The sequence below is a fragment of the Schistocerca piceifrons genome, chromosome 5 (assembly GCF_021461385.2).
Source record: "Schistocerca piceifrons isolate TAMUIC-IGC-003096 chromosome 5, iqSchPice1.1, whole genome shotgun sequence".
Classification (NCBI taxonomy): domain Eukaryota; kingdom Metazoa; phylum Arthropoda; class Insecta; order Orthoptera; family Acrididae; genus Schistocerca; species Schistocerca piceifrons.
In genome coordinates this window covers 506,062,948-506,351,305 of record NC_060142.1, presented here as the reverse complement: position 1 = coordinate 506,351,305, position 288,358 = coordinate 506,062,948, and positions in this window count along the sequence as shown.

Below are 288,358 nucleotides of genomic sequence, written 5' to 3'. Positions count from 1 at the left end.
AGAATTACTTAAACCTAACTAACCTAAGGACATCATACACATACATGCCCGAGGCAGTATTCGAACCTGCGACCGTAGTGGTCGCGCGGTTCCAGACTGTAGCGCCTAGAACCGCTCGGCCACTCCGGCAGGCCATGACAATTCTTCTGCAGTCAACAAGATTCCAGGGCCCTATGATCACCAAAGAGGTGTTTGCAGACGCCCAAACTGTCACAGGCCTTACGGCCCGACATCCAAAAGTGATAGTCTGGGCTGCTATTTGATTTCATAGCAGGTTCCCTATGGTTGTCATCTGCCGCCCCCTTATAGCACAGTGGTATGTCGACGAGATTCTAGGTCCCGTTTTCTTGCCCTTCATGGCAAGCTATCCTGGGCTTACATTTCAGCAAGATTGTACTCGCCCGCAGACGAGGAGAGCTTCTACGTTTATCTTCGTGCTTGCCAAACCCTACCTTGACCAGCACGTTTGTGTGCTCTCTCTCCAATTGAGAATGTTTGGAGTATTACGAGCTTGGGTAGGGCCCTCCAACCAGTTGTTTTGACGATCCAATGCGCCAGTTGGACAGAATTTGGTGCGATATCCCTCAGGAACTTTATCAGCCAATGCCAAGCAGAAAAACTGCTTGCGTAAGGGCGGTATATGGATCAGTGCGTTACTGACTTGCTCAATTTGTGACTAAATCATATAACTTTCTAACATTGTAATAATTTATTTGTCTGTACAAGTACATCACATATACCGACTTCCGTTCTACAACATGATTCCTTCGTGACACGTCTTTTTTTTTTTTTTGTTTTTGTTTGGTGTAATGTGTAGAAAACCCAACCCTATATGTCGTGCAGCTCACAATGCTTTTTTCTGTTGTGTAAAGCTAAGGCTACTCTCTTTTCCTACTTGTTACACTTTAATCGAAGGAAGTTATATGCCATATCGAGATTCACTGAAAATACTATGAGTCCACCCTAATGCAGGTAACTCACAAAACTGTCGTTCGACTGATACTTGAGTACTGCTCCTTCGTCTGCAATTCTTACCGAACAGCACTGATTTTGGAGATGTATTTTAAAGCAACAAATATTCGACTATCCTTTCGAATTAATAACAACCTTTCAATAAAATTACCTTCCGCCACCAGTAGAACATCGAAATATGATAACCCAGGCATATATAAAATCACACGTGGCAGGTGTAATAGGTTTTACATTAGCCAAACAGGAAGAATTTTATCGTAAGATATAAAGAACACACTAGAGAGAGCGAATATAACCAGTCGAGCTTCTTTCTACACTTTAAAAATGAAAATCACACTGACAAGATCAAAATACACTACATATTCTGCACAGAATACCAAAAGGTTTAGCAATGGACGTTCTTGAGGAATTAGAAATTTATATGTTCACGAAAAAACACCCACAGGAAATATTAAACGAACATACAGAATTTAGACACAAATACAACCTTAAAAACTTTATTGAACTTTTAGAACACGAAAATGGATAAATCGGAAGTAACAGATAAAACACCCAAAGATAACCGTAACAAATTTTAGTTAGTAAAATAATATCGCTGTTCATTTTCACAATCTTTGTAAACACATAGTCTCGTAATAGTGAACCTGTAAAACTGCTGTCACGTCGTAATTAACATTTAATTTTAACATCTTGACAACAACATTTACGATCTTATTAAAGCAGTGACAGTTACAAAACAGTCCACTAACGACGCAATATGGACGTCACATCAATATAGATTTGAGGTCAAACCATGAAAATATGAATGACATTGACATTCATACCTATTCTCACCAAAATTGTAATTGCAGGTACTTGAAAATGGCGATAGAGCCGAAACAGTTTCGTAATTGTAAATAAAGATTGCTCATTGTAAGCAGCTATTTGGTGTATCTACTGTAACAATCATGTCATTATCAGACATAAATTACGCTGCTGGCCCTGAAGAAGAAAAATCCAAAGAACAGCTAAACGTCACGGGATCGTTTAGTAAGTTCAAAATCGTCTATTACAAGGTAATCTAGCCATACAGGCAAACAATACGAAGGAGACATTATACATCACCATACAGTTCACCGTTAAAATTTAGAACACGTAAGTTCCTAGAAGACCAATATATTTTTAGTAGGCTCGCCAGCGGACATCGCGATAGAGGCAGATGAGCTGGTATGCATAGAGCAATAGAGTAGCTCGGAATCCTGCCATGGACGGCACACGTGTCGCATAGAATGAACAGACCTGACGACGGAAGTGTTTATTAGTCGACTACAATGTAATGGTACCTAGAAATAAAGGAAATTTGGTGCCTTGTTGTGGTCTTCAGTTCGAAGACTGATTTGATGCAGTTCTGCACGCTACTCCATCCTGCGCAGGCCTCTTCATCTCCGAATGAATACCGCAACTTACATCCTCTTCAATCTGCTTACCGTGTTCATATCTTGGTCTCCTTCTACAATTTCTTACTACCCTCATTTCCCCCCAGTACTAAATTGGTGATGCCTTGATGTGACAGAATGCGTCATATGAGTCGATCTCCTTGTAGACAGGTTGTGCCACAAATTTCTTTTCTTCTGTTCTATTCAGTACCTCCTCATCAGTTACATAATCTAGTCATCTAATTTTCAGCGTTCTTCTAAGGCACCACAGTTCAAAAGCTTCTGTTCTCTTCTTGTCTAGACTGTTTATCATCTCTGTTCCACTGCCATACATGGCTACGCTCCACACAAATACTTTCAGAAAATACTTCCTAGCACTCAAATCTATACTCGATGTTAACAAATTTCGCTTCTTCAGGAACTCTTTTCTTGTCATTGGCACTCTACATTTTATATCTACTTCACCCATCATCAGTTATTTTGCTGCCCAAACAGCAAAACTCGTCTACTGCATTGTCTCGCTTCCCAATCTAATTCCCTCAGGCTCACCTGATTTAGTTCGACTACCTTCCATTACACTTGTTTTGCTTTTGTTGATAGTCATGTTACTCCTTTCTTTGAGGACATTGTCCATTCTGTTGAAATGATCTTCCAAGTCCTTTGCTTTCTCTGAGAGAATTACAGTGTTATGGGCAAACCTCAAAGTTTTCATTTATTCTCCTTAAACTTTGACTCTTATTCGAAATTGTTCTTTGGTTTTCTTTATTGCTTGCTCAGTGTACATACTGAATAACATTGGCGATAGGTTACAAACCCATGACATTCCCTTCTCAACAACAGCTTCCCTTTCATGCCTCTGACTCTTATAACAGCCATCTGGTTACTGTACAAATTGTAAATAACCTTTCGGTCCCTGTATTTTATCCCTGCTGCCTTCAGGAATTCAAAGATAGTATTCCAGTCAACACTGACAGAGCTTTCTCTGAGTCTACCCTTACTATAAACGTATGTTTACGTTTTCTTAAGCTAAGGTAAGTCGTAAGGTCAGTATTGCCTCGTGAGTTCCTACATTTCTCCGGACTCAAAACTAATCTACCCCGAGGTCAGCTTCTATCAGTTTCTTCATTCTTCTGTGAAGAATTCCTTTTAGTACTATTTAGCCATGACTTATTAAGCTGATAGTTCGGTAATATTTGGTCAGCACGTGCTTTCTTCGGAATTCGAATTATTAGATAATCTTGAAATCCGAGGATATTTCGCCTGTCACGTAAATCTAGCACACCAGATGGAGGAGTTTTGCCATGGCTGGCTCTCCCAAAACTGTCAGCAGTTCTGACGGAATGTCGTCTACGCCCTGAGTCTTGTTTCGACAGGGCTTTCAGAGCTCTGTCAAATTCCTCTTGTCTGGCTGATCGCGAGTTCTTATCATTATAATTCACAAGGACACGCTGAAACACTTGAGAGTGTATACAAAATTGCCTTGAAATCATTCACATTGCACCGGGTTTCCTTAGTCGGCAGTGTACTTGTTTACCGCAAAGCCACCGGGCGTTCCTGATAATGGCAACAGGAGGCCAAATGCAATATCTTGGTCTGATAGTACTTGGGGGAGACAATAAGCCGTGTGGGCCTGTGTTCATGGTGAGCTCACCCACTTCGGTCCTCGCCTCGCTCTTCGTTCTGAATGTTGTTGTTGTCCGCTTAGTCGTTAGCCATCCGAGCCAGCTACGCGTTAACTTTATTGCTGTGCACATCTCTGCGCACATTTGGACGCTCTGCTTCCTGTAGATTGACTTGCACGGCGCGTTTCTTTCCTCGCACGGGATTATGTTCCCCAGTTGTTATCAGCGTGTGATGCACAAGTGCCGACAGTGCAGAGTAGCTGTGTTGTCAGGCCCGACTAAAATATGCTGCGTCCTAAATGCAATAATGTGACAAAAGTCATGGGACAGCGATACACACTTAAACAGACCGTGGTAGTATCACATACGCTGGGCATAAAAGGGCAGTGCGTTGGCGGAGCCATCAGTTGCACTCAGGTACTTCATGTGAAAATGTCTGCGACGTGATTATGGTCTCTCGATGGGAATTAAGTGACTGCAAAGACGGAATGGTAATTAGAGCTAGAAGCATGGGACATTTCAGAAATCGTTAGAGAACTGAATATTTCCAAATCCACAGTGTGAAGAGTGGACCCAGAATAAAAAATTTTGAAGCATTACATCTCACCACGGCAGCACACTTAACGACCGTGAGCAGCGGCGTTTGCGAGGAGCTGTTAGTGCTAACAGACAAACAGCACTTCGTGAAATAACTGCAGACATCCGTTAGGAGTTCGAGTCTTAGTAGGCTGTGGCAGCAGACGACCGACGGGGATGCCTTTGTTAACAGCACGACATCGCCTGCAGCGCCTCTCCTGTGCTCCTGATCATATCGGTTGGACCCTAAACGACTGGGAAACGGTCGGCTGTACAGATGAGTCCCGATTTCGGTTGGTAATGGCTGGTGGTAGGATTCGAGCATGGCGCAGACCCGACGACGCCATGGACCCAAGTTATCAACAGGTCTCTGTGCAAGCTGGTGGTGGCTCCATAATGGTGTGGGCTGTCTACAGGTGAAATGGACTGTGTCCTCTGATGAAATTGAACCGATCATTGACTGCAAATAGTTATATTCGGCTACTTGGAGATCATTTTCAGCCATTCATGCACTTCAGGTTCCCAAACAACGATGGAAATTTTAAAGGTGACAGTGTTCCATGTCACAACATTCTGGACAGTACGAGCAAATGATTTGCTCACACATATCGCCCGATACGAATCCCGTTAGAAATAGTGTATTTTGTAGTTAAATTGAAGTAGATAGTTCTTGTGAATTAGTGCAGGTAGAGGTCATTCTTCGCAACGGGAATACAGTAATAATTGCATCGTTTTACCTATACCTCAACTAAGATCATACAGTCACTGAACATTTCAAAGAAAACTTCAATATATTTTGATACACGTACCAGATATATACAATTATAGTTAGTGGTGACTTCGATTTACCCTCGATATGTTGGCGAAAACATATGTTTAAATCCAGAGATATGCATAAAACATCATCTGAAATTGTGCTACACGCATTCTCTGAAAATTATTTCGAGCAATTAGTTCATGAGCCCAAGCGAGTAGTAAACGGTTGTGAAAACACACTTGACTTCTTGGCAACAAATAATCCTGCGCTAGTAGGGAACATCAAAACGGATACAGGAATTAGTGACAACAGGGTTGTCGTAGACAGACTGAATACCGTAACTCCGAAATCCTCTATTCAAAAGAGTAGTTAAAAATTCGCTTGAAGCCTTCCTGAAAGACAATCTCCATTCCTTTCAAATTAACAGTGTAAGTTTAGACCTGATGTGTCTTGTATTCAAAGAAATAGAATCGACAGCAATTGAGAGATTTACACAAAATAAATTAAGAAACGGTGGAGCTGATCCCACATGGTACTTAAAACGGGACATAACACTCCTGTAGAAACAAAGAAAAAAGCAAGCCAAATTTAAACGAAAACAAAATCTCCAAGATAGGCATCTTTTGCAGAAGCTCGAAATTTTCAGGGGATTTCAATGCGAGATGCTTACAAAAGTTTTCACAACGAAATTTTGTCTCGAAACATAGCAGAAAATCCAAATAGATTCTGGTCGTATATGAAGTATGTTAATGGCAAGATACAGTCAATGCTTGCTCTGGGCGATAGCAACGGAAATACTATCGATGACAGTGATGCTAAAATAGAGTTAGTAAACATAGCCTTCCAAAATTCCTTCACCAAAGAAGACGAACTATATAGCCTATTCCAGAATTCGAATCAAGAACAGCTGCCAACATGAGTAACTTTCAAGAAGATATCCTCGGAGTAGTGAAGAAACTTAAATCACTTAATAAAAGTAAGTCTTCCGGTCCAGACTGTATACCAGTTAGGTTCCTTTCAGAGTATGCTAATGCTATAGCTTCATACTTAACAATCATATACACCTACTCTCTTGAAGAAAGATCTGTACCCAGAGACTGGAAAGTTGCACAGGTCACACCAGTATTCAAGAAAGGCAGTAGGAGTAACCCTCAAATTACAGGCCCATATGAATAACGTCGACATGCAGCACGTTAAGAATTACCTCGAAGAGGACGGTCTATTGATACACAGTCAACATGGATTGAGAAAATATCGTACCTCTGACACACAACTAGCTCTTTACTCACTCGAAGTCCTGAGTGCTGTCGACAACGAATTTTACATTGATTCTGTATTTCTAGATTTCCAGAAGGCTTCTTCCACAGTACGTCACAAGCGGCTTGTAATAAAATTGCGTGCCTGTGGAAACTCGCCTCAACTATACGACTTGACACGTAATTTCCTGTCAGAAAGGACACAGTTCGTAGTAGTTGACGCAAAGCCATCGAGCAAAACAGAAGTGGTTTCTGGCGTTCACCTAGGTAGTGTTACAGGCTCTCTGCTGTTTGTTATTCATATAAATGATTTAGGAGACAACCTGAGCAGTTGTTTGCAGATGATGCCGTCGTTTACCGTCTAGTAAAGTCATCAGAAGATCAAAACAAGTTGTAGAAAAATTTAGAAAATTTGTCTGTACGGTAAGAAAATTGATAGTTGACCCTAAATAATGAAAACAGTCAGCTCATCGACATGAGAGCTAAAAGGAATTCGTTAAACTTTGGGTTACACGATAAATCAATCAAATCTAAAGGCCTTGAGTTCAACTAAGCGACTTAAATAGGAAAGAACACATAGAAAACGTTGTGTGGAAGGCGAATCAGTGACTCCGTTTTATTGGAAGAACACTTAGATTATGCTACAGAGCTACTAAACAGACGGACTACACTATGCTTGTCCGTCCTCTTTTGGAGAACTGCGCGTTTTGGGACCTTTACTGGGTAGGTTTAACTGAGTACATCGAGAAATTACAGAGAAGGGCAGCATGTTTCGTATTATGGAGAAATATGTGAGAGAGTGTCACGGTCATGGCAAAGTATTTGGGTGGACATCATTAAAACAAAGGCGCTTCTCGTTGCGTCGGTATCTTCTCATGAAATTTGCACAACTTTCGAATGTGTAAATATTTTGTTGACGGCGACCTACATAGGGAGAAACGATCATCACAATAAAATAAGGGAAATTGTTCTAGCACGAAAAAATATGGGTATTTGTTTTTTACCGCGCGTTGTGCAAGAGTGGAATAATAGAAAATAAGAACAGACACCATGTCCATATAAGTATATAGTTCTGGCAATACCGACCATGACCTTCTTCTTCTGTGCGGATGCCTGCATATTATCGGAACTCTTACGGAACTTGGTAAGAATGTCTTCCACAAGTAATGAGTGTGTTGGGTAGGGACACTACGAATGTAGTGTGTGGACATATGGGAGAATGTGGGTCTCGCGGGAGCCGTGCGAGAGATAGTCCCTGCAGTCGCACTATCTTCTGCGCCCTCGGTGGCTCAGATGGATAGAGCGTCTGCCATGTAAGCAGGAGATCCCTGGTTCGAGTCCCGGGCGAGACACACATTTTCACCTGTCCCCATTGATATATATCAACGCCCGTCAGCAGCTGAAGGTATTAAAATATAATTCTAATTCCATAATAGAAAATTATTGTGAAATTGGTTCGATTAACCCTCTGTCAGGTGCTTAAGTGTTATTTGCTGAATATCTATGTAGATTTAGATGGAACACTTATGTACATAATCGGAAGGTCAGTTCGTGAACAAACTCTTTCACCGACAATAGTTTCGCAATTGCGGACGACTGCAGAAAAGCAGCATGGCGCAGTATTTCTTTAGGGTACTTCCAACGATTTGTTGAGTCCATGCCAACTCTAATTGCAGCCTACGCTGGGCAAAAGGTGATCCGACATGATATTAGGAGGCATCTAAATTCAAATGGCTCTGACCACTATGGGACTTAACATGTGAGGCCATCAGTCCCTTAGACTCAGAATTAATTAAACCTACCTAACCTAAGGACATCACACACATCCATGCCAGAGGCAGGATTCGAACCTGCGACCGTAGAAGCGTGGTTCCGGACTGAAGCACCTAGGAAGCATCTCATGGCTTTTGTCACCTTAGTGTATTTCGAGCGGTAATGAAACGTCCCCTTTTGAACAATTACAAACGACTGTGCTTAAACTGACACACAATATTTTGTTAGCGCAACGCAATCTGACTGTCAATAATCCCTACAAAAGAATGGGCCCTGACTAACATTAACCTATGCGTTTCACAAATCGCTTACCTCACAAAAATCTTGGTTACTCGAACTACTGCAATACAGCGAGCGCCACTACTGCCAGCTAAATAAAAGGTTCAAACTATGGAAGGCACTAACTACTGATAGGCATAGTTAGCAAATGAAAGATTTTAATAGAGAACAAACAATGTATTTACCTTAATAGTCATAATATATATAGCAGTTCATGACAAATTTCGAAACTCCGCCATCTCTCTCCCCACATCCACCACTGCTGGCGGCTTACCTCCAACAGCGCAACGCTACGCGCTGTTCACATCCAGCTGCCGCTGCCCAACACTACAATGGCGAGTATTACAACAATGCAAAGCAGCCACAGACTGCACACAGCACAGCCAGTGATTTTCATACAGAGTTGGCGTTACCAATAAAAAAACCTAACCAGCCTACTTACATAGCCCCCATGCTCCCCACAAAAAATTTTACAAATTTTTTTTGGGCAGTGGCCAATACTGATTTGAAAAAATTTTTCATAATTACAATAAGAAAGAAATCAAATGCACACACTTATTGATACAATGTTGGTCAAAAGCTCAAATTTTCTCACAGTCCATAAAGACAGTCTTGATCGTTCATTACGGTAAAATAGTAGTGTTTTTCTCAAAGTCTGAGCAGTAGAAGAAAATGCACACGGAAGTAGTGGATTTCCATGCAGTCTTGAAGAAGTAGTGGTGTCCTTCCAATGGAAAGACAGTGCTGCCTCTTGACATGCAGGCAGGTATTGGTCTACAACAGAGCAAACCCACAGCAGAGTCATTCGACGTTTTGAAGAAGATTGGTAGGTAGGTCATCACAGAGTAGACCCGATTGTGGTATTGGTGGGTCATCAGAGATGCAGACCCACTGTACTCCTGGTAGAGATTGTGGTATTGGTGGGCCACCAGAGGTGCAGACCCACTGCAGTCCTTGTAGAAATAATGGTATTGGTGGGTCATCAAAGATGCAGACCCACTGTAGTCCTTGAAGAAATAATGGCGTTGGTGGGTCATCATAGATGCAGACCCACTGTAGTCCTTGTAGAGGTAATGGTATTGGTGGGCCACCAGAGGTGCAGACCCACTGTAGTCCTTGTAGAGATGACCAGCAGCCATCTGTTGCGATTGTGCAGGTGCACATTCACCATCGAAGAGTCTTGCTAACATTAACCTATGCGTTTCACAAATCGCTTACCTCACAAAAATCTTGGTTACTCGAACTACTGCAATACAGCGAGCGCCACTACTGCCAGCTAAATAAAAGATTCAAACTATGGAAGGCACTAACTACTGATATGCATAGTTAGCAAATGAAAGATTTTAATAGAGAACAAACAATGTATTTACCTTAATAGTCATAATATATATAGCAGTTCATGACAAATTTCGAAACTCCGCCATCTCTCTCCCCACATCCACCACTGCTGGCGGCTCACCTCCAACTGCGCAACGCTACGCGCTGTTCACATCCAGCTGCCGCTGCCCAACACTACAATGGCGAGTATTACAACAATGCAAAGCAGCCACAGACTGCACACAGCACAGCCAGTGATTTTCATACAGAGTTGGCGTTACCAATAAAAAAAACCTAACCAGCCTACTTACAGTAAGGCCATGAAGTTGACAGAGATTTGAGCGCATACACCATTTGCGACACACCATTTGCGACTGTTCCAGGAAAGGGAGGAAGTGACAATCAGACATGAAGTATCCTCAGTCACTCTCTTAAAGTTGGCTTTCGGAGTATAGATTTCAATGTAGATGCAGATTTGCAACTCCAGAGCGCACTAGAACTCAGCCCCACTGGTTCCAGAATTACAGTTTCCCGAGGTCACGACCGTCTTCACTGCTTCCCTGAGCTAGAATGAATTTTCGGGAATCTTGCTCTCCATTGTTTCTTTCTCTATACAGGCTGGCCTCAGAAAAGGTCTTCCTTCAAGGCCTGCGCATTAACGAGTTTCGCCTCTTTTGCCCGAATTATCAGTTTAAATTGCTAAGCGATTTTTAATTTGTCAGACAGTGGCTCGGGAACGGGACAAAGAAGCAGCGCCGACGGTGCTCAATTTAATCTTAATTAATGATACAGTCATCAGCGCGGCAGAACGAAAGAACTTTGGAACATGGCGTTCGTTGCCTAAAGTGCTTTGTGCTGTCGGAGATTCGCCGGGACGCTGTCTGCCAAAGGGGCTTCCGTCTGACGCCGTGGTCCGCCGTTAATTAATTTTATGGCAGCAAATTTTCTTACCCGCACCCCGCCGGCTTCTAAGATACAAGCGCACGGCCATTCCTCCGAGTCTGCCTCCCTCTGTAAGAGCATGTTTTCATCCGAGTGCCAACAGCGCTTTAAATCCGTGACAAGATAAGTTTTCTTCGGAATATAAATGAAATTAAATAATTGGGTTTGGTCCTGTCCAGCGATTTGTTCTCCACTGTAGGGCTGCTTTCCTTTTCGTGCAGCGACGATCAATTCGAGAAAAAATACCGTTTCAAAAATATATATCTGGTGTTCAGACCCACCCAACTGAATAATCATCGTCGTTCTCTAATGGTAATGCTTTGGTGATCCAAACTTCCCTGTCATTCGTCGTCTCTATCCCTCGGTTATAACTGCTACAGTTCATTTCAATGATCACCGTTCTGGATTATCTTCTCGATTTTCTGCCTCTCTGGGCACCAAGTTTGGTATATATCATTCATGTGTCTGTCACTGAGATGGCAAGGAAGACAATCAGACATACATAAACAAGCAACACATTAACACACTACTGGCCATTAAAATTGCTACACAAAGAAGAAATGCAGATGATAAACAGGTATTCATTGGACAAATATATTATACTAGAACTGACATGTGATTACATTTTCACGCAATTTTGGTGCATACATCCTGATAAATCCAGAACAACCATCTCTGGCCGTAATAACGGCCTTGATACTCCTGGCCATTGAGTCAAACAGAGCTTGGATGGCGTGTACAGGTACAGCTGCCCATGTAGCTTCAACACGATACCACAGTTCATCGAGAGTAGTGACTGGCGTATTGTGACGAGCCAGTTGCTCGACCACCATTGACGAGACGTTTTCAGTTGGTGAGAGATCTCGAGAATGTTCTGGCCAGGGCAGCAGTCGAACATTTTCTGTATCCAGAAAGGCCCGCACAGGACCTGCAACATGCGGTCGTGCATTATCCTTCAGAAATGTAGGGTTTCGCAAGGATCGAATGAAGGATAGAGCCACGGGTCGTAACACATCTGCAATGTAACGTCCACTGTTCAAAGTGCCGTCAATGCGAACAAGAGGGGACCGAAACGTGTAACCAATGCCACCCCATACCATCACGCCGTGTGATACGCCAGTATGGCCATGACGAATACACGCTTCCAATGTGCGTTCACCGCGATGTCGCCAAACTCGGATGCGCCCATCATGGTGCTGTAAACAGAACCTCGATTTATCCGAAAAAGGACGTTTTGCCATTCGTGCACCCAGGTTCGTCGTTGAGTTCACCATCGCAGGCGCTCCTGTCTGTGCTGCAGCGTCAAGGGTAACTGCAGCCACGGTCTCCGAGCTGATAGTGCATGCTACTGCACACGTCGTCGAACTGTTCGTGCAAATTGTTGTTGTCTTGCAAACGTCCCCATCTGTTGACTCAGGAATCGAGACGTGGCTGCACGATCCGTTACAGCCATGCGTATAAGATGCCTGTTATCTCGACTGCTATTGATACGAGGGCGTTGGGATCCAGCACGGCGTTCCGTATTGCCCTCCTGAACCCACCGATTCCATGTTCTGATAACAGTCATTGGATCTCGACCAATGTGAGCACCAATGTCGCGATACGATAAACCGCAATCGCGATAGGCTACAATCCGACCTTATCAAAGTCGGAAACGTGATGGTACGCGTTTTTCCTCCTTCCACGAGGCATCACAACAACGTTTCACCAGGCAACACCAGTCAACTGCTGTTTGTGTATGAGAAATGGGTTGGAAACTTTCCTCATGTCAGCTCGTTGTAGGTGTCACCACAGGCGCCAACCTTGCGTGAATGCTCTGAAAAGTTAATCATTTGCATATCACAGCATCTTCTTCCTGTCGCTTAAATTTCGCGTCTATAGAACGTCATCTTCGTGGTGTAGCAATTCTAATGGCCAGTAGTGTAAGTTTACCAACAATTTGTACACTTAGGGCGTTCAGTAACTAATGCAACATTTTTTTCTTATCCAATTTCGTTGAAAAAATGCGGAATATGTTGCGTGACATGGTGGAATATACGCGCTTCACCCCCTATAGTTTCATGGAAATTCAATTGGGGTGGCGCTATATGTAGCCTTCAATATGGCATCTGGCGTTCCAAGCAGAGGGCTGTCGTTGAGTTTCTTTTGGCTGGAAACCGGAGCATTGCAGATACTCGTAGGCGCTTGCAGAATTTCTGTGGAGACATAGCAGTGTACAAAGCACGGTGAGTCGTTGGGCGAGGCGTCTGTCATCATAGCAACAAGGTCTCGCGAACCCGCCCTACCTCCCACGTGCCAACCGGCCGCACAAAACTGAGACTCCTGCAATGTTGAAAAGTGCCGACACACTCATTCGAGATGACTGACTGATCAGAATCAAAGACTTCGCTAGGCAAATGGACGCCTCTGTTAGCAGTGCTGACACGCTCGTACAGCAGTTGGGGTACTAAAAGGTGTGTGGCCAATGGGTTCCTCACCATGTAATAGAAGACCATAAAGAGCAACAAAGGATCTCGACTGCGGAATTGCACTGATGTTGACCAGTAAATTGGTACCATGCAAGCATATAGGCTGTTCTAAAAAGGTGGCTTAAAGCTGTTGCATTGAACTGAGATTATGTTGAAAAAATGGAGTTTTGTATCCAGAATAGTGGGGAATGACATGATGGAATCCTGAATAAAACCAACTTGCTTTCAGAAAAAAATATGTTGTAACTGAAATACACATTACTTTGCATAGACGTGAACTCGTCTCTAGGGCTGAGTTATATACAGTTGAGAGTAATGATCTTGATAGGAACAGGTATTCTTGAATGCTGACACAATTCGATAGGTCTCTGACTAGTTCTGATACTTCCTACGTGGATCTAATTTCTCACTGCAGTCTTCCATACTAAAGTTGATTCATGTCTGAAGATACACAGAATTTATTTTTTATTTATATATTTATTTATTGTTCCGTGGGACCAAATTAAGGAGAAGTCTCCATGGTCATGGAACGAGTCAATACATGGAATTATAACACGATAGTAGAAACAGTTAAAATGAAATATAAAAAACATATTCAGGCGATAAGTCTTAAGTTTAAATAAAGAAAATCTACAATACAACACTGGAATTTGCTTAATTTTTTAGCTCTTCCAGGAGCTCCTCAACAGAATAGAAGGAGTGAGCCTTGAGGAAACTCTTCAGTTTAGACTTAAAAGAGTTTGGGCTACTGCTAAGATTTTTGAGTTCTTGTGGTAGCTTATTGAAAATGGTTGCAGTAGAATACTGCACTCCTTTCTACACAAGAGTCAAGGAAGTGCATTCCACATGCAGATTTGATTTCTGCCTAGTATTAACTGACTGAAAGCTGCTAACTCTTGGGAATAGGCTAATATTGCTAACAACAAACGACATTAAAGAAAATATATACTATGAGGGCAATGTCAGAATTCCCAGACTATTGAATAGAGGTCGACAAGATGTTCTCGAACTTACACCACATATAGCTCGTACAGCCCGTTTTTGAGCCAAAAATACCCTTTTTGAATCAGAAGAATTACCCCAAAAAATAATACCATACGACATAAGTGTATGAAAATATGCGAAGTAGACTACTTTTCGTATTGAACTGTCACTTATTTCAGATACTGTTCTAATGATAAATAAAGCAGCATTTAGTTTCTGAACAAGATCCTGGACGTGGGTTTTCCACAAGAGCTTACTATCTATCCGAACGCCTAGGAACTTGAACTGTTCCGTCTCGCTTCTAATATGCCCATTCTGTCTGATCAAAATATCGGTTCTTGTTGAATTGTGAGTTAGAAACTGTAAAAACTGAGTCTTACTGTGATTTAGCATCAAATTATTTTCCACAAGCCACGAACTTATTTCATGAACTACATTATTTGATACTGTTTCAGTATTACACACAAGATCCTTCACTACCAAGCTGGTGTCATCAGCAAACAGAAATATTTTTGAATCGCCTGTAATACTAGAAGGCATATCATTTATACAAATAAGAAACAGCAGTGGCCTCAGCAGCGACCCTTGGGGAACGCCCCATTTAACAGTGCCCCATTGGGACTGAACATCACTACCACTCTCAATATTGTGGAGAATTACCTCCTGCTTTCTGTTCTTAAAGTAAGAGGCGAACCAGTTGTAAGCTACTCCTCTTACTCCATAATGGTCCAACTTCTGCAGTAATATTTTGTGGTCAACACAGTCAAAAGCCTTCGCTAAATCAAAGAAAACATCTAGTGTTCGCAACCTTTTATTTAATCCGTCCAAAACCTCACAGAGAAAAGAGCATACAGTATTTTCAGCTGTTAAACCATTTCTAAAACCAAACTGTACATTTGACAGCAAATTATGTGAATTTAAATGCTCCAGTAACCTTGTATATACAACCTTCTCGATAACTCTAGCAAACACCGATGGCATAAAAATAGGTCTATAATTGTCAACATTATCCCTGTCTCCCTTTTTATAAAGTGGCTTCACTACCGAGTACTTTAATCGATCAGGAAACCGACCACTCCTAAAGGAAAAGTTACAGATATGGCTAAGTACTGAGCTAACATACGTGGAACAATACTTCAGTATTCTGCTAGATACCCCGTCATATCCATGAGAGTCCTTGGTCTTTAGTGATTTAATTGTTAACTCAATCTCCCTCTTGTCAGCATCATGAAGGAGCATTTCAGGTAACAGTCTCGGAACACTTTTTTCTAAGAGCGCTATGTGATTCCGTGTTGGGACTAGGTTTCTATTTAGTTCACCTGCTATTCAGAAAATGATTATTAAATACTGTACATATACGCGACTTATCAGTAACATGGACATTCCCACTACGCACTGATTCTTTACCCTCGACCTGTTTCTGCAGACCAGCTACTTCCTTTACGACTGACCATATGGTTTTAATTTTATCCTGAGACTTAGCTATTCTATCTGTATACCACATACTTTTTGCCTTCCTAATAACAGTTTTAAGCACCTTACAATACTGTTTGTAATGGGCTGCTGCATTTAGGTTTTGCCTGTTTCTAACGTTTTGATATAATTGCCTCGTTGTTCTACAAGATATTCTTATCCCTCTAGTTAGCGCCCAGGCTGCCTGTTTGTGCTAGTACCCTGTTTTGAAAGTTCTAACGGAAAACAACTTTCAAAGAGCACGAGAAAAGCATTATATTTATCATCTACTGTATCAGCTCTATAAACATCTTGTCACTCTTGTTCCTTGATAAGGTTTACAAAGGTCTCTACAGCAACAGGATCAGCTTTCCTAAACCGTTGATAACATATTTAACATGTGTTGCAGCACAAAAATCTTTTAGAGTTAAAATTTGTGCATCATGATCTGAAAGGCCATTCACCTTTTTGTAACAGAATGCCCTTCTAGTAATGAGGAATGAACAAAAATGTTGTCTATGGTTGTTCTACTGTTTCCTTGCACTCTCGTTGGAAAGAATACGGTTTGCATAAGCTTATATGAATTAAGGAGGTCTACCAGCAACCTTTTCCTTGCACAATCACTTATACAATTAATGTTGAACTCACCACATATAACTAACTTTTTGTATTTCCTATAAAGTGAACCAAGAACCTCCTCTAGATTTAGCAAAAATGTTGTGAAGTTGGAGTCTGGTGATCTATAAATAACAACAGTTAGAAGTTTAGCTCAATTAAAGTTAACCACACCTGCACAACATTCAAACACCTTTTCAGTGCAGTACTTTGAAACATCAATTGACTCAAATGGGATGCCGATTTTCACATACATGGCTACTCCCCCACACCGTAAAGAGCTCCTAGAAAACCTGCCAGCCAACCTGCATCCTGGTAAAGGAAACCTCTGAATTATCTCCTTATTTGAGAAGTGTTCAGATATACCAATAATTTCAGAGTCAACATCTATAAGCAAGTCCACTAACTTTATCTCTAATACCTTGTATATTTTGATGAAATATACTAATTCCATCATTACTCGGATACCTGAGCTTTGTTAAAAGTGGAATCTGAGAAGAACTCTGACTGCGACTGCTTACAAAGACGTGGCGACCAATCAGAGTCACAGGCAGTGAGATCATGTGTGAATTCGCCGCCCTCTGGTGGTGACTACGCATGGTGCCCCCCCCCTCACCCCTCCCCACCTCGCCTCTCCCCCCCTCCCCTCAGACGGAGACAGTGAGCGGTGGAAGAACAAGGTTACCAGCGATGTGCTGGCGTAACTGTCAGTGGGGTGCGGCGCCGTGGATGAGTGGATGAGGTAGATGTAGTTGCCGCTGATATTTATTTTATTGTACACTAGTGTTTGCTAAAATTGCAAAACCCGGGAGGAATGGACGGAATCACTCCAAAATCGAAGAATGTTTGGATTTCAGAGAGTTGAAGTGAACGATGGCCCAGCAGCACAGTCCTTTGTGAGCATACAGGTCAGTATTACGTCACACACAGTCATTGCTTTGCTGTGAAGCTAAGTGAAAACGTACAAGCGGGTGCCATTCTGCCTCGTCGACGTCAAAGGGTATAAGATCAGCATGTGAGTGAGTTCTAACAGGGCAGAATGATTGGTCTGTAGCAAAAGGGATGGTCATACTATGACACTGCACCTCATACACCGCAGGCTGCTACGACAGTGATGTGTCTGCAGAACCGGTTGATAGAAGGTATTCGTACACAATGACGAGTGGGTACTGGACTGCACAATGTAATCACAGTGCAGGATGAGAGGCATCTCATACGTGCTGCAGTAACTGACAGAAAGGACAATTTCGTTCAAAGTGTTGGCTGCATGTTGGGTATGGATACGTTTACATCGACAGTTCAACGCTGAAGGGCTGAGTTGGTTGCACGCACTCCATGAAACAGCATCTTTTGACCAGGAACCATCATTACATGAGACTGCAAGGGGCACACTAATGCTGTCACCACCGTGTCGAGTGGGAACACGTAGCGTTCTCGACGAGATGCGCTACACCACCTCCTACAGCGATGGCCATATACGTGAATGCAAGTACACACAGGGCATTGCTGAAAAGAATACTGAACGAAGACTGTGCTAGTTTGGGGCACCACCTCACCTCCTATGTAGTGAGAGTAGTATGAACAACAACTGATTATAGGGTATGTTTTAGAGCCCGAGGCACTGACCCTCTTGCAGGCCGATGTACATGCCATATTTCAGCAGGACAAGGACCGACTAAATCTGGTAAGTAATGTGGATGCAGTGTATTACTGCCTGCTCAGCCAACCCCGACTACATGTCCTGAGGAATGTGCAGCTGTGTACCACTGCCTCCTCACCTAGCTCAACCACATGTGGCGAGGAATGTGCAAGCATTGTACCACTGCCCCCTTGGCCAGTGGCCAGCTTGACTACATTTGGTAAGGAATGTGGAAGCAATGTACCACTGCCTCCTCGACCAGCCTGACTACATGTAGTGACAAATGTGCAAGCAATGTACCACTGATTCTTTGGCCAGTGGCCAGCTCGACTACATGTAGGGAGGAATGTGCAAGCAGCGTACCACTTCCTCGCTGCCCAGCCCAACATATGGTGAGGAATGTGCAAGCAGTGTACCACTGCCTCCTCAGCAAGCCTCAACTACAGGTGGTGAATACATGTAGTGAATCTATGTGGTGAGGAATGAGCAAGTACTGTGGCACTGCCTCAACAGCGAACCCTAACTACATGTCGTGAGGAATGTGCAGCAGTGTACCGCTGCCACCTCAGTTAGACCAACTACATGTAGTGAGGAATGCAAAGCGTTCTACATTGACTCCTCAGCCAGTGACGAACTCGACTACCCATGGTGAGGAATGTGGAAGCAATGAACCACTGCCTCCTGAGCCAGACCAACTACATGTGGTGAGGAATGTGGAAGCTGTGTACCACTGCCCCCTCAGCAAGCCTCGACTACAAGTGGTGAGGAATGTGCAGCAGTGTTCCACTGCCTCCTCGGCAAGCCTGACCACATTTGGTGAGGAATGTGGAAGCAAAGTACCACTGCATCCTAGGGCAACCTGACCACATGTGGCGAGGAATGTGCAAGCATTTATCACTGCCTCCTCAGCCAGCAACCAGCTAGACTACATGTGGTGTGGAATGTGCAACCAATGTACCACAGCCTCCTTGCCCAGCCCGATTACATGTGGTGTGGAATGTGCAACCAGTGTACCACAGCCTCCTTGCCTAGCCCGACTACATGTGATGAGGAATGTGGAAGCAACTACCACTGCCTCCTCAAGCAACCTCGAATACATGTGTTGAATGCATGTGGTGAATACATGTCATGAGGAATGTGCAAGCACTGTAGCACTGCCTCAACAGCCAGCTCTAACTTCACATCATGTGGAATGTGCAGTAGTGAACCACTGCCTCCTCAGCTAGACCAACTACATGTAGTGAGGAACATGCAAGCATTCTACACTGCCTCCTCATCCAGCAACCAGCTCAACTAAATATGGTGAGGAATGTGGAAGCAATGTACCACTGCCCCCTGAGCCAGACCAACTACATGTGATGAGTAATGTGCAAGCAGTGTACCACTGCCTCCTCGACCAGCCTGACTATATGTGGCGAGGAATGTGGAAGGAACTACCAGCAACCTCGAATACATGTGTTGAATACATGTGGTGGATACGTGTGGCGAGGAATGTGCAAGCACTGTGGCACTGCCTCAGCAGCCAGCCCTAACTACATGTCGTGAGATTATGTGCAGCAGTGTACCACTGCCTCCTCGGGTAAACCAATTACATGTAGCGAGGAATGTGGAAGCAATGTACAACTGCCTCCTCAGCCATCCTGACCACATGTGGTGACGAATGTGCAAGCAATTATGACTGCCTCCTCAGCCAGCAGTCAGCTAGATTACATGTGGTGTGGAAAGTGCTATCAGTGTACCACTGCCTCCTTGCCCAGCCTGAATACATGTGGCATGGAATGAGCAAGCAGTGAAAAACTGCCTCCTCTGCCAGCCTGACTACACGTGGTGAGGAATGTGGAAGCAACTACCACTGTCTCCTCAAGCAACCTCGAATACATGTGTTGAATTCATGTGGTGAATACATGTCGTGAGGAATGTGCAAGCACTGTAGCACTGCCTCAACAGCCAGCTCTAACTTCACATCATGTGGAATGTGCAGTAGTGAACCACTGCCTCCTCAGCTAGACCAACTACATGTAGTGAGGAACATGCAAGCATTCTACACTGCCTCCTCATCCAGCAACCAGCTCAACTAAATATGGTGAGGAATGTGGTAGCAATGTACCACTGCCTCCTTAGCCAGCCCGACTGCATGTGGTGAGGAATGTGTAAGCAGTGTGCCACTGGCTCCACAGTATGCCCTGACTACATGTCATCAGGAATGAGCTAGCAGTGTACCACAACCCCCTCAGCTTGTCCAACTACGGGTGGTGAGAAATGTGCAAGCAGTGCACCACTACATCCTCGGCCAGCACACAGCTCAACTATATGTTTTGAGGAATGTGCGAGCAGAGTAACACTGCCTCCTTGCCCAGCCCAACTACATGTGGTGAGGAATGTGAAAGCAAAGTATCACTGCCCAACCAGCCAGCCCGAATACATGTGGTGAAGAATGTGTAAGCAGAGTACAGCTGCAGCCTTCACCATCCCAACTACTTGTGAAGGGGAATGTGCAACCAGTGTACCGCTGCCTCCCCAACCAGTACTGACTACATGTCATCAGCAATGTGTGAGCAGTGTACCACTGGCACCTTGGCCAGCCTGAATACATGAGGTAAGGAATGTGCAAGCTGTGTACCACTGCCTCTATGGAAAGCCCACCTACATGTGGTGAGGAATATGCAAGCAAGTGTACCATTGACTACTCCAACAGCCCAACTAGATGTGGTGAGGAATGTGCAAGCAATGTACTTCTGCCTCCTCAGCCAACCACAATACATGTGTTGAATACAAGGGGTGAGGATTGTGGAAGCTGTGTACCACTGCTTACTTGGCTAGTCCCACTACATTTGGAGGGGTGTATCCAAGAAGTGAACCACAGCCTCCTTGATTAGTACGACTACATGTGGTGACGAATGTGCAGGCAATGTACCACTGTCTCCTCGGCCGGCCAGACTACATGTGGTGAAGAAAGTGCAATCAGTGTAGCACTGCTTCCTCTGTCTGTCCAGCTACATGCGATGTGGAATGTCCAGGCAGTGTACCACTGCCTCCTTGGTCAGAACATTCACCTGAAGTGTCACCCATCGAACATGTCTGGGAAACAATGAGTTGGTAATATGTGCCCCAGTAGCATACCGATGCCATCCTCGATTCTTTGTCAGGACGTCTAGAGGCTTTACAACTATTTTCTGCAGATACTCACAGATGGAAATCTTTGTTCTCACAGTTGTTTATCATGTGTGGTTTCTCTTATATCTAATTTTACTACAGTTTGACGAAATATTTGTCATCCAAGCTATTTCTTGTTATGCAGTACATCGATATCTGCATTTATTACTAGCTTTTGTATACCTGTTCTGTGTATATCTCATCATAATAACAGTTTTACTGCTTGCATACTTGATTGGCTGCTAGACGTATACGGCTTCCAGTGGGTGGAGCAGCATGTATTTAAAAAATCACTGCTACTCTATCCAGCAGTTGACGTTTGTGAGTGCATGATACCTGCTCCTTTCACTGGCACCGACTAACATCGTGGGTACAACTTATTACTTTTAACTTTAGTTATGTTTCATGTATTTTATATTTTACTGTTACTATAATAGGTGCCTCTAAATCCATTCTAAATTTATGTTTCAGTGTCATATGGTCTGAAGACGGTCAGATTTTGACGAAACATGTTATCAGTCGCAATAAACATTTTACTGACATCAAGGCTCTTCTTAATTCTGTTTTAAAACAGTGTAAATGTCTGCCCAGTCTCGATTGGCATTCACTTGTTCTCAAGTGCATTTGGTGCCGAATATGAATTGTGTGTTTGCATATGTGTGAGCGACTGTGTGTGTGTGTGTGTGTGTGTGTGTGTGTGTGTGTGTGTTTAGGATAACAGGCGAACTTTCTATACAGTAATTTTGTTCTGAAAACAGGGCCAATGCATGAGCAGCAAAACCTAATGTTGAATATACTTTTACAGTTGTATTCTTCCTCCTATTTTCTTAGACACTCCCCTTTTCCCTACCTCATTTGCTGCCATTTTTACATTTTTTCTTTTGTCCATTAATATGAATACCTTGTGCGTTATCCAATGATTTATTCTGGCCGTCTTCTTAATTTTCTGCTACCTTCACTCTTTAGCCATTTCCCTATATTACTCAGTCGTGACCTCCTGCCCCCTCTAAAGTTTGCTGCAACCAATAGTTGATTACTTTATCCTTCGCTATCTATCTGCAATTACTTATGTTTTAAGCTGCAACTTGTAAAGAACAAATTATGTTCAGGGCCCGCATCTGGTCCTGCAAAAGTTTGAAACTTAAAATCTGGCCTATAAATCCCTGTTTTACCATTATATAATGAGTTTGATAATTTATGCTGTCTCCCTCTCTCACCCACGTATTCAGCCTTCTTTCATGTCTTAAACCAACTACTGAAAAGGGATGCTGCCGTTCATCAGTATAACCAGTTTGGTCTGAACTCTCCATCGACACCTGCTCATGACGAACCTCTGGTTCTCTACAGAACTTTCATTTGTGCACCTTCTATTTTACTCGAGTTCTTTTTTGTATACCTCACCGTTTGGCTAATTATCCTCTAGTAGATACGCAGTTTTGCTTCACATTGCCACAGCATAGCATCAAATTTAAGCGTGTTACGATAGCTGCTACAGTAATATCCAATGTATCATCCGGCCAGTCCCGATGATCCGGTGTCCACTGCAATCGTAACTGCTGCTTGACGGCGCCGTGTCAGTGTGGGAACACGCAGGGGTCTGCGGCTGCTGACTCCCATGTTCAGCAACGTGTGCTGGACTGTGTCCTCCAAAATACTTGTGCTTGCACCAGTACTGTAATCTGTCGTCAGATCTGCCACAGATAGCTGTCTATCCTAGTTTACTGAGCTGGAGAGCCTCCGACCTCCATGTTCTGCGATGAGACTTGGACGAAAAATACCTTGTCGCCTACTCGTGATTACAGCGTCCTATCATTTTCCATAGATGCTCGCAACAGTAGCACTCGAACAGCTTCGCCGTTTATGAGACGTTCGTTCACAGGTGCCGGGCCACAACAGTATATCCTTTAACAGAGACGTTTTTGTTGGGTTTCCCCCTTTTGCAGCCCTTACTGTCTTTAGAATGATCATGACTCGTCCCTGCCCTGCTGATATACTGCCCTTACTGCGCCACGTGCCCGAAACGCCATTGGATGGCACTAAATTTCGCTGTGGGCTGAAGTCATGATGTTGTGGCTCTTTAGCGTACATACCTGTACATCATTTCTTAGAACTGGCGCTTTATACAAGATGTTAGAAAAAATTGTTGAAATCTGCAAGATGTAGTAGTACTCATCTAATCCAATAACCACTGGACTGGAAACGCATATTTTCTGAAATCTGAGTACATTTTCAAAATATGACGTTAAAGACACTGATTATCTACAGGGTGTCACAGACACGTTGCAAAAAACTTCAAAGGATTGTAGAGCGTGCCTTGAAGAACAAATCTGGATAGGAACCCGTGTCCGGAAACGTCATATAACGACGCTACAGACCGTCAAATTTAACATGCGCCAGCGCCTGTCCCAAGGCCGCCCCTTCAGCAGCAGACGTGATTTTGTACGTGACCATTCTTAGTGTGCGTTATTATACAGTGAGTTACTCGCAAATCTCGGCACGCATAGAGATGTATAGCTTATTCACACAAATGTTTTCGCGTTTTTGATCTACATTTTCTTTTATCTTTCCCACCATTTGTTAGCCGTTGAAGCGTACTGCTACACAAGTGATTCGAAGGATTTGATTTTTTTCTCTGGTTCAGCAAATGTAACGTGCCTGAGAGCCCATACTCTGTACATTGGAAAGTATCCATGTGGCAGAGTACCATCTGTTAAGCTGTTCGGCCGGCTTTTCCGGCCTGCTACGGCCACAGATCCTCTAGCAAACCAAAAATTATACAGGAATACTTGGCTCAGGGAGCACGCCTGAGATGGAGAACAGTATGCCGCATTTAGTGGTAAGGGAACCAGTGTGTGATTACTGGCAGCAGGAATCTCCCTCTCGTCTGTGCATTGCTAAGTGAATCGGGGCAGATCACAGTTCTGTCAGTGGATCTTGTAAAAGTTCGACACAAATTTCTGTTTGCACCTAAAATTTTATTTACTATTGACTAGAAACAGCATAGACTTTCATAGTCAGTATGAACAGGCTGACCAAAATTCCGTTGGTATATCTCAAAGAGGGCATAGCACGTTTTCACAATTTACCTATAGATAGTCGTTGTTGGCGATAGATTAATAGGACTATTCGTGCTATCACTGAGATTAAATGAGCTCATTATTACTACTTTCTCATTAATGTGTTACCGACCTTGATGGAGTATGACGCATGACAGCGAAGATTACGGATATCGTCCAAGCAAGATAAGGCACCAGAACATTATCGAAGCCATTTGCAGGAACGTCTAATTTTGTCATTCCAGCACGTTGAGTTTGGCCTCTTCTTTTTTTTTCAGACGTCCGTTCCCAAGACTTCAGTTACGCAGGATACTTAAAGGAAGTGGTCTACCATACTACAGTGAAAGAAGTACAGACACTGAAGATCGCGTCTTCATTGTATCCCTGGATGCACTTCAGATGGATCAGTTGTTAAGAGTAATTCGTTATACTGAGAGGTAGAGGGATGCACTGTTGTTGCTGTATGTCACTTTGTTCCCCTCCCTTCTCTGACCTGAAAACAAGTGTTTCCGGACGCACGTATATTGAACTTTTTTCTTTGCTTCGATGGTTACCATCCCTCACAATATTCGGCACATATTATACAGAGTCATTCAGCTCCCTCTACAGATTCGATTCATGCAACCCTGACTACGTTTGTATCACGAACGGTATCCATCTATATAATCGATATAAGTTCCTTCTCAGAGATTTTGGGTCTGTTTGCAAACGGAATCATTCTGTGTAAAATACAAGTGAGGACTGGCTATGTATTGCACGGCATTTTTGGGCCAAGGTATACTTCAGTTCCGCCACATTTACCCAAGTGTCTCCATTATTTCTTTGTGTGAATAGCGGTGTAGTCATACACGAATTTGAAGTCTCTGTGAGTTTATTCCGTATATAGTATTTAACCTTTCGTAAGCGGTTTAGAATCGTTGCCTTTTAAAGTGTGTTTCACCATCGGAAACAAGAATTTAACAGGAGATATCAAAATAGGAAGTGTGGAAGTAACAACTTTTCGTTATATAAGCACTGAACCATTTACGAAAGATTAAGTACTATAAATGGAACAAATGTACAGAGACATCCAAAACCTGAATGATTACACCACTAACTACACAAAGAAAGAGCGGAGACAAATAAATATGGCAGAAGTATGAGGTATCGTGGTCTGAAAGTATCGTGTAACTCATGACCAATTCTGACTTGTGTTTTCTGCGGTATGATTTCGTTTGCTAACAATCGCCCAAAGCTCTGAGAGGGAACTTATATCGATTACGTGGCTTTCACCTCTCCGGATATCGTTCCTGATACAGATGTACTGCAGACCGCATAAAACGAATTGGTAGGAAAACACCGTGTATGTACGGTGCTCGCCATTAAAATTACAGTACATAATATTCAACACTCTCCGTGCAGTGTGATTCAGCTGTCCCTACTGCTGTCGTCTTATGCAACCCCAAATCTTACAGCTATCCTTCACGAACAAAGGGCGAGATTTTCATATTATCTCGCTCGCTACGTGCAAACTGTTAGTCCTACAGAAGAAAATGGACAAGATCCCTATATAGGAAATCTAATGTGGTTAAACTCTATACTGGGATGCTTTTTCGTTAGAGACAGTAGTTTTCGAATTATTCAAGAAAAATTTACGAAAATTATCTTCAAACCCACCTGAACTCCCCCACTGAGCCACCTCCGATCAAGATTTCCAGTATGTCGTTCATGACACTCCCTCAGGTCACTGCACAAATATTTGCAACTGCACGAATTATTTGCCTAGTTCGACCTTTTTCGGTCTTCATTGACTTGCCTTATTGCGCCACCGGCTTAATCGAAGATTTGCATATGGTAAAACTGACGTTTTTGAAAATTTTACCTAACAGTTTTGTGAATTTTAACAGCTTAAAATAAACAATTACATCTTTGTAGTCGTCAGACATATTGACAACGAAGCTCTTGTGTTTGAAAGGGTCAAGGTAAGATCGAATTGTCATTAGTTTAAGCGTAACGTTTACAAGAGTGGATTCTCGTTGATTAACCTTACGGGCTGGTTTAAATTTGTAATGTTAACGAAGTAGCCGATTATGGTGGCGTAACAGCTCAATCATCAGAGATAAAAATGTCGAATATCGGGAATAGACCGGGTGGCAGGAAAGTTTGTACAGGAACAGGAGGGAGCGCCACGAACAGCATGCTAGAAATCCTGACTGTTGAAGGATGAGTGTGGGTTGGGTGTGAGTTTGAAGGTCCCTTTTGTAAGTTTTTCTCTAATTAATCGAAAACCATGGCCTTCAGCGAGATATACCCCAGTACAGAATTTAACTACATTAAATTTCCTACAAAAAGGCCCTGCTCATTTTTTCTGTAGGACTAGTAGTTTGCGCGTAGCGAGCGAGAGAATATGGATATCTCGTGCGTGGTTTGAAGTCCAGATATAACATTGCAGGTTGCGTAAATCGACAGTGGTAGGGGCAGCTGAATCAAACGGTTCAAATGGCTCTGAGCACTATGGGACTTAACATCTATGGTCATCAGTACCCTAGAACTTAGAACTACTTAAACCTAACTAACCTGAGGACATCACACAGCACCCAGTCATCACGAGGCAGAGAAAATCCCTGACCCCGCCGGGAATCGAACCCGGGAACCCGGGAACCCGGGCGTGGAAAGCGAGAACGCTACCGCACGACCACGAGCTGTGGACGCAGCTGAATCACGCTGTATATACTGTAGTTTCGCCATTAAAATTTCAGAACCTAAAGGCGGCACTGAACAGAAGTCAAACAGGAATGATGTCTACTAACTGAAGAGCCAATGAAACTGGCACACCTGCGTAATGTCGTGTACCGTCCCCGCGAGCACGCAGAAGTGTCGCAGCACGGCGTGGCACCTATGTCTGAAGTAGTGCGAAGGGTGGGGGGTGGAGGGGGTATTGACACCATGAATACTACAGGGCTGTCCATAAATCCCTAACAGTAAGAGGGATGGATATCTCTTCTAAATAGCACGTTGCAAGACATCCAAGATATGGTCAATAATGTTCATGTCTGAGGAGTTCGGTGGCCAGCAGAAGAGTTTAAACTTAGAAGAGTGTTTCTGGAGCCACTCTACAGCAATTCTGGATATTTGGGGTGTCGCATTGACCTTCTGGAGTTGCCCAAGTCAGTAGAAATGCACAATGGACATGAATGAATGCAGGTGAACAGACAGTATGCTTACGTAGTGTCACCTGTCAGAGTCGTATCTAGACGTATCAGGTGTCCCATATGACCCCAACTGCACACGCTCCATACTATTACAGCGGCTCCACCAGCTTGAACAGTCCGCTGTTGACATGCAGGGTCCATAGATTCACATCCATCCGCTCGATAAAATTTGAAACGAGACTCTTCCGACCAGGCAGCATGTTTCCACTCATCAACAATCCAATGTCTGCGTTGACGGACCCAGGCAAGGCGTGAAGCTTTGCGTCGTGCAATCATCAAGGGTATACCAATGGACCTTCGATGATGTTCGGTTGAATGATTCGCAGATATTTGTTGATGGCCCAGCATTGAAATCGGCAGCAATTAGCGGAAGGGTTGCACTTTTGTCACGTTGAACGATTCTCTTCAGTTGTCGTTGGTTCCGTTCTTGCCGGCCGGGGTGGCCGAGCGGTTCTAGGCGCTACAGTCAGGAACCGCGCGACCGCTACGGTCGCAGGTTCGAATCCTGCCTCGGGCGTGGATGTGTGTGATGTCCTTAGGTTAGTTAGGTTTAAGTAGTTCTAAGTTCTAGGAGACTGATGACCTTAGAAGTTAAGTCCCATAGTGCTCAGAGCGACTTGAACCATTTCTTTTATTTTTTTTATTTTTTGGTCCCGTTCTTGCAGGATATTTCTCCGGCCGCAGCGATTGCGGAGAATCGATGTTTTAACGGATTCCTGATATTCACGGCATACTCGTGAAATGTCTGAAAATCCCCACTTCATCGCTGTCTCGGCGATGCTGTGTTCCATTGGTCGTGCGCTGACTGTACCACCATGTTCAAACTCACTTAAATCTTTAAAACCTGCCATTGCAGCAGCAGTAACCGATCTAACAACACCGACAGACACTTGTTGTCTTATATAGATGTTAATGACCGCAACGCCGTATTGTGGCTGTTTACATAGCTCTATGTTTGAACACGCATGCCTATGCCAGTTTCTTTGGGGCTTCAGTATAATAGGGTAAGGAAATGATTACCACTTAGGGAAAGCTGCCTATCAATGGTATGAGTATCTGTATGTATATATTAAGATTATATAGCAGGTTTCTCATTCAGGTATCACGTCTGAATGTTGTTTCATTGTGTCTTCATAAATCTTGCTTAGGGATGCGTAGGGAAGCAAATCGTTATACCGAGAATCTGCAGATAATTTTAATATTCTTGTAATTTACCTTGTACCTCTATTAGGATATTTAATAGTAAGTCACAGAAATATAGTGGTACAGGTCACTTTAACATAGATCCTTCCAGTAAGAATTAGGCGCAATGACTAATATTCTTACTCAATTTAGTTATTACTGTAAAATTCCCAACTGTGATAGCTAACTGCTTGGAAACAGCCACTGATAATATCTTTATAGAAACGTCTAATGAACAAAATTATATTGTTGTTGTTGTTGTCTTCAGTCCTGAGACTGGTTTCATGCAGCTCTCCATGCTACTCTATCCTGTGCAAGCTTCTTCATCTCCCAGTACCTACTGCAACCTACATCGTTCTGAATCTGCTTAGTGTATTCATCTTTTGATGTCCCTTAAATTCCCACCTTTTTGCAGTTTCTTCAGTTTTATTCTACAGTTCATAACAAATAGATTGTGGTCAGAGTCCACATCTGCCCCTGGAAATGTCTTACAATTTAAAATCTGGTTCCTAAATCTCTGTCTTACCATTATATAATCTATCTGATACCTTCTAGTATGTCCAGGATTCTTCCATGTATACAACCTTCTTTTATGATTAATGAACCAAGTGTTAGCTATGATTAAGTTATGCTCTGTGCAAAATTCTACCAGACGGCTTCCTCTTTGATTTCTCTCCCCCAATCCATATTCACCCACTATGTTTCCTTCTCTCCCTTTTCCTACTCTCGAATTTCAGTCACCCATGAGTATTAAATTTTCGTCTCCCTTCACTACCTGAATAATTTATTTTATCTCATCATACATTTCATCAATTTCTTCATCATCTGCAGAGCTAGTTGGCATATAAACCTGTACTGCTGTAGTAGGCATGGGCTTCGTGTCTATCTTGGCCACAATAATGCGTTCGCTATGCTGTTTGTAGTAGCTTACCCGCACTCCTATTTTATTATTATTATTATTATTCACGTTTGGGCCCTACTGGACCACTCGAAGTACAATCACGGGGCATTCAGTTATTTTCTTTTAGACTTTCTCTCTGCCCAAATTGTTTTCATTCTCTCGGAATGAGCTCTTTTCCTTTCATCAGACCATGTGGTTCCAGTTTTCTTTGGTTTTTCAGCTTGACCAACTACCCAGTCATGAATTTTTTGCCTAAATAATTTTCTGTCTTGAATTTCATCTTGTTTTATATCTGCCTCTTTCATGTCCTCTTTTATAGCAGCAATCCATTTTATTGTCTCAAATTTAGCTTTACTTCGATTTTCGTAGAATTCCACTACTTGTTTAGTTAGTCTGGTAGCATCCATTCTTTTAATATGCCCATAAAATTTTAATCTGCGTTTTTTCATATCCGAATATATGCTGGTGTATTGTTGAATTTCACTATTTGCTCTTAGCCTGTATGTTCCTTCTTCAGTATATTTTGGACCTAGAATTTTTCTGATTACTTTTCTTTCTCTTTTTTGGATTTCTTGAATGTCTTTTTTTCTGTTTAAAATTAGCGTTTCAGCCCCATAAAGGCACTCTGGTTTTATGACCGTGTTGTAATGTCTCAATTTAGAGTACCTCGAGAGACATTTTTTGTTGTAGATGTCTTTTGTAAGTCTAAAAGCTGTCTCCATCTTTTGACAACGAATTTCATTTCCAATTTTTTCTAGACCAGTCTCTGAGATTGTTTCACCTAGATATTTGAATTGCGAAACTCTTTTGATTTTTCCATACTTAGTTTCCAAAAGTTTGGGTGCCAGTTTGTTGCTAGTCATATACTGTGTTTTTTCAAATGAGATTTGGAGACCTACTCTTTCTGCTGTTTCTTTAAGAATTTCTATTTGTTTCTGAGCAATTTGGATGGCCTGCGTTAGAATAACCAAGTCGTCTGCAAAGGCCAAACAGTCTATTCGAATATTTGTTCGTCCTAATTTCACTGGTTGGTCAATTTTGAACTCCAATTTTCGTTCGCGCCACTCTTGTATTACTTTTTCTAGAACGCAGTTAAATAGCAACGGAGAGAGTCCATCACCTTGCCTCACGCCTGTTTTTATTTCAAAGGATTCTGAAATTTCTCCTCTGAACTTTACTTTTGATTTTGTACCAGTTAGCGTGTCTCTGATAATTGCCGTGGTTTTAGGATCCAGGCCTTGTTCTTTCACAATTTGGAAAAGAGATTCACGATCCACTGAGTCATAAGCCTTTCTAAAATCTACAAAGGTACAAACTAGTTTTTTATTGTAAATTTTTTGATGTCTGAGAATTAGTTTGAGGACTAAAATCTGTTCTGGGCAAGATCTATTTGGCCTGAAACCTGCTTGATATTCGCCAATTTTCCATTCAAGTTGTTGTTGTGCTCGGTTCAGAAGACATTGAGAGAGGATTTTGTATGTGACTGGAAGAAGAGAAATTCCTCTGTAATTATTAACATCAGTTTTGTCTCCCTTCTTATGAAGTGGGTGAATCAAGGCGGTTTTCCATTCATCAGGAATTTTTTCAGTTTGCCAAATGTTTTGCATGATTGAAGTAATTTCTTTAACGGTTTTTGGACCAGCTGCCTTTAAAAGTTCTGCAACAATTCCATCTTCACCAGATGCTTTGTTGTTTTTCAACCTATGAATTTCTTTAATGATTTCCTCTTCATTTGGTGCAAGTGAAACTGGATTGCATTGTTGGGGAATTTTTGGTGGAAATCTTTCTGTGGGCTCGGGGCAATTTAGAAGATTCTTAACATATTTAGAAAGTTCTTTGCAATTTTCTTGGTTGTTAAGAGCCAACTGTCCATTTTCCTTCTTGAAGCAAAGATTCTGGGGTTGGTACCCCTTTATTTTGGTTTTAAAAGTTTTATAAAAATTTCTAGTATTGTATTTCTGAAAATCTTCTTCAATTTCTAAGAGTTGACTATTCTCATATTGTCTTTTTGTTTGTCTAATTAGTTTTGAAGTGTCTTTTCTAGTTGTCAGGAATGTATCATATGTGTCTTCTGTCTTGTTGCTATTCCATGCTTTAAATGTCTCTTGTCTGGCTTTGATTGCATGATCACAGTTTTCATTCCACCAAGCATGTTTCTTGTGTTTTCGTAAAGGAATTTGATCTTGAGCTGTTTTGATAATCTTGTGTTTGAGTTGTTCCCAATTTTGTGCACTTGTTTTGTCAAATTCGTTTGCTAATAATGATGGTTGGATTTTACTGGTGTCAAATTTGGGGATTAATGGTGTCCTTTTGTTGAAATTTTGGGGTTTTAGCTTTAGTTTCACACGGGTTAAGTAATGGTCTGAGTCAATATTGGCGCCTTTACGAACTTGAACATTTAAAATTTCTTTGTGACATGGATACGAGATTGCAATATGGTCAATTTGGAATTCACCTATGTCCTTGTTAGGTGATCGCCATGTCTTTTGTTTTGAAGGTTTTTTCTTAAAATGACTTGACATAATTTTGAGATTGAAATTTCTGCAAAATTCTACCAGCCTCTTTCCATTTTGATTGGTCCATTTATGTGCAGGGAATTCACCGACCGTTTTTCTAAATTTTCTCTCTTTCCCTAACTGTGCATTAAAATCACCCATTAAAATCTTTACATAATTTTGAGGAATTTTGGAGACTGTATTCTCTAACACTTCCCATGACTTATTTACTTTTTCTGGATTTGTTTTATTCTCCTGGTTGATAGGCATGTGTGCGTTAATTAAACAGTACATTTTATTTGCACATTTCATGGAAATTGTCATTAGTCTGTTGTTTACTGGATTTACTTCGATTACGGAGCCAAGAATGTCTTGCGAAATTGCGAATGCAATACCCAGATGCGGAGTGTTTTTAAGAATTCTTTTGTCTATTTTACTTTTTTATTCATTATTAAACCTACTCCTGCATTACCCCTATTTGATTTTGTATTTATAACCCTGTAATTACCTGACCAGGAGTCTTGTTCCTCCTGCCACCGAACTTCACTAATTCCCACTATATCTAACTTTAACCTATCCATTAAAATTTTCTAACCTACCTGTCCGATTAAGGGATCTGACATTCCACGCTCCGATCCGTAGAACGCCAGTTTTCTTTCTCCTGATAACGACGTCCTCTTGAGTAGTCCCCGCCCGGAGATCCGAATGGGGGACAATTATATCTCCGGAATATTTTACCCAAGAGGACGCCATCATCACTTAACCATACAGTAAAGCTACATGCCCTCGGGAAAAATTACGGCAGTAGTTTCCCCTTGCTTTCAGCCGTTCGCAGTACCAGCACAGCAAGGCCGTTTTAGTTAGTGTTACAAGGCCAGATCAGTCAATCATCCAGACTGTTGCCCCTGCAACTACTGAAAAGGCTGTTGCCCCTCTTCAGGAGCCACACCAACAGATACCCCTCCGTTGTGGTTGCACCTACGATACGGCCATCTGTATCGCTGAGGCACGCAAGCCTCCCACACCAACGGCAAGGTCCATGGTTCAATTATATCACAAAACCAATAGTCAACGATCTCTCATACGCATGTGGCTCAGTTTCTGAGTGGAGTGGAATTCATCTGAGGGTTGTGCAACTGTGAGAGTACAGTAAATATCTTCTTTATTGAACAATAGATTGCAACATGGCTCTCAATAGCACAATAATGACGTCAGAAAACTGCTGATACCAAGAGTAAAATAATATTACTCTCAGACAGAAGTACAATAAACCTAAACTAAAATTGGGAAACAATAATACGTAACAGAACTTTGTGGTGTCACCGCCAGACACCACACTTGCTAGGTGGTAGCCTTTAAATCGGCCGCGGTCCATTAGTATACGCCGGACCCACGTGTCGCCACTGTCAGTGATCGCAGACCGAGCGCCACCACACGGCAGGTCTAGAGAGACGTACTAGCACTCGCCCCAGTTGTACAGCCGACGTTCATAGCAATGGTTCACTGACAACTACGCTCTCATTTGCCGAGACGATAGTTAGCATAGCCTTCAGCTACATTTGCTACGACCTAGCAAGGCGCCGTATTCAATTGATAATTAATATTGTGAAGCATGTATCATCAAGAGCGATGTTCTACAAATATGGATTAAAGTTAAGTATTCCAGAAGCTACGTACTTTTCTTTATAGCATTCATTACGTATCCTGTTTCAGACCTCACGCCAGCCTGCGTGAGTTTAAGCGCGTGCCTTTCGGCTTCCTCTCATTGTGTCTAGGCTGTCTTGTCTAGACACAACAAACTTCTTCTAAAACTTATTCATTTATTATTACGAAAAAATTATCTTACTTGCCCTAGATAAACTACACAAGTATGCTCCAAACCATAATTTAGAACTTGTTTACTCCCATGATTAACTTTGCAAGCAGGCACTCTGAGTCACTAAGACAGCAACTAGTTCATTATAATATCTACAATCACCCTTCACCATCTATCAACCAACCCCAGAGGCGACATCGACACGGAACGAACTACTACAATGGCCATACGAAAAGCAATAACTTATCACTAAAATACAACGTGGAACCACGGCCTCGTCATATATATGACATCACAATCCAACTATTACATTACTATCACACCATGCAATTCATTTGGCAATATTCCCCATGGCCTCGCTAAGTTGAATTCACCACCGCGGTATAAACTAATCCACCAGATACTCTCAATGCTTGCCAGTAAGAGGTATGACGTATATCAGCACTCATCACTTTGTGTTCTGCACTCTCTTGCCTCAACCAGCTACTCTTCCTGACTGGCTTGAGCTGCCATACTCTCCTGGACATCGGCAAGAAGTCACTGGTCACTACCCAGTTCGACAATGTGTGCCTGCAACTGGCCACACTCTTCAGTGACTGATGCAAACTGGTGCTGTACCACACTGCTCGGTTCCTTGGCCAGCCACACCAGATATGAATACAAACACAGGCAACACGCAAACCAAGCCTTGCAGCGAACTCATTGCTTGTCTGGCACTGCACTCAGCGGCCCTCGGCACTGGCATACGTTGTAGTGGGCGCTTCCAAAGCGTCATGCTCACCAGCATCTCCACCAGACTCCCGCGACGGAAACTCCATAGGGCAGTCACGCCTAAGCAAACAAATGCAGCTGGCACTCCATACCAGCGACTGGACTCAAGATATCCACCAATGCCTCCAGCGGCCTCCACCTCTGCACCACGTCGATTTTACCGCTGGTGCTCCAGGCTGTCGACTACTTTCCGTTGTCTTATGAGGTTGTAAAAAAGCTTGTAGTGGCAATCGTCATGTACGCACGGTGCAAAACACGGCCTCTGGTGCTAATTCAGAGCCAAACCCATGCTGACACAATCGGCTAGACAGGCGGGAAGAGAGACGTGCCTCGAAATTTCATTTACACAGCACACTGACCATAATATGTGGTTCCTTTTGTCAAAAGTTAGTCCTGATCAGGTTAAAAAATCTCTAAATCTAAGTTAAAAGGTGTAGGCAGTAAGCCAAATATTGATTATTTTAGAAAGCTTCTCGAAGACATGAAATTGGGAGATGTATACCGTGCTCGTAGCATGAATAGAAAACAACACTTTCATTAATAAGGTCCTTACCTTAATTGAAATTTGTTTTTCCCCATTAGTAACGCAGTCAGACCAAAGTATAAAAATAAGCGACGGATTTGTAAAGGAATAAATGTATCTTGTAAAACAAAAAGAAACTCTATTTATCAGTCAGAAATAGTTGTGTTTTTAATGCTAGAATTCACCCAACACATACTGAAAGATATTGGAGGTAGTAATACAGACATCAAACAAATGCACTGCGGGAAAAAAGAGAACCTCATAACACCGAAAAAATGAAGACAACACGGGACATAGAAGAGGAAGGAGAGAATTAGAGAAGAAAAGGAGCAGAAAGTATCGGGGCGGAATTCCACAGAGGCAATACTAGGTGACACGTTACCTTATGTCGCATGCCACGTGTCATCTAGTCTTGCCAACTGTTAATGTGCGTCATATGAAACCGTGCCACAAAGCTGCTATTGCTCTGAAGATGTGTTGCCTGGCGTTGCTTGCTGCATGGTGGCTACGTCTATAGCATGCACCTCTGTCAGTTCCACTGAAGAAATGTCAGAACTGTACATCGTGTCATTGCAAACGGTAGCAGCCGCTGCATTCTTGACCGTAACACTGAGCGACATAAAAGTGAAGAAAACAGAGATGATGGAGAAGAGAACTATTTGATGATGCTCAACAATCTCGCTACAACTTTTCTGGAAACTGTTGGGCAACCATAAATCTTTGTTTGAAAATGATAATGAGTGATTGTGCATTATGCTGCATTATATCATGCCAGTAATAAGATCAGACACCAGCCACCATGAGGTAAAACCAGATGATGCTACATTTTTCACGACTTTCAGATATTTACCTGTAGGTTATCGATAGCCTTCATTGATGTACAGGTTCCGTATTTCAGAACTATCTAAAAGAATTATCCTACAAGTATCAAGTATGCGGAGATATCATATGTTCTGCATGAATTTGTACAGATAAGTAGGAAAACAGTGTCATTCCAAATTGTTGCTTGTGTTTAGTATACTTTCAACATCGGAACATCACAAACAGAGCAAGTATTAATTACAAATGCAATACTTTAATGCTTCCTATTTTTTAATATTATCCAAATTACATCAGATTACGTTCATGTTGCTGCTAACTGAGATGAAAAAACAGTGAACACTCTAAAGGAAGAGTCCTCTTGATGCTCTCCCGACGTGTGGCAGAGATATCAGAGTGAATCAATGAAGCAGGGAGTAGTTGGCTTCTGTAGTCAGAAGCGGATATTTCTGCAGGACTATTGGGCGGTTATTCTGCATGATATCTACCCATACCCACATGGAATAGCAGCTTATTTATGTGATGTTTCACAATAGTTTGGCCCTGCGCTCGTTCGCAATATCCTCAGTTACGGGGAATATTCATCCCTTGCGGATGTTGCTCTTAAGATAGCATATGTTTCTTCCTCTAGTTCTGATGGATATGGAGAACGCATAGTCCTCCTTATTTCCTCTTTGGAGGAGAGAAGCTTTTGACCTCCATAGCCCGACACTATTTTCCAGTATTTCATCATTGCTTAATGTGCTCTGAGTACCCGCAGCAGTTGAAATCGCATCTTCACTCTGTAATGTTAATTTATTTGTTTATTGCTGTCACAGTCTCTGATGAATAATCCTGGACTACTGGTTTTGGATATAACACATCTGCAGACCATAAATATCTTTACAGTATTCATATTGTTGTTGCTGTGGTCTTCAGTCTGAAATTTTACATCTATTAACTGCAGATCAAAAAGCACGTGTCACTTGCTATGTGCTTGGAACTATGTAGTTTTGACATACTATAACACTTTAATGGCATTTTTAGTTTGCAGAAGGATTATCCCAGAAAACTGTCACCCAGAATAGTACACATACGACCATTACTGTGATATGAATCGCGATTATGTTCATCACAGCACAATATGATGCCATGAGTCTATACAAATTTTTTTTTCTGATTTCAGGTTCTAAACAAACAAGATGATTGGGAAAACACTGCAATATATTTTGAAGTTTCCTGGAATTACCTCCACTGTATCGGTGTTTGTTACGGAAAAAAAACGTGCCACGCATAGTGGCCACGCGGTTTGAGGCGCCATGTCACGGACTGCGCGGCCCCTTCCGCCGGAGGTTCCAGTCCTCGCTGGGCATGTGCGTGTGTGTTGTTCTTAGTGTACGTTAGTTTAAGTAGTGTGTAAGTCTAGGGACCGATGACCTCAGCAATTGGGTCCCTTAGGAATTCACACACATATGAACATTTGGAAAACACATTGTGATTCAAAACCCAAAGAACAGTGGCAGCATGTTTGTCAGTTATAAAGGCACCTTCAACATTGTTCTGATGGCTATTGGTGATGCTATATATTGTGTCTTGTACGCTAATACGAGTTGTCAGGGCCACATTTCAGGCGGTGGAGTTTGCCAAGAAACTTCGTTCTGCAAAATGATAAGAATGAGTTGGCATTACCTCTTCCTGAACCTCTTCCTGCAAGCAATACAGTGTCTCAGTGTGTATCATTAGCTGATGATGCATTTCCATTACGGGGATCATGAATTCCTGTCCAGTACACCACTAAAAGGATTCCTGTAGAAAACAGTGCAACTACAGACACTAACATGCGGGTAGGGTACTGAAGAACAGTTTTGGGTTATTTCTATCGGTGTTCCGTGCATTCGAAAGCCATTTTTGTGCTGTCAATGGATAATTCAGAAACTGACCCACTTCAGAAGTCGCCTCAAGCAATATTTGACACTGCAGCAAGCCTAAAAATGATGTTCGTGGATCGTCGAGATTTTTCATCCAGAATGATAGCAACATGTACAAGATGTCCACGATGGGGGCGCGAATTGTCGTCCATGAAGACGAATCCCTCGCCAATATGCTTCCGATATGGTTGCACTATCGGTCGGGGGATAGCAGTCACCTATCGTACAGCCTTTACGGCGCCTTCCATGACTAACAGCGGTGTACGTCGGCCCCAAATGATGCCACCGCTAAACAGCAGGGAACCTCCACCTTGCTGCACTCGCTGGGCAGTGTGTCTAAGGCGTTCAGCCTGACCGGATTGCCTCCAAACACGTCTCCGACGATTGTCTCGTTGAAGGCATATGCGACACTCATCGGTGAAGAGAACGTGATGCCAATCCTGAACGTTCCATACGGCACGTTGTTGGGCCCATCTGTACCGCGCTGCATGGTGTCGTGGTTGCAAAGATGGACGTCGGGAGTGAAGTTGCGCATCATGCAGCCTATTTCGCACAGTTTGAGTCGTAACACGACGACCAGTGGCTGCACGAAAAGCATTATTCAACATGGTGACGTTTCTGTTAGGGTTCCTCCGAGCCACAATCCGTAGGTAGTCATCCACTGCAGTAGTAGCCCTTGCGCGGCCTGAGCGAGGCATGTCATCGATAGTTCCTGGCTCGCTGTATCTCCTCCATGTCCGAACAACATAGCTTTGGTTCATTCGGAGACGCCTGGTCACTTCCCCTGTTGAGAGCCCTTCCTGGCACAAAGTAACAATGCGGACGCGATCGAACCGCGGTATTGATCGTCTAGACATGGTTGAAGTACAGGCAACAGGAGCCGTGAACCTCCTTCCTGGTGGAATGACTAGAACTCATCGGCTGTCGGACCCCCTCCGCCTAATAGGAGCTGCTCGTGTATGGTTGTTTACATATTTGGGCGGGCTTAGTGACATCTCTGAACAGTCAAAGGGACTGCGTCTTTGATAGAATATCCGCAGTCAACGTCTATCTACAGGAGTAAAACTTTTTCTGATGTGTGTACAGGGACAGTGCTTGTGCTCTTTCTTCTAAGTTTCCGTGACATTATGTTTCATCACCATGAAGCAGGAGCATATGGCAACTTTTCTGTCCTGACCTACATCTATACAGAGGATGTTGACTCTTGCAGTGGCCAGTACGTTTACCAGATCTCCCACCCAAAGATATTATCTGCTCAGGTTACGGAGAGAATAGTCAAACTGATTTAGACTCTAGACCAGACGGGTTAAATCAACATACATACTTCGCAGGCACCGTATGGTGCGTATCGGAGGTTGCCCTGTATCATTACTAGCAGATATTTTTCGTGTTCCACTCGCCGACAAAGGAAATCAACTGTTTATATGCCTCTGTATGAGCCCTAATTTCTCGTATTTTATCTACGTGGTCCTTACGCGAAATGTAAGTTGGCTGTAGTAGAATCGTTCTGCAATCAGCTTCAAATGCCGGTTCTCTTAATTTTCTCAATAGTGTTCCTCGAAAAGAACGTCGCCTTCCCTCCAAGGAGTCCCATCTCAGTACTCAGAGGGTCTTCGTAACACGTGCATGCTTTTGAACCGACCAGTATTAAATCTAAAAGTCCGTCTCTGAATTGCTTCGATGTCTTCCTTTAATCCAACCTGCTGCAGCTCCCAAACACTCGAGCAGTATTCAAGAATAGGCCTCTAGCGTCCTTTATGCGGTCTCCTTTACAGATGAACCACACTTCCCTAAAATTCTCACAATAAACCGAATTCGACCATTCTCCTTCCCTACTACGATCCTCATATGCTCTTTCCATCCATATCGCTTCGCATTGTTACTCCTAGACATTTAAACGACATGGCTGTGTCAGGCAGGATTCTACTACTGCTGTATCCTAACATTAAGCGTTTGTTTTTCCTACACATCCGTATTACTTTACATTTGTCTACGTTTACAGCCAGCTGCCATTCATCACAACAACTAGAAATTTTGTCTGAGTCTTCTTGTATCCTCCTACAGTCATACAGATTGTTGGTAGCAGCTCTACGTGCTAAATTTAGATGTCTGAACGATCCTAAATCACCTACAGATTTACTACACTGTGTACGTGCAGTAAATAAAATTTCATTGTTTCTATCCTTACCGGTTTGCAATTTTAATAGTCTTTGTTGTTGTTATGGTCGTCAGTCCAGAGACTGGTTAGATGCAGCTCTCCATTCTACTCTATCCTGTGCAGGCTTCTTCATCTCCCAGTACCTACTGCAACCTACATCCTTCTGAATCTGTTTAGTGTATTCATCTCTTGGTCTCCCTCTACGATTTTTACCCTCCACGCTGCCCTCCAATACTAAATTGGTGATCCCTTGGTGCTTCAGAATATGCCCTACCAACCGATCCATTCTTCTAGTAAAGTTGTTGCACAAATTTCTCTTCTCTCCAATTCTATTCAATACCTCCTCATTAGATATGTGATCTACTCATCTAATTTTCAGCATTCTTCTGTAGCACTACATTTCTAAAGCTTCTGTTCTCTTCTTGTCCAAACTATTTATCGTCCACGTTTCACTTCCATACATGGCTACACTCCACACAAATACTTTCAGAAACGACTTCCTGACACTTAAATCTATACTCGATCTTAAAAAATTTCTCTTCTTCAGAAACGCTTTCTTTGCCATTGACAGTCTACATTTTATATCCTCTCTACTTCGACCATCATCAGTTATTTTGCTCACAAAATAGCAAAACTCATTTACTACCTAAAGCCTCTAATTTCCCAATCTAATTCCCGCAGCATCACCCGATTTAATTCGACTACATTCCATTATCCTCGTTTCGCTTCTGTTGATGTTCATCTCATATCCTCCTTTCAAGACAATGCCCATTCAGTTCAGCTGCTCTTCCAGGTCCTTTGCTGTCTCTGACAGAATTACAATGTCATCGGCGAACCTCTAAGTTTTTATTTCTTCTCCATGGATTTTAATTCCTACTCCGAAATTTTCTTTTGTTTCCTTTATTGCTTGATCAGTATACAGATTGAATAACATCGGGGATAGGCTACAACCCTGTCTTACTCCATTCCCAACGACTGTCTCCCTTTCATGCCCCTCGACTCTTATAACTGCCGTCTGGTTTCTGTACAAATTGTAAATAGCCTTTCGTTCCCTGTATTTTACCCCGGCCACATTCAGACTTTGAAAGAGAGTATTCCAGTCAACGTTGTCAAAAGCTTTCTCTAAGTCTACAAATGCTAGAAACGTAGGTTTGCCTTTCCTTAATCTATTTTCTAAGATAAGTTGTAGGGTCAGTATTGCCTCACGTGTTCCAACATTTCTACGGAATCCAAACTGATCTTCGCCGGGATCGGCTTCTGCCAGTTTTTCTATTCGTCTATAAAGAATTCGTGTTAGTATTTTGCAGCCGTGGCTTATTAAACTGATAGTTCGGTAATTTTCACATTTGTCAACACCTGCTTCTTTGGGATTGGAATTATTATATTCTTCTTGAAGTCTGAGGGTATTTCACTTGTCTCATACATCTTGCTCACCAGATGGTAGAGTTTTGTCAGGACTGGCTCTCCCAAGGCTGTCAATAGTCCCAATGGAATGTTGTCTACTCCCGGGTCCTTGTTTCGACTCAGGTCTTTCAGTGCTCTGTCAAACTCTTCTCGCAGTATCATATCTTCCATTTCATCTTCATCTACATCCTCTTCCATTTCTATAATATTGTCCTCAACAACATCGACCTTGTATAGACCCTCTATATACTCCTTCCACCTTTCTGCTTTCCCTTCTTTGCTTAGAACTGGGTTTCCAACTGAGTTCTTGATATTCATGCAAGTGGTTCTCTTTTCTCCAAAGGTCTCTTTAATTTTCCTGTAGGCAATATCTATCTTACATCTAGTGATATGCGCCTCTATATCCTTACATTTGTCCACTAGCCATCCCTGCTTATCTGTTTTGCACTTCCTGTCGATCTCATTTTTGAGACGTTTGTATTCCTTTTTGCCTGCTTCATTTACTGCATTTTTGTATTTTCCCCTTTCATAATTGTATCATTACCAGTTTGATATTTTAATAGTCAGCAGTCTACAATACAAATCAATTGCAAGTTGACGGTCATGTGAGGAAGATACGGACAACAAGTAGGTTTCGCACAATGAACCGACTGTGTAAAATTGTGTGCAGTGTGATAGGAACGAAGTGGTGTAGTGCAAGCTGGAGCACGGCGGACTGACGGCGGTGATCCTCCCCAGGATGGCAGGCTGCCAAAGCGGCGCCCGCCTCGCTCATTACTGGTTCTGGGTGTGCTCGGTATTTTAATTAAGACGCCGCTGACAGGCCGGCATGCGCGGGGCGCCGTAATTGGCTGTGGCCTACTGCCGCCGCCGCTGGTTGGCGCGCCCGCCGACCTCGCCGTCACGGAAGAGGGCGCGCTCTTACCCCTCCCGATAAAGCCGGCCGTCTGTCCGCGTCACTCGTCCCAAGTTCGTAATACAGCATAGTGGCTGTTCCATGTTACAGAGGCACTTCTCTATCACAGGCTACGCACCGTCCAACGCACGCATTTGAAATGTGAAATATACGAGGGCACTTCGGAAAGTAAAGTTGCATATTGTTATAGCATGCCACGTAATTGATGTTGAATATTGCACTATACTTCAAAGTGACACAGATACACGACGTTATTCTTCAACGTACTGATCAAATATCTGTAAACAACGGTCATAATGTTCTGCCAGTCTTTCATTTCCTCGGCGGTTGGTATTCGCTCTTTGAACATGAAACCATTCAAGTACCACTGCATCAATGGCCTCATCGTCGGAAAATCTCCGTCTGCTGCAAAGCAATACTTCGACGGCCTGCGCATTGCCGTCTGTGGTCGACATCGATGGCTTTCCTTCCGTATCAGCAACACTACTGGCCATTAAAATTGCTACACCAAGATAAACGGGTATTCATTGGACAAATATATTATACTAGAACTGACATGTGATTACATTTTCACGCAATTTGGGTGCATAGATCCTGAGAAATCAATACCCAGAACAACCACCTCTAGCCGTAATAACGGCCTTGATACGCCTGGGCATTGAGTCAAACAGAGCTTGGATGGCGTGTACAGGTACAGCTGCCCGTCCAGCTTCAACACGATACCACAGTTCATCAGGAGTAGTGACTGGCGTATTCTGACGAGCCAGTTTCTCGGCCACCATTGACCAGACGTTTTCAATTGGTGAGAGACCTGGAGAATGTGCTGGCCAGGGCAGCAGTCGAACATTTTCTGTATCCAGAAAGGCCCGTACAGGACCTGCAACATGCGGTCGTGCATTATCCTTCTGAAACGTAGGGTTTCGTAGGGATCGACTGAAGGATAGAGTCACGGGTCGTAACACATCTGAAATGTAACATCCACTCTTCAAAGTGCCATCAATGCGAACAAGCGGTGACCGAGACGTGTAACCAATGGCACCCCATACCATAACGCCTTGTGATACGCCAGTATGTGGTGACGAATACACGCTTCCAATGTGCGTTCACCGCGATGTCGCCAAACACGGATGCGACCATCATGATGCTGTAAACAGAATCTGGATTCATCCGAAAAAATGACGTTTTGCCATTCGTGCACCCAGGTTCGTCGTTGAGTGCACCATCGCAGGCGCTCCTGTCCTTGATGCAGCGTCAAGGGTAATCGCAGCCATGGTATCCGAGGTGATAGTCCATGCTGCTGCAAACGTCGTCAAACTGTTCGTGCAGATGGTTGTTGTCGTGAAAAAGGTCCGCATCTGTTGACTCAGGGATCGAGACGTGGCTGCACGATCCGTTACAGCCATGCGGATAAGTTGCCTGTCACCTCGACTGCTAGTGATACGAGGCCGTTGGGATCCAGCACGGCGTTCCGTATTACCCTCCTGAACCCACCGATTAAATATTCTGCTAACAGTCATTGGATCTCGACCAACACTAGCAGCAATGTCGCGATACGATAAACCGCAATCGCAATAGGCTACAATCCGACCTTATCAATGTCGGAAACGTGATGGTAGGCATTTCTCCTCCCTACACGAGGCATCACAACAACGTATCACGAGGCAACGTCGGTCAACTGCTGTTTGTGTATGAGAAATCGGTTGGAAACTTTCCTCATGTCAGCACGTTGTAGGTGTCGTCACCGGCGCCAACCTTGTGCGAATGCTCTGAAAAGCTAATCATTTGCATATCACAGCATGTTCTTCCTGTCGGTTAAATATCGCATCTGTAGCACGTCATCTTCGTGGTGTAGCAATTTTAATGGCCAGCAGTGTACATATAAGCCTGTGAGATCAGATTAATGGAACCATTTCACAGCGGCTGGACTCGACACTGTATTTAGTCTACATACCACCTAACTTTCCCGGTTGAAATGCTCAATTCAAAAGCTTTGCTCTCAAGAATTGTACTGTCTCGCCGCAGTTTCCAGTAGCCACGCCATTTCAGGTGCACTCTAGGTACTGTTACCTACACTGCAGCAGAACTGCGTCTGCAGGAGACCCAGAGCAGGTACTGTCCCCTGAGAATGGACCACTCTTACTGCTAGAGGAGACATGTGTCACTTGCTTTTTGAAGTCCCATCGTAACTCTTTTAGCGGAACCAAATGCTACCATCAAGGTGGCGTACCAAAGGATCGGCAATTTCATTGTCTTATCGAGCAGATAAACTATAATTAATTGATTTCTAGAAACCAGACCAGAGTTATAAACAAAAAGTGCTCTTTACATCATAGTACTTATGAAATGAAAATGATTATAATATGATAAATAGTAACACAAAATGGTTGTAAAATGACTTCGAACAAGATTTGAACTTTTCTAATGACAAAAGAAATAACATGACTCAGATGGTTCAAATGGCTCTGAGCACTATGGGACTTAACATCTGAGGTCATCAGTACCCTAGAACTTAAAACTACTTAAACCTAACTAACCTAAGGACATCACACACATCCATGCCCGAGGCAGGATTCGAACCTGCGACCGTAGCGGTCACGCGGTTCCAGACTGAAGCGCCTAACATGACTCATTAAGGAGCAATAATGTTAATACTGCTGCTAATAATAATAATGTCAATACTAATAACAATATTGGTAGTGATAATAGCAGATACAAAATATAATTACGGATGTAGAAAAAGTGATATTTTGTGACATAGCTACTTTTGAGGGAAAGAATTTTAGGGAGGCTGCACCAGCTAAGAACTTTACGAAAGGAGGATGTCTGGTTTCTCAGAAAGACAGATACTTATTTGAAGTAAGTTAAGGGGTGCGTACGGGACAAAGGTATACCTTATTCTTCTATTACTTATGTGGTTAACAGTCTCTCGAAGATGGAGACATTGTTCAGTTATGTGATATCGTTAGGGAGATAATACCAGAGTCGAGTTCATGTTTATGGAAAGGACTTAGAGTAAGCTGCTCAGCATTATAGTAGCCCTACCAAGTGCCATACCAGCCACTAAATTAACATACAATGGACAAAAAGTTCTAGGTTAATCTAGGTTAAGACAATTTATTGTTCATTTTTCTGTACATATGTATGTGTAAACGCCTGAAGATGAACAGAACATGTTCGAAACGCATTGTATTATGTTAGACTAAACATAAAACAAAAAATAAAAAAGTGTCTGGTACACAAATTACAAATAAATAATGTTGTATTTGTTGCTGGCAACAATTCCAAAAGTGCATCTGGCCAATACAACTGTGGTTGTTAGATGTTTACCAACGTGATTCCCTTAAACATGGCTGGTAGATGGATAGTTATTCCTGTTATGTCGCATGTAGTCCCACTCATTAATACCCAAATTCCCTTACGTACAGTCCCTCTAGCCTCTGAGAAGTTACCCATCCGTAACAACTCGCCACTTCTACCATGTCACCACAAGATATGTAAATCCAAGGAAAATCTGCTGGTTGGAAGTTCAGTCGGGGTTACACGAAGTCCCTCAGACAATCTAGGGCCTTCTGTCTGGCTAAGAATAGTTGTATCACATTTGTGCTCTGGCTGGGTTTTATTACCTTGGTCGGACACATCGTGACCTTCCACCTTCGACAGTGTTGCAACTCCTCCTCTGTCTGTTACGATCGTCTGAAATTAGTAGTATCCCGCGACTCCTTATCTGCACAAACTTTTCAAGAACTTCTCTCTCCACTGTGTATATGTGAATTCTATAACCCTCAGACTGTGCATGTCTTTCTGTTACTTGGAACAGAATTAGAGTATAAAATCGTACTTCGTCAGTTTTTGCTTACACTGACACTATGTTGTGCAGGGTAAGTTATGTCTACTTGATCCCATTATCAGGCTTATCTCAGGCGCTAGTTCGCTCTGTGCTTTCTGTAACTCCAACAAGTTAGCATTCAATGGAACACGTGACGTGTGACTCCTTGAAAGTTTGACACAACACCTCGCTAATGCTTGTAACAGCGTTGTCACTGTAATTCCCTTCTTCGGTACTTCTACTCGTGCTCGCAGCTCTCCTAAATTCCGATTCATCGCGTCCTCCAATGTCCTGGAGTAATCATTGCTCTGCCCATCTGTTCCTGTAACGTGTGTTGTGAAGCACTTCACTCTCAAAATTCGCTATTTGTACAGCGCGTCATTTGTCTGCTGACTTACTTTCCTCTGCTAACTTTTTTAATGCTTCCGCTGATTTCTTTAATTCACTAATATCACCATTTGCCGTTATAAACACGTTTCGAAATTTTACCACCAGTATCGAACCCTCCTTTCTTCCACGTACTGGTTCTGCATACCCTCCACCCCAATCCAGGCCATGAAATGCAACACTGGTATGACTCGCGCATTGCTTCCATTCTTGCCCTCGACACATTGCAACCCGAGGACAGGGACTAACATCACCCTTCCTTCCTCTTCAGAAGGCTGCTGCCACTAGGAAGCCGATTGACACACAACTAAATAACAAGAAAAACGCCCCTCACCATCTAAATTTTAACGAATACTGTACTTTGTTCGCGAGTCCAACCAAATCTTGTCTCTTCCTGTGATTCCTTCTCCTCATGTTCTTTTCTGGTCCCGCCGTATTGTCGGTCTAATTGGCAACTGAAACTTCATGTTGACTGGCCAAATAGTCTCCACCACCTAACAGGGATCATGATAGCTTGTGAAGAACTTCTTTGTCTTTTGTAAGGAGTGAATGACGTTACCCATTGTCCTACTTTGTACTGTGGTAAACTTACCATACGTTTCATTAATTTCTCCTGCTTCCCCAACGCCTTCCATACTTCTCATACTGTTATCACAAACTCACGTACTCATTCTCCATCCTTACCCTCCTCTACCTCCCGACAATACACCACCTCATTCAGAGACAACCCAGTATTTGTGTGTACTTGTGAATAATACGCTGACCTGACATATCGTAGACATGTATCCCTGTCACAATGATGTACGTTCACATAGTAACTCAATATTTACTCATTGTTTTATGTATCTATTTCATTTTACGATTGATCTGTGGAAAATGAGGACTACTTCTTAACTTCTTCACATGCAATAACCGACACAGCTCCTTTAATATGCTGAAATGAAATTCGTACCCTGGTCTCTAATTATCATATATGAAACTTCAAATTTCAATGCCCAGTTGTCAACCATTGCCTGTGTGGCTGTTACTGCCTGCTGGTTGTGCATAACAATCATATTCACATATGGCGAAAAATTACCTATTATTGCTAATATGAACTAGTTTCCTGCTGGCTTACAACTGAAGAGTCCTAATACTGCAACCCCAGGAATTTTAAGTGGCTTTGATGCTTCCGGTATCCACATAAATGGTAGTTACTTACGATGCAAATCACCTCATTGCAAACACTGTATGCTATTCCTTGTGTATTGATCTACATCTACTTTCCTTCCTCTACACCAATATATTTCAGCCACTGTCCAGTTGGTTGCTCTGCACCCTGCATGACAAGATAACATGTGATCATGCAGTTACTATAAAACCTCCTCCTTAAACTTCACTGGTACTGTTATCTGTGGCTCTAGTGTCGTTTCCTTGCACAACAGTGCATCATATGCACTGAACTACAGTTGCATCCCATACTGTTTACAGTCAGTGTCAGCTCTTTACACTGCCTGCCCCTCTGAAAGACCATTATCCATTACTTTTAACACTATTACCTGCCTGCTTATTGCATCTGCGTTCCTGTGCTTCTACCATGGCTTCTATATTGCTACTACTTCATAGACGAGTGTGCTAAGTCCCAGGGCCCATCTTGTCAGCTCGCAAGATTGATCCTTTGGTTCCAAAACCACTTCAAATTTATGTGGTTGGTCCCTATTTTCTGTAAAGATAACATCTGTAGCAATATGACGGTGCAGTGCACGTAGGTCAAGACGCATGTGTACGTTTCAAGGACGCTCGATGTAGTTTACAAATATGCATGATACGAACCTATTATGTTATGCACATCAAGTTGCGCACGACATAGACTACAGTGCTTTCAAGGGAAGCAGTGGATTGTCGCATAACATCAAACAGTGCTACAATATTGGAAGAAGTAAGATAACGAAATTTCAAACACAGTGTCAACATGACGATGCACAGCTAACTGCGCAAGCGGGCAGAAAAATTCCACATGAGATAAACAAACTTATTTCATCGTTCAGTAAGGAATTTGCTTTCAGCTCCGACCATTCGGGATTTGAAGAGGAAATGAAAGGAACCCCGGAAGTTAGAGGTACCAAGAGTTGCGTAAAGATCAACTAACAACTCTGCCTCAAGTCATTCGTATACAGCTATTCCGACTGTTAGTTTGGATAGTAAATTGGCTAGAAAGTTATTTATTGTGCTGTGAGAAGTTTGCGGTGCCCTGCCCCTGTGATTCTTTCTCGTGTGCGTAATCTTATAAGGGCGGCAGGGAATATTCATGTCACACAAAGCAAGAATGGGAAAAAGGGCGTAAGAGAACTACAACTATGATGTGAGCACTACTTGTGGGCAACAGTTGGTGATAATAACTTGCATTTGCCTGATTCCTGGTCTGCGTATAAAAATCATACTCCTTTAGACCAAGCTGTCCCTCCTGAAACTCGGGTTACATTGCAGTTCATACCACCTGAAACCACTGGACAAATTCGGCCTCAGGATGTTTGTTTTTTCCGTGCCTATAAAAATATTATCGCATTATCTGCAGCAATGCCTTAAAGTATAGCCAGTTTAAGTAAGTTCCACGAGAGGCTGTTTCGTATTCGGTTTCAAGCAGTCACATTCCATCAGTTCTCATCACCCCGTTACGCCAAAATGATTGTGTATGCGTTCTTTAAAGGTGGTTATCTAGCTGAACGTCCTGCACGATTTGTAGCTCCCAAGGAGATCGCCTTTTTGCGATCAGCGTGGCGCGCAGTTTTTCATTCGGTGTTTGTGGTGCAACTTAATGGTTAGTTTTGAACATTTCTTCAACGTCGACGATATCCATTTTTGGAAGTGTAATACATACGCCCCAGTAGATCTCTGCACATCCCGGGCTCTCGTTTTCCATCGCTCTCTTGGTGCACACGTTAAGTCATTAGCAGCTAATATTTTTCCTGTCGTAAATGTTAGCACAACACTTTCAAATGAGACTTCCTAAAGACTGAACTTGTATCTCCGCACTCAAGGAGTTCTCTCTTGCGTAAAATCTGAAGCTGCAATCATCCTGACGCGATAGTTCCATATAAGAAGGCACACTTCCGCAAAAGGCAGTTCTCAGCTTCATATTAGATAAATTCCAAAGTTATAAACATTGTAATTTGTTTCCAAAACGCTAGTCGGATTCTGAAGAGTGCAAAGCTGCTTCATTCATCTCTTCCAGAACTACGAAGACAGCAGCAGAAATTACTGTCGTGCTACTCGAAAAAATAACTTTGATACAGATGTCCCTGTAATTGATAGAGCTATGAAAGTAGACTGTACGTCATTTAGTGAGACCTCTTTCACAATTCACTAGGATGAAAACACTAAACGATTCAGAAAATATCTGCAGGGAAACATCACCAACTTGACCTCATATTTTAAGCCGTACAGACCATGACTGCAGCGCCCTAGACCGCTCGGCTAATCCCGCGCGGCGAGGAAAAATCAAACGTACAAGATATCAGCCTCAGCAATCGATCCCGCTCGAAAATTCAGGTAGAAATTCTTATAGTACGCAGTTATGACTCTCTGACTTGAAACTACGCTCGCCGGTTATCTGTCACGCCACCCCAGTGTTGCCGCCTAATGCCCTAGCGCCAAGTACTATGCAGGGGAGTGACAAACACAACCCTCCTATTCGTGGATGTTGAAGGCGAAGAAGGGTTATGGGAGAGGGAACATGTCTGTCATATTTTTAAACCTTGTTCTAGAGCACGTTGTTTCGTTGCTTTACGCGAAAGAGTACGTAAGATGTCGACTTCATGCACATATGCACTGAGGTGACAAACGCCATGGAATAGTGGTGCAGCAGAGTCGCGTACTCAAGGTCCAAAAGAGCAGTGCATTGGTGGAGCTGTGATTTGTACTCTGGTGACTCATGTGAAAAGGTTTCCGACATAACTGCGGCCGCACGACAAAAATAAACACAGACTGAAAGCGTAATGGCAGTTGTAGCTAAAGGCATGGGACGTTCCATTTCGGAAATCATTAAGAAATTCAATATTCCGAGATCCACAGTTTCATGTGCCGACAATACCAAATTTCAGACATTGCATCTCACCATGCACAATGCAGTGGACAACGGCCTTCATTTAATGACCGAGAGCAGCGGCGTTTTGTAGAGTTTTCAGTGCTAACGGGCAAGCAACAGTATGTGAAGTAATCGCAGATATCACTGTGGGACGTACGACAATCGTATCGGTTCCGACAGTGCGCCGAAATTTGGCGTTAATGGGCCATGCCTGGGCTCATGACCGTATAGGTTGGACACTAGATAACTGAGAAAACGTGGTCTTGTCAGATGAGTCCCGATTTCAGATGGTAAGTGCTGATGGTAGGGTTCGAGTGTGGAGCATATCTCACGAGGCCATGGGCCCAAATGCCAACAAGGCATTGGGCAAGCTGTTGGTGGCCCCATGATTGTGTTGGCTGTGCTTACATGGAATGGACTGGGTCTTCTGGTCCAACTGAAGAGATCATTGACTGGAAATAGCTGTGTCCGGGTAGTTGGATACCATTTGCAGACATTCATATTTCAAAACAACAATGGAATTAATATGGATGAGAATGCGTCATGTCATCAGGAGGAGGAGATTCGTGTTTAACGTCCCATCGACAACGAGGTCATTAGAGAAGGAGCGCAAGCTCGGGTGAGGGAAGGATGGGGAAGGAAATCGGCCGTGCCCTTTCAAAGGAACCATCCCGGCATTTGCCTGAAGCGATTTAGGGAAATCACGGAAAACCTAAATCAGGATGGCCGGAGACGGGATTGAACCGTTGTCCTCCCGAATGCGAGTCCAGTGTGCTACGTCATGTCATCAGGTAATAGATGTTCGCGACTGGTTTGAAAAATTTCGAACGAATCATTTGGGCACACAGACCGCCCAAGAAGAATCCCATCAAACATTTATGGGATGTAATCGAGAAGTCAGTTCGTGCAGATCATGCACCGGCAACACTTGCGCAATTATGGACGGATATAGGGACAGCATGGCTAAATATTTCCACAGGGTACTTCCAACAACTTGTTGAATCCATGCCAGGTCGAGATGCTGCACTACACTGGACAAAAGGAGGTCCAACACGATGTTAGTAGGTATCCCATGACTTTTGTCACCTACGTGAGTATTCAGTAGCCCGCATCTCGTGGTCGTGCGGTAGCGTTCTCGCTTCCCACGCCCGGGTTCCCGGGTTCGATTCCCGGTGGGGTCAGGGATTTTCTCTGCCTCGTGATGGCTGGGTGTTGTGTGCTGTCCTTAGGTTAGTTAGGTTTAAGTAGTTCTAAGTTCTAGGGGACTGATGACCATAGCTGTTAAGTCCCATAGTGCTCAGAGCAATTTGAACCATTTGAAGTATTCAGTACTGTACCTCAAAATGAAAGCAAACAAACCGAAGTATCTGAAGAATTATTAAGATATTGCGTTAGTGGTTTTAGATTTACTCTATGAACATGCGAACGAGTTTGAAAAATAACCCAACTCCTTCATTTTAACAGAGCCAGGTTTTCTAACCAAAAACATTAAGAATGACTGCGATGTTAATAATTAAATAACATTACGCCACTTTTCAATGACACACACATTCATTTCATTCCTTTACACCGCATTTGTGAAAGTATAGAGATATCTGGCACCAGCTACAGTCCAGAAACCGCGCACTCTGGCACAATGAACAAAGCACTATCGCTTGATGATTTACCGACGTTATAAACACACAGCTGTAGTGAAGCGGAGCGAGTAACAAGCAACCGGGGAATGCCAAGTTTAAAAACTCTAGACTCAGAAGGTCATAGCTCCGTACTATCAGAATTACGGCCGAAATTTCTGGTTGGAATCAATTGGTATGGTTCATATCTTATTAGTGTTTGCCTTAAAATATGAGGTCAAATTTGTAGCGTATCCTTGTGAAATGAACGATTTAGCGGGAACAACCTCCATCAAAGCAGTTTATGATATATGGTTATCAGCATTATCAGATTCTTCTCTGACGATAAATATTTCCACAATGAGGCAGTCTCTCTAATTGGTGTTCTGAACATTATGGCTCATGAAAATGATATTACAGCTCCTACTGCGGCACACAGAAGGTCAGGTTATTGATGGAATAGGACAAACATCGCTAATATTCTCCACCAAGCATTTTATAGTAAAGGAAACAATGTGAAAATTGATAATTTGTAATAATATCACAGAAAATATTGTTTTGCCGCTTGTTATCCATCTGTCTCTCTGTCCGTCTGTCAAGTGTAAATTTATTTCACATTCTAAGGACTACAGTCCGTTGGCGGTGTAAAAAATTTTAGCTCCTAAATGAATGTAATAAAAATGTACGGCCATTTATGCCTATATTTTGATACTGGCATACTCACTCTTCAAAACTTATACGGTACTTCTCGTTGACTTACAATCATGAAATTGGACAGGAAGCCATATTTTACAGTAAAAGTAAAGCAAAGACACCAGAATTGTTAATTTGTAATTATATCACAGAAAAAAACATATTTTTGTCATTTGTTTTCCGTTTGTCTGTCTGTCCGTCTGTTAAGACGGGTGGAGGCATCAAGTCATATACAGTAGCGGAAATCAGTATAAAGGCAGGGTTCCTACGAAAGTAATACCAATTTCTGAGGCACACATGTGTCGAATTTATTATGAAAGTAATAGGCATATATAAGACATAAACAATCGTGATAGAATTACATAGTTTCTTTGATAACGCGAGGGAAAATAATGAGGCGGTTACATTTCCTGAATGGAAATTGGTGTAAAGGTACTCATTGTCCTGTTGTGTTAATGCATTTTTAGTATTTTTTCGAACCTCTTTTCTCTCCAGCTGCAACAAAAATTCTCTTCGGCATTGATACTGGTATGGTTTGCAGTTCTTGTAGTGAAATTGTCTGCCACTCTTATTGTATAGCTCTTTTCAGCTCACATACGGCCTCAACTTGCCTTCCATCGTGACAAACACGCCTTGCAAGTATTCGTCAAAGTTTTTCCACGGTGTTCAAGTACAGGCTACGTGCAGGCCAGTGCAAGACATCCATATCTTCATCTTCAAACCCCTTGTTTGTTGTGCAGAAACCGGCACAGATGTATTATCTTGCTGTGTGTGTGTGTGTGTGCTGGGGGCTTATGGGCGCTCAACGTCGAGGTCATCAGCGCCGTGACACACATTAAAAGAAACGAATGTGGACAGACCTAACAAAACCGAAGCACACACGCAAAGAAGGCAGGAAAGGAAGGAAAATGCTACATAAGAAAGTAAAACGTAAGGAAAGGGAAAACGTGGCAACAAGAATACCACAGGAAATTGTCATTGGCTGGCCACTTACATAAAAGATGGGCGAGCTCGTCACACAGTGAGCAAATTAAGATCCCCTCCCTAAAATCTTTGTAAAAACATTTGACATGGCACAGAACTTTAAAACTTTAACCACATTCGTCCGAGTGTTGCCTAAAAGAGATGGCAGGTCCCCTGGCAAGTCAGCCGCGGCCCGCTGGTCAGAAAATAAGACGCAATCCAATAAAACGTGGCGCACAGTGACCTGGACGCCACAAGCACCACACATTGGAGGGTCCTCTCGCCGGAGCAGAAAGCCATGCGTCATAGGGCTGTGGCCTATTCGAAGCCGAGTGAGGAGAACCTCGTCCCGTCGATGGGGCTGAAAGGAAGTACACCACACACGCGTTGTGGGCTTGACTATATGGAGCTTATTGTCAGTCACTTCCAGCCACTCATCCTCCCACCGACGCATGACTCGTGAGCTCAACAGCGAGGTGAGTGCCTGTAGAGTGATGGCACACTGAGATACTTGTGGATCGAGCAATGCCGACATGCCCCGGAACCCAGCAGAAAGCCACAACCTTCCCCAGTCGCTGTAGTTGGAGGAGGGCATCCTGGATGGTCTGGACTATTTCATCTGCTGGATAAAAAAGTTGCAATGAGAAAAGGGCACTGAGTAAATCGGAACAGACAAGAAATTTAGGAGAGGAAGAATGTCTCATCTGCTCAAGTGCCCGCAAGATCGCAGACAATTCTGCATAAGAGACAGTAAAAGGCTGAGGCAGTCGGACCTTGAGGACACGATCCGGAAAAACAACAGAGTAACCAACGGAATCACCCTGTTTCGACCCATCCGTAAAAACAGCTACATAGTCGTGGTGCTCAGATAAAATGGCAGAAATGCTGCATTAAAAACGGTGGCAGGGGTGCAATCTCTCTTGTACTGCAATAAATCTAAAATCACTCCAGGCCTCTTCAGTAACCAGGGTGGCAGGCGGTTAAAACCCAGGATTTGGTTCAAATGGTTCAAATGGCTCTGATCACTGTGGGACTTAACTGCTGTGGTCATCAGTCCCCTAGAACTTAGAACTACTTAAACCTAACTAACCTAAGGACGTCACATACATCCATGCCCGAGGCAGGATTCGAACCTGCGACCGTAGAAGCGGTTCCAGACTGTAGCGCCTAGAACCGCACGGCCACTCCGGCCGGCTCCCAGGATTTGGGGTTGGACAGACTCCACACCGAGGGACTCTAGCACACGTTGCACACGGATCCCAAACGGCAACGTAGACCGGGGACGGTGGGAAAAAAGGCGGTCCAGAGGTGGATGAGCAACAATATGGTGAGCAGGCGAGGTCGGAGCTGCAAGAAACTTACAAGCCTGGCGCATCAGCAGGAGCTGCCGCCGGATGGAAAGTGGCGGTTCGCCAGCCTCAGCACAGAGGCTGGGTATGGGACTGGTCCGATAAGCTCCCTTGGCCAGTCGAATCCAAGCATGGTGGACAGCGTCAAGGATCTACAAATAAGACGGCCTCGCTGACCCATACACTGTGCACCCGTAGTCCAGCCGTGAACGCACAAAAGCTCGATAAAACTGAAGGAGACGCGCCCTGTCCGCTCCCAAAGACCTGTGGCTGAGGCACTTGAGGATGTTCAGTGCCTACAGGGTTCTGGCTTTCAAGTCTCGTAGGTGTGGCAGCCAGACAACCTAGAGTCAAAAATTAGGCCCAGAAACCGCACTGTGTCTCGAAAATTTAGGACAGTATCCCCCACATGCAAAGCAGGCAAAGTAAAAAGACGACGAGAACGATTAAAACGAACACAAACACACTTATCGGCAGCAAACCGAAAACCCGTCTTTGCAGCCCACTCCTCTAACCGCCGCACTTGTTGAAACGTTAGACTTTCATCCCCTAGCTCCTCATACATTCTGATATATTCTGTCTATAGCATCTCAGTGTACATATTACAGTTCACTCTGGTGTTCAGCCAAGCAATGCTTGATTAACCTTTAGTGTAGAATGCTACCCAAGTGGTAAACTTCCACCATTAAAATTTATGCACATTCTTACTTGCTGCTCTGCCCTCAGATCATGCCGGTCACACTGAAATCCGTCCGAAGCAACCAACCTTCTTATCATCACTAAAGGTCACTTTATCCCTTTTTGAAGTTCAAGACATACACTATGTGACTAAAGTATCCGGACACCTGGCTGAAAATAACGTACAAGTATGTGGCCCCCTCTATCGGTAATGCTGGAATGCAATATGGTGTTGACCCACCCTTAGCCTTGATGACAGCTTCCACTCTCTCAGGCATACGTTCAGTCAGGTGCTGGAAGGATTCTTGCGGAATACCTGCCCATTCTTCACGGAGTGTTGCACTGAGGGGAGTTATCGATGTCGGTCGCTGAGGCCTGGCACGAAGCCAGCGTTCCAAAATGCCCCAAAGGCGTTCTGTAGGATTCAGATCAGGACTCTGTGCAGACCAGTCCATTACAGGAATGTTATTGTCGTGTAACCACTCCGCCAGTGGCTGTCCAGTACGAACAGGTGCTCGATCTTGTTTAAAGATGCAATCGCCATCCCCGAATTGCTCTTCAACAGTGGGAAGCAAGAAAGTGTTTAAATCATTAATGTAGGCCTGTTCTGTGATAGTACGACGCAAAACAACAAGGGGTGCAAGCCTCCCACTCATGAAAAACACGACCACACCATAGCACCACCGCCTCCGAATTTTACTGTTGGCGCTATACATGTTGGCAGATGACGTTCACCGGGCATTCGCCATATCCACACCCTGCCATCGGATCGCTACATTGTGTACCGTGATTCGTCACTCCACACAACGTTTTTCCACTGTTCAATCGTCCAATGCTTAAGCTTCTTACATCTAGCGAGGCGTCGTTTGGCATTTACCGGCGTGATGTGTGGCTTATGAGCAGTCTCTCGACCATGAAATCCAGGTTTTCTCACCTCCCCCCTATATGTCATAGTACTTGCAGTGGATCCTGATGCAGCTTGGAATTCCTGTGTGATGGTCTGCCTATAACACATTACGACCCTCTTCAACTGTCGGCGGTCTCTGTCAGTAAACAGACGAGGTCAGCCTGTACGCTTTTGTGCTAAACGTGTCCCTTCACGTTTCCACTTTACTATCACATCGGGAACAGTGGTCCTAGGGATGTTTAGGAGCGTCGAAATCTCGCGTACAGACGTATGACACAAGTGACAGGCAATCACCCGACCACGGTCGAAGTCCGCGAGTTCCGCCGAGCGCCCCAGTCTACCCTCTCACGATGTCTAGTGACTACTGAGGTCGCTGATATGGAGTACCCGGCAGTAGGTGGCAGCACAATGCACCTAATATGAAAAACGTATGTTTTTGAGGGTGTCCGGATACTTTTGATCACATAATGTGTTTCCCAGCAAACTCCTATGTAGCCTATTTATGTTTGGGTGTTAGAGCACGTTTCTCCAGTCGTTTTTTGAATACAAGATGCTTTCATTTGACAGAATTTGTCCTAAAAGTCTGGCAGTTACTGGCAATTGTAAATCAGCAACAAGTTGAGAATAAAAACTACTTCCGGCCGTTGCTTTGAGCAAAAGTAACCCTTTCGGTGCCTCTGATAACTTTTTACTTTGCCCATATTTTCCCTTCTGTCAATGACGTGAGCCGAATCTAACGAAATTGTAAATCACTACACTTGTACGGTTGAACTTCTCGGCGATCTGACGATTAGAGAGCCCCATTTCCTACTACGCAACGGTTTTTGTTTTTTCGTCGAACGATGCTTTCCGCGTGGCTATGTCACACTGTCACTAATGGTGTCTGCCGCCTATCTGCAGGGAAGGCACGTACGCCCAAACTAACACCGCAAAGAGCCGAATTACTTTACAACGAGTTCCACCCTCTCCCACCTGAACCATTGTTGTCTTGTTACATACTGTACAAACGCGATACCATTTCACTACAATCGTCGGTATACTGGATCTCATATTACTGCATGTTCTAACAATCCTACCACAACAAAGGCCAAAAATTAATTATGATTGTAGTGTTGCTCACGCTGCTAAATATTGCGTTTTCGGGCAGCAACAAAGTTATATTATGTGGCAGGTGTCATTAGAGCACAGTTAATAAAGTCATTTCTTGAAATAATGGATAAACTAAGCACTCATCTTTTCGTGTTTCCCACACTGGTCACGTTGTGAACTCATGGCTCAATCGTCGAAGATCTAGGTAGTTATGATTCCAAGCTCGGATTCAAAGAGGCCTATGTGTTATTCTGCGATATTGAAAAGTTTTATAGATGTGTTTCATAAACCATTCTTGAACATTAAACTTTTGCAAGTTAGGACAATGGTGATGTAAAAAAGTAATCAACACTCCGAATTGAAGTTATACTTCTTTTTTATTACTTTTGTTACAATATCACGTAACTCGCTCCGAAATATCACTTCAAAATATAAAACATACTTGAAAATATCTTCCTCACTGTTAAAGTTCACATTTCATAAACTGGCTACAAGTTGCGTCTTTTTAACATGACGACCAAAGCTTGACTCTCTAATAGCCGCTTACGCGCCCAAAAATCAGAGTTACAAGTACGTCAAAGATCATAGTGACAAAAGAAAGAATACATATAAGAATAACATCATTGCAATACATACATATCGATGTATCGAAGTACTTCTACATTAATGAAATCGAATCTGAATGTTGTCACGGAAATATGTTAACTATTTTACAGAAACACAGTAGAATATTGCTGGCATCGAGAGGATGAGGTGAGGTGCCGTAATGGTTACGTAATTCAAGTACCATTACAATGTGCAATTTTCGGTACATTGGCAATCCCGAACGAGTGCTGTAGTCATTCTAGCAGCTCGCGTGACAGCTAGTCAGAGAAACGCTAAGTCCGTTATCAAATGAAGCCATCTGTTGCATCCTTGAACCCCCGGTTTGCAATGTACGTTTACAGGCCACTGTAGTTTATTGTTCAGAATTGTATGCTGAATCGATTGATGCAATGAGATATATGGGTAAATCATATTACCTGTCTTCGATGATTTTAGTACTCAGGACCAGGAATCATCGTAAAATAAATGAATCTGAATCTGTGTCAGTGTGGTTTAAAGGTGCTGAGAATTATAAAAAAATTAAATTCGTGGGTGATCTCAGCCATTATTATAGAAATTAAATTAATTCTTTCCTTTACTTAATCCTTAACAAAAAATATATTAACCAAAAAAAACCAATAAGCCTATTTCATCAGCCACATATGAGATACTCTGTGTGAGCATTGACCTAGGTCGTTACGCAACCGCCTCTCTCTCTGTGTTTACAAACACCCACATGACAAGCCAAATGACAAATAGTCATACCTTTATACCGATTTTCACTTCTCTGGTAAGGTCCATGGTCCCTTATCGGTGTAAAACATTTCGGCTTCTAAATGAATGAAATCAAGAGATACGGCCATTTTGGTAAGATATTTTGATATAAACACATTGATCAAAACCCACATGTTAGTGCCCGCTGGTCTAGAATAATGTAATTCGGTAAGAAACAAGCTTTCGGAGTGCAACCAAAGGAATAAATTTTAAAAATTGTTAATGTGTACTTATGTTACGTTGGCCTAGAATAATGTAATTTGGTAAGAAGCAAGCTTCCAGAGAACAAGTAAAGGAAGAAATTTTGAACATTGTTAATGTGTACTTATGTCACATGAAAATTAATTTTTTTGTCTCATTTCATCCGACTTTCTGTCCTTCTGTTAGGACCCATTTTTCTCAGTAACGGGTAAAAGTATCAATTTGAAATTTATATCACATACTAAGATCTGCGAAACTTGGCGACGTAAAACCTGTAAACTTTTCAGTGATTACAATCAAAGGACACGGTCATTGCTATCACAAATTTTGATACTTGCGAATTCACTCATCAAAAACTGAGAATCATGAAATGTGGTGAGACACAAGTTTCTCAGCAGAAGTAAGGGAAAAACTCCGAAAATTATCTTGGAATTGGTCTCGAATGTCTTGGGATTCCCAGGACCGATTTATTCCCAGCATCGATATCGAAAACAGGCAAAAATTGTGGGGATTGTCGATTCCCAGGATGGTTGAACTACCTGTATACATAATTAAGTTTGTATGAAGCCCTCGGTGCGTGAATTGAACTCCCAAGTACCTGGATTTTTATTATTTATGTTTCCAGAATTTCCTTCTGTAACAAGAGTACAGCTGAATAATTTCACCATCTTTTTTCAGATGAACGAATTATCCGACGAACTCTCTATTTCAATGGGATTTCTGGCAATACCCCTACAAGTATAATAAAGCATGTTATGCCCTTTTATAATTGGCTAGCGAGCCGTTCCCTTATGCGGGACGAGACAAAGCGTGGTTCGTCGAGAGCACTTGCGGAATCGTAGTCTGAAGGCCAGCTTGCAGTAGCTCCCTCAGTCACTCACAATCAATACCCTCTTATCTCACGATATGGCAGCTTCAGCAACTTTGGAGCGTTGCTCCACTGCAAAACAATTCAGAGTTCCGCAGCCCTCCAAGCACACACTTGAGTCCCTCGCCCGCCGGCAGACCGAATGAACTCATCCGTTGCCATTGACGATGTGGTGCCATCTCGCTGCTCACCGGAGCAAGCGAAGCAACGACAATGAGCGGTCCTTTGCGCCGGTATGTGGTGGCTTGGGGGGATAGAGGGAAGGGGGGAGGGGGGAGGGGGGAGGGGGGAGGGGAAGGAAATACGTACCGAATATTACAGAACGTGGTGCAGTGTAATGCACTTTAAAAATAATTACATCTACGCCGTATCGAAAGTATCCGGACACCTCTACGTATTTTGGAATTGACCTACAGATGTCACAAGTGGCGGACCCACCACAATAAAACGGGGCGGGGAGTATTACGTTGCCAGAAGAGGGGCAACAACAGCAGAAGTGGTCGGTCAGCAGAGCTCGGTGGCTCCGAAAATGGCCTAGTCTTTGCATGTCACGTGATTAACAAATCCATCACGGGACATTTCAAGCCTTCTAAAGCTGCCCAAGTCGGTTGCCGGAGATGTGACTGTGAATTGGTGAGCCGTGGTGCGCCTTTTCTGGTACACCAGCTCTTTGGGAGTTCTATCGATTATCCGTCTGTACTCTGATCTTTACCCCAAGTTGTGATCTGGCAGCGGGTATTTGCGGTAGGGGAGTTGGTCGTGGGACTCGCTACGAGGCGCTAGGACGTGCGTTAGGGGACGAAGGAGCAAAACACGCGGGCTCGGCCAGCAGCGACGCGGCCGGTCTACCTTGCAGGACGGTCGCGAGTTTGTGGTGCATATGCCTGATCTCAACTTCGATCGCTACTCGTCGCCTTGCCGTGGTACCGGTTTTCTCGAACACACCATTTCCCCGATACCATCTCGAACAACGGTTTCCATCTGAGGCGTAAGTGGTTTTGGTGCCTTCGTTTCGTGGAACCATTTGCGTTGTAGTGACTGTCACTTGTGGCTTGGTTGGTTGGTCTAGTGTATGTCTTGATGAAGTAAGAGCAGCCGACACGGTGTGTGACAGGAAGGAGACCAGCAGTCAATACTTCCTTTAAGGAAATCAGCGTCCCCGAAAGATGTAGTGACTGTAAGCTACTGAAGATATTACGTCATAGTCTAGTTGTAATTTTCTGCATAGCAAGCTTACACTATTGGCAGTAAATTGCAGACCTATGCAAGGAAATCAAAGTGCACAAAAACTAGTTTATGCTGAAGTTGTGCATTTGAATAACGTAATATTATCCTGAAATTATTTCCATTTCATCTTTGTACACATTGTCGGCCTTAATGATATGTGCAAGTATTCTTTGCCTATGAGAGTGTAAAAATCTGATATTTTAGACGTTTTATTGAAAGCACTTATTGGTTTTCTTAAAATTATTGTTTATTGGTTCTTAACTTATATTAATTGATGTTTGCTCGGTGTTTGCCGTTTTTTCTGCGGTCTGTTTGTGTTCCAGTTCTTCTGCGAGTTGGGGTGCGTGAGTGCGGCGCCACGTCCCGCTTCGGTGCACAGAAGCTGTGCTAATGGGAAGTGACTCCCGGTTGGGCCCCGGCGTTTAGGTGTTGTTTGGACGGCTGGCCTGTTGCTTCCAGAATAATATTACGTTACTCAAATGCATAACTTCAGCACAAACTAGGTTTTGTGGACTTTGATTTCCTTGCTTGGATCTGCAATTTACTGCCAATAGTGTAAGCTTGGTATGCAGAAAATTACAACTAGACTATGACGTAATCTCTTCAGTAGCTTACAGTCACTACATCTTTCGGGGACGCTGATTTCCTTAAAGGAAGTATTGACTGCTGGTCTCCTTTCGGTCACACACCTTGTCGGCTCCTCTACTTCATCAACACGTACAATAGACCAACCAACTAAGCGACAAGTGACAGTCCCTACAACGCAAATGGTTTCACGAAAAGAAGGCACCAAAACCGCTTACACCTCCGATGGAAACCATTGTTCGAGATGGTCTAGAGGAAATGGTGTGTTCGAGGAAACCGGTACCAGGGCAAGGCGACGAGTAGCGCTCGAAGTTGAGATCAGGCAGGTGCACCACAAACTCGCGACCGTCCTGCAAGGTAGACCGGCCGCGTCGCTGCTGGCCGAGCCCGCGTGTTTTGCTCCTTCGTCCCCTAACGCACGTCCTAGCGCCTCGTAGCGAGTCCCACGACCAACTCCCTTACGCCGGGTGATACGCCAGTATGGCCATGACGAATACACGCTTCCAATGTGCGTTCACCGCGATGTCGCCAAACACGGATTCGACCATCATGATGCTGTAAACGGAACCTGGATTCGTCCGAAAAAATGACGTTTTGCCTTTCGTGCACCCAGGTTCGTCGTTGAGTACGCCATCGCAGGCGCTCCTGTCTGTGATGCAGCGTCAAGGGTAACTGCAGCCATGGTCTCCGAGCTGCTAGGCCATGCTGCTGCAAACGTCGTCGAACTGCTCGTGCAGATGGTTGTTGTCTTGCAAACGTCCCCATCTGTTGAGTCAGGGATCGAGACGTGGCTGCACGATCCGTTACAGCCATGTGGATAAGATGCCTGTCATCTCGACTGCTAGTGATACCAGGCCGTTGGGACCCAGCACGGCGTTCCGTATTACCCTCCTGAACCCACCGATTCCATATTCTGCTAACAGTCATTGAATCTCGACCAACGCGAGCAGAAATGTCGCGATACGATAAACCGCAATCGCGATAGGCTACAATCCGACTTTTGTCACAGTCGGAAACGTGATGGTACGCATTTCTCCTCTTTACACGAGGCATCACAACAACGTTTCACCAGGCAACGCCGGTCAACTGCTGTTTGTGTATGAGAAATCGGTTGGAAACTTTTCTCATGTCAGCACGTTGTGGGTATCGCCACCGGCGCCAACCTTGTGTGAATGCTCTGAAAAGCTAATCATTTGCATATCAAAGCATCTTCTTCCTGTTGGTTATATTTCGCGTCTGTAGCAGGTCATCTTCGTGGTGTAGCAATTTTAATGGCCAGCAGTGCAAATACAAGGGATATAATGTAGGTTCATTCTTACAAAGAAGAAGACAGCAACCATCCACTATTAATACTGATGTTTATTTAAGTAAATAGCGCCGTAACCGGTTTCGAACTGACAAGTACATCATTAGGCGGCTGTTCACAAAAATCTAAAACTGACGATTATGTAAAGTGCATCTTTTAAATCTTGTGAACAGCCATCTGATGACGAACTTGTCAGTTCGAAACCGGTTACGGTGTTATTTACTTAAATAAACGGCAGTATTAATAGTGGCTGGTTGCTGTCTTCTTCTTTATAAGAATCAACCTACATTAATTGTACACAGCCACGGTCTCACCATGTCAGTTTTAGACAAAATAACAACAAGCGATATAGCTTCAGTCACATAATTTTTAAAAACAGAACACAAAGAAGGCAAGCCACTATGGGCTGCTCACACGCGTCGAGCTACGGTAGCCAATTTGACAGTTTTACTTCCGATGAAGGCACTTACAGCAGTGTCGAAAGTTAGGTCAAAAGACCCCTATTTTGCGACCGAGGGCTGCTATTGCTTTGATTTTATTTCTGTAGTCAGTGCTAAGTGGTGCTCAAAATAGAGCGACGCCATTGGACAGTATGAATGGAGTGATGAATCGCGCTACACCCTCTGGTAACCCGATGGAAGGGGTTGGGTTTGGTGAATGCCTGGAAATCCTTACCAGCCACCGTGTGTAGCGCCAACATTAAAGTACGGAGGAGGTGGTGTTATGGTATGTGGGATGTTTTGCGTAGGTAGAGTGTTGTTCCCCACGCTTAAGAAACCGCTACATCCGGAGGGATATGAACTAGTACAGTAGCGGTACAGTTGAGAAGATGCTTATTTTTGTCAGCATGACGATGCGCTCTTTCACAAGGCAGCATCCGTGAGGCCGTGGTTTGCTGACAATAACATTCCTGAAATGGACTGGCCTGCCCAGAGACCATACCTGAACGCAAGGGGACTCATTTGGGGTGAGTTAATCGTCGACTTCGCTCTTGACCCTTCGTCCAATATCGTTACTCCCTTTGATTTCGCCTCTTGAAAAAAAATGACCTGCCACTCCTCGACAGACCATCAGACACCTCATTGAAACTATCCCAAGCTGTAATAAAGGCTAAGAGTGGACACCTCCCACATTAATGATCGGTAATAGGTGTCCGGACACTTTCGGTCAGGTAATGTATATTCCCACAGCCACCGTATGGTGTGTTGCGCAGAGAAATATTTCCAACACTCCTACTGCATTCGTCGATGATAAGAAAGAAAGAAGGTTTGGCTGTTTCCCCTGATGACAATAACTTAATTTTAACTTTGCTTTCAATATGTGTGCTGTCTTTGAGAAGAAAAAATAAGCGTCCTAACTCATTTTGAGATGTGGGCTCTTAGAATTCCGCGAACCTGGTTCTCCCGGTTCAGTTTGTTGAGGGCCTCCATGACATTCTCTCGATTGCTGAACATGTGACATATCGTGCAACTCTTTTTTGAATCTTTTTATATCCATCGAAAAGAGCGTAGCGTTCCAAAGGATTGGAAAAGGGCACAGGTCATCCCCGTTTTCAAGAAGGGACGTCGAGCAGATGTGCAGAACTATAGACCTATATCTCTAACGTCGATCAGTCGTAGAATTTTGGAACACGTATTGTGTTCGAGTATAATGACTTTTCTGGAGACAAGAAATCTACTCTGTAGGAATCAGCATGGGTTTCGAAAAAGACGGTCATGTGAAACCCAGCTCGCGCTATTCGTCCACGAGACTCAGAGGGCCATAGACACGGGTTCACAGGTAGATGCCGTGATTCTTGACTTTCGCAAGGCGTTCGATACAGTTCCCCACGGTCCTTTAATGAACAAAGTAGGAGCATATGGACTATCAGACCAATTGTGTGATTGGATTGAGGAGTTCCTAGATAACAGGACGCAGCATGTCATTCTCAATGGAGAGAAGTCTTCCGAGGTAAGAGTGATTTCAGGTGTGCCGCAGGGGAGTTTCATAGGACCGTTGCTATTCACAATATACATAAATGACCTTGTGGATGACATCGGAAGTTCACTGATGCTTTTTGCGGATGATGCTGTTGTGTATCGAGAGGTTGTAACAATGGAAAATTGTGCTGAAATGCAGGAGGATCTGCAGCGAATTGACGCATGGTGCAGGGAATGGCAATTGAATCTCAATGTAGACAAGTGTAATGTGCTGCGAATACACAGAAAGATAGATCCTTTATCATTTAGCTACAAAACAGCAGGTCAGCAACTGGAAGCAGTTAATACCATAAATTATCTGGGAGTACGCATTAAGAGTGATTTAAAATGGAATGATCATATAATGTAGATCGTCGTAAAGCAGATGCCAGACTGAGATTCATTGGAAGAATCCTAAGGAAATGCAATCCGAAAACAAAGGAAGTAGGTTACAGTACGCTTGTTCGCCCACTGCTTGAATACTGCTCAGCAGTGTGGGATCCGTACCAGATAGGGTTGATAGAAGATATAGAGAAGATCCAACGGAGAGCAGCGCGCTTCGTTACAGGATCATTTAGTAATCGCGAAAGCGTTACGGAGATGATAGATAAACTCCAGTGGAAGACTCTGCAGAAGAGATGCTCAGTAGCTCGGTACAGGCTTTTGTCAAAGTTTCGAGAACATACCTTCACCGAAGAGTCAAGCAGTATATTGCTCCCTCCTACGTATATCTCGCGAAGAGACCATGAGGATAAAATCAGAGAGATTAGAGACCACACAGAGGCATACCGACAATCCTTCTTTCCACGAACAATACGAGACTGGAATAGAAGGGAGAACTGATAGAGGTACTCAAGGTACCCTCCGCCACACACAGTCAGGTGGCTTGCGGAGTATGGATGTAGATGTAGATGTAAAACTAACTGTTGCCTTTTATTCGAATTACTAAGATAGAAAATATTGCCGTTTTGCTGGCAAGACCTTGTGACAAATCATATACGAGTAACTACTCTGAAGAGCTAAAGAAACTGGTACACCTGCATAACGTCGTGTAGGACCCCCGCTAGCGCGCAGAAGTGATGCAACACAACGTGGCATGGACTCGACTAATGTCTGAAGTAGTGCTGGAGGGAACTGACACCATTAAACTTACAGGATTGTCCATAAATCCGTAAGAGTACTAGGGGATGGAAGTCTCTTCTGAACAGCACGTTGCAAGGCGTTCCCAGATATGTTCAATAATATTCATATCTGGGGAGACTGGTGACCAGAGGAAGTCTTTAAACTCAGAAGAGCGTTTCTGGAGCCACTCTGTAGCAAGTCCGGACGTGTGAGCTGTCGCATTGTCCTGCTGGAATTGTTCAAGTCTGTCGGAAAGCACAATGGACATGAATAGATGGAGGTGATCAGACAGGATGTTTACGAACAGGATGTTTAGAGTCGTATCTAGACGTATCAGCGTCCCATATCGCTCCAAACGCACACGCCCTACATCATTACAGAGCTTTTACCAACTTGAAAAGTCCCCTGCTGACATGCAAGGTCCTTGGATTCATGAGTTGTCTTCATACCGTACACGTCCATACACTCGATACAATTTGAAACGAGACTCGTCCGACCAGGCAACATGTTTCCAGTCATCAACAGTCTATTGTCGGTGTTGACGGGCCCAGGCGAGACGTAAAGCTTGGTGTCGTGCAGTCATCAAGGATACACGAGTGGGCCTTCGGCTCCGAAAGTCCATATCGATGATGATTCGTTGAATGGTTCGCACACTGACTTTTGATGGCCCAGCACTGAAATCTGCAGCAATTTGCGGAAGGGTTGCACTTCTGTCACGTTAAACGATTCTATTCAGTCGTCGTTGATATCGTTCCTGCAGGATCTTTTCCCAGCCGCAGCGATGTCGGAGATTTGATGTTTTATCGGATTCCTGATATTTACGATGCACTCGTGAATTGGTTGCACGGAAATATCCCCACCTCACCGCCACCTCGGAGATGCTGTGTCCCATGGCTCGTGCGCTGACTATAACACCAAATTCACTTAAATCTTGATAGCCTGCCATTGTAGCAGCAGTAACCGATCTGACAACTGCGCCAGATGCTTTTTGTCTTGTATAGACATTGCCGATCGCAGCCCCGTGTTCTGTCTGTTTACATGTCTCTGCATTTGAACACTCATGCCTATACCAGTTTCTTTGGCGCTTCAGTGTATAATGTTCGCGGCGACAACACTTAACCTTAGCATGCGCGACGGAAAACAGGCTCATGAGTCTCAAAAAGAAATGATTTGTTAGTTCTGCAGGAGGAATAACTGGATGAAATATCTTGTAAGGATTATAAAACTTTCAGTGTAATAGAGGGTATCATATACTGCGTTGCACATGTTTATAAAACTCTTAGTGTAATGAAGGCTGTCTGATATTGCATTGCACATGTTTATGCAGTTTACATAATTGGAAACAATTTTTAATCTTAGTTAAAGGCAAAAATCTGACCACTGAACACAAAAACAGGAAGTTTTCACTTAGCAGTTGATGAAAGTTGACCTGCAGCGTGTGCTGGCCGCGCTGCTGCATTTACCATCACTCATTTGTGCGAATACTTGCTAAAGCACACGGCAAAATCACGTGTGTTGTGATAAAACGTCAACTGAAACTATAAAATACTTGGAAAATGGAATAATATTTAGACTGACCCATCTTATAAACTATGGATAAAGCAAGGGAATATGGCATCATGATTTACTCAAAACTATTTTAGTTTCTTCACCTAAAAGACATAACTACAACGAATATAAAGATGTTATGGCAATTAGTTGCACCTGCCGCTTTACGACGCTAATGTGTAGTGTTGTACTCAAAATATTTGAGAGGAAAAACGAGGAAAACTTCGGGGGTATTCCTTAGGCTTCACTAAAGGAAATGGAACACTTGACGCTGTTCCATTTTTGAGGATGATTGGACAATGATTCATTGTGGCTGATTGGGAAAAGGCGTTTCACAGAGTTGACTGGCGTATTCTTTAACATCTCTAAAGATGTTAGTGTAGCTCGGAAGACTGATAGGAGAACTTTACTCAAAAAAAGTGGCAAGGAGGAAGTAAATTAGATGGGTACTAGAAGAGACGTTGGATGAGAGTGTTGTGAGAGTCAGGTGAGACTTTTTCAATATTTAGTCTGCGAAACTTTGAACAAGCAAGAGGTGTTGTAGTAGGACAAAGGACAAACATACTAAAGGATGGAGGTGATTTTGATTTTATCCATGATAGATACTAGGTTGTGGCTGTTAAAATCAGTGTTCAAATTTAGGCTAAACCACCTACTACAAGGCAAAAACACGAAAACTGACATGTTTCGAAGAAGCAAGCATTTATCATCAGAGTTTTTCCACAATAATCTTATAAAAACTATAAAGATATAAACACAAATTAAATAATTAATGTTTTCGCATTGTAATAGGGTGTTAAGCCAACATTGAGCAAGTAAGGTTGATTGAATCAAGGAAATAATTACAATTTATGAGAAAATGTGTCGTAAAAACAGAAAAAACAGTATGGGATAAAAATATGAGAACCAACAAGATTCTGTCAAAATATCATTCGAAAATAAGATCTTGGAAAAAATAAAATCTTTTAGGTAGCTAGGAAGTTTCGTGACGAAAATGCACGCTATGTGGAGGAAATAGGACACAGAATATTTGTGAAAAAGAAAGGGATTTGGAAAAAGGTGAAGGGTTTTTGATAGAAAACAAGTTTTGATACAAGTCATAAAGGAATTCGCTAAGTCTTTTGTCTGGAATTAATAATGGACAGTCAAAAAGAAAGAGGCAAAATACTTGGATAATTCTGAAATCTTGTGAAGAAAATGAATGAATATACAAAGCAGGTGACTTCAGCACGATCAAACAAATAGCTGCAAAAACGGCTATGATCACACACTTTTCGGCAACTTCATACAGAAACAACTGCTACGCAGAAAATGGAAAATAAGCCCACTGATAGCATATCATTCTCAAGTAAACTCTCCTACAGGATAGCAAATACTTTCAGACCGCGCTACATTAACAGTGCTCTCAGAAGACATAGACAGACAGCTAAACACAAAAATTAGACATTTACAAAACAATGTGTAGTACATGCGAAGTTTTCTATGTAGCCAAAACTGGGAGAGATTTCTAAACAAAGATACAACGAACACATGAATGTCAATGACACAATTATACTAAATCAACCACAGCCACCCAATTAAAGAGCACTGGGCACCCATTCTATAACATTGCTAATTAGCTTCCTACTGGATGTCACTGGAGGAATGGTCAGTATTCAGGGATGTGACAGGAACGATCAATCAAAGTAGAAAAGTTCACTAGACATGGGCTCTGAAATGCGTGCCCTAAGAGCTGCGAGCATTTCATTTTCGATACTTTAAACACATTTCTTCTACTGCAAGCTTTTTGCTTTCTATATTTTTCTAGTAGGTAGTATGAACCAAAACAAGACAGAATTATCTAGCGTATCTTTATAGCTCTGAACTACTTGTTCAGTAGAAGAGATGTGCTTTACAGTAGCGAAGATGATCGAATGCGCTTAGCTCTTATGGTACACTCTCCAGAGCCCATGTTTGCCGAATATTTTTTCTTGTTTTGGTCCATTCGACCAGCTATCAAAACGTAGAAAGCAAAGAACTTGCAGTAGAAGAGATTTGCTTTACAGTATCGAAGATGAAGTGCTCCTAGCTCTAAGGTATGCATTTCAGAGGCCAAGCATACTAGGCTTTTTTGGTTCAATTGAACGTTCCTGTTACATTACTGAATATTAACGTTTCCTTCTGTGACACCTTGTATATTGCAAACACTGAACAACAGACACCAAATGGACTTGTATGAAGAATTAAACATTTTAGTTCATGGCACATAACATGGTAACAGGCTGCAAAATGATATTGTAGGAAGTAACACTATACGCTTCTTCAAAATTTTCTCCAGTGTAGAATGTTTGTTTTTCATCAGCATATAAAAAATTTCTGAACATTCCTGTGTAAACCAGAAGTACCAAATAATCATACTATTTAATACGTGACATGACCAATATTCTTATGTAAAAAATATTGTATCATCTTTGCTTGTACTAGCGTAACAATCGATACAAGTTCGTGTTAGCTGTTAAGGGTCTCGAGAATAAGCTAGACAACTGAATATAAGTTTTAATTGCTGGTGATGTTTTTATGTGCCAGATAAATAAATTTCCAGCAAGAATGTAAGTAAAAATTCCAACGAAATGATTTAAGAGTACAACTCAAAGAACACAATAAAATAAACGAACCTTTCGGTACATAATCTCACTGGCACAGCCGGAAACTAATCCTCTTCATACTTACACTAATGTAATGTACACGTAACTGTAATGTACCTGAAGACTGCAGCATGCTGACGAAATGCTTCGCGCTATATAAGTATCAGTAAAATGTAATTGAATCACTGAACAATTATTTTATAAATTTATAATACAGTCGCATACCTCAAACATTTCCGTCTAATACAGATAAATTTAAGAAAGAAAGTGCTGAAATTGATAGAATAATGAATGAAAAAGTACTTCTAACAATAGGAGAAAAACTATATTTAGTGGAAATGGTATAAATGAGGAAAGCGTCTTGGATAGACGACGTATTGTGGGGAAATAGCCTGCAACGAAGAGTCATCGAAGATTGGAATGGTGGTTGACATTAAAAGTGGACTAAATTACCAGCATATTAAGGAAGAACAGAGATGAAAGTGGAGAACGTCCAGTCCATATCTGCCGTACCATAGAATGCCAGACGAAGAAAAAAGATGTTGTCTAGGCTTGATCGAACAGTCCCAGATGCCTACTTATGCCAAACAATAACAAATACCTTATGTGGGACTCGACGAAAGTAAAAAAAAGAAATATGTTAGTGAGTCTGCTGAGCACGAGGTTAGATATATCGTTCACTGTTACATTTCCTCGCCAATATCATGACACTCATGGTTTCTAGTACATCCGAATGTTCTGGCAGTCGATAAATATGTACAGTGGCATCACTCTCTGAGAAGTATTTCGTTAAGACTGAGCTCTTAATGCTTTTGTGTAGCGTATTATATGTACAGCAGTACAGTAATAAGTTAAAAAATCGAATTGGACCTCCTGCCTAAATGAATTAACAACTCAAATAGTTCTAGCACAGAACCTGGGGAAATGTACTGAATTTATTTACGAGTAAAAAGCAATCAGAGCAATCTCTTTTTATAATTATTTCGAGTAAGGAAAATTTTTGGTTCAAACAGAATAGGGCATCACTCCGGGATGAAATATTAATCTGTCATAAATATTTCAAATGTGGTGTGGGTTTCATGAACAGCTTTTTTTACTTCTGTTGTGAAATATGCATGAATGCACTGCTGCGCACTGAAAAATTGCAGTCCTGAAGCGCACAAAAATTTTAAATCAAACGAATTACCAATGATTTTAGCCGAACCGTATATTAAAATTTCGATCAAACAGTTTGCAGATAAAATGTACCTAATGGGCATACTCCAGGCAAATAACGTATTCATAGAAGAATCGGAATGTAAAAGCTTCTCAGAATAAGAGCGTAGTTCCATTAAAACGCTTGCATCAGTCTCAGTAAACTGTTTCGCTTGCACTGATTTACGGAGCTCATGAAATAATGGAATAAGGTGAAAAGAGAATTTTTCTGGAAGCTCATATTTCGTCTTCAATATTCTGCAACGCGTTCTCAAGTACGCAGTCACTCCGATACTTCGCATTATCGCTTCAGAAACAGATTTTAGGGATAAATATTCCCTTCATCTGATGCTTGAATTATCGGCACTCTTCTTGGGCCTTCCTGATTCTAACATAACGTTTGAAAAGTAATTTGGACACTGAAAAGGTGATGCGAGACGTTCTGAAAGTGAGACAGCGTGAGCGACTGAAAGCTCTGGGAGTGAGCTGCAGAGAAGCGCTTTCAGGAAAACAGTAGCTGCCTTTAAAGATAACGACATTTAATTTATATTCTTAGTCACTCTGTTCTTCTATAGCACCACATTTCAGTCGCTTCAATATCCCTCTATTCCTGTTTTCCTACAGTCCAAAATTAACTTCCATACGATGCTGACTTGCAAATGTACGTTCTCAAACACTTCTTCCTCAAACTAAGTCCTATATTTTATACTGATAGATTTCTCTTGGCCAGGAATACCCACTTTGCCTGTACTTGTTTGCTTTCTATGTACGCCTTGCTTCTTCCAAAGAAGCATAATTTTCATGTTAACTTTAATCTCATTTCTGTTACTCAGAATTACTTTTTTCTTTCTTCTGTATATCTTAAACCATAGGGCAAAGGTAGTAGATTGTTCAATGCATTCAACAATGTCATTAGCGAATCTAATCATTGATATCCTTTCACCTATAATTTTAATTTCACTCCTGAATCTTTCTTTTATTAATGAGTATTGCTTCCGTGATGTTTTGATTGAACAGCAACAATGTCATCCGCGAATCTCGTCACTGATATCCTTTCACGCAAAGTTTTAATTCCACTCCTGAATCTTTCTTTAATTTATGGGTGCTGCTTCTTCGATATTTCGATATTTAAATCGAACAGCTAGAACGAAAGACTAGGTACCTGCTCGCCAGCCTTTTAAATTCGAGCAGTTATTCTTGGTCTTCCTCTATTATTTTACTGTCTTCGTTCTTGTACATATTGTACGAGGGCATGTTGAAAAGTAATGCGTATGAATTCTTTCTGTAAAAATCTTAAACCTTTTTTAATAAAACCAACGTTATTGCCATCTACACCTTTATTCTTCATGTACACTTATTTATTTTTCAGTATAGTCGATCTGGCAAGGACACATTTCTCCCAACGAGATACCAGTTTGTTGACACTATCACTGTAGAATGTTTGAATTTGTTGACGGAGCCGCAACCTCATCTCTGCTTGCAACGCTTCATTGCTATTAAAGCGAAGTCGTTGGAGGGGTTCTTTTTGTTTTAGAAACAAATGAAAATCGTATGAGACTAAATCGGGGCTATACGGTTGTTGATCGACAGTAGTGATTCCAAGGCGTCGAGTTGTAGCAGATGCAGCGCTTGTATGAGGTCTGGCATTATCATGCCGAAGGAGACTGTGCTCTACGTGCAGACAAACTCTGCGAATTCGAAACTATTACAGCACGATGTTATATTAACTATTACAGGACGCTGATATATTACAGCACGCTGTCACTCCCACACCAATATACACGGTCCAGTCACAGTAACGTGTAATTAACGTCAAACAACGACTCACAGACAGCATGTGACAGCACTGACAGTGGAGGCCTATCGGGGGACGCGGAAAACAGTGCAGGCGTTGTCGTAATGCGGAAACGGAGCAATTTATCTGACGTCCAAAAGGGAATCATCACCGGCTTTCGGGCCAAGGGTAAAAGCATATCCGAAACGGCTAAATTTGTAACCCGTTCACGTGTCATTGTGGTTAAGGTGACAAAATGACGCTGCGCTGCGGTGAAGCAACTGTGATTCACAACAGGTGACAGAAAACAGGGGTGAACGATGGCTGCGGAGATGTGTATGAGTGAAAATATGTGCAACAGTTGAGCAGATGACTGCGCAGATCCCAGATGAACCAAGGTGCTATCAAGAACGCCTCCTCAACGACCGTTCGGCGTACGTTGCTGTGTATGGGTCTTTGCAGCAGGTGTCTGGTTCATGCACCCATGCTGACTGCTGTTTATCGGCGACAAAGGCTGGAATTGGCACTCCAATACCACAACTAGAAGCCCACTAAGTGGCGAAAGGTGACCTATTCAGATGAGTCATATTTTATGTACCGTCGGTCCAAAAGCAAACACTCTGCAGCAACCGTCGGAAGTGTCGAAGACGGAGGAGAGACCGTTTTGGTTTGGGAAATGTTTCTGTAGCATTCCATGTTCTAGAAGTCGCAATAAATCAACACAAGTATGAATTTATCCATGGGGACCATGTCCATACCTATATGTAATTTGTTTTACCTGAACACGATGGTATATACCGGCAGGACAATCCAACGTGTCACATTTCCCAGTGTACGCGTGGGGTTCGAAGAGCACCAGGGTGATTTTATCCTACTCTCCTGGTTACCAGCCTTTCCAGATTTAAACCGAATAGAGAATCTATGAGAACACCTGGGCCAGGCTGCTCTAGATTCGCAGCAGTCCGCGCTGCCAATGGTGGTTATTCAGGGTTGTGACAGGTGGTCACAATAATTTGACTGGACAGTGTAGTTACTTTATGCACGGCCATGTTGTACGCCACAGTTCGGAGATCTTTAGTGACAAAGGGCTGAAAATACGAACACGAAGACCGATCGAGTTGGTGCAGTGGCTAGCACACTGGACTCTCAATCGGGAGGACGACGGTTCAATCCTGCGTACGGCGATCCTGATTCAGGTTTTCCGTGATTTCCCTAAATCGCTCCAGGTAAATGCCGGGATGGTTCCCTTGAAAGGGCACGGCCGACTTCCTTCCCCGTCCTTCTCTAATCTGATGAGACCGATGACCTCACTGTCTGGTCTCCTTTCCCCCAACAACCCAACCCAACCCAACGAACACGAAGAATAAAGATGTAGAATTTTAATGATGTTTGTTTTATTTAAATGCGTTAAGAGTGATCACAAAAAAATTCAAGAGACACTACTTTTGAGCACTTACTCGTATATTACTCATCTTCCCCTATAGCTTACTCCTACTTTTCTGCGAATTTCGAACATCGTCGAACATTTTTTACCGTAGAGCGCTTTGCCTATGAACTCTGATGCTACGTCTCCACACTCATAGACTCAACAAACCAAGAACTCTAGTCAAAAGGACGGACATACAAAATCTCAACAAAGCAAGTTTAATAGTTTGGTTGTGGCTCTCCCTCCGAAGGAATGTTATCATACGTCTTATTAGATCGCAAGACTTTCAAGTCTCTGTTAAACTAGGACTGTAATACTGGATCCCTGTGTCTTCCATGTCGACTCCCATTTCTTCAACTATCACGTCGTCATGCAGTTCCTCCCCTCGATGCAGACCTTAAATGTACACTTTCCTCATATCTTCTTTCTTTTCTCCGAAATATAACAGACAAACACACCCAACTTCCACATTACAGCACACTGTTATGATGGCTGTAATATGCAGCAGAACACCTAGGTAAGCGATATATTGATGCAAGATTTGACCCAACGACGAGTTTAGAATCTTCCCCTAGTGGGGTGACGCAGTGACAAGACCCAGGGGTCACATTTGGGACGACGATGGTTTCATTCAGTCCGGCCACCCGTACTTAAACTTATATTTTTTCCTTACATCGTTGAAGGAAAATGACAGTTTTGCTTGAGGTAGGCCTAGTTGTTGCCGTCTTTGGACATAGATACTACTTCGGATCTAGAGGCACGTTATATTTGTTACTGCATTACTGTTGTAAATAATTATTAGTCTCCAAATAATTTGCAACAAGAAACACGTTAGTTTTTCGAGAGTGAATTTTCACTATGCTGAATTAAAACTCTCTACACTTACGGAAGAAAAGGCGCAACACCAAGGAGGAGTTTTCTGATATAAACGAAAAGTGGTAGGCATGTTTCTACTCTAAAAGATGATGATTATTCAAATTTCGCGCCAGTCGCATAAGAGGGCGCTAGCAGTGCCACTATGAGTATACAAACCAGATTTTCTTTACATATACGCTGTAAAGATTCTGGGCGTTAATTACCTTTGGCATTGGACATGGTGGGTTGATGTTAGCCAATAATGCCTTTAAGGCGACAAAGACGCCATTATCAACATCTCACTAAGTTTGAACGATGTCATGCAACGGGGCTACGAGAAGCTGGACGTTCGTTCTGCGATACTGCAGAAAGACTTGGGAGGAAAGTGGCCACTGTACAGGACTCCTGGCAGCTGTGGTCATGGGGGTGTACGGTCGCAAGAAGAACGGGAATCGGAAGGCCACGTAACACTACCGAGAGGAAAGGCCATCGTATTCAACGTATGGCTCTGGCACATCTTACCTCATCTGCAGCAGCAATTTGAGCAGCAGTTGGCACCACAATGACACAAAGATCTGTTACAAATCGGTTACTTCCAAGGACAACTCCGAGCGAGACGCTCTGTTGCGTACATTCCACTGACCCCAAACCACCCCAATTTACGACTTACGTGATGTCAAGCAAGAGCTCATTGGAAAGCAGGGTGGGAATCTGTTGTGTTTTCTGATGAAAGCTGGTTCTGCTCGGTGATGATGATGAAAATGATGTTTAGGCGCTCAACTGCTCAGTCATCAGCGCCCGTACAAAGTCCCAAATTTTACACAGTCCAATTTTCCACGCAATCCAATCGAGCCACTGTCACGGATGATGATGATAATGAAATGATGAGGACAACACAAATACCCAGTCCCCAGACAGAGAAAATCCCCAACCCGGTCGGGAATCGAACTCTGTTCGGTGCCAGGGATGGCCATAAGTTGATTAAAAGTAGTCCTGTTGAGAGCCTGCAACCAGCCCGTGTGGATGCTAAGCACACTGGACCTACACCTGGAGGTATGGTCTGGGGTGCGATTTCGTATGACAGCAGGAGCACTCGCCCACTGGCTGCAATACTGTACATCAATCTGGTATTCGACCTGCTGTGCTGCCATTTATGAACAGCATTCCAAGGGGTGCTTTCCAACAGGATAATTATCTCCCACATACCGCAGTTATAAACCAACATGCTCTACAGGTAGTCAACACGTTGCCGTCGCCTACAATAGAGCGCATATGGGACATCGTCGGACAACTCCAGTGTCATCCACAAACAGCATCAAAGGTCTCTGCATTGACCGACCAAGTGCAACTGGCTTGGAACTCCATTCCAAAAACTGACATACGGCACGTGTACAAGACAATGTATGCATGTTTGCATTCATCATTCTGGCCATTACAACAGTTATCAACGTATCAGCCTTTGACGTTTGCAATGGCTTATTTCGCACTTGGCAAATCTACGTTTCTAGTGTTTGTAGACTTAGAGAAAGCCTTTGACAATGTTGACTGGAATACTCTCTTTCAAATTCTGAAGATGGCAGGGGTCAAATAAAGGGATCGAAAGGCTATTCACAATTTGTACAGAAACTAGATGGCAGTTGCAAGAGTAGAGGGGCATGAAAGGGAAGCAGTGGCTGGGAAGGGAGTGAGATCGGGGTTGTAGCCTATCCCCGATGTTATTCAATCGGTATATTGAGCAAGCGGTAAAGGTAACAAAAGAAAAATTCGGAGTAGGAGTTAAAATTCATGGAGAAGAAATAAAAACTTCGAGGTTCGCCGATGACAGCAGGAGGAGCAGTTGAACGGAATGGACAGTGCCTTGAAAGGAGGATACAAGATGAACATCAACTAAAGCAAAGCGTGGATAATAGAATGCAGTCGAATTAAATCGGGTGATGCTGAGGGAATTAGATTATGAAATGAGACACTTAAAGTAGTAGACGAGTTTTGCTACTTGGAGATAAAATAACTGATGATGGTCAAAGTAGAGATGATATAAAACGTAGAATGGTAATGGCAAGGAAAGCATTTCTGAAGAAGAGAAATTTGTTAACATCGAGTATAGATTTAAGTGTTAGGAAGTCGTTTCTGAAAGTATTTCTATGGAGTGTAGCCATGTATGGAAGTGAAACATGGACGATAAATAGTTTAGACAAGAAGAGAATAGAAGCATTCGAAATGTGGTGCTACAGAAGGATGCTGAAGATTAGATGGGTAGATCACATAACTAATGAGGAGGTACTGAATAGAACTGGGGAGACATAACCTGACTAGAAGAAGGGATCGCTTGGTAGGACATGTTCTGAGGCATCAGGGGATCAACAATTTAGTATTGGAGGGCAGCGTGGAGGGTAAAAATCGTAGATGGAGACCAAGAGATAAATACACTAAGCAGATTCAGAAGGTTGCAGTGGGTACTGGGAGATGAAAAAGGTTGCACAGGATAGAGTAGCATGGAGAGCTGCATCAAACCAGTCTCTGGACTGAAGACCACAACAACAACAACAACATCTTGCACTTACATTAACCTGCAATGACTTAAATATGTTGCCGGCCACTGTGGCCGAGTGGTTCTAGGCGCTTCAGTCTGGAACCACGCGACTGATACGGTCGCAGGTTCGAATCCTACCTCGGGCACGGATGCGTGTGATGTCCTCAGGTTAGTTAGATTAAGTAGTTCTAAGTCTAGTCTGATGACCTCAGATGTTATGTCCCATAGTGCTTAGAGCCATTTTTAAATATGTTACTTAGATAAATGTATTCTGGAAATTTCATTACTCGAGATACAAATTTTTGGTGTTGTGATTTTTTTCCTTCAGCATATATTGCGGATTGAATGATTCAAAACGTTTCAGGAGACTCGAGAACACAACTGTGACTCGTTTTAGGATGCCGTGAAACACGGTCCTCGGAGCACAATGGCCGTGAGGTGAACGGCCAGTGAAAGTCTTATTGGCGCAGGGCATTATAAAGGGAGGAAGGCTCCAAAAGAAGATCTGCCTATGCGACAATAGACACCGCCGTTAGGCGAAGAAAGGGGGGTGGGATATCGCTCAATAAGGTCGCAGGCACGAATGGTTTCGGAGACTGAAAAAAAATAAAACGCGGTACAACACAAAACGCTTCGGGTCTTTCGACTCGAAGCATAAGAGATTGGCTGCGACGAAATATTACAGTGAAGTATCGTCGAAGGAGATGCCAAAAGAAAAAGAGTCATTTGATGTATTCCAGGGTTGTCATCCATATGTGTATTAATGGAATACTTAAGCAAACCCAGTCCGTATTCCAGAAGGACCAGTCTACTGAGGCAGCTGTTTGTACATCCACTGAGCACAAAATGGAATGTTAAACCAAAATTTTGGGGTAACCACTCAATCAGATAAAAGTGCTATAGGCACAAAGTGAACTAATTAGAATTGTGTGAGAGGTTATCAAACTACATTTTGCATCCATCGCTTTGAGCAATTGGGAATATTAATCACAGAGTCACAGTGCAATTATTCATTTATGAAGTTTATAAGCAATCCGCCTGACTTTGAGAATTCACAGACACAACACTAGAAGGAAAATTAAATACATTACCCTTTAATGAATCTGCAGGGTGGTCCATTGATCGTGACCGGGCCAAATATCTCACGAAATAAGCGTCAAACGAAAAAACTACAAAGACGAAACTTGTCTAGCTTGAAGGGGGAAACCACATGGCGCTATGGTTGGCCCGCTAGATGGCGTTGCCATAGAGCAAACGGACATCAACTCCGTTTTTTTAAAATAGGAACCCCCATTTTTATTACATATTCGTGTAGTACGTAAAGAAATATGAATGTTTTAGTTGGATCACTTTTTTCACTTTGTGATAGATGACGCTGTAATAGTCACAAACATATGGCTCACAATTTTAGACGAAAAGTTGATAACAGGTAGGTTTTTTAAATTAAAATACAGAACGTAGGTACGTCTGAACATTTTATTTCGGTTGTTCCAATGTGATACATGTACCTTTGTGAACTTATCATTTCTGAGAACGCATGCTGTTACAGCGTGATTACCTGTAAATACCACATTAATGCAATAAATGCTCTAAATGATGTCCGTGAACCTCAATGTATTTGACAATACGTGTAACGACATTCTTCTCAACAGCGAGTAGTTCGCCTTCCGTAATGTTCGCACGTGCATTGACAATGCGCTGACGCATGTTGTCAGGCGTTGTCGGTGGATCACGATTGCAAATATCCTTCAACTTTCCCCACAGAAAGATATCCGGAGACGTCAGAGCCGGTGAGCATGCGGGCCATGGTATGGTGCCTCGACGACCAATCCACCTGTCATGAAATATGCTATTCAGTACCGCTTCAACCGCACGCGAGTTATGTGCCGGACATCCATCATGTTGGGGGTACATCGCCTTTCTGTCATGCAGTGAAACATCTCGTAGTAACATCGGTAGAACATTACGTAGGAAATCAGCATACATTGTACCATTTCGATTGCCATCGATAAAATGGGGGCCAATTATCCTTCCTCTCACAATGCCGTACCATACATTAACCCGCCAAGGCCGCTGATGTTCCACTTGTCACAGCCATCGTGAATTTTCCGTTGCCCAATAGTGCATTGGATTTCGACATGACAGAAGACGTCACAGGTTCCTACCGGAATCCACGTTAAATACGGGTTCCGTAACGAACTTTTGACATGACACTTGTCGCCTTGTCCGACATCCATCGAGAACGCTCGGCTACGTCCGGGACCATGCGGGAGATCAGCATGTCAAAGAAAAGGTACCCAATAAAGTCCTCACTTTTCCTCTTGTTTTCGAGAACGTGAGTCTATTTAAACGCACAGCTACGAAGTATTAAAGTTTTCTGAAACACTAACACGCTCCTCGTCGGAGACGGTCGCTGCAACTACATCTACATCTACATCTACATTTGTACTCCGCAAGCCACCCAACGGTGTGTGGCGGAGGGCACTTTACGTGCCACTGTCATTACCTCCCTTTCTTGTTCCAGTCGCGTATGGTTCGCGGGAAGAACGACTGTCTGAAAGCCTCCGTGCGCGCTCTAATCCCTCTAATTTTACATTCGTGATCTCCTCGGGAGGTATAAGTAGGGGGAAGCAATATATTCGATACCTCATCCAGAAACGCACCCTCTCGAAACCTGGCGAGCAAGCTACACCGCGATGAAGAGCGCCTCTCTTGCAGAGTCTGCCACTTGAGTTTATTAAACATCTCCGTAACACTATCACGATTACCAAATAACCCTGTGACGAAACGCCCCGCTCTTCTTTGGATCTTCTCTATCTCCTCCGTCAGACCGATCTGGTACGGATCCCACACTGATGAGCAATACTCAAGTATAGGTCGAACGAGTGTTTTGTAAGCCACCTCCTTTGTTGATGGACTACATTTTCTAAGCACTCTCCCAATGAATCTCAACCTGGTACCCGCCTTACCAACAATTAATTTTATATGATCATTCCACTTCAAATCGTTCCGCACGCATACTCCCAGATATTTTACAGAAGTAACTGCTACCAGTGTTTGTTCCGCTATCATATAATCATACAATAAAGGATCCTTCTTTCTATGTATTCGCAATACATTACATTTGTCTATGTTAAGGGTCAGTTGCCACTCCCTGCACCAAGTGCCTATCCGCTGCAGATCTTCCTGCATTTCGCTACAATTTTCTAATGCTGCAACTTCTCTGTATACTACAGCATCATCCGCGAAAAGCCGCATGGAACTTCCGACACTATCTACTAGGTCACTTATATATATTGTGAAAAGCAATGGTCCGATAACACTCCCCTGTGGCACGCCAGAGGTTACTTTAACGTCTGTAGACGTCTCTCCATTGATAGCAACATGCTGTGTTCTGTTTGCTAAAAACTCTTCAATCCAGCCACACAGCTGGTCTGATATTCCGTAGGCTCTTACTTTGTTTATCAGGCGACAGTGCGGAACTGTATCGAACGCCTTCCGGAAGTCAAGAAAAATAGCATCTACCTGGGAGCCTGTATCTAATATTTTCTGGGTCTCATGAACAAATAAAGCGAGTTGGGTCTCACACGATCGCTGTTTCCGGAATCCATGTTGATTCCTACATAGTAGATTCTGGGTTTCCAAAAAAGACCTGTAGTGTCACGTGCTGAAACGTACGCCATGGGGCCCGTGCTTGGCCCCGTGGGTCACTGCTATTCACATCGATCCCCAGTTTTTATTTAGTTTTAGTTTTAAATACTTCTTTAATGGTAATGTGTGGTAATATTGGCTCTAAAATTTATTATTTGATTTAAATTCTACTTTGACTTTTTTGTGCCGTTGTTGGTTCGAGCAGTCCTCTAAGTGAGTGTGTTTACCGTTAAGTCGTGCGTCGAGGTTTCTCAGCTGTGTTTACATTTCATGGCGAGCAGTTAGAGGCTGGAGATGATCTTAAACTAATTACCGATAAATTTGTTTGTGCGCTGCAGTAATCCACTAATTTTAGTAGTTTTCACCGGATAATTATTGTGTTTATTGTGAAACAACCGCAGAAGTAACTTTCGGAAAGTTCGCACACTATGTAGGGCTAAATTTTCGCTGAGTGTACCAGTGAAAGGGTAAAAGTTCTGTTCTGAATAAAAAAATATATGAAGTATTTTTGATGGTAATATTAGTGGTGAAGTAGTAGTGTTAACAGTAGTGGTTACCCCAATTCCTTCCCACAACCCCACTTCTCTTCAATCCTCACCCTCCACCCCCTTACTTCCCTTCACTTCCAGCCGGTCGGAGTGGCCGAGCGGTTCTAGGCGCTACAGTCTGGAACCGCGCGATCGCTACGGTCGCAGGTTCGAATCCTGCCCCGGATATGGATGTATGTGATGTCCTTAGGTTAGTTAGGTTTAAGTAGTTCTAAGTTCTAGGGGACTGATGACCTCAGCAGTTAGGTCCCAGAGTGCTCAGAGCCAGTTGAACCATTTGAACCTTCACCTCCAACTCGTTAGTTGTAGTTTGCTGTTGAGCGTAAAAATGAGTTGTTTTTCCCGACATGCGAATAAACAACGTCAAAGATACTGTCCTGTATTGGTATTTCATGCCTCTGAAACTGATTTAATACCCTCATGCATGATAATACACTCCTGGAAATTGAAAAAAGAACACATTGACACCGGTGTGTCAGACCCACCATACTTGCTCCGGACACTGCGAGAGGGCTGTACAAGCAATGATCACACGCACGGCACAGCGGAAACACCAGGAACCGCGACGTTGGCCGTCGAATGGCGCTAGCTGCGCAGCATTTGTGCACCGCCGCCGTCAGTGTCAGCCAGTTTGCCGTGGCATACGGAGCTCCATCGCAGTCTTTAACACTGGTAGCATGCCGTGACAGCGTGGACGTGAACCGTATGTGCAGTTGACGGACTTTGAGCGAGGGCGTATAGTGGGCCGGGTGGACGTACCGCCGAATTGCTCAACACGTGGGGCGTGAGGTCTCCACAGTACATCGATGTTGTCGCCAGTGGTCGGCGGAAGGTGCACGTGCCCGTCGACCTGGGACCGGACCGCAGCGACGCACGGATGCACGCCAAGACCGTAGGATCCTATGCAGTGCCGTAGGGGACCGCACCGCCACTTCCCAGCAAATTAGGGACACTGTTGCTCCTGGGGTATCGGCGAGGACCATTCGCAACCGTCTCCATGAAGCTGGGCTACGGTCCCGCACACCGTTAGGCCGTCGTCCGCTCACGCCCCAACATCGTGCAGCCCGCCTCCAGTGGTGTCGCGACAGGCGTGAATGGAGGGACGAATGGAGACGTGTCGTCTTCAGCGATGAGAGTCGCTTCTGCCTTGGTGCCAATGATGGTCGTATGCGTGTTTGGCGCCGTGCAGGTGAGCGCCACAATCAGGACTGCATACGACCGAGGCACACAGGGCCAACACCTGGCATCATGGTGTGGGGAGCGATCTCCTACACTGGCCGTACACCACTGGTGATCGTCGAGGGGACACTGAATAGTGCACGGTACATCCAAACCGTCATCGAACCCATCGTTCTACCAATCCTAGACCGGCAAGGGAACTTGCTGTTCCAACAGGACAATGCACGTCCGCATGTATCCCGTGCCACCCAACGTGCTCTAGAAGGTGTAAGTCAAATACCCTGGCCAGCAAGATCTCCGGATCTGTCCCCCATTGAGCATGTTTGGGACTGGATGAAGCGTCGTCTCACGCGGTCTGCACGTCCAGCACGAACGCTAGTCCAACTGAGGCGCCAGGTGGAAATGGCATGGTAAGCCGTTCCACAGGACTACATCCAGCATCTCTACGATCGTCTCCATGGGAGAATAGCAGCCTGCATTGCTGCGAAAGGTGGATATACACTGTACTAGTGCCGACATCGTGCATGCTCTGTTGCCTGTGTCTATGTGCCTGTGGTTCTGTCAGTGTGATCATGTGATGTATCTGACCCCAGGAATGTGTCAATAAAGTTTCCCCTTCCTGAGACAATGAATTCTCGGTGTTCTTATTTCAATTCCCAGGAGTGTATATTTACAAGACTTCCGTACACATCAAATTTGAACGCGAGGAACGCTCTCAACTATGCCAATCTGTGCATCAAACTGAAAGAAATTTGTTATATCTGTTCTCGTGGAACCAAGATTGCTTCATTATCATCGCAAATGTGCTTTTTTCTTTTTTTTCTTTTTTAATATCTGTTTTCCTTATAAGAGATAAGATACAACTGTTTCACTGAAAATTTCCCTCACACAACAGCTTATAACATAGATGTTTCGGTTTTCAGAGACTAAAATTTTCACTTTTACTCAGACGGATGTTCGAAATAACTAGGACATTCTGCGGTGATCGGTAGTTACCACATCAAAATAGTGAAATTTTTCCTTTCATTTCGGATGTCTTATCAATTTTATACACGGCAGACATGTACAAGAGATGTGTCACGGGTTAATAAATGTATCAGATGTATTGTCATAGAGCTCCAACTTCGGCAGTTTTCTCATCTATTATCGCAAACAGCATCATATACCGAGGTCGCAGCTTTACTGGGTTGGATGTTACAAAACATCGAGGAAGGGCTGCTGAAAGTGGTTGGCAGCAGTGGAGGTGGTCTGTGGCGGCGTATTGAATAGCGACCACCTACAGCGACCTCAATGGCCACTGGTCACAGCACCCACGCCTCTGGAGCAGCCTCTTCCCACCAGAGACACAGCCGAGGGCCATAACATGCTGTTGGCCGATCTTCTTCCAGAGAGTTGTCTTTTCCTCATCCATGTTGAATAGTCAAGTATTTCGCTATTATTTCAGGAGTCACTATATCCTAGAAATACATCTGATTTCTGCAGACCTGAAGCAGTATATCAATATCAACTCAAATCCGTCCAATGCAAAGCATTGCCAGCAGCTGGACATCTCTGTAAGTCATCAATGAGAGGTTAGAAAAGGCCTGGGAAAGCAGAACCACTACCTTTCGGAGGGTCCAATTGCAGACTAGAAACAGTATACCATTGTCAACCAGACACCGACCAAAGCAGAGAACCTGCAGTGGATGGACCTCTTTGTGTACTGTCAGCGACAGGTTAGAACAGATCTGGAAACCAGTACCCGTACCCACGTTGCGTGGGTGGAGGGGGAGGGGGGAGGAACAGGCTGGAGGAGGAGATGTAGGATGGGAGGAAAGGCTGGTTCTAAGCTGCTTATGTCTGCTTCCACACATTGAGGTGAAGGCACATGCACTCTTCTGGTGGAAGTTTTCTCTTTTTGATAGGTGTGTGGTTTTATTACAGTGTTTCGTCTTCCTGTAGAACCAAGGTCGGGATGCACTCGTAGCATAAAATACTCGTTGCTGTTATGTTTTTTTAATAGTTGTTCGACTGTAAGAGGATTACGTCTCTCTCTCTCTGTCTCTCTCTCTCTCTCTCTCTCTCTCTCTCTCTCTCTCTCTACTCCTAAGACACTGGTAGCTCTCACAAGAAAAACATTTTTATCCAACCTGGAATGTTCCCTCAATATTAATTACCATCTTGTTGTCTGGTCCGACCAGCATTACATTACTGGCGAAGTCTCTACTCGCCACAGTGTGTGGCATTTCCTACCTGAATGGATATTTAAGGACTATTGGATGTCATCAAGCACTTATTTTGTGTATTCAGTGAAATATTCAATGTTCTCGGTTCAATATTCATTGTAGGAAGCATCAATTCATACCACAATAGTGTGTTTACCCTTATTAGCTGATGATTTTATTGATTTTAGTACTACATCCACTATTTGCATTGTTGCTATCACAATACTCGTGTTGAAAGAGTAAGACTACAACCTTCAAACGATGTGAGAAGACGTCTGTCAGTATAATATACGTTGTAGCAAGAAAAAGAATCACACTTGGAGAGTGACTTTACATTCATTTATCTAGATGTATCATTGATTTTAGTGCCAGACCACCTACTTTCCCTTTCACAATATTCGTTTTAAGAGTGTAAGATGACACCCTTTACACGGTGTGAGGTGACATCTGTTGGTATAACATTCCTTGCAGCAAGCATAAGAATCACACCTGGAGAATACACAACAATAATACTTCATGCAGCAAATGAGTGTCACATTTTTTTAAATAAATGAGCTGACATTATAGTAGTTTCTCTGTTGAGAACAGCAACCTTTAAGTAGAAAAACAGTGTGTTAATCTATGAGGATCGGGTGACGTATGCAAAATTCCTCCACTGTCTGGTTCTCTGCCGTCTGTGCGGCAGGCATCCCATCCTTCTTTCACAGTATATGAGAGGACACACACACACACACACACACACACACACACACACAAAGCTCTCATTCGGTACAGTGAAACACCTGAAACCTCTATCAGACAACTTTCTGGCAGTAGAATAAATATGACTGCTCACGTGTTATAACTGCATGGGTGGCAAGGGATAGCAAGTTCAGACACTGCTCTCCATCCGTTGGCGGCAGAGTGAGTGGATCAGCGCACGGAGAGATGTCTAGTATTTGCATGAAGATCCACGTGTATCTTATTTATGCGGGATGTATTATTTCAGTGTTTTTCCTTCATGAGACTGATTTCACTTAGCCGAGGACCACTGTCAGACAGTGCCAGCACATCCAGAACATTTGAAAGCATCCCACTGTTGACCATTCAGTTCTTCATCTGTGATGAATAGTCAGGTATTTCGCTGTTGTACCAATCTTTCTGAGAAACGCATTTAACAGTTTGCTGGATGTGACCTTTCTCAAGTCTTTTTTGCATCTGTGAGTGATTTCTGCAGACTGGAAACAGCACGTCACAGCCAGCAGATGGACCTCTCTCTCTGTACTATCAGCAGTAGGTTAGAATAGGCCCGGCAAACAGTTACCTCTACCAAACAGAAGAGGAGGAGAGGGAGGGAGGGTGGGTGGTAGGAAGGGAGGGAAGACTGGTTCCGAGCTGCTAAGTCTGTATCCACACATCAAGGTGAACACATGTACAGTATCTCTCTCTCCTGGAGAGACCTTTTGGGATCAGTTTTTGCGGTAGCTGTGTTATTACAATGATTTTTCTCAATTGTCATTGAATATGTTGCTTTACGATCTATTGTTTATGGGTGTTGGTTTTTCCACAATATCTGCAATGTGTAATTACAGCACTGAAGCATTTTACATCAGCTGTGGTAGAATATATTGGCCTTCCTACTGTTTAGTCATAGTTTGCTGTCCTGTCCGCTCTTACCATGTATGTATGTGTGTGTACAAGTTGCGCAGCATCTATTTCACTTGTAGATCGGTAGGAGACAACCTACAATTCAGCGATAGTTTGCTGCCTTATCCCTTTTTAAAATGTATCTTTGTACAAGTTCTACCAGCAGCTATTTCACTTGTAAATCGGTAGGAGGCTACTCTTCCTACACTACAGTGTCCTGTCCCTTGCATGTATGTGGGTGTGTACTAGCTGCTCAGCAGCCATTTCTCTTGTAAATCGGTAGGAGGAAACTCTTCCTACACTTCAGGGCTAGTTTGCTGTCCTATCCCTTCTTACCAAGTACCTATGTACAAATTTCTCAGCAACTATGCACTTGTAGATCGGTAGGAGGCAATTCTTCCAGCAGCAACTGTAGCACAGTGCCTCACCAGTTTCGAGTGGTAGTGCTTTAGTGGACCAGGGTATGCAGCAATGTGAACATACACAGACAAACGGTCAGAAAGGGGAAGAAACCCGTTTCAAGCGTCCTCAGTTGTGCTATATACACCAGCGTGAACATCTCTCGTTCATTCAGTCTACGGTCATGGCACAGGACAAAAATGTCTCCTGCACTGTGGGTTGACTGGTCATTTGAAAAAACACAAACAGCTCCAGCATACACAGTAGTCTCTGTGAGTTGTGAAATGCATCCTCAGTCCATCTTACTGAGTCACCATTATTTGCTGAAATTATTCCCCCTGCACTCACTCAATATCACCTCCATCCCTTCCTTATGTAGGAGGCTGTGTAAGCAGTCCTCACCTGTGTGCTCGTAGGTAATACACTTATTAAAATCCTCTCTGTCCATTACCAACATCTCCTCAACTGAACACATTTCCCACCGAAAATAAATAAATACCTTATGTTCTTCCTCTTTAGCAGACCAGCACACTGTCTTTTTTCCCCTCCGTTTTTAAGCAGTTGTGTTTATTTGAATTTGAAGAAGCAAGGCTATAGGGTAATTGTGAGTTTGGTTTCCCCACAAAATGTTAGCAAGATAGTACACATATAAAGAAATAAACATAGTTCCCAAGACAGTATGTTATGTCCTTCCTGTCCAGCAGCTCATCGCAGACAGTCTTTTTCCGCCAATTCACAATTGGGGGGGGGGGAGTGTTGCAGCAGAGGTGGGAAGTGGGAAGAAAGTAGGGGTGGGAGACGGAGAGAGGGTGGTGATGTCAACAATGCGACATTGCCACATGTACCTCACATGGATGGAAAGTTGGGAGGACCACCTAGGGGGAGCTGCCACCTTGAATAAATTTGGCAACAATGTAGACTGGCGTCAGGTGAACATTATTCCCCTAGCGAAGGGAGCTAGGGAATGGGATCGAGAAGTTGGTAAGAAGGCTGCTGGGAGAAGGATATATTCAGACAGTTTTGCTTGGTATATCAGCAATAGATTTGACCATTTGTTAGAGTTTAGAGGAGAGGAGTCTCTTGCAGCTGTAGTCATAGGACACATGCAGAATTTAAGAAGCCCAAGTTTGAGAGAAGGGGATGGTCAGAGAGAGACAGGCAAGGAGGAGATGGTCAGAGAGAGGGGCAAGGAGGAGATGGAAAGAGGGAGGAGAGGGCAAGATGGACAGAGAGAGGGGGAAGAAGGGGCTAGACTATTAGAAGATGGAATAAATTGATACCCAGGAAAAGCTGGGTACTCACCTAGTATACATAGAAAAATATAGTCACATTTGTCTGATTATGAAGAACTTTCCCTGCATGGTGCCTCAATATCGCAATGCCACGATATGTAGTAAAGACATAGCAATGAGAACACTTGAAATATCCAAGTTGGCCGGCAATGGTCAAATGAGTTGGCTACCCATTCAGAACATAGGGATGAACTCGTCCAGTGCACACAACGAGAATGTAATCCCATGCCAGAGCCATGTTATTTTGCGTAGGCTGTATGAGGCCTACATTTTTGTTTTGTGTAATTATTAGGTATCTTCAACTAGTGGTGGCTGCCTTGGACATTCAACCCATTTGGAACCACACATCTGCATTCATTCATTTCTTCCACTGCTGAATACATTTCTTTGTCCATGAGACTCTGTAGATTGAAAGATAAATTATGTAGTAAATCATTCGTTTCCTGAGTTGATCGAGAAACCTGAGACTTCCCACACTATACAGAAGCAGTTCAACGTCGAAAGCTAGTAATGTACAAGTCTACATTTACAGCTACATCTATACTCTGCTATCTACAATGTGTAACTTTTGTGAACCACATTCGCCTTGCTATAAACTTGTGTACTTAAGTGATCATGACTGATGCTGTTACAGTATCAATAAGCATATTCTTTGAAGAATTGTAATTAGATTGTGTGGACAATATAGACCCAAACTTGAATCGTTCTTTGCCTTCATGTAGTATAGGAAAAGTGAATGGAAGTCTTAGATTTGTTGGAAATATTCTTGTAGTATAACGAATATGTTCTATCGTCCAGCAATATAAGTGTTGATCAAGAGATGAATGATGTCACGTTGGTTTGACGGTGTATATAAACATTTCACTGCAAGGGTAGCATAACATATTCAGTCATAATAACCCTGCTGCCATTACATTAATTGAAGGCCATTGGATGTAGGGTACTGTAGTTATGCATAGATGAACTGCAGGAAACGCACGACTGAAAAACTGTATCAAAATACTACACACACCAACTCCATATCTGGTATACTTCACAACCTTGGCCAGCAGAAAGACTTCTGATGCAATTATGATGTTGAAGGAATCACGTCTGCATTCGTCAGAAGCGCTTTAGAAATCCTGAAGAAACATGCGATGTATATGTCCTACAGCTAGCTCACAGTACATCTTCTGCGATACTTTCAAACTGATGTACTGCACTCCCCTCTATCTTCGACTGCAAACCTGTTACACTTCTGATCTATCTAGTACGTATTGCAACCTGTCGATACTTTCACCAATCGAAAATGAATAATCTTCCAAGCCTAGAGTTCACTAGCAGTGCTTGTGAATGCATAGCCTTCATGCTACATTTGTTAACCTACAAACTGTGATATTGGAAGTAAAACTGAGTGAGTGAAATAACAAATAGCACATCACCATCTCAGTGCTTCCAGTCATAAGCAAGAGAATACAGGGTTCAATGGCTCACACGTCCGTCTGATGTTAAACCTTGGAAGACAGTACCATTTAGAAATCTACTGGAAATATCAGATGCCCAATATGCAACAAGATACTGACTTTATTTCAGAAGTCGTTAAAAAATGACGATGTTGGTCTGAATATTAAATGTAGTATACAGGGTGTTACAAAAAGGTACGGCCAAACTTTCAGGAAACATTCCTCACACACAAATACAGAAAAGATGTTATGTGGACATGTGTCCGGAAACGCTTAATTTCCATGTTAGAGCTCATTTTAGTTTCGTCAGTATGTACTGTACTTGTTCGATTCACCGCCAGCTGGCCCAATTGAAGGAAGGTAATGTTGACTTAGGTGCTTGTGTTGACATGCGACTCATTGCTCTACAGTACTAGCATCAAGCACATCAGTACGTAGCATCAACAGGTTAGTGTTCATCACGAACGTGGTTTTGCAGTCTGTGCAATGTTTACAAATGCGGAGTTGGCAGATGCCCATTTGATGTACGGATTTGCACGGGGCAATAGCCGTGGTGCGGTACGTTTGTATCGAGACAGATTTCCAGAACGAAGGTGTCCCGACAGGAAGACGTTCGAAGCAATTGATCGGCGTCTTAGGGAGCACGGAACATTCCAGCCTATGACTCGCGGCTGGGGAAGACCTAGAACGACGAGGACACCTGCAATGGACGAGGCGATTCTTCGTGCAGTTGACGATAATCCTAATGTCAGCGTCAGAGAAGTTGCTGCTGTACAAGGTAACGTTGACCAAGTCACTGTATGGAGTGCTACGGGAAAACCAGTTGTTTCCGTACCATGTACAGCGTGTGCAGGCACTATCAGCAGCTGATTGGCCTCCACGGGTACACTTCTGCGAATGGTTCATCCAACAATGTGTCAGTCCTCATTTCAGTGCAAATGTTCTCTTGCTGTGTGTTTCCATTCCATGATTAATGTGATTTGAAAAGAAGTAATAAAATGAGCTCTAACATGGAAAGTAAGCGTTTCCGGACACATGTCCACGTAACATATTTTCTTTCTTTGTGTGTGAGGAATGTTTCCTGAAAGTTTGGCCGTACCTTTTTGTAACACACTGTATATATAAACGAAATGTATTAAAAAATTAATTGTTAACTAAAGAAAAAAATACATATACTAATCCAAAAAAAAACTTTCATTTAAACACATGCGTAAATTTTTTCTTAAGAGGAATGACTGGGGCGTAATGTTCCACTAAACATGTGAAATTATTGTGTTACTCCAAGCTAAAGACTTTCAGACTATTTCTGTTAACTGATCTCATACTAATGTACCAATACTTTTAATCATACGAAGTGTGCGGTTTGCATATTGTTAAAATGGAAGCAGATTGTCTAATACTTAACCGTGCAGCGTGAATACGACGATCGCTGTAGCCGCCAAGAGACTTGCTAATACTTGCGTAATCTTATCTTGGCACGTAGACGCACTGTCGGTACGTGTATGTATGTCAGAAATTAGCCATGGACAGGCCATATTTTGTGTGTGCAGCAACCTAATCACTATGTTTTTGCAGAATATGCCATGACGTCATTACTCTACATTGCCAAAGTGTCTTATGTCATAAATCGTGGTATGATAAGTCTGTTGTCGATGGTCTTCTCAGTGCAGTGAATCACAACTTGTGTGATTGTAACAGTAATAAATTAATTTATTTTACATAGGACGATTGGCTTACGCTGATACTACAATGTGAGGTGGAGTGCTTACAGAAAAAATGCCGAATACTTTGCTGATAATTGTATTAATTAAGATACAAAACATGAAGGCATCCAATAATTATGCATTAACGATGTATTTTCAATGCGTTAGCCGTTTTAGGTGGAATAGCCCCCTGTCGAACACATTTCAGGTGGAGTACCAACACTTTTATGGAATTTACTGTAACGTCATTAAATCATACACATGATGCAATGTTAAAGCATTATTAGCGTCAACATTTAACTTTATTTTGCAGAATATGCCAGAACGTCATAACTTTATAATGTCGAAGTGCTTACCTTGTAAATTATCGTAAGATAACACTACTGTTGATGATCTTTCCATTACAATGTATGATGAAACTCACATAATTGGAAGAATAGTAAAATTGATTTGTTATTGTTAGCTATAAAAAAAATGATCTGACTATAGAGCACAGACTTCGAATGACTTCTATTCTGTGGGGGCCCCAATGATTCGCTGACCTCCTTTCCCCCTTTCATCCCCTGCCGCCCTCCTCTCCTCCACCAACCATCCCCTCTCTTCCCCCTCCCACTTATATCCTCTCCTACCATACTGCCCCTCCTCTCTCCTCCCCTCCCCCCACCCCAACCTTTCCCTCTAAAGTCTGGATCTTGAATGTAACTTGTGTATTTGCATCACTTTTTATTTGACACTGCTTACGTCAGCAGTTTTCTAGTGAGGACTAGTACTGCTACACTACTGGATAATAGACTTGACATAAATAAAGCTCACACAACCATATATGGAAATGAACTAGCAGGCGACCTGGCCATATTCCAACCACATGACAAAAGGAATTCACCTATATCAGAAGTCCCGAAACTTTCTTGAAACAAATACTAGCAAACGTAGCTCATGAAGAATGGGAGAGAGAGACTGGGAACAGACTTCAGAAATAATTATTACAAAAGAATATTCTCCAAGGGTGCACTAAAAACAGCACAGATTAATGATTTCTCGTAATTTCACGGCCGCTATTAACGGGACACGGACAACTGTCGACTTATTATTATCGGCTCATAAACAATTTGTCAATGCACCGGAGATATCCAAAATGTGGACTACTTTTTACTGAAATGTAGCAACTTGACAGGCAGAGAAACACACTACTCGAATCTGTAATAATGAAAGGCAGAAACTGGTCAACTAGCAAGCTTAATCTGTTGCAACTCTTTTTAAAACAGTTCTATAAATTATGCAATTCAATAGAATTTCCAAATGTACGAATGTCAGTCACCAATTGCAAAACAAACTCTGTAACAATTTATAATAGAAATTATACAGTATTTGAAGTACCTTCTTTTTGTCTAGAACAAAAATCGTAATTAAGTAAACCAACGACGATAATAATAATAATTACAATAATCATAATGATAATTTTAAAGGGGATAAATAGGATGTTACTAACTAAATATGTGGGTCCCTTCCTCCAGTCGCCTAAAAAATCCTTTGAAGAGTGCTTTGTAGTGGATTAGATGTAACCCTGGATAAACAACTCAGCGCGTATCAAACAGGATTCTGGATAGGCAGCTTCTCTATGGAGCAAATAAGTGAAGTCAGTCATCCGTCACAGAATACTGAGCTCCAGGAAAATTGTAGTGCCTTTCATAGTCTTCAGAAAGGCTTTTGACTTGGTGGACGAAAACGAGATCATCAGGGAGTTTGGGGGCAAATTGGTGAACGTAATCAAAGAGACCTTAAAACATCCACCTCGAGTGTGAAGTTCATGGGAAAGCGGCCTCGGTCCCTTTAAATCAAGACAAGCGCGAGACACGGTGACAGCCCATCACCCATGTTATTCAACTGTGCTCTTGGAAATTTGGGCATTGGAACTTTAGATGGAGGAGTATGTTCGATCTGCTTAGGGGAAAAATGGGAAGGAATTAAAATTGAACTGCCTGGCTTTTGTTTATGACTCCGATACTCCCGGAAAGCACAGAGGAAGCGACCATCCTAATGAACCAACTAGCAAACTTTTCCAGCAGAACAGGGCTGAGGATCTCGATAGAGAAAACTAATGATTAATGACATATGGACTGCGATAGACGATTCGACCTCAAAAACGGAGAGAGCGCATGGGATGACTAAATACTTTTGAAACAAAAAGTGCACCTCCTGGAATGTCAAATTAAGATTCTATAACACGGTGGTCAAAACAGAATGCCTGTATGCCAGTGAATACCTCTCAGTGAACTAAAGCTAGAGAAATTGGAGATACTCGAAAGGAGAATACAACGAAAAATCATTGGTGCAATACATAGGAAAGCTGGTATTTGGGAGCAATAAACAAGTCTAACACAATGTGGAGAAGATGTCGGAGACCATGAGGAAAAGGAGACAGATGTTTTCTGACACCTGCGTACAGTGGAGTAAAATAAATTATCGAAACAAATATTTGATTAACCGGTACATCTGGAACAGGAAGACAACTACGACGTGATTAAGAATGCTCGGAAATATCCTTATTGGCCCAATACCCTGGAAGCGTTCCTGTCACAACAGGACACGTTTCGAAATATTAGGTTGGCGCATAAGTTTGTGGAGTTTATCCGTAAGTTAAATAAACACAACAGATACACATCACACAGAATTTAGTCTTCATTGATATATTCCCCTTCACCGTTTACAATAGTCTGTCAATGCAAAGGTAAATTTTCGATTCCTCGACTGCAGAAATTGCGCGGTTTTTGATGTGAAGAGCTCGTCGAGCCGTTTTCGGAGAGCATTTTCATTCGAAAAAAGAAGTTCCTTGAATGTTGTTCGATAGAGAGAGGAAAAGGTGAAAATCTGAGGGCGTAAATCAGGTGAACAAGGTGCTTGCGGAATGACTTCCAAACCCAACTCCCACATAGTGTTTTGTCCATCTAGCTGATTGCGGATGGGCTTTATCGTGGAGCAGCATCACTTCACGCAATCTTCCTGATCGTTGTTCTTAGACTGCGAGGATGACGGTTCAAACCGACGTCCGGCCATCGTGATTTAGGTTTTCTGTGATTTCCTTAAATCCCTTCAGTTAAATGCCGATACGATTCCTGTGGACGGGCAAGGCTGACTTCCTTTCTCATTATTCCCTAATCGGATGGGACCCATGACCTCGCTGTTTGAAACACTCCCCCCTCCACCCACCCCTTTACCGAATCAACCAACCATCCTTGGATTGCAGCCGGCCGCTGTGGCCGAGCTGTTCTAGGCGCTTCAGTCTGGAACCGCACGACCACTACGGTCGCAGGTTCGAATCCTGCCTCGGGCATGGATGTGTGTGATGCCCTTAAGTTACTTAGGTTTAAGTAGTTCTAAGTTCTAGGGGACTGATGACCTCAGATGTTAACTCCCATAGTGCTCAGAGCCATTTGAACCATTTTGAACCTTGGATTGCGACTGCAAGACATCTCAGTTGTTGTTCCATCATCTTTCGGGCGTGCACTCGCGACAGCGACAATTCTTCTTGAGATATGTCGGCTAGAAACCTCCCAGCCATCTGCAAGGCGAGTCAGAGACTGAGTTCATAGCGTTTGCGCGTGCCTATTTATACGGAGTCACGTGATACAAAGCTGCAGAGGATTGAAAGCGCATGCGTCAAAGATATCAAAGTAGCCACTACTGCGCTAATCATAAGATGTGTATAGCAAAGACAAACATATAAGCGCAGAGTGCAAACAAAATATTGCTGCTGCGAATCCACCGTGCTTGTAAATAAATAATTAATCTTTAAAAGTGGTAACATCTGTCGGAAGTGAAGATGCAGAAATTCTTTCCGAACGAAGGTGTGAAATAAGCGGTTTCCAAGCATTGTCAAGATGAAATCCTTCGTCACGGTTTAGCAGCTTGTCGGCTAGTTGTATTTCTACAGCTTCCTTAACAACTGAGTCCCAGAAAGATGAAGCAGTAGTTAAAATCTTAACATCTTTATAATCCATGGCATGGCCAGTAGAAATGCAATGTTCGGCAACTGCTGATTTTTTGGACTGAAGAAGACGTGTGTACCGCTGGTGTTCGACGCATCGTTCCTGTACAGTGCGCGTGGTTTGCCGTATGTAACGCTTGCCACACTCACAAGGGATTTCATAAACTCCCGCCTTTTGCAAGAGCAGATCATCCTTAACGGATCCCAACAAGGCTGCAGTCTTAGCTGGTGGGCGGAATATCACATCCACTTTATGTTTCTTCAAGATTCTAGCGATTTTAGAAGAAACATTACCCACGTATGGGAGAAAGGCTGTAGATTTCACTTCCCTTTCCACTTCCTCATCCTTTTCCTGTGATTTTTCTGCAGTTTTTATTTGCAGGGCATTTTTAATCTGCTGTTGCGAATAGCCATTTCTCCTAAAAACTGCCTCCAGGTGTACAAGCTCGTCCTGTAGGCTGTCAAAATCAGACACTACATGAGCCCTGTGGACCAAGGTTTTCAGAACACTCATAATTTGCGACGGATGGTGGCAGCTAGACGCCTGCAAATACAGGTCTGTGTGTGTGGGCTTACGGTATACGCAATGACCTAGGGATCCATCTTCTTTCCGGTGAACCAGCACATCCAGAAACGGTAAACAGACAGTCTTCTCTCGCTCCGTAGTGAACTTGATGTTTCCGTGAATGGAATTGAGATGTTCCAAAAACTCTATCAGTTTGTCCTCTCCGTGGGGCCACACTATAAAGGTGTCATCCACGTATCTCCAGAAGACCGTCGGTTTTAATACTGCTGAGTTGAGGGCTTTCTCTTCAATATCCTCCATAAACAAATTAGCAACCAGGGGAGAGAGAGAGAGGGCTCCCCATAGCGACACCGTCAATTTGTTCGTAATATTGTTCATCAAGTAAAAAATAAGTGGAGGTTAATGCATGCTTAAACAAAGCTGTTATATCATCCTCGAACTTGCTGCTAATGAGATACAGGGAGTCAGCCAGAGGTACTTTGATGAACAACGAGACAACGTCAAAACTAACTAATAAATCTGTTCTATTGAGCTTCAGACCTTTCAACCTACTGATAAAATCCGACGAGTTGCGGATATGATGTTCACATTTCCCCACAAACGGTCTCAACAGAGAGGCTAAATATTTTGCCAATTAGTACGTTGGTGCACCTATATTGCTAACTATTGGTCGAAAAGTCAGCACTTTTAAAATCTGCTCCAAACATGGATTAAGATTTTCAGTTTCTTCTGAACTGGACGTTCGTAGAACGTTGTGTACCTTGGGAAGGCCATATAATCTGGGGGGCACAGAGCTGAGTCCCTTCAGTTTGTTGGCGACTTCTTTAGGCAGAGAACTGGAGTTCAGAAGCGATGCAGTTTTCCTCTCAACCCGAGACTTACGGTATGCAGACTCATCCGGTAAGGTGTGCATCTTCTCAATATAGAAGTCTCTCGGAAGCAAAACTGTGGCATTACCCTTGTCTGCAGGAAGGACCAGAGGCTGGGAATCACTCCGGAGATTACGGAGTGCAGCTCTCTTAGCTGAGGATAAGTTGCTTTTCTGTGGACGAGATCTTGTAACAGTTCGGCACACTTCACGTATTATTTCTTCGGCGGAATCACCAGGTAACTTTCGGACAGCTTCTTCAATACCTGAGATAAAAGATGTTAAGGGCAGGGGATTTGGCGTGGGAGCGAAGTTCAGACCCTTCTCTAAAACTGTCATAGTCGCATTGTCCAAGTCCTTATTAGTAAAATTAAAAACAGAAGATTTAAAGCACGTATCTTGTTGCGACTGTGTAGTCAGACGGTCGACTTTCGCCACTTGTCTTGCAGTGGAATCTTGATGAGTCAAGTCCGATTTTGCCCATGTTATGCCATCAGTCCATTCCCAAGAAATAGGTGGGAGTTTAGCTGCTATCTTCAGATGTAAATGACACAACTCTGCCGAGATGAAATCCAACTTCCTGCGAGTATATCTAATTCTCTCCTTAACCAATGCCAAACTCGCTTTACGAGTAATCTTATTAGATGCAACAGTCTTGATAAAATATACTACTTTCGCAAATTTAGGTATAATATCATAGCTCCGGCATCTTTGTAAAAAGCTCAAGGAACTCAATAGTCTTGCTCTTAAAGTTCGTACATTGTCCAACCTCCGGACATTTAAAGTCATCTCCTCCCCGAAGAGGACTGCGGTTTGATTCTTGAAGTTTTCCCGGCGGACATAATGTTCCATCATCTTTCGGGCGTGCACTCGGGACAGCGAGGTTGGACAAGGTATTGAAGAAGCTGTCCGAAAGTTACCTGGTGTTTCCGCCGAAGAAATAATACGTGAAGCGTGCCGTACTGTTACAAGATCTCGTCCACAGAAAAGCAACTTATCCTCAGCTAAGAGAGCTGCACTCCGTAATCTCCGGAGTGATTCCCAGCCTTTGGTCCTTCCTGCAGACAGCAGACAAGGGTAATGCCACAGTTTTGCTCTCTCTGACTGACTCCCTGTATCTCATTAGCAGCAAGTTCGAGGATGATATAACAGCTTTGTTTAAGCATGCATTAACCTCCACTTATTTTTTACTTGATGAACAATATTACGAACAAATTGACGGTGTCGCTATGGGGAGCCCTCTCTCTCTCTCCCCTGGTTGCTAATTTGTTTATGGAGGATATTGAAGAGAAAGCCCTCAACTCAGCAGTATTAAAACCGACGGTCTTCTGGAAATACGCGGATGACACCTTTATAGTGTGGCCCCATGGAGAGGATAAACTGATAGAGTTTTTGGAACATCTCAGTTCCATTCACGGAAACATCAAGTTACTATGGAGCGAGAGAAGAATGGTTGTTTACCGTTTCTGGATGTGCTGGTTCGCCGGAAAGAAGATGGATCCCTAGGCCATTGCGTATACCGTAAGCCCACACACACAGACCTGTATTTGCAGGCGTCTAGCTGCCACCATCCGTCGCAAATTATGAGTGTTCTGAAAACTTTGGTCCACAGGGCTCATGTAGTGTCTGATTTTGACAGCCTACAGGATGAGCTTGTACACCTGGAGGCAGTTTTTAGGAGAAATGGCTATTCGCAACGGCAGATTAAAAAAGCCCTGCAAATAAAAACTGCAGAAAAATCACAGGAAAAGTATGAGGAAGTGGAAAGGGAAGTGAAATCTACAGCCTTTCTCCCATACGTGGGTAATGTTTCTTCTAAAATCGCTAGAATCTTGAAGAAACATAATGTGGATGTGATGTTCCGCCCACCAGCTAAGACTGCAGCCTTGTTGGGATCCGCTAAGGATGATCTGCTCTTGCAAAAGGCGGGAGTTTATGAAATCCCTTGTGAGTGTGGCAAACGTTACATAGGGCAAACCACGCGCACTGTACAGGAACGATGCGTCGAACACCAGCGGTACCCACGTATTTTTCAGTCCAACAAATCAGCAGTTGCCGAACATTGCATTTCTACTGGCCATGCCATGGATTATAAAGATGTTAAGATTTTAACTACTGCTTCATCTTTCTGGGACTCAGTTGTTAAGGAAGCTGTAGAAATACAACTAGCCGACAACCTGCTAAACCGTGACGAAGAATTTCATCTTGACAATTCTTGGAAACCGCTTATTTCACGCCTTCGTTCGGAAAGAATTTCTGCATCTTCACTTTCGACAGATGTTACCACTTTTAAAGATTAATTATTTATTTACAAGCACGGTGGATTCGCAGCAGCAATATTTTGTTTGCACTCTGCGCTTATATGTTTATCTTTGCTATACACATCTTATCTATGACTTGCGCAGTAGTGGCGACTTTGATATCTTTGACGCATGCGCTTTCAATCCTCAGCAGCTTTGTTTCACGTGACTCTCTGTATAAATAGGCACGCGCAAACGCTATGAACTCAGTCTCTGACTCGCCTTGAAGATGGCTGGGAGGTTTCTAGCCGAAATATCTCAAGAAGAATTGTCGCTGTCCCGAGTGCACGCCCGAAAGATGATGGAACATTAATTCCGCCGGGAAAAATTCAAGAATCACATCTCAGTTGTTGACAATAAATGTCAACAATGATGGTTACACCTCGGGATACCAATTCGTAGAACACCACACCGTCGCTGTTCCATCAGATGCATAACATTATCGTTTGTGGATGCGCGCAGTTCTCTGTACGGGGAATTACTGCTTTGTTTGGCGTCAGCCACTCCTTTCTTATCCTTACGTTAACATAAAGACACCATTTCTCGTCACCAGAAACGATATATGATAGGAGCGGCCGGCGCTGTTCACGAGCCAATTCTACATCTACATCTACATGATTATTCGGCTATTCACAATAAAGTGCCTGGCAGAGGGTTCAATGAACCACCTTCATGCTGTCTCTCTACCGTTCCACTCTTGAACGGCACGCGGGGAAAACGAGCACTTAAATTTTTCTGTACGAGCCCTGATTTCTCTTATTTTATCGTGGTGATCATTTCTCCCTATGTAGGTGGGTGCCAACGGAATGTTTCCGCAATCGGAGGAGAAAACTGGTAATTGAAATTTCAAGAGAATATCCCGTTGCAACGGAAAACGCCTATGTTTTAATGATTGCCACTGCAATTCACGTATCATGTCTGTGACACTATCTCCTCTATTCCGCGATAACACAAAACGAGCTGCCCTTCTTTGAACTTTTTCGATGTCATCCGTCAGTCCCACCTGATGCGGATCCCACACTGCACAGCAATACTCCAGAATAGGGCGGCCAAGTGTAGTGTAAGCAGTCTCTTTGGTAGACCTGTTGCACCTTCTAAGTGTTCTGCCAATGAATCGCAGTCTTTGGTTTGCTCTACCCACAATATTGTCAATGTTCAACGATTGTTCCAAATTAGGTTATTTGTAATTGTAATCCCTAAGTATTTAGTTGAATTTACAGCCCTCAGATATGTGTGACTTATCGCGTAATCGAAATTTAGCTGATTTCTTTTAGTAGTCATGTGAATAACTTCAGACTTTTCTTCATTCAGGGTCAATTGTCACTTTTCGCACCATACAGATATCTTATCTAAATCATTTTGAAAGTCGTTTTGATCACCTGATGACGTTACAAGACGGTAAATGACAGCATCATCTGCAAACAATCAAAGACGACTACTCAGATTGTTTCCTATGTCGTTAATATAGATCAGGAACAATAGAGGGCCTATAACACTTCTTTGGGGAACGCCGGATATTACTTCTGTTTTACACGATGACTTTCCGTATATTACTACGAACTGTGACCTTTCTGACAGGAAATCACGAATCTAGTCACACAACTGAGGCGATACTCCGTAGGCACGAAGTTTGATTAGAAGACACTTGTGAGGAACGGTGTCGACAGCCTTCTGGAAATCTAAAAATATGGAATCAATTTGACATCCCCTGTCGATAGCACTTATTACTTCTTGAGTATAAAGAGCTAGTTGTGTTTCACAAGAACGATGTTTTCTGACCCGTCCTGACTATATGTCAATAAATCGTTTTTTTTTTCTTTTTTTTTGAGGTACTTTATAATGTTCGAATACAGTATATGTTCTAAAACCCTAATGCAAATCGATGCTAGTGATATAGGCCTGCCGACCGGAGTGGCCGAGCGGTTCTAGGCGCTACAGTCTAGAGCTGCGCGAGCGCTACGGTACAGGTTCGAATCCTGCCGCGGGCATGGATGTGTGTGATGTCCTTAGGTTAGTTAGGTTTAATTAGTTCTACGTTCTAGGGGACTGATGACCTCAGCAGTTAAGTCTCATAGTGCTCAGAGCCATTTGAACCACTTGGAATAGGCCTGCAATTCAGCGGATTACTCCAATTGATCACCTGCTGGTTTTTGTGATTTTATTTTAGAACATGTGGTAACCATTCAACCGATTTCTGGACCTTCCTCATCGCACGCAAGTATCCCACGTCGGTGGAATGATCACAGCTCACCACTTTTTCCAGATATCAAGTATAAAGAAGTAGATCGTTGCGGACGAATGCGATTAAAAGATGTTCGTCAAACCCCAAAGGTCTTCCTGAACGTGGGAAGTCACTGATGTGAAAACGATTCTTCTTAAAACGAGAAAACTATTTTCTTGTCGTGGTCTGTCCAATGGCGCTATCCCCACACACGGTGCAAACGTTCCTGGCTCCCTTCGCTGCTGTCACTCCTCTACTGAACTCAAAGAATAATATGACGGAAATGTTCCGATTTCTCCATTTGGCCCTTAATTTTCTAGCGTCCCCAGCTCCACTCATTATCTCCAAATCACGAAATGATAATATGTAAACTCAAACAGCGACAATGAACTACAACTAAAATATGAAAATCGATAAATAATCCCATAGCAAAGGGAATACCATCATGTAAAACAAGAACAAAATTTTCTGGTAAACCTTCCGGGATGTAAGGTCGTGGTCCATGAAATTGTTCAGCTCCTAACGTTTCGTCCAGAGCTGCGCTGGATATCTTCAGAGGGGTGTTTCTACTCCGATGAGTCTTACCGACTGACGGGTCGGACATTTTTTTTTGTTTTTTTTTTTCTTTATTGAATTTCAATTCCCCCCAAAGGGGGCGGGCTGGCAGCAGCTTAGTATGCCGCTCTTCAGCCGACAGATTTTGTGACAAAGATCAAGAGAACGGATAATAAAAAACAGGCGAGAAAATCGGAGACTTAGAGAGTAACAAGGCGAAAAGAAATCGTGGAACTTAAAACAACAACACAGGGATGATGACGCTAATAAAAATGTATACGAAGCAGACAGGGAAAACAAGAGACAATTAACAAACACGGCGACAGTCTGGATTCTGTTCGCAAAGGACATAAAATTCACACTTAGCGACAGCATGGTTTCTGTTCGCAACGCGAGAAAGACAAACAACACTGAATAGTCACTGGGACACTGCACTAAAAAGTTGGCAAATGTGACACCACAGTCGAGAGCAGGTGGGGGGAAACTGGACAGAAGATGGGAAAACAAAAAAGGGGGGAAAGGAGAGTAACAGCGAAGGGGGGAACCGGGAAAGGAGCTGAAGGAGGATGAGGACCCATAAGAGGGGTGGGGGGCAGACACGACAGGGAGTGGGGTAGGCAGAGGAGGGAAATACAAAAGGACTGGGGGGGAGAAGGGAGGTAGGGAGAGGTTTAGTGGGGAGAAAACAGGACGGAAGGGGGGGGGGAAGAGGGAGCCCAGGGAAAGGACAGAGGAAAGGAGGGGGATTGAGGATCAGAGTTGGTAGGAAGGATAAATGGAGGGAGAGAGGGCATCATCCGGGAGGGGGAGTTGACGGAAGCCACCTTGGGGAAGGAGATGGAGGGTGTAGAGATGGAGGGTAGGGGGGACACAACGGTGAAGACGTGGCAGGGGGCGGGGATGGGAGAGGAGAGGAGCAACCAGGGGGTGAGGGGGTTCAAGACGGCGGGAGGTGTAGAGGATGCGCATATGTTCGAGGAATAGGAGCAGATGGGGGAAAGGAATGAGATCATAGAGGATCCGCATGGGGGACAGGAGGCGGATACGGAAGGCGAGGCGGAGTGCATGACGCTCAAGGATCTGGAGGGACTGATAGAATTTCGGGGGGGACGGGTCGGACGTCTGAGAGCGACTTATATATCGTAGAAAGTGGGCGTGACCAGAGTTACACGTGATATGCAGAGATAATCTTTGTCAGAGATAAAACTTAACTATCGATCGTAATCTCGTCACGGATAAAAACTGTCTAGCAATTCTGTAGTGCTACTGTCCAAATATCACTAAGTTTCACGGTCTCTTCTTTCCGATTAAAATTATCCCTATGTTTATATATTTCAATTGCTTCTCTACAAAGCCGTGGGTAATAGTTCGTCGTCGTAGATAAAATTTTTGTTTCGGAAAACTTCACTTGATGATTTCCTGGCTGAAAAGCGTGTTCTGCTACAGCCGATTTATCTGTTTCTCCTAATCGGCAAAGACTTCTGTGTTCTTTTAACCGTGTATTTACGCCTATTTTTGTTGTTCCAACACAAACTTTACCACATGTACACGGAATTTTATATACGCCACTGGCTGATAGAGGAGCGCGTTTATCTTTTACAGACCGAAGAACATGACAAATTTTCTTCGTTGGTCTAAAAACGGGTCTAATATCATGTTTACTTAAAATCTTTCCAATCTGATCCGTTACTTTCTTTATAAAAGGGAGAGAGACTGTATTCTTGCATCGTTTTTCTGACTTGTCCTTAAGCTTTTTGTTGTTTGGGTGCAGAATTCTGCTTACTTCTTTCTTTGAGTAGCCATTTTTCTCAAAAGCGTGCTTCAGATGTTTTAATTCGTCGTCTAGATAGATTTGGAACAACAAAAAGAAGCGTAAATACACGGTTAAAAGAACACAGAAGTCTTTGCCGATTAGGAAAAACAGATAATTCGGCTGTAGCAGAACACGCTTTTCAGCCAGGAAATCATCAAGTGAAGTTTTCCGAAACAAAAATTTTATCTACGACGACGAACTATTACCCACGGCTTTGTAGAGAAGCAATTGAAATATATAAACATAGGGATAATTTTAATCGGAAAGAAGAGACCATGAAACTTAGTGATATTTGGACAGTAGCACTACAGAATTGCTAGACAGTTTTTATCCGTGACGAGATTACGATCGATAGTTAAGTTTAATCTCTGACAAAGATTATCTCTGCATATCACGTGTAACTCTGGTCACGCCCACTTTCTACGATATATAAGTCGCTCTCAGACGTCCGACCCGTATGTCCGCCCCAACGCTCCTATTCCTTTCGACTTCCTCTCCCACATCGACCGTACCTTCTCCTCCTACGTGATCGCCGCCGACCTCAACATCCATAGTCGTTCCGCTGCCCAGTTACGGCGGTGGCATCGGTTCCTCTCCTCCCTTCAAGGCGACCTCATCCCCATCCCCCAGCACACCCGTCCTGAATCCAACTCCACTCCTGATGTTATCCTCTCCTCCCCCAACCTCCTTGGCTGCATAACGGTGGATGTCCTGGAGCCGATTGGTAGCGACCATCTCCCTGTCCTCCTCACCGTTTCAGACGGTCGTCACCCCTGCCCCGACCCTCGTCATGACCCTCGCCCCAAGTACGTCCATGACTATTCCCGTGCCAACTGGAATGCCTACCGGGATACCCTTTCCACCCAGGTCGATAGCCACCCCTTCACCTACCACCACCCTGACGATGGCACCCAAGCCGCCTCCTTTCTCCAGCTGACCTTGTCTGAGGCCGTGGAGGCCCACATCCCTACTGTCGCCGTCCACCCCCACCGTCCTACCTTACCCCCACAGGCCGTCCTCCTCTTCCGTGAATCCCGTCGTCTCTACCGTGCCTTCCTCCGCACGCGTGACCTGGACACACTACGACGCCACCGGCAACTCCAGCGACAAATTCGTAATTTGCTCGCGGCTAAGAACCGCTGGGACTGGCGACAGACATGCACCCGTTTAAATGCTACCCTACCAATCAACTCGTCCAAGTTCTGGTTGGCCTTCCGTCGCCTTACTGGAACTAAACCCTCCCCCTTTATCCTCTTCTCCATGATGATCACCCTTTCCCTGACACCCTTAGTAAGGCCAATCACTTTGCCTCCTACCTCTCCGATGTATTTTCCATCCCCGATGAACCCCAGTTCAATTACTCCCTCTTCCCGGATATCCGCGATCCCACTGACACCTCTGTCCCTCCCCTCGCTCCTGGTTTCCAGTACTTGGACAACATTGCACACACGGAACTCAATGCACATATCACTACACAGGATCACATTGTTACACTCCGCACTAAACGCAACACCACTCCTGGTCACGATCGTGTCACCTACCGTCACCTTCGTGAAGCTCCTGTCTCTTTCCTCTCCACCCTGGCCAGGCTCTACAGTGTAGTCCTGTCCACCGGTTACTACCCCGACCTGTGGAAAACCTGCCGTATCCTCATGTTCCTTAAACCTCGCAAACCGCCGTCCGCCGTCTGCTCCTACCATCCCATCAGCCTTACCTTGGTCTTCAGCAAGGTCCTGGAATCTATCCTCACCCGACGCATCCACCAGCATCCCCGCCAGCACCGCCTCCTTCCCGTTACCCAGTGTGGCTTTCGGCCGTCCTTCTCTTCCGACGACCTTCTCCTTCACCTCACTCATCTCCTTTCCGAACAGCTTAATTCCTGTCACTCCGCAATCTTCCTCTCCCTGCCCTGGACCTCGAAAGTGCTTATGACCGCGTATGGCATTCCGGTCTCCTCTTCAAGCTCCAAACCTTCGCCCTTCCCATTAACTACGTCCGTCTGATCGGCTCCTTCCTATGTCACCATCCATAACACAGATTCCTACACCTTTTTCCCCTCTGCTGGTGTGCCCCAAGGCTCCGTCCTCTCCCCCCTTCTGTACCTTTTGTACACGGCAGACATGCCACCGCCGTCAGCCCCTGTCCACCTTCTCCAGTTTGCCGATGACACCACCTTCCTTGCCCTTGCCCCCACCCTACAGCGCTCCCAACACCTTCTCCAATCCCATCTTGACCGGTTCACTGCTTGGTGCAACCAGTGGTTGCTCAAGGTCAATCCCTCCAAAACCCAGGCGATCGTTGTAGGCAAAACCACCCCTTCCTTCCGCCTCCTTGATTTCTATCTCACCATCTATGGCCGTCCTATCACCCTCACTCCCACCCTTAAGTACCTTGGCGTCACCCTTGACTGCCGCCTCTCCTGGACTCCCCACCTCCGGACAACCCAAGCCAAGGCACGTTCCCTACTCAGTCTCCTCAAGCTCCTCTCCGGCCGTACGTGGGGTCTGGACCCCTCCACCATCCTCCACACCTATAAATCCCTCATCCGCTCTATCCTTTGTTATGCCCATCCGGCTTGGATCTCTGCCCCCCCTCCCTTTTATAAATCCCTCCAAATCCTTGAACGTCATGCTCTCCGCCCCGCCTATCGCATCTGTCTCCCCTCCCCCACGCGGATCCTGTACGATCTCATACCCTTCCCCCACCTCCTCCTTTTCCTTGAAAGGATACAGATCCTGTACACCTCCCGCAAACTCGATCCTCCTCACCCGCTCGTCTCCCCGCTCCTCTCCCACCCCCGCTCGCTGCAGTGCCTGTATTCGCACGTTCCACCCAGTCTCCATCTCTCCACCCTCCTTACCCTCTCCCAAGGTGGGTTCCGCCAGCTCCCCCTCCCTGATGATGCCCTCCTCCCCTCCATCTACCCCTCCTACCAAGTTTTATCCTCCTGCCCTCCTCCTGTGCTTGCTCCTCTGGGCACCCTCCCTCCCTTCTCTCCCTTTTCCCTCCCTCCTCCATTTCTCCCCCCTCCTCCCCCGGGCTTCCCCTCCCCTGTCCCTCTCCTCCTGCCACCATCTCCTCAGCCATTGGCATCCTTTTTCTCCCCTCTCCTCCACCTCACCCCCGTTCCCCTCTTGGCAGGTCCCCGGACTCGCACACGCTCAGTGGACATTCGCGCGCGGGAGATCACCGCCGTCAGTGTTTCGTGTGTGCCGTCATGTTCAGTGCTCAGTGTTCACCGTCACACTCCATCGTTCACCAGTGCCATCGTCTTCTTCAGTGTTTGTGCGTCATGTCAACAGTTCGTAGTGTGGATTGTCATCGAGTGTGAACGGCTTCATGTTTTTTTATGTTCATGTGTCTACTGTTTTTTCCCGCCGTTTTTCCATGTGATGTATCTTCTCTGTTTATATCATTGTACTCTCTTCGGCTGAAGAGCGGCATATTGTGCTGCTGCCAGCCTACCTGTTCCACAGGTTTTAAAATCACAATAAAGAAAAAAAAAAGTCCGACCCGTCAGTCGGTAAGACTCACCGGAGGAGAAACACACCTCTGAAGATGTCCAGCGCAGCTCTGGGCGAAACGTTAGGAGCTGAAGAGTTTCATGGACCAAGACCTTACATCGCGGAAGGTTTACCAGAAGATATGTCATCTGGTCGTGAAAGCTTTCGTACTAAGAACAAAATTCTTATGCACCAACTTCTGCATACAAACTTTGGAAAGATCTCAAGTGGGCAGAACAATTACTAAGACTGGAGGAACATGGACAGAAGAACAAAAGCACCAACATCGCAATCATATGAAGGAGTATTGCATGGGGGCTTAATTATTTTTAAATGAAAATATATTTTAGTCGCTGTGTGTCCGGTTACGAAGTCTCGTAACCGGTTGGCCCTCAGTAGTATTAGTACGCAATCTGACTGCACAGAATAACAATAAAGAATGAAAGCAAATTTCTGTTAACACAATTGATTAATTAAGTCCCCAGCAACTATAAAAGCTACGAAACAACAACAAGTGTAACTGTTCTGTGTGTGAAAGTGTGATTCAACGTACACATCTGGCACGGTTCTTCCTCAATACGACAATATATTTTAAACACCATTTACAATGAAGTAATTAAAAAACCAGGAATACTATAATTGCACATAGAAACCAGAATTACAGTCTAATACATGAACACAAGCCAGATGCTTTGTTGACTGAACCTGTGACCAAGAGTCATTGTTATTTAGGAAATTTGAAGTAAAAAAATTTTTTGTTACCTTCATATATATATTGACGAAAAATACACTGAGATCATTACAACATCCCCAATCGAACAGCATCTGCTGTCTTGCCCAACAGAACAACTGCACACGACATGCCCTCAACTAGTACTGCTATCAACATCCTCTCAACAAACACTGCTCACGGCAACCTCAGAACTGCAACTGCCCTTGACATTCTCTGAACAACTACTGCCAGTGGAGGCGGCTGAATAATACTCTTTGGCGCAATCTCTGGCGCTGTGACTCAGTGTAGCCACCTTTCAGTATTGGACACGATATATTGGAAACAATGGGTATAGGGACAAAGAGGACAAAATGAAGTTGCAGTGCGATCCTAAATGATCATTGCACTAATATTAAAAATGGTGTTCATAGCAATACGATGCTCATGACTTTCAGTAAGACTCACGTACAACTACACTATTGGCCATTAAAATTGCTACACCACGAAGATGACGCGCAACAGACGCGTAAATTTAACCGACAGGAAGAAGATGCTGTGATATGCAAATGATTAGCTTTTCAGAGCATTCACACAAGGTTGGCCCGGGGGCGACACCTACAACGTGCTGACATGAGGAAAGTTTCCAACCGATTTCTCATACACAAACAGCACTTGACCGTCGTTGTCTGGTGAAACGTTGTTGTGATGCCTCGTATAAGGAGGAGGAATGCGTACCATCACGTTTACGACGTTGATAAAGGTCGGATTCTAGCCTATCGCGATTGCGGTTTATCGTATCGCGACATTGCTGCTCGCGTTGGTCTAGATCCAATGACTGTTAGCAGAATATGGAATCGGTGGGTTCAGGAGGGTTATACGGAACGCCGTGCTGGACCCCAATGGCCTCGTATCACTAGCAGTCGAGATGACAGGCATCTTATCCGCATGGCTGTAACGGATCGTGCAGCCACGTCTCGATCCCTGAGTCAACAGATGGGGACGTTTGCAAGACAACAACCATCTGCACGAACAGTTCGACGACGTTTGCAGCAGCATGGACTATCAGCTCGGAGACCATGGCTGTGGTTACCCTTGACGCTGCATCACAGACAGGAGCGCTCGCGATGGTGTACTCAACGACGAACCTGTGTACACAAATGGCAAAACTCATTTTTCGGGTGAATCCTGGTTCTGTTTACAGCATCATGATAGTTGCATCCGTGTTTGGCGACATCACGGTGAACGCACGTTGGAAGCGTGTATTCGTCATCGCCATACTGGCGTATCTCCCGGTGTGATGGTATGGGGTGCCATTGGTTACACGTCTCGGTCACCTCTTGATCGCATTGACGGCACTTTCAACAGTGGAAGTTACATTTCAGATGTGTTACGACCCGTGGCCCTACCCTTCATTCGATCCCTGCGAAACCCTACATTTCAGCAGGACAATGCACGACTGCATGTTGCAGGTCGTGTGTGGGCCTTTCTGGATACAGAAAATGTTCGACTGGCCAGCAGATTCTCCAGATCTCTCTCCAACTGAAAACGCCTGGCCAACGATGGCAGAGCAACTGGCGTGTCACAATACGCCATTCAGTACTCTTGATGAACTGTGGTATCGTGTTGAATCTGCATAGGCAGCTGTATCTGTACACGAGATCCAAGCTCTATTTGACTCAATGCCCAGGCGTATCAAGGCCGTTATTACGGCCAGAGGTGGTTGTTCTGGGTACTGATTTCTCAGTATCTAAGCACTCAAATTGCGTTAAAATGTAATCACATGTCAGTTATAGTATAATACACTTTTTCAATGAATACCCGTTTATCAACTGTATTTCTTCTAGGTGTAGCAATTTTAATGGCCAGTAATGTAGATAACCTGTAGAGCAAAGTTTTCTTTCGCCAATAGTTTACTGAATAAAAAACAATTTTCCGTCGTCCGTGTAACCGTTAGAAATAAAACGTTTCTTCGAGTAGTGCCCACTAGACCCCTTCTCTTGAACACTCAGTTGTGAAGCATTTACACGGTATGATGTTCTTTCAACGTCGGTGCGGCGGCGACGATCCAGGTGAAGCGAGGCAGCGAGGTCCATCTGCATGAAATAGCAGCTCTGCAGCCAGCGCCCGCACTCCGGCGCGCCGCCCGTCTCTTCCCGGAACGCTCCATCGATTCTCGTCTAGCTGCCAGAGTACGCATCTCGCATTTCTATGGCGCGGAAGCGTGCATTATGCGCGCGATACCTCAGCCGGCTGCCTTTTCGCATTCACGGATCGGTGGCTGACGTCTGCGGGGGTTCCCCCTGCCGCCGCCGCCGGCGCCGCCACTCCATCCGCGGCGCTCCGCGGTACCTCTTTCAGGCGCGGCCGCCAGACGCATTTCTGCGCGCGGATATTTCTCGGCAGAAATCTGACCACGCTCGTGCTGCAGCTTCCGAGGAACGGAGCGGAAATGGACGGCTCGCAGTGCACTCGCATAACAATCGCACAGCGCACTTCACCCGGCACTTACTGCAAGAAATGAGCACACAGGCGGGTTTACTGATACAGCTACAGCATACAATCCGTTCCCAGGAATGAAACGAACACAATGTTTCCATTACTGCACTTAGGACAAGTGTGTATTTTGTTATTTATTCGTTTATTTAGTCTTCATGATTACAGCCCATCATCTGATAAACTAAAATAGGCCATACAAATCACATTTTATTGGATAGCAATAATTTATATATTAACTATTTATTTCTGATACTTCATTTTTTAAAATACTGTAACTACTTCTATTAGTAAAAAACTAAAACATCACATTTAACCAGTTACCCAATTACTAACACGACGTCAAGCACCTACAGAATCTGTTCTCTCCTTGTTCACATACCGGGTGATCAAAAATTCAGTATAAATTTGAAAACTAAATAAATCACGGAATAATGTAGATACAGAGGTACAAATTGACACACATGCTTGGAATGACATGGGGTTTTATTAAAACAAAAAAAGTTCAAAAAATGTCCGACAGATGGCGCTTCGTCTGATCAGAATAGCAATAATTATCATAACAAAGTAAGACAAAGCAAAGATGATGTTCTTTACAGGAAATGCTCAATATGTCCACCATCAATCCTCAACAATAGCTGTAGTCGAGGAATAATGTTGTGAACAGCACTGTAAAGCATGTCCGGAGTTATCGTGAGGCATTGGCGTCGGATGTTGTCTTTCAGCATCCCTAGAGATGACGGTCGATCGCGATACACTTGCGACTTCAGGTAACCCCAAAGCTAATAATCGCACGGACTGAGGTCTGGGGACCTGGGAGGCCAAGCATGACGAAAGTGGCGACTGAGCACACGAAAATCACCAAACGACGCGCACAAGAGATCTTTCACGCGTTTAGCAATATGGGATGGAGGGCCATCCTGCATTTTGGTTCTAATAAAACCCCATGTCATTCCAAGCATGCATGTCAATTTTTACCTCAATCTACATTATTCTGTGGTTTATTAAGTTTTCAAATTTATACTGACTTTTTGATCACCCGGTATTTTGGTTCATTTAGCTTGTAAATGGTTGTTACCGCTACTGGATCCGCCCTCATACTACCCTGGTCAACAGCCACTGTCTGATTCTTTGCGCGTCGGGTAGCACATCTGCAGCGTTTCAACTGTAGGAAACAATTCCACTCGTCACTCTTACTGAGCCTTAGTTGTGTCCGGCTCTTCGAAAAGCGCGCCAGGCGGAGCGCTTTCGCTTCGCGTCTAGTGTTTGCGGTGGCGCTTTCGGTTTGGCGCGCTGTTTGGATTGCCACCGCACTCTGGCGGGAGGCGGAGCAAGTGTACGGTCGCGTGACGATCAAGGAGTACGTACTGGGCGGTGGCCGAGAGAGGTGGTGGCGCGAGCGGGGCCCTGCTGTTGGGGATCGTCAACTGCTCGTCGCGTGCTTTGCCCGACCTCTTGGCTGTTAGGGGCTAAGTCTGCCTTACATCTACATCTACATCTACATCCATACTCCGCAAGCCACCTGACGGTGTGTGGCGGAGTCTCGTATTGTTCGTAGAAAGATGGATTGTGTGGGCTCTAATCTCTCTGATTTTATCCTCATGGTCTCTTCGCGAGATATACGTAGGAGGGAGCGATATACTGCTTGACTCCTCGCTGAAGGTATGTTCTCGAAACTTCAACAAAAGCCCGTACCGAGCTACTGAGCGTCTCTCCTGCAGAGTCTTCCACTGGAGTTTATCTATCATCTCCGTAACGCTTTCGCGATTACTAAATGATCCTGTAACGAAGCGCGCTGCTCTCCGTTGGATCTTCTCTATCTCTTCTATCAACCCTATCTGGTACGGATCCCATACTGCTGAGCAGTATTCAAGCAGTGGGCGAACAAGTGTACTGTAACCTACTTCCATTGTTTTCGTATTGCATTTCCTTAGGATTCTTCCAATGAATCTCAGTCTGGCATCTGCTTTACCGACGATCAACTTTATATGATCATTCCATTTTAAATCACTCTTAATGCGTACTCCCAGATAATTTATGGAATTAACTGCTTGCAGTTGCTGACCTGCTATATTGTAGCTAAATGATATGGGATCTTTCTTTCTGTGTATACGCAGCACATTACACGTGTCTACATTGAGATTCAATTGCCATTCCCTGCACCATGCCTCAATTCGCTGCAGATCCTCCGGCATTTCAGTACAATTTTCCATTGTTACAACCTCTCGATATACCACAGCTTCATCCGCAAAAAGCCTCAGTGAACTTCCGATGTCATCCACAAGGTCGTTTATGTATATTGTGAATAGCAACGGTCCTACGACACTCCCCTGCGGCACACCTGAAATCACTCTTACTTCGAAAGACTTCTCTCCATTGAGAATGACATGCTGCGTTCTATCTAGGAACTCTTCAATCCTATCACACAATTGGTCTGATAGTCCATATGCTCTAACTTTGTTCATTAAACGACTGTGGGGAACTGTATCGAACGCCTTGCGGAAGTCAAGAAACATGGCATCTACCTGGGAACCCGTGTCTATGGCCCTCTGAGTCTCGTGGACGAATAGCGCGAGTTGGGTTTCACACGATCGTCTTTTTCGAAACCCATGCTGATTCCTACAGAGCAGATTTCTAGTTTCCAGAAAAGTCATTATACTCGAACATAATACGTGTTCCAAAATTCTACAACTAATCGACGTTAGAGATATAGGTCTATAGTTCTTACCCGCATGTACGTGGCTTATGAAGCTTAGAAGCCATGGTGCAGGAGATCAGCCCGTGGGACCGTGTGTCTTCTTATCGGCCGTTGAAACCACTGGCAGCGGTTGGCTCTGACGAGCAATTGGAAGTGCGACGTGTGGAGTGTGAGAAGTTGAGTACTGTTTTTATGTAACAGAGTTAGTTATGTTTTTCAAGTTCTATTGAAGTGTATGAGTTTGTTCACCTGCGGTTTTGTTGAGGTCGTCCCACCACAGTTTTCGTTTGCCTGTCCGCGGGAATGTGGTAATTGCTTCTTGGTCGGGCCGTTTTCAGTCACACCTTGCTTGGGTGATTTAGGGTCGGTGTCGTGGCTCTCTGTGGTTCGGAGTCTGTGCAGGCACCGCCTTCGCTACGTCTTCTGATTTTGAGTAACTTTGGGAGGTGGCGGCTTGTAAAGGAAGTTTTGGGGCTGATCTGCTACGGCCCTGTAGACCACCATTAGCTATTCCGCCTACTGTGATTTGGGCCCCTTTACACGTGTCACTCCCTCACCGAGCAAAGGAATTTTTTTTTTTTGGGAACTATCTTCAATGTGAAGGTTTGCGTGCTGGCTTATTCACATTTATCTTGTAACAAATATAAGTTATGTAACTGGCGAGAGACAACTATTTTTGCTTAGTACAAGCTAGCTACTTAAAGTGTTTTTCGGACTTGTTCCCTTATTGATATAACGAGTTTAAAATCTTCTTATTGTTAACCTCAAACCTTGCAATATCCTTTACATAGAGCTATTTTTAAAAGAGCTTTTTAACTGTTGTGTTAAAATCTCATTATTTGCAAATTGTTAATCTCAAACATGGTTATTTCCTTTTCATAATAAAAATTGTGAAGCTATTTGAAATTGTTTTGAAATTATTATTTTTTTAAAGAAATGCCAGACTTAAAAATTTATTACGGAGAAAACCTATTAGAATAAAAGATAACCTTACTAATGTGTGTTTTTTCACCAGCACCTCCTGGCCCCTACTTCCACGAAAACGTTTTTGGAATAACATGTGTACTTAAGATGTTGTTTGTGAATCGCTCTAATTGACGGATCAGTTACGTCTTAATATCCACACTTCCATTATCACTTGCACCAACGCAATGTAGATTCATGGGAAACTATTTCATTCGGTGGCCGCCGGCCTCAGTTGTCTTCTCTCCATCTGTAGAGTAGGTTGTCTAGCGCGGTTGACTGCCTCGTGAAGTCTTCTTTGGCCTTCCTGGATCCTGTGGCTGCAGTATCGTCATGGATGCGCCATGTCGACACGCTCCTTAGTGCTGCATTAGAATTCAACATCCTTTATACCTGACGTCCACTAGCCTCCGCATCTTCGTAGAGCGTGCAGTCATAACAATGTGTGTTGTGATGTGACCAACACTGCCGCAGGCGCAGCTATCATTCATCTGTTGTTTGATTTTGTGTTGATACGTAGGATACGGCGATGGGCAGTCAGATAATGGGTTAATCCACTCGACGAGTTAAGAAGTCTCATTTTTAATCTGCCCCTAATGTTAGGGATAAATTCGTATGTCCTCCTGCCTGTGCCTGTCCCATTCATTTTGCCACATTTGTAACATAAAATACTTTATTACCTTTGTAACATCCCCTTAGAAAAATTAATGAATTACTGTGCTAACAAACCTCTTACGTTATTTGATTTTCAAACAGCTGAGCGGAACTGAACGTACTCAGACATTTCTCTCTTTACTTATTCTGATCAACACTAAACTGACACACAATATTTTTAGCGCAACGCAATCGGACTTTCAATAATCCCTACAAAAGAATGGCCCTGACTAACAATAACCTATACCTTTCATGAATCACTTACCTCATAAAAATCTTCGTTACTCGAACTACTGCAATACAGCGAGCGCCACTACTGCCAGCTAAATAAAAGATTGTAACTACTGAAGGTACTAACTACTGATACGCATAGTTAGCAAGTGAAAGATTTTGATAGAGAACAAACAATGTATTTACCTTAATAATATTCAAAAGTCATCATATATACCTCCAACTGCGCAACGCTACGCGCTGTTCACATCCAACTGCCCACCACTACAATAGCAAAAATTCCAACAATGCAGACCAGCCACAGACTGCACACAGCACAGCCAGTGATTTTCATACGGAGCGCTAAGTGGCGTTACCAACATAAAAACCTAAACAGCCTACTTACACCTTTTCCAATTGTCCTCAGATTTAAGCATCCTTCGTACTTCCATTTCATTGCCTTTCGTCAACCAGCAAAAGGCTCCCTTTTCCTAAATTCCAACTCCAATAGGTATATTCCTAAAATTACCAATTAAGCATCAATCGAGGTAGTGCAGTAGGCGGCCGTTAATCTTAGTGGCACTCCTAGTTGAGCTCCCCTCACTAATGAAGCTGGTTTCACTAGCTGCAATCTACAGTAAGAGCCCAAGCGCTCGAAAATATCCTACGACTTACGGTAATGTAGACTGGTATTACATCCTGATTGTTTTCAAGAGAAGCAGAAATTTTATATATACTATAGGTATAATTTTAGCTATCAATTATGTATCTTTTCTGCCAGCTTTCTCTATAAGATGTGCAGAGTACAAATATTCGTGCAGAAATACCCCCCAGATACCCCTTTACTGCACTTCTCCTAATCGTTAAACCATTTTATTTTATTTTAGGGTTTCTTATTAGATTCCCTTTCAGCAGGAGGTACGTTGTTTGCGAGGTGCTAGTGTCAATTTCACACTTCTACACCAACCCTCAAATTCGTGAAGCGCCACATTACATTTTTCTGTAATTCGTCTGGAGTCACTACTTACAACGAACAGCATCCACATCTACATCACACTACACAAGCCACCTAAAGGTGTGTGGCGAAGGGTACTTTCGGTACCACTATGTGATCCCTCCAACCCTGTTCCACTCGGGTATAGTGCGTGAGAAGAATGATTGCCGGTAAGCCCCTGTACTGGCTCTGATTTCTCGAATTTTCTCCTCGTAGTCATTACGCGAGATGTATTTGCATGTCATCTGGAAATGCCACCAGTCCACTTATGTTACCGCTGTCATGTAACTTCTATATTATGGGCTCCAGTGCTACAGTCGGAAACTTTAGACCATACACTGATCCCGGTCGACAGCCTTTTGTTACTGTCTTCGTTATTTTTCTCCGTGGGCATGTTAAAAATGCATGTTGTGCGTGGCAATAATCTCTGAAGCAGCTGTACAGCGCTTCTGGACACTTCAAATCTTTAAGGTGACCAAAGGAAGAGGCAACCGTAGGTTATGGAAAGAGGCAACAATATCGATCATCATCGCTAGAGCGTACGCAGAATGAGTATCAGTCGCTAGCGAATCGCATTGTTAACTGCGTCTTGAGCTGACTGGCCTGTTCTAAAACTGTACTGGTAAGACCTCATCCCGTGTAGCAGTCTATGATCTTGTAGTCTTTTGCATAATAGTTTTTCAGATATCTTCCCGAGAACTTTCAAAAGACAAACGGGTCAGTAGGGTTTGGGTTTCATTGGATCCTTATCTAGCTCTTTACTATTTATTACAACTTCAAAATTCTTCCATAGTGCACGGACCCTTCCTTGCAAGAGACATACGTTGCAGAGTTCGCGCAAGTAGTATCTAACGGTCACATATGGCTTGTATTACTTCGGCAGGAATCCCGTACGGTCCTGGAGACGTTTTTATTTTTCAGTCTTAAACTTATTTGCCAAATGTTACTGTGTCTATAGTCTTCCCTCAACATTTTTCATAACCTACATTGTCTCGCATTCTTCTCAATTGTCAAGAAATAGTATTTCCTTTAGCACGGCAGCTGATTGTTCCCAACTTTCTGTTACAGACCTACCATTCCTTCTCAGAGTGGGTAAGACTGTTGGTAATCGTATTTTCTACCAGACTTGTAATGTGATACACCCCAGGGATCGGTTTACAGGTTAGCCTCCACGAATTGCTTACATTATTCCATTTTTGTTTTCCACAATTCTTCCTTAAAGCGTTATTTAACACACCCGTATATATGCAACTTTCGGACACTTTCTTCTTTGGTCATGCTGTTCTGGTGTAACTTTCTGGCTCTTCTTGTTTCACATCTCAGTTTCTGCAGCGCCTCAGTCCAGATGCACGGTACTTCTTTAGAATGACCTCTGCTGACAGGTATCGATGCCTTCATTGCTCTCTACACCCACACACGCTCTGTAACCTACCTCAACGCAACATCAATCAACCCTCGGTCCCAGACAGTGAAATCTGTCTGGACACTGAAACACCCTTCTTAGTCCCTTCCAGTAAGCGTACTTGATGTTGAATTTGGGTCTTATAAGCACGAATTACTGTGGCATTTTGGATTTTCCTGCCAGTGATGGTATAGTGTATTAAATTGTGATCACTCGGCGTGGCAGGTACCACAGTTGTACAAAGTTTCTGAATTGACAGCATTTCTGCCCTCGCATATAATGATTCTTTATTTCTCACTAATGGCAGATTTCGGACAAGGTATCAGCCATCAGTATATGGCACGCAAACATAAAACGTACAATTCGAAACAGTTTAATAGTACTATCAGAAACGAGATCACTGCCCAGTGCAAGTCAACGGTAATTTAAAAATGGTCATAGCACCGGAAATCGCCCAGCAAGTAATAATTTCAGCTCCGGCGTCTTCGGGTTGACATGAAAAATGCCTCAGATTTCACAGTTTCTCATGTTATTGCCTGTTTGATGAAAATTTATTTTACTGCCGTTGACTGCCATTAATCACAGTACTTGTTTCTGCTACTACATTTTTTTAATACTAGTTGTATGCATGATCTTGGAAAGGCTACTATCAAGTTATCATTTCTGGTCTCCTCTTTAAAATCCAAACATCCCTACTTCCAGTTAAATATGTCCTAGTTATTGGATCCGTTTTGTCTGATCCTAACTGTTCATGCATTGTCATCATTGAGAGTAATAGTCCCCATATCTTTTATCCTGTTGCAAGTGTGCCTCTGGGGTCTTTCCTCTCTCCTTTCTATTATATCCTCTACACAGCTGATATACCTAAACTACCCTTTCATCCCATCTTCTTCAGTATGTTATTAACACAGCTTTCCTAACGCTCTAACCAACATTCTCGAAATCCCATCGAGCCATGCATCTTACCCTGTTTTTCCCCTGGTGTAGTCAGTGGCTCATGAAGATAAATCGCTCGAAAAGACAGGAAGTCATAACAGTACAGACCATCCACAAGCTCTTTGGCCATGACTTTTATCTAACCATTACATTTGTCCTATTCAGTTAGTGTATATAGTAAAACATTTTGGTCCAACTCTCGACCAGCAATTAATACAAATCTCTACTAACCAGCCAACAGAAAGCTGGCAATAGTCTAAAACTACTGAAATAAACTACTCCGCCGATCGTGGGGGTTGCACCCCTCCACTCCACACCTACAAAAAGTTGATCCGTCCTATTATCTCCTACGCCAGCGTTGACTGGACATCCACTCAAGTTCTATCACTTCTTCTAATATTTCACTACCATGCATTCTGTCTTGCTTTCCATTGTCATTTATCTTCCCCCATCTCATTAAATTCCCTCTCCTTCTTTGAACACCACTGTATATCTTACATTATCTGCAAATGAGATACAAATAAACCCATTTTTTCCCGCTGAACACCAATCAAAGCATGCTGCCACGCCTATACCAACACATCCCACCGCCTCTACACCCACATGCGCTCTATAACAGGACTCAAAGCAACACTAACCAACTCTCCCTCCCAGACAGTGAAATCTATCCAGATATTTATCCATCCTGTCAGCTGTAACCCTCCTATCCTATCCAACATCAGCGCTTCCTGCCTCCAAATGTATTCTTTCTTCCTCGTTTCCTCTTTCATTCCATGGCACGTCTAACATTCCATTTCTCCACTTATATCCGTTTCTTTCCTTCCACCTCACTCCTCTCCATTGTTACTTTCATCTTTACGTCACACACACATGACATCACCTATATATACCCACACCCTTAGATTCTAAAAAAAACTTCTGACCTTCCCTTTCTTACTAGTGTCAGCGCTGGTCGTCCAAATTTTTAATGAATTTGCCAACTAGAGAAGCATTTATACTCAACGATTTATTTAAATTTTGATTATGTTCCAGTCTGTGGTAACACTTCTCTTATCAACCTCTGGTTCTTTCAGCTTATCCATGTCCCGCCTCCTTATTTCCCTACCTTTTTGCTATTTCTTCAGTTTTAATCTATAGTTCATAACCAAGAAATTGTGGTCAGAGTCCAGTGTGTCCCTGGAAATGTCCTGCAATTTAAAATCTGGTCCAAAATTTCTGTCTTACTATTATATAATCAATCTGAAACCATTCGGTGTCTCCAGGGTTCCTTCCACGTGTGCAGACTTCTTTTATGATTCGTAAACCATGTCTCAGAGATATTTAAATCATGGTCTGTGCAAAATTCTACCAGGTGGCTTCCTCTTTGATTCGTTTCTCACAGTCCACATTCACCTACAATTTTATGTTGTCCTCCTTTTCCTCCTATCGAGTTTCTCTCCCCTACTACAATTACCTTTCCGTCTCCCTTAACTTATATGGCTACTTTCTATTATCTGATGACACATTTCTTCAGTCTATTCATCTTCTGCGGAGCTAGTTGTTCATACAAACCTGTGCTACTGTGGTAGGTGTGGCTTCGTGAAAAAAATGTGTATATGAACAGGAAATACAATATATCTTCATTTTTTGTAAATACTGATTAAGAGTGATCAAAATTTTCTGCATCACAGGATATGTGAAAAAAATGTTTTTGTAAAAGTCCACTCCCATTTGAATCTACTTAAAAATGTGGGCAGTAAAAGGTGTAGTGTATGCAGTCTCTTTAATAGATTTATTACATCTTCTAAGTGTTCTGGTAGTAAAACTTTGTATGCTGTGGGATATAGCAATACAAATGGTTCAAATGGCTCTGAGCACTATGGGACTTAACATCTATGGTCATCAGTCCCCTAGAACTTAGAACCACTTAAACCTAACTAACCTAAGGACATCACACAACACCCAGCCATCACGAGACAGAGAAAATCCCTGACCTCGCCGGGAATCGAACCCGGGAACCCGGGCGTGGGAAGCGAGAACGCTACTGCACGACCACGAGATGCGGGCAATATATAGCAATACACATTAGTTTACATGATACTTCAGACGTGAGAAACATTGACGGTAAGTTGATGTTTTGAGTGCTCTTCATAGTTTACATTGCATTACAGACACATGCTCGCAGATCCTATGGTAGAGATAGCAAAATGCTGTATAATTATTTACCCCCAATAGGATGTAACTGTTCTCTAAAAGTGAGACTGTGCACATCAGCAGTCAATACTGTTGTGACGTAACAAGACTGTTACGCCACACGGTAGTAGCCAAAAGAAAGGCACGCTAAACTAACGCTGTGGCCGGTAGTGCACGTTCGGCATACAGCATACGGGCGTGAAGTCTGGAACATGAGAACTTATGAATGAATAAGAAGAAAAGTATGTAGATGCTTTTTACTTATCTTTTCTTTTATTGCTTCCTTGGAATACATTTCTCTTGAATACTCGTAAGCTATAGTCACTGATACAACTGGCGCCTTACTAGTTCGTTGCCATTAACTTAGCTGATGGCTAGTCTGTCTCTCGGCTAATGAGAGAGAAAGGCTTCATACAACTGGGCGATAGCTAGGTTCGCGTACAACTGGTCGGTAGCTAGGCTCTCGTACAACTGGGGTCGAGTCCACTCTCGTATCACGAGACCTGCCTTGGTGGTGGCGCTAGGTCTGCGATCACAGTGGCGACACGCGGGTCCGACATGTACTACATGGACCGCGGCCGATTTAAACTACCACCTAGCAAGTGTGGTGTCTGGCGGTGACACCACATTCCTCCCCCGCAAATCGGCGAACGGTCGTGTAATAAGGCTTCCGCCCGCCGTGGGGAGGACCACATGTTGACGTATGCGATGAGGTGGGGAGCCTAACAACAGGCGAGGCTGTGCCACCCGCACCCGGCCATCCGGTCCGAGGGGAGCTAGGAAACGCCTGCAAAACTAGTCCAGGGTGCACGTCAACAGGCGGTGTATGCGCCCGTAAAGAGACAGGAGGTCCTGAAGGGTCAACGTCCATGGCGTCGGGGTAGCCGACGCGCGATGACGTCATGTGGTCCGGAGCGGTCGGGAGTTCCATGGCGGAGGACAGCTGGTCACGGGAAGCGATCGGCGGCGCGTGACCCTGGGAGGCGCTTGGCGGCTGCAACGAAGCGTCGAATGCGGTCGGCGGCGGCGGCGGCTGCTGCTGCTGCTGCTGCGGCGGCGGCGGCGCGTCGCCATGGGGCAAAATGGAAGGCATCGTCGGTAACACCTGGGGATGAGGCGAGCCAGTAGATGGGTCCCCAGGGCGCTGACCGGACGGCACCGTCGCTGAAAGCAGACGGGGAGCGGCAGAACCCGAGCGACGACAGAGGCGCAGCTGATTGAGATGCCGACGCACCTCACCAGAGGCCCCCAAAACCAAATACATCGCGCGGCCGAGGCAGCGAAGAATGCGCCCTGCGAGCCAACGCCGTGAACCTCGATATTTGCGATAAAATACAACGTCGCCTGGAGCAAAAGCAGGAGTCTGCCGCTGCACAGGAACCTTATGCGGCGGATGCAGCAAAGCCATCAAGGTGCGATGAGGACGACCGTGGAGCAACTCAGCCGGCGAGCGACCATCTCGGGGCTGAGAGCGATACGAAGACAAAAAGAGCAACAATGCGTCCTCCCGAGAATGCGACTCTTTCAATTTCAACATCTGTGACTTGAAAGTCCGGACCAATCGTTCAGCGGCACCGTTGGACTGAGGCGAAAACGGCGCGGATGTCAGATGTTGAATACCATTGGCCTGGCAGAAAGACTGGAATTCTGCGGACATGAATTGTGGGCCATTGTCGGAAACAATAGTCTGCGGAAGACCTTCAATGCAAAAGATAGCAGACAACGCTTGGATGGTGGCGGAGGACGTCGTGGAAGACATCCGGACAACAAAAGGAAAATTACTGAAGGCGTCGACCAGAACCAACCATCGAGCATTCCAGAATGGACCAGCAAAATCAATGTGCAAGCGTTGCCAAGGGGAAGTGGCTTTTGGCCACGCAAAGACTTTCCGCGGCGGGGCGGACTGTTGTTCGGCACACGCCGGGCACGAAGAACACATATTCGTAATCGCAGCATCGATTCCGAACCAAGTACAGTGCCGACGAGCAAGTTGTTTCGTTCGCACTATACCCCAATGGCCTTGGTGAAGAAGCCGTAAAACAGAGGACTGTAACGAACGTGGGACCACGACTCTGGACTGATCATTATCAGAACGCAACAACAAAACACCACGTCGAACAAAAAGTCTCTCCTTGTGAGCAAAAAATCGGCGAACCAACGGATCCTCGATCCGAGACTTTGACAAAGGCCATTGCGTAGCAACAAAACGTAAAACAGTAGCAAGGACAGGGTCAGCAGCTGTGGCTGTAGCGACACGACGAAAATCAATCGGAAACGATTCGACCACTTCATCGGTTTCCGAATCAATGAACATGCAAGCAAGTTCGGAAGAATCGAATGCTTTATCCTCAGCAACAGGCAAACGGGACAACGCATCGGCGTTGCCGTGCTTAGCAGTGGACCGATACAAGATATCGTAGCGGTACTGCGAGAGGAAAATAGACCAGCGAATGAATTTTTGCGCTGTACGTGGAGGTACAGGCTTGTTCGGGTGAAAAAGCGACGTCAAAGGTTTGTGGTCGGTGATGATGGTAAAGTGACGACCATACAAGAAATCATGGAACTTAGTAACACCAAACACGAGAGCCAAAGCTTCTTTCTCTATCTGTGAATAATTTCTTTGCGCAGCCGAGAGCAATTTGGACGCAAAGGCAATAGGGCGATCATGTGAGCCAACTTTGTGCGCAAGCACAGCACCGATCCCGAAATCCGATGCATCTACCATCAACAAAAGGGGTTTCTGGGGATCGAATGGCGTAAGGCAAGTATTAGAAAGCAACGCCGATTTCAACTGGCGAAAGGCGCGTTCGCATTCCGTCGTCCAGACGAACGGAACACCTTTACGGCGTAAGCGATGAAGCGGAGCTGAAATGGAAGAGGCATTGCGCACATATTTATGATAATAATTAATTTTACCCAACACACTCTGTAGCTGTTTCACATTTTGAGGGGAAGGCAAATCGTGTATGGCACGGAGGTGCTCTGGACTTGGATGTATGCCTTGGGCATTAATGACATGTCCCAGGTATGGTAAGTCACGAGCAAAAAACACACATTTGTCCTTCCTCAAGCGAAGACCATTTTGCCGCAAGACCTGAAATAATGTTCGTAAATTCGCAAGATGATCTTCTTCTGTCTGTCCGGAGATCACTATATCGTCCAGATAGTTTGCTGCAGTAGGGACCGACGCACAAATAGTTTGTAAATATTGCTGAAACAAGGCAGGGGCGGATGCACACCCGAATGGCAGTCTTTTGAAGCGGTACAATCCAAGATGCGTGTTGACCACCAATACGCGCTGGGATTCGTCGTCCACCGGTATTTGCAAGTACGCATCGGCTAGGTCCAACTTTGAAAAATATTTTCCCGGGCACAGTTTAGCAAAAAGATCTTCCGGGCGGGGCAAAGGAAAAGTAGCAGTCACTAGCTGTGGATTCACTGTGGCCTTGAAGTCCACGCAAAGTCTCAATTTTCCGGAAGGTTTTGGCAAAATTACTAAGGGTGAGGCCCAGAGAGAAGCTTGCACACGTTCAATTACACCCTGCGATTCGAGATCGTGTAACGTTCTTGCGACCTCATCACGCAATGCGTGGGGAACATTGCGCGCCCTGAAAAATTTCGGTTGCGCGTTTACCTTCAGTTCTAAATGTGCTTCATAGTTTTTAGCGCAACCTAAGCCCGGTGCAAAAATGTCTGCAAATTCGTCACACAGCCGAGAAACACTGTCTGTAGGCACAGTCTGATTCACTGATAGGACCTGATTTACAATAGACATGTTAAACAACTTAAATAAATCTAGACCAAATAAGTTCACAGCAGAAGAAGAACGAAGAACGTAAAATGACACAAGTTTTGTTTGTCCCTTGTATGTTGCAAGAAGGCTGCACTGTCCTAACACAGGAATTTTCTGTCCGGAATATGTAGTTAGCTTAACATTTGCGGCACGCAACGGAGGTGCGCCCAGTTGTTTGTACGTGTCGTGATTGAGCAATGAAACTGCAGCTCCGGTATCGAGCTGGAATGGTATCACTTTGCCTTCAAAGTCTAAGTCCACAAAAAGTTTATTGTTCTGCTGACAAGAGCGACTGTTTTGTGCAATTGGAACAGACACTGGTACAGAATCACTTGCTAATTGACGTGATTTCCGGCGACGTCGACGCACAGTTTTTGTGGGACGATCACTGTCACTGTTAGAGAAAGTGTCACTGGACGAAGTGGAATTAACGACATGAATGTCCATAGGCGAAGGTCCACGAGCCTGAGCGTCCTTGGTTCGATTCCGGCGCGAAGCAAAGGGCCTGGAATGATTGTGATTGTCTGATCTGAGCTTTTTCTGGCAAACACTTGGAACATGTCCTTTCTTATTGCAGAAAAAGCAAATAGCTTGGCGTGACGGGCAATGTTCACGCGAATGTCTAGTAGCACACCGCGGGCATGATTTCACTACATTTGTGTGCTGGCGCGGCACACCTGGCTTAGCACGCGGCGGTCGCTGTGTGTCCGTGCGCGAGGCCCGGTTACCGGGCCGCGGAGCGCGTCCAGCGGGCCGGTTAATGTTACACACGGCTGGCGAAGTTTCAAAAGATTCCTGAGCACAGTCCAGTGTGTCCTGTCTATCCAATATGTCTATCACTTGTTGAAGGGAGGGATTAACTAGTTTCAAAATTTGCTCCCGTATGCGAACATCAGAAACGTTCTGTGCAATTGCATCACGCACCATTGTATCTGAATAAGAAAGACCACAGTCACATTCAAAGGCACAGTCCCTAGTAAGTCCTTGCAATGTTGCTACCCACTCCCTATTAGTTTGACCGGCCGTACGTTTTGTACGAAAAAACGTATACCGTTTTGCAACCACATTAACTGTTTCTTTGAAATAGACATCTAAGGCAGACAAAATTTCCTCGTATGACAAAGTTGCTACGTCGCGGCGGGGAAACAATTTCACTATCACACGGTATGTGGACACACCGACACAAGAAAGCAAAAACGGCTGCCGCTCATTACCTTGAATTCTGTAGGCAGCCATGTGAAAGGCGAACTGACGAGACCACTCTTGCCAGGTCTCATCGGCTGCCACGTATGGTCGAAAGGGAGGTGCAACAGCGTTCAGTGGCAGCGGTAGCGAAGAAGCGGCGGCGGCCGCATCGGTTTGAATGGTACGTTGACCCTGGACGAGCTGTCCAAGGGCATCCAGTAACGCCTGCGTCTGCTGAGTCTGCAAGCGATAAAATTCGGACAGTACATCTGGAGAATGTGGCGAAGCCATGACACAAATAAATGGAAGCAATCAGAAAACTGGAAAACGGCGCCAATGAAGCAAACAAACGAAGTAATACAAACTCTTTATCTCGTCGCCATATGTTGTGACGTAACAAGACTGTTACGCCACACGGTAGTAGCCAAAAGAAAGGCACGCTAAACTAACGCTGTGGCCGGTAGTGCACGTTCGGCATACAGCATACGGGCGTGAAGTCTGGAACATGAGAACTTATGAATGAATAAGAAGAAAAGTATGTAGATGCTTTTTACTTATCTTTTCTTTTATTGCTTCCTTGGAATACATTTCTCTTGAATACTCGTAAGCTATAGTCACTGATACAACTGGCGCCTTACTAGTTCGTTGCCATTAACTTAGCTGATGGCTAGTCTGTCTCTCGGCTAATGAGAGAGAAAGGCTTCATACAACTGGGCGATAGCTAGGTTCGCGTACAACTGGTCGGTAGCTAGGCTCTCGTACAACTGGGGTCGAGTCCACTCTCGTATCACGAGACCTGCCTTGGTGGTGGCGCTAGGTCTGCGATCACAGTGGCGACACGCGGGTCCGACATGTACTACATGGACCGCGGCCGATTTAAACTACCACCTAGCAAGTGTGGTGTCTGGCGGTGACACCACAAATACCAAGACAGATAATACCTAGGTAGGTCAACTTTCAATATGATGACTATGAAAATACTAATCAGCATCAAGCAACTATGATTTTAGTGATAAATCATAGAACTGCCAGCACCATTGTTCTCTATTAGACAGCCTTCCATGGGGGTTAGACTCTATCAATTTATTCCCTGCAGAGCACTATCTTCAAGACATTTAGCCCTGTACCACACAGTTCCATTTCATTGTTAACAAGTGCTTTGCAATAGAACAATATTTGGAATGCAATTCAAGAATATTGGAAAGAACCAAATCATGCACTTCGTTTACATAGTAACGATTTGAGGTAGCAATGGAATGTTTACCATTGAAAACAGCAAAGTTCATAACCACCCAAATCCTCCATGAGATTATGCATTTCATTTCCTAGATCCATATATCAAAGTCCTTTAAAATTTGCATTTTAATAATATTACATTGATTTAGAGATACCCTTAGAAAAATCAGTATACACAAGGAGAAATCAGGATCCACATATGTGTAATTTATTATAGGAATGATGAAACATTTCTGAGTTATACTTTGAATTATGAATTTCATAGAGTTGGGTAAACAATGCAACCACCAGCTGTCAAATAAGATTACACAACATATACATGATGGAGATGACATCACATACCTACACTTGCATAAATATGTGACACTAAAATTTAACTCATCAATATTTAGTAAACGTATACAACAGAACTTGCTAGTGGCAACTTACTAAGAAGGCAGAAACATGCATTGAAAATCTTCTTCATGGGGTCAGACATCTAAACACAAAACTTACTATTCTGTAAATTGAAACATGCAACTAAGAGGTACTACTTGTATCAATGTTTTTCTTCGAGACCAGGTCTTCATTAACCATTTCCTCTGCTCCTGTCTTAATGAGGGGCTCTACAGAGATGGTTCACTCCTTATTAAACGATGTAATAGCGTAGTCATCACAGCAAAAATCCCATGAAATATCGCTAAAGACTTGCTTGTAATGATGAAAGTAGATGAGTCATCTACATATTTTTCTGTTCATCATACTACATACACTGATGATTCACTTCTCTCAGATATCATTTATCACAATTATGTTCTGTCAATTTACAACAGCATATCACAAAATGGGATACTATAAAAGTATTGTTTTGTCTTGTAGAAGAGGTAGTTTTGCCTTGACACTGTATACCACAAAGATGGTTTCGGAGAATTGCCGTGCAGACCGCACAAACTTTCTTCACTGAAGTTATAAAACTGTTGTTGGCCTCTAATTTTTGTAGAAGGCTTGCCTTAGTTATGCTGAAACTGATTTCAAAGTCATTCAACATTATAGCAGGCCTCCATGCTAGGGTAATTTCCAATATTAGCAGTTTGTTTGCATTACCTTGTTTTTTAATGCAGTTGTTCTGTAGACTTACCTGGTTGGGATGATCGCTTGCCAGTGACATCTCACACTCAAAAGGCCCTGAGGCCGATACTTTAATAAAGGTGCATCGCTGAAATTTACTCCCTAAGTATGTGTTTTGGTACGTAGAGTGCACAAAAAACATACGCATGTCCACATCTTGGGTTGTCAGGTGTTCTGTCGGATATCAGTGTCTTGCTTGCACATTATTTCGGTAACATAGCTCGTAACCATCATCAGGTGGACCTGAGACTGCTCCTCTAGTGGACCTGGTCCTGTATTTATGTCTATGGCCTTCCCCCTCCGCCGGCAGTTGCCCCAGACCGAAGATGGAACACCCACGAGCGAGTCTGGTCGACTTGGACCACAGAGGGAACACCCAGAACCACAGCGGACGGAAAACGACGGGCGCAGACCGCGGAGAGAACATCCAGAACTGCAGTCGGCCGGAAACGGAACGGAAACGCTTCAGCACATCGCAGTGAGCGTACCCCAGACTGAATTCCGAAAGCACCAGACCGAAGATGGAACACCCACGAGCGAGTCCGGTGGGCGTAGACAACCACCCAAAACCTCAGCGCGGCAAAGTCCAGAAAATCGTGTGACCGAGCGTTTCTAGGCGCTTCAGCCAGGAACCGCGCTGCTGCTACGGTCGCAGGTTCGAATCCTGCCTCGGGCATGGATGTGTGTGATGTCCTTAGGTTATTTAGGTTTAATTAGTTCTAAGACTAGGGGACTGATAACCTCAGATCTGAAGTTCCATAGTGATTAGAGCCATTTGAACAAGAAAATCGCAACGATCGGGCGCGGAACACAGAGGGAACCCCTGCAACCGTCGGTGGAGTGGGAAGGCCATAGACATAAATATTGAACCAGGTCCACTCGAGGAGCAATCTCAGGTCGCACATGATGAAGGTTACGAGCTACATTACCGAAATATCGCGCAAGTAGGTCACTGATATCCGGCAGAACACCCAATAACCCAAGATGTCATTAGATCTCCGGGGAAGTCTGAAGAGTTACATTTGCATGTTGCTTGTCAAAATATGCAAGTGTGATTACAGATCTCTCATTATGAATTAAAAAATTTAATCTTGCATCCAGAAATGAAACTTTTCTGTTATTTAGGAAGTTACAGAAGATTTAATGTATATATGTAGCACTACTGTTTTAAGTTAATTGCCCTATAGTGCTGAAAAATTTCACATGAGTCCCATATTAGCACTACACATGTAACTTACACGTTAAGGTGCAATTTCTGATTAGCTAAGTTTGATGTTTGAATCAAGCATCACACTTAAAACTGAATACAGCTTTTCTCGAGCTTCCATGCTACAAGTCAGAACACTTTCATGGATTTGTCACATTGTAATGATAATGTGTCTTATACAAAAGTAATTCAAGGAAATATGTGATATGGATGATTGGAAATTAAACACATGATGTAAATTATATATAAATATAATTTCTCTGATATATGCAGACTTATTACTACTTTGTTATTCTTCATCCATAAAAATTGTTCACTATATGGCAATATTTAGCAAATAATTGTCTTTTGTTCAGATTAAATTCTGTAAGTATGTAGGCATGTTAACATATAGGTATGTAGCCATTCAGCTCAACACCCATATGAACTTTGTCGCATTATACTTTCCACCATCTCACTGAATGTATTTCTACGGCAAAACACACCACGCCGTACACACTCCATATCTTCATAACATTTTGTTTTTACAAATATATGCTGTGCTTCAGTGTGGCATCACTAAACACTGTTATTATTGAGGTGATAACATTACTGCTGCCACTGGTGGCGCCAATGCTGCTGAAGAAAACGCCGATATTTTATTCGGTCGTGAGATCACTCTCGATATATGATATATTTTTCAAGAGCGTCTGCACTCTGTTTGACTAAACTGAATAAAAATGGTTCAAATGGCTCTGAGCACTATGGGACTTAACAGCTTTGGTCATCAGTCCCCTAGAACTTAGAACTACTTAAACCTAACTAACCTAAGGACATCACACACATCCATGCCCGAGGCAGGATTCGAACCTGCGACCGTAGCAGTCGCACGGTTCCGGACTGCGCGCCTAGAACCGCGAGACCACCGCGGCCGGCCTAAACTGAATATTTCTACATTACTGCACATTTCATAGCTCTATAGGAAAATTACTCTGATAAGTAACTAAATTTGTGAACTGCTGTGTTTATGAACACATGTAAAAGCCAAACACACTCTGTCTACAAATCATAATAGCCCACGTCATCATGGACGTTTATCGACAATCATTGTTTCAACTTGCCATTTAAAAATAGAATGTGGTTTGGGTTCAAATTCTGAAGGTAGCACAATTTCCGTCTTCAGAATGAAACAAATAAATGTAAATATCGTGTGACTAGAGCCTCCCGTCGGTTAGACCGTTCGCTGGGTGCAAGTCTTTCGATTTGACGCCACTTCGTCGACTTGCGCGTCGATGGAGATGAAATGATGATAACACAACACCCAATCCCTGAGTGGAGAAAATCTCCGACCCAGTCGGGAATCGAACCCGGGCCCTTAGGATTGACATTCTGTCACGCTGACCACTCAACTACCGGGGGCGGACTTCAGAACGAAATTTAAGTAATGGATTTGTTTATAAAATAACTACTTTTTCTACACCAGTCGCGATGTTTTTAAAAGTATGGACTGTATTATCAGAAAAAAAAGGAAAAGAAAAGATACGTCAGGGCCATCGTCTTTCTTTGCAGAGGAATACGATTAAGTGCCAGGGTAGCAAAATAACTTCTTTTTCTACTGCCAGTTAGGATTTTCTCTTTTTTTCCAATATGGTGTGCATTTCGATTGGTGGACACATCCCTTATTAATGTCCACTATTAGGTGTCTGGACATTTTCGATCAGATAGTGCATAACATTATTGCCACTACACAATATCGAGTCATTTTTGCCGCCATTTAGTGGTTAATTTTATTTTGAGTGCATCGGAAACATCTGCTAAAAGGAAAGTATTTTCGTTCTTCTCACTAGGAAGATGTTCTTCAAGTGTGGAGGGGCGAATGTCCCCAGTGAGATGGCTAGATTTCGCGAAAGTAGGCTGTGGCCTGCTTCGTGCTTTCGGGGATTGGGCTGGCGCCTTACCTAGCCCTGAGAAGAGGGTGCTTTTCCGCCATTTCCATCCCCAGAGAATAACTGACCATGACATTTTTGCTTTATCTGTTCGGAAATAAAAGGATAGACATCAAGAAGCCGGCTAACTAGAATGGGAATGTCCATCGCTTTTGCTTCAAAATTTTGTGTATTTAATCCGATTGAGTCACCTCAGCACCATGCCTGCCTCGAAGTCTATAAACCGATGGGACACTGCTCAGTCCCACTGCCAACCCTTACTTGTTAAAGAGAGTTTTGTATGCCAAGAGGGCGAAGACGGTGCAGCTCTCCTTCACTTTTCGTGAAATAAGCGATATTCTCATTCGACTCACTGGCAATAGCGATGAGTCCTCCCCTCCCTGGAAAGATTTTTTAATGTATAAAGTTGTGGAGGGGGATCTGTGTTTTATGATCTTTCCATAGCCGCTGACTGCGAGGCTCACTCACCTACCAGCCGTCGATTGGTGATCTAAATAATTAAAAAGTGTGAGATCATCCATATGAGTAGTAAAATAAATACCCTAAATTTCGGTCACACATTATATCACACAAATTTAAAGGTTGGACTTAGGCCACCGTAGGGTCTGCAGCCAGTGTATACCCTGGGCACTGAAAGCCGAACAGAAAGCAAACGGAGGGTTGTTTCCCTGAAGCACCTGATGCGTTTCAGTGTTGTAGGAGACGAAAGCTGGTGCTGCCACAACTGGGAACCGGAGTCGAAAGGGTGGAATATGCAGTGGTGTCATCTTGCGTCCCATCGTCCCAAGAAGTTCCAGAGCCACCCATCTACTGTAAATGTGATGCTCACCCCGTTCTTTGATTACCTTGGTCCATCGCTTATTCATTGCAAGGAAAGTGATGTTCCCATCACTGGCGAATGGTACCGCTGGAGAAATTACAGCGTGCAATTAAGCCGCAACGTTCGGGACAACTGCTTCAAGGAGTGCAGCTGCTTCACGATAATGCGCGTCTCCATATCACAAATGTTGTGAAGCGGAAACTACACCAACTCAAGGGGGACCCATTCAAGCAGCCACTCTACAGTCCTGAAATTTCCAAATGCGATTATTACGTCTTCAGTCCCTTAAAAAAGGCCGTGAAGCGTCGACGTTTCCTGTCGGATGAGGATATGCAGCAGACAGTTATGGACATCTTCGCACAGCAGGACATAGTGTTTTACTAAGGGGATATCTTCAGTCTGGTGCGTCGGTGGGACAATTCCTTCAGTACTATCGGCAGTTTTGGCTGATTGGAATACCGATTCTGGACTGTACGGCCTTCGAAGGGAAAGTTTTTGGTCTACCATTATACTATGCCACCTCTCGTGAATCCTGTGTTCTCTGTAAATAAAATGTAGGCTGTGACCTTCGGATCTTCAGTGACATAACAGGGATTGGTTTCTGAACATATCACTAAGGGAATTTTTCTTCTTGTTTTGACCAAAACTATCTTCTGTAGGAATACGTGACACTTATTTTTAAACACCCTCTGTACTACACTGACAACATTACATTTTATGCTATTTGAAGTCATAGGTTTAATATCGACATGTAAATTGTTTTAAATGTCTTAGTATACCTGATAATAGTCTGTGAATTAAAACCGATAGTAATAAATAATTACTGGCAGTTTTTGCCGGTGGCAGATCATGTGATCCACATCTAATGAGCGGGTCGTGACGCGAAAGTAAACCTACTATTCTTTCACTCCAGACCAGCCCAGATAGCTGTGCGTGTTACAGCGTCCCTTCCAGAACGGGGAAGCGCTCCAAACCCAGTCTAATCCACTCAGCGCATTAACGATGAGGGTCCGAGTGTTGGGCAGTTTGAATGTGGTTTTCAAACGGTCTGTCACATCCAACTATGCGAATACTGGGATAGGACCGAAGTCCCGCCTCAGTCACGCCTCGCAAACATTTAGAAAACTTTTGCTCACTTTGAATTCTAAACATCACACTACATTATTACTTGTTCCATGGATCCTGAATACGGCATTTCGTGATGATGTGGAACGTGTCAGTTTAACATAAGTTTTCATCAGACAGTATAATTTTCTTTTTAACCGTTACTACTTCATATGTAAAAATTCATCTATTGAGTAGAAGGAGTTGTCATTGAGAAATTCTTTTAGTTAATTTGTTCTTAAATGTTGATTGGCTATCTGCCAGAATTTTATTACTATTTGGCAAATGAACAAAGATTTTTGTGGTAGCATAATTCACCCCTTCCTGTGCCAAAGTCAGGTGTAACTCCGAATAGTGAAGATCATCCTCTCTTCTAGTGTTGAAGTTATGCACTTTTTTCAAGTGGGATGGATTATTAATAACAAATTTCATAACTGAATATATGTATTGCGAAGGTACTATGAACATCCAGAATTCCTTAAATAAATGACTGCAAGTTGATCTTGGGGGGACTCCAGCTGTTATTCTGATTATGTGCCTTTTTGCAAAGAATATTTTTTCTCATAATGATGAATTACCCCAAAATATGATGCCATATGAATGCAGTAAATGAAAACAGGCACAGTAGCCTAACTTACTGATATGTTTATCAACAATATTTGCAATTCCCTTATAGCATAAGTAACTGATCCAATCGTGTAGGCAAATCATCAATGTGTTTCTTACAATTCAATTTCTTGTCATTGCACACATCCAGAAATTTCGGATATTCTTCCCAAGCAACAGGCTTCTGGCCAGAGCCTATATTTGTCAATAGTGCTAGGCCATTTACTGTACAGAATTGTATATATCGTGGTTTCTCAAATTTTAGTGGGAGTCTATTTGCAGAGAACCACTTAAAAACTGAAACGTCCCCTTTGAACAATTCTACATGACTGTGCTTAAACTGACACACAATATTTTGTTAGCGCAACGCAATCTGACTTTCAAAATTCCCTACAAAAGAATGGCCCTGACTAACATTAAACTATACCTTTCACAAATCACTTACGTCACAAAAATCTTCGCTGCTCAAGCTACTGCAATACAGCGAGCGCCACTACTGCCAGCTAAATAAAAGATTCAAACTATGGAAGGCACTAACTACTGATAGGGATAGTTAGCAAATGAAAGATATTAATAGAGAACAAAACAATGTATTTACCTTGATATCATCATATATAAATATAGCAGTTCATGACAAATTTCAAAACTCCGCCATCTCTCTCCACACATCCACCACTGCTGGCGGCTCACCTCCAACTGTGCAACGCTACGCGCTGTTCACAGCCAGCTGCCTCTGCCCAACACTACAATGGCGAGTATTATAACAATGCAAAGCAGCCACAGACTGCACACAGCACAGCCAGTGATTTTCATACAGAGGTGGCGTTACCAATAAAAAAACCTAAACAGCCTACTTACATAGCCCCCATGCTCCCCACAAAAAATTTTACAAATTTGTTTGGGCAGTGACCAATACAGGTTTGAAAAAATTTTTCATAATTACAATAACAAAGAAATCAAATGCACACACTTATTGATACAATGTTGGTCAAAAGCTCAAATTTTCTCACAGTCCATAAAGACAGTCCTGATCGTTCATTACGGTAGAATAGTAGTGTTTTTCTCAAAGTCTGAGCAGTAGAAGAAAATGCACACGGAAGTAGTGGATTTCCATGCAGTCTTGAAGAAGTAGCGTTGTCCTTCCAACGGAAAGACAGTGCTGACTCTTGACATGCTGACAGATAATGGGCCACAACAGAGCAAACCCACAGCAGAGTCATTCGAAGTTTTGAAGAATATTGGCAGGTAGGTCATCACAGAGTAGACCCACTGTAGTCCTGGTAGAGATTAAGGTATTGGTGGGCCACCAGAGATGCAGACCCACTGCAGTCCTTGTAGAAATAATGGTATTGATGGATGATCAAAGATGTAGACCCACTGTAGTCCTTGAAGAGATGGCCAGCAGCCATCTGTTGTGACTGTGCAGGTGCACAATCACCACTGAAGAGTCTTGCGGATAATGTAGCAAGTCCATAAACCACCACTTGTGCACTCACAAAGTTTTTGGAATTGTCCTTAGAACCAGCAATGCTGTTATCCAGTCCCTTGCTGAATCATTAACACACGTGCAAACACTATCAGTCCCTACTTCTCACATATTGTCCATATACTATGACCAACAGAAACGTGTGCAGTGAAATGTAACTAACAAGTTAATAATATCATGAACTGGTGACAATTACAATTTTATAACATAACAATACAATAACAAAGGTACAAAATACATCATTAAAAACATAACAATACAGATAACATTTGTAGTAAAACAGGCTTTACAAAAGAATAGAAATAGACGTATACATCAATGTTACAGGAATTATGAGATAAGTAAATACATAAAATATCAGAATAACTTTTGGAACATCAACTTTACACATGAGCATTAAAACAAAACAGAGTAAATAATGTCTAAACATCTTTACAAAGTAAATAACACATTATTAATGCCAATTGTATTTGAGGATAACAGTATTCCTCATCATAGTGAATGTAACTTAGTATTAGAAGAGAAAAAAGTTCTATGAAACAGTACACCGAGACAGGAAGAAAACAAACACACAAGGGTACACAAACATATAGTGGGATAACACCAATAGGAAAGGACAGGGTTCGTTTTCAGTGTAACATGTGGTACTGCACTCCAACCTAAAACTTCATATATCTTTCCTCTTATTTCATCCTTTGTTTCCACCAAAAAAATTCTATCTAAGCATGCTTTCTGTATTTATATGTTCACACATTTCTTACCTCAACATTTATTTCCAAGAAAATCCTACCTAAACCTGTTTTCTGTACTTTTTTTCGTATAACTTCTCAATGCATTTCTTCCAATTCATCGCAACTCATTCTCTTAGAGGCTACCCCCTCTTAAGCTAACTTAAATCTACTGAGCTCAGATGCAAAACTAAGGAACGAGGCAATGCAGCAGCACAAAATAAGTAACACAAACAGCAATGACCAAAAAATGGAAAATTGCAAAGCAAGCTACAGTAAATCTAAATTACCAAGCAATGCAACATTACAACTAATATGAGCCAATGTGCAACAACAAGAAAAATAAATGAGTAGTAAAACTGGCTTAGCAGAGTAACACAAAGTCAAATTCAGTAACACTATGCCTGGCAAACAGCAGTTTATATCTAAACATGACATAGCTCAAGCAGAAAAAATAGTACACTAAAGATAACAATGCAGATAAGGGAAATGTATAATCACATCTTAATGTCTAAGTAATTAAGGTGGTGCATCACAACAACTTATTGTAAAAAAAATATTACCATGTACTTGAAAAGAAAATTATGTGTCCAGTTACTGTTACTAGTCCCTTCTTATTGTTCTTTCCTTTCCAAGTGCTCCTTTTTTTAAAGAATGTGGATTACAAAATTATCATTTAATAGATCTGTTGACAGAAAGTGTTCACATTAGCAAATGCATCTAAGTTTATTTTATAAGACTAATGCTGTAACACAGCTGGAAAACAGGTATCAAATGAAATAAGCAATTACGCAAACCAAAGCATAAAAATATCATTCAATAGTCATGTGACATTTCATAAGTTAGTAGAAATTCTCTCAACTCTCGTAGAAAGACGCTTGTCGTAATCAGGTGCGCAGATGTAAAAATATTTCTCGTCATTTCATTAGGCATTTCAGTAAATATCATAAATTACGAGCTCCACAGTATGCTTTCAACAAGAAAATGTCAATAGCGAGGATAATGGCCTCCCCCTTTTTTTTCTACCTGTGCTTCCGGAAAGGCACACCCTAATGGCTTGTTCTCCAGGTGTCTGACACAGCGGTGTGCCGACGACGCACGTGCAGGTGGTCACTTAACTTTCTTACAGAAATATTTACGACAGCAGTTTCCGCTACAGTGACAGTCTCATATAAAAATTTCACAGGTCGAGAATTTACGTTGCAAATGTGTAGAAACAAAATCCTATGAATATAACAGTGTCCAAAAAAAATTTTCGCCGGCATTGTGATAATTCACGCATTTACACACATTTCATAACTCTTAAAGTACGATTCTTGGTTTCCAACATCCTGTTTCACAAGTCAAGAGTCCCTAACTTCTATTCATTATTCATATAGATATAAACACGTAATCACATTCCTCATATATGGTAGCATCATCTTATTGACATAAACATACCTCAACAGCATAATACACATCGTCGTCGTAAAAATAACATCATAACACCTCAGTCAAATCTCAAAAAGGTCGTAGCTTTCTGCAATAATTTCAAACCATAAAAAATATTCTCTGCTCATTTCAATAGTGTCATCTGCCTCAAACGTACTTTAAAAATCATGATCTCATACCAAATACATCATTCAAAGCTCTCGTAGTATCACAATGATTCCGAAAAATGTGAGCATTTCTCAAAGTACAGACAAAATACAATTTCGTAAGTGTGAACTTATCCAACTGTGTAATTACGTAAACATCTGTCACTGATGTAGTAAAAACGTTTGTCTGTCTCAGTTAAATGATCAGATAGCTGTGTAATTATGTGTTGGAGAAATATGGTACCGTTGTGTAAAGTTGTATAAGCAAATACCATATTAGCTAGGGTTCCTTGTGGTTGCCACACACATGGTACACAAAGTAAGCGTGTACCCCCCTGAGGATTAATGTAATTATACCCTCAGGTGTTACAGATTACAGCAATGGAATGAAATGTATCACGGAAAACTTTCTTTGTAATTCAAAAATCTTTAAAAATAAATGTTTTAAGTACAAAATTAATCACTCAAATACGTGTACTGTAGCGCTAAATGTGCGTCTTGTTGCAACATAATCTGTGTGGAAGTGTCGTAGTTATCGCCCTCCAAAAGCTAAGTTCTGCAGAAGTCAATGTACTTACCTCATAATACACAAAAGTGAAATGCTTTGCGTATAAATGTCTTAGTTATTACGGTTATTGCCGTGATGAGGAAAGTACTGTGCTGTAACGTATTGTTGTGCTACGGAAAAGCAGTCTCATTGTAGCTATACCACAAAAGTTACTACTAAAACCTGTTTTACTTTCCAGAATAAAAGAGAAAACTGTGCAGATATAAAACAGAAACACTGCAAAAGCAACATTGTAAATCGTCACTCATTAGTAGCGTCGTGATAAAATCGTGTAGCTGTCACATAAACTAACCACTGTGTCATCTGGTATCTCACTGAAAGTACTTTAAATCCAGAATGTATTTTCAAGTAAACCAAAATGTTGCATTAAAATCTCATTAGCAGTACTGGTAAATGTTCTACGTACGTAAGCCTTATACTCGTTCCATAATCGTGTAACTAACAAGCAAGAATGTACAAATACAACACTGTGTCGTCTGTTCACTATAACAATGCATTCGTAATTTCTGTTTAAAAATGTTCCCTTGGTTCTTGACTGGATATTTAACTTCAAACATTGTTGCATGTTAACAGATTCTAAAGTCTGACAAAGCATACTAGAAATGTGAAGTGAAAAGTTTTATGGCAAAGACAAAGTTAAAAAGCAGATTATCTTTCAGTAAACGGTTTTACATGTGAAATGTGGTGTAAACCTTTACTCTTCCTAGTACGCAGAGTTTCAACTGAAAAGCAATTGTCATGTTTTATATGTCGGTAAGGAATGTTAAATCTTTTCTCAAGGTTAGCGTCTGTGTTATTTTTCTCTGAGCCAGCCGGCGCAGGTGGCTGCCTGCGGTGCGAGTCATTGTCTGTTCCTTTGTTGGCGCGCGTCGTTATTGGGATTAGGAGACCTAGCTTCTACAAATTCACCGTGACGAGAGGGCCGTGCTCTGTTTGAATTCCGCCAGTTCTGATGCAATTCAGGTCTGTCGTTACGATCATATCGTCTGTCGTCATGTCGGTAGATTCCATAGTTTCTTTCTTGTCGGTCACATGGTGGAGAATTTCTCCCTGAATCGTAACTGCGCGCTGGTCCGTTGCGTGTAAAGTTATTCTGTCTCCCTTGATAGTATCTATTTTGGTTCCCATATTGTCTGTTTATCTTATTGCCTCTGTGATAGTCATTACCACGGAGAGGTGATCTTTCCCTGTAGTTATTACTACTCTGCCAATGGTTGTCATACGGGTGGTGTCTGTTTTGGTCACGATTTGTGTTGTGAGAATAGCCTTGTCGTGTCAAGTTATTACTTCTTTCATCGCGGAATTGCGACGGATGTGACCTGTAATTGTTGTGTTCCTGGTTTCGCGTTCCGCGATTGTCAGTGTCAATTTCTAATTCTTGTAAGAGTCCCTGAAGTGCTTCAATGTCGTCTTTGCAACGTCCTACCAAAATAATATGTCGTAAATGTTCAGGCAGTTTGATTAAGCAAATGCGGATGAGTTCTGAGGGGCTGTATGGGTTTGAAAGATACTGATTCTTATGCAACATGTCTTCAAAATATTTCACAAGACTGGAAAATTCAGATTGTTCGAAACGTTTCATCATTATGATGCTATGTTTTACTCGGTCTTGTGTGGCTTGAGACCAATATGCTGAGAGGAAGGCATCGTAAAACTCTCCTTCACTGTGGCAATCGTGAATTACCGACCGCATTCTTACAGCTGGTTCATTCTCCAAGTAGCCACACATAAATTCTAATCTGTGTTCTAACGACCAGTTGGGAGGAAAACAATGCGAGAATTGATGGAGCCATGCTTGTGGATGAATGTCGTTGCCAGAATTCTTAAATGTTTTGAATTTATGTGTAGTAATGAACAGCTTATAGTCAAAATCATCATGTCGCCGAGTCGCATATCGGTCATTGTTAGGTCGTGTTGGCCGTTCCATCTCAAAATTCGGTGCACATTGCCAATTTCTTTCATAACTTCCGAAATGCCCTGTGTTATTATTTTGTGGCTGTTCCGTATCTCTGTGTCCCTCTTCCCGTGTTGGAGCGCGAGTGTCCTCTGAAATACGTAATTCTTGTATTACCTGTGTCAGCTGATCTTGTACTTCCCGGATTTCTCTTTTGTACTGTGTATTGATTTGATTTTGATTCTGTTTGAATTTTCTAATTTGTTCATACTCTTCTGTGTCAGTGAAGGCTACAGGTCTTGTGTCATTCAGATCATCATCTACCTTTGTAGATAAGTTAGTGACCTGATCCGAAAGTTCGGCTACTTTCTCCGATAGTGAACACATTTCCTCAGTGTGTTTTTCTGAACCAAGTTTCAGAGTGTCCATTTGTGTTGAAATCGAATCTACTGTGTCCTTTAAGTTTTCTTGAGTTTTTGCAAGTTGTGTAACCGAATCGGTAGATGCAACTGAGTCAATTTTAGCCCACAAGGTCTCATGATTTTCATGAACAATGGTTTGCAGTTCTTTTATGGCTGCTTCGTGATTCTGTAATGCATTTTCATGCCGCGAAAAAATAGGTTGAAAATGCTCACAAATTTGTGTTTTTACGTCATTACAGACTTTTTGACATTTCGATTCAATGTTATGTAACTCAGTAGTTAAATCTTCACGTGTTTGTTCAAGTGTTTGTTCCAATGAGTCTAACTTTTTAAGATTTTGTGCCACTGTGTCTAACTTTTGAAGCTTTTGCTGTGTTTGTCTCTGATTTTGTTCCATTGTGTCTAACTGTTGCTGTGTTTGTCTCTGATGTTGTTCCATTGTGTCTAACTTTTTAAGATTTTGTTCCACTGTGTCTAACTTTTTAAGATTTTGTCCCATTTGTCTCTGATTTTGTTCCATTTGTTGCATTAATTGCAATAATAATGTATTAGTGTCTGGAATCTGTTTCTCTATGCTTTTCGGCAATGCATTTGCACCGGCAACATTCACATTTTGACAAGCAGAAAATGTGTCTTGACTTATTTGAGAAAACGGTGATGACCCAAAACCTGAATCTACAGTATTCCTGAGGCGAGCTGTTGCCGACCGATCGATCGATAATGCTTCCCTGTTCACTACCTGTTTCACTGTCTACACCATTGTTTGCAGCCCGCTCCATTTCCCTATGCACAATTACCAAATTACTACTTTGAACATCAGTTAATTCATTACTCGGTGGCGCTAACACACTGCTTTCATTTTCACTGTCATTTCTCAGTTTACTTTGGAGCCGAGTATTACGTTTTTCACACGCCATTATTGTCACAGTATTTCACACGACAACACAGAAAAACACAATTTGAAGATCAAAAATAAGAGAACACATTAACATAGCACTGAAAATAATATCTAGTTAATTGCAGCTGTGAAATACTTGGTGCAAATCTACATGCATGCCACAACTGTTTTACTGTACAACAATGAAAGACTGCAACTACAAAGGAGATTTTCTCTACAATTACGCGCTAGCAGTAAACAATAGCTACACTAATTACACAAACTACAAGAAAAAATCAGAAGATTCCAGTGAGGTATCCTCGGCTAAGGGTCGACATATGAAACCTCCCCTTTGAACAATTCTACATGACTGTGCTTAAACTGACACACAATATTTTGTTAGCGCAACGCAATCTGACTTTCAAAATTCCCTACAAAAGAATGGCCCTGACTAACATTAAACTATACCTTTCACAAATCACTTACCTCACAAAAATCTTCGCTGCTCAAGCTACTGCAATACAGCGAGCGCCACTACTGCCAGCTAAATAAGAGATTCAAACTATGGAAGGCACTAACTACTGATAGGGATAGTTAGCAAATGAAAGATATTAATAGAGAACAAACAATGTATTTACCTTGATATCATCATATATAAATATAGCAGTTCATGACAAATTTCAAAACTCCGCCATCTCTCTCCACACATCCACCACTGCTGGTGGCTCACCTCCAACTGTGCAACGCTACGCGCTGTTCACAGCCAGCTGCCTCTGCCCAACACTACAATGGCGAGTATTATAACAATGCAAAGCAGCAACAGACTGCACACAGCACAGCCAGTGATTTTCATACAGAGGTGGCGTTACCAATAAAAAAACCTAAACAGCCTACTTACAAAACTTCCTGAAAGACAATGTTTACAATTTTCTCAGCTAATTCTTGTTTGTTGGGTATGATTACTATACTTGTATCATCAACAAAAATAACTATCTTTGCATCTTCATGAATATAGAGTGGCAAGTCATTAACATGTATTAAGAACAATAAGGGACCAAAGACTGAATCCTGTGGGACACCATTCTTGATAACTCCCCATTTAGAGGACTCTGTTGATTTTTGCACACTATCCATACCGTTAATTTCAACCTTCACCATTCTTCTAGTTAAATATGAATAAAACTATTTGTGCAGTGTCCCACTCACATCACAATACTTAAGGTTATCTAGGAGAATTTCATGATTCACACAGTTTGAATGATCGCAAAAAATCATGAAGGTTGATGTTTCGTTATTCAGGGCAATTAATATTCATCTGTGAAAGTGTGTACAGCATTTTCTGTAGAACTTTTTGAAAACATAACTGACATTTTGTGTGTACTCCATTTCTACAAGTACTTGAAGCTACTTTCGATTACATTACATCTTCAAGACTTTTGGATAAAGCTGTCAGAAGTGAGACTGGGTGGTAGTTGTTGGCATCAGACCTATCCCATTTCTATACAATGGTTTGAAAATAGTATATTTCAGTCTATCCAGAAGAGCACCCTGTTTCAGTGAGCTACTTCATACGTGGATCAGAATGCTACTTACTTGTTGGGAATAAGCTTCTTGCACTCTGTTGGAAATGCCATCAATTCCATGTGAGCTTTTACTTTTGAGTGAATTTATTATTTTCCTAATTTAAGTAGGAGAGGTGGGCTGAATTTCAGTTTTATCAAATTGCATAGTTGTTGCCTCTTCCATATACAGCCTTGCATTTTCTAAGGAATGATTTTATTCTTTTTTCTCAGTGACACTTAAAAATGATTATTAAAAATATTTTCTACTTCTCACTCTCCATTAACAAACGTTTCATTGAGTTTAATAGAAATACAGTTTTCCTGTGCACTCGATTGCCCCATTTCCCTTTTTACAGTATTCCTATATCAGAAGAGCTAATCTGAGACATAATGAACGTACTTCTGGACTTTTTAATACCTGTCCTTAACATAGCACAGTAGTTTTTATAATGTTTTACTGTTTCTGGATCATTACTCCTAACTATAAGACACTTTTCCCTTTTCTGTTTACAAGATATTTTTATCCTTTAGTAAGATGTGGCTTTTTAGATGGTTTCTTACAATTACGTTTCACTGTTTCCTTAGGGAAGCTATTTTCAAGTAGACTCACAAAGGTATCATTAAAGAGATTAAATTTTAAATTAGCATCAAGTTCCCTGTACATCTCATCTGAATATAACTGTTACAAGCTTTCCCTAAAATTTGCAATTGATAAATCGTTAATTGAATGCATTTTTTGGAGGACTCTTTTGCATTACTGTATGGGGCTATGTCATATACTGTAACTACCTGTGTATCATGATCAGACAGTACATTCTTAACAGGAAAAGTTTTTATTGCTATTTAAATTTAGCTCAGTCTACAAAAACATTATTTATCAGTGTGCTGCTTTCCTGTACCACCCAAGTAGGAAAATCAATAACTGATGTCAAAATAAAATAACCAAGTAATACTTCAAGATCAAGCTTTCTGTCTGACTCCTTCAGAAAAATCTACATTGAAATTCCCACCAACAATAATTTTCTTTCCTATGTCTGACAGATAAGACAACAAAGAATCCAGGTTTCTCAAATATAACTGATAATTTCTCAATGACGACCTATACGCAACTAATATTATGAAAGTACCATTATTCAGTTTAAGCACACATGCACATGCTTCTATATGTTGCTCTATCCAAAAATTTTAAGTTTCTAAATGTTTCACACTATGAGGATTTTTAACATATATGGCAACTCCTCCCTCCATAGTGTTTCTACATACATGTACTGAAAGTTTATGTCACAGACTGTTGGGGTACACATAGGCTGGGGTGTTAACAGGGAGAGCATCTGGCTATCCCTTAAATTAACCATGTCATATCCTTTAATAACTAGACTAGATTAGTACTTGTTCCAAAGATCATCAATACAACACTTCCTAATGATGTGGAATATGTCAGGCCAATAAAACGTGTCTATATAAGATCTTACATTACACAAAATATTACAGTACACTTAACATTTTTAATTTTTTTGGGTGGGGGGTGGGGAAATTACCCACTTACTATTTCCAAAAATTCATCCCATGAGTAGAAGGAGTTACTATTCAGAAATTCTTTTAATTTCCTTTTAAATATTATATGACTATCTGTCAGACTTTTGATGCTATTAGGTAAGTGACCAAATACTTTTGTGGCAGCATAATTTACTCTTTTCTGAGCCAAAGTTAGATTTAACCTTGAGTAGTGAAGATCATCCATTCTCCTAGTGTTGTAGCCATGTACACTGCTATTACTTTTGAATTTGTTTGGATTGTTAATAACAAATTTCATAAGTGAATATATATTGTAGTGTCGGTAGCTGGACCGACACCGTGGAGTTGATTGCTGAAAAGGAATGCTAAACTAACGCTGTGGCCGATAGTGCACGCTCGGCATAACGCAGACGGGCGTGAAGTCTGGAACATGAGAACTTATGAATGAATAAGAAGAAAAGTATGTAGATGCTTTTTACTTAACTTTTATTGATTCCTTGGAATACATCTCTCTTGAATACTCGTACGCTATAGGCACTGATACAAATGGCTCCTTGCTAGTTCGTAGCCATTAACTTAGCTGATGGCTATTCTGTCTCTCGGCTAATGAGAGAGAAAGGCTTCGTACAACTGGGCGATAGCTAGGTTCGCGTACAACTGGGCGGTAGCTTGGTTCTCGTACAACTGGGGTCGAGTCCACTCTCGTATCACGAGACCTGCCTTGGTGGTGGCGCTAGGTCTGCGATCACAGTGGCGACACGCGGGTCCGACAAGTACTACATGGACCGCGGCCGATTTAAACTACCACCTAGCAAGTGTGGTGTCTGGCGGTGACACCACATTCCTCCCCCGCAAATCGGCGAACGGTCGTGTAATAAGGCTTCCGCCCGCCGTGGGGAGGACCACATGTTGACGTATGCGATGAGGTGGGGAGCCTAACAACAGGCGAGGCTGTGCCACCCGCACCCGGCCATCCGGTCCGAGGGGAGCTAGGAAACGCCTGCAAAACTAGTCCAGGGTGCACGTCAACATGCGGTGTATGCGCCCGTAATAAGACATGAGGGACCGAAGGGTCGATGTCCATGGCGTCGGGGTAGCCGACGCGCGATGACGTCATGTGGTCCGGAGCGGGCGGGAGTTCCATGGCGGAGGACAGCTGGTCACGGGAAGCGATCGGCGGCGCGTGACCCTGGGAGGCGCCTGGCGGCTGCAACGAAGCGTCGAATGCGGTCGGCGGCGGCGGCGGCTGCTGCTGCTGCTGCTGCTGCGGCGGCGGCGGCGCGTCGCCATGGGGCAAAATGGAAGGCATCGTCGGTAACACCTGGGGATGAGGCGAGCCAGTAGATGGGTCCCCAGGGCGCTGACCGGACGGCACCGTCGCTGAAAGCAGACGGGGAGCGGCAGAACCCGAGCGACGACAGAGGCGCAGCTGATGGAGATGCCGACGCACCTCACCAGAGGCCCCCAAAACCAAATACATCGCGCGGCCGAGGCAGCGAAGAATGCGCCCTGTTTTTTTTAAATCAATGTGCAAGCGTTGCCAAGGGGAAGTGGCTTTTGGCCACGCAAAGACTCCGCGGCGGTGCGGACTGTTGTTCTGCACACGCCGGGCACGAAGAACACATATTCGTAATCGCAGCATCGATTCCGAACCAAGTACAGTGCTGACGAGCAAGTTGTTTCGTTCGCACTATACCCCAATGTCCTTGATGAAGAAGCCGTAAAACAGAGGACTGTAACGAACGTGGGACCACGACTCTGGACTGATCATTATCAGAACGCAACAACAAAACACCACGTCGAACAAAAAGTCTCTCCTTGTGAGCAAAAAATCGGCGAACCAACGGAACCTCGATCCGAGACTTTGACAAAGGCCATTGCGTAGCAACAAAACGTAAAACAGTAGCAAGGACAGGGTCAGCAGCTGTGGCTGTAGCGACACGACGAAAATCAATCGGAAACGATTCGACCACTTCATCGGTTTCCGAATCAATGAACATGCAAGCAAGTTCGGAAGAATCGAATGCTTTATCCTCAGCAACAGGCAAACGGGACAACGCATCGGCGTGTCCGTGCTTAGCAGTGGACCGATACAAGATATCGTAGCGGTACTGCGAGAGGAAAATAGACCAGCGAATGAATTTCTGCGCTGTACGTGGAGGTACAGGCTTGGACGGATGAAAAAGCGATGTCAAAGGTTTGTGGTCTGTGACGATGGTAAAGCGACGACCATACAAGAAATCATGGAACTTAGTAACACCAAACACGAGAGCCAAAGCTTCTTTCTCTATCTGTGAATAATTTCTTTGCGCAGACGAGAGCAATTTGGACGCAAAGGCAATAGGGCGATCATGGGAGCCAACTTTGTGCGCAAGCACAGCACAGATCCCGAAATCCGACGCATCTACCATCAACAAAAGGGGTTTCTGGGGATCGAAAGGCGTAAGGCAAGTATTAGAAAGCAACGCCGATTTCAACTGGCGAAAGGCGCGTTCACATTCCGTCGTCCAGACGAACGGAACACCTTTACGGCGTAAGCGATGAAGCGGAGCTGAAATGGAAGAGGCATTGCGCACATATTTATGGTAATAATTAATTTTACCCAACACACTCTGTAGCTGTTTCAGATTGTTAGGGGACGGCAAGTCTTGTATGGCACGGAGGTGCTCTGGACTCGGATGTATGCCTTGGGCATTAATGACATGTCCCAGGTATGGTAAGTCACGAGCAAAAAACACACATTTGTCCTTCCTCAAGCGAAGACCATTTTGCCGCAAGACCTGAAATAAGGTTCGTAAGTTCGCAAGATGATCTTCTTCTGTCTGTCCGGAGATCACTATATCGTCCAGATAGTTTGCTGCAGTAGGGACCGACGCACAAATAGTTTGTAAATATTGCTGAAACAAGGCAGGGGCGGATGCACACCCGAATGGCAGTCTTTTGAAGCGGTACAATCCAAGATGCGTGTTAACCACCAATACGCGCTGGGATTCGTCGTCCACCGGTATTTGCAAGTACGCATCGGCTAGGTCCAACTTTGAAAAATATTTTCCCGGGCACAGTTTAGCAAAAAGATCTTCCGGGCGGGGCAAAGGAAAAGTAGCAGTCACTAGCTGTGGATTCACTGTGGCCCTGAAGTCCACGCAAAGTCTCAATTTTCCAGAAGGTTTTGGCAAAATGACTAAGGGTGAGGCCCAGAGAGAAGCTTGCACACGTTCAATTACACCCTGGGATTCGAGATCGTGTAACGTTCTTGCGACCTCATCACGCAATGCGTGGGGAACATTGCGCGCCCTGAAAAATTTCGGTTGCGCGTTTACCTTCAGTTCTAAATGTGCTTCATAGTTTTTAGCGCAACCTAAGCCCGGTGCAAAAATGTCTGCAAATTCGTCACACAGCCGAGAAACACTGTCTGTAGGCACAGTCTGATTCACTGATAGGACCTGATTTACAATAGACATGTTAAACAACTTAAATAAATCTAGACCAAACAAGTTCACTGCAGAAGAAGAACGAAGAACGTAAAATGACACAAGTTTTGTTTGTCCCTTGTATGTTGCAAGAAGGCTGCACTGTCCTAACACAGGAATTTTCTGTCCGGAATATGTAGTTAGCTTAACATTTGCGGCACGCAACGGAGGTGCGCCCAGTTGTTTGTATGTGTCGTGATTGAGCAATGAAACTGCAGCTCCGGTATCGAGCTGGAAGGGTATCACTTGGCCGTCAAAGTCTAAGTCCACAAAAAGTTTATTGTCCTGCTGACGACAAGAGCGACTGTTTTGTGCCATTGGAACAGACACTGGTACAGAATCACTTGCTAATTGACGTGATTTCCGGCGACGTCGACGCACAGTTTTTGTGGGACGATCACAGTCACTGTTAGAGAAAGTGTCACTGGACGAAGTGGAATTAACGACATGAATGTCCATAGGCGAAGGTCCACGAGCCTGAGTGTCCTTGGTTCGATTCCGGCGCGAAGCAAAGGGCCTGGAATGATTGTAATTGTCTGATCTGAGCTTTTTCTGGCAAACACTTTGAACATGTCCTTTCTTATTGCAGAAAAAGCAAATAGCTTGGCGTGACGGGCAATGTTCACGCGAATGTCTAGTAGCACACCGCGGGCATGATTTCACTGCATTTGTGTGCCGGCGCGGCACACCTGGCGTAGCACGCGGCGGTCGCTGTGTCGCCGTTCGCGAGGCCCGGTTACCGGGTCGCACAGCGCGTCCAGCGGGCCGGTTAATGTTACACACGGCTGGCGAAGTTTCAAAAGATTCCTGAGCACAGTCCAGTGTGTCCTGTCTATCCAATATGTCTATCACTTGTTGAAGGGAGGGATTAACTAGTTTCAAAATTTGCTCCCGTATGCGAACATCAGAAACGTTCTGTGCAATTGCATCACGCACCATTGTATCTGAATAAGAAAGACCACAGTCACATTCAAAGGCACAGTCCCTAGTAAGTCCTTGCAATGTTGCTACCCACTCCCTATTAGTTTGACCGGCCGTACGTTTTGTACGAAAAAACGTATACCGTTTTGCAACCACATTAACTGTTTCTTTGAAATAGACATCTAAGGCAGACAAAATTTCCTCGTATGACAAAGTTGCTACGTCGCGGCGGGGAAACAATTTCACTATCACACGGTATGTGGACACACCGACACAAGAAAGCAAAAACGGCTGCCGCTCATTACCTTGAATTCTGTAGGCAGCCATGTGAAAGGCAAACTGGCGGGACCACTCTTGCCACGTCTCATCGGCTGCCACGTATGGTCGAAAGGGAGGTGCAACAGCGTTCAGTGGCAGCGGTAGCGAAGAAGCGGCGGCGGCCGCATCGGTTTGAATGGTACGTTGACCCTGGACGAGCTGTCCAAGGGCATCCAGTAACGCCTGCGTCTGCTGATTCTGCAAGCGATAAAATTCGGACAGTACATCTGGAGAATGTGGCGAAGCCATGACACAAAGAAATGTAAGCAATCAGAAATAAATGTAAGCAATCAGAAAAAAGGTCACTTTTCCCTCGTCGCCATTAATTGTAGTGTCGGTAGCTGGACCGACACCGTGGAGTTGATTGCTGAAAAGGAATGCTAAACTAACGCTGTGGCCGATAGTGCACGCTCGGCATAACGCAGACGGGCGTGAAGTCTGGAACATGAGAACTTATGAATGAATAAGAAGAAAAGTATGTAGATGCTTTTTACTTAACTTTTATTGATTCCTTGGAATACATCTCTCTTGAATACTCGTACGCTATAGGCACTGATACAAATGGCTCCTTGCTAGTTCGTAGCCATTAACTTAGCTGATGGCTATTCTGTCTCTCGGCTAATGAGAGAGAAAGGCTTCGTACAACTGGGCAATAGCTAGGTTCGCGTACAACTGGGCGGTAGCTTGGTTCTCGTACAACTGGGGTCGAGTCCACTCTCGTATCACGAGACCTGCCTTGGTGGTGGCGCTAGGTCTGCGATCACAGTGGCGACACGCGGGTCCGACAAGTACTACATGGACCGCGGCCGATTTAAACTACCACCTAGCAAGTGTGGTGTCTGGCGGTGACACCACATATATATTGTGTGGCTACAGTGAAGATCCTTAGCTCTTAAAATAAGTGTTTGCAGGATGATCTCAGATGAGCTCCAGCAATTATTCTGATTACACACTTTTGTGCAATGAACACTCTTTTACTCAGTGATGAGTTACCCCAGAATATGGTGCCATATGAAAGCAGAGAATGAAAATAGGCATGGTAAGCTAATTTATTGAGATGTATATCCCAAAATTTGCAATGGCCCTAATAGCATAAGTAGCTGAACTCAAACATTGCAGCAGGTCTTCAGCGTGTTTTTTCCAGTTCAACCCCTCATCAATGAATACACCTAGAAACTTTGAATATTCTACCTTAGCTACCAATTTCTTATCGAAGTCTATATTTATTAATGGTGTCATTCCATTTACTGTGTGGAACTGTATATACTGTGTTTTGTCAAAGTTTAATGAGAGCCAATTTGCAGAGAACCACTTAATGATTTTCTGAAAAACATTATTTACAATTTCACCAGTTAATTCTTGTCTTTCGGGTATGATAGCTATAATTGTATCATCGGCAAAAAGTACCAGCTTTGATTCTTCATGAATATGGAATGGCTAGTCATTAGTATAAATTAAGAACAGAACCAAACCTTGCGCCACCGCATTCTTGATTGTTACCCAGTTTGAGAAATCATCAGTTTTTTTGCATATTGTGTGAACTGCTTATTTCAACTCTCTGCACTCTTCCAGTTAGGTATGATTTAAACCATTTGAGCGTTGTCACATTCATACCACAGTACTTGAGCTTATCTAGAAGTATTCCATGATTGACACAATCAAAAGCCTTTGCTAGATCACAAAAAATCCCAACGGGTCACTTACGGTTACTCAGAACATTTAATATTTCATTAGTGAAAGTATATATAGCATTTTACGTTGAAAAACCTTTCTGGAAACCAAACTGACATTTTGTTAAAACTTTATTTTTACAAAGGTGTGAAGCTACTGTACCATAAATTACTTTTCCAAGAATTTTGGATAAGACAGTCAGAAGAGATATTGGGCAGTAGTTGTTTTACACAGACGTATCCCCTATTTTATGTAGTGGTTTAACAAAGGCATACTTCAGTCTGGAAAATACCCTGCTTCAGAGAGCCATTACATATGTGGCTAAGAATCCCACTTATCTCTTTGGAACAAGCTTTTATTATCCTGCTGGAAATGCCATAAATTCAATGTGAACTTTTATTCTTGAGAGTGTTTATTATCTTCCTAATTTCAGAAGGAGAGGTGGGTGGAATTTCAATTGTATCAAATGGTGTGAGTAAGGCATCTTCCATTAACTGCCTTGCTTCTTCTAATGAACGTTTAGATCCTATTTTTCCAGAACGTTTAAAAAATGATTATTCAAAATGTTTTCGACTTCCAGATTGTTGTTTGTCAAATTTCCATTCCCTTTGATGGTAATGCCGCCATCCTGTACTCTTGGTTGTCCTGTCTCCCTTGTAATAATATTCCAAATTGTTTAGATTTTGTTATCAGAGGTATTAATCTCAGACATGATACACATGCTTCTGGACTTTTTAATAATCTTTCTTAATGTAGCACAGTAGTTTTTATAATATTTGGCTGTTTCTGGGTCATTACTCTTTTTGTTGTTAGATAAAGTTGCCTTTTGTGGTTACAAGATATTTTTATTCCTTTAGTAAGCCAAGGTTTTTGAATGATTTCTTATAATTAGATTTAACTACTTTCTTGGGGAAACAGTTTTCAAGTTCTCTTTCAAGTGTATCATGAAATAAGTTATATTTTAAATTTGCATTGGGTTCCTTGTACACCTCATCCCAGTCTAACTGCTGAAGATTTTCCCTGACATTTCTAATTGTTGAGTCATTAATTGAATGCACAACTTTGTAGGGTGGTTTTGAAATACTGAATGGAGCTATGTCATATACTGTAAGTAGATGAGCACCATGATCAGAAAGACCATTCTCAACAGGACAAGAATTTATGTTTTTAAACTTATCTTGGTGTATAAAAGTGTTATCTACCAATGTGCTGCTGGCCTTTACTACCCAAGTAGAAAAATCAATGACAGATGTCAAACTGAAAGAACTGAGCAAGACTACCAGGTCATTCTTCCTATTACAATCCTTCAGTGAATCAACATTGAAGTCCCCACAAATATTTTGCTTTCCCATATCTGACAGATATCACAACAAGTTATCCAAGTCTTCCAGCAATAAATGAAAGTTTCCTGAAGGGAACCAATATACTGTTACAATTATAAAAGAGTCCTCTTTCAGTTTAAGTTGACAGGTACATGTTTCTATATGTTGCTCTAGACAAAACTTTTTTGTATCTAAGCTTTTTACACAGTGATAACTTTCGACATATACGGCAACTCCTCCTCTCACCTTATTCTCTCTACTCATATGTGTAGCTAGTTTATAACCACTGATATTTACCTTTTCCATATCAGACACAATGTGATGCTCTGACAGGCATAGTATATCTATTACATTATCAGATTCAATGTCATCTAAACAAACCAAGATCTCATCTACTTTATTCTTCAATCCCAGAATATTTTGGTGAAAAATGGTAACATTATTTTTTACTTTACTTTTGTGAGAATCTACTTTCTTCTTTAATCCACCAATATTTTGGTTAAATATGGTAACATTATTATTTACTTTACTCTTGTGAGAATCTTGTGAGTTTTGGACCTCTTTAGCAGCTGCCTGCCTGAACTTCTCATTGGACACTGATATTAGTCTAAAAAAGAGGTACATCCATGAGTAGTAGTGTCCCCCCTTATGGATATCGTTAACAACCCTGCAAGTTTACCCTTCCCTTTCCTATTTAGGTGTAGGCCATGCCTTGGGAAACTCTCCCTATCAACAGCCTCGACAGGAACCAATCCAATGTCTGACATAGTGGCCACCCTACGCAACTGTTCCAACTCCATATTTACCCTCCTGACAGAGCGGTTCAATTGGAGCTGATCATGCTGCACGAAAGCAGGCACCAGCCCAACATTGGTATGGGTCGTTGCAGAGGCTATTTTCATCAGGTCACATTCAATACTGTAGCCTTGATCCCTGTCAATACTGTTTCCTACTCCACCCACTATCATCACATGATCCTGCTTTGAGAAACCCTTGCACAAGGAACCCATATCCTCTACCAACTGGCTAAAACATGCACTTGGCTTGAAAACGTTTGAGACCTGGTACCTGACACCTAATTTTTCCTGCAAAATCTGGCCCACACCTCTTCCATGGCTGATACCTTGCAACAGAACTTTCCTCTTACTTTCTACTTTTTTGAAACAGTTGGTTTCCTAGTGAGATTCTGTTGCATCCTAACTACATCTACTTCTACTGGAGCCCCATCCTTACTTAACTGTGGTAGTAAGGCAAATCTATCGGTTGTGCCTATTGGGAAACTGTCAGACACTGTTCTCTTTCGTGCCCCTGTTCCCAGCTACCGCTTCCCACCGTTGTTTACCCGCCTCCCCCCTTAACCTCTTCAGTTCCTCCCTCGCTCTGTCCAAACCAGCCCGAATGGCTCTAATTTTCTCCTCCTGTTCAGTTATAATCCTATCTCTTGATCAAACCCTGCAAAAGAATGGAAGATTCTCATTTGCTTCCCCAATTCCCACGCCGCTAAAACTTCCCCAATGAAACCACCTGTCACAACAGCTGCACAGAACCCCTGAACTAACTTTCCTACTGCAGCTCACACACTTAGTATCCTTGGTAGTTACGAAAGTGATAACGATAATATATTAAATACAGATGTAAAAGGACACTAAATGTGTTTTGGAAACTAATATGTAAGTAAACTATTAGCAAATGCACTTAAATTTGTGGTATAACGCTAAATATGCACGTTGAAAAATTAGGCCTGAAACAGCCGAATGTAACCAAAACGAACTTTTTGCGATTACTCGAAGAGTACGCAAATAAAAGAAAAACCTTTAATGGTAAGCTTGAAGAGCACCCTAATGAACGTATTTAATCAGGTAAACAATAGCAAGTGCACTTAAAGTTGCGGCATAACGCTACAATATGCACACTCGAAAAATTAGGCCGAAGCAGCAGTAAGTAAACAAACGAACTTTTCGCGATTACTGGAACACTACCATAGTCAAAGAAAAACTTTTAATGGTGAGCTAGAAGAGTACATTAAAGAACGTATTTCATTAGTTAAAAGTATTCACCTACAATTAATTGCAACCTAAATTACTCATCTTTCACGAAAGCTCTGTCTCCGTACGCGCGGCCTTGTGCAGTGCTACCAACAGACCATGCCGACCCTGCGCCGGTGCAGGACAAACACACAAGAAAAAGAAGAAGAAGAAGAAGAGTATTCTTTCTCTTCAGAAGGATTTCTCTGTCCAGAAGATGGTGCTATTCAGTCTAGGAAATTAAGCTTATCCGCTGTAGTGCAATCCAGGCAAAAATTAATCTGTTCTGTGGGGCATGGTTGCACCAAATAGGCGAAGCGTTGTCGGCGCAGCAAAGCGCAGTGCCGATTCGCATAAAACATTTAGAGAGCCCGATAGCTTTGAAATCAGGTTCCCCTCACTTTAGGTTTTTGTTTGTTATTCTTTCAGCATTTGGTCAGGCCTACATGTTCTGAACTGTGTGGTTGTAATTGGATTCCTGACCATTCCTTAAAACACACACAATGGTCTTTCCCTGATAGAGTAGAAACGTACGAGTTTTAGGATGTCTACTAAAGTTACTGATCCCAGTTCTTGGCCTGAATCCATTATTATCCGTCACAAAAATTCGTACTATGGACTGTTTTGTAAAGATAATGTGCCATACGACCACAAGCAAGGAAAACTCTTCCAAGCATTACAATACTTACGTCTCGTTATGTACGCGAACGAGTACTTAATAATCATAAGAAGAGCTTGCGGCCTACGGCTGAAACCAACAAAGCATTTGTGGTATTATGGAGGCCAGGTTCTCGGCTAGCTTTCACTCTATCCAGAAGGTAGCTTTTGGGCTGCCACCGTGAAGACGGGATGTTTTCCCGTTCCAGCTTTGACCCTTTGAGTGAAGCGATAACCTCTATGGATGTTTGTAGGTTGCTTCATTGGGGCTTGAGGCGTTGTCCAGTTCCATTTATGGCCGTTACTTAGAGACAGCTACTTTTTCAAATGTACATTAAACAAAGTATTGTAAATATATAACCAAATGAAAAATATCGTTTATAAGTATTGTAAATAGTTAGAATATATTTTCAATACTTTTTTAATCTCTTGTACTTTAAAGTTTATCCTTTTATTATAGAAACCACACGATCAAATACACTCTCTGAGAGAAGCCGTGTATCCTAGCTAGTACCTTATAAAACGATGTTGAGTGACAACGCGTAAATGAAAATTAGAAATGTCAACAATAAAACCATAGAGTCAGCTCATGAAGCTTTGTTTTTAGGGCAGTCATGCCCCATGAAGCATGGACTTCCCTGAAGAGGGATGGCTTGCGTGTCTCAACGATACATATAGTCACAGACCAGGCGCAACGACAACGCAGGGGTACCTGTGCCAGACAAACTTGTGGCTTCTGATGAGGGGCAGGTGCCTTTTCAGTAGTTGCAGTGCCATGTAACATTAGCCCCCACCGCCTTCCTGTGCGGTACTTTTTTCAGCTGAAAACAAGGAGAAACTGCAGTCGTTATATTTCCCGAGGTCAAGATACTCTGCTGCATGACTTAATGATGATGGCTTTCTCTTGAGTAAAATATTCCGGAGGTAATATAGCCCCCTTTTGATCATTGGGCAGGCACTACTCAAGGGACTGTCGTCATTAAATTAAGACAAACAAATTTGGAGTTCTTCGGGTAGGAGCGTTGAATGATAGATTCACTAATCGGCTAGGTAGGTCAGAGAATTAAAAAAAAAAAAAAAAGAAAGACATGGATATACAGTAGAAATTTGTTGCGAAGTGTGGTGGCAGGAAGAACAGGACTTTCGGTCACATCAGTACAGGTTTATCAGCACAAAAGCCAATAAGGGTGTAGCAAGAGTGGATCTCATAATGCATAAGAAAATAAGATAATGGGTAAGTAACTATCAACAACTTAGCAAACCCTTTATACTGGCCAAGAAAAACGCAAATCCAACATCCACCACAGTAGCGGATGTTTATATGCCTACTAGCTCCGAAGACGATGAAGAAACTGAAAGAATGTATGGTGAAGTAAAAGAAATTACATTTCAGGGAGACGGGTGGTGGGAGACTGGATATCCATAGTAGAAAAAGGACGAGAAGGAAAATAGTAGAACGACGTGGTCTGGGGTAGAGGAATGACGGGGGTGGACAACTAATAGAATTTTGAACCGAGCATAAGTTCATCATGGCTGGTACATGGTTTAAAACTCATGAAAGAAGTTTATATAGCTGGGAGAGACCCGGAGCCACCAGAAAGTTTCAAGCACATTATGTAATGGTAAGAAAGAAACTTGGAAGTCAGATTATAAACTGTAAAACATTTTCGGGGCCGAAATCAATTTTAAGTGTAATGTATTGGTTACGAAATGCAGATTAAAATGGAAAAAATTGCAGAAAGCTTGGAAATTAAGGAGGTGGGGCATGGATAAGCTGAAAGAAATAGAGGGAGCATTGTGCAACGACTACCTGAAATTCGACTAAGATACACAATAGAAACCGAATGGCTACCCTTGAGAGATGAAACAGTAAAAGCAGCAGAGGATCAAATATAAAAAAAGACAAGGAGCTTTAGAAATTCTTGGATAATGCAAAAGATACCGAGTCCCATTGTGAAAGAGGAGGAGATGAAAATGCAGCAAATGAAGCAGACAAAAACAGAATACAGACGTAAAAAAAATTAGATTGAAATGAAATGTGTACTGACAAAGCGTAAATAGCTAGAGGATGAGAAACGTAGATGTAACGTGAGGATGGGTAAAATAGGTGCAGGAAAATTAAAGTGACTTTTGGAATAATAGAAGCACCTAAATTAATACTAAGAATTCGTATAGAGGGCCAGTACGAAGCAAATATATGAAAGTGTGGTAGCAGAAATGATACTGCGAGAATAATTTGACAGAGTTCTGAAAATTTATCTCGAAACAAATCCCCTGGAGCAGACGAAATTCAGACATGATTATTGAAATCCCTGGGAGAGCCGGCCATGACAAATCTTTTCAGCCTTGTAAGCAAGAGGCGATATACCTTCAGACTACAGGAACAATATTCAGGGTGTTCAGAAATTCCCGTTATAAACTTCTAGGACATGCAGAGGGAAGTGATTACGTAATATTTTGAATAGAACCCCGTGTCCGGAAACGCACCGTTTCCGTTCTACGGCGGTTTGAATTCATATGCATAGCGCGTCCATGTCTGCTGAGGGAAAGAGAAAATTCTCAGAGCTGCTTGTCCTCGTGTGCAATAGGGTAGACAGGATGACGCGTACTATATCTGTGGGGTCGTATGCAAAGTTTAATTCAAGAAACTCCTGCAAAGACAGGGGAAAATCAACTGGCACGAATTCTGGCCGCTGCACTAGAAACTGAGAGAACCAAGTGGGATGGAGAGAGTGTACCAGAACATGCTTTGTAAGTACAATGTCTGTCATAATGTTGGTGGTCGCTGTATCGAGGCGCTATTGTAATGCATCGCTGCCGGTACTGTACGCACAGAATGCTGGGTTCTTTTCTGTATTAGAATAATGTCAAATTGTAATGTTTAAGTGTTAATACAAACAAATATGCTTAAGTGATAAATGGATCTTATCTTTCGAATTTTTACGTAATAACCATACTGCATCACACTCAATTCGGTTCCTCAATCAAAAATCGATGAGTTAAACATCTTAATTGAAACTGTCGTATAACGCCAACGATACGTTTCCGGACATGGGTTCCTCTTCAAAATATTATGTACTCACTCCCCTCTACAGGTCGTAGGAATCTGTGACGGAGAATTTCCGAACATTATGTTTAAAAGGCAGTCAAATGAAAACGAGGCAGTTGTAAAAAAATAAGAAAGTGATTATTACTTCAACGGTGCAGTTAATACATTTATCCTGCTCCGATGCGAAACGACCAGTGCCTTCATGGAAAAATGTTTGCGGTTACCTACTGAATCATAATTATGCCCAGGCGAGCATCGGCGGGCGCATATGTTGCCAAGACTATTTCCATGAAGTCACGATTTCTCCCCACGATAATTTCATATTTTTGGAGCCCTGAATCAAGAGATTCGTGGCCGTCGATTTGCTTCGAACGGAGAGCTGCACGCCTGGAAGAATCATGGTTCCATAGGCAGCCACAAACATTTTTCCCTGAAGGTTGAGGAAACACGAACCCACATTTACAGCACTTGTAGATTTAGTGAAAGCTTTTGTCAATGTTGAAATTCTCTAATTAGCAAGGGTAAAATGCATGAAGCAAAACTTGTCTACAGCAAAATTTGTCTTCACATTGTACAGAAACAAGATTGCAGTTATAAGGTTCGAAGTACACGAAAGGGAAGCAGTAGTAAAGAACGGAGTGAGCCAGGTTGTAGCCTATCCCCGATGTTATTCATGCTGTTCTTTGAGCAAGCTGTGATGGGAAATTACAGTCCAGAAATATAAATTTTGAAGTTTGCAGGTACGTTGGAATTCTGTCAAAGACGGCAAAGGACTTGGAAGGGCAGACGAATGAAACTGACCGTGTCTTGAAAAGAGGTTATAAGATGCCGGCCGCTGTGGCCGAGAGGTTCTAGGCGCTACAGTCTGGAAACGCGCGACCGCTACGGTCGCAGGTTCGAAACCTGCCTCGGGCATGGATGTGTGTGATGTCCTTAGGTTAGTTAGGTTTAAGTAGTTCTAATTCTAGGGGACTGATGAGCTCAGATGTTAAATCCCATAGTGCTTAGAGCCATTTTTGGGGTTATAAGATGATCATTCACAAAATTAAAACAAGGATAAGGAAATGTGATGATGATGAGGTCCCATACTCCGAGGAGCGTAGGGGACGATGCAGGAAACCCGCACCGCCGTGCCAGGCAAGGTCCTATAGGTCCTATTGGTTTGTCATTGCCTTCCTCCAACCGTAATGGGCATGAATGATGATGATGAAGACGACACAACAAGACCCAGTCATCTCGAGGCAGGGATAATCCCTGACCCAGCCGGGAATCGAACCCGGTACCCCGCGCGGTAAGCGAGAACGCTACCGGAAGATCACGAGCTGCGGACGAAATGTAGTAGCATTAAATCAGACGATGTTTTGGGAATTCGATTAGGAAGTGAGACATTAAAAGTTTTGCTATTTGAAAAATAACTGAGGATTTTAGAAGTAGAGAAGACATAAAATGCAGAAAGGCTGTAGCGATGAATGCTTTTATGGAAACAGAGACCTGTCAGTCACCTCTTGACAATGGCCAAGGAGTACTCAGTCTAGGGTTCGTGGATTTTACACCACCTGACGCGACTGTAGTCCCGAGGAATTTTATAATGTATCAAACTTTATAATCATTGTCAGCAGTATCCTTTATAAAAGTGAAAGGTAAGTCACTGTAGTTACGCATAAGTTTTACAATCAAAATGGTTAATTCATTCAGATACTTACTGCGATATGCCTAAAATTGGAGAACATTTTAGACACGTTAAACTGACATCCTCGGCACAAATCTTGCACTGTCATGTAAAGAAATGCACTCAGTGCTAAAATGTGGAGGCATCAGACGCTGCATAACTGCAAGTCAACCATGTAGATATCTGTAGGACACATTAGTTACTAATTGTTAATATTCAGCGTTTAAAAATATCCAAGCATTAGGAACCAAAATGTACAAGATTTTCCGCATCTTATTTGCTCACTTCGGAGGTTTTCACCGATTCTAGTTGGTTTTGACTATGGGTGTTTAACATAGTCTTCTCGTTTCTTGTTTTTAACGCCCTCCGGCTCCCTCCGTCCCACTCATCACTATCAGGCGCGAGGTTCCACTCGTACGGTTGTGAGGAGTCGGGTAGTTTCATATATGATGAGCTGCTAAACCTCCATTTACCAAATGAGTAAAACTCATCGCCTGTAGGCAGATATGGTACCTCACTTTCTTTCGGAGTGTGCCTATTTAGACGTCGATGTTATCTGGCGTAGCGCAGAAGTCAACATAGGGATGTCGGCGACTCCGACACTGTAGACCCGCCCTTATCGCCGACTGGATGCTCGCGCTGAGGGGGCGGGCTTTAGAAACGGCGCAGTGCTGCGCTCTGCCGTTATCAGCAGGAAGCTCCGGCCGTGTAGCCTTTTCAGCTCTCCCAAGAATCCCGCGCGCTTCGCTTCGGACGCTACCTTAATTTCCTTTCTGGCTGGCGTACACACCGTTATCCGCGCATTCAGCGTCGCCAGATAAGAACTTCAAAGGTCGTTAGGGCCCCCCGTTACAAGTGGCTGCCTTAATAATATTAAATGCTGTACACCGTCGCGACGTGATAAGGTTTGCAAGCGGCCCGCCATCTCGCGCTCAGTGGGGCGTTTATTTTCCGTGTTTAGACGCACGCTGCGTCAAGTGTTAAATGCAAGATTCCGGCAGCGAAGCTATTTTCGGTGCCCATTTTCATTGAAAACACATTTCTGGCATCAGTCTCAGTTTACGCCTGCTCTGCAAAAATTTTGGAACTTTGAATTACGTAATTTATTTACCAGAGTCAGACGCAACATACTTTGCATTCAAAAAGTGTAGTATTTATAGAAAGACACATACAATTTAGAAAAAGTTAATAAGCAACTTAAGCTCCTCCCACATTTTATTACTACATCAAAACCCCGGAACAATATGCACGCAGCCTCTCTTAGCGCTTTCCCGCTCATATCATGCACCAGCTCGTAAGGTTCCCATACCTCATCCAACACCTTACTTACTTACTCGTTCGGCATCACAGAGGCATAATTTACAATATTCTTATCACTATATACTACAAAAGAAAACAATATAATTCTACACTATATTAGATATGTTTTTGAGCCACTCTATGGCTGAGTCACTCAGTCTATGTATGTCCATGAGTTCACCACCATAGCCATACACTTTGCACACGAGTAGATGGTCCATTGCCTGTATTTCACCGCACTCACATACAGCGCTGTCTGCCAGGCCCCACTTGTTCATCAGGTGTTTACATCTCCCAACACTCGTTCTGACCCGGTTTAGAGCTGTCCACACTCTTCTTGGGTAGGTTGAAGCCATCAATCTTCTTGTTCGGATCGTGTACTAAATTTTTGTTCTTAAATTCACTTGCCGACCATAATTCGTTCCAGGCCGTTCTCGGCTCAAAGGCTTGTAGTTCTTCACCGATTTTCCAAAAAGGTGATCTGGATTTAAGCCTGTTTTTCGGTGTCAGATGTTGGTGGATAGGGAGGTCCGGGTTGTCTAAAATTTTCCTGTAGGTTTTTAGGGCTAGCTGTGATCGCCTGATTTCTGGAGGCTCTGTGTTCGCTAGTACAGGAAGCCATGCACAGGGGGTGGCCCTGAGTGTTCCCGAGGTTATTCGCATTGTCTCCCTCAGCTGGACATCCACTTTAGATACGTGTGCACTTCCTCTCCAGACTGGTGAACAGTATTCAGCTACACTGTAGACAAGGGCTAGTGCTGAAGTTCTCAAAGTGCTCGCTCCACATCCCCATGTTGTTCCAGCCAGTTTCGAAAGGATAGCATTGCGGGATTTTAGTTTTTGCTTTGTATCTTCGAGGTGTGAGCTGTACGTTTGGGTCCGGTCTAGTTTCGCTCCCAAATATTTAGGCTAGACCATGAATCCAACACCTAAAACATCTTAACCTCTTCTACATCCCCTGTAAACTTTAGTCCCAAAGCCTTGTAGACTCATCCATCACTACCATGACTCTATTTATTTATTTATGCATATATCATCTCGCAATGCTGTATGATTTGCCATCATAATACACTGAACATTGGTGGCACACTACCTGTGAAAAAGTGAAGCGCCCAGGAGAAATGGCCGGCTGTCACCGTACCTTCGTACATGTGGACATCTTCAGCGAGAATGTAAATGATTGGAGTGAGAATTCTCTGTGGCAGGTAGAATGGTCACAAGAATGCTTCAGTGGTGTTAGCGTTCAGTGTTTTTAATATGTTTGGTAGGATATATAAGGGCCGTGGATAGCATCTAATGTTGAGTGATAGCTGTGGAGCACAAGAAGAGACCATGCACGTGACAGAGTACGAAAGAGCCCTCAATTTGGGGGGGGGGGGGGGGGGAGGGGTCTCCATGTAAGTAGGCTGTTTAGGTTTTTATGTTGGTAATGCCATGTAGTGCTGTGTATGAAAATCGCTGACTGCGCTGTGTGTAGCCTGTGGCTGATTGGACTCATTGTTGGAATATTCGCTTGTGTAGTATTGGGCAGTTGGATGTGAACAGCCGTAGCGTTGGGTGTTGGCGGTGAGCCGCCAGAGAGAGATGCCATGGTTTTTTGAGGTTACTATAAGCGGACGATCTGGAAGTGTGTCCGCCAGAAAAAGGAAATTTGTAAAGATGGTTGTCATGAGTTGATAGATATATATGATGACTTTTGAACAATATTAAGGTAAATACATTGTTTGTTCTCTATCAAAATCTTTCATTTGCTAACTATGCGTATCAGTAGTTAGTGCATTCAGTAGTTAGAATCTTTTATTTAGCTGGCAGTATTGGTGCTCGCTGTATTGCAGTAGTACGAGTAACGAAGATTTTTGTGAGGTAAGCGATTCATGAAAGCTATATGTTATTGTTAGTCAGGGCCATTCTTTTGTAGGGATTATTGAAAGTCAAATTGCTTTGCGCTAAAAATATTGTGTCAGTTTAGTGATGATCAGAATAAGTAATGAGAAAACTGTTTGAGTACGTTGAGTTTTGCTCAGCTGTTTGAAAATCATATAACGTAGAAGTTTACCAGCACAGCCATTGATAATTTTTAATGGCGAAATTATGGAATACCTGTGGATCTAAGGACAGATATACTCGCCGTCAAAACAACTGACCACCACAAGGGACCATCGCCGAACTGTGCCCCAAGCACCCTGTAACCCCTCCACATCCGCGCCAACAAGCAATGGACTCCCCGCAACATTTTGCTCCATCTTGGACCACTGGTCGTGGACTAGCAGCAGCCGCACTGGGGAATTATCATCCAATGTGTAGGCCGGCGTTAACATCACATCACGAACACATGCTTTGGGCTGGTGCCTTGTTCGGAATGGAAAGCTGATGAATGGCGTACATTGTAATGAAAGATGAATCGCTGTTCGGCTTCACCCAGGATCGTCATCACTGGAGAGTACGGCGGTGAACTGGAAAGAGATCCCATTCCTCCACTGTTTTGGAGAGATGTAGCGGTATTACTATCAGCGTCGTCCGTTGGAGACCATCGAGTATGACTACAGGTCATGGCTGGTAGTGATTAAGGGAACTGTGATGGCGCGATAGTACTTTATGGACATCTTGCGTCCTCATGTGTTACCTCTTCTGCGACAATACTAAACTGCCATCTTTCAACATGATAATACTCACGGCATTTAACTATGAATTGTCTGTGTGAAACTGAGGTACTCCTGTGGCCAGCAAAACCACCATACCTCTCCCCAATAGAAACTGCATGGGACCAGATCCGTCATCAGTTGTGGTAGTATCTAATGTTCCGGTGTAAAGTCAAGAGGCGGCACGGCAGTCAAGAACGGAAGAGTAGAGAGTGTAGTGTGATGACGTCATCCAGTAGCACGTTAAGAGACCCCTCTCTGGGACGACACCGAAACAGGAGCGACATCTACACGAAGAGTACATAAGCGCCGCTCCGCCTGGCCGCGGCCCGAGTTGAAGACGAGCCAATCTACGAACGCAACAGCAGTGAATTAGGAATTACATAATTACATTGTTTCGCTTGTATTACGAACTGTATATGCTGAAGAGGTTGCTTATGTTTCATGTCGCCCTTTGCTTGCGAGATCTCACTGTACATTTTTCAAAGTTAAATATTGTCAATTGTCTTACTGTAATAAACTTTATTAATATGATTTGGTGGTGGTGGTGGTTAGTGTTTAACGTCCCGTCGACAACGAGGTCATTAGAGACGGAGCGCAAGCTCGGGTTAGGGAAGGATTGGGATGGAAATCGGCCGTGCCCTATTAATATGATTTGCTAGGTACCTATATTAGACGATGGGCCAGAACACAACATCCAAGATATCAAGGACTAATTACAATTGTGGGGCAGCTTGTCTCAGGAGAAGATGAAACTGAATCAGTGCATGCATCCAGAACAGAGGCGGTGTAACGTCAAATTTACGAGTATATATGCGCTCATACTGTCAAGCTTTTTTCCAAATTTCACTCTCTTTTGTATCCAGTGCAACAACATCACATACCCACAACTCTTATAGTTCCATTTCGTTTCCTATTCCCTTTCTGGGTGTTTCCCTTCCTTGTCAGGCAGTGTACACAAGGTGTATGAGTGTACAAAAACTTAACAGTGCATAGAGGATGCTGCACCGAACAATTTGAGTTGCGGAACCTAGGTTCGTAGAAGCCAGCTTAAGGAGATAATAGGAATAAAATCACATTACTGCGCACTTTTTTATTTACAGTAGTTAACTGCAAATACCATCAGTGACACAATGAACGTACCATTTGTACTGTATCTTACAAAATGTGGTGAAACTGACGGCCATCAATCTCAACGCAAGCATGACATCGGCGAACAAGATTCTGACGCACCATTACAAATATCCCTGGTGTGTTTCGAATCATATCACAGGCAACTGCAATTCTGGCAACTAATTCAATCTCCGTATTCTCTGGGGTCTCATACGCAAGTGACTTTAGACATCCCCATACCAAATAATCAAGGAGATTCAGGTGATAGGACCTCGCAGGCCATGGAATAGGACCTCCATTTCCAATCCAGCGACCAAGAAACAGCGTACCGGTACTGGTTCAAATGGCTCTGAGCACTATGGTACTTAACATCTGAGGTCATCAGTCCCCTAGATCTTAGAACTACTTAAACCTAACTAACCTAAGGGCATCACACACATCCATGCCCAAAGCAGGATTCGAACCTGCAAACGTAGCAGCAGCGCGGTTCCGGACTGAATCCCCTAGAACCGCTCGCCCACAGCGACCTGCATACAAGTAGTGCTCCATAGTATTGTACTGTACGTCTCTGAACAACACTGAGTAATGAATGAGTCTGTCGTTGATTCATAGCACGTTCTGTCGTGGGACAATGTCAATACGATATAGCAGAGTCACCTTATGGGCAAGTAAAGTAAAAAAACCGTGCGTCATGACTTCCTGGTAATCAGACTCGTCCTTGTTTCCTTGCAGGAAGTAAAGAGTGTACATGTAAACAAACAGCACAGTACGTGTAAACTTTTACGCAGGTTAGTTGTAAATAAGCTGGAAAACAGTATTGTTATACAAAGCTGCAGACATATCCTTGAGCTGCCTTCTCCGAACCCACGTTCTATAACTCAAATTATTCACTTTGTTCTGTAATATTTTTGCACGGTTTTACGGGAACATCCTGCATATGTTTCTACGAGACTAGGATAGGTGTTTGACCGTGGTCTTGCTGAAGAAACAACGCCAGCAGTTGCCTGAATTTTTTTTTCTGAAAACCTTGTAAAATATAGATCAGAATAGCTGGCCAGAGCAAACTCCAACCTCAGAATATAAGGTCTGTGTCTTCAAAACTGCGTTGCCTCTTTCGGTTGGGCCGTGTCGTACAATGTTCTTCTGGTCATAAGACGTTTGCATTAGATAACTTACAGTATAAAACATAGTTTATCACGGCACACAATATGGGCACATGCTTCGACTCCTGGACCACGAACATGCTGCTTTGCCCCTACCACTCTTTCCAGCTGACTTCAGGTCCCTGAATATGCAACTATACCCCATGCACGTCTTCTTGTCTTCCGTCTAGACTGCGTGGAAGTATGAGTCATTACCCCCAAAATAAGCGAGATTTTGAGCTCAGGATAATGACAAGATATTACTTTCAGCTCTGTAGATCGTAGCACATGATTTTCTTGTAAAAGCATTATATTCTGACCATATATGTGACAGACCACTGTATCTCTCACCTTTAACTGTTAACCAGTACTCCGAGCTCTGTAAGTAAGTTTTATTTGTGTAGTAAGTATCATTTATTTAGTATGTTTTAGGTGCCTTTTTAAACAGATTTATGTTAACAATCTTTTTCATCTGATCGGGTAATTTATTACCTAATTTTATTCCCTGATAGTAAATGTCTGGCAAATGTTTGTCCAAAACGACTTGTGTTCGATGATTAAGTGTAGAGCTATTGGTGAATTTCTTAGTAATGTTTGGTGCAGCAAGGGTACCCAGTTTTTTAAACACTGCTTTACCACGAGGTGTAGGTGTAACTGGGTATTTTCGAAAGCACTAGAGGATGTGGCCACTAAACTACTTCTTCCATCTGACTAACGAAGTCATCCATTTTTAAGGTATGCGACCATTCAGACTTGGTATGTAGTGATTCCTCGTTTCTCCGTCTCCCCTCCTTCCTTCCCCCCTCACTACCCACCATCCCTTACCTGTTTTCCTACTCTTCTTTCGCTCATCTCTGCCCCCCCCCCCCCCCAAACATATAATGTTTCTGCCTCAACTGTCCCCTCCCTGCCCTTAGTGTCCCTCCCCTCATGCCACCCACCCTTATCTCTATCCCCAGTTCATCCTAACACAGTTATAAAATTTGTTACTTATGATGATGTTTTAATTGTTTTAACATGGCCCATCTGTTGTCTCATTAGGCTGATAGTTCCTTTTAAAAAATGCATATTGACCTCCTTTATAATGACGGCCTTTTCATTGCTGTATCTCAATGGAATATTTGGACACTGTGCCTTGTGTGCCGTATATTCCTTGTATATGCCCGATGTTAGGTTTGTATTCATAACGTATGCTATGATGCTACTTTTTGACGATAAAAATTTAAATGTCGAGTGACTAGGGCCACCCGTCGGATAGACTGTTCGCCGGGTGCAAGTCTTTCAATTTGACGCCACTTCGGCGACTTGCGCGTCGATGGGGATGAAATGATGATGATTAGGACAGCACAACAACCAGTCTCTGAGCGGAGAAAAATCTCCGACTGTCGGGAATCGAACCTGGGCACTCAGGATTAACATTCTGTCGCGCTGACCATTCCGCTACCGGGGGCGGACATTTTTGACGATATGACACTTATTGTAGAAAAACGGATGTAATGTTGTGAAGGATATTTACTATGTTTTGTATATTGTAACCGCTATGTCGTGGTATGCTTCGATCTTTGAGAACGTCATCAGCCACCAAGTTGAAGTATTATGGCTCTCGAGTCTGCTACCTCCAGTCCAGCATGTTGTAATTCCAAGGAATTACAACATGCCGAACCAAACAACTGTTCAAGCTGGTTTGTAGAATTTATTACTCTGAAGACATATCATTACACTTTCGGAATAATATCATACACACAATTCTAGGGAAAGAAGAGGCAGATTGTGCGAAAACTAACGCACAATCAGCTTAATCTCAAATACATCCGAGTTAGTGAAAAGGATAATATACAGAAGAATATTACAGAAAACAGAGGCCCTTTTAAATGACGATCAGTTTGAATTTATGAAAGGAAAAGACAACACAGACGTGGTTCTAACCTCCCGTTTAGTAATGACAGCAAGACCCTTGAAAAATCGACATACGATCATGCGATTTGTCGACCTAGAAAAAGCATTCGAGAATGTAAAAACGTGCAAGAAGTTCGAAATTCTGAGAGAAATAGATGTAAGATATACGGATAGTCCAGTAATATACAACATGAACAATAGGGAGAAATTAGAATAGAAGACGAAGAACGGATGTAATACTGGGTTTTAGACATTTGCCCTAGTATTCAATCTATACATCGAAGATGCAGTGACGCAAATAATAGAAAGATTCAAGAGTGGAATTGAAATACATGGTGAAAGACATCAATGATAAAGCTCGCTGACTGCATTTTTACACTCAATGAACGTGAACAAGAATTGCATGATATGCTGAATGTGATAAACGGTCCAGTTAGTATAGAGTACGTATTGAGAGTAAACCTAATAAAGACGAAAATGGGGTTAGCCATAGACTTAAAATAAAAACCGAGAACCACGAAATAGACGAAATGAATTCTTCTTCTTTGAAACAAAGGAACACATTGCCGACGAAGCAAAGAGGACATTGAAAGTGGACTGCCTTAGGCAAAGAACTTATTTCTGGCCAAAAGAAGTCCTCTAGGATCAAATATCAGCCTTAATTGGAAGAGGAAAGTTCTGATGACATATGTTTGGAGCACAACCTTGTATGGAAGTGAGGCATGGACTGCGGGAAAAACCGGGAAACCAGAGAATCGAAGCGTTCGGAATGTGAAGTCGTAGAAGAATGTGGAAAATTAGATCAAATGATAAGGTAAGGAATGAGGAGGATGTCCGCTGATCCGTGAGAGGAGGAACATGTGGAAAGTATGAAAAAAAATAAAGGACAGGATGATAGGACATGTGCTAAGAATTTAAAGAATAGTTTCCATGGTACTTGAAGAGCCCGTACAAGGTAAAAACTGTAAGACAAGATAGAGATTGCAATGTATGCAACAAATATTTGCGGACGTAGGTTGCAAGCGTTACTCTGAGATAGAAAGGTTAGCACAGGAGGCGAATTCGTGGCGGGCCGCATCGAACCAGTCACAAGAGAAAAAAAATCAGATGTTCCCTGAAGGAAGTTCTCATTTACTCCATTTAACCGAAGGACTTATTGGTCTTTCTGGTTTCTCGGATTCTACGGATGTTCGCATTAATCTTGACCCTGTTCTGTCTTCAATTTTTTAATCACCGTGTTGTTGATAAAGCAGTCCGTTTGTAATCAAAATTACTTTTAGGGTTTCAAAGTTGCAATTTATGAGTGCAGTTTTACAATTAAAGTCTCTCATTATTTCTATCAATTTCAGGTCACTGCTTTCATCAGACGTAGCAAATTTCTGCTTAATACTTCCGTTCTGTTAACAGCTGCATCGTTACGTTTCACGACTTCATTATTCTTTAGTGTTATCAACTGCCTGACTGTTATTGAAGCTAAAATATTCGACGGTATTTCTCCGAATTACGTGTTGCGCCAACTGCTTAGTGTCATGCGGTTATGTCGGGCCGGTCGAGGTTGTCGGTGCCAGCAGGCAGCCAGAAACCTCGTTGAAAATTTAGTTTTGTTCGTACTGTTTAAAATAACGAACGTGTCAAGCATATTCAAAAAGTACACAAGCGTTACTGTCATGTTTTGTAAAATAACATACAGACGTCTGACTTTTGTCTGTGCTTCTACCCGGCCGTTAGGGAGTTCCTCATTAACGTGACTTTACTGAGCTAAAGAGTGTTAGTAATCTAACACACGATCGTTGATAGTTTGCTTAAATCGAAGTTGTAAGATGAACCTCAACAAAATTTTAAAAAGGATAATGGAATGCATTCGAATTAAATAACGTACAGGAGCTGGACAAAAGTTTTTAAGCACCAAAAACACTTCACCGTGCCTAATACTGTGTAGAAAACCGTAGGCATTCATAACAACTTCCAAAACAGTAAATATAGCTCCTTTATGGTTTTCAAGGGAATCTTATATCATTCTTCCTACAAATTAGCAATAAATTTACGTAACGACGATGGATATCGTGGTATACCACAAAGGCTTAATAATAATGATATTTAGTGTCTGTGGCGGCCAGGGAAGATGCAACAATTTATCCTCGTACTCACCTCCGAAGGTTGCAAGAGCTGATAAGTGCGAGAATTATCACACATTCAGCTTAACAGCCCACGCATCCAAGTTGCTGGCAAGAATAATATCCAGAAGAATGGAAAAGAAAACTGAGGATGTGTTAAAAGACGATCTGTTTGGCTTTGGGAAAGGTAAAGGTACCAGAGAGACAATTTGAACGTTGCAGTTGACAATGGAAGCAAGACTAAAGAAAAATCAAGACACGTTCATAGGACTTGTAGACCTCGAAAAGCGTTCGAATGGTGCAGGATGTTCGAAATTCTAAGAAGAATAGGGGTAAGCTATAGGGTGAGACGGGTAATGTACAATATGTACAAGAGCCAAGAGGGAATAATAAGAGTGGACTACCAAAAACGAAGCGCACGGATTAAAAACGGTGTGAGACTGGATGTAGTCTTTCACCCTAGTGTTCAATCTACACTCATGCTCATAAATTAAGGATAATGCTGAGACATGGTGAAGCAACCCACTGGTGGGCGGTTTGCGGGTTTAAATCACCTCGGGTATGACCATGAGGTGCATTTGACCTGCGGTCGTCGCACGGTGGCACTGGGAGCAGTCCACATACGCAGAGATGTGTTGGTGCATGTCAGAGTACGGTGCAGCGAGTAAGTGTGCAGACGTTTTCAGACGTGCTAATGGTGACTGTGAGTTGAAAATGGCTCAAAGAACACATATATTGATGACGTTATGAGAGGTGCGACTGGAGGGTGACTGTAGGCTGGTCAAACACAGCAGGTCGTACCATGGGCCCTCCGTGTGCCACAAAGTGTGATCTCAAGATTACGGCAACGATTCCAGCAGTCAAGAAACGTGTTCAGGCGCTACAGTACGGGACGTCGACAGTGTACAACACCACAAGAAGTCCAATATCATACCATCACTGCCCACAGACGGCCACGGAGTACTGCAGGTAGCCTTGCTCGGGACCTTACTGCAGCCACTGTAAGAGTTGTCTCCAGATACACAGTCTACAGACGACTGAACAGACATGGTTTATTCGCCCGGAGACCTGCAAGGTGCATTCCACTGACCCCTGGTCACAGGACAGTCCGCAAAGCCTTGTGTCAAGAGCACAGCACATGGTCATTGGAACAGTGGTCCCAGGTTATGTTCACGGACGAGTCCACGTATAGTCTGAACAGTGATTCTCGACGGGTTTTCATCTGGCGTGAACCTGAAACCAGATACCAACCCCTTAATGTCCTTGAAAGGGACCTGTATGGTTTGATGGTGTAAGATTACGATTGGTGCGCGTATACCCTTGCGTGTGTTTGACAAAGGAACTGTAACAGGTAAGGTGTATCGGGACGTCATTTTGCACCAGTATGTCCGCCTTTTCAAGGTGCAGTGGGTCCCACCTTTCTCCTGGTGGATGATGACGCACGGCCCCTCCGAGCTGCCATCGTGGTGGAGTTGAAAAGTCCCCTTTTGAAAAATTGTACAAGACTGTGCTTAAACTGACACACAATATTTTTAGCGCAACGCAACCTGACTTTCAAAAATCCCTACAAAAAAATGGCCCTGACTAACATTAACCTATGCGTTTCACAAATCGCTTACCTCACAAAAATCTTGGTTACTCGAACTACTGCAATACAGCGAGCGCCACTACTGCCAGCTAAATAAAAGATTCAAACTACGGAAGGCACTAACTACTGATAGGTATAGTTAGCAAATGAAAGATTTTGATAGAGAACAAATGATGTATATACCTTAATAGTCATAATATATATAGCAGTTCATGACATCCAGTCTTACAAATTTCAAAACTCCGCCATCTCTCTCCCCACATCCACCACTACTGGCGGCTCACCTCTAACTGCGCAATGCTACGCGCTGTTCACATCCAACTGCCCAACACTACAATGGCAGACAACAATGCAAACTAGCCACAGACTGCACACAGCACAGCCAGTGATTTTCATATAGAGCGCTACGTAACGTTGCCAATAAGAAAACATAAACAGCCTACTTACAGAGTAACCTCAAACGTAAGATATCAGGCGAGTGGAGTGGCCTGCCTGTTCTCCAGACCTAAACCCCATCGAGCACGTCTGGGGTGTTCTCGGTCGACGTATCGCTCCACGTCTTCAGACCCCTAGGACACTTCTGGAGCTCCGACAGTATCAACAATACCGTGGACTTACAGATTTGTGTCGTGTGTGTTCCCTATGTGCCTATGCTATTAGCGCCACTTTTGTATAGTGCCACGTCGTGTTGAACCACATTCTGCAATTATCCTTAGTTTATGAGCATGAGGGTACATCGAAGAAGCGATCATGGAAACTAGAGAAAAGTTTAGGAATGGAATTAAAATTCAAGGTGAAATTATATCAATGATACGATACGATTTACTATAAATCCATATTAAGTACTCATTAGATTCGTCATTCCTTTTAGCAGAGCATGTAATTCTTCTTCACTTTCACTGAGGATGGCAATATCATTGGTGAATCGTATGACTGATAGTCTTTCACCCTGATTTTTAATCCCCTTCTTGGACCTTTCTTTTGTTTCCGTCATTGCTTCTTCGCTGTATAGACTGAAGAGTAGGCGCGAAAGACTACGACCCTGTCTGTTTGTTCGTATCCTTTCGCATTTAGCATTTTCTTATGCTTTAATAAGGGAACCATACCCTAACCACAAAAACATCTCCATACCGCAACACCACCTCCTGCTTCGCGGTGTTGTTACTACACGTCATGGAAGATAACGTTCTCCAGAATTCGCCAAAAACAAACCCTTACATCAGATCGCAAGGTATAGCGTGATTCACCTCTAAAAATCAGTCTTTTTGAGTCACCCATTGCCCAGTTGCGTCACTCCTTATCTCCCTTCAGTTGTCGCTTACTACTGACTGCAGAAATGTGTGGCTTGTGAGGAGTTGCTCGACCACTGTACTTCACTCTTTCTAACTCCTAGTGCACAGTTATTACACTAGCTGGAAGCACATTGGAATTCACGAGTGAGCCCTAACGCAGATTTCATGCGATTTTTTTACAGCCAACTTTCGGAATACTCGTCGGTTCCTATCTGTCAGTACATGAGACCTGCCTTTGCCTTGGTTCAGCAGTGGTTGTTCCTTCGCGTTTCCGCTTCACAGTCACATCACCAACAGTCGAGGTTGGGCAGTTTAAGAAGTGCTGAAATGTCCTTGGTAGATTTGCTATTCAGGTTACATGCAATGACTAGTTCATGCTCCATGTGATTAAGTTCTCCTGTCCGACCCATTCTGTTGTTACCGTTCCTCTTCTGGCAACTGCGACGCTACCTAATGAGATATTCTGCTGAGTAGTTGCTTTCTAACCAGCATTCCATAAGAGCAGACCAATTACGACTTTACACGATGTTGCTCGTACCTTAGATAACTGAGATATTCACGGCTCTGTTTAAAAAGAACAGGCCGTGCGATGTAGCCGCGTGGTCAGAGGCCCCTTGCCACAGTTCGCGCTGCCCCCCACGTCGGAGGTTCGAGTCCTCCCTTGGGCATGGATGTGTGTGTTGTCCTTAGCGTAAGTTAGTTTAAGTTAGATTAAGTACTGTGTAAGCCCAGGGACCGACGACCTTGGTCCCATAGGAATTTACCACAAATTTCCTAAAAATTTTAAAAAGAACAGCTCGTAAGGTCGACCCGCACACGTTTGCTTTCGTGCCCAACAGTTAACTCGCGGCAAATAATAACTTGTCGCTGTGATACTGCAATCAAATTGTCTGTGCATTGGCAAGAATTGCGAATTAATAAAATAAATAGACATACAGAATAAAGATAAAGGAATAATTGAGACGACATGTTTTCACTAATATTCTTTCAAGAAAGTAAAACTCAAACAAGCGAGAAATGGTCCTGCGATAACTAAATGTAGTAAAGACAGAAACAATTTTACTAAATGCAATAAAGTTGCTTTCAGAGCGTTACGAAAATGATGGCAAAATCCCAAGCAAGATAGTCATCAAAGACTTGCGAAAATTAACATATTTTCGTGATAACAATGCACAAAATATTCACCAACTCAAACAAGTCAGGGTTCAGCATTACGATTTACAAAACACGAGCAATACGTAGAGTAGTAACCAATACTCTGTCTATTCTCAATTCCGCAATGCAACCAGAAGTCACAGCACATTCAGACCTCTTCAAATATAAAGTCCCTTCAAAAGTTAAAGTATGGCAGCGGCCGTTCAAAACCTAGATTCAGTCACCCATATGACTGAATAACCCACACTACCACAGGCAGGTCTGCTCTCTTCAAGTACAACTACAGGCACGTTTGCCTTTATCAAGTACAAATATCAAAGTGTCTAGAATCATTGCCTTGAGCGCACCACTCAAAAAGTGTCTCCACTTGACTCCAGCAGTGTTCCATCACTGTCCGCTTCTCCATAGGCTGAAAGCCTCCCCATCAAAAATGCACCGTTCTTACGTTCTACAGACGTGGTTTTGACTCAGCTTTACCACTTTTCACGCTAAACTGACATATTACATCAATATTTAGATAAAGAAATGTTCTACATTCGGTCACACTCAGACTATTCACAATAAATATAAATAAAGTTTTATTCGTTAATAAATAATCCAGCTTTCTTGCGCCAATTCACCCACGTTAAATGACAACAAAGTAATGTTAAATACTGATTAAACGATTATTTATATCTCCTTAATAGAAGTATTTTGCTTCACTTTGCAATGGTGGTATCAGCTAACACATGCGACTGACTACCTTGAAGTTATCGAGGTATACAACATCAATTGTAATCAACATTTAAAAGACGCTAATTGACAAAATAGTAGAAAATTCCATAAATTATTGGATAAGTATAACAATATATGAGGTATTCATGTTGCATTCAGTTGCTATGTTATTGTGGCGAATACGATGTTCTGGCAGGACATTTCAATTATGAAAAAGATCCAGATAAATAACAAAAAAATGGCTCTGAGCACTATGGGACTTAACTACTGTGGTCATCAGTCCCCTAGAATTTAGAACTACTTAAACCTAACTAACCTAAGGACATCACACACATCCATGCCCGAGGCAGGATTCGAACCTGCGACCGTAGCAGTCGCACGATAAATAACAAATCCATAAATAAATAAGATACAGATGTGTGACTTTCAGGGATGATAGACATGCTGTCATCAGAGATATCGTTTGCTGAAATAACATGAAGCATTTGAAAATTGTTGATTCTAAGGTACATTACGAAAATATTTAGTCACTGTATATTATTAGCTTCTGTAGTTTTAAAGATATATCATTTATATAAGATCGTCAATGGTTCAAATGGCTCTGAGCACTATGGGACTTAACACCTGAGATCATGAGTCCCGCCGGCCGGTGTGGCCGTGCGGTTCTAGGCGCTTCAGTCTGGAACCGCGTGACCGCTACGGTCGCAGGTTCGAATCCTGCCTCGGGCATGGATGTGTGTGATGTCCTTAGGTTAGTTAGGTTTAAGTAGTCCGACGTTCTAGGGGACTGATGACCACAGATGTTAAGTTCAAATAGTTCAAATGGCTCTGAGCGCTATGCGACTTAACTTCTGAGGTCATCAGTCGCCTAGAACTTAGAACTAATTAAACCTAACTAACCTACGGACATCACACACATTCATGTCCGAGGCAGGATTCGAACCTGCGACCGTAGGGGTCGCGCGGTTCCAGACTGAAGCCTAGAACTTCTCGGCCATATCGGCCCGCTGAGATCGTCGATGTATTCAGATTTTCTCTATTATTTGACTATGATTTATTATAGATTTTCTAAGAGCTGTAAGTAGGCACATTTCAGACTGTCTGGCACTCAGCCATTTCTAGTGCATAACGTGTCCTTCTAAGCGACCCACCATCATCTAAACATCACCACTGCGTATTTTACCCATTTCCGGCCATGTGCTCCTCCTCCCTGCACTTGAGCTTGCCTGGAGCAGCTACACGACATCTTCGTCCCACTGACTCGCACTCAACCAAGCAAGTAAATTCACCTCTCCTCAGTACCAATCATATTTGGTCGAATAACGCTCCTACACACTGTAATGTTACACAATGCAATATTCCCCGCGTCCTCTTACAGATGCGCGTTCGCCTCTTGTGACATCTAGTGGTCAATTCTCCATTATGTAGCTGTGTCCCGATGGATTTATTTAGATAGGGTAATGAAATCATGGGTCCTTTGATGAATTTTTCTTGTCGCAAGTGTCAGCAGGCAGACATTTAGGACTACCAACATGTCATGAAGAACTTGTAGCACTGCATACAGACGAATATGGGATTGGACATATGAATCATTGATTACTATGTCATCCACTGATTATAATATCATTTGAAACCTTCGAACACTCATCGGAATTTCTTAGGGATTAGATGCGCTTTGTGTAGACCAAACCCAAATAGACGAGCAGAGCAGAGTGATTTCGCACAGAAAATGCTTCGACAAAGATCAAATCCAACTGGTCAATTAACGAAGAAGTGAACCGAAGTTAGGCGTCCAGTATAGGCCAGCCGATATCGACTGTATTGAAGAAGTGGTCATAGATTTTAAGGTATGCATTTCAGAGCCCTTATTTACTGTTTTTTTTCTGTTGGTCATTCGCATCATATACCCTGGGACAGCCTGTGTAAGGGTCGTGAACAGTGTCAGATGTTAAGCGATCACTGTGAAAAGCAACAAGATTCTATGTACTCCTGTGAGGTAGCGTTATCAGTACCTTAGGGAGTTTGAAAGTGGCATCATTGTGGGTCTACATTTGGCCGGCTAGTCTAATCGTGCAGTGTCAACATTTTTGGGATATACGGATGTGACTGTGGCTTGGTGTTGGATTGCAAGGAAACATGACGGCAGGCACACTCTCTGTTAAGATTCCACTCGACCAAGTCTGACCACCACAAGGGAATCACTGTAACGTGCACAACGTAACCCGTAGACACTTGTGCCAGCTTTCCGAGAACAAGTAACGAACTCGTTACAACATTTTGTGTGACCCCGCGCCATTAGTCGGAGGCTAGCAGCAGTGGACTACAGAATTCACATTCCCATCCTCAGACTGCCGTTAACACCACAACAAAAATATTACCTTATGGACTGGTGCCATGAACTGGAAGCAAGGACAGCTGATAGATCCATCGCTTCGTATTCAACAATGACACGCGGCTCTGTATTGCCCTGGATGACCATCGTCGGTGAGTATAGCGGGGACCTTGGTAGAGATCTCATTCTTCCGATATTTTGCAGAGGCACAGTGGTATTAAGGTACAGCGGTGTTACTCCTGGTGTCGTGGTCTAAGAAGCCACTGGGGATGACTTCAGGTAAGGGCTGGTAGTGTTGAAGGTAAATTTGATGGGTGGCAAGTCACCGACATCCTCCATCTCATCCTTAATATGCGACAGTATAATGGCAGTATTTTTCAACATAACAATGCTCAACCAAACCTGGAGATGTCGCTGTGAACTGTCTTCACGCTGTTGAGGTATTCATGTATTCAGGAAGACTCCCAAATATATCCCCCACAGCACATGCGTGGGACAAGCTAGGATGTAACTCCACCGCAATGTCAGTATTCCGGCAACGAAGAACCAGTTACAACAGTTGTGAACTAGCTTGCCTCAGGCGTGGATTCAACGGCTCTGAGACACCTTTCCCAAATAATCAGTGCAAGTATCTGGGCTATAAACGGTGCAACGTCATATTCATTCATTACGTACTGCCAGTTTCTTTGCAAATTTGACTCTATGTAGTGTAATCACTGCAACAACATCACATGCACCCTCAACTCGTAAACTTTCATTTTGTTTCCTCCTCTACTCCTGGGTGCTTCATTTCCTTTGTCAGGCAGTGTATAAAGTTTTAATCGGGTCTGAGAAGGGTCATTATGAGCCACAAAATTTGTTTTCGAGCATTGATTGGAACTAAAGGACGAATTTCCTTGTTAATGCATTCGTTGCACATGAAGACCTCGATAATTACCCCCTGTATCACAAGTAGAAAGGTGGAGGAAAATCTCCCTTGATTATAAAGAATACGAGGCAAATGAGAGAAGAGCAAATACCTTCATGTCAGCTTGCGGAGGAGAATTAATTTTTCGGTTGGAAATTTACGAACGCTTCGGAACCTCAAAAAATTACAGTTCTTGGAGGAAAAGATTTTCCAAGCTCGGTGTACTATATGAGGAGCCACACAGTGAAGAAAGTAAATCACTAAAGGAACCAACGTCTCGAGCTCTATGATCAGTTCACAGTATCAGCAACCCTAAGACATTTAATTCTTAGATGAAAGAAACGAAAGGAGAAGTGGAAAGACTCCGTGAAACAACTGTTTGTCAAAATAGGTAGCATATATAGTCGTGAGAAATGCGAAGCGTTTACTTTTATTAAGAAAGTGTACCAGTTTATGTCCTGTTACCGTCCACGACATATTTATTTCAATACAAAGAGAGGCAGAGTTCTTGGCAAGGGTGATGGAGGTTCCGTAGTTCATTGTGAAATACTAGAACCTTCGAATAGCTATTTTTCGATGCAGTATATTGATTTAATTTGTTTAGTAGCTAAGATCGTAGGACTGAAAAACCTGACCATAAAGTAGACGTATATCATTATGGGTGAGGAAAGGAAACTGCACTAACACACTGTAGTTGACTACATTTTTATGCATGTATCTTGTTGCAGCATGACGAAGTATCAGATGCTTTCGAATATGCCGCTCGTAAATACCTGTGTAAGGTACCTATTTGATCAAGTACGACAAAATATTGTGCGGCAATTGCATGTAACCGTAAAAGCTCATGGAAAACACTTTGACAAACTATTAGCAATGTAATGCGTCGTGGAAGTTGTGCAGTTAAACAACCATTACTTCAAAAAACGATAACACTTAAGTTTTTATCATCAGAAGCAGGCTAGCGTTGAACTAATGTAACGCACCAGGCAAAACACCATTTGTCCCCTTTGAGTGGTGCCACGAAGATCAATAGCTCTCACAACACTCCTGGATTCTACAGATTTTATTGATGAACGTGTCTGCCGCTAGGAGGCGCACACGCCGCCCACCGAGCTCACTTAGAGTGAGTAGACGGAGCAAGTGTTCAGTATGGACAAGGACATGTTTGCTTGAATAGTGCAGCACGCCATTAGCAGCCGAGCTAACAACGTTTTCTGGCACGGGACTACCCACATAGCCTTGGTCGATGTTGGAGGACGGCCGATCACACTGGCGCCCCGGAATACATCGGCTCAACAGCGCTCGTCAGACGAGAAGCGGACCGGAAGTCGGGTCGAGAACAGCCTACAGAGGAGAGAAATACCAGCCGTGAGAGGTCGATCCCAACATCCACGCCAGTGTGCTATTACCAGGGAGGCCCCTGCCAAAAGGCTACAGCCTCTGAGCGTGTTTTTTGAATAGGTTTGCATCTTTCAATACAATCGAGCGCCTGTTCATAATGCATGGCCCGTGGCGGCAGAGTGGTTACACAACAATAACATCCCTGTAATGGACTGGCTTGCACAGAGCCCTGACCTGAATCCCATGTTACGGAACGCCGACTTCGTGCGATGCCTCAACGACCGACATCGATACCTCTCTTCAGTGCAGCACTTCGTCAAGAATGGGCTGCCATTCCCCAAGAAACCACCCAGCACCTGACTGAACGTATGCCTGCGAGAGTGGAAGCTGTCATCAAGGCTAAGCACGGGCCAGCACCATACTGAATTACAGCATTAGCGAGGGAGGGCACCATGAACTTGGAAGTCATTTTCAGCCAGGTGTCCGGATACTTTTGATCACATAGTGTAGTTCTGTCCCAAGCACGTCTGAGCGCCTAGTCTCAAGTCATTCAATCCCACAGGATTGACATTAGACTTTTATATCAACTCTGTCTGAGTATCAAAGCATTCCACTACTGGCATGTTGGAAAACAAACTGCAGTCATCAAAGGATACCAATTTATCACTGTGTGAGACGAATATACCTTTTATGTTATTTACAAGGTCCACAGAGTTTGAAATACCATGCTTTGATTTGAATTTAGTCTTGCTCTTAATTAAGGCGTCCACTTTACTCGCTAGTTTGTTAGATGGAGCATTGTATCATCATTCAGTCTTATTAAATAAATGCGTATGCGGCTGGTAATGTTCTCAGACAAGTAAAGACTGTGCTTATGAGCGTGGGCAGTATAAAGGAAGATGGATATGAAGTTAAATTAAAAAATGACTATAAACTGAGTGACTACATTCTAATAGTGCAAATACAGTGAAGGGAAAGCTGTGGTTTAGGGAATTTTGTTCCCGTTGCGGAGGAAAAGTTGAACCTGACTAGCAACGGTGGGCGCTAAAAGTATCTGAAGGCAGCATGGCGCATGCATATAAACATTAAGCTGTGTTACTTACCGGGATCTAGCAGTAAGGAAAGGACTCTCGACTTCTTCAAGAACTTTTCTAGTCTTCTCTGGGTGTGCTGGAGCCCAGTGTACTTAAAACTACGATAAAAGAAAGCACTTGGCAACCAACGCACTGCTCAACTGGGTGGATAAAAAGACGGGTCGCACTATTGTACCATAGTAATTTTTGATGCGCATTTTTGCCGTGCAACGGATTTACGAACAATGTGAATTTCAAAATAGGAAGCGAACTTCACAAACACACATATGCAAGGACATTTTGAGAGAATTTGTTGAGAAAGGAATATATGTATCTCCACCTAGGATTGCCGTCTCTTGGTGGGACTTCGTCGGGACGCTCTGAGATGGGAGTGTAGAAATGAAATAAACAATTTATATAACCCAGCTGTTCTGTTCCCTTTTACTACATTAATGTACTGTTCGGGTCAATGTGACCCGACACAATAAAATGCTGAAAGAAACTTCTGCTCAGACGTATTTTTCCTACAGTTGTAAGCCACCGACAGTTTTGTTATGTTACAGTATATTCATAATGATCATAACGATAATAATAATGTTGTTGATGTAGTGGTCTTAGTCCAGGGACTGATTTGATGCACCTCTCAATGCTACTCTATCCTGAGCAAGCTTCTTCATCTCTGAGTAACTACTGCAACCTACATCCTCCAGAATCTGTTTTCTGTATTCATGCCTTGGCCTCCTCCTACGATTTTTACCCTCCGCGCTTCCCTCCAATACTAAATTGATGATCCTTTGATGCCTCAGGACGTGTCCTAACAACCGATCTCCTCGTCTAGTCAAGTTGTCCCACAAATTTCTCTTCTCCCCAATTCTGTTCAGTACCTCCTCATTAGTTACGTGATGTACTCATCCAATCTTCAGCATTCTTCTGTAGCACCACATTTCAGAAGCTTCTATTCTCTTCTTGTCCAAACTATTTATCCTCCATGTTTCACTTCCATACACTCCATGCAAATACTTTCAGAAAAGACTTCTTGACACTTAAATTTATGCTCGATGTTAACAAATTTCCCTTCTTCAGAAACGCTTTCCTTGCCATTGCCAGTCTAAATTTTATATCCTCTCTACTGCGACCATAATCATTTATTTTGTTCCCCAAATATCAAACCCCATCTACTACATTAAGTGTCTCATTTCATAATCTAATTACCTCAGCATCACCCGATTTAATTAGACTGCATTCAATTATCCTCGTTTTTGCTTTTGTTGACATTCATCTTATATCCTCCTTTCAAGACACTGTCCATTCCGTTCAACTGCTCTTCCATGTCCTCTTCTGTCTCTCACATAATTACAATTTTGTTGGCTAACCTCAAAGTTTTTATTTTCTTCTCCATGGACTTTAATTCCTACTCCAAATGGCTATTTGGAGTAGCGATAATAATAATAGTAATAATAATAAAAATAATTATAATAATACACATAACTTCACTAAAGAAAATTTATTATTTTAATATTTATCTAGGATATATTAGGAACAAAAGACATTTCCACGAAAAAGTCATTCTCAACAACAACCTGTCTGTCAGCCCATATCACTTTCTTTCCTTCTTGCTCACTGCATTTCGGACACAAACAGGTGAAGAGTGTTTTACATACATGTTAATTATACTTTCCAAACAACTTGTTCGTTTTAAAGTCATTCTTTGAAAGACAGACCTTACAGCGTGCAGGTTTAGTAGGGTTTCTTGTTGTTACTGATCTAGGCACACCTGCCACTGCTTGAAGGTCTTGGATGCTCCCGGTCATGCTCAAAGAATCTTCTGTCCTTGGAAAATGCTGCTTTCATGCAATGTGCTCTGCAACCAGTGACTTTCCAAATTCCTCCAAAAATATTCTTCTTCTAGCCAATTTTCTTGCATTCCAGTTAGGATCAATAGAAGTTCACAAGACATACACTATGTGATAAAAGTATCCGAACATCTGGCTGAAAATGACTTGCAAGTTGGTGGCGCACTCCCTCGGTAATGTTGGAATTCAATATGGTGTTGGCGTTCCAAAACATCCCAAAGGTGTTCTATAGGATTCGGGTCAGGCCAGTCCATTATAGGGATGTTATCATCGTGTAACCACTCTGCCTTGAAAAACACGACCACAGCAAAACAGCACCGCCTCCGAATTTTACTGTTGACACTACACACGCTGGCAGATGACGTTCACCGGGCATTCGCCATACCCTCGCCCTGACATCGGATCGTCACATTGTATACCGCGATTCGTCAGTCCACAGAACGTTTTTCCACAGTTCAGTCGTCCAATGTTTACGCTCCTTATGCCCAGTGAGGTGTCGTTTGGCATTTACTGGCACGATGTGTGGCTTATGAGCAGTTGCTCGTCCATGAAATCCAAGTTTTCTCACCTCCTGTCTAACGGTCATAGTACTTGCAGTGGATCCTGATGCAGTTTTGAATTCCGTGTGATGATCTGGATAGATGTCTGCATATTACACATTACGACCCTCTTCAACTGTCAGCAGTCTCTGTCAGCCAACAGACGAGGTCAGCCTTTACGCTTTTGTGAGTAAGTCTCCCTTCACGTTTCCACTTCACTATCACATCGGTAACAGTGGATCTAGGGATGTTTAGGAGTGTGGAAATCTCACGTACAGACGTATGACACAAGTGACACCAAATCACCTGACCACGTTCGAAGTCCTTGAGTTCCGCGGAGCGCCCCATTCTGCTCTCTCAGGATGTCTAATGATTATTGAGGTCGCTGATGTATAGTACCCGGCAGTAGGTGGCAGCGCAATGCACCTAATATAAAAAACGGATGTTTTTGGTGGTGTCCGGATACTTTTGATCACATAGTGTATGCATTATAAGCAGCAACATCAAGAGCGTTGTAATAAACTATCATGGGCCATCTATTGGTTTTTCGTTTCCACGTATATGTACCTGTTAGCTGATCGAGTGTGTCTATAGCCCTTTGCTTGAATTTTAATCTAAATTCATGTTAGGCTTCTTATCAGCCCTGTCACTTATACCTCCACCGTGGTAGAGACTGCTCATTAGTATGACATTCTTATTTCTCTTAGGAATATAAAGACCATTGTTGTGTCATTCGTGAATTAAAACGAAGAGATGTGAATCTCCATGTTGGTCATATTTTGTGGAAGCTCTGGCTTATTTTTACGTATGGTTGCTACCATTGCCAGTTTCCTTTTCAGTAGCAGCTGTTCCAAATTGTCACATGTTACTTTCTGAACTCGCGAATCAGAAGTAAGGTCAACAACGACTTTCATTCCTTGATTTTTTTTCTGGTGCCGCTCCATTCTCCTTTTCTGTATAAATTTGGACTTTCAGTACATATGAAGATTTGTTGTCACAAAGAGCCCGTATCTTGATCCCTTAATTTGCCGGCTTGCTTGGGATGTACTGCTTGAATGGACAGCGGCCTCTAAATGCTACCAGCTGCTCATCGGCGGTCAAATTTCCCCCCAGATATATAGTTTTGGAAGGATTTCCAACCACTTCTCCCAGATATTTTCCTCTCTCGTGGATTTCTCATCAAATCGCAAGATCGGCGATATTTTGCCGAAAGTCTCTAGGGACGCGGTTTCTTGAAATATGTTCCGCCCAGTATCCTCATCCCACAAACATTTTGTAGATTCCCCATGTGAGCGATATACACCACAAAGAATAAGGGCCCTAAGTATGCCTGAAAAAGAGAATCATCAATGTTCATCTGTTGTTTATCATAAACTGTTGCCCCTCAATATTTGACATCTATCTTATTTCATTCTGAAGCGGCGCAGAAAATAATACTTCAAATGAAATTTTTACATCACTAAATGTGCTGCTTGAATACCTAGTAACTCCCGGGATACTCCTGACGATGCTCGAATCACGTAGGCGGCCGTATTGTGGTGGTGTTGCAACTGCCATTCTATGTTCCCGTTTTTAGAAATACAAGTCTGTACATTACTTTGAACAGCCTGTGGACTGTCGTTAATGTCATCAGAATACTTGCTATCAGATGCGTTACTGATACGATCTTCGAACTCGGAAAGTCATCCTTTGTCTGTTGAGATGTTTACTATTCTTCCAAGTCTGCGTCAGTCAGTGATGTAATCGCCATGACGTCACAATTTAGAATGATCACAAACGACAGAGGATACAAACTGAGCAGAAATAATGCATAATCCGTCCGCAGTTCGTGGTCGTGCGGCAGCGTTCTCGCTTCCCACGCCCGGGTTCCCGGGTTCGATTCCCAGCGGGGTCAGGGATTTTCTCTGCCTCGTGATGACTGGGTGTTGTGTGACGTCCTTAGGTTAGTTAGGTTTAAGTAGTTCTAAGTTCTAGGGGACTGATGACCATAGATGTTAAGTCCCATAGTGCTCAGAGCCATTTGAACCAATGGATAATTCGAACAGTTTTCAAGCCGTAATGACAAGTCTCTAGTTGTAAACATAGCGCTTTTGTTGACTTGTTCAATGTTGAGAGCAAGTATAAACAATGAAAGACATTACTGCTATAAAATATGAGACAACCATAAAGTATTTGACTTGAGAGTAAACACGTTGACCCGAACATTACGCGTGTAACTCTTCAGGTTTATGATCAGATGGCTTAAAATATATTAAAACTTTTTTAACCCGATACTGTCCTTGATTTTCAGACAATGTCATCAAATTTCATAAAGTTTAAATAATAAGAAACAAAATTTTAGCCATTTCGGGTCATGTAGACCCGAACAAAATAGCAGGGTTAATATAATTTCTTTTTATTTAGAACACAATTAAATCGAATTTGTTGCCGCAGAAGTAATTTGTACACCATATTTTTCGGAGGATTTCACTTTTTCAGCAAGTTCTTTTTTCCTTTCACGTATATATAAAACTTCACGCAAGTCAGCTTGTAGTTAAACTGGCACTTTAAAACTGTATCCAAAGTCCCTAGCAGCAGTCGATTTCTTTCATCAGTCCACTGGGCCGACGTCAGCGAAAATACTCTTTCCACAGTGGCATTGTGTGCTGGAATGGATTAATTTTACAGCTTCTGGATTTTCGGTATCCTTAAGAAAGTAAATCCACCTTTCTTCCACGGAGTCTTTAGACATCCGTTCTTCCGAGTCAAGCTTACTGTCTAAAAACTCTTCTGATTCATATATTCCTGAGAACAGATGTCGCCTGAAATCTTCATTTTCAGTCATGTATGTAATAGCGTTTTAAATCATCACCCAATCTGTGGTTTCATATAGCGTCGCCCAGTCAAATACTTGATATTTATTAAAACAAACCGCTCATTCCTCTAAATAATCAAATGCTACGGCACAGAAAGCCGTTGTCTCTTCCCTAAATTTCGAAATCAAATTAATTATTTCCTGGTTAAGGTTCTCATTCTTTAACTTATTCAAATTCATCTTAGTTTGTATGTCAATAAAACTGACTGTCTTCCTTTCATTCAGACATCTCTGAGCGTCGATTTATATATTCCTTACTTCAGTTAGCGAGACTTTATTCTTCTCCACACTTTTTTTATATTTCTTTTTGAAACAGAGCCAAGTTTTAACGCAGAAAAATAAAGTAAATTTCACTGATCGGGCTAATGAAAGAATCCGAAATTATTTTACGGTGGATGTCTTCAGCCTCAAAAAATTGTTTTAATGGAATCCAGAACTTAAGAATTAGCGACAGTCACTTTGTTTTTGAGTGAGATAGAAGCGTCTGATGATTGACATCAATGTATAAATAGAACTCTTTCACCTTCTCTGTCCTTACCTTGTACACTGAAAAATAATTAAATATTTCCATGACGATTATTTCAATGTCGACAGTTAAGACCCCGACAGTGGTTGGTATAGAAATGTGGAGAATATGGACAGGGCATCCAATTTCTTCTATTTTTTTGCCAGTTGTTTAATTTGGTGAAACACTTTCCGCTGGTCGTGTCGATGAAGCCTTCCGAAGTCAGTATTGGTATTGTCTCCACAAAGAGCGATTAATTTATCTAAGGGAATTTGCAGTTGTCTTAAAGTGTCTGGACGAAACTTTGCAATTGTCTCTGATGCTTCGTTATTCTGCGAATCGAACATCAATAGCTTATGTTGGACTCCATCAGTTTCAGTAAAGTATTGAACAACTAAAGGAGCCGGCCGCGATGGCCGAGCGGTTCTAGGCGCTACAGCCTGGAACCGCGCGACCGCAACGGTTGCAGGTTCGAATCCTGCCTCGGGCATGGATGTGTGTGATGTCCTTAGGTTAGTTATGTTTAAGTAGGTCTAAGTTCTAGAAGGACTGATGACCTCAGCAGTTAAGTCCCATAGTGCTCAGAACCATTTGAAACATTTGAACTAAAGGAAATAGCTTTTCAGCCTTGTGATTCGATGCGTCGGTGACTAGAAAGCATAATGAAACATCTTGCAATTATTTTATGCATTCGGACACGGAGAGTGGTGCGAGAATATTTTTAACAATCGGTGTAGCCTTGGTCCTGGTTGTACGCTGCCTTGCGGCGACTTAGAATACATTACGGCGTTCAGTTTTCCGGTACAGCCAAGGGAACTGAAGGACTGATGATGATTGACAAATTTACTAGCTGTTGTTAGTTCTGCAGCAGCAACGAGCAATTCTTCCAGTGAGACGACCTTGTCGACATAAACTTCTTGACATAAATAAAACTAACTGAGGCTGCATTTGCGTGTTGCGCTAACAGATGGAGTTCTTTAGTTTTGACCCAAGCTCGCGACACTATTTTGGAAAATCGGGAAAAAACTGGGTCTTGGGACAAGAAGGTCCATAGCGGTGACGATCCCGATACATCAGCACAGATGGCAACCCTGTCTCTTCCTCCTACACACTGATGTAAAGCGGAACAGATATTTTTTTCTAGGTCGTAAGACTAACCACAATCATGAAATATGGCATTAGGAAATAACCTGTTCGTACAGCTCTCGCTAGTGTAAATCCCTCTTTTTGTGCCGAGACTAACGAATTCAACGGGAACCATCCTCAAATGGCGGCGAATCTGAATTCAAAATGGTTCAAATGGCTCTGAGCACTATGGAACTCAACTTCTGAGGTCATTAGTCCCCTAGAACGTAGAACTACTGAAAACTAACTAACCTAAGGACATCACACACATCCATGCCCGAGGCAGGATTCGAACCTGTGACCGTAGCAGTCTCGCGGTTCCAGACTGTAGCGCCCAGAACCGCACGGCCACCCCGGCCGGCTCCTCTACGTGTAGCAAAATGTAAATTAATACGAGTGAATGGGAAAAACAAACCCGCAATGACCGTGTCGAACAGCACACTGCTGATGCTGCGCGCACAGCATTAGTGTACTGCTTGACGCAGTCACGTTGTTTAAGAGGACACTGTACGTGAAATTCATTGAAATTTGACATTTTCTGTTTTCTACTCCATTATGTACTTTGGATATTTTTGTATATAATACATTAAAGTCAGGCAAGTGCGAGACCTTCAAATAATATTTTTAATGCTGACGTGTGACTGTCAAATTTCGCGGCTAGCATAAATTTTCGAAAGTGATACTCTGCTACTATTCTCTATACTGACTCCTTTCACCGCGTTGAATTCAGACAGAAACTCCTGTTTCATTCCTGTAATATCAATATCGACATACCATATTACAACAAGTTATGTATCTACAGTTTGTTTATTTCAGAGAATGGACACCATGTCTCTAATAAATTTTTGTTACTGTAATCTTTGAGTAAACCAAAGAAACTTGTAACCATTTAGGTATTTGTTTCAAATGATCTCTTTGACGAAAGCACATTATTCTCATCGAATATCAACTGATGAAGAGCCATGTCCACCAAACACTTGTTGTAAATATAGCCTAGCAGAATTTTCTGGCACACTGCATAAATTTACACATAAAGATTGTCTTCCTTTGGCAGTAATGGAGGCAACCAAACCTATTTACAGAGACTTGGTAAATCCTGAGCTACTAAAGAAGTGTTTACATGGGAAGACCCAGAATGCGAATGGGTCCTTAAATAATGTTGTGCGGTGCTGTGTGCCTAAAAATGTATTTGTGGGCCTTGTGACTCTAAAGTTAGCAGTATCTGATGGTGTAATAACTTTTAATAGTGGAAAATATGAAAAACTGAAGGTTCTGGAGAGGTTAGGGGTAAGATTTGGACAGAACACAGCTAAGGGACTGCCGGAACTGGATGAGGTTCGTGTACGTGAAGCAGAGTTACCTGCTCAGCAAATGAAAAAAGAAGCCAGAAATAATAGGAGGAGGCAAGCACTGGGCTGCTGCGACACTGAAGAAGACACAGACTATGAGCCAGAGCAATTCTAATGCATAAAAGACGCAGAAATGTAAGTCTGTATGACAATTTGTAATAAAATAGTTTCAAACCTCAATATATCTGAACTACATTTTTTTTTTTTACAAATGGCCCATCTTCGAAAAAAGTACCGCTGAAATTTTCACAGCATGCCAAGTGTGAGATTCAGCACATATGGAACTAGAATAATTAAAATATCCTGAGTTGTTTTGTTTTTATGTTCATTTATTTAGAAAATTCTGTCAAAAAATTGAGTGACGGAAAAAAAAGATTACATGTCCCAACAACACAATTTTAGTAATAATTGTAATTCAGTGTATCTAGAAAGGTACATTAAATAATTATGAAAAATTGTAAGATGGTGTTTTAAAAAGTTTCCAAGATAACGGGTCACAAAATTCGATAATTTAACATTGGCAGCATAGGACATACAATGTCCCCTTAAATAACCAGGCGTAGCGTTCCAAAGCGATATGGGATGGAAAAAACATGTGAGCACTATGTTAGCGAAGATGCGAATGGCCGACATCGGATTATTGGGAGAATTTTAGGAAAGTGTGGTTGATCTGTAAAGGAGACAGCACATAGGGCGGTGGCGTGACCTGTTCTTGAGTACTGCTCTAGTGTTTTGAATCCGCACCAGATTGGATTAAAGGAAGGCATTAATCAACTCAGAGGAAGCTGCTACATTTGTTACCGGTAGGTTCGATTAACACGCAAGAATTATGGGTATGCCTCAGGAACTGATATGGAAACCCATGGATGGAAGCTGACGTTCTTTTCGAGGAACACTGTTGAGAAAATCTAGAGAACCAGCATTTGAAACTAACTTTGGAACGATTCTACTGCCGCCAACATACATTTGACGTAAGTACCACGAAGATAAGCTGCGAGAATCTAGGGCTCATACGGAGCATTAAAACAGTCTTTATTCCCTCGCTCTATTTGCGAGTGGATCAGTAAAGGAAATGACTAGTAGTGGTTCATGGTACCCTCCGCCACGCACCGTACCGTGACTTGCGGAGTGTGCATGTAGATGCAGATGTAGATCATCATGCCGGAACAGGCTAAAGTGTGTCCAGGACGCGGGTAAGAACCAGTTCGTCCCTCTTCTGAAATGGGAAAACAACTTGTGGTGTGGAGATTTACGAGGGACGTTCAATAAGTAATACAAAACATTTTTTCTGAAGGCAGGTTGGTTTTGTTCAGGGCTCCAAAACAACATGTTATTCCCCACTCTTTTGGCTATAAAATAATTTTTTTTTCAGTGTCATATCTGTTCAATGAGAGGGTCACAAGCCACTTTACTGGGAACCCTGTGTGACAGCATCGTACCATTCAATTGATCAACGTCGGAGCCAACATCTTGCTGCCTCAATAACCTCCCCATAATCCATGTACTGCTTCCCACAGTGTACATCCTTCATTGGGCCGAACAGACGGAAGACAGAAGGTGCGAAATCCGCACTGTAGGGTGGGTGAGAAAGAACAGTCCAATGAAGTTTTGTGAGTTGCTCTCGGGTGCGCAGACGCAAGTGAGGCCTTGTATTATGGAGAAGTTCGTTTGCATTTTTGTGCCGACGGAAATGCTGAAGTTGTCTCTTCAATTTTCTGAGGGTAGCACAATGCACTTCAGAGTTGATATTTGTACTACAAGGTAAGACATCAAACAGAACAACCCCCTTCAAAATCCCCAAGACCCATGGATTGCTGTTTTGTTTTTGTTTCGAAGTGATGAACACATGTTTCATCGCCCATGTCGATATTCGGCTAAAAATTGTCACGATCAGCCTCGTAATGCACAATCAATTCCACGCAGATGGTCCCAGGTTGCTCTTTGTTGCCTTCAGTTAGGCGGCGAGGAAACCAGCGGGCACACACACCTATGAGCACCCGACTGGTATTCGAGTGGGTCACCACTACCAACAGAGAAGTACAGTTGTGGCGCGAGGTGTTTGATTGTGATCCGTGATCACTTCGAATGAGTGTGTCCTCATTGAGCCGTGGTAAAAATTGCTGTTTTGAAGAGCGCGCCGCAGCGCGTAGTGTGAAGCAGTCGCCCTCAGTTTCTGGCGGTGGCGCCGCTGTGGAAATCGCAGCTTTCGTGTCTCCCTTTGGTGGGAAAGGGGAAAGGTTACCTGTTCACGTGCATTTAAGGGACGCTATGAGCTCACCAGGTGCAGTCTGGATAAGTCTCTCGTCCCCAGCTTGCTAGTCTGTCTCTCGTCCGCATTTGTTAGGCAGTTAGTGTCTGTCTGTCGTTCGGAGTGCTAGTATGTCTGTCGTTCGGATCAACCTTCAAATCTGGCAAGATGAGAGTCTTTCCACTCCGCCAGTAAGAGAACTCAGAGAGTGGTCGCCCGGTCGGGGCTTAGTTCCTGCCTCTGAGTCTGCGCGTTAGGCCGCCAGTCTCCTCGAGTTTGCTCAGCAATGGTCATTGGCGGTTGGATCGATCGGTTGGTCGGTCGCGCACTGAGACACAAGATGACTTGTCCGTCTTGAGCGTTGGTGCATGTGAGGTAGCCACGTGAGTCCAGTGGGCCGCGGCGTATAGCGAGGGGTAGTGAGTTCGCGGTCGACACGAGAGCCACAGGAGTCAACCCACATCAGTCTGGCCGGTGCGAGCTGCGACAGTGAGAGACGGGAGATCGGCGCGCCTTCCTGCGTCCATTGAAGCGGCTGGCAGCGGACGGTTCGGGAGAGCGATTTGGGGGTGCTGCGCCAGGTCTTCTCGAGAAATCGCAGTTTATTAGAAGTTAAGTGATTGGTGATATCTTGTTTGATTTACTCTTGTTAAATCCTACTTGTTTTCTTGGTGAGGTCACCAGCCGTTTTGCTTTGAGGTCGTCCCACCATTCTTCTCGGTTTGCCCACCCACGAGAAGGTGGTTGTTTATAAATTGGGTGGTACGTTTTCCCCTTGTGGAGTAAGGGCGGGTTAGAGCAACCTGCGGTTCGGGTTGTTCGGTAATCTCCCTATCAATCTGTCATGTTTGTCGGATATGGTGTGTTAACGAATTTATTGCTTGTAGTGTAGCGGCCTAAACCTGAAATATGTTTTGATCTTTGGAAACTTTGATATTATTGCCTATGATCTTGAGAGCAGGTATCTGTGTACTGTAGAGCAACTTAACTATTGTTTGGCCAACCTTGTAGAATTTTATATGAGATTACATTTCATGGGCTTTTATGTAAATGACATTTTAGTATATAAAGTTGCCACCCTTTCACCGTAAGACTTTTCTTAGAAGTTAAAACCAAGATGCACCTTCGGTGGCAAGGGTAATATTTCAGTTGTTAGTGTTTTGTACCATTTCCATCCCTCTTACGGGGGGTGCATAGTTTGTGTGCTTGTGTAAATTGTTAAAACTCTTAGTTTAAAGTTATCTGGTGTGTTGCAGATTCGCACCATTTAATCTTTCAGAGGTTGTTGGAAGCGGTCGTAACTACGGCCGTGTCAAAAGGGAGCGGCAAAGTTCTCTGCCAGAAAAGCCCGTACAGTCAAAACTTGTTTCTTTCTGCCTCTGAATAAATTGTAACTTTGAGACTTATGGGGTGCATTCTGATTATAATGTTAAATCTGTTTCTTTTAAAAAATGCTTTCAGGCACTAATAAAGTTAATAAAATTCCCATTTGTTAAAGGAATTTGGTTATGGTTTCATCAGTTACTCCCTCGCAACTACTTCCATGCTTACATAGTGTGATTAAATGTGATAATGTTCTTGATGACACTCATGTTCCAATGCTGCAAGAGTCACATGTGTGAGTGGCCGGCCGGAGCATGGGAGATCTGACAGGTTCGCGCGACCGCGGTGCGATGATGGCAGACGCCTCTTCCAACGACTCACCGCACATTTCTTCACTGCCAGGTCTCCGTAGATATCCTGCAAACGCCTATGAATATATGCGATGCTCTGGTTTTCTACCAATAGAAACTCAGTGACAGCTCTCTGCTTGGAATATACCTCCATAACAGACGCCATTTTGAGGGCTGCATACAGCGCCGCCGCCAGACGTAACGTCATGAATCTATAGGCACTGAAACGGGAATATTCCATGATGTCCCAAAATAAACTGCACATCTTGTATGTAGGCTGTTTAGGTTTTTATATTGGAAACGCCACGTAGCGCTCTGTATGAAAATCACTGGCTATGCTGTGTGCAGTCTGTGGTTGGTTGGCGTTGTTGGAATATTTGCTATTGTTGTGTGGGGCAGATGAATGTGAACAGAGCGTAGCGTTGCGCAGTTGGAGGTGAGCCGCCAGCAGTGGTTGATGTGGGGAGAGAGATGGCAGAGTTTGGAGAGTGGATGATCTGGACGTGTGTCCATCAGAGACAGTAAATTTTTAAGACTGGATGTCATGAACTGATATATATATTATAACTTTTGAACACTATTTAGGGAAACACATTGTTCTCTATCAAAATCTTTCATTTGCTAACTATGTCTATCGGTAGTTAGTGCCTTCAGTAGTTAGAATCTTTTATTTAGCTGGCAGTATTGGCGCTCTCTGTATTGCAGTAGTTCGAGTAACGAAGATTTTTGTGAGGTAAGTGATTCATGAAAGTTATAGGCTATTGTTAGTCAGGGCCATTCTTTTGTAAGGATTATTAAAAGTCAGATTGCGTTGCGCTAAAAATATTGTGTGTGAGTTTAGTGATGATCAGAATAAGTAAAGAGAGAAATGTCTGAGCACGTTCAATTTTGCTCAGCTGTTTGAAAATCAGATAACGTAAGGGGTTTACCAGCACAGTAATTCATTAATTTTTTTAAGGGGAGGTTTCAATCTTTTCAACCGAAACTGGCCGATCAAAAAACCGTTGGATTGCTTAGTAAACCACCTTCTTACATGGAGGTGCAGTGTGGTTTTGCCCACTGTCCCGTGAGTGCGTGGTATGTTTGCAGTCCTCGAGAACAAACTGGTGTGTAAGAGTGGCGGTATGCAGACAGCCGTGCTACGTTGTAGTGCTCACCGCCGCTGCCGCTGCTTCCGCGCCGAGTGCAGACGCGTGTTACTCTGACGTCAGCGCGCCCTCTGGAACTCCGGTGACGCCTTCCTCCGACAACTTGGCAGCTGGGCCGCGCCGCGCCGCTCCTCTTGACTTTCCTCGGCTAACTTTATTTCTCTGCACAGCGGGTCTGCGGGGCGCTTACTCAGTCGCAAGCCATCTGGCGCTGGGAAACACCACCAACCTCCGACGTCAGACAGCTGTGAAAATGCTAAAATTACAACGAAGAAAAATATACATAAATCTTAAATTCGCTGATTGTATTTATTATCATCGGGTGGCACGAACATTTTCACTACCTGCTTCCACTTCTGAGTAAGTCATTATAAGATGTCTTTAAAAAAAAGGGATATTGCAAAATATTAGGAAAGTAAATTACAAAGCGCGTGTGAATTATACCAATAACATTCTAAAATCAATTATGTTTCTGGGCTTCCTTCTTCTGTTGGCTCCCACTTGTGTGACAGTACCTGATTTAACAGTCGTTCCATTCTGGCTGGTTTGTGTGTGCTAGTGGCAGCTGTCTACCTATTTGCTACTTGCGAATCGTATCTTCAGGCCGGTATCGTGTTTTAGTGAACATCTTACTTAATGGCAGCAGTATTTAAACACTTTTTTTTTTTGCTTGCTTCACTTTGCGGAGGTTTTCTAGAAAAATAGAACTCATTTTGTGAAAATTTTTTATCTTTTATTCATGATTTATATGTCACCAACTTTCTACTTTTACGTAATTAACTCTAGCATAACATGATGCTACTAACACGAATTCTTTACAGACGAATGGCAAAACTGGTAGAAGCCGACCTCGGGGAAGATCAGTTTGGATTCCGCATAAATGTTAGAACACGTGAGGCAATACTGACCCTACGACTTATCTTAGAAAATAGATTAAGAAAAGTCAAATCTAAGTTTCTAGCATTTGTAGACTTAGAGAAAGCTTTTGACAATGTTGCCTACAATACTCTCTTTCAAATTCTGAAGGTGGCAGGGGTAAAATACAGGGAGCGAAAGGCTATTTACAATTTGTACAGAAACCAGATTGCAGTTATAAGAATCGAGCGGCGTGAAAGGGAAGCAGTGGTTGGGAAGGGAGTGAGACAGAGTTGTAGACTTTCCCCGATTTTATTCAGTCTGTATATTGAGCAAGCAGTAAAAGAAACAAAAGAAAAATGCGGAGTAGGTATTAAAATCCGTGGCGAAGAAATAACAACTTTGAGGTTCGCCGATGACATTGTAATTCTGTCAGAGACAGCAAAGGACCTGGCAGAGCAGTTGAACGGAATGTACAATGTCTTGAAAGGAGGATACAAGATGAACACCAACAAAAGCAAAACGGGGATAATGGAATGTAGTCAAATTAAATCGGGTGATGCTGCCGGAATTAATTAGGAAATGAGACACTTAAAGTAGTAAAGGAGTTTTGCTATTTGGGGAGCAAAATAACTGATGACGGTCTAAGTAGAGAAGATACAAAATGTAGACTGGCAATGGCAAGGAAAGCGTTTCTGAAGAGGAGAAATTTGTTAACATCAAGTTTAGATTTAAATGTCAGGAAGTCGTTTCTGAAAATATTTGTATGGAGCGTAGCCATGTATGGAAGTGAAACGAGGATGATAAATAGTTCAGACAAGAAGAGAATAGAAGCTTTTGAAATGTGGTGCTACAGAAGGATGCTGAAAATTAAATGGGTAGATCACATAACTAATGAGGAGGTATTGAATAGAATTACTAGAAGAAGGGATCGGTTGGTAGGGCATATTCTGAGGCATCAAGGGATCACCAATTTAGTATTGCAGGGTAGCATGGAGGGTAAAAATCGTAGAGGGAGACCAAGGGATGAGTACAATAAACAAGTTCAGAAGGATGTAGGTTGCAGTAGGTTCTGGGAGATGAAGAAACTTGCACAAGATAGAGTAGCATGGAGAGCTGCATCAAACCAGTCTCTGGACTGAAGACCACAACAACAACAACGACAACATGATGCTTAGAGCTTCTTTACAACGGTCATATCCTTCAGGCAACCTATATATCAACACAGCAGAAGAAGCACAAGTAGCAATGGTTGGCTAGGCACAATAATGGTAATAATTTTTTGATACAAAGTTTCAGTACAAAATGACTGTATAGTGGCAGTATAGAGATACACACATATCACGCAACAGTGTGATGACAGTAATACAATAGCGAAACAGTGACTGTCATCAGTATTCATTTTAATCATAATTATTGTTTCACTTCAGTTTTTATTAACCAGAAGCATCGAACTCGTAAGAACACGAAAGTGTGTACAGACAAGGGCGATAGAAAAATAGTGCAAGTCAAGCTTCCTAGCGCTTAAATGAGAGAGACTATTCCAAATGCTATGTTCCATACCGCCTACAGACTCGGGAAAGCATACTGAGTGGTGGATACAGAGGATGAGAACACTGAGCAACTTCTATCAGGTCATGCCTGGTCTCATTCCAGTGGAAAGTTGTTGAAGCGATACATTTTTGGTCTTCAACTTGTTCACGGACTCTTCATGACCATGGCCGTGTTGAACAGGACTTAAGGAACGAAAGAAAATTTCTAGTATAAAGGATACACTTCGATGTATTATGGGGAAGGCTAACCAAAGACTGCGTTTTATTGGCAGGACATTTACAAAATGTAACAAATGTACTAAGGATACTGCCTACACTGCGCTTGCCCGTCCTCTTTTCTGCTGCGCAACGTTGGATCCTTAACAGATAGAATTGACGGAGTACATCGAAAAGTTCAAAGAAGGGCAGCACGTTTTGTATTATAGCGAAATAGAAGAGAGAGTGTAACCGAAATGACACAGTATTTAGGTTGGACATAATTAAAACCAAGGCGTTTTTCGTTACGGAGGAACCTTCTCACGAATTTCCAATCACCAACTTTCTCCTCCGAATGCAAAAATATTATGTTGCCGCCGACCTACATAGGGAGAAACGATTACCATGATAAAATAAGGGAAATCAGAGCTCGCAGGGAAAGATACAGGTGTTAGTTCTTTCCGCGCGCTATACGAAATTGGAATAATAGAGAACCGTGAAGGTGGTTCCACAAACCCTCTGCCAGGCACTTAAATGTGATTTGCAGAGTAGCCATGTAAATGTAGATCTTAAGTAAAAACATTGTTTTCGTTTCATATTTTATACAAACGTAATTTTTATTTGCGTTTTAGCAGGACAAAAATTCACGATTTTAAATTCAAGATTCATATTTGCAAAGAAACGCCTTAAAAGTTTAAATAAAAAACAACAGTATATTTTTCTTTGAGATCATTTATTGTATGTGAAATCTTCTTTACCAAAGCACAAATTTCTTCATACGTTCTTTGTTACTTTTACACAGAACAACCTGAAGATGACGTCTCTTAATTATCAGCTGTCCCTACGAACGTTTCTGGAGAGGCACAGTGATGTTATGTTTCTACTAAATTATTATGAAAAAGGAATCTAAATATAAATTTTTAAGTCTCTAGCTCTTTTCTGTTGCGCCAATGATTTTTACAGAAAAACGTCCAAATTTCGAAAATGGTTAAAGTTATTGAACTTATATTCAACACACATTGATTTAGTATTACTCCTGACATGCTAGAACCGTTTCAGGTTATTTACTTGATTTTTAAAAGCATTGCGCAACATTTATGACGGCAGAGCTAGTTACAGCGGACTAGGCTGGCACACAATGGAAAGTCTGATGAGAATTTTATAAGGCGTGAGTAGGCTGCTTCCCTACATCACCCTCTACTTAATTTTTTTAAATGTTAATGAACGAAAAAAAAATTAATTACAAAAAGGGAAGCAAGAGTACAGCTTAACTCCCTATGAAAATTTAAAATTGAAATGTAAACATATAGAAATATTAAAAGAAAACTGATTACCTACTTCAATTATTTAAATTGCTGGCATGTTCACTGCCTCTTAAGCAACATTATCACTCAAAATTTAAGCAAAATCAATGAAACACTTTGGCATACATATTGCCTTAGACGGACAAACACATAAAATATGTAAAATTATGAAAATCTTAAATCCATTAAATACATTTTTACATACACAAATTCAAAGAAAGTAACACAGTTATTCATGATACATAAACAGATAATTATATCTTAGCAGTCTTTTCTAAACCTGAAAGAAAATTTCACAAATCATGACAATTTCATTTTTACACACGTGGTTGTAGCCGCTTTGGCTGGCGTTCTACACTTCCATTCACAAGGGTAGAGGAGGGGAAGTTGCTATGGTGTGCGTCCTTCATGTTCACTCTAAATTACATGGGGAAAGAGGAGGGGTCACTGTGAGTTGTGTCCAAGTCACTCCACGATTTCACGCAGCTACCAGGCTGCCATTATCTGGTTTGTCCTGTAGAACAAACAAAAAGAGTGCTTCAGACTCTGTTCACTTAATATCTAAGGGTGGGTCACAAGGAAATGGGGATATATACATTTTATCTTTCAATATGATACAGGAACAAAGTTAAGAGAACTTTTTCAATTTTATTCTCCCGGTTACTTAACTGTAATAAAATCGGTAAACAAATGGCTCAAAACGCCGTTAGTCACGTACTAGAGAAAACTTATGCTCAAGGCATACAATCATAAATCCTATTTAATTTCAATTTATTATTTCTGGGCCGGAACACTGAACCAATGCTCGGTACATTCCTGATACATTCATATTTTATTTACTTAGCTGACTCATCTTCGATTACCTTATTCTTAGAGATAGTATGAGTATATTTGATTAGTAGTTGTCTTCTCAGCTTCTTTGTACATGTGAGTAACTTGTGGTAATAGTACAGTTCTGAGTGTTCAAAACACACTACGTTTAGTTGACTACTAAATCCATTTATTGGTCCTCTGCTGCTGTGTCAGTTCCACATCTGCAATTATGCACTTACTTCATTGAAGTGTATTTATTCTGAGCTATAAATAATGTTCAACGTCTGCCATTATGTTATTCAATTATGTTGCTAGTGTATGTACTTATTTAACACTCACTCTATTAACATTTAAAGCATAGGATAGCACATTTATTTCATATCTATAGTGTATTGCAGCTGATCAGTTTGCTCACGTGGCATCCATTTCCACTCGATCGGACGCTGAAACCACAGGTAGTCTCGGTCGACCTACCACTAAAGTACATTAAGTAATTATGGACGAGCGTAATGCTAAATTCCTTAAACCTATAGGACAACATGAGCTGCTCTGTCTCATCTAACATAAGGGTACCTATGGTCGCATTCACGCCTTCAACTCATAACCTCAATACGTGTAGGTGTGTCCTGTCACACACTACACCAAATAACGGCCAGCTCCAACCTTATAAATACTTCAGGGACGTGTCCTTCACGTCTCAACCACAAACACTGTTCAATTCTATTACACTGTCATTCCTTGCTACACAAGGTGAGTTCATTTTTACAACTTATCTGCATATTTTTCATAACACTAAGCAATCTCTTTTACTATTAATTAGTTAGCTCTAATGTATACACTAGGTTTCACTGCCACTTCAGATCCTGCTTGTACACGAATTTGTATATCTTTTTAAATTACTGTTGGTGGACCATTTCCAATAAAACAATAACTTTGTACTTATAATATTACCAGGGTTCTATACAGACTTGTTACTCAAATACCTTTGTATCATAATTACATCATACTTCTCTGTTGTTTATGTCACGGTTAGGTTTGTCACATTAGGTAATTTTTTTTTCACTAATCGGTGGATAGAATGGTTACAAAACTCATGGCTTGATAGTCATACCGGAAGATTTTTATATTGCAAAGAAGGAGTCGAAACTTTGGTGGATAGGAAAGATGAAGAATGAGTGAGACCAGAAAAGGAAAGAAGATCTCACACAGCTGGGACAGCACAGCTGCCACACTGTATAGAGGTTACAGAACAACCTCCTCCCTACAGAATTCATTCACTACCTATGAACTTCTTTAGGTCGATCACGTTCCTGAGACCTAATGTCTTTTTACTCTTAGGGTACTCTAGCCTATATGCATTGGCATGTGGTTTTCCTATGATCCTGAAAGGTCCTTGGTATTAACTAAGATTAACACCTTCGTCCCAATATCTCCTATTTTTCAGAACTCGTATAGGCAGTTCCCAAGTTTCATCATTAGTTACTACATGTTTATCAATAAAAGGTACCATAATTACTCCAGTTACCGGCAAGACCATTTTTAACTGACTTCTTTCAAAGTCAACAACACTCTCATATTTCGACAAGAAATCTATGCCAATTAAAACCTCAATACTGAGATTGTTTACAATTAAGCATGGATGATCAATTAAATTACCATTAATATCAAAGGGCAGCAAAGCTTCTTGCTTTACCGTTTTTGACCCTTGCCAGTAGCAGCAATTATTCTTAGTCCTGATACCCTCATTACTGTAAGCTTGTCTTTACCAGGTAATGCATCAAAGAAGAACTGAGATATCGCACTCACCTCATTTCCACTGTCTAAGAGACAACGTACATTGATACCCAACATATTCACTATTATTATAGGGTGGCTTATTCTAGTTTGTACAGGTGGTTCCTCAAACTCATCCAATAGTTCCTTTTGGATTTGTCTCCAACTAAAGTGATCGACGTCTGTCTTCATTACATTTAGGTCAAAGTGTGTAGGGGTTTCCTGAATTACATTTTCAGCTGCCTTTTCCAGTCGGTCTATTAATTTCAAATCGAAACACCGCACGACTTCATTACATTTAGTTTGCTGAACATGACCCAAATTACTGTAGTCTGAGCAATTCTGCGCCTCCAGACCGGACATAACACTAGTTACAGCTAAACCACTTTCATTATTATCGTCGGGTTCCTTCTCAAGTGGCAACTGGTCACAGCTACTGGGTTCATCGACCCCCAACAGGCTATCCTCTACACTCTCACTTACCTCCTTTCCTAAATCTATTAGTACAGTATCAACATCCTGCACAGGCACTTTAGATAAGAGCACATCATCCTCATTGTAAATATAAGCATGAATTTCTTCTGCTTCTTCACCTGACAATTCAGTATTTTGTAACTCTTCCCTACTGTTACACTGCTGCGCCTTCTCTTTCTCTTCCCACTTAGAAAGCGTCTCCAACACGGTATCTATCAAACACTGTGAGTGATCTAACATTTCTGCTGTATCCTTAGATGCTACCGACCCCTCATCCACATGTTCAGTCTGAATATTCTCGTCTGTCTTACCAATTACTGTAACTACTGGCTTAGGAAAAATAACCGCCTGGTGAGCGTCAGTGCCCTCATAGACGGGAACTAGTTTTCCTGCCTCGGCCTACTACTGTTTCCTTTATTTGTATTATAGTTACCTGGCACAGCATTGCTTTCTGCACTGTTGTTTACCTGCATAATTTTTTCGGAACAAAATTATTATCATTTGGATGCCATTGTTGGTTCTGATAATTATTTCTCGAATTCCTACCTCTCTTAGGATGGCGAACACCTACTGTTCTGATGTTTACATTGCCGTTCTGCTAGTTCTTAAAATTACTACTAGTGTTATTACCATTTCTGTTATTACGCGTTTGCTCCTCATTGGCAGCAACACGCTCTACACGTTCCAAATACTCAATGAAACGATCAAGATTGTCTCTAGGGGCAGATATAATTCTAGTTTGCCAATACCATGGCAGTTTGGCTTCAAGACCCAGTATTATCATTGCAGGTTTTAGCTTTTCGGCCAAATGTGACAAACGTGAGATCCATGACCTGGCAAACTCTTTAATAGATTCCTTGCCTACATTGAAGCGTTTTCCACTCCAAAATTCTCTCAACACTTCATTTTGCTTATTGCTAGACTAATACTCATTAATGAAAGCTGTTTTAAATACCGCTAATGTTTTACACTTCAACATAACGTCAGCTGACCAACGCATGGTGTCACCTGCTAAATGGCTTCTAATAAATGAGATTTTCTCTCGTTCAGACCAAGTTGGTGGAATCACATCTTCAAAATCGTTCCAGAAATCTAGCGGGTGGATATTTCTATCTGGATCGAACCGCAAGAACTGCCGACACCAGATAAAAGCGGCGTTTGCAGCTACAACTTGTTGCATACTACCATTACCAGAAGTTACTGAAGCTACTTTACTCTCAATGTTAGCAATGTTAGTACTAATATTTTCTACACTTATTTCAACATTATCTACTCTTTGCACAATATGAGTAGTGTCAGTTTTGATTGCGTCTACTTCTGCTTGACATATGTTTACTTTTATATTAACATCTTTAAACCTATCTGAGCACAGTTCAGATTCCGCCTCGATCTTTTCTGGTAACTTGTGCTCCAGCTTCGCATCTTCCATTTGGAAGTCTTTGCGAACCTCAGCAACTTCGGATTTTACTGTTTTATACATTTCAGAAAATTGTTGAGCAACCTTTTTCTTAATATCCTCATGGTTGTAATCAATTTTATAATTCAAACTGTCCAGATCCTCTTTCAACTTATTGCAACCAGCCTTGAAGGAAGTTTCTAATTCAGCTTTATTGGATTCTAATTTATTGTCCATTGCCTCAAACCGTTTATTAAAATTGGTTTGGCTGGCCACAATCTCATACTTTAATTCAGCATTACTGCTTTTGACCTCAGTTATTTCAGACTTTAATTCAGCTCTCATTCTAGCATTACTGGCTGACAATTTTGCATTACTGGCAGCTATTGCTTGTAATATAACATTTAAATCAATAGCCCCAGTATCTTTGGGTTGCTCACTAGCTGGCTTTTTACCACACTCAGGTGACGAAAAACTAACTCCAACACCAGAATCATCAAAACTAAATGAAACTTCTGATTGATTAGTCATATCTAACTTCTCCTTCTTAAACTCTACCATCTCTGATGACTGTTTCGTTTTTAACTCATCAGATAAACTATCATCCAATAAATTAACAATTTCTGCTTTCTGCTTTACTACAGGGGTCTCTATTATTGAATCATTGCCCCTCCTCACACTACTGTCAGGAGACAGTACTTCATATTTCACTTTAACATTACTATTTTCATGCATTTTTACACTTGAATCGTTGTCTGGATTTACAGTTCCCTCAACAGACATAGGTTCTGATTTAAGTTTAACCTCGGTTTCTTCTGGCAGTTCCATCACCGACAGTCTTTTAGTGCAGGTTAGTAAAATTTTTAACAGTATTTCACTTAACTTAGTTCCTTCTGCACGACGTATGGCGTTGCCGGCGCGGCGTACCAGGATTACTGATGCGAAGCGGCGCGTTGAACTGCAGACGGCACTTTGACAGCTGCTGTGTGTTTGCGTGGCCCGCAACTGCAGGCGCGGCTCCGGTTGCTCTGGCGGACGACTGCGGTGAGGCGAAACTGGCTTCTCGCGATGCCGGCAGCGCCGCTAGACTCAGTGCCAGCTCCGTCAATCCAGATGCGTTATTAATCCAACTGCATCATCACATACACACGTAACACTATCAATGTTCTATTACTCGGTTGCGTGTCGCATTTCACTCCCGAATCCGAATACTTAAAAATCACTTTCACTTTCACTCAGTTTGTTTCCCAGCCGATGCACTAATTGTGGGGCGGCTGGTGGAATTTATTTGTTTATATATATTGTTTGGTTTGTAATGTAATGTAGATGCATTTCCTGGCCGATGCACCAATTGTGGGGCGGCGGGTGGAAATTATGTTGTTATTTATAATGTAGAATGTAATGTAGAAAAGTTGCATTTCCCGGCCGATGCACCATATGTGGGGTGGGGGGTGGAATTATTTGTTTATATAAAATGTAGTATGTAATGTAGAAAAGATGCATTTCCAGGACGATGCACCATATGTGGGGCGGCGGGTGGAAAAATGTGCTATATTTAAATGTTCCTATTATTTATGCTGTCTTTTGCCGTTCTCAACACTGGCTCTCTAACTACAATATTGGCAACCAGAAAGTGATTAGCAAAACGTGAAGCCTGTAATTAGAACTCCTAGTGCCCACTTCATCTACAAAATACACTTATAGCTACAGCTTATAGCTCTGAGGAATTAGGAGATTGTCTGAGATTCATAATCAAAAACGATTCTCTAAAAATATTCACTATATTCTGAAAGTCACAGACCAAAAGGAATCCACACAATCCAACTAACAGAGCAGTTCAGAGTCTAATGCGCTGATGCCACTATAACTGTTCAAATTAAATGTTTAAGTGAATGCTCGCCATAATTTGATGATAATGTTCATCAAACGCCACGCTAAATAATGGTAGAATGTCTGTCCCGCGGCGGCATGTGAAAATACGACATACGCAAACTGAAGATAGATCATTAAAGTCATCCCAGAATTAACACTTCACTCTAAAACGATTTCATGGTTATGCATATCCCAAGTAACTTATTACGGCATCCGAGGCTGTTCATAGCAATGATACCGATGCGAAGCGACTCCCGACACTGGTGGTGCGCTAATCAGCATCTGGAGAGAACTGGGGCCTTACTTCCTCACGCAGCGTTCTTATACATAAAGCCGCAGTGCGGACGGCTAAGGGAACGCCTGATCAAATCGGCTCTCCCGACTAGCCACTGGGCTAGTAATGCACCACTTTAAGTTATCGAATAAATCATTGCTTCCTTTGCTGATGGCCGATGAAGCTCTCAGTTTAAATGTGCAATCAGCACACAGGTAAGTAATCATAATAAAAGTCTGACATGGCTAAGTCAATTATTTTGGGCGAGAGAATTAATTTAATTACACTACACGCAGTAGACGAGCTCTGAACTTGCCCTTTGGAGATACGCTATCGCTATAGTTTTATAGTTATTCAATTGAAACTTCTCACATCTTTATGATTATAGCGGATCTCCCTTATACCTAAATTTAAACATCCTAGCCTTATTTATTCGCCTACTTAACCTATCTTGCTTCCTTAATTTCTGAGACAAAAACCAGAAAATTATGAATTTCAACTAAAATTTTAATTTGTGAGATCCAGAATACTGTTTCTACTAAATTATTATGAAAAAGGAATCTAAATATAAATTTTTAAGTCTCTAGACCTTTTCTGTTGCGCCAATGATTTTTACAGAAAAACGTCCAAATTTCGAAAATGGTTAAAGTTATTGAACTTATATTCAACACACATTGATTTAGTATTACTCCTGACATGCTAGAACCGTTTCAGGTTATTTACTTGATTTTTAAAGTACTGCACAACATTTATGACGTCAGAGCTAGTTACAGCGGACAAGGCTGGCACACAATGGAAAGACTGATGAGAATTTTATAAGTTGTGAGTAGGCTTCTTCCCTACAACTGTGTGTTTCCACTGCAATCGTGAATAAAAACTTGGATTACATTTAACTTTTGATTAAATGAAACGAAACTCAGATATTTTGCAGAGTGACTCGTTAACACTCAAGCAAATCAGCCTCGTTGATTCCCCTTGCCGGCCGTTGTGGCCGAGCGGTTCTAGTTGCTTCACTCCGGAACCACGTGGCTGCTACAGTCGCAGGTTCGAATCCTGCCTCTGGCATGGATGTGTGTGATGTCCTTAGGTTAGTTAGGTTTAAGTAGTTCTAAGTCTAGGTGACTGATAACCTCAGATGTTAAGTTCCATAGTGCTTAGAGCCATTTGAACCATTTTTTTTTAATTCCCTTGTTTTCACTGTCATAATGTCCGCCCCCGGCAGCTGAATGGTCAGCGTGATGGGTTGTCAATCCTCTGGGCCCCAGGTTCAGTTCCCAGCTGGGTCGAGAAATTTCCTCCGCTCAGGGACTGGGTGTTGTGCTGTCCTCTTCTTTATCCTCATCGACTACAGATCGCCGAAGTGGCGTCAAATTGAAAGACTGGCACCCGGCGAACGGCCTGCCCGGCGGGGGGCTCTAGCCATCCCATTAAATTAACTGTCATAATCTTTCTCTATGCCATGTAAATGTACTTTTTGTTTGGCACTTAGTGTTAAGGAATTTCTGTTCTCTGCTGCCTGTGGTCAGTGATAACTTATCAGTGATAACAAATGTCAATTACATTTTCTTATCATTATAATACTGTTTTTGTTGTTGTGGTCTTCAGTCCTGAGACTGGTTTGATGCAGCTCTCCATGCTACTCTATCCTGTGCAAGCTTTTTCATCTCCCAGTACCTATTGCAACCTACATCCTTCTGAATCTGCTTAGTGTATTCATCTCTTGGTCTCCCTCTACGATTTTTACCCTCCACGCTGCCCTCCAATACTAAATTGGTGATCCTTTGATGCCTCAGAACATGTCCTACCAACCGATCCCTTCTTCTGATCAAGTTGTGCCACAAACTTCTCCTCTCCCCAATACTATTCAATACTTCCTCATTAGTTATGTGATCTACCCATCTAATCTTCTGCATTCTTCTGTAGCACCACATTTCGAAAGCTTCTATTCTCTTCTTGTCCAAACTATTTATCGTCCATGTTTCACTTCCATACATGGCTACACTCCATACGAATACTTTCAGAAATGACTTCCTGACACTTAAATCAATACTGGATGTTAACAAATTTCTCTTCTTCAGAAACGCTTTCCTTGCCAGTGCCAGCCTACATTTTATATCCTCTCTACTTCGACCATCATCAGTTATTTTGCTCCCCAAATAGCAAAAATCCTTTACTACTTTAAGTGCCTCATTTCCTAATCTAATTCCCTCACCATCACCCGACTTAATTAGACTACATTCCATTATTCTTGTTTTGATTTTGTTGATGTTCATCTTATATCCTCCTTTCAAGACACTGTCCATTCCATTCAACTGCTCTCCCAAGTCCTTTGCTGTCTCTGACAGAATTACAATGTCATCGGCGAACCTCAAATTTTTTATTTCTTCTCCATGAATTTTAATACCTACTCCGAATTTTTCTTTTGTTTCCTTTACTGCTTGCTCAATATACAGATTGAACAACATCGGGGAGAGGCTACAACCCTGTCTTACTCCCTTCCCAACCACTGCTTCCCTTTCATGTCCCTCGACTCTTATAACTGCTATGTGGTTTCTGTACAAATTGTAAATAGCCTTTCGCTCCCTGTATTTTACCCCTGCCACCTTTAGAATTTGAAAGAGAGTATTCCAGTCAACATTGTCAAAAGCTTTCTCTAAGTCTACAAATGCTAGAAACGTAGGTTTGCCTTTCCTTAATCTTTCTTCTAAGATAAGTCGTAAGGTCAGTATTGCCTCACGTGTTCCAGTGTTTCTACGGAATCCAAACTGATCTTCCCCGAGGTTGGCTTCTACTAGTTTTTCCATTCGTCTGTAAAGAATTCGTGTTAGTATTTTGCAGCTGTGACTTATTAAGCTGATAGTTCGGTAATTTTCACATCTGTCAACACCTGCTTTCTTTGGGATTGGAATTATTATATTCTTCTTGAAGTCTGAGGGTATTTCGCCTGTTTCATACATCTTGCTCACCAGATGGTAGAGTTTTGTCAGGACTGGCTCTCCCACGGCCGTCAGTAGTTCCAATGGAATATTGTCTACTCCGGGGGCCTTATTTCGACTCAGGTCTTTCAGTGCTCTGTCAAACTCTTCACGCAGTATCGTATCTCCCATTTCATCTTCATTTACATCCTCTTCCATTTCCATAATATTGTCCTCAAGTACATCGCCCTTGTATAGACCCTCTATATACTCCTTCCATCTTTCTGCTTTCCCTTCTTTGCTTAGAACTGGGTTTCCATCTGAGCTCTTGACATTCATACAAGTGGTTCTCTTTTCTCCAAAGGTCTTTTTAATTTTCCTGTAGGCGGTATCTATCTTACCCCTAGTGAGATAGGCCTCTACATCCTTACATTTGTCCTCTAGCCATCCCTGCTTAGCCATTTTGCACTTCCTGTCGATCTCATTTTTGAGACGTTTGTATTCCTTTTTGCCTGTTTCACTTACTGCATTTTTATAATTTCTCCTTTCATCAATTAAATTCAATATTTCTTCTGTTACCCAAGGATTTCTACTAGCCCTCGTCTTTTTACCTACTTGATCCTCTGCTGCCTTCACTACTTCATCCCTCAAAGCTACCCATTCTTCTTCTACTGTATTTCTTTCCCCCATTCCTGTCAATTGCTCCCTTATGCTCTCCCTGAATCTCTGTACAACCTCTGGTTCTTTTAGTTTATCCAGGTCCCATCTCCTTAAATTCCCACCTTTTTGCAGTTTCTTCAGTTTTAATCTACAGGTCATAACCAATAGATTGTGGTCAGAGTCCACATCTGCCCCTGGAAATGTCTTACAATTTAAAACCTGGTTCCTAAATCTCTGTCTTACCATTATATAATCTATCTGATACCTTTTAGTATCTCCAGGGTTCTTCCATGTATACAACCTTCTTTCATGATTCTTAAACCAAGTGTTAGTTATGATTATGTTGTGCTCTGTGCAAAATTCTACAAGGCGGCTTCCTCTTTCATTTCTGTCCCCCAATCCATATTCACCTACTATGTTTCCTTCTCTCCCTTTTCCTACTCTCGAATTCCAGTCACCCATGACTATTAAATTTTCGTCTCCCTTCACAATCTGAATAATTTCTTTTATTTCATCATACATTTCTTCAATTTCTTCGTCATCTGCAGAGCTAGTTGGCATATAAACTTGTACTACTGTGGTAGGTGTGGGCTTCGTATCTATCTTGGCCACAATAATGCGTTCACTATGCTGTTTGTAGTAGCTTACCCGCATTCCTATTTTCCTATTCATTATTAAACCTACTCCTGCATTACCCCTATTTGATTTTGTGTTTATAACCCTGTAGTCACCTGACCAGAAGTCTTGTTCCTCCTGCCACCGAACTTCACTAATTCCCACTATATCTAACTTCAACCTATCCATTTCCCTTTTTAAATTTTCTAACCTACCTGCCCGATTAAGAGATCTGACATTCCACGCTCCGATCCGTAGAACGCCAGTTTTCTTTCTCCTGATAACGACATCCTCTTGAGTAGTCCCCGCCCGGAGATCCGAATGGGGGACTATTTTACCTCCGGAATATTTTACCCAAGAGGACGCCATCATCATGTAATCATACAGTAAAGCTGCATGCCCTCGGGAAAAATTACGGCTGTAGTTTCCCCTTGCTTTCAGCCGTTCGCAGTACCAGCACAGCAAGGCCGTTTTGGTAATTGTTACAAGGCCAGATCAGTCAATCATCCAGACTGTTGCCCTTGCAACTACTGAAAAGGCTGCTGCCCCTCTTCAGGAACCACACGTTTGTCTGGCCTCTCAACAGATACCCCTCCGTTGTGGTTGCACCTACGGTACGGCTATCTGCATCGCTGAGGCACGCAAGCCTCCCCACCAACGGCAAGGTCCATGGTTCATGGGGAGGATTATAATACTATAGGACATAAAAAGGTAAGTTATACATTATCATGGCACGCCAAGTAATTTTTACTGAATTCTGCACTTCATTTCAAAGTGAAAACAGATGTATGACACTATTTTTCAACATAGGCACCAATTCTCTGTAAACAATGCTCGGAATACTGTACCAGTCGTTCCGTTCACAGGCGATAGAAATCCGCTCCTTCGCCACGGAATCATTCGAGAACCACTGTGTGAACGTCTTCGTTGCTGGAAAATCTCTTTCCTCCCAGATGTTCTGATGGAGATCGTATGGTGCGAAATTTGGACTGTATAGTCAATGAGCATTATTCACGTCTGTGCAGCCTCGGTCAAATTGTTGGCTCATGACACTGCTACTGGACGCAATAATGTACTCAGCCGATGTACCGCCGGAGTTTCACGGTGAACCATTGTACAATTTAGACCTTTTGCCACATGAATCGTACTGTTGAACTTTGGATTACGTTTCTAGTTGTCGCTGCATTTCACTACCACACTGTGATGTACGCAGCAGAACTGCGTCTGCAGGAAAGCCGGACTATGCAGTCTCTTCTGATATTGTTGCCTAATGTGCTTAGCGTGGTACAACATGCGTAACTTACTTGCTAAACTGCCTACGCTTGTCTTATGAGGATTCGTAGTCATCTCCTCCCACGAAATAATACAGCTGCTGTTGTAAATTAAATATGAAATTGTTGAACCCAGCAGAGAATATACTGGAGCAGTGCTGAACAGTGTAGGCAGCTCGTCACACTGTACTGACAGAGAGCACATTGAGCACTTAGTGGTTAACCACTGAGCAAGGCAGAAATGGGTCGGCTGCGTCGTTTATTTGGTTGGAACGTGAACGTTGATGACGATCAAGCTAGATTTAAAGAAACTAAACATTTATGGTCATCAGTCACTTATTCAGTTAGTTTCATCCTTTGTTTCCAAGAAACAGTGTAACTGCATATTCTATCGTATAATGAGACAAGCTGGCACATCATGCGTGGCGTACAGTTATACTAGTGTGTGCTGCGTAACCGCTTTTGAAGAATTTTTAGGAGTCAGACAGCGTTAGTAATTCCTATGTACAGGACGTTTCACAGTGATATTACACACTTGTAGACGTTGTAGAGGGACTTAGTAAATAAGGTTTTACAAACGAACCCACGTCTAGAGACGGTTCGTTTCCGTGGTGCTAGGAAAACAAGATGTACTGTCTGCACTCTTATTTACTGGTAATACAACAGCTGTTCCATATGACGACGACGAAGTTCGGTGCACACAGTGTATCTGCGCAGTAAGTTCACGTAAACTCTGACCAACATGCGTGGTGTGTCTTTAATCACTTGTGTTGCAGCCATGATACATGCAACCAAATCTTCTTCTCTTCTTCCGACTATACAGGTGTCTCGTAAACAAGAGTCTTCATGTGGCTTCACAAGGAAAAGTCGAAAGGGGTTAAATCTGGGAAACTTTGTGGTCAACCATGTGCTCCAGCTCGACTGACCCACTACGTTCAGATGGTTTTAGACGCGAAACCACAAACACTGGAACCACAAATTGTGCCAAATGTCCGATGGCACATCTTCCAGAAACTCCGCAAGCACTTGTTGCAGAAATAACAAGTACCTGCCACCCATTAGGTTGGGAGGAAGGATGTGTGGCCTGATTACACGACCATCGCAGATACCTTCCCCGACAATAATGCCAAAGGTTTGTTGAAATCTTCGTGTACACGTGGCTTTGGAGTTATCTAGATCCAAAATGTGCCTATTTCGAGCGTTCAGATCACTTTTCCTGTTGACATACGCTTCGTCGGTGAAACATATTAGAGTACGGAAATTGACACGTGGCACAAAATCCGCCGGGAGCATGGCCTGTATCTTGTGAGGGCGACACGGGTGGAGTTGCTGTTCACGCACAACACTCCAGACAGACAAGTGCGACAAGAGCAAGTCACGTGCAATGACTCGAGTACTCGCCCATGGGTTCTCTTCAACTTGATGAAGCACTTCCTCTTCCAATACGACAGTCCACCGCGTTCTTGGAGCACCACAGTTTGCTCTATCGTTTGTAAATTTCCCACTTTTTCGCAGTCGTTGTCCTACTCTGGCAAACATGGGATGAGATTGAGTCACACGATTTGGAAAGTACTCGTGGTACATACGTTCAGCATCTCTTCCATTGCGACGACCTTCACCTTGTTTAATTTAAAACAATATATCGCTGTACTCCGTGAAACCCGCCATGTTAGCCGACAGCGCTAACCCGCTGCTTCCTGCACTCGGGTTGGCGAGCCGACCCCGGATCGAATCCGCCCGGCGGATTAACGATGAGGGCCAGTGTGCCGGCCAGCCTGGATGTGGTTTTTAGGCAGTTTTCCACATCCTCCTAGGTGAATACCGGGCTGGTCCCCACGTCCCGCCTCAGTTACACAGCTCGCAGACATCTGAACACCTCCGCACTATACACTAATTCCTTCCTGGGAAGTACGGGGTGGCGCCAGGAAGGGTTCTGGCCACCCCTTAAACTAACATCGCCACATCCGATTAAGCATGCCGACCCTGCGTATCCGCGGGAAAAAAGGCACAAGCAAAAGAAAAGAAAGAATCGGTGTACTCCGCGAACGCATCCCGTTACCGCAATGCTATAGCTGGAGTGACGAACTATGGCGGTCGAGTTTAGGCTTGTTCTGCGCACCTAGGTCACGTAAGCTACGACAGCCAATGAGCGTTCATTATGTTCTGAGCGTTTTGCTGTGAATGCCGTAGATGCCGGCCGCTGTGGCCGAACGGTTATAGGCGCTTCAGTCCAGAATCGCGCTGCTGCTACGGTCGCAGGTTCGAATCCTGCCTTGGGCATGGATGTGTGTGACGCCCTTAGGTTAGTTAGGTTTAAGTAGTTCTAAGTCTACAAGACTGATGACCTCAGATGCTGTCCCATAGTGCTTAGAGCGACCTGATATTTTTTTTTTTTTTTTTTTTTTTTTTTTTTTTTTTTTTTTTTGCCGTAGCTAATATGAGAATTAAACGCGATCGAAGCGAATTAGTGAATTTTGATTCTATTTGTTGCGAGTTGTCGTCGCTGATTGTAGTGGTAAGTGATAAATTCTGCAAAAGTAAGCGAAAGACGTAATGTATAGGATATACGCTTTCTTTAAGAGGAAAACAAGTGCATGGGTGTACCGCAACTGGCACTTGCAATCGTCAATAATGCGATCCCCGTCCATGCCTCGATTTGCACGAACCGCCATCGTTCGTGGATCGGACTAGTCACCGTAATGTCAACTAAAGCATCACCAGGATGCATGAAAACAAGGCAAATGGAAAGAGAGGACATTTCGTGACGTCGCGTCATCGTACCATTCATGAATGTGGGTAGCCTACCATAACAGACACACTGCGTAAGAAACATCTAGCGCCATTGAGTAGCTCTTGTTTTTCTCGTAACATGGAAACGAACTGTTTCGGGACATGGCTTCCTACGTAAAGCTGGATCTACTAAGTTCCTTCTACAGCCTCTAAAAGTGTGTAATACGAAGCGTGAAAGACCCAGTATATACCATGGTCACTATAATTTTCTTTTCGTTATCATTATAGTATGAGGTTTTACACATCACTATCGCTGAGAGTGATTGGTGCTTGAACACAAATACACGTTTAGTAAGTTCTCTGTGACACTAGCCTCTCCATCCCATCATGCAATTGTGCAGTATAATTATTAATACGTTTTGTAATATACTCATTATCATTTCAAATAAAGCCACCCTTCAATTATAACTATGGTTTCATGTGTTAGAGCTCTGTTGAGCGCACTTAACTATTTCGTACGTAAGCTTATTAACTAAATATCTAATTTAGAATTGCAGCAGCGACTCATAGCGTAACATACTTCAGACATATGAATCGTTGCCGCACGGCAGTCTAACATGTGTCTTCATAAAATAAGCGTATCTATACAACTGTACACATGTTACTTCAAATGTTATACGACGAAGCTTATTTGACTCATTTTTCTGATCACAACTACATCTTCGTCGATACTTCACCATCCACCGTACGGTGAGTGGCGGAAGGCACCCTGTACCGCTACTAGTCACCTCCTTTCCTGTCCCACACGTAAATAGAGCCAAGGGAAAAACGACTGTCTATATGCGTCTGTAAAAGCCCTAATTTCTCGTATCCTATTTTCGTGGTCCTTACGAGCAACGTATGTTGGAGGCAGTAGAATCGTTCTGCAGTCAGCTTCAAATGCCAGTTCTCTAAATTTTTTCAGTTGTGTTCCCCGAAAAGAATGTCGCCTTCCCTCCAGGGATTCCCATTTGGATTCGCGAAACATGTCCGTGACACTTGCGTGTTGTTCGAACCTACCAGTAACAAATCTGGCAGCCCGCCCCTCAATTGTTCGTTGTCCTCCTTTAATCAGACCTAGTACGGACGCCAAACACGTGAGCAGTACTCAAGAATAGGTCGCACTAACGTCCTACATACGGTCTCCACTACAGATTCAAAATGGCTCTGAGCACTATGCGACCTAACTTCTGAGGTCATCAGTCGCCTAGAACTTAAAACTAATTATACCTAACCAACCTAATGACATCACACACATCTATGACCGAGGCAGGATTCGAACCTGCGACCGTAGCGGTCGCTCGGCTCCAGACTGTAGCGCCCAGAACCGCACGGCCACTCCGGCCGGCCCCCTTTACAGGTGAACCACAGTTTCCCAGAATTCTCGCAATAAAACGAAGTCAACCATTCGCCTTCCATACGACAGTCCTCACATGCTCTTTCCATTTCATACAGCTTTGCATCGTTACGCCCAGATATTTAAACGACTTGACTGTGTCAGGCGGGATACTACTAATGCTACACCCGAACACTATAGCTTTCTTTTTCCTAATCATCCCCACACAGCGACGCCTAGCATAAGATACTGCAGACATGCCGATCGTCGCTGCACAGCATTCTAATATGTCTTCAGAAAGTCAGCATATCTACAACTGTGCGTATAGTACTCTGGATTTTATATTTGTACAACGAAGCTTATTTGGGTCATTTTTCCCGACACGTCTTTTTTCTCATATACGGACACGATATGATTAATAAACTGTGTACTCAGGTACGTGGCTCTTTCACTTAAATTTGGTTTCTGAAGGCTTTAACGTGGATTTTCTGTACGACGTCTTGTCTCTGTTTTTCATAGGTAAGACGATGGTTACTACGAACCGAAATTAATTACGTGGTGTATTAAAAAATGTTTGATCCGTAACGGGAATAAAATATATAAACACATTCTTGGATTACGGGGAAACTTTACTGAGACTATGTAGCAACTATTTAAAGCTAACAATTTCCTCCGAGCTTCCAACAGTTGTTGATGCTGTTTCACGGTGCTACAGCAGGTCGGAGTGGCCGAGCGGTTCTAGGCGCTGCAGTCTCGAACCGTGCGACCGCTACGGTCGCAGGTTCCAATCCTGCCTCGGGAATGGATGTGTGTGATGTCCTTAGGTTAGTTAGGTTTAACTAGTTCTAAGTTCCAGGGGACTGATGACCTCTGAAGTTAAGTCCCATAGTGCTCAGAGCCATTTGAATCACGGTGATACAAATAGAATGGTGCTAAACACAGCCGTTTGACGTGAGTGAAACGGCTCAGTGGTGCTTCAGTTATGATTTTACGAGGTAAGTCAATTATTTTTCGCAAAGTAGTTATAAAATTTTATTGTAATCAAATAGGGAACTTACTAGAGCATCATTTTTCGACATAGTCTCTTTGCGCTTCAACGCACTTGATCCATCGTTGTACAAGCTTCCTGATGCCTTCACAAAAGAAGGTTGTCAGTTGAGCTCCGAGCCAAGAATGAACCGCTTCTTTCACTGCTTCGTCCGAGGATCGACGGCTCCTTAATGCCAGTCTCAGTGGACCAAACAAGTGATAGTCAGAAGGGACAAGACTGAGACTATATGGAGGATGATCCAGTACTTCAAATTTGACTTTGTGGAGCGTTTCAGCAGTGTGGGCAGCAGTATGCGAACGGACATTGTGCAACAACACAACACCTTTTGACAGCAATTCTCGGCGTTTGCTTCGAACTGCAGGCTTTAGCGTGGCAGTAAGCATCTCACTGTAACTTACACTGTTTATTGTTGTGCCCCTTTCCCATAATCTTCCAGTACTGGACCTTGTGCGTCCCAAAAAAGCCGTAAGCATCAGTTTTCCTGCGGACGGTTGGGTCTTGAACTTTTTCTTGCGCTGCAAATTTGGATGTTTCCATTCCATACTCTGTCGTTTACTCTCCGGCTCGTAATAATGGATCCATGTTTCGTCACCAGTAATGATCCTGTCTAAGAAGTTGTCCCCTTCGTTACCATAGCGATCCAATTTCTTTTTTTTTTTTTTTTTTTTGCAGATGTCCAAACGCATTTGTTTATGCAACTGTGTGAGTTGTTTTGGGACCCATCTTGCACAAACGTTATGAAACCCAAGTCTGTTGTGGATGATTTCGTGGGCAGAACCGCGACCAATTTGCAGACGATGTGCCACTTCGTCAATAGTTAATCGTCTGTCGAAGAGAATCATTTCACGTGAACGCTCAATGTTTCTTCATTTGTGGCGGTAGACCGTCGTCCGGCTCCTTCGCCGTGCGTAACACTTGTGCGACCATTTCGGAATTTTTCAATCCATTCGTAGGCACTCCATTGTGGCAAAGCACTGTTCCCGTACTGTACCGAAAGTCTTCGATGAATTTCGGTCCCTGATATGTCTTCCGACCACAAAAAACGAATCACTGAAAACGTTGCTCTTCTTTGGTGCAAATAGGCAGAGGAGCAGCCACGATTAAGAGCACGGCAGTGATGACGAAACTAACCAAGCAGCTTGAAAATTGCAAAGATATAACAACAAATAAACAAAGCATGCCTCATTAACGTAAAACGACAGAACTACCAAAATAAACAAAAATATAACTACATTGCGCCGGCCGAAGTGGCCGTGCGGTTAAAGGCGCTGCAGTCTGGAACCGCAAGACCGCTACGGTCGCAGGTTCGAATCCTGCCTCGGGCATGGATGTTTGTGATGTCCTTAGGTTAGTTAGGTTTAACTAGTTCTAAGTTCTAGGGGACTAATGACCTCAGCAGTTGAGTCCCATAGTGCTCAGAGCCATTTGAACCATAACTACATTGCGGATAATAATTGACTTACCCTCGTAAATATTATTTTACCGAAAAAATACACGTTCTTACTTTAGAGTTAAAATATAGTTTCCCGTCCGTTACAGCACAAATTCAGCTGTAAAATGCAACTTTAACAGATATTTTATATTTTATATCGTGTCATATTGTAAGTGCAGTCTACCTCCATGTCTGTGTGAACACTGTGTATGACTGCTATGCGGAGTATCTGCGTTCAGTTCTCAGTACTGCCACTTATTTTTCCTTGGTACCCGTGGTCTAGGGGTAGCGTCTTTGATTCATAATCAAAACGTCTTCGGTCCCGGGTTCGATCTTGTCTTAGGGGTGGGAAATTGCCCCTAAAGGCGGAAGAATCAGCAATGATCAACGACATGAGGATGCAGAAGGCAATGGAAACCACTGCATTAAAGACACGTAACGTGTATCCGCAGGACGTGTGGCCTGTAATTGAAGAAGTGTCATGATGATCTCTCCATTGGCAAAAGATTCAGGAATAGTTCCCCATTCGGATCTCCAGGAGGGGACTGCCAAGTGGGAGGTTACCATGAGAAAAAGATTGAATAATCAACGAAAGGATATCGTTCTACGAGTCGGGGCGTGGAATGTCAGAAGCTTGAACGTGGTAGGGAAACTAGAAAATCTGAAAAGGGAAATGCAAAGGCTCAATCTAGATATAGTAGGGGTCAGTGAAGTGAAGTGGAAGGAAGACAAGGATTTCTGGTCAGATGAGTATCGGGTAATATCAACAGCAGCAGAAAATGGTATAAAAGGTGTAGGATTCGTTATGAATAGGAAGGTAGGGCAGAGGGTGTGTCATCATGAACAGTTCAGTGACCGGGTTGTTCTAATCAGAATCGATAGCAGACCAACACCGACAACTATAGTTCAGATATACATGCCGACGTCGCAAGCTGAAGATGAACAGATAGAGAAAGTGTATGAGCATATTGAAAGGGTAATGCAGTATGTAAAGGGGGACGAAAATCTAATAGTCATGGGCGACTGGAATGCAGTTGTAGGGGAAGGAGTAGAGGAAAAGGTTACAGGAGAATATGGGCTTGGGACAAACAATGAAAGAGGAGAAAGACTAATTGAGTTCTGTAACAAGTTTCAGCTAGTAATAGCGAATACCCTGTTCAAGAATCACAAGAGGAGGAGGTATACTTGGAAAAGGCCGGGAGATACGGGGAGATTTCAATTAGATTACATCATGGTCAGACAGAGATTCCGAAATCAGATACTGGATTGTAAGGCGTACCCAGGAGCAGATATAGACTCAGATCACAATACAGTAGAGATGAAGAGTAGGCTGAAGTTCAAGACATTAGTCAGGAAGAATCAATACGCAAAGAAGTGGGATACGGAAGTACTAAGGAATGACGAGATACGTTTGAAGTTCTCTAACGCTAAAGATACAGCAATAAGGAATAGTGCAGTAGGCAGTTCAGTTGAAGAGGAATGTACATCTCTAAAAAGGGCCATCACAGAAGTTGGGAAGGAAAACATAGGTACAAAGAAGGTAGCTGCGAAGAAACCATGGGTAACAGAAGAAATACTCCAGTTGATTGATGAAAGGAGGAAGTACAAACATGTTCCGGGAAAATCAGGAATACAGAAATACAAGTCGCTGAGGAATGAAATAAATAGGAAGTGCAGGGAAGCTAAGACGAAATGGCTGCAGGAAAAATGTAAAGACATCGAAAAAGATATGATTGTCGGAAGGACAGACTCAGCATACAGGAAAGTCAAAACAACCTTTGGTGACATTAAAAGCAACGGTGGTAACATTAAGAGTGCAACAGGAATTCCACTTTTAAATGCAGAGGAGGGAGGAGATAGGTGGAAAGAATACATTGAAAGCCTCTATGAGGGTGAAGATTTGTCTGATGTGATAGAAGAAGAAACAGGAGTCGATTTAGAAGAGATATGGGATCCAGTATTAGAATCGGAATTTAAAAGAACTTTGGAGGACTTACGGTCAAATAAGGCAGAAGGGATAGATAACATTCCATCAGAATTTCTAAAATCATTCATTGGGGGAAGTGGTAACAAAACGACTATTCACGTTGGTGTGTAGAATATATGAGTCTGGCGATATACCATCTGACTCTCGGAAAAGCATCATCCACACAATTCCGAAGACGGCAAGAGCTGACAAGTGCGAGAATTATCGCACAATCAGCTTAACAGCTCATGCATCGAAGCTGCTTACAAGAATAATGTACAGAAGAATGGAAAAGAAAATTGAGAATGGGCTAGGTGACGATCAGTTTGGCTTTAGGAAAAGTAAAGAGACGTGAGAGGCAATTCTGACGTTATGGCTAATAATGAAAGTAAGACTAAAGAAAAATCAAGACACTTTCATAGGATTTGTCGACCTGGAAAAAGCGTTCGACAATACAAAATGGTGCAAGCTGTTCGAGATTCTGAAAAAAGTAGGGGTAAGCTATAGGGAGAGACGGGACATATACAATATGTAGAACAACCAAGAGGGAATAATAAGAGTGGACGATCAAGAACGAAGTGCTCGTATTAAGAAGGGTGTAAGACAAGACTGTAGCCTTTCGCCCCTACTCTTCAATCTGTACATCGAGGAAGCAATGATGGAAATAAATAAAAGAAAGGTTCAGGAGTGGAATTAAAATACAAGGTGAAAGGATATCAATGATACGATTCGCTGATGACATTGCTATCCTGAGTAAAAGTGAAGAAGAATTAAATGATCTGCTGAACGGAATGAACAGTCTAATGAGTACACAGTATGGTTTGAGAGTAAATCGGAGAAAGACGAAGGTAATGAGAAGTAGTAGAAATGAGAACAGCGAGAAACTTAACATCAGGATTGATGGTCACGAAGTCAATGAAGTTAAGGAATTCTGCTACCTAGGCAGTAAAATAACCAATGACGGACGGAGCAAGGAGGACATCAAAAGCAGACTCGCTATGGCAAAAAAGGCGTTTCTGGCCAAGAGAAGTGTACTAATATCAAATACCGGCCTTAATTTGAGGAAGAAATTTCTGAGGATGTACGTCTGGAGTACAGCATTGTATGGTAGTGAAACATGGACTGTGGGAAAACCGGAACAGAAGAGAATCGAAGCATTTGAGATGTGGTGCTATAGACGAATGTTGAAAATTAGGTGGACTGATAAGGTAAGGAATGAGGAGGTTCTACGCAGAATCGGAGAGGAAAGGAATATGTGGAAAACACTGATAAGGAGAACGGACAGGATGATAGGACATCTGCTAAGACATAAGGGAATGAATTCCATGGTACTAGAGGGAGCTGTAGAGGCCAAAAACTGTAGAGGAAGACAGAGATTGGAATACGTCAAGCAAATAATTGAGGACGTAGGTTGCAAGTGCTACTCTGAGATGAAGAGGTTAGCACAGGAAAGGAATTTGTGGCGGGCCGCATCAAACCAGTCAGGAGACTGATTAAAAAAAAATAATAAAAAAAAAAACGAGGACTGGGTCTCGGCCTCCTGATGCCGTGATGCCAACGGAGTACCTTTTTGAGTGATATACTGGGTGTTACAAAAAGGTAAGGCCAAACTTTCAGGAAACATTCCTCACACACAAAGAAAGAAAATATGTTATGTGGACATGTGTCCGGAAACGCTTACTTTCCATGTTAGAGCACATTGTATTACTTCTCTTCAAATCACATTAATCATGGAATGGAAACACACAGCAACAGAACGTACGAGCGTGACGTCAAACACTTTGTTACAGGAAATGTTCAAAATGTCCTCCGTTAGGAGGATACATGCATCCACCCCCCGTCGCATGGAATCCCTGATGCGCTGATGCAGCCCTGGAGAATGGCGTATTGTATCACAGCCGTCCACAATACGAGCACGAAGAGTCTCTACATTTGGTACCGGGGTTGCGTAGACAAGAGCTTTCAAGTGCCCCCATAAATGAAAGTCAAGAGGGTTGAGGTCCGGAGACCGTGGAGGCCATGGAATTGGTCCGCATCTACCAATCCATCGGTCACCGAATCTGTTGTTGAGAAGCGTACGAACACTTCGACTGAAATGTTGAGGAGCTCCATCGTGTATGAACCACAAATTGTGTCGTACTTGTAAAGGCACATGTTCTAGCAGCACAGGTAGATTATCCCGTATGAAATCATGATAATGTTCTCCATTGAGCATAGGTGGAAGAACATGGGGCCCAATCAAGACATCACCAACAATGCCTGCCCAAACGTTCACAGAAAATGTGTTGATGACGTGATTGCACAATGGCGTGCGGATTCTCATCAGCCCACACATGTTGATTGTGAAAATTTACAATTTGATCACGTTGGAAAGAAGCCTCATCCGTAAAGAGAACATTTGCACTGAAATGAGGATTGACACATTGTTGGATGAACCATTCGCAGAAGTGTACCCGTGGAGGCCAATCAGCTGCTGATAGTGCCTGCACACGATGTACATGGTACGGAAACAACTGGTTCTTCCGTAGCACTCTCCATACAGTGACGTGGTCAACGTTACCTTGTACAGCAGCAACTTCTCTGACGCTGACATTAGGGTTATCGTCAACTGCACGAAGAGTTGCCTCGTCCATTGCAGGTGTCGTCGTCGTTCTAGGTCTTCCCCAGTCGCGAGTCATAGGCTGGAATGTTCCGTACTCCCTAAGACGCCGATCAATTGCTTCGAACGTCTTCATGTCGGGACACCTTCGTTCTGGAAATTTGTCTCGATACAAACGTACCGCACCACGGCTATTGCCCCGTGCAAATCCATACATCAAATGGGCATCTGCCAACTCCGCATTTGTAAACATTGCACAGACTGTAAAATCACGTTCGTGATGAACACTAACCTGTTGATGCTACGTACTGATGTGCTTGATGCTAGTACTGTAGAGCAATGAGTCGCATGTCAACACAAGCACCGAAGTGAACATTACCTTCCTTCAATTGGGCCAACTGGCGGTGAAACGAGGAAGTACAGTGCATTCTGACGAAACTAAAATGAGCTCTAACATGGAAATTAAGCGTTTCCGGACACACGTCCACATAACATCTTTTCTTTATTTGTGTGTGAGGAATGTTTCCTGAAAGTTTGGCCGTACCTTTTTGTAACACCCTGTATAGCAGTTCCAGTGTGTGATGAGCTCCCAACGTCCGGGAGAGAGGTGTGTTGACTACATGACTCTCCACAACGCATCCAAATGTCGTTGGGAGTGACGCAATAAAGCGGAAGTCAGATGGAATGTTTCTATATTTCCCTGAAGTGTTTACACCACATCTGTGTATTGGTATCTATCTGCAGAAATATTGTATTTTAACAATTGATACTGTATCGTCCATTGTTACGCCCATTGCCCTAGAAAACATGGCTTCCAGTGAGACGCGTCTATCGAATTGCAGTTCTTCACAGTTTTACACAACTTACCGAAGAAATACCATGTTATGATGAACAAAATTAGAGGAAAGCTAGAGCTAAAACACCATTATCACTGCTCATAATCAGTTTAGTTGTGATTCAGAAATTTTAAAGTGTATTCTTATAGTTTAAGGTTAGTTATCACACATTCTCTAACACACTATAAAACCTTTAACTGCCTACAATCTTCAATACCGCAAGAGACAAGTGTTCTGGGAGGAGAACAAATTGGCACTGGAGAGCACGATAAGGTTATACAGCTATTCCTGAAATGAAATACATTTCTGATGTCTTACTGACTTTGTTGTATTTGAGCGACATGAAAATACAGGAACAGACAATGATATTTCATACAAGTAAATAGAAGCATGTAAAATACCTATAAAGCATGCAATTTCAACAGATGTATACACAAATACGTGTCCGTTTCAAATGCTTACTCAGTACCTCATCAATATAACACGAAATTCTTAAGAACATGCCGATATTGTTTTGTTTACATACGTATGTATGACCTTTCCAAAAATTTTTTTGATATGTGATTCTGTTAAAAGACGTCACGGTTCCTATAAGGCTGTCCGTTACTCAAATAATATGTAGTACGTAATTGTTAAGCGGCAAACATGCGGCACAGTGCCTAGTTCCAGCTGTAGCTTGCCTATCTAATGCTTCCAGGGGCAACAAATCTGTGATTTTCAGTATTCCATCAACCTGTTGACAGAATTTAAAAATTTAAAATGCTGTTATAATCTACTGGTTAAGAGATGTAAACTTATGTTAAAGGTTTAAGACAAGCACTAAAATTAGAACTGTGTATATGCTGAGTCAGCGTAACTCATTAATAAGTATTACCTAGTATTTAAAAATGAGAGCAGTTAGAGACTTCAGACAAACTTTAAACATAATTTCAGACGTTTTCTAAGCTTATTCTCCCTTATATGCTTCACGTAAAATATTTAACACATCAACTCATTTCTAAAATAATCAGACGTCTGAAGCTGTCTTATACACGGTGGTTCGACTGTTTAAAGTATCGTGTATCGGAGGCTTGTTGGTTTGTAAATAATGGACAGTTTTGCCAGCTGGATCTTTAACAAAATAGTGTTGCCGGTTGCAGCATCTTTACATTTCACATAACGTTGTGTTTTCATGTTCCGTGAGAGGATCACTTTACATTAAAATGAACCTTTTAAGAGATCACTCTAACTTACAATCTGATAATTGCGAAGAAATATGAACAATGTTTGTTGTACAGAAACGGAAACACACACCATCTTCAGGCCGTATTGTGCCAGAATCCATTCATCAATTAGGTATTAAATCATTATTCGCGGGAAAAAGGTGCATTGTGAGGCACAATAGACTCCTACTCTTCAAAATGATTCTAATTACAAACATTTCTCAGTCGAAAAGTAGCGAAATTTTTGCAAAGTGAAAATAACAGCCAAAACAGGAATAATTTTGCACTTTTTCACAAGATTTTATAAACAGAATGAAAAAAGAGTAAAGATACTCAGAAAGGAACAAATTCGACACAGTCATTCCCACAACGACCTATTAGTATTAACATCAGCAACACAGTGCATCACATCTCACTATAAAGCTACAGACATAAAATGTCACAAAGTTTTTGTAAACAAGGTAGTAGCTCTACATTTCGAAAGCACAAATTAGATACAGAAATGGTAGAAGGGTAAGGCGTATTACGTGGGAAATATCCAGATACCGCAGCGCCGAACAGTTCAACAATAACGAGGTTAATCGCCCGTTTCCGGGAATGAGGATCAGCTGGAGATAGGAAAAGAACTGGGACAAAGGCGAGTTTGACGGACGCTAAATTGGCTGAACGAAATTCTCGCACTCGTACGCCACAGCGCGATTGCTTGCATTCTACGAGGGTGAGTCAAATGAAAACCTTAAATATTTTTTAAAATATTATTTATTTTGCAGAAGTGGTACAAAGCTGTATCACTTTTCAACATAATCTCCCCCACGCGCAATGCAAGTTCTCCAGCGCTTACAAAGTGCATAAATTCCTTTAGAAAAAAATTATTTTGATAGTCTGCGCAACCACTCATGCACCGCGTGGCGTATCTCTTCATAAGAACGGAACTTCTTTCCTCCCATTGCGCCTTTGAGTGGTCCAAACATATGGAAATCACTCGGGGCAAGGAGTATGGTGGATGAGGAAGACACACAAAATGCAGGTCTGTGATTGTTGCAACTGTTGTACGGGCAGTGTGGGGCCTTGCATTGTCATGTTGCAAAAGGACACCTGCTGACAGCAATCCACGTCGTTTTAATTTGATTGCAGGCCGCAGATGATTTTTTAGGAGATCTGTGTATGATGCACTTGTGACAGTGGTCCCTCTAGGCATGTAATGCTCCCAAATGAGGCCTTTTTCCTCCCAAAAGAGAGTCAGCATAACCTTCCCTGCTGATGCTTCTGTTGGAAACTTCTTTTGGTTTTGGTGATGAGGAATGGCGCCGTTCCTTGCTCGCTCTCTTCGTTTCCGTTTGGTGGAAGTTAACCCAGGTTTCGTCCCCAGTAACGATTCTTGCAAGGAAGCCATCATCTTCTCGTTCAAAGAGCCGAAGAAATTCTTCACAAGCATCAACACGTCGTTCTCTCGTTTCAGGAGTCAGCTGCCGTGACACCTATCTTGCAGACACTTTGTGAAACTGGAGCACATCATGCACAATGTGGTGTGCTGATCCATGACTAATCTGTAAACATGCTGCAATGTCATTCAGTGTCACTCGGCGCTTTTCCTTCACTACGGCTCCAACTGCTGCAATGTTCTGTGGAGTCACAACTCGTTGTGCCTGACCTGGACGAGGAACATCTTCCACTGAAGTCACACCATTTGCGAACTTCCTGCTCCATTCGTAGACTTGCTGCTGTGACAAACATGTATCACCGTACTGAACCTTCATTCGTAGATGAATTTCAATAGGTTTCACACCTTCACTACGCACAAACCGAATAACGGAACACCGTTCTTCCCTGGTGCACGTCGCAAGTGGGGCGGCCATCTTTATACTGATACTGCGACGGTATGTGTGCATCTGCACTATGCTGCCACCTACAGGCCATTCTGCAAGCTGTTTGTAGCACGCTTACCAACTTACAGGATAACGGCGCGAAATTTCGATTTGTTATTACAAATTTACGGTTTTCATTTGACTCATCCTCGTAACAATACAAAAATGCCTTTAACAAAATTTCGTTCCGTCCATATTTTCGGTAGGAAACGGAACGGACATAGAGGAAGGCAATTTGGCAAACACTCTAGTCAAGTGTGCGACAGGAATCTTAATTTAATAGTGAACCCCTGTGCTGCACAGTTGGTGCAGTGTGTAGAGTTTTGTATTAGAATACTCGAATTCGAGAGTTCTCTTCGGAATCCATGTTTATTTCTGTTTTATTTTATAGAATGGAATCTGGCTTACTACTCATTATGTAACAGCTACGGCAGAAAGAGACAGAAAGATTATGAACGACTGTGTGTTGTTTCTGACTATTATTAGGCTAAGCCCGGGAGAGCTGGACCATCTTTCTCCGTTAGCATAAAATTTCCGTGGTTTTCATCTATTTCTTACCCTATTGGCAGCATTTTCGTACAGAGCGTCATACAAAATTACTTCCACTACTGCCGCATAAGATGCAAGAGCAATGATCAAATGAAAGTGTACACAATGTGAGTTAACGAGCACTGCGCCCACATTTAAGTATATGGCCGAAACACTCAGCCTTCGGGAATTGTGAAACGAACCCTGTCGTCCAGGAGCAGATGCCACAAAGGGCGCAGATTCACCACGAGATGGGGAAACTCACAGGCGTCTATTGTCTATTGAGGCCTAAGCGCTGTAGTGTGCGAATGAGACGGACGAGAACGTCCGTCACAGGGAAACGCAGTAGAAGACTTTCGTGGCCGAGGAGATGTAGCAATGTTAAATATGGTGGACCTAAGATCGGCTGTAATAGGAAACATTTATGGAAACTATTTCATTCTGTAGTAATGCATGGAATCAAGCCACAGCAATTTTAATCTGCCATCCTCCACAAATTTTCATGGTGATCCCAATAAAACTTGAATATTGATCATATCTATAATAGCTTACGATTTATTGTTAAAGTGAAATTAACAATTCTTGTAACAAAGACCTGAATGCTAAAATCTGAACGTTTTGGTCGATCTTAATGATCGACATTTCATATACAAGTGCATCATTGAAATGACAAATGTAAATATACGCCCGGGTTCCCGGGTTCGATTCCCGGCGGGGTCAGGGATTTTCTCTGCCTCGTGGTGACTGGATGTTGTGTGATGTCCTTAGGTTAGTTAGGTTTAAGTAGTTCTAAGTTCTAGGGGACTGATGACCATAGATGTTAAGTCCCATAGTGCTCAGAGCCATTTGAACCATTTTTTTTTTTTGTAAATATAAACTCTGTAACATTATTTGTTTAAAAGATATAGTAAATTTAAACTATCAGTATTTACAGTTAAGCATCAATCATCATTTCCTCCACACAAAACACATTGAACGATGACAGCATGACGCCTTATTGAATCATTAGGTATTAGAAGATTTGTAGTAAAGTTTAGTGCATAATAGTTATTTTTGTTCTTTGACGCAAGGCTACTGGCCGTGACATTCAAAGTCAAGAAGGAAATTGTATTGGTTATATGTAAAAGAATTTAACGTTTATTATGTAATAAAAAATCTTTATTTAGAACGTAAAAGTGGTCAAGCTTTGATTATTTAAATATGTTGAAATGTAAAATAATGTAGAATAAGATGTAGCCAATCATATGGACGGCCTCAGGAAAGGGAATTGTCCCGGTTGGTTGAGCGAAGATGTTCGGTGCGCTGGAAAAACGCGGCCGGGGACGGGCAGCGAGACAGTTCTGGTCTTGACAGCAAAGGGGACAGTTCGGCTGGAGACACCAAAGGGTACAGTTCCGACTGATACACGAAAGCGGACAGTCGGTAACTAGGCAGCTAGGAAGTGAAACGACTAAGGGAATTTCGCGTTGGGTAGTATCGCGGGACTAGAGTCTCTGAGCGGTGAGCAGCCGCGCGCCTGGTGCGAACTCTAACTTTTGTGTGGAGTATCGGACTTGGATTTCGCGATGAGATTGTGAATGATCGAACTGTGTCAAATGGATATGCGCTCGAGTGTAACAGTAACTCTAAATATGACCACTTTCGCTATTAGTTAGCTTTATGAATAAACATTAATCTAACCAAATCGTAGCTGTATGACCTACATCATTTATAACTCGTTAACTTAGTTCCCGATATTACTATTACTGTTATTATATGTTATGTTAGTATTTTGCAAACATGCCATCAACCAGACAATTTAACCAAAGGGTCACAAGTGTCTAATTTAGGGCGTGTAACGCGACACGTGCGGTTCAATCCCCAGACGAGTTTGAGCAAAGACATTTCGACGAAGAGGAACAGCATGTGAGCCCGAACATCTTTGGGATGTTAGCTGGCAACGAGTCGCTCACCTCACCTATAGGTGTACTTAGAGAGATGAACCACATAAAAATTGCTCTATACGAAGAAAGTGTTACACATTTTTATTTGGAATGTGTTACAATGAATACACATTTATGTTATTAAATATTTTAGTCCAAAACAATATTATCAGTTTCCAGAATGAGATTTTCACTCTGCAGTGGAGTGTACGCTAAGCCATGTCTCCGCAATATGCTTTCTTTCAGGAGTGTTAGTTCTGTAAGGTTCGCAGGAGAGCTTCTGTAAAGTTTGGAGTCTCGGTCGGGCACACAGTTTTAATCTGTCAGGAAGTTTCAATATTATCAGTTTATTACAAATCCTGATTGAACAACGTCTTTTCTAATGAGTTGTTCATTTTGTTCAGCTATTAATCTATTTAATCTATCTTTCTCTCACAACAGCTATTACACTTATTACTACATGTTGAACAACATTCAAATCATCATGAACAGGAAAAACACTGAATGCAATCGCCAGTTTTACTAATTTCATAGCAGATTTCAAAACACCCAACACATTCATTCCCATCCCATTCGTTAAGTTTTTTTCATAGTCTTCTACAACGTCTCCATCAGATGAACGCGACGATTTAGTTGCATTATTTCTCCTTTTCAGTTTCTTCAATCTCTTTATTCTTCACTAGTATTTTCCTCTTGTGATCTTTCTGTGTCTTTTTCTGTTTTCTTTCTGTTCTTATCGCTCTTTTCCTTTAGAGTTTCAATATTTTCAGCAGAGCTTAGCCATTTGGATACAGCTACTGCCTTCCTCTTAAAATTCATGATTACCAAAAGAAGCAACAGGCGATATTTCTTCCACAAGTTTTGTCTGTGTTGGCTTAGGAGTAGCCGGTTTTGACGTGGCAATCTTGGAAGCTTTCAGTTTAGTAAGGGTGTAGTCCAAAGTCGTGTCAGTGAAAGAATTTGACTTGTGCAGGTACTCTCTTGTTGAGCTTGGGATCAGGTCTTTTGATGAGCTTTGAAGTGGTTGGTTGGCCCGTGTGTGAGATTCTGCTCTTCTATTGGCACACACGTATCTTCCGACAAGTAGGCATAGTCTGTGACTCTGGTCACCTTCGTTGGGTTTATTCCACATGCCTTGAAGCTAAATGTAATTGCGCTCTATCTCTCCCACGTTAATACAAGCGATCCATCTCTCCAGATTTCCTATGAGAGAACGACCATCGCGACTTCTCTCTGCAGATAGTGAGACCGGTGGCCAATTTAGGTTGGTGTCATGTCTGTACCTTTGTCAAGCTCGCAGTAAAAAAAAAAAAGCATAAATATTCTGGAAACTGAGCCTAAATACTATAATTATATAAATACGCCATAAAACGTTTCGGCTCACCAGAGCATGGAATGTGATTTTTTTCCAGAACTAACACCAAAATAGCAGCGCTTCTGTATCACGTTTGTTCACAAAACAGCGTCTTCACAAGTGGCGGGTGCTACTCTCTAGCGGTGAAACGTCCCCTTTGAACAATTATACACGACTGTCCTTAAACTGATACACAATATTTTTTTTTTAGCGCAACGCAATCTGACTTTCAAAAATCCCTACAAAAGAATGGCCCTGACTAACATTAAACTATACCTTTCACAAATCACTTACCTCACAAAAATCTTCGCTGCTCAAGCTACTGCAATACAGGAGCGCCACTACTGCCAGCTAAATGAAAGATTCAAACTACTGAAGGCACTAACTACTGATAGGGATAGTTAGCAAATGAAAGATATTAATAGAGAACAAACAATGTATTTACCTTGATATCATCATATATAAATATAGCAGTTCATGACAAATTACAAATCTCCGCCATCTCTCTCCCCACATCCACCACTGCTGGCGGCTCACCTCCAACTGCGCAACGCTACGCGCTGTTCACAGCCAGCTGCCTAACACTACAATGGCGAGTATTACAACAATGCAAAGCAGCCACAGACTGCACACAGCACAGCCAGTGATTTTCATACAGAGGTGGCGTTACCAATAAAAAAAACCTAAACAGCCTACTTACAGCGGCACATTTGTGAAATATGCAATTGGTCTGTGTCACTCACAAGTCCAGCTCTCCCGGGCTTACTCCATACACCTCTCTCTCTCTCTCTCTCTCTCTGTCTGTCTCTCTCTCTCTCTCTCTCTCTCTCTGTCTCATGGGCATACACACACACACACACACACACACACACACACACACACACGTGAAAGACGGAGTAGACGCGAGCGTGTTATTAGTATGTTATAAATCATTACCTGTAAGAAATGCTGTTGGAAGCTCCGGCTTGTAAGGAACCAGACGCCGCACTAGGTAAAGCACCTTTTGGGAAGAGAGTCTCGCAGACACATCAAGCTGACGTCACAAAAGGCCCGTCAAGCCTGTGTGCAGCTCGCCAGCAGCCAACCGCTGTGCGCATTGGGAGTAAGTAGCTATCTGTCCGCGGTAAGCGGCTTACTGCGACTCCAGAAATACTGCAAAGCGGCTTCGCGTCGAACGCATACAAGATGTCTCCGAAAGCGGGCCGCATTGACGGGAAGTGGAAGATGAAATTCGCTTTCCCGGGACACGATTTTCCGATATGAATTCAGGTTCTAGTACCTCTTTTGATGCCTCTTCAAGCGGTATGATCCTGTGTAGTCTCTCTAGTTGTATTACAACCGTTTCTGGTAGTTATTACTAGCGTCAGCAGTATCTGAGTGGTAATGATTAAATAATACATATACCATAAACAAACGAGTAACTAGACTGACATCTTGAGGTGACGGGTGTTCTTCCAGATATCAGCACCATCCATACACCAATCTCGACAACGTGACTCTTTGTCATCAGGTGCAACCTCAGAGTGCTAGACGAGTGAAACGGGTCCAGTATATATGCCTACTGCTTTCTTTCCTTCATGGTTGGTTCCACGCGTTGTCTCTGCTGTCTGTTCCCATTAGCAGCGTCCTGAAACGTTCCGTCTTCGGTTCAGTGCTCCTGTCCGCGAGCTGGCGTTCTTTCTCTGTCTGGGGTTCGTTCCTCATGTCCACGTTCTCATTTCTTCTTTGTGTTGAGTTCTGCTGCTGCCACCGTTGCGTTTTTAGCGACGCCAGTGTAAGATCCCAGACCCTACTGAGTTCGTACACAGTGCCACGATGTATGCGGTTTTCCGCCACGTTTATCTCGACTGACTCTCTTACAATCCGAGTACCTCGGGCTTGTGCCAGAACACTTGTTTCTTCATAGTTCATAGAATGATTAACCTTCTATCGGGCGCGGTGTTTTTCGCAACGAGATCGGCCGCGGTGTATCAAATTGATAATATCGCTTATTCACGTGGTTATTTAGTAAATTTCACTGACAAAACACACAATAAATTAAAAATGTCTTTAAAGAAAGACAACGAAGACATAAGAGCACAACAGCAATAGAGATATTATTCATTCAGATTTCTTTTAGTCAGTGTTGGATTGGGGTAACAAATGATAACATCGCCTTTTTGTCATTTGCTTCTTTATTATATTTCACTAATTAAACTCATTATAAATGACAAACATTTTTACAGAAAGGCAAAGATGACATTATAGCACAATAACAATGGTAACATTACGTATTCAGTTGTATCATCGTCACCTTTTGGACTGAGTTAACATATGAGGAATTTTACCACAGTCAAAACGAAAAGGTTAAATTTTCATCAAACAGATTGGCTTTTGACACATTTTGCAACAATATTTTGTCAGTCTTTTCTTTACTGTGCAGGTGTTACACCTTTTCCCCTTGCTTGCAGTTTTTTTTTCTCATTTTCTGCTTTCGTCTTCTGCTTCATCTTCACATGTCGGCCTATAATGTTGTAGCCTCAGTTGAAGATCCCTCTCATCTCCTGTGGCGTCCAAACTTATTCGAACCAAGTGAGGCAGAACTAACGCATGGGATAGTTGTTTCAGGAATCCTTTTCTTCTGATACAATTCTCATCGTTGCCACAATAGATTACTTGTGCATTGATTCCACTCATATTGATCACTGCAAAAAATATAACGATGGGCCAACGGCGCACGTTTCTTGCAACACTGTACGAAGTGGTCAACTTATCCATAGTGTCGGCTCCACCTTTGGTGCTATCATAAAATGTTACACCCGACGGCTTTAGCTAATCTCCAGTGTCAGCATCTTCTGAATTATCGTCACGCAATCTTGATGGTACGATCACACAATTCCCCTTTCTAGGAACATATGAAACTAGAGTACATCCTTTCTTGAAGCCAAAAAGTAAATTGGCAGCCCTTACTTTACTGGCAGCAAACGCAGGAGGAATCTCACGCTTGCTTTTCTTCATAGTTCCAACAAAAGAAAGATTTTTCCTTCGTAACTCTTCTATCAAGCCAGTACTAGTAAACCAGTTGTCTGCGGTCACGTATCGACTTGATTGATAAGTAGGTCCACATAGTCACAGAACAACATAGCAAGGTTTGTTGCTTACGTGATATAATCCTTCTGATTGCATCCCATCGTATATTTCCAAATTATACAGGTAAAATACTTGGGAATCCACAAGATCATATATCTTAATCCCATATTTGTTTGGTTTGCTAGGCATATGTTGGCGAAAACTGCACCTTCCACGGAGTCCTTCCAGTTTTTTATCTACTATAACATTTTCTCCCAGGTATAGCATTTCTGGAAGTTCTGTACAAATATAGAACATAATTCCCCAACCACTGTTATCTTGTCTAATCGTCTCCTTTCATCGTGAGTTGCACTATTGTCAAATCTAATACACCGCATAATGAATTTGAAACTCTTTATGTTCTTTGCGAGGCGAAATTTCTCAATGCCATCCCCATCAGTTCCTCAAAGATCCTATAAGTTTTGTCTGTTACTTTTGTTTACTCCAGCTAAAAATAAGAGACCGTTGAAGGCTTACAATTCAATCATGTTTATTTGTTTTACGTCTCTCTCACGTTGGAATGAAGCTTTGGCACTTTCAATATACTGATTAGCACACAAAACTGTAATAGACAAAATTTCGTCATCTACGAGGCAATTCCAGGATTTCAAAGGCATTCTCGCTGCTTTTGCCACACCTATAGGTCCAGGTATCTTCCGAATAATATTGAGAGGCCTGTATCGTACTGTCTGCGATGGTGGAACTTTATTCCATTTTGTCTCTTTGTCCCAGCCAATACAGTAATGGACGTTTTCCTCAAGTACTTCCTCTTCATCTGCACTGTCGTCTTCCTCTGTTCCTGAATCTTCCGGCCGGACTTCAACTACGCCATCACTATCTGTGTCCACTTCGTCTTCAAAATACTCTTGAAATTCATTATTATCCTCTTCGAATTGCATCTTTGGAATTTCTGCAACATGATTTGGGTCATTGAGGTTATACGTCTTACTGTAGCCTGCCATCATGAAGTATATCCCACCTAAAATCATAAAATTCCTATAAAAACGCAATCGGGCGCGGTGAATCAGCTTGACACTTGATATTCAGACAACTGTAAAAGACGACTAAACGCTCCTAAAAGAATATATGTGCATTTTACATCCTAAATTAGCTTTCTACTACTTACTAAGTTATGCTGATAATCAAAGAAATTACCTGTTGAAATGTAACGGGAACGGTCGCGGTGTATCAAACTGAGCAATCAGCAGACATCTCGGCGACAGGGCAGTCGCGCTGATGAAGCACGCAACAATGGAAAGCTCTCGGAGGAGGGAAGCTACTAGCGAGAAGGTGCCACTGCAGCCAATTGCTGACGAATAATTTACAGCAGATATCGACGAGTATCAATTTGAACAGCCGCGCCCGACGGAAGGTTTAGTTCCAGGCAGTGCTCGGCAATGACTGATTTAGTTGCCTCTCTCAGCCGGTTGCGCCTCTGATGTTCTTTGCGTCTGATGTCCACTGCCCTAATTGTATAGCCAATCTACGGCATACAGCATTAGCAAGGTATATTTTGAAGGAGATGCCCTATTTCTGTCAAACAACGAGAGAGAGTCAAAAATTACCCGTAATGTTGACATAACACTTCTTATATTGTTCATACTGACCTCGGTCCTCGTTTATTTTATTGTCCTATCGTTGTAGTCTTGCAGTGAAAGTCTGATTCTAATTCGCCCATTTGTCTTCCTTTTGTTGCAGATAGACCATGGCTGCTCCATTAGAAGAGAAGTATCGAACGGTGATCCGCTTTTTGTGGTCGGAAGGTGTAGCGGGTGCCGCAGTCCATCAAAGATTTTCGGCACAATACGAGAACTGTGTCTTGCACGTCGCAGTGTCTACGACTGCACTACGAAATTCAAAAACTGTCGCGCAAGTGTTACTCATAAGGCGGGAGCCGAACTATCATCCACGGTTGCAAAAAAATGGCTCGGAGCACTATGCGACTTAACTTCTGAGGTCATCAGTCGCCTAGAACTTAGAACTAATTAAACCTAACTAACCTAAGGACATCACACACATCCATGCCCGAGGCAGGATTCGATCCTGCGACAGTAGCGGTCACGCGGTTCCAGACTGAAGCGCCTTTAACCGCACGGATCCACGGTTGCAAGTGAGGACAAAATTGAGAGCGCATGACATGGTTATGGTAGACAGACAACTGACTATTGCTGAAGAGGCACATCGTTTGCAAATTAGCCATGGTTCTGCCAACGAAATCATTCAAACAGCCTTGGGTTTCATAGAGTCTTTTGTTATGAATCCCAAAACAACTCACAGTTGGACATTTCTAAAAATATTTGGATAGATTCGGTAACGAATGTGGCGGCTTCTTAGACAGAATCAGCACTGGTGACCAAACATGGATCCCCCATTACGAGCCGGAAAGTAAACAGCAGAGTATGGAATGGAAACATCTACAATCGCCCAGCAGGAAAAAGTCAAAACCCAACCATCCGCTAGAAAACTTATGCTTACCGTTTTTTGGGACGGACAAGGCCCAGTAATTGAACATTCTCAGGAGAGTGGCACGACAATAAACAGTGTGCGTTACAGTGAGATGCTTACTGTCCGTCTAAAGCCTGCAATTCCATGCAAACGCCGAGAACTTCTGTCGAAAGGTGTTGTTTTGTTACACGACAATGCCCGGCCACATATCGCTGCCCATACTGTTGAAACGCTCCAGAAACTCAAGTTTGAAGTAATGGCTCAACCTGCGCGTAGTCCTGATCTTGCCACTTCCGAATACCACTTGACTGATCCACTCAAGGAGGTATTAAGGGGCCCTCGGTTCACCTCGGACACAAAAAGTGGAGGGCGTGGTGCACACGTGACGCGCTGCTCAGACGAACACCATCTTTTCTGGGGCGTCGGGAAGCTTCTGCAAAGATAGACCAACAGCGTTGAAAAGCAAGGGACTACTGAAACATGATATTAACGTTTTTCAATAAAAAGTATAACTGCAGTGCGGTTAATTTTTTACTTACCGTCGTATCTTGGTCTGACAAGGTGTCTGCCCTGTGGACTTATGTCTTTACAACTGCATTCTCCTACTCTGGATAATAATACCTGCTAGCTTGCATGTGTGTTGGTTTGGGATACACACCTTATGGCCAACGATCCATCTGTTTTCATTTTTAAAAGTACATCCAGGAACAGCAGCTTATCATCCATTTCCAGTTCCCTGGTGAGTTTAATGTTTAGATGAGATTCCAGAAACTCACTGAGCCTCCCCATACCACGTGACCAGATCACAAAGGTATCATCCACATACGTGAAGCAGAATGTAGGGTTTTATCTAGCCATCTCTAATGTTTCCTCCTCAAATTTCTTCATGAACTGATTGACAACAATTGGAGACATGGGCCTGCACATAGTCACTCCTTCTGTCTGCCTGTAATATTGTCCCCCATACGGAAAATATTGTTAAGTCAGTATATGCCTGAACAGATAAATCAGAGCATCATAAGATTTCTCTACAATCAGTTCCTGAATCCTGCATTGGTACCTTGGTAAACAGAGTGACCACATCAAAACTGACCATTATATCATATTCCATTATATGGCGTTTCAAGAAGTCCTCCGCGCTGCGGATGTGATAGGAATGTATGGGCATTCTGGAACAAGGAAGCGTTGTTCTCCTTAAGTAAACACACCAGGTACTTGCGCTAGCCTAATTTAATGGCTCTTATGTAAACAAACTGTTCAACTGAGCATATGTTTCTTATTTAGATCATAATTAATAGGTATGTGAGTTCATGTTCACTCAGTTGTTCAATGCTTCAAGTGACAATCGTCAGTTTTAGGTATGGTAATTTATCACCCGGAAAATAGCACCCCCACTGTACTGCTATTCGACGTTCCTCGCTGCCCCCATTTCCCCTTAGCATAGTCGAGACTGTGGTATTTAAACTGGACCTCATTGGAGAAGCAGGAGCAGCATCAGTAAATTCAGGTAATATTGCAAATTTACAGTATGGCATAGTATCTGGCAGATTTGGCCTAGTTTTCGTGAATGTCTGGCACCCAAACTGTTTTCCGCAACATATGACGCTGTTGGCGGTTTTGTGGCTAATTTTTACTGACTTTTTCAGAAGACGCAAATTTCATTGCTGTTTTACTGATTTCCCCCACTTCTTAAGGATACCCACATAAATATTGGAATCGCTGCTATTTTACCCCACTTTTTAGGAAGATACACGAAAATACTAGCTTCGTCGTTAATTTAGCCGATTTATTAAGAAAATGCACATAATTACTGGTCTTGTGGTTATTTTACTGACTCATGAAGACAAACGTAAATATGGTTTTGTAAATACCGCCTCCCTACATGCCCAGCACGCAACTCAACGTTTGATGCTATTTACAATTTTCGGGTAATATTTTCCGATATTTAGAGAAGGTTCACGTAAATACTTCATTAAAAATGTGTAAAAAATTTCCGCAGCACATCTTCTGTGAGCACATAGCACTGCTATGTACTGCTTTACCGATTTTGTTTTCCTAGTACTCCACAAATAGCTACTTTTTTTCAGGAAGACACACGCAAAAGTACGAGTCAAACAGTCTCTACATTACACGGATATTCAGCATTAAACATTTTTTATTTAAGAACAAAGTACACTCCAGACCCACGTTTCGCTTAAACGAACTTACCCCTGCATGATCAACTCAAATGGTTCAAATGCCTCTAAGCATTATGGGACTTACCATCTGAGGTTATCAGTGCCCGAGACTTAGACTTACTTAAGCCTAACTAACCTAACGACATCACACACTTCCATGCCCGAGGCAGGATTCGAACCTGCAACCGCAGTAGCAGGGCGGTTCCGGACTGAAGCGCCTAGAACCGCTCGGCCACAGCGGTCGGCCGCGATCAGCTAACTTAACACACAAGAAGACTATACTTGACGTGTAAAAACAATGGCTGCAACGCGTCTACAGAAAAATGTATTGTTGTTGTTGTGGTCTTCAGTCCTGAGACTGGTTTGATGCAGCTCTCCATGCTACTCTATCCTGTGCAAGCTTCTTCATCTCCCAGTACCTACTGCAACCTACATCCTTCTGAATCTGCTTAGTGTATTCATCTCTTGGTCTCCCTCTACGATTTTTACCCTCCACGGTGCCCTCCTATGCTAAATTTGTGATCCCTCGATGCCTCAAAACATGTCCTGCCAACCGATCCCTTCTTCTAGTCAAGTTGTACCACAAACTTCTCTTCTCCTCAATCCTATTCAATACCTCCTGATTAGTTACGTGATCTACCCACCTTATCTTCAGCATTCTTCTGTAGCACCACATTTCGAAAGCTTCTATTCTCTTCTTGTCCAAACTAGTTATCGTCCATGTTTCACTTCCATACATGGCTACACTCCATACAAATACTTTCAGAAACGACTTCCTCACACTTAAATCTATACTCGATGTTAACAAATTTCTCTTCTTGAGAAACGCTTTCCTTGCCGTTACCAGTCTACATTTTATATCCTCTCTACTTCGACCATCATCGGTTATTTTACTCCCTAAATAGCAAAACTCCTTTACTACTTTAAGTGTCTCATTTCCTAATCTAATTCCCTCAGCATCACCCGATTTAATTTGACTATATTCCATTATCCTCGTTTTGCTTTTGTTGATGTTCATCTTATATCCTCCTTTCAAGACACTGTCCATTCCGTTCAACTGCTCTTCCAAGTCCTTTGCTGTCTCTGACAGAATTACAATGTCATCGGCGAACCTCAAAGTTTTTACTTCTTCTCCATGAATTTTAATACCTACTCCGAATTTTTCTTTTGTTTCCTTTACTGCTTGCTCAATATACAGATTGAATAACATCGGGGAAAGGCTACAATCCTGTCTCACTCCTTTGCCAACCACTGCTTCCCTTTCATGCCCCTCGACTCTTATAGCTGCCATCTGGTTTCTGTACAAATTGTAAATAGCCTTTCGCTCCCTGTATTTTACCCCTGCCACCTTCAGAATTTGAAAGAGAGTATTCCAGTTAACATTGTCAAAAGCTTTCTCTAAGTCTACAAATGCTAGAAACGTAGGTTTGCCTTTTCTTAATCTTTCTTCTAAGATAAGTCGTAAGTTCAGTATTGCCTCACGTGTTCCAACATTTCTACGGAATCCAAACTGATCTTCCCCGAGGTCAGCTTCTACCAGTTTTTCCATTCGTCTGTAAAGAATTCGCGTTAGTATTTTGCAGCTGTGACTTATTAAACTGATAGTTCGGTAATTTTCACATCTGTCAACACCTGCTTTCTTTGGGATTGGAATTATTATATTCTTCTTGAAGTCTGAGGGTATTTCGCCTGTCTCATACATCGTGCTCACCAGATGGTAGAGTTTTGTCATGACTGGCTCTCCCGAGGCCATCAGTAGTTCTAATGGAATGTTGTCTACTCCCGGGACCTTGTTTCGACTTAGGTCTTTCAGTGCTCTGTCAAACTCTTCACGCAGTATCTTATCTCCCATTTCGTCTTCATCTACATCCTCTTCCATTTCCATAATATTGTCCTCAAGTACATCGCCCTTGTATAAACCCTCTATATACTCCTTCCACCTTTCTGCCTTCCCTTCTTTGCTTAGAACTGGGTTGCCATCTGAGCTCTTGATATTCATACAAGTGGTTCTCTTCTCTCCAAAGGTCCCTTTAATTTTCGTGTAGGCAGTATCTATCTTACCCCTAGTGAGACAAGTCTCTACATCCTTACATTTGTCCTCTAGCCATCCCTGCTTAGCCATTTTGCACTTCCTGTCGATATCATTTTTGAGACGTTGTATTCCTTTTTGCCTGCTTCATTTACTGCATTTTTATATTTTCTCCTTTCATTAATTAAATTCAATATTTTTTCTGTTACCCAAGGATTTCTATTAGCCCTCGTCTTTTTACCTACTTCATCGTCTGCTGCCTTCACTACTTCATCCCTCAGACTACCCATTCTTCTTCTACTGTATTTCTTTCCCCCATTCCTGTCAATTGTTCCCTTATGCTCTCCCTGAAACTCTCTACAACCTCTGGTTCTTTCAGTTTATCCAAGTCCCATCTCCTTAAATTCCCACCTTTTTGCAGTTTCTTCAGTTTCAATCTGCAGTTCATAACCAATAGATTGTGGTCAGAATCCACATCTGCCCCAGGAAATGTCTTACAATTTAAAATCTGGTTCCTAAATCTCTGTCTTACCATTATATAATCTATGTGATACCTTTTAGTATCTCCAGGATTCTTCCAGGTATACAACCTTCTTTTATGATTCTTGAACCAAGTGTTAGCTATGATTAAGTTATGCTCTGTGCAAAATTCTACAAGGCGGCTTCCTCTCTCATTCCTTCCCCCCAATCCATATTCACCTACTACACTCCTGGAAATGGAAAAAAGAACACATTGACACCGGTGTGTCAAACCCACCATACTTGCTCCGGTCACTGCGAGAGGGCTGTACAAGCAATGATCACACGCACGGCACAGCGGACACACCAGGAACCGCGGTGTTGGCCGTCGAATGGCGCTAGCTGCGCAGCATCTGTGCACCGCCGCCGTCAGTGTCAGCCAGTTTGCCGTGGCATACGGAGCTCCATCGCAGTCTTTAACACTGGTAGCATGCCGCGACAGCGTGGACGTGAACTGTATGTGCAGTTGACGGACTTTGAGCGAGGGCGTATAGTGGGCATGCGGGAGGCCGGGTGGACGTACCGCCGAATTGCTCAACACGTGGGGCGTGAGGTCTCCACAGTACATCGATGTTGTCGCCAGTGGTCGGCGGAAGGTGCACGTGCCCGTCGACCTGGGACCGGACCGCAGCGACGCACGGATGCACGCCAAGACCGTAGGATCCTACGCAGTGCCGTAGGGGACCGCACCGCCACTTCCCAGCAAATTAGGGACACTGTTGCTCCTGGGGTATCGGCGAGGACCATTCGCAACCGTCTCCATGAAGCTGGGCTACGGTCCCGCACACCGTTAGGCCGTCTTCCGCTCACGCCCCAACATCGTGCAGCCCGCCTCCAGTGGTGTCGCGACAGGTGTGAATGGAGGGACGAATGGAGACGTGTCGTCTTCAGCGATGAGAGTCGCTTCTGCCTTGGTGCCAATGATGGTCGTATGCGTGTTTGGCGCCGTGCAGGTGAGCGCCACAATCAGGACTGCATACGACCGAGGCACACAGGGCCAACACCCGGCATCATGGTGTGGGGAGCGATCTCCTACACTGGCCGTACACCACTGATGATCGTCGAGGGGACACTGAATAGTGCACGGTACATCCAAACCGTCATCGAACCCATCGTTCTACCATTCGTAGACCGGCAAGGGAACTTGCTGTTCCAACAGGACAATGCACGTCCGCATGTATCCCGTGCCACCCAACGTGCTCTAGAAGGTGTAAGTCAACTACCCTGGCCAGCAAGATCTCCGGATCTGTCCCCCATTGAGCATGTTTGGGACTGGATGAAGCGTCGTCTCACGCGGTTTGCACGTCCAGCACGAACGTTGGTCCAACTGAGGCGCCAGGTGGAAATGGCATGGCAAGCCGTTCCACAGGACTACATCCAGCATCTCTACGATCGTCTCCATGGGAGAATAGCAGCCTGCATTGCTGCGAAAGGTGGATATACACTGTACTAGTGCCGACATTGTGCATGCTCTGTTGCCTGTGTCTATGTGCCTGTGGTTCTGTCAGTGTGATCATGTGATGTATCTGACCCCAGGAATGTGTCAATAAAGTTTCCCCTTCCTGGGACAATGAATTCACGGTGTTCTTATTTCAATTTCCAGGAGTGTATGTTTCCTTCTCTCCCTTTTCCTACTGACGAATTCCAGTCACCCATCACTATTAAATTTTCGTCTCCCTTCACTACCTGAATAATTTCTTTTATCTCGTGATACATTTCATCTATTTCTTCATCATCTGCAGAGCTAGTTGGCATATAAACTTGTACTACTGTAGTAGGCATGGGCTTTGTGTCTATCTGTGCTGTTTGTAGTAGCTAACCCGCACTCCGCACTCCTATTTTTTTATTCATTATTAAACCTACTCTTGCATTACCCCTATTTGATTTTGTATTTATAACCCTGTAATCACCTGATCAAAAGTCTTGTTCCTCCTGCCACCGAACTTCACTAATTCCCACTATATCTAACTTTAACCTATCAATTTCCCTTTTTAAATTTTCTAACCTACCTGCCCGATTAAGAGATCTGACATTCCACGCTCCGATCCGTAGAATGTCAGTTTTCTTTCTCCTGATAATGATGTTCTCTTGAGTAGTCCCCGCCCGGAGATCCGAATGGGGGACTATTTTTTACCTCCGGAATATTTTACCCAAGAGGACGCCATCATCATTTAATCATACAGTAAAGCTGCATGTCCTCGGGAAAAATTACGGCTGTAGTTTCCCCTTGCTTTCAGCTGTTCGCAGTACCAGCACAGCAAGGCCGTTTTGGTTAATGTTACAAGGCCAGATCAGTCAATCATCCAGACTGTTGCCCCTGCAACTACTGAAAAGGCTGCTGCCCCTCTTCAGGAACCACATGTTTGTCTGGCCTCTCAACAGATACCCCTCCGTTGTGGTTGCACCTACGGTACGGCCATCTGTATCGCTGAGGCACGCAAGCCTCCCCACCAACGGCAAGGTCCATGGTTCATGGGGGTGAAAAATGTATATGCACTAATCAAGCCCGCATTAGGCCGGGAAAGCATTCCAGTCTCTGGCCACTAGGTGCCTGCATGCAATGAGACAACGCCACTCACTGGAGCAATTCCCTTCCCCCACCTCCCCCCCCCCTCACCCCTTGCACGCAGCATTCGTGAAGAGAGAGGCGCTTTGTGCGACAAGCTGGGACTGGCCACATTGCTACCGGTAGACCGCTTAACTCTCCCCTACCTCCTCATCCTCAAGACAGCGCAAATCTTTCTCCAGGTCTCCAGTCAAAGCTGTATGAGATACCACCAAGCGTATCACGACTAAAAGCATTTGCTTTCTCCTTATGTATTCGAGCAAACCGTAAGTGCGAATTTTTATCCATCCTGAAATGTCGTATACGTTTCCAGATGTATATTTTTTAGAAAATTCACGTTCAATCGTTGTTTGAGAATTCCAATATTTATTTTCCCTCATTCTGACAGAATGTGGTCCAATTGCGCTCCAGTTACATCAGATGGCTCTCCCTTCGTTTCAGTTCCACTAACGTGGCGATCAGATGTACACTGGGTCACTCCTAGGAGTCGTTGAGAATGTTTGTTTTTTGTCTTCACCTAGAACCATTCGTGAATTGCACACGGAAAGAAGGTCTGTCTGTCAGAGTGAATTTTTGTGCTGCAGAGTAATTCCGTAACTATTCTGGTAAAATTACACGCCACGTTTAAAAAGAGAAAATTATCGTGGCAGACGAGTCTGTGACGTGCGCTGGGATTTTCGATATGCCATAAGTGCTTTCTTTTGTTTTCGAGATATGGTAGCGTAATACCGCAGCTCGTGGTGTTGCGGTAGCGTTCTCGCTTCCCGCGCACGGCGTCCCGGGTTCGATTCCAAGCGGGGTCAGGGATTTTCGATGCCTCGAGATTACTGGATGTTGTTGTGTCGTCTTCATCATCACCATTCATCCCCATTACAGTCGCAGGAAGGCAATGGCAAACTACCTCCGCTGGGACCTTGCCTAGTCAGCGGTGCGGGTCTCCCGCAGCGTCCTCTACGCTCCTCGGAGTATGGGACCTCATCATCATCAATACGATCTATTAATTAACAGTAACATTTAAACACTGTAAACGTGTTTCATCTTCTAAATACACGGAAACAGAGACGAATTAATGTGATTACAACACGTGGAAAGGTGGGACGATGACTAGTTTATTCCCACAACTATTGGAATATACACCAACTCCATACAGAAAAAGATGTGAAACACCACGCTTCTTCACCAGTTCTCTCGAACTTTTTCTGCGTGGTACACAATCACTACCAGATGAGGTTGATGGATGACATCTAAAGAAATTTTTCAAAGAAGGATAAATCATTTTTGCATTTTCGCAGAATGGATGAGAGAGTCCCAGGGATGATTGTCTTTCCCCACTTAAAGCTGCACACTATTTAGCGAACGTTTTGCTTGATTGCACTGATTCTTTCCAGCGAATAAGAAGTACGGCCTTCGTTTCATATTTATGGATGGACTTATCAACCTCCTAGTAGATGGAAACCCAATATACCCGCGAAATCGACGCATGCACCCATAAGAATGTCGTATCAAAAGTACCCGAACACCTATTAGTGGATGCAAATATGGGTTTCATTGTACATTTCTAACTGATGATATCCCGATTGTGAAATGTATATCTCGAAAGCTGTATGTTTTAATGAATAGTCAGCAGCCTGCAGTGAAATCAAAATTTTCAGTCCCTGTTATGTAGTTGTTTACACAACTTTGTCGGATACCCCGCAGATGCGTATGTGCAAAGGTAATTTGTCCGACATTATCGAAACCATCTAGCCACAGATCCTCAATTTTCTTTCCTTTCTTCCACACACTTATCTTGTCAGCAGTTTGGATGCATGAGTTGTTAAACTGACTGTGTGATAGTTTTCGCACTGTCCGCCCTTAATTTCTTAGGAATTGTGTGGATGACATTTCTCTGAAAGTCTGGTGGTACGCCGCCAGACTCACAGATTCTACACACCAACTTGAAAGTCGGTTTCCTCTAATGATTTCAGAAATTCCGCTGTAATGTTATCTGGACTTTCTGCTTTATTTGGATCTCAGGTATTCGAGAGGTCTTTTAATTCTGATTCTAATACTGGACCCTCAATGTCTTCCTTACCTACTCCAGTTTTTTCTTCTATCTCATTGTCAGATAACTCCTTTCTCTCATAGAGTTCTTCAGTGCACTCGTTCCTCCTTTCTGTCTTTTCCTCTGCGTTGAGCGATGGTATTCTCATTACACTCTCAAACTTCCCATCCTTACTTTTAATTTCGTCGAAGGTTGTTTTGACTTTTACTATAAGCTGAGTCAGTCCTTTCGACGAGCATTTCTTTTTAAATTACTTCAGATTTTATCTGCAACCATATCACCTTGGCTATCCTGCACTCCTATTTATTTAATTCCTAAGGTATTTGTATGGCTGTATTCCTGTCTTTCCCTAAACATTTTCGTACTTCCCTGATAAATTCGTGGATCAATACAGTTACAGCTGCTAATTTTCGCACTTAGAAGAAGCAGTAAACAGATCACCTCACAATCTGACTTTTGTCAGCGTATCGCTTACCTTCCCACATTCTCACAAATCTTCCAGTCTTCGATACATGGCATTTTCATCCAACTGATTTTGACGAGGGAGTTTGGCTATAAATATCCCTAGGCAAGTTATAGACTCCTGCAAATTCTCTCAAAAGCCCATCACGTTTCCACAGCACTGTTCTATTAGTAAGAAGGCTGTCCAGTCCTCTACCTGTCATGGTGTGTGTAGAGAATTATTACAGTGAGAAAAAACGGCACACTAACGTACAGGGAGAAATTCACTAGCATGCAGTTCCTTACGTCCAAATATTTTTTTCGATTGTCGCTGCTTCTAGTGACTTGTGCCAGTGGCGTAACGGAACAGTAGCAGATCTCTTCAGCTATTTTAAATTCAATAGCTATATTTAACTGCATCAGCTCCAATCCACATCAGTCCTCCAGTCCTCTGCAAATCGATGTAGACTACCGGTGTCGCAATCCTGCTGTAAACGCGAGCCTACTATTGCATACATATTGTGCAAACTACTGCACAGTGCACGGTTTGGACTATGTCGTAGAAGTACTATTGATTTTTTTTTTCAAACCCATTCCTCTCACATGCATAATGAGCGAGTAAAAATGAACAGCGTGCACCCTAATCTCTTCTGTGATGGCTACGCCAGATATAGGACTTTTAATGGCCAAGAAATCATTACTGCTAGACCCTTAGTATACGAGGACACCAAAAAGAGATTCAGGTTACCCACAGTCCATCGTTATCGCATGACTGTTTACAAATAGCTCCCTTTACGTCTCCTAATCTCCTTTATCGTATCCCTATAATCACTACCATTGAAATACGACAGCGTGACGGTGTCGGAGTCTTCGATGACACCAGTGTTTTGTGAGAAATATATAGTTTTCTTTTCAGATGGAACATACCGGCGAGTTTCTTTGCCGGTTCGAGTGTCTTGGAGGTCGAAGCTGGCGGGGTTGGTAGTGGTGTCCGGCGGAGCGTACGTGCTTCTTGGGGGGAGGGGACGGGGTAAGGGGAGGAGGGGGGAGGAGGGGGCGGCGGCCAGTAGCCAGTAATGCTGGTGCACGGATTTTCTGGGGCGAAGCTCGTGAGCTGGCGTTACGTACAGGACGGTGCGGCTGTAGACGTGACGTGCTTGGCGAAGCTACCCCTTGTCCTGGCTGTGCTAGTTCGCGTGGCCTCGGGGTTCCTGCTGCAGAAGCCATCGCTATTCCGTGAGGCCGACTGATCGTGCCCCGGGCCATCGTAGTCGCTCGGAATGCCTTCATCGTGGGATTTTGCCTGACACTGGGTCAACGCCTTCTTTGGTTTTCTGGATGGAGTCACGTCCTGCCTCCTTCTTTTTATGGGCAAGTGTAATTTGTAATGTTGGCCAAAAACTTGTATACGATACCTGCAGTTTATTTGAAGCAGCTTGGTACTTGCCTTCCACTTAGTTTTCAACTTCAGTTATGCTACATCCCCAAATTTTTCGTTTAATTGGTGGTTATTTGAAGGGGCCTCTGGCATGTGCTCGGCTCCCTGCCGTAAGGAAATTGGCTGTCTGTTTGGAGTATGTTACTTAAAACTTTCGAGCGACCGATTTTAAATAAAAGTTCAGACTGATGTTTTCATGTGATTCTGGCATTAAGGCCTTGTGGCTTGCTTTCAGTTCTTATTTTAGATTCATCTTGTCGCTGTGTTGAATTTAAGCAAAGCGATACACTTTAATGAGTGACAGTGATTTGTTTCTTGTAACCAGTAGTATGTCACCCTCTTTAGTTAGTACAACTTCCCTTTATCGGAATTAGTGGACTGTTTTATATGATACTCAGCTGGTGCTTACACCTGATAAATTATACAGGGTGGTCCATTGATAGTCACAGGGCCAAATATCTCACGAAACAAGCGTCAAACGAAAAGACTACAAAGAACGAAACTTGTCTAGCTTGAAGGGGGAAACCAGATGGCGCTATGGTTGGTCCGCTAGATGAAGCTGTCATACGTCAATCGGATATCAAATGCGCCTTTCTAAATAGGGACCCACATTTTTTATTACATATTCGTCTTGTACGTAAAGAAATATGAATGTTTTAGTTGGACCACTTTTTTCGCTTTGTGACAGATGGCACTGTAATAGTCACAAACATATGGATAACAGTTTTAGACGAACAGTTGGTAACTGGTAGGTTTTTTAAATTAAAATACAGAACGTAGGTAAGTTTGAACATTTTATTTCGGTTGTTTCAATGTGATACATGTACCTTTGTGAACTTATCATTTCTGAGAACGCATGCTGTTACAACGTGATTACCTGTACATACCACATTAATGCAATAAATGCTCAAAATGATGTCCGACAACCTCAATGCATTTGGTAATACGTGTAACGACATTCCTCTCAACAGCGAGAATTAGCCTTCCGTAGTGTTCGCACATGCATTGACAATGCGCTGACGCATGTTGTCAGTCGTTGTCGGTGGATCACGATAGCAAATATCCTTCAACTTTCCCTACAGAAAGAAATCCGGGGACGTCAGATCCCGTGAATGTGCTGGCCATGGTATGGTGCTTCGACGACCAGTCCACCTATCATGAAATTTCCTATTCAATACCGCTTGCTACGTGAGCTATGTGGTGGACATACATCATGTTGGAAGTACATCTTCATTCTGTCATGCAGTGAAACATCTTGTAGTAACATCGGTAGAACATTACTTAGGAAATCACCATACATTGCACCATTTAGATTGCCATCGATAAAATAGGAGCCAATTATTCTTCCTCCCATAATGCCGCACCATACACTAACCCGCCAAGGTCGCTGATTTTCCACTTGTCGCAGCCATCGTCCGTTGCCCAATAGTGCATATTATGCCGGTTTACGTTACCACTGTTGGTGAATGACGCTTCGTCGCTAAATAGAAGGCGTGCAAAAAATCTGTCATCGTCCCGTAATTTCTCTTGTGCCCAGTGGCAGAACTGTACACGACGTTCAAAGTCGTCGCCATGCCATTACTGGTGCATAGAGATATGGTACGGGTGCAATCGATGTTGATGTAGCATTCTCAACACCGACGTTTTTGAGATCCCCGATTCTCGCGCAATTTGCAGCTAAAACACCTATTTGGACATCATTATTTGTTGCATGTCGTGGTTGACGTTTCACATGTGGCTCAACACTTCCTGTTTCCTTAAATAACGTAACTATCCGGCGAACGGTCCGGACACTTGGATGATGTCGTCCAGGATACCGAGCAGCATACATAGCATACGACCGTTGGGCATTTTGATCACAATAGCCATACATCAACACGATATTGACCTTTCCGCAACTGGTAAACAGTCCATTTTAACACTGGTAATGTATCACGAAGCAAATACCGTCCGCACTGGCAGAATGTTACGTGATAGCACGTACTTATACGTTTGTGACTTTTACAGCGCCATCTATCACAAAGCGAATAAAGTGGTCCAACTGAAACATTCATATTTCTTTGCGTAATACACGAATATGTAACAAAAAATTGGGGTTCCTATTTTTTTAAAAAACGCGGTTGATATCCGTTTGACCTATGGCAGCGCCATCTAGCGGGCCAACCATAGCGCCATCTGGTTTCCCCCTTCAAGCTAGACAAGTTTCGTTCTTTGTAGTTTTTTCGTTTGATGATTATTTCGTGAGATATTTGGCCCGGTCACTATCAATACACCACCCTGTATATGAAGTTGCCGAAGGGGGAAGTACTTAATAACTCCAGACCTGGGTGAAGATGCCATTTGAGTTGTGGATACTAGCTTGAAAGAGGCTTTCGCATTTGTGAAGGTTGTGTTGATATTTGGAGTATAATTAACCTTTGATCCTTGATTACTCCGGTGTTTATACCCGCTCCAAGAGTGATATCTTTCAGATCCAGGCGAAACGCTTTAGTTTGGTTTTACCCTTTCTCTGTTTAGGTGACTATTCCCTGTACACTTTGTAGCAGTCAACTCACTCTCGCTGGCTCTGTCGTCAGAGGTCGGTGCCCGAGGTCTGCCCGAGGGTCTGTTGAGCTGCAAGTAGGAATGTACCCCGATCTGACCTCGGGCTGATCAGTTGTTAATTACTAATTTTTAATGTGTTTGACCTTTTTTAATCTTTTTAAAATTGTGAAGCATGTCTAAATTGTTTAACATTTGGCACTGGAGATTAGTATATTTTCTCAAAACTACTTTTTTATAATTTTTCTTTTTTAAATAAAAAAGAAAACATTGATTGTTGTATCTCGTTGGTGTTTTTGGAATTACTTGAAAGTTAATAAATTTTTGTAGGAGGTATTTCAAAAGAAATGATGTCCATTCGATTTACCCGGCCCTTCCTCTAGAATCTGACTGTGTCTTCAAAGTAGGTACCTGCCCTTGTTGCCTGTTTCAGCGCTATTAGAGAGTGGACCAACCGTGAAATCGTATTCTGTTTAAAGCAGCACTTACTTTTAATTTGACCGAAAGTTGTTTTGCCTTTCCTACATCCTGAGTCAGTTCTTGGTCTATCATTTATTTTTTAATCTCTTCACATTTTTCATGAATTCGTTTTGCTTTAGCTTCTTATTTTGTTCCTAAGTGACATGAGTTTCTGAATTGCTGATTTCCCTGAACATTTTTGTGCTTCCTTCTTTCGTAGATCAGCTGAAGTATTTCATCTGTTAACCACGGTTTGTTCACAGCTGTCTTCCAGCTACGGTTTTCCCTACAATTTCCGTGATTGCCCTCTTCAGCCTCTTCAGATATGTCCATTCTTCCACTGTACTGGCTACTGAGTTATTCATTATCGCAGTATCTATAGCCTCAGAAAACTTCAAGCGTATCTCTTTATTCCTTAGTTCTTCCGTATCCCCTTTTTGCATACTGCTTCTCAATCTTTAGCCTACTCTTCATCATTACTAAACTGTGATCTGAGTCTATATCTGCTCCTGCGTACGCCCTACGATCCAATATCTTAGGGATCTTTGAATGTAATCTAACCGAAATATTTCCGTATCTCCTTCCCTTTTCCAAGTATACGTCCTCCTCTATAGATTCTTGCACAGAGTATTCGCTGATACTGATATTTACATTTACTTCAGAACTCAATTAGTCTTTCTCCTCTCTCGCTCCTACTACCAAGCCCATTTTCTCCCACAACCCTTTCTTCTACTCGGTCTCCTACTATAGCGTTACTAGATTTTTGTCTCCCTTTATCTACTGAATTACCCGTTCTATATCCTCATATTTTCTCTCTCTCTCTATTCATCCTCTGCTTGTGATGTCGGCTTGTATTCCTGAACTATACTCGGTGTTGGTCTGCTGTCGATTCTGATGAGAGAAACTCTGTCACTGAACTGTTCAAGTAGCTCACACACTGCCTTACTCTCCTGTTCATAACGAATTCTACTGCCGGTATACCATTTTCTGCTGCTTTTGATATTACCCTGTACTCGTTTGACCAGAAATCCTTGTCTTCTTTCCATTTCACTTCACTGACTCCCATTACATCAAAGTTGAACCTTAGCATTTCCCTCTTCAGATTGTCTAGCTTTCCTAACACGTTCAAACTTCTCACATTCCGCACGACGATTCGTAGAATATTATTCTTTCGTTAGTTCTTGAGTCTTTCTCTCACGATATCTCCTCCTTGGCTGGAGATGCAAATGAGGTACTAGTCCGGAATCTTTTGCCAATGGAGAGATCATCATAACACTTTTTCAGTTACAGGTCACACGTCCTGTGGATACACGTTGTGAGCCTTTAAAGCAATTATTTCCTCTGTTTTTTGCGGGTTAGTGTGTGAAACTATCAGGTATCAATTAATATCAAACTGCAAGAACTCGAAGAGTACTGAAAAGGGAAATTCTCACTCAAAAGACTGCTTTCGCTATTGCCGGCAAAGCATCAGCAGCAGTTATATTGTAATCATCACGAGTAGATGACAGTAACAACAGTATGATCAGAATGGTATGGGTATTCAAAGAATGTGGTGATAGTACAGCGCCACCTGATCTGAATTGCATTAGTGGCTGTGCACTTAATCTAACGCTGCTTAACCTAAGTAAAGACGGCGATGTCGTTCTCGCTTCCAGGTTGAGCTCTACCTATATCATCTTGCTCCGCAAGCTAGCATACTCTATGCACTGATGTGTAACTATGGATATCTGCGCTGATATACCGCCCCATGTTATCCTCAAGGCGAAGCAGTGAATTGAACTAAAAACTCCTAACATTAGAAACGAAACACCCATAAATTTGCTCAATCTAATATATATGACAGCTATCTCATTAGCATCAAGCAGGCACAAAGTTCATTGTTGTGGTAAATACATAAATTCCTTAGATATTTGCTTAGTAAATAGCCGTCTGCTATGTAACTGAAACGACAGCCATTACACAGGTAATATACACTGAAGAGCCAAACGAACTGGTGCACCTGCCTAATGTCGTGTGGTCCCCCGCGAGCACGCATAAGTGCCGCAACACGACGTGACATGGACTCGAATGTCTGAAGTAGTGCTGGAGGAAACTGACACCATAAATCCTGCAGGGCTATCCATAAATCCCTAAGAATTCGAGGTGTTGGAGATCTATTCTGAACAGCACGTTGCAAGGCATCTCAGATTGTGGCCAGCGGAAGTGGTGAAACTCAGAAGAGTGTTCCTGGAGCCACTCTGTAGAAATCCTGGAAGTGTAGGGCGTCGGATTGCCCCGCTGGAATCACCGAAGTCCTTCGGAATTCACAATGGACATGAATGGAAGCAGGTGATCAGAAGGGATGCTTACGTACGTGACACCAATCAGAGTCGTATCTAGACGTATCAGTGACCCCAAATCGCTCGAACTGCTCACGCCCCACACTATTACAGAGCCTCCACCAGCTTGAACAGTCTCCTGGTGACAAGCAGAGTCAATTGATTCATGAGATTATGTCCATACCCGCTCGATACAATTTGAAACGAGATTCGTCCGACCAGGGATCATGTTTCCAGTCATCAACATTACAATGTCAGTGTTGAGGGGCCAAAGCGAGGCGTAAAGATTTGTGTCGTGCAGTCATCAAGGGCACATGAGTGGGTCTTCGGCTCTGAAAGCCCATATCGATGATGTTTCGTTGAATGGTTCGCACGCTGACACTTGTTGATGATCCAGCATTGAAACCTGCAGCAGTTTGCGGAAGGTTTACACTTTAGTCGTCGTTGGTCCCGTTCTTGCAAAAGATGTCGGAGATTTAATGTTTCACCGGATTCCTGATATTCATGGTACGCACGTGAAATGATCGTACGGGAAAATCCCCACTTCATGGCTACCTCGGAGATGCTGTGTCCCATCGTTCGTGCGCCAACTATAACATCATGTTCAAACTCACTTAAATTTTAATAACCTGCCATTATAGCAGCAGTAACGGATCTAACAACTGCGCTAGACACTTGTTGTCTTACACAGGCGTTGCCGACCGCAACGCCGTATTCTGCCTGTTTACATATCTCTGTATTTGAATACGCATGCCTATACCAGTTTCTTTGGCGTTTCAGTGTATATTACAGTTAGTTAAATAATCAGCTTGCTGCATTGTGCTTCTACTGTTCTGAAATATACTGGCCGTTAGTTATTTAAATAAATAGGCACTGCGCTCTGGGTAACACGTACTTGACGTGTTTTAGCACCACCACAAAATAATAACTAAGGAAAAGATGCCGTTAAAGCCTCAGTACATAGTCAGCAAAACAAATGTTCCCAAAGCACTTGTATTTTCTCATAAAACAATTACATATAAAATGCCATCCCAAAAATATTTAGCCACTCAGTGAAAGTCGACGGACTTCCAGTACTGGAACTAAATTATCCTACTCATTTCACTAGATATTTACTGACTACTTCGATAAAATTTTCTGAACGATTCGTATGTAATACGTGACGTGGGATGGAATGATTGGAAACTTCCAAGTTTGACTGCTACATGGTTATTGAACGTAAAATTACAATATCTCTCGTCTGTTACTTTGTGGGAGACCTGCTTCTTTCTCCATTAGGTGTTGCCATACTTGCAAAGTTTAGGAACTCGGATTGCATGGAATAATTACACCTAAATCACAGTCAGATTAAGCAGTGCAATCGTATAATGTTACAACGCAGCTCCTCCAAAGTACCAAAAAAGCAAATGAAGTATAGGAAGCCTAAACCGTAAGTGAACAACTGACATACAAAAATGGTATCACATGATACTGCACCACAATAACTGCTGAAAAGCTGTCTGTTTCCCTACATATGTTATGGCGTGAATCGCAATGAAACAGATCCACGCCAGCAGAAGGCGCCACTAGACGTTGATTTATGGCCACCCACTGACACCTCCTCCCCCAAATACTCCAGTAGCAACTCCAGCAGCCAACAGTGACGAAATCCCGCTGGAATTGTGTATTCAGAATCAGACTTTTTCCTCCTCCACTTTCCTAACTGATAAAGACCGCAACGAATTTAAGTAACAGAGCACTACGACCCCCTTAAGCTTGTACTGCAGTGCTGTGCAGGTCATAATCGTCATTTGAATGACGGATTATTGTCAAATTTAATTGTTTATTATTTATTATTCTCTGTCGCTTACTTTCACAATTTTTCGAATAATGCAGCTGCAAGACTGAAAACATTTGATGATTGCCATACAGAATATTTGTATTTACCTTAAGTATGTCTTTTCAGAGCAACGGCAGGACACCCGTCCAGAAAAGCTGATAAGAAGCTGATTAATTTAGGTATAACTCTGCGTTGGGTGTCGTAATTTAGTTGACATCCACAGTGGGTGAGGTGCGTGAGGGGAGTGGGTGTGAATGATTGTGTGGTACACCATAAACTTTGTTTATCGTCTCGATAATGGGGTGACAGTCTTGCGATGGAAATTAGGTCGTTGGCAGAAAGATTAGAGCATAGAGCAATTTCCAATGATTAACTAGCACATTGTGGGACTTTGTTGTGTGTAGGGTGAGGGATTAGTGGTATTGATGTTACTCACCGACTGTGAGCAATTCTTTTTTTTAGTAGAAATTAAGTATCGCCTGCAGTCTCATATAGTGGTTCTTTCGCGCTATGATTCAGAAGCATATGGATAGTCTCTGCAAATGCCAGCACCGTCTGCCTGTTTATACCACCACAATAGACGTTGTTAATTCTCGTATGACTAGTGTGTTAGCCTATAGCCTTCGTTAACATTAAAACGCTTGGGGCTAAACTAATAACATTCTACACAAGTGATGCATAGTATCTCACCACGAGGCTCAGCTTGGTGAACCTGTTGTTATTTCAGGTTCTCTCTGTCTGGTGCATAGCGCATTTTGAAAAGCACTTTAACATAGGCGCTTTTCATAGGCCTTATCGCTTTTATTGATAAAGCATTAGTAATCACTATATTTTAATCATAATGAATAGATGATACATATTGTAGCCATCGCTGCCAAATGTAGACGTTGGCGTGTGACGGAGGAACGTCGGACATGGATAGAAACTGTCATGATGCGCCGTATAAAACTCGGCCATGATCTGCAAGTATTTTATTATTTTACAGCTACAGTGCCGCATTCCTCTCTGTCTACATCACGAGGTCCCGCAATACCGAGGACGTCACTTCGCTGTCTGTAAAGCAGCATGATGCGGAAGGGCTACCTAGCGACCAATGCATATGTACTGTGACATGCTGGCCGTGTACAGCCGCAGTGTTTTGACGACATCAGGATGCGCCAGCAACCAACTCAGCGGCCTTTGCCTTGGGTTTCCTCCGACGTGCATTGGGAGCCAACAAGACTGCCCATGGCAGCGACCCATCGAATGGCCCGCCGCTGACTGACTGCAGACCCAGCGTTGGCCTGAGAGGGCCTAACCAGCGACCCATAATGGACTGGAATGCTGGCACCCCATCTGCTGCTGCATGTAGCTGGTGGTGTGACACGCCCCACCGTCCAGGAGAGCAGCCACAGTTGAATTCCCCTCCTTAGAAGACCGGCACCTATTTATACGCGGCCGTGCATCTCTGTTTTGCTGACACACCGCTCTGAGTCACGCACTCATAACACCTAGGTTGTGCCAGTGGGTCCATTCTGCCTGTAACTTGGGCCATGCAAACCGCTGCGTTTACTCTTTTCAGCGGTTCGACGGCCCTGTGGCCTCCATTCTATTTCGCAACCGCTGGTCAGCGTAACTTACTGACAACTGGCTGTAACTTGTGCGCTCAGAAATACTGCACCGAATCTAACTTCCCTATCTTAAACGGTGGTGCCGCTACACTATCTTTCTTATAATATTTATGGACTGAATGACAGTGTTACTCAAGGATGACTTATTCTAGACATTACTGTCTATGTTTTGTGTTCCATGTTCCATTTTCTGATAACAACCACTTTCATTTCGTGTTAGCAGTACCTGGAATCGAAGTTGCGCTGCATACATTCGCTAGTTTAATTTTCAATGAAATTTTTGGCCTGCATTGTCTGTCATTTCTTATGGTTTCCTGAACAGTAGCCTTTCTTGATTTGGAAACTCATGTTACTCATGGCTTACCATGTCTCCTGTGGATGTTACGTTGTACAATCGATGCCATGTTGTCTCTTCATTATTGTGCCTGTCTTTCATGAATAGAGCCACTGACACAGAGGCCAAAAAAAATATTTTCCAAGTCTATAATTATAAAAAAGATGTGTTGCCTATTCACATCAAAATATAAAACATGTCTGGCGATGAGCTTTTTAGTTTCAGTATTTCAGTACGCTTAGGACAGAAAAGCACAAATAATTGTGACAGTTAATGATGTTTGTTGTTTAGTTTTTTAAGGCGTATCCGAGTATTATTAGTAACAACGTTCTAGTCCCTAATCCTAGTTACAGAAATGCAAATAAGGCTCGCTAGAATGTACTTTGGATACTTCAGCGTCTGGCCGTCACGTGTTTGCGACATAAATTGTAATCACTTCCTAGATAGCTCAAGGCTGGTATACTTCCTGCTGGAAGTACAACTGAAACTTGACAACACCGTTGGATATATTTGGCAAACTTGTGACCAACGAGTTACTTCCTGGAGGACACAGAATCAAATAGAAATTAAACATCAACAGCATATTCTCCGCATAAGATAACTTAGTTTTACAATGCTCAGATAGATCCCACTCCTGTAGAAACCTACTTAACTTTGTGTTCTGCCTTACGGCAGGTCTTGTCATGGGGGAACCACGTCAGAAAGGTCCACCGCATGAGCGTCTTGGGAAGTGATTCCAGTGGTGGTTTCCCGTTGCCTTCCACTGATGATAATGAACTGATGAAGAGGATAACACAACACCCAGTCCTTGAGCGGAGAAAATCTCCGATCCAGCCGGGAATCGAACCCGGGCCACTTGGCGTGACAAGCCGCCGAGCTGACCACTCAGCTATCGGGGTGGACTAGAAACCTACTGGATCTGAGTTAAAGATATCATAGAACCAATTTTGAAGTGCATTCTCGTCTAGAGAGGAATTTTCTTGACTCTTTTTCGAAAAGCAACTTGAAAGCTAAACATTTGACGGCATAAGATCAGAAGAATAATTGCACGAGGAATTAATTTTGAAACTCCTGGAAAGTTTTGTTAGTTAAATCAGCAGAATATGTTATCATGCAGTATCAAAACGTGATAGTTTTGTAGGTCGTCTTCTCTTCGACTGGGATCAATACATGTCTTAGTTGTTGACAAAAAATACAAACTGTGGTATTCCCTCCCCTGGGGGGAGGGGGGGGGGTCTATAAAGCGTGACACCCTTTCTGAGCCACTAGAGGCAAGATATTATGTTCACGCTGCCCTTTGTTAGAGTATATGTCTTTTGTTAGGGCTGATCCATTAATTCTTCTTAAGAAGTTAATATAAGCACATCATATCTAGCCACTAGTACGAATGTAGCATTGGAATTCTCAATGAGCCAACTGATGACGACAAAGCAAAAATTCATTAACAGTCATCCCTTTTGTGCAGTCCTAAAGCTTTGACTGTACACCGACCAGAGCAGCGCCGCAAAACAGCATCAAGAAGGTGCTGACCTAGGCACCAAGGGAAAGAGTGGGTAGCGCCACACCTCCAGGAAGACAGAGTTCAGCGTGCCCTGTCAACGCTGACTTAACGAGCCGCCCATCGCTGGTCGCACACATTTCGGTTGCAGGCTTCGAAAGCATCAGTACTGAAGAATACTAAGTCTGCATTCTGCAAGTAGTAATAGTTTGTAAAAGCTATTACACGTAGGAGACACAGGAAGCACATCAAGGTACCACATAACGGGAAGTTAAGCTACGCTTATTACCTATTTTAGAAATAAAATGTTCTATTAATCTACAAGAGTTATATAGAGATCATTCTGGATTCCTGCCAGCTATCATCGCAACTTATCTCCTTTGTTTGTGATGGTGCTGCCTCCCACAGTAGCCGCCACAATCCCTTTGATTTCTGATGTTTTAAACTAGAGCATGCAGTACTACCAATCCCGATTTCTGAACCTTGCCTACTGAGTGCAAGTGTCGCACGACGCTTAAATGTTCGTGTTTCATTACATATGTCTGTTATCGGGGTTTCCTGAATGTCCAAAATCATTCATGCCAGAACGATCTTTGTTGAAGGAAAAAATCTTCTTCTGATGTGTTTTGCCCAAAAGCTTCGCTCCACACGCAATACAAAGATTCAGATCTGTCTCTGCTGCCTTCACCCTTCTACTAAGTCCAAAGCGGATAATACGTCCCAAATGTTAAACTTTTCCCACTTGCAATTATATTGTATCACATCTGAACAACTTTCATAAGCTATAGGCATGCAAAATCCAGATCATAACTGTAAGATAAATACGACAACTTCAAATAAGAAAATGACTGTGGACAAATACACTCAAAGCTCAGTACCACATTCACCTAGTCGGAGGCATCTGACGTTGGCGGCGGGCGGCGTATGGGCAGTAGCCGGTAGCTGCTGTGGGAAACTCAAGCGTAAACTGTTCTCATCTTGATGCAACCACGAGCTGTTTGGTGGAAATGATTCTCGAACTTTTTGCTGTTGTAGGTGAATTAGAAAATGAAGCGAATTATATTTGACATTCCACAAGACTAATAACATTACCAGATATCCGATATGCTATTTAAGGAAACTAGGCAATTGGAGTGGACTCAAACTTGCAAATAAGCTTCAGCAGCAGCTAAAGAAGACTAACAGAACTTCCTCCTTGCACTTACACATCCTACAGTGTTGCATATTGTGCATCTGGCCGGACTTACAGTGCTGAGGAGTGACCGCGAATATTGGCCGCCTTATATAAATGCCTTAGACTTCGTCTCTGCAGCGGCAGGCTGGCGGCCAGGTTCAAGTGGTTCAAATGGCTCTGAGCACTATGCGACTTAACTTCTGAGGTCATCAGTCGCCTAGAACTTAGAACTAATTAAACCTAACTAACCTAAGGACATCACACACAACCATGCCCGAGGCAGGATGCGAACCTGCGACCGTAGCGGTCGCTCGGCTGGCGGCCAGGTTTTATGTCTAATATTGTATTTTCTTGTCATCTCGATGAAATATTTTGAGTGGGTTCCTTTTAAGATGTGACACTCAGTAAGTAAAATTCGTTATTTAACGTTTGGCGCCAAAGCTACGACTGCTCTCTGATGGCAAGTTCTCAGTAATCCACTCTAGGAAACATGGATGTAACGAAAAAAGGTGTACTGCAGCATTGTCATGTTGGCTTAGCAGTAACACGCTCGATTTCCAGTCTGCTGGTTGATATACGAGTCGATTCGGATCTCGCTGGAGATACGTTGCAGTTTGTAAGCCTGTTTCTCGTTTTCTTTATTCGATGTGCAAACGGTCAGAACGAAATTCAGTAACTAAATCGTAAGACAAGCTGTGCATCATAAGCCATATCACAACTTCCATTCAATACATTGCAAGGGTGAGCAAAATTGTATGTTATGGAAGCACTAAGTTACTTCGCAAGAAAGGCTCAAAAGAGTCTCCAAGGGTCGATTAATGACAGTAATTTGTGTGTTTTTACGAAAGCAATGAACATAGTAGAGTATATCGGGAGGTGAAAAACGTATTTAATAGCAGAACTGAGCGCTTTTTCATAGCTTTCTTTTTGAATCTGCATCAGAAGAGATGCATTTTCCTTGTAAATATAAATTTTGATTATCATGTTATAAATGACATTTATCTAATAATAAGAATACTTATATATGTGTTTGGAAAGAGAGAGATTGATTTTTAATTGAGATTTTTACTTTAAGCCGTAACTGGTACCTGAATTTTAGCTGCCTCCTTGAATGACCAGCTTTTGTACCAGATGGTGACGTATTACAATTTGGAGGAAGTTATTGCTCTTTAAGGTTTAAAATACGACTCTGTTAGTTACTTGGCCGTATTGCGGATAGCTTTGAGCATGAGTTTTCGTAGCTTTTCATACCTGAAGGACCACTGTTGTAAGTAAATAAGATCAAACAGCAATCTGCTTTTCGTGAGAAAAGGAGATTGCTTGGCACACAAACTTCCTTCAAACTACACGTCCTGCTACATCAAAATCGGTCCGTGGAGTTCGGCACCATACTATTGTACAAGAACATAATCCAATTACTGTAATTAAGAAATTATGAGAGCACCAGTTTGCTTTTGTTCTACATCAAAATCGGTCAGTGGAGTTCGGCACCATACTATTGTACAAGAACATAATCCAATTACTGTAATTAAGAAATTATGAGAGCACCAGTTTGCTTTTGTTCTACAATATTATTTTTATTGCTAACCGGTTTTCGGCTTACAAGGCCATCCTCAGACATTTACTGAGTATTGTCATCAAAGAAGTTAAATGTTAGCAGACAACATTGGAAGAGAAGTAACACATCTAGAGTGAAGTAGAAACATACAGTAACATCTTTGCAATGAAATAGTAAAAACTGAACAGTACATAAATAAGAATGGAGTTGACAGGAAAACCTGTTCATACTGTTCATATTTTACTTTATTTAATGTAAACTGGTATACAGCCACTGCTTTGATTATAATGTTAATGTTAAAATGCAGTACCACCACACTCTCAAACTGTAGGTTCCCTTAAACACGCCGGCCAGTGTGGCCGTGTGGTTCTAAGCACGTCAGTTTGGAACCGCGTGACCGCTACGGTCGCAGGTTCTAATCCTGCCTCGGGCATGGATGTGTGTGATGTCCTTAGGTTAGTTAAATTTAAGTAGTTCTAAGTTCTAGGGTACTGATGACCTCAGTAGTTAAGTCCCATAGTGCTCAGAGCCATTTGAACCATTTTTTGAACCCTCAAACACCTCAATTTTCCTGCATTTACTAATTTCTGTTTATCTTATTGATATTGCTTAAGTTTCTCGTGTATTCTGTATTTACATTGACAACTGTCTCTTCTTTTTTAATTGGTTGTGTATCACTCTCCATGTTTCATACCTCTTGATGCAGCCTTGTCTAGTACTAATTTTATCTTATTTTATTAGTTTTGTTTATTAATAGAAACTGTTATGTAGGCATGCTATTCCTATTTTGTGCTAAAGGTTTTCCTGTCAACTCCATTGTTATTTATGTACTGTTCAGTTTTTACTATTTCATTGCAAAGATGTTATTCACTGTATGTTTCTACTTCACTCTAGATGTTTTACTTCTCTTCCAATGTTGTCTGCTAACATTTAACTTCTTTGGTGATAATACTCAGTAAATGTCTGAAGATGGCCTTGCAAGCCGAAAACTGGTTAGCAATAAAAATAATATTGTAGAACAAAAGCAAATTGGTGCTTTTCATTTATTATTATAATGTTGTTCTACCAAGAACCGACGGAAGATTCTGTTAATATAAATTATGAGAGGTTGTTAGTTATTGAATGAAAACTATAGAGAATGCGTTTCTTTTCCTGTATTTTAGTGAACTTTGTACATTTACAATTCTGTCAATTGATAGACGGCGACGACAATGAAGTTCACCTCCTTTTCTATTCTTCACTTCCAGAAAATTTGTATACATAAATGTTTGGCAACTCTTACACATACTTCACTCGGTTTTATCACTAAAATATCAATTTGCGTTAAATGTAACAATACGTTCTGAGCGACGTCCTAGCATCACGTGTTCTTTCCACAAGATACAGCTTAACAGTCCTCTTTTTTTAAATCAATTGTTTTTTTTTCCATACTCAAAGATTCACAACTACTATCGTTGCGAGGATTGCGCGCTAAAGAGTTTGTTGCTGTCCAGCTGCGCTTCACTTCACTTCAAGTACTTTTTGAATCACATTTACGGTATTTACATACATTACTGAGCTTCTCAGAATAATATCAGGCACAAATTACTTTTAAAAAAGGCAGTAAGGCTCACATAACATTACACTGTGATATACTCGAATCATTTCACAACTGTGACTGAAACAGTTTTCTTTCATTATATCAAACTTTATGTCGTAAGACATATATAAATGTATAATTTAACTGCATTTTCTGCTACATTTCAATCATGGTGATAGACTATATGCTTCAAAAATTCTGAAGCCATTTCCTGCATGAATAACTTTTAGATCACAGTGTCGAAATAGTATGACACTTGCTTTAACAGCTATTAAGTTCTCACACTCTCTCACACCCAGAATATCCAGAACAAGCAGTTCTGATAAAACCTAGCAGAATATCTACTGCGTCTCTTTCAAATAGCTTATGTTCTTCATAATTCCGATCATGGAATTCAAAGTCTGATGGACTGTCTGCACGGCACGCTGGGCCACTTTCACTCGGTATATCATTTCTTTTTCATGAAAAAGATGTGACATCACAGACCATAACACACCATTCGGTTAATAGAGCATAAGCGGTTGGCAGAATAGCGTAGTGGTTAAGGCGGTTAGTTTCTATTCTGCAGGAAAACGATTCGAATCCTGTTACTTCACTGAATTTTAATTCGTAGTAAGAGTTATTAGTTTAGGAGGACAAGATAATTATTAAGTGTTAGTAATTTTTAAGTATTCGTGTGTTTATAACTGAGGATATAGTGGACTCAAAGGCTCGACTGTACGTTTACACCACCGGTCGTGATCACGTTTTCTCTTTATGAATTGTGATTCCTGCTTGGCATTAAAAAATAGCTCCTTTGTGCTTGCGTCGGTATTGGCGTCCTGCCTGCAAGTAAAGAAAGAGAACACAAATTAATATGACACTTTTTCTCGATGTAAAAACAAAAAAAAACACCGAAATACTGTCTCTTCGATGCCTTGATGATGTCCAGCCACATGTGACGAAAAAAATAGATTCCTGTTTGTCTCAACTCTGGCTGGCTCTGAGCACTATGCGACTCAACTTCTGAGGTCATCAGGCGCCTAGAACTTAGAACTAATTAAACCAACTAACCTAAGGACAGCACACACATCCATGCCCGAGGCAGGATTCGAACCTGCGACCGAAGCGGTCACGCGGTTCCAGACTGAAGCGCCTTTAACCGCACGGCCACACCGGCCGGCTGTCTCAACTCTGTTTGATCAACGGCCATAAAATAATTTAAAACCAAGTCTATTGAACGCCTTAAAACAGTGAAACTGGCGGCCTGGTTTTTATGTAAATGTGATTTTTCTCTTCTTACAGGGAAAACAAAACGTTCGTTTGTCTTAAAATTCTCTTCCTAACAACACAATAATTCAATACCGCGTCCAGTTTCCGTTCCCTTTACAATTGCATGTACCCACCGGGAAATAGAGGCAACAAGTTTCTGAATGAATCTGTTATTCTGTCACAACTCTCCCCATGCGCCATGAAATGCTTTGGACAACTCTGGCTTGGTTGTCGGCCACTCCTTCGCCCTTGATGGACACATCTGCTGTCGAATCTCGCTCCACTTCGTCGATATACATGGGTTGAAATATTTGTTGTGGTAGAAAACACCTTCTCGTCCGTAAATGTAACTTGCTCCCAGTACGAAAGCGGTTTCCTTCTGTACACCAGTGTGGAGTGTAATCTGGCAGCCTTACGTTGCTCCTTCAACATTTCCTTAACCACCATTTTCGTCCATATCTTTGTTTCTCGTTGAAACGGTGTGAAATGGTTGACCGGTTCGCACTTAGCTGAAGAACGATCCCAATTTCTGCGCTAATCTTGAAAGGGTCCTCATCTTTGCGGTGGAGTATACTATTGTCTTCATCCTTCGTATTAGTCTGTGAACGTTAAGGCCGACGACGACGATTGATGTGGCCTTCCTCCGCCACCCTCTTCAGAGATGCATCGTAGATCTGCTGGATCGTACGGCACGGGAAATGGCGCTGATACACTACCCACCTTTATAAAGCGCGATAATGCGACCTTTATCAAATTCCTTGAGCTGCGACATTTCGCAAGTAAGAACCCACTGACAAGGAAGGAGGGAACTGAGTGCGTCACAATGTGGATTCCTCAGAAGTGAAATTTATTCCCGATTACATGTTAGTGAAAAGATTTAATATCGTAGTTCGTTGTTAGTATTGTTTAGAGTATAGTGTAAATGTAATTCGTCTGCAAACATCACACGTAGTAGCGAAAACGACACTGTTTTCAGAGATTAAGTGTGAATTTTATATTCACATTATGATGCAGGGCAAGCTGCTTCGTCTATCGTACTTTAGTCAACTGTGTTACCTCACAGATAACACCAGAGAAGTCTGTAACAGCGCTTCATACAAGTAGTAGGATAATGTAGTTAGTAAAGCGGTGAGTTTATAATCATCTGTTATCAGGTTAGAATTCTGCCGCTTCTGTAAATGCTAATCCGTTGTAAACAAAAAATTGCCAGCTCAGGACGACAACGTCAGCTGTAACGTTCAAAGTACTCGTAGTATTGTAAACATTTGTTTACGTGGCTTCGAAAATTCGTGGGAGAAAGGCAAGGACAAACAGTCTCCCCTGCTTTCCCTATAATATTGTATTTTTAGCAGTACCATACTCTTAAATGTTGTACTCGATATCTACCATTTATTTCCACAGCTACAAGAAACAACGTTGGATTCCTCTTAGGAAAACGATTAAACAGTGCTATCAGACGAAAAGATCGACCCGGTTCAGACTGCGTAGAGTTTATTTTTAAATCTTTTCCTACCAAGATAATGTTGTTATTATGGTCTTTAGTCCAGAGACTGATTTGATGCAGCTCTCCACGCTACTCTGTCCTGTGCCAACTTCCTCATCTCCGAGTAACTACTGCAACCTACATCCTCCTGAATCTGCTTAGTGTATTCGTCTCTTGCTCTGCCTCGGGGATTTTCCCTCCACGCTTCCCTCCAATACTAAATTGGTGATCCCTTGCTGCCTCACTATGTGTCCTACCAAGCAATCCCTTCTTTTAGACCGAGCGAGGTGGCGCAGTGGTTAACACACTGGACTCGCATTCGGGAGGACGACGGTTCAATCCCGTCTCCGGCCATCCTGATTTAGGTTTTCGGTGATTTCCCTAAATCGCTTCAGGCAAATGCCGGGATGGTTCCTTCGAAAGGGCACGGCCGATTTCCTTCCCCATCCTTCCCTCACCCGAGCTTGCGCTCCGTCTCTAATGACCTCGTTGTCGACGGGACGTTAAACACTAATATCCTCCTCCTCCTTCTTTTAGTCAGATAGCGCCACAAATTCCTCTTCTCCCCAATTCTATACCGTACCTCCTCATTAGTTATGTGATCTACCCATCTCTCTTCAGCACTCTTCTGTAGCATCACATTTCGAAAGCTTCTATTCTCTTCTCGTCTAAGCTATTTATCGTCCATGTTACACTTCCATACATTGCTGCACTCCATACAAATACTTTCAGAAAAGACTTCCTGACACTTAAGTCAATACTCGTTGTTAACAAATTTATCTTGTTTAGAAACGCTTTCCTTGCCACAGCCAGTCTACGTTTTATATCCTCTCTACTTCGACCATAATCATTTAGTTTGCTCCCCAAATAGCAAAACTCATCTATTACTTGAAGTGTCTCATTTCCTAATCTAATTCCCTCAGCGTTACCTGATTTAATCCTACTATATTCCATTAACTTCGCTTTCGTTTTGTTGACGTTCATCTTATATCCTCCTATCAAGACACTGTCATTCCGTTCAACTGCTCTTCCAGGTCCTCTCATGTCTCTGACAGAATTACAGTGCCATCGACAAACCTCATAGTTTTTATTTCCTCTCCATGGATTTTAATTCCTACTCCAAATATTTCTTTTCTTTCCTTTACTGCTTGCTCAATACACAGATTGAGTAACGTCGGGGATAGTTTACAACCCTGTCTCATTCCCTTCTCAACCACTGCTTCCCTTTAATGCCACTCGTCTCTTATAACAGCCATTTGATTTCTGGATAAATTGAAAATAGCCTTTCGCTCCCTGTATAATACCACTGTCACATTCAGAATTTGAAAGAGTGTATTCCAATCAACATTCTCAACAGCTTTCTCTAAGTCTACGTTAGAAACGTAGTTTTGCCCGTCCTTCAGCTGTCTTCTAAGACAAGTCGTAGGGTCAGTATTGCCTCCGGAATCCAAACTGACCTTCCCCGAGGTCGGCTTCTACCAGTTTTTCCATTCTTCTGTAAAGAAGTCGTGTTATTATTTTGCAGCCGTGACTTATTAAACTGATAGTTCGGTAATTTTCACACCTTTCGACACCTGCTTTCTTTGGGACTGGAATCATTATCTGGACAATAAGCTTTCTTTATTCGGTAAATTTTGCGAACGTTGCAGCTTAAGATGCTTCAAGATTAAACTAGAGTCCTTCACGTACGACAACGTTAAAATAAATCTTCTTAACAGTCCTAAATAGCTGCTTGTGAAGCGATTATTGGTCGCATTTTGCTGAATTTCACTGATTAGAAGGGAAAAAGCTTACTGACCGGAAAACTAATCTCCCAGAAGAGAAGGAGGAACGAAATGAAATAAGTCATCAGACTTATTTCAGTAATTGCAAATCAAGTGAAACGAACTATGAAGTTGGCAATACGAGCGCACTGTCAGTGTCAGTATGATGTTGCAGAATCTGGGGCATGAAATGATGTAGAGCCATTTTATGTCAGGAATATACAGAACTGGAAGCCACGGCATTATTAAATTCTGCAATTTGTATGCACTGCTTGCACAAGAAATTAGTGTTGCAGAATAGTTATAGAGTACAAAAAGTCAACTGTGTATTTTCCGGTGGGAAACAGCCGTGGTAAACCGTTTTCTCTACATCAGTTTACAGAGTCGAAATTTCTGACTCGTGACTAAGTGTAACGCCTTGAGTCACATGTGAGTTTTGCAACATTGAGAAATTTTTCTACATTGCTGAAGTGGATACTACACATAGAGTAACTCCGAGAAAATGTGAACTTTGACCACGTATATTTAGTTAATTGCAACGGAAAACAGTTGAACTGCAATATTGTCTTCCTTGCACTACGTAAAATAGGTGATGTCGACCAAGTCATCTGGAGAGAATGATAGAGGTATTTAACGGAAGATACTAACATCTCTGGCTTTGAAAGTGGTGTTAAGCATTTTACAAGCATCGTTGCTAAGCGCAAGTAAATGAAGTATTTCAAAGTAATTTCTGTTATGAAGCAACGTCTCCATCAGTTAATTTAGTTTCAGTGTAATCTGCGAATAGTTGGAGATATCCGATATCAACTGGAAAAATATTCCCTGGACATGGAAAGAACTAAATAACTACATGTTAGGTCCATGTTTTTTGGGCAACTGCTTCTAAAAATGACCAAGAAGCATTAAATGCTTCCTTTAGGCACACGTGTAGCACCAGCAGATAGAAGAAGTAAATAGCGATACTGGCAGTAATAAGGGAAGTATTTGGTAACTTCGTACTCTGCAATGGTATTTCTCGATGTAAGAAATTTCTTGAAATAGTGAAGGTTCAAAATGGCTTCGAATCAAGGATCTGATCGCTAAAAGCGCCTTTACATCCCACTGACATGAAACTAGCGTAACTTCCCCGTCAGAAGCCGGAGGATAATTAACCAGTTAACAGAGAACTCAATGTTTTCCACCGTGTCTAATAATTTGTAAGCCAACCGCGTCATACGTTGCGACACAATAATGAATGTAACAAATTCGGGCTTTAGTGGTCTGGAGGATGATACTAGTGTCTTAGTTGAGAGGTACGGCTCCTATTTCCACTCACGACATATATTTAAAACACACAAGAACAGATCGCCTTCACCTCTAATAATACCAAGTAAAGAACGTCACGTTGCATCGTAGTTCAGAATACGCATTATAAAAGTCATATCCCTTCGCTGCTAAATGAAGCAGAGCCGATTTAGTTTCGGCCATAGCAGAGGCGGAACTCATGGCAAACGAAAACTGTCGCCGGTAACCTTCCTAACACTAGAAACCTTATTTTTCTTAATTAGTTCAAAAAAATGTTCAAATGTGTGTGAAATCTTTTGGAACTAAGGTCATCAGTCCCTAAGCTTACACACTACTTAACCTAAATTATCCTAAGGACAAACACACACACCCATGTCCGAGGGAGGACTCGAACCTCCGCCGGGACCAGCCTTTTAATTAGTCAATGATCATTTAAGGTACAGGGTCTTATTTTAATTGAATTTGAGACGTTGAAAAATTTGGTGCTCTACTGTGATTTGAATTCAGATCTCATCTTTCGTGGTATCTCGTCCACACAGAACGATATAGTACGGTCATTTAGTTCTTTTCCCCAAGATTGAAAACTCTTCTAGGTCTCCACGAAAGACGCATGTGTGGGTACGAATCCTGATCCAGCACAAAAGTATTCATGGTTTGATTTGAAGCTCTAACATATGCACATCGAAGTACTAGTGATAAATAAGTTTCATTATTAATGTCTCATCATGTATTATCAACAATAACGAGATATGCCGTTATTTCACGTCAAACATGCTCACATCTCACTACTGGTGAGGAAACAATTCGTGAGTAGAAAACAAAGGCGGTAGGTGCCGGGTTCGATTCAGTCAGGCAAAAAATTTTTATCCTCATTTCAGATTTAGACAGCTCGCTTTTTGTGGAAAAATTCGATATCCAGCACTTGATTTTACTTAGTTAACAAACTGATTACGTGTTAAGTTCGAGCCTCTGTCTCAAAACTTTATATCGTGGCACTTTGTTTTTAAGTACGTGCAAATTTTTTACTTGAAATTATTTCAAACGTTTTTCATGACTGGTTGACAGTGAGATAAGGGTCTTGGCAGGATTTCAGGCAGAGTATAAAAATTCAGAAGTTCAGATTTGTTAACTTACACTGGTGAAAACTTCGATATTTCACTATGCTTCATGCCTAACCACCATTGACGAACGCTGAACGCTGCTGTGGTGGAGTCTGGGTCAACCACTAAATTTTTGCTTATTTAAAATGGCGATAGGTGCTTCGTTTCAGTCCAGATGCGAAACAAAAAAATTTCATCATGACGTTTGAAGTTCAAACATATGCACAAGTATTTACTCATTCATGAGTACAGAGAAATTACCGGTGATACAGTGTGAATTCAGAGGTTTCCACAGAGCTCTTGCCGTTGTTAATTGCACAGTTTTAAACTGGTTAGTTCAACATCAGTTTATGACAAACCACACGTATCAGCGACTACGTTTCAGAGGTGTGGGAAAACCTTCTAAAGAGTAAAAATACTTCGAATTGTCATAGAGCTTTAGGAGTCCAGATATTGTCTCAAAATCTCATGTGCATAAAAATATTTAATTTTGCTCAAAGATTGCTGGAATGACTCATGTGACGGCGTTAGTTAACGAATATGTCTGCTTATATAATTTACAAAGATGTAGACATCCTTACTAGACAATGAATTTTCAGCAGCCGCATAAACCATGAGTGGGTGAACAAAATCGCACTCCAATGAGGAGTCTATTCACTGTAAATGTATGATCTAACCATCGACTTCGTAAATGTATCTTGCATGGGACTGTTCCTGTAATTCCTGTACAGGTGATAGCGTCTTAACGTTGTTTGGGGAAGGGCGGGAGGGTGATAGAGCTCAAAGAGACTAGAGGATATTTGACTGTGCTGTCAGTCAATGGAAATATGGAAATGCCTTCGGTATGGGATGGAGTAGCCTACAAAACACATCTGGAACATTGTAAGCGTGCAGCCAATTTCCTGCTTCAGTTTGTTTACGTTTCGTAAGCACCAGCACAACTCAGATATTAGCGGCCAATGTTTTTTTTTTTTTTTTTTTTTTTTTTTTTTTTTTTTTTTTTTTTTTGTTTCAGAATAAATTTATTATCTTTCGTACACATATATTCTGAGTAGAGTTTCAAGGAAATACAGTTGGAAAGTAGGAGGTGAGGAACTGGCGGAAGTACAGCTGTGAAAAAGGGAGTGCGTCGTGCTTGGGTAGTTCAGCTGGTAGAGCACTTGTCCACGAAAGGCAAGGGTCCAGAGTTCGAATCTTGGTACAGTTTTAATATGCCCAGAAGTTTCATCCTCCCCATAGACTACCACCTTAACGTTGCTCGGAAGCATTGTATGTCCTAAGGATCCACTGAGCTATGCTGGGGGGAGCTATGCTCCTCATAGGTACACACATGCCAGATTGGTCAGTAGGTGAGTAACCCTCTTTGGGACTCCCTTCTTGGGAGTCTGACATTAATTCCACTTACTTGTGTCAGTCTTCTTCTGTTTTCCTTTCTATCGGCCTCCCTTGGTCAACTCTTGTTTTTTCGACCCCAAAGGTATTAGGTTTCGAGACCTGAGGGCGTCTTTCATCTTCTGTTCTGCCTCCAACGTCAGAGGTGGTGGCGCAGATGGACTTCGGTACGGCGTCGGGGACGGAAGAGGGAAATTGTAGCGTCTGTTCTCAGAGAGGCGGTTACACACATCCTCTGATACTGAGCACTTGAATTCAGTTGGGTAACCATTTGCCTATGTGGAAAGGAAAAGGATACTACCACATTATTTTTTCCAAGGAACTCAAGGTATGGTTCTCTTTGAGAAAGAATCATGAGACAAATCTTCCTCTCAGTCAGATTACTGGGAGAGGATTACATCGAGGTCAAATGCAGAAGCGTAGGAGAATGATTAAGAAGGATAGAGGAAAAGGAGTAGGAAGAGGGAAGGGAAGTTAAGGATTCGAATACCGAATGTACTCACACTGTTGCAGGTAGACAAGCTGGAAAATATCAAACAGGAAATGATGAAGAGCAGACTGTATGAATTATGTATGTAGTATGAAGTGAGATATGGGAATAAGAGGTAGTTGGACATTGGAGAGCACAAAAACTGTATTACTTAGGCAGGGAGGAAAGTGGCAGCTATGGTGTGGCAATTAAGATAGGAAAATGGCTGATGAAAAACGTATTGAAAGTCGAGTATATAGATGAAAGTCTAATGAGAAGATTAAGAAGCGCCAAGAAGGATGTCGTTTTAATGCAAATATACATGCTAATAAGTCAAAATGGTGATAAGTAAATGCAGGAATATTATGAAAAGATTGTAGATATTATGGAGGAAGCAAAAAGAATCGCTTGCATCATTGTAATGGTAGATTCGAACGCAGCAGTAGGAGAGGACAAAGGACTGGGAAACAGGAACGAACGACTTGTTAATTTCTGCAGAGAAAATTCTCTTGTGATTGTAAACACATTTTTTGAACATGACGGAAGACGAAGATATGTGTTGACGTTGAGGTTGAGTGATGAGACACCGAACTGACTATAATTCAGAAGGTACAAAAATTACCTAAAGAATGCCAGAGCATACCCTGAGCAGACACAGATTCGGACCAGAATTTGGTGGTGGTGGATTTGCGAATAAGGTTGAAGAAATTTGACCTGCAAAGAGTAAAAGAAGAAGATGAGGATGCTAGGTTGGAAAAAATATATATGTAAAAATGGGATAAAGGGCCCAATGAAGAGAGTGCGAACGAGGAACGGAAGGAATCCGCAGAATAAGGAAAGAATAGGTAACTAAGATAGTACTGGGTAAGGTGGAAGAAAACAGGAAAAGAGTAAGAACTGAGGAAGGGAAAAGAATCTGCAGTAAGCTAAATAATGAATTAATGAGAGAAACAGAACGAGCAAGGAATATGTGGATGAATGAGAGATGTAAGGAAAGAGAAAAGTACAAAAGGAAGGAAAATATGAAATGATGTACAGGTTAGCTGCTGACCTAGTCTTTGAAGCAAAGAAAAGCGGGACAAATATGGGAACAGAAAGAAGTGATGGTACAATGCTTCATAAACCGGAAGTAGTTTTGGGAAGGTGGCAAGAGCGCCTACATGAGGCTGATCAGAAACCAAACGATACTGAAACGGAAGAAGAAGTCAGAGTTACAGAAGAGGACAAAGGATGCTGCATCTTGGAAGGAGAAGGAGAAAGGGCTTTAAGAAAGATGAAGAATCATAAAGCAGATGGAACTGACAAATTACCAGCAGAATTGTTCAAGAGCCTTGGGAACAGTGGTGTGAAATGTAATAAGATATATGAAAAAGGTGAATGGCTGGATGACTTTCTCTTGGCAGCAATGATACCGACTGGGAAGAAAAGCAATGCCAAAAAATTTGAGGTTTTTAGAATCGTAGGTTTGACTTCTCATGCAGCAAAAGTCCTACTAAGGGAGATAAATAAGACTTCACGGAAGACTGGAAAAAGTACTCCAGGTGGCAGGGGGACAGCATGGATTTAGAAGAGGGAAAGATACAAGAGATGCAGCTGGACTGTTGAGAACTATAGGTGAGAGATACACTGAAAGAGAAAGAGAATTTTGTGTTGATTTTATTGATTTGGAGGAAGCCTTTGATAGAGTACAGTGGAATAAATTAATGCAGATTCTAGGGAAGAATGAAGTCGACTGGAAGTATAGATGGCTGATTAAGACACTGTACCTAAGGCAGAAAATAAGAGAACAGACTGGGAATGAGATGACAGTGGAAAGCACAATTGGAAGGGGCCGCTGTGTTTCCTCAATACTGTTTCACATATATTTGGAGCATACTACTCGCTTGTTTGAAACAAAAAAGAGGAGTGCTGGTTGGTAGTAGGAAGATACAATATATTCGATTTGCGGATGATATGTTGTTATTGCCAGAGTGCGAAAGAACTATGACTGGACTGTTAAAACAATTAAATAAGATGCATGAGTCACTCGGGTGAGAATTAATGAGCAAAAGACAATATGAATGGTGATAAGCGCAAGAAAAGGAAGAACTATAAAGTTAGAACAGAAAGGTGTAGAACGAATTGGTGCTTTCACGTATCTGGGAAACATAATTACGGAAGACATGAGGTCCAATAAAGAGGTAAAAATGCGTACAGAAGAAATTCATCTAACTACGAAACAAAACAAGCAACAATTTGGTTTATTGCCATAAGACATCGAATAAAATGATTTAACCTTTGAGTCAAGTATACAGACAAAACGTTGTAATCTTGGTACTGGTGGGTGGACGCATGAAGACATTATATGAAACTGTATTGCAGTTACAGCCAATGACTACATAAATTGTTCATGATTTAAAGAAAAAACCGGAAAGGCAAGAACAAACACCAGTAGATTTGCAAAACCACATAATGAGTGCAACTGGGCGGCTCCGAATGTTAAAACCGGGCAGTTAAATTGTGACACAATTAACTAGCTTTGTGTTCCCTCACCTCGGTGGTCGCATCAAGGGCTCATGCTTACCACTCTTAAACGGCGCGAGTGTGGGAGACGGCTGAAAATGGGTTGGGAACTGAGTCCAGGTCGACCTCTGCACTTTGCTCCAAGTCACAGAAACCTCTCTCTATGGAAGCAAATTCTTCAGCGTGTGTGATTCAAGTCTGCTCATTGATGTCCCGGCAGCAAGTGAGATCTGACTTGGCTCTATGAAACCTGACTAGTTTTGCCATCATAGGAGTCTCACAGCGGACCTTGTGAGTTCCAACCAGCAATAATTTTATAAACAAGTTTAACAAATTCCTGCTCTAGTGGATTTTGTCATGATTAGCCAATGACGGTGTGGCATGGGAAGAAAGACAGAAAATCTCTCCCACTACGTGATAAATTTCCAACCCTGGCCAACTAAAAGCCTTGCACGTAAACACGCACAGAAAAATGCGTCTTCTACTGAAATAATTACTTCGAGCCAGTCACAGATTCTTTTATTCAAATTTAAATGAACATTTGTGTGTGGCGCAGCCACAACCATGGTTGGTCTCATGATCCCACGTTCTGACTTTCTCACCTGGTTTCAGATATTAACTCACCAAAAATGATTCCTTCTACGGTCTCGCACAATGCAGTTTTATGGGATGCATGCCACCATTCTATGCCCCTGCTCTGTAGACATCTATCATTTGAGCTATATCAAGAGCGAACTGAAGGAAGCCCCGAGGCCGGCCGCTGTGGCCGAGCTGTTCTAAGCGCTTCAGTCCGGGACCGCGCGACTGCTACGGTCGCAGGTTCGAATCCTGCCTCGGGCATGGATGTGTGTTATGTCCTTAGGTAAGTTAGATTTAAGTAGTTCTAAGTTCTAGGGAACTGATGACCTCAGATTTACCCATAGTGCTCAGAGTCACTTGAACCATTTGAAGACCTTGAGACAAAAAAAGAAAAAAAAAAACGTTTCCCCTCACTGTAATAAAGGAAAGGAGAAGATGTAATTAATAGTACAGTCCTCGGCAGTAGTGAAGACTGTCCGCAGTTGTCATGCAGGATTAAAGAATCTGCGCATATTCCATTATAAATAGGTTATGGTAGTTTGGTCATAAACTGCGATTTAAGACTGCCTTTGCAAAGTGTGCCTCCAATGTTTACTTCCACTGAGGCATCAAGGGATTACCAATTTAGTATTGGAGGGGAGCGTGGAGGGTAAAAATCGTAGAGGGAGGCCAAGAGATGAATACACTAAGCAGTTTCAGAAGGATGTAGGTTGCAGTAGTTACTGGGAGATGAAGAAGCTTGCACAGGATAGAGTAGCATGGAGAGCTGCATCAAACCAGTCTCAGGACTGAAGACCACAACAACAACAACAACAACAACAAGTGATTTATAAGATATGTAAGATTGTTCATTGATGATGCAGTTGTGGACTGGGAAGTATCATCATTGGACGTTTGTAGTGAATTGTGAAAGACTTGAACAAAATTTCCACTTGGTGTAATGAACGAAAATTCTATTTAAAAGTGGATAAATGTGAGAGGACATCCGTGAAAAAGAAAATAAACGTTATAGCATTTCATTATAAGATAAATGGTGTAAGTACTAGTATTCGCAGTATACTTGCGAAGAGGCATCGAGCACATTCAGAGACGCGCTGCTAGCATTGTAGCAGCCCATACGAAAGTGTAACAGAAATGCCCGGGGAACTTAAGTGGAAATCCATGGACAAAAGTCCCCGTACTTCTCGTGAACCCTACTGGGTAAATTTAAAAAGATTGTTTTCGGAGATGACACTGCGATCATTATGTTGCTACCAACCTTATTCCCGTGCAGGGATCACGAGAAAAATATAATAGAAATTAGGCACTCAAACAGACACACAGAGAGCCATTTCTCCCTCCGCTCAGCATGCGAATGGAACAGAAAGAAACCAGATAATATTGGCACAATGTGCCTCCCCCATGCGCTGTACAGTGGCTCGCTACATGCAGATGCAGAGTGCTGTGAATCGATCGTTCACTGTCATCAGCGATGGATTCATCAGTAGTATGCCACAGTCTGATGACGGATTTTGCATTACTACGGGCGCCGAACACCTGGCTGCCGTGCGGGTGAAGCAACATGACGACCTTCTGCGGGGCGCGCGAGTTATCCGTCAGGTGCGGCCTCGACGCGCATGCGCAGACTGTCAGCGCGGTGCGGTCGCCGGAACGCCTCGTCCCGCATTTTACGTCCGGCCGCGTCGTTTTTCATGCAGCCGCTGTACTGGGCGACATTTTTCTCAAGCATTTTCTCGCCAAACCGGCTTTTGGTTTGGAAATTTATAACCCGCGAAACTTTCATCATCGCTCATCCTCGGCGAGCACTCCGGCGGAGCTTTGTTCGTCCCGCTTTCCGTCTTCCTCCTTTCTTGCGACCACCGAAGGGACCCCCTTCCTCTGGGCAAGCCCTCCAATTTCTTTTTGCTGTTGTGATGGTCACACTTTCCTTGATACGTCCTTCTCTTTGTCCACTCGACACTCTTTAGAAACTCGGACAATTCTTCAACGTTTCTTAACGAGCTGCTTCTTGGAAAAGTTTCAGAACAATTCGTCCACACACTCCACCCTTCAACGTACCTTTAGTATATCGTATACGAGACGGCATTTCGGTGAAACAGACTGATAACTTCGAATATGTTAATTAAAAAATAAATTCGATGCGATGAAAGAAATTGGTTGTACACAACTTATTTATATCAGGAAATCTAACCAGGTTTCCATTGGAATTAATGATCAAATTTTTGCGTACTATTTTTTCCAGGAATTGTTTAATGTATCACATGTCAAAATCACGATAATTCTTACAATCAGTTTTTTTTCTGCTTCATGCAAAAATTAGGCTCTACTTTTTCACAGCTAATGTATGTATTCTTCTGCACTCTGTTTCTCGACCTCTTTTACCTTAAAATTATCTCAAAGTTTCTAACAATCGCATGAGAAGTAAATAATCCACTACTGTAAACAGGGATGATTATGTCCTTAATTCCAATATTAGGAAAGAATATGCGCCATTATGGTTAAGGGGGGACGTTGATGAAAGACACACCCTAGTTCAAAAATGCACCAAATCCACAGTTTTGGAGATATGGTAATGAAATTTTGTACCACGCTTTACATGAAAGTAAAACATTTACATATAAAATTCTTTGATTGTATATATTCAACTTTTTTTGAATGAAATCTGAAGATTTATTTTCAAAAAATAATATATGTTCCTTTTTCTCAGAAAGTATCCAAGAGATTTCTACAAAAATTTCTCTGGTTCATCTCTTTATATATTGTAAGCTTCTCTCATGAGGTTTTTGGAATAGGTCAAATAGGAGAATTTTCATATTTTTTTAATTATAATTCCACAAGTACAATTTTAAATTCATGCAAAATTCCAAGCACTTTGCCCCATATCTCAGCTTGCAATCAGAATTTCAGAATTTGCACTTGAGGCAACGTTTATTAGGTTTACAGAAATATGTGTACAAAATTTCATAATTCTAGCACATTCATAGAATCTGAGGAAAAGGTGCATAAACTTTAAAAACAAACTTTTCAGGAAACGCAATTTAAAGTTCAGCTTAACTTTTTTCCTTATATCACTTCTTCAGAAGGCACCACATTTGTACTCTGGGTCCTCTTTCCCTTCAAGGCTTCTCTTCTGGTTTCTTGTTGTTTGTCTTCTTTCCTTTACCAGGTCTTCAATTGACTTTTCAGCTGCAGAGACGCGCTGTAAATATATCTTTCTCACGATGCCTTGAGTAAAATTTCCTATCTTGAAACCCATTCTTTCTAATACCTTCATCCTCCCGACGTTCCCATCATTAAATACAATAACTGCATCATAAGTTGCAGTTCTGACAACTGTAGCAGATGCAAATGCGTTTTTAGGGCATCCTTTCCATATGAGTGAATTTAGAGACTCATTTGGATTTTGGGTTTTGCCATGAACACACTTGTGAGAAGTGCAGGGTCGACCAGAAACCTGTAAGTGGGCTTGACAAGATCCAAGATACAATTTGGAAGCCTCTCCTTGTGAATATAGGGTTTGTTATCCCTCTGAGCTTTTAGATATTTACACCATCTAATGTGGCCGCATCACACTTTTAATTAATTTTCAGGCACTTCGGATGCTATTTCAGCACTGAAACTGTGGGGACTTATTGTCAGTGAGTTGTAATAACAAATGAAAAATAAATCGTAAATAGAGATTTTTGGCCAATTTCATCAACGTCCCCCCTTAAGTGAAACGGAGTTAATCTCAGAAAGGATTTATACCTAAATTTGAAAGAAAGATGAAAAACTCACTCATGGACAACTCTCATACTGTAAAGGAAATTTTATTTCACACCTTAGCTATGCTTTCTTTACTAACCAAAATGGTCTCCGTGCAGCTATTCTTAAACTCGCCTTTTGTGAAGTAGACACTAAACAGGTCCGTTCTCCATAATTGCCGTACATTGTTATGAAGACTCTTGGTACATATAACTGACATAAGAACCGTTCTCACTAAAAAATAAGTTAATGCTATCAAGGATGGATAGGTTTTGCGTAAGTTGACATTAAGGTCATGAGTGACTGAACACTAGATCAGCTGGTCAAGTACAGTTTAGGAACTCGTCTGTGACCTATGTAAAGGTATCACAGCGGCATTCACTATATGTGGATTGAGGAAGCCGCGAAAAACGTAAATCTTGGTAGCCAGACAGAGATTTGTATCCCAGTCTTCTTCCTTACTTCCATTCTCTTGACCATTACGTCAACCACCTCAATCGTTACTCTGACGTTCGATTAAGAGGTCCAAAGTATCCACATTGACAGATACTGGGACATGAAAGTCCATACCAAAGCAAATCATCAGTATTGGGAAGGACAAAGAAGTGAAACAAATCTTATTTCCAGGAAATAACATTACGCAGGGTCGCTGAAGCTATGGCGAAAGCAGAAGTAGGTTTACAAAGATAAAGAAACATTTCCTCGATACAAGAGCTGTATTGATATCAGATATGGTGAGGAACTGAGGAAAAAGTTCTTGAAAGTGTACGTCTGGTTCACAGCCCATTCGAGATTAGACGAAATTAGATTCATTTCAAATTTGGTGCTGCCGAGGAATGTTAAAAATTAAGTGCACAGATAAAGAACGAAAACAAGCAGTACTAAAAATCAGTTCGCAGCTGGCCGTTACCAGAAGTAGGAACAGCTTAATGAGACTTTAGCTGAAGCATCCCGGAATGGTTAATCTCGCTATGGAAGCAGTAGTGATGTTGTTGTTGTGCTCTTCAGTCCATAGAGTAGTATGATGTAGCTCTCCACGCTACAGTCCGCTGTCAACCCTTTGATCCCCAAATAACTATTGCATCACACACTCTTTCGAATCTGCTTACTATATTCGTCCTTTGGTCTCCCTCTACAACTTTCATCCCACAAAGTTCCTTCTGTTACCAAACTGACGATTCCTTCATGCCTCAGGATGTCTCCCACCTTCTTTCGATGAAGTTGTGCCATAAATATGTTGGCTCAAACTTAAATAGTGGTAATACTGCTGTGGAGACACTATGCAATGGAATGTACTATTGTCGCTGATAGCACACGTTGTTCACATACCTACCTTACCTCCGAGCAGATGGAGTCGTCCGTCCCATGTCGCCGGCATGCACACAATCGAGGGAAACACAGTCACTTGTGAGCGAGCGGTCTAACGTAACGGTGTCACTATGTTTTCCAAGCAGGAACAACGGAGTTGGATCAAGATTGAATGTGCCAGAGGTCGTACAGTGTCATCAAGGTCTTCAAGAGGCGTGCGAGGAATCGGCATTGCCGTACAGAACAGTGTCACGTTGGGTAAAAGCCTTCAGCGAAGGTCAGCAAACTGTGGCAGATATACATCGAGCAGGACATATAGCGTCTCTGAAGAAGAAGTGCATGCTGTTGCCACGTTGATGGACAGTGATCGACGCCATATGCTTCGTGAGCTCGCCCTAGAAACTGGATTAGCGCATACGACTGGGCTTCGCATCCTGAAGGAACGCCTCGGCATGCTAAAAACTGCATCACGATGGGTTCAGCATAACTTGACGGAAATGAGAAATGGATGCCTTACGACGCTGCTCAGACGCACTTGAAGCGCTATGAGCGCGAAGGAGAGGCTTCCTCACGCCGTATCGTAACACTGGATGAGACATGAGCCACATCATACGAGCCGAAACTGAAACGCCAATCCAACAAAGGGCGTCATTATGCGTCGCCGTGAAAGTCGAAAGTGCGTCGGAGCCGCAGCATGGTGAAAGTTATGGTGATTCTCGTGTACGACTGTGATGGTGTTATCCCAACACATTACGTTCCTCCACGGCAGACAGTCAATGCACAGTATTACTGATCGCTTTTGGAGCATCACCTGCGACCAGCCTTGCGAAAGAAGCGGCGACAGTTTCTGCATAACCCACCCATCATTTTGCACTAGAATGCGCGGACGCATACAGCGCAAGCTGTGGCTGCTCTGTTCGGTCGATAGAACTGGCAAGTACTGTACCATCCACCATACTCCCCGGACTTACCTCATTGTGACTTTGATTTGATTCTGAAGATGAAGGAACCGCTTCGTGGCATTCGCTTCAGAACTGTTCCGAGATTCGACAGGCAGTAGACCGCTCCATTCGCACCATCAACAGAACAAGCTTTGCTAACGGTGTACTACGCCTTCCACATCGCTGCCAACGGGTTCTACACAACGCTCGTGACTACTTTGAAGGACAGTAACAGGTGAAAACATGTAACTCTTTTGTATCGGTTGTAGATAAATGGTTGCCACTATTTAAGTTCGAAACCTCGTATCTTTCTGGCTCAGTTAGATTCAGCGCATCCGGATATGTTACTCGATCTAAACATCCAATCTTCAGCATTCTTCTCCAACACGATTCGAAAGCCTCTACATTTTATCTTCTTTTCTGAACTGCTTAGTGCCCACGTATCACTTCAGAACAGCGTAAAAACATGCAAATCATTACGTCGTCAATATATGACGTAATGATTTCGTATCCAGAACTATTTATTAATTTTGGCTTATGGTATGAGACTTCGTGTTGTAGGAATCATTATTATGCAGTGCTTGGCTTTTGTGAATGTTACAAAGAAGTTGTAGTTCTTTCACAGGTTTTTTTTTTAATTTTAGCTGGTATTTGAGGATATCATATCATATCACAAAACGATGTATCGTGGCAATACAGTTTGCTGAAACCGGTCATCTCGATTAAGGCTGTTGGGTCGAAATAAACGAAAAAAATTTAAATTTATTGATTTTTTTGAAAAGAAATAAAATATGGATATGGAACCTTAACTATAGAGTTTTTGAAAGGCTTTGTTAGAGGTTGTATTGACCGGCTTGAATGCGGACAAATTCAGTGCTGCGTGAAATTTGCCTGTAATATAATTTACAATTCCGATTAATAATATTTTTGAACTCTACGTCATTTATTTAGAGATTCCACGTTAAACGTAGAATTAGTCCTCCTGCCATAATATTGATTCATTAGTCGCCATCGATGCTCTTCTCTTTGTTGACCGTGCGTATCTTTATGAGTCGGCATCGGTCTACTTCCCGAAGACGATAGAAACAAAGGAATACAATGCTACGTCGCTTTAAATAATTCTCCTAAAACTTTAATACTTTTCACTATTTTTTATTCACGAGGTAATGAGACTTGCTATGCTCGTCACACAAATCATAAATACGAGTACTAACAAGATGGCTAACTTTCAGCACACACCAAAAATTACGTCCATCCCCTACAAGGTAAAATCGAGAGTATGTCTTAATTCCTTCTTGGAGTATGTAACAAAAGAGAATCCAATATGAACATTACAGAGATTATATTCTACATTCCTCTCCATTTAATCTTTGGCGCAGGCTCTCTGCGTCGTAATGTGTCATTACACTGTATGATTGTGATCTTGGCTGTTTGAAGCTGTACTTCTGTGTCTACACTAATCTAGATCGCTCACTGGCTCAACAATATCAAGTACTTATGATTTTTTGGATTTCTGCAAAGTCGTGGAATCATACTAGGGTTTCGTTTCTTCCATTAAATAAACACATTCAAGGGCAAATAATAAAGCCTTTGGCCTATTTTTAATACAGGTAATGACAAATATACACCCTGTTCTACGTACCTTACACTATTTTTCCACGTAGTCTCCTCATTAGTTCACACATTTGTCGCATCACAGCACTAAATTTGAGATGCTCCTGCGCTTGAATTCGTCCGGCTGGCTTTGGTACCACCGTTGGAACAGCTGTCTTGTCTTCATTATTACTTGTGAATCGCTGCACTCCCATGCGCTATGCCAAGTTCTCGGGAAATGGCCCTCATGTGTGCACCCCAATTTGCTTTCACCATTGCATCGACGATAATGTATAGTCAGCAACGAACGCGGCCTCGGCAACTGCTCATTGTCATGCAAGACTTCACCGTATTTGGCGAACTCGCAACACCACCACCTCACAGTTCTCAAAGCGAGACAGTTTTCCCAATATGTGGTCTGCTTTCTCTGTAGATCTCTTTGGGCGTTCGTCCCTTGCTCCATAGAAAACGATTACACTTCGTTGCTCTAGCTCCGTGGACGTGTGAAGCACAACCGCCATCTTTGACAACTGGCAGCAGCGCCGTACGGCAGAGCTACCAGCAGATAAGGCCGGCACGTTCAAGAAGGGTACAGTGCTGGGAATGGATGTGCTGACTTCGCATTGCGGTTAGAAGAGAAACAGCAAGAGTTCTGCGAACAGAGGAAAGGAAATATCTAACTGAACTCCTAGAATCTATAGAAGTGGAAAGCAGGAATGGAAACTCAAAGAAATTGTTTCAGTATACAAAGGAAAGTAAGAGAGGTTATCAAAATGAAAACCTATTCATAAAAGATAAAAATCAAAAGATGCTAACCAGGAAGGTATCCCAGAGAGATGGAAAGAGTATTACTCAGAAACGTTAAACTGCACTGATCCGCACATAACGTTCAATTATGCAATGTCTTAGAGTGACAGCATTAATAATGACGAATGTAGAATCACAGAACAGGAAGTGATCCACTCCATTCAAAAGCTCAAAAACAACGAGGTAGCAGGCGAGGACCAGATATCAGCAGAGATGTTAAAAGAGGGCGGAAGCAAACTACACAAAGAAATTTATAACCTTATAACAATGATCTGGAAAACTGAAACGCTGACTGAAGATCGGAAAACTGCAATAATTTGTCCCATACACAAGAAAGGAAACAGAATGGAACGTGGAAATTACAGAATATAACATACAAAATCCTGTCAATGACCATTCTGGAAATACTTCAACCTTACGCGGGAAACATTATTCAAGATTACCAGGCTAGATTTCGATCAAACCACTCCCCAACTGATCATTTGTTTACTATACGACAGAGCTTCGAAAAATGCTGGGAATTTAACAAAAACATCCTCTGTCTCTTCATTGACTTCCAGCGAGCCTACGACAGCGTCCACAGAAGTAGCCTCTACAACACATTACGAGAATTTAGTATACCCAGTAACATCATCAGGATGATACAACTGCGCATAGATGGCTCCCAGGCAGCAGTGAAGTTCAGAGGATACATATCCCCCACCTTTCGAATTAAAACAGGCTTACGACAGGGAGACGCTCTTTCATGTGTCCTCTTCAACCTTGCATTAGAGAAAGTGGTTCGGGAGAGTAATTTACATCTATACAATGGTCTCCGATTCGAACAAAGTGAAGTAAAACTCCTGGCTTATGCAGATGATATAGTGTTGCTGAGTGAAAGCTGACTGAAACTGAAGAAGAACTGAAAGACATGTACAGATCTCTCAGGCAGAGTGCCAGCAGAATCGGGCTTTTGATTAACCAAGAGAAAACCGATTATATGGAAATAGGTCGAGTCATAAATCAGAATCCTTACTTTGAAATAGACCAACATTCTAAATTCAGAAAAGTTCTCCAGTTTAAATGCCTTGGATCACGTTTCAACAGTAAAAATATCATAACAATGGATATAAATGAAAGAATAGCCTCAGGGTCAAGATGTCTGTACTCACTAATCAGCCCACTCAAAAGTAAAGCTTTGTCAATCACCACAAAGATGAAGATATACAACACTATTATCTGCCCAATAGTACTGTAGGTTCAGAAAGCTGGACGCTTTCATATAATGAAAGAGACTCAAAATGGCTCAAATGGCTCTGAGCACTATGGGACTTAACATCTATGGTCATCAGTCCCCTAGAACTTAGATCTACTTCAACCTAACCAACCTAAGGACATCACACAACACCCAGTCATCACGAGGCAGAGAAACTCCCTGACCCCGCCGGGAATCGAACCCGGGAACCCGGGCGTGGGAAGCGAGAACGCTACCGCACGACCACGAGCTGCGGACAAATGAAAGAGAAAAACTGAATGTTTTTGAAAGAAAAGTAATGAGAAAAATCTGGGGACCCGTGTTGGAGAATGGCATGTGGAGAATTCGAAAGAAAAATGAAATTTATCAGTTAATGAAGCAACCCACTATCATCCTGAAATTAAAAAGTAGGATACTGCAATGGGCTGGACATGTGGCCAGAATGGAAAGCAAAAGAATCACCAAGAAAGCATCTGAAGGAGCTCTCCAGGCAACAAGACCATTGGGCCGACCTCGCATAAGGTGGAAAGATGACCTAGAGAAGGACATCGCAGCATTAGGAATTTCCGCAGTGTGGAGAGAGGCTGCGAGAGACAGAAGGCGGTGGAAGCAGATCGTTGATGCAGCGCGTGGTCTACAGGGCCTGCGATCGCTGAGAAGAGAGAGGGAGAGAGAGAGAGAGAGACTTCGCATTTACAGCCGAATTTTGCTAAAAAGAAGCATCAAATGCTTTGTGATTTGCTGTTGTAGTATCAAAAATCTCCACTTTATCCAAAGCTTTCATGTCGACGGTCCTGTGACAAATTCCTTCAACACGAAAAAATAACAGGAACGATAGCAGTGACACCAAATATGCTTGAAAAAAATTGGAAAGTCACAAAAAGTGTGTGTGTGTATGTGTAGAATAACTGGTGGGTCGCAGAGGGCAGGCAATACAAGCGGGCGGGTGGCACGGGGCAGTGAGCCCCTCGCGCGGGTTGACAAAGTGGGCCGGCAGTAGCCGTCAACAGCAGGCGGCAGTTTTAAGACACTCAGCCGGCGTGGAGGGCGCGTCAAATACCCGCTGGAGAGAGCGGCCGCGCGCGATTGGTGGGGCGGTCGAGTCCTCTACAGATGGCCGCTAATTCCCTCTCCATCTGCCCGGCATGGCCGCTCTTTTGGAAACATTACCGCCACGTAATGTTCGTTCGAGGAAGGTGCCGGAGAAGGGGGAGGGAGGGGTGGTTGCGAGAGGAGGGAGTGAGGGATAATGTTTTTGCGGACGGCCGGTGGGGCAGCGGGGCGAGTTTCGACCTCGCAGTCCGCTTTACGGCAGCGCCGGTGGGGGCGGAACTGTCGGAGCCAGCGGGGCCTCGGCCCGTATTAATGGGCTGCGCCCCGTAAAGCACTCGGCCGCGTCACGGCCAGGCCACGCCGTAATTTATTCATATTACCGACGATATATATTTTCATTGGCTCTCGCGCCGACTCCCGGGCGGGTATTTCGTCTTTTTTTCCTGAAAAAAAAGGAAGAAGAACGGAAGATAGAGGAAAAATATTTAGACCATTTTGATGCCCTACCGTTGTGTGTGTGTGAGTGTGGGTGTGGGTGTGTGTGTGTGTGTGTGTGTGTGTGTGTGTGGACGATCGGTTTTATGGATGGCCGTGATATACAGCGGAGTTGCGACAGTCGTTCGGTGTGATGCAGACGAGCCATTAAAACGGCACTGCAAAGGCCCTCCGTTCGCTAGAAACCTTAAATGTGCTATAACATTTTTAAATCTAAACTTGAACAGAAAATTTGCAAGTCGTTTTTCGACATAATCTCCCTGACGTTGAATGCTTGTATTCCATCGCTTCGGAAGCGCGTAGATACCCTGATGAAAGAATTCTTTTAGTCGTGTGTGTAGGCCGTCTTGCACCGCGGTTTTCACCTCTTCGTCACTTCTAAAATGCCTGCCTTCCATTGATTCTTCGAGAACTTCCAAAAGTTTCCATACCACTAGCACACTTGCTGCAACGACACACACGAATCACCGCGATGAGCTGACATTCTGCGATGAATTTCTATTGGTTTAACACCGTCACTACACAAAAAAAAAAAAAAAAAAAAAACGAATCGCAGATCGCTACACAATCGCAGTGCATGTTGACAGCAGGGCGGCCATCTTGTTATGGACGCTGCTGTCTTCTACTGCGTTGTTGCTCCACTCTGCCACCTGTCGGTCAATTTCTGGACCTCAAGCAACGCTACTGCCGTGCCACATGCTAACTCCATCACACAACTTTTCAACATTTTATGGGACTTTTAAAATTTTTATTTGGTTCACCTTCGTATCACTTTCACCATCAGCCACAAAAACTTTTGCGTATGACAACAGGGCTCCATGGCTGACTGAATTTGTAACCTTTATTTGTGTTAATACTCCTGCTGTTGTTAGGCCACTTACAACCAGCTGGTATTATATACTACAATAACACTATAGTGTGCTGTTATCCTGGAACTCATAGCCTGAGATGACAAAAGTCATGGGGTACCGATATGCACGTATACAGATGGCAGTAGTATCGCGTATGTAAGGTATAAAATGGCAGTAGATTGGCGGAGCTGTCATTTGTATTGAGGTGACTCATGTGAAAAGGTTTCCGACGTGGTTACGGCCGCTTGAAGCGAATTAATGGACACCGAAGCGGCATGGTAGTTGAAATTAGACGTATGGGACATTCCATTTCGGAATTCATTAGAGAATTCAGTATTCCCAGATCCACAGTGTTGAAAGTGCGCCGAGAATACCAAATTTCAGGCATTACCTCTCCCCGAGGACAACGCCGTTGCCAATAGCCTTCACTTACCGGCCGATAACAGCAGCGTTCTTGTACTACGCGGCATGTCTGGCCTATATACGCTGCCCCACATTGACAAGACATCTTGTACAAGGCATCTTGTACAAGGCATCTTGTCCACTCCACATTTCCTCAAACCAAGGTCATCCTTAACCGAACCCAACAGGTTTCTCAGTTTTGAAGATGGTGGAAAAATACACTTCGATAACAGGCCAGTCATAACATTGGTCTAGTGCGGCCGTTAGTGTGTAAAGTCTGGCCGCACTGTTGGCAAACACACCGTACAGCGCAGACGCAGTAGAGCCGCTCTGCTACTTTCGGCAGAAGGAGTTGAATATGGCATCATCTATCAGCAAATCATTGCGCATGCGCGATTTCCGCGTCTGCGCAGTCTTCGCGCGAGTGTTCTAGAAACGGGGCGTCGATGTGCGGACACCGTCAGTCGCAACTAGCCACCAGCAAGGTTGAACCACCTGAGATGTTGGACAGTTGCTCCGAGGAAATATTGTGAAATTTGCACAACATGATCCGGTGGCAAACTCGTGAAGACTATTTACAACTCTACACGATTTTATTTTTGTACCTTGACAGTTGCAACAGTTTTTATTTTCCTGTATTCAGCGTACTACCACAGCGATCCATCTCTGAGAGTGACAAAAAAGATAGACTTCAAAAATACGTGATGTTAATTTTTTTACCGTCGCTCTTTGGAACTAAAACTCTATAAATGAAAACCAGAAAACCGTGGGTGATCCATAGAATACTGTAGAACGCCCACAGTTTTTGTGCTTCGTATTTATAAATATTTGTTACATTAATTTCGGAACCTGTGTCATAATAATAGCACCCAGAAATAGCAACTCCTTAGGGCTGAAAATGTCACTGCCTGACCAAAACAACCCATGCAGCCACGAGAGAAGGAAACGAAACGAAACTTCACGATCTGAGGCGGCAAATGATGTTGTTTTAACTATTACAAATTCCAGTGACATTTAGAAAGACTTGGCAGTATGAGCGTGCGTGTCGGAATGACATTTGTGAGGCAACGGGCGGGTTGTGGCGCCCTGGAAATATCCTAAGTTCGGAGTTGGCGTGGCCACGCTGGGGCCTCACGGCGGGCCGGACACGTGGTGCCGAATGTTAGAGGGGCCAGGTAGATTGCGTGGCTGGGAATTCCATGTCGACGCTGTGACGATCACGATGCTTTGTGTCGATGAAGGAGCTTTCTATGCCGGGAGTGCCAAAAGTGGTGGACCTTGTGAAACCTTAATGGCAGACATTTCACAGTTCATACAGAAATTAATAGTAGCCAGAGGAATCATTTTATCTCAAAAAGAAACATGAACACTACTATTATTTCCACTACGATTCTGATGGTGGAATCAGATTTTCAATATCTTTATGAGTTTAAAGTTTACTATCTGACGGTAAATTATGCAAGTAACACCCAGCAACGAATTTCCAAAATACAAACGCTTCATCCGATTTCATCGATCCACATGTTTTCAGAAATCGGTTAGTGTAAACGTAAACTGGTATGAATTACAGGTATGTAATTTGAATAGTACATGAGTTATTGGAGGTCCAAGTGGCCGTTACTATCGATCACGTCAGGCCATAAGTACTCCACAGTTACACGAAAAAACGGTAGCAGAAAAACGGTAGCAGCATGCTTATAAATGTATTTATTCATCTATGTCTTCGTTTATATCCGATGTATACTATTCATGAAGAAATTGGTCAAATACTTACTGTGTTTTTGAAAGCACAGAGACATTAAGCTACTGGCCTACCTTTTGTTGCTATTCCTTTGATACACATTTATTTAATTTCTTTATGTATTTAATAATGTGTATTAAGAGTGTGTTTATGGCCCAGCCGTAGGAATATTTATTTAAATTAAAGTTATTTAAATGTAAATCCAGTATTTCGTATGTGCTTGATACACACAGTGGTTACGGTTACTACAAGCCACACCACAAGTTGGGAAACGGGGCCAAATTTCTAGTATTTTACTGTCGAGTTGAGATTTTCATACACAAATGCTTTATTCATATCTTACAGAAACTAACAGTACGGCAATAAACAGCCTTTTAAACACGCCGCTAACGGCAATCAAGTAATTTACAGCAATGCAACAGTTTAAAAATTTCTTTTAAAAACGGCAATCAAGTCATTTATAGCAATACCACAATTTAAAACAACTTCTTTAAAAAAAAAAAAAAAAACAGAAGCTAGCAGTACGGCAATAAAAGCCTTTCAAAACACGCCGCTAACAGCAATCAAGTACTTTACAGCAATGCAACAGTTTAAAATTTTCTTTAAAAAAAAAAAAACACACACACACACACAGAGAAGCTAGCAGTACGGCAATAACAGCCTTTCAAAACATGCCATTAACGGCAATCAATTAATTTATAGCAATACAACAGTTTAAAAAATTTAAAGAACATTAGTAAACAGGCTAATAAGGTAAATACAGAACTTTGTTAATAAAGTACGGTGAAGTAGTGAAGCTACCAACACCGCCATTAAAAAACATCAAGGTCTCACTAAACACAAGATTAATGGCAATCAAGGAATGGAGGAATTTAAAAAAATTTTAAACAAAAGTGTTCTGGAATACTATTAGAACATAACAGATATGACGGACCCGTGTAAGGCGGCCACAAATCACCTACTCAGGGATGCTCAGGGTAGGCAGAATACTGACCAATTTCGGGCAGTAACGAGAGGAAGAGGAAAGATCACTGTCTTCAATTACACCGGTGCCAGGGACAGGAAACACGGTCGCCGGAGGCCACAAGGCAGAAGAGACATTGGTTACGCAAACTTATTACTTAACGATTATACCTTCCACTAACTTAACTTGCAATTATGCTCGAACAGGCAGTACACGACCTCCGATGGCAAGGATCCACACATCGGACAGCGCACGCGTCGCCAGTGTGCCCAACACGCCACGCTCACGCGACAACACGCTCTGTCACCGGAGTTCACGTCTTCTCTGCAACGTTGACGGGTAGTGACCGCTCCTTCATGTTGGGTATCTCCTTTTTAAGCTCCAGTGTTGAAACGGAGGTCTTAAAGAAGCTTGTTAACGTCCCAACAAGGTGAAATGAACAGCAACTACCCGTGGGGCGATTCTGTATACAACCAACCCGCGGGGAGCTCTTCCGTCAACTCCACCCGCTCGTTACACACAACCGACATATATCAACTGGTGACTCGGTACAACCGACCACGCCTGGTCCGCGCTGGCGAGCCACACAGGCCTCACGTGTCCACCAGACACTCTCTGAGCGCACGCTCTACTTCCGCGCCACCACACGAAGGTACCACCGGTCAAAGATCTCACTTCCTCCATAGCAGTTTCCCGGAAGCAAAAACGCAGATATCGATATCAGAGGGAAAAACAACCAAGCAGCCACTT